This window comes from Lepisosteus platostomus, chromosome 6, assembly GCF_059453375.1.
Source record: "Lepisosteus platostomus isolate fLepPlt1 chromosome 6, fLepPlt1.hap1, whole genome shotgun sequence".
In the NCBI taxonomy this organism is placed as follows: Eukaryota; Metazoa; Chordata; class Actinopteri; order Semionotiformes; family Lepisosteidae; genus Lepisosteus; species Lepisosteus platostomus.
Window position 1 is genome coordinate 27,997,338 of NC_142616.1, and position 230,707 is coordinate 28,228,044.

A 230,707-nucleotide genomic window follows, 5' to 3' on the forward strand; every position below is an offset into this window, starting at 1 on the left:
TTTATATAAAATAGAATATCCCGCAGCATATTATGCCGGAAGAAAACTTGCCAACCTGTTTCAAGGATCAAAATAATTTTGAACTTATTTTCTTTGCCAGAGGTTTATTGACTATCAAAAGCGAACAATGAAATGTAATTTGAAGTACGTTTAAAACAATAAGCAACCTAAACCTTATTTCAGTTCCATAATGGTCCTTGATACATATTGTAACGCTTACGGCAGACAGGTACTATGTAAGAGCCGGCGTACCAGAGCAGGTGACGTCAGCGCCCTTCCCTGTGATAGCAGGACTACAGCTACTGGGCTGTGAAGAGATCTCTCTTTGGATCGCTACAGAGTGACGCGGGAGTCCCGGGTTCGAGCCCCCGATGGTGGGGGGCCGACCTAATGCGGCAAGGGCGCCCGCCTGAGCCCCCGTTGCGTTACAATATACTAAAACATAAACATGAAAATGAAAAATGACGGAGATCTTTAAACTCCGAACTGGGTTTCTTCCGCCCTTCAGAGATGGCCGAGCTTTAGATGATATACTGTTCAGAACAGTTCTGTTAATACAGAATTAATAGCTCTTTAAGTTCGAAGCTCGAAAGTATTTAAACCTTTTTCTATCTGTTGCTTCACTTCACTCAGTCAAAAAGACAAGAACCGGTTTCTGCAGGTAGTGAAGCCCAGCTCTGAAATCTTTGATAAGCCTGTAAAACCTCTGGCACAGCTGTATGCCCGGCAGAGCCCAAGGAAGATCTGTGCCATCAGTGAAGAGCCATTTCACATCCTTCATCAGGCTTTTGATCTTTTGCCTCCATGAAGACTTTTCGGCGTTCACATTCAAAACAAATAAAATGAGAGTTAGCTTTGTTCCAGAGGCCATCAGATTTGCAAACAATTAATGTAAAGAGGTTTTATATATAGGCTGTCAATTGGACAGGGCACCGTCTACAAATGTGTACAGTACAGTACTTAAATACCTTCTTAACTAATACACGCTGTTATTTCAACTACATTTATGGTTCGTTTGTTGATTTTTATGTATATATTGTTTCTTAGTAATGTTGTTGTATTAGTTATATGCTGTATGTTTCACCTCTTACTGCCTACATTTCCCCCTGGGGATAAAGTATTTTGAATTGAATTGTCAAGTCAGCAGGAGAAAGGTGAAATTACAGAACATAGCCACCAGTGGGCGCCAACGCACTCCGACTTATAAATAAGAAAATCCATATGAGAAAGTAAAGCAGAGTTCTGAAAAGAAATCATAGTAGCAGGTCACTGCCAGAAGAGTATTTAACTACCTAAAAAAGTACCTGTTCGTGTTTGCAGCAGATGACTTGGTGAGCTACACAACTGTTTTTTACATAAGAATAACAATATGGCAGTCTCCTAGTAGCCTAAGAAAATATGGAATAGCTATACCATCTTAAATATTTTGTAGCAGGCTTTAAATCAAGGCAAAGAGCAGACAAATGGTGAACTTTATAAGGTTCCTTCTCGATCATGACCACTAACCTTGTGGCCATTCCAATGCTCTCAATTGCAGTACTTTCATATAAGCAGCTCTTAAACTGCTGTACTGATACTAATAACTAATTACATATATGATTAAAGAGCAACATTTGTAGAAAAATTAAATAATACGGCACACTGAAGAGCTGCGGTTTGTATAGATCTGCATTAGATGTTATTCATTGCATGCTATTAACACCTGAAAAAAAATGTTGGTTGCTATCTAATAAAACACTTCAAACTTAGCAAAAGAATTAAAAACAAATTACTATTAAGAATCCTGCCACATGTAACAATGAATCAAACTATAACACAAGCAGATGGGGTATCGAACAACATTAAATGTGCTCATAAGAGTAAAGAAAACAAATGTCCAGCTCATTTAAAGCAGTTAAACGTCCGGACCAAATGAGCTGTAGTTTCACTTGGCCTCATCTCGAATAATGATGAGACTTGTTATCGAAAGCAGATTGATTTGGGAACAGCCTGGTGTTTGGACAATGACCTTCTGCTCAACGCTTCTAAAACCAGGGAAATACATTGTTGACTTCCGACGCATCCAGAACACAAAACGTCTAATCGTTATCAATGATCTTCCTAGAGAGACCACAAACTCCTTTACATTTCTGGGTACATATATAAACAGTGATCTTAAATTGAGTACCAACACTGACCACATAGTCAAGAAAGCACAGTAGAGGATGTTTTTTCTTAGGCAACTCAAAAAACACAGAGTGAACCGCTAACTCCTCCTTCAGTTCAACACAGCCATAATCCAAAGTGTTCTGACAACCTCTATTAAAGTCTGGTGTGGGAGCTTGGATAACTACCCAAAAGGCAAACTGGAAAGGATTGTGTCCAAAGCTGCAAAAAGTGTTGGCTGTGAACTCCCTTCTATCTCATCTCTCTACTCAAGCCACAACTCCAATCGTGCCAAGAAAATCATCTCAGACCCCTCTCACCCAGCTCATAATCTCTTTCAGTTTCTCGCTTCTGGAATACGTTTCAAATCCTTCCTCTCAAGGACTGCCCACTTCAACCTCAGCTTCTTTCCCACTCACTGCCATACGAACTCTGAATTCCATAGTATAATTTATGCAGCTACATGGAAAGTTGTTTATATAATTATAATTGCTTACACTTATATAGCACTTTTCTGGACACTCAAAGAGCTTTACAGGTTATGTGGACTCCCCTCCACCACCACCAATGTGCAGCATCCAACTGGATGATGCGACGGCAGCCATAGTGAGCCAGAACGCTCACGACACATCAGCTATCAGTGTGGAGGAGAGCAGAGTAATGAAGCCAATTATTAGATGGGGATTATTAGGATTATTAGGAGGCCATGATTGGTAAGGGCCAATGGGAAATTTGAAACACCCTGGGATTTTTAATGACCCAGCTCCTGTTTACAGTATAGTGTCCCCATCACTATACTGGGGCATTAGGACCTACGTGGACCACAGGGTGAGCACCCCCTGCTGGCCCCACTAACATCTCTTCCAGCAGCAACCTTAGTTTTTCCAAGGAGGTCTCCCATCCAGGTACTGAGCAGGCTCACACCTGTGAAACAGCAATGAAGCACATCAGTGGGTTGCCAGTTGTGAGTTGCAAGGTGATATGGCTGGCTATATATTATATATGTATGCGACAATGTTTGTCCGTCTTCTGTCCTATTTAAATTTGTACTGTATATATTGTACAGTATGTATGTCTCATCTGTGTTCTTGCTGTACCGATAGAAAATTCCACCAACTATTGTTGTGTGGCAATAAAGAATAATCTAAATGTTTTACTGGTTGGCCAATTTGTACAACTTTACTGTTTTTTCCCCTTTTTCCAATTGACCTGGCTTACAGAAGTGCAAGGAGCACACAGAAGTGCAAACATCCTGTCACGTCACAAAGTTTAATATTTACCGACATATATGTTAATACTCGTTGAGCTGTTAAGACTGAAAAGGGAGAAGCTGGCACCGAGCAGGCTGTTATTTTTTTCCTCAGGCGCGCTATGGACACCCTATAGATTTGGGTCTTTTTGGAGAGGCGTCGCTGCTCTGATGATTTTAGTAAATCTGTTAAGTGAGCTGTTTTCTTCTGGTTTAACTTCGCCTGGTCTCTTTCTGTGATAATATGCAAAGATGTACCTTATTATACTAAAATGAACTTAAAAAAATGTCTTTACTGATAGAGAAATTAATCGGTGTGTGATATTTAACGGTGAGATAATTACAATACCCAGGTTTAATCACTGACTGAGATTTTAATAATTTACTAATCGCTGGGTAGTTTCATTATTTTGCTTCGGTTGTCGGCGATGCTGAGTAATGACAGGTTACAAAGTGGAAGGTAAATAACGTTTAGGATTCTGTGTGAGTCAAAGCACGGTTATCGGCACCAAAATAGCAGGAAAGCATGTTGAACGCCGCTGTCAAGGAAGGGAATTCTTGCCTTTTAAAGTAACATTTTATAATCAGGTTTAAAATCCTTCGTTCTTTTATTTGGATTTTCCAAAGTATTATTAGCTTTCGGTTTGTTTGAACCATGCATGCTGGGAGTCACGGACTGGAGTAGGGACGGTGTCTGGTTACTTTAACCAAAGATGGCCAGCCAGTGTGTGATCGGCAGTAAAGATGGACTGGTCACGGCGCACTCGTCCTGGGTTTTCTCTTCGTCTTCTCATGAAGACATCTTGTCTCTCCAAACCGGGAACAACCCTGGGGATTACCCCGAAGACGGCGAGTAAGTAATTTCTAATTTCTAAGCATTTGGCCGTCATTCAATATCATAGGCTTTTACTGTAAAGTGTAACCGAGAGAAATAAATGTTTACATCTTGTAATTATTCTTTTAGTTCCGATGTTATCTTTTGCTTTTGTGTAAAAATTAGATTATCGCCCCCAACGTTTATGAGAGAGAAGTATTCGTTTCATTGTACTGACCAGCAACTGCCAACAGAGGAGGTTCTCCACATTGTATCGCAGACCTAGACAACGTTCGCTGAGTTCATACTCTTTAAATGCGAAAGTCAGATGTTACCATCATGGAATTAGAATCAGTTAATATTGGCAGGAAATCGGATATGTCCACAACTCTTCTCGTTGTCGCGGGAGTTTTTTTATGGTCACACTGTGCGACTCTGGACAATTTGCTGCTTTTCACCAGTGTACCTGAGCGCAGTGTTGGTTTGTACTCGTCTTTCTGTGCAGGACCGTTCCTGTGTTCCTACAGCAGGACCCCGAGGACGAACTGCTCCCCTGCGAGCTGCGACTGCAGTGCGCCCCCGGCTCTTGCTCTGACATGGCCTGGCTGCAGGTCGTGAGTGAGGCGCGGACCATGGAAGTGTATTGTGGGTCCGAGTACTGCGGTACCTGCCGAGGCGAGCGAGTTAGCAGCCTGCAAATCAACGGGTGCGCCCTTGCTTTTCTGTCTCGATAACCGCTCTTACTAATGTGATCGCTGATAACGGTTGAAATGCAGCTGATCGGAAGAAACATTCGGGGTTCTTTTTCTTGTCTTTTCAGTGTTAGCGGCAGCATTTCCTTGTATCGGAAACAACTAAAATTAGACAGTCCTTCTAGATCTTGTGAAGTGAAGGTAAGTTCCTACGTTGTGTCTCTAATGTTGTCGGAAGTTATCTGTAAACAGGAGGAGCAGGAAACAAAAAATGATTTAGCAGCATGGCCATTGAGGATATATTACCTAAACTATCTGTGTATTAGTGTTTAGTAAAGTTCGTACCGACTAAACCTTGTCATCAGTCTCAACATAAAACCGCTTTTTGTGTTTTGTTTTCTACATCAACATCCCCCCAAATACACTTCATTGCTGTTTTTTTTGTTGGCTCTTTTATGGGATGATAAAACTGAAGTGTTTTTAACTGGTGTGTTTCTCTTTGCTCAGCTGCTGTCCCTTGGTGGCAGAAAGAAAGTGGGAATCAGTAGGATCGTAGTGGGAGTGAAGCCTGCTGGGAAACTGGGGAGCCCCCCTTGTGTTGGGAGCAGCATTGACCTGCAGCGTGTGCGGGCCATGATGGAGTCCATGGGTACCACCCTCTCTCCCGGAGCGCAGAACCTCATGGACATGGTGCAGTTTCAGCAGGAGGTAGAGGATATAAACACAAGGCTGTTTGCAAGTGTGAGGAGTTCAGCAGACTGTTTTATGATGGCTTGCATTACATGAAGACTAATACGACACCTTTCATTTTTCCAGAATAAACCTGATGCCCTGGGGGGATTTCTGCCTCTTCTGTTGGGCAGTGGACCACTGGCAGCTCTGCTGAAAGGAGGCTCAGAGTCCCGATCAACAGCACACACAGACTTGCACACCTTCAGGGACATCCAGTGCACAGATCCATTGCCTGCCCAAGAGAGCGAGTCAGAAAGCGGTGATGCTCCCAGCATTGTGAATAGTACCTGCATAGAGAAGACTTCAGCCACTGGAGAACAGCAGCTTCCAACAGTGAATACTAATTCTTCTGAACAGATATATACAGATGTGATATCATCCTTTCTGAACGGTCAGGCCAGGAGGAAGCAGTGTAGCTTTAGCCCTGAATTGCTACCTGTCCTACAGAGCGTGTGTGGTCAGGTAACACAGCTGCGCATTGAGGACAGCATACCTGTGAACAAGCCAGCCTCAGAGCTCCAGTGAGTATGAAGTTAATATGAGTACATTGTTACAGGATCTATTTAAATATGTGTTAAGCCTATAATCATTCACATGATTCCTTCAAGATGTCAAACATTTCCATTGTAATGTATTAGAGCAGTGGTTCTCAAACTTTTTGGACCAAGTACCATCCCTGATCAAACCAAAGCATCCAAGTACCACCTACAAGTCATCTTCTCATAGGAACCCCAGAGAATCTCAATGACCAACATGCGCGTGCGCACACACGCAAACATACATATAATAAAAATAGCAATTAGCACTTAGATAATTTGGATCGTACCGCCTTGTAGCCCTTTTCCGACGCTTGCTAACACTAGCAAGTGTCGGGTTCAGCAGCAGAGCTAGTGTCGGTGGCCGATGTATAATCCTCCTCATTCTCAACAGTGTGAGTGATCTATCTGAGCTGGCGTCGGTACTCTTGGCGTCTGTTCCTTTCAGCCATGACATAATGCTTGATTTTTGCAAGGTGCTCATTTGCAACCCATTGTTCTGTTGGCAAATGTGGCGCTGTTGGAGAAATTTGTCCCTGTTTCCCCTTAAAAGACAGTCAGGAGTCTGTCTCAGAAGTAAAAAAGTTTTATTTCATGCACATGGGAGTAAAACACACATAGATGCTCATAGAAGTATTTTTCTCAAGGTAATTTAACAGTCCTTAAATATTTTTCTGTTATCTATCACGCTTTCCTGTGCTTACAAGGTTGGCAGTGTTCCAAAATCACGCACGTCCTCCTACCTACATATTTGCTAAAGATCACTTCTTTTAATACAGTTGGTGACTAAGGTGTGTAGCACGCATTCCTATACAATGGTATATACATAGTAGCTCTTGTGTCCACTCAAGTATTAGCGTGCGCTCTGTATTGACGTAGCTAAGTACGTTGGCAGTGTATTTGACACATAAACTAATTTTATTTAAATAGAAAATATGAAAACCCTTCTCAAGCTTTCTGAAACCAATGAAGTAAATTACAGATGAAAAATGTACATGATTTTTAATTATTCAAGTTTTAATTCCCAATTTCTCAGTGCACACAACAAATTTCCAGGGTCATCTGGCGTACTAACGTACTTCAATTTGAGAACCACTGTATTAGAGGGATGCAGTGATAGTATTCCTTTCTTAACCTTCATGCATAGTAATTGAACTGAGCTTAATGTTGCAGCATTTTTGTTGGTAGTGGGGGGGGGGGGACTGAAAAACATAAATAATGCTTTCCTTGTTTTAGCTGACTGCTTCCTGAATCTGTGACAGTCAAGATTAATGTTGTCTGTGTTTCCTTTGCATGTTTCTCAGGCAGGATCACTCCTGCTGTCGTGCTGTGGAACATGCTTTACAGAAACGGCTGGAGGAGATGGAGAGGAGGCTGATGGAGCACATTGACCAACGCCTCAGTGCCCTGCAGGACAGTCTGGAGAGCAGGGTGTTGTCAGCACTGCCCCACAGTGTCCAGACGGGCAAATCCCACTGCAGCTGCAGAACAGTGCTGCTCAATGGAGACATATGAGTAGAGTGTACCTCTGGCACGAATGCTATTACTTTGTGAAAAGCTTCAATCCCAAATCCTTTTTAGGTGACTGAAAAATGTACTGGTAGCAGATGCGTCCTAATCCTTTGATGGCACTGAAGAGAACAGGTGTCCAAAAGTGTTTCTTTTATCCTCATTTTTTTTTATTGGTGCTTCTGCTCTTAAGGTATTTTTCAGAAGGGAAGACACAATGGAAAAAAGTGACATACCACAAATCACAGCAAAGAACAGCAGTATAGATGCCTGTGATGATCTTTTAATAAATCCTGCACATGTCCATGTTAACAGAAAAGGGCTTTTATGTGCTATGTTTTTAGTTTTATTTTTTTTAACCCAAGGATCTTGTTAGCACTAAGATTGGCAGTCATTACATCTGAAAATTAAAGTTTTGGAATTATGTCTGAAAAGGGAGGTGTCACAGTCAAAAATCATGAAGAATAAATTAGTTCAATCTTGCTAGGCAGTATTGTACATGCAAGGCCTGTCACAGAATTCCGTGGGTTGGTCTGATTCTTCACCCACCAGAGAGAGCAAATTAAAGGGCTTCTCTGAACCACCAAGAACTTAAACTGTTTTGGACTGAAGCTCTCCTGTTTAACTAAAAATAAGTGGGAAATCTCATAAACTTGGCTTTTTCTGCCCAGTTTTAAATCAGATGTTTTCATATGACCTGAAATCCATGTACTGCAAAGATTCCAGTTATTTTACAGTTTATTACAGCTTTATAAGGTCTCATCTGCACCACGGAGTCTTGTATGAAACCACAGAGGCAAAAAAAGAAATGTTTTGCCAGTGTTTTTTTTATTGGGTTAATAGAATTACAGGGTGGAAAAAAGTATTTTCTGTGCTAAACAGTTAGAAATTAATGAATCTCCTAAAAAGCATTAAGGTGAAAGACTGGATCTTGAGTGGTCAAGGGAAAGAGAGAAGGTTAGGTCCGATATAGTAAGTAAGGCTGCATCAAGCTGGGCAGTGACTTGTTACACTGTTGCTTGGACCAGGGTTTCCTTGTCTGGCTTTGTAGGATCTGAAAAACAGGAAAAGATTGAGTTTAACACTGAGTGGGAATACTTAAGTAAAAAGCTATTCTCCACTGAAAAAGATACAGGGTAGTCAAAATGACAGGAGAGTGATGAACTTGGGACAAAGTATTCCTTGACATTGTGGTTTACAGTTCTAACAAGTCTATAGTCTAAAACCATTTTCTGCTACAGTGCATGAAAAACACTTTTGGAATAAGAAAATGCAATTTCTAAATGTTGCAAAACGAAAAGAAACCATTTTGAACTTCCTCGTGAAACTTTTAGATTGGCAGCTCAGTCTATATGTAACTTTTTTTAGCAGAAAAATTGAGTTCTTTGCACTGTGGTATGAATGGAGACCCAGACAATGGGAACTTGTCCTGATCTTACCCCTTAGCTGGATGGGCCCCAGCACCACGGTGGTCTTCTCATGGGAGGAGCTCAGGTCCCTCCTCTTGCGGGGTTGGCACCCTTGTTTACAGCGTGAATAGTTGTCATAGGCGTTGCATACTGCAATCCTGCACTGCAGGTATACTGAGGGATGGGAGCGTATGAACCTGAAGGCACTGAATCTGAACTGCGCCACTGTCGAGGTACCGCTGACGTAACTGTAAAAGGAGCTGTCCTTCCTGCAGCTGCAAGACAGACAAGACTGTGCGTGAGCAAATGCACAACATGTATGCAGGTACTTGTGCCCTGGTTTCACAACACAGGCTCTTCTAAAGTGAGTTCAGAAGCTTAATTCAAGATGTATTTGTGTAAATGTTATTGTAACGTTTTTAATTTAGCAAAACAAAAACATGGACAGCATTTATTTAACAAGAAAGTAATGAAAATTAAAGACGTGTGGCACTTTAAAAGCCTGTTTTTAGAGTTTGTTTTGTTGTAAAATTTATATGGCTAATTATCCCCCAAAATAGTTGCTGATGGACTAAAAACATTAAATAAATTCAAGAGAAAACGCTTCAAGAAGAGTTCTCCAAGCTTAAGTGTCCACTGGTGACACAAGGTCTTTATCACAAAACTTTAGATAATTCTTTGAGGCTAATGAATGCAGTATGGTGTCTCTAATATTTAGTAAATGCATTTTGAACTCCTGGCATGTACACACTTCATTTTGAATTAATTGCAAATATATGCAAAAAAGTGAGGATTGTATTCTTCTGAAAACATTATACGAATTCTTACAGCTCCACCTAGTTTGAATTGTCTTACCCATCACGAATAAGATCGTAGGTTCGTGTTAAAAAGTCAGTGGGAGACGGGGAGGCCACGCATGTGTCCAGGAAGATCACCAGGTTGCTGTCGCTGCTCTGGAGCTGCGCTTGCACGTAGAGGAACTGGTTAAGATCCACCACATAGGGAGACATAGTCACTGGGTAGTAGAAGTTGCTGGCTGTGTAGAAGGCCATTTTGACGTTGTAGTTCCCTGAGCCGGTGATGTTGCCAGTCACGCGCTCCCTTGCCACGTACATGATCTGCACCATGGTGTCCTGCTGCATCCGGCAGCCCACGCGGAGCTGCATGTGGGACTGGCGTGTGATCTCTCCCGAGCTGGAGACGAAAGCCCTTACATCGTTGATGTACGTGATGCGCCCGCGGCTGTCCTGTGCCGTGGAGGAAGTGGAGGGAAACATTAAAAGATGTGTGAGTGACGGAAACCTGGCCTGCCTCCTTGTGAAGATCTAACCCACAGGTACTGTAGGTAGCACAGCCCTGACCCTCAGCTCATGCAGCTGGGTTAGTTAGGCACAGTAATTGAGGATAAGTTTTGAATGAAGTTCCACCACTGCACAGCATGAAAATCCCACAGTTGTGTCCTCTGTTTTGAACTGTGAGAATTAACTCTACATTCGTGTTCTATATTTTAATTTGCCTGCTCAATAAAGCAGTCGCTCTCCACAGGTGTTTGGATGAAAAACTGACTCAATTTAAAGAAAGGTTTACCTCTCGAACTGTCCCACAGCTGTTTAGTGGAACATTGAATGTTACGTGGGAAGAAGAGAACACAGGTCGACAGTATTGGTCGTTGAGGTATAAATCATTGCCAGTAAGTCCCATGGAGTCCAGGTAGGAGTTCTGGATGATCACTCGCATGGCATCTGAAGAGCACTCCACTCGAGCTTAACAAAGATGAGAGATATTAGAGAACCTATTACAGAACCTGTTTTCTTGTCAGTCCTGAAACTCAGTGATATTTGAACATTTGGGATCAGCTGCATACTCTAACAGCCACTTCAGATACTTCAGTTCTATTGAACTTGTTCAGTTAGCATTCAACATTGCTCTATCCCTTTAGTCCCAGAACCAGAGCCTGTGCAACTCAACCCACAGACAGCTAATGAGAGGTGAATTGAGTGAACCAGGGATCAGAGCTTGGGGGACATTTTACAGTAGTCAAATAAACATAACTTCTGTGTCTCTGGGAGGAAACCAGAGGATCCAGCAATAGCCATGATATGAATGCTGGGAGAAAAACTTTACAGACAAGTGCCGAACAAAGGCTGGAATAAAGCCTGAGACCTTGAAGATGGGAGGTAGCAGTTTTAAGTACTACTGCACTGTACTGTTCCTCACAGTGCTCACTGAGGTCTTAATGAGGAATGAGGGGACAATGCAAAGCAATACTCAATCCCTTAAACTGGGGCATGTAGAGTATATAATGTTTCTAGAAGAAATTGGAATAGTGGTTTTACAGCAGGAGAATTATTTTGGAAAATGTATTTTCTAAATGCTTTGAGTTTGGTGTTTCACCTCCGTTTACTGGCACAGTGCTGCTGTAAATAGCCCGAAAGCCTCTTCTGACAACAGAGCCATCTGTTCTGAAGACCACAGTCATGTAGTGGGAGGTTGAGTGGTACGAGTCTGATGTCGTGTTCTGACAGATCTTCGCAATCAGAGGAGAAGAAGATGTTGTCCGTCCATCGTATATAGAGACAGAGTCACAGCCACAGCTGCCACATGACTCAAGTCTAAAGAGAAAACAAATATTTAATGCTGTCTTCAGTTGAAATGGATGAGGTCCTTGTACATGAGATGCTACATTTTTGTCGATTTTATATGCAACATCTAGACCTTCCTACCAGAAGACGCATTTGAGGAAAATACACAGTTGATTAATACTATTTTAACACGCATCTATCCCCAAAATATTAAATCTAGTTGCCTACATGTTTTAGATTGTCAACGTTTAGAAAATGCTGAAGAATCTCACACTTACTCAAAGTCAGTGAAAGTCAAAAAGACTTTCTGTCCATTGGGAACTGTGATGTGCCATATGCAGTTAGCTCCATTGTTGTAATTATTGGGGTAATTGGGGCTTGAGAATGAACCAGAGGAGCCACCAAGGTTACCCCCACAGTAACCTAGAAATACAAGTTTTCCATTTATCATATTACTCTTTTTTTAAATAGTTAGGACAGGTTAAACACATATCAAAAGACAACAGCACATATCACACTTTAGCAGAAGGATGGAAAAGCAGATTTATGTGACCAATAATTGTTCTTCTGGTAGTAAAGCTGCTTTTACTATCTCCGGTGATAGTGAGAGCTAGGGCTTGGTTGCCCCAAGATAATATGCTGGGAGTACAATCACCTGGGCGGTTGAAACAGTAGCCTAAAAAAGGGGAAAAGAAAATGAAATCAGTCCCTGATGAGAAAGACAAGGTGTTTAAAATGCTGGTCTTAGTATTAATACTTAGTTCTGTGATGCCACAATCTGTAATATTTATATAAGCAAATATTTCTATACATAAATAAAACATAGCATTTCAGTCTTTAGCATTCAAAGAAAAACATTTTTAAGGACAGTTTTTAAATAGTTGACACACTCAAAAAAGAATGAACATTAGATTTTCTCTCATATTGATTACTGTAATGGCCTACTTAATGGGGCATCTGAATCCACATTGAACAAAATTGGCAGCCAGGTCTAGTGCAAGTGATCACATTCCTCCTATCCTGGAGCTCCTGCATTGGTTTCCTATCAGGTTTCATCTATCTATACCTCTCTCTCTTTCCTAGCGTTAATCCCGCATCAGCAGGGTCCGCTTGTCGGCACACCAGTCTCCATTTGGTGGTTTGAACCAAATCTTTGAGCTTAAATGCGACCGAGAATACTCCAACCGGCGCGTCGCTCCGCCTGCCATTGGAGTGGGAAAGGGGGGGGAGGAGAACAAAGTAATGTAGCCAATTCATAGAGGGGGATTATTAGGAGGCATGAATGCCGGGGCTACACTCCTACTCTTTTCGACAAACACCCTGGGATTTTTAATGACCACAGAGAGTCAGGACCTCGGTTTTATGTCTCATCTGAAGGACGGCGCCTGTTTACAGTATAGTGTCCCCGTCACTACACTGGGGCATTAGGACCCACATGAGCCGCAGGGTTAGTGCCCCCTGATTACCCCACTAACACCTCTTCCAGCAGCAACCTTAGTTTTTCCCAGGAGGTCTCCCATCCAGGTACTGACCAGGCTCACACCTGCTTAGCTTCAGTGGGTTGCCAGTTGTGAGTTGCAGGGTGATATGGCTGCTGGCCTTTATTTCATCTATCTATACCTATGAGGTATCATCCTACTCCTCACCTCGCAACCTGTGCTCTTTTAATTCTGGTCTCCTGTCTGACCTCTACGCCCATCTACACTCTATGGGTGACAGGGCCTTCTCCTGCTAAGCCCCAGAGTTCTGGAATTCCACCCCTATACATATCAGAGACTAAACTACACTCTTTCAAATCAAGACTCAAAACCTTCTTTTTTAGAAGTGTTTACATTTCACTGCTCCTTTGTCTGATCCTTTGCTTTCCTGCCACATTCCGAGCCCCTACTCTCTCCCTTCACTGTTTATTTATTTTTGTTCTGTAAAGTGCTTTGAGAGCCACTGTAAAAAGCATTCTTCTTCTTATTATTATTATATCTAAAATATAATATATTGTCTACCTCTATAATTTGTTATATAGTGATCATTGTTATAAGCAAACTGTGATATCCATTAGCAAGTGATGATCAAAGGTTTAATTATTGCTCTGCTACTTACTGCTGTCCACATTGAAGCAGTAATCACAGAAGTCATTGCAGCAGTTTCCATGGTAACTGCAGTTGGAGGAACAGGAGCAGTTTCCAGAATGGCCATAGCAATTTCCATTGCATGATCCCCAAACTGAAAGTGGTGGATTAAAAAAAATAAACAAAGTACCCCCAATAAAGTAGCAATATGAAATGTCTTCACTTTCCATACATTAATAGTAACACTGCAGGACTGCTTTCTGTGATGTAAAAATAACCATATTCTTAACATCTTTCTTTAAAAACTGTTCTTTGGTGAACCCTGTTAATACACCTCCTGAGCTAAGCAAACAAATAAAGTATTATGCTGATATCACTTCCTCTTGTACAGCAAGGAGAGAATACCTGTACTTGGAGTCGAAGTTGGTGTGGTGATGGGGTAGCAGAAAACTGAAAGAGCACAAAACACACATTATTTAACATGTTCCAGTACATCTGGTTTGAACACATTTTGGTTCAATTCAGTTCACATCTGAGCTAAGCACCTCTGGAACCAAAAATGAACACTATTTCTTTGCCAAAATCAATTAATTAACATAAGGTCAATTTAATCTTATTTACTTTCATTTTAAGAATGATAATGAGCTACCTTGTGTGTATTATATAACTACGTGCTGGGATATAAATTGAGAAAACTAAATCCAGAAAAGAACTAAAACTCAATATAAAACTAGTAGTACTTGCTGATCAGGAACTTTCTGCAAAACCTATCTTTGACAGATGACTGTTTCTTGATTGACAGCAGCAGAATTACTTACCGTGATTCACATATGGGCAGTAGTCACAGAAGTCATTACAGCAGTTGCCATGGTTCGAGCAAGAGGAGGAACAGGAGCAATTTCCACTATAGCCATAACAGTTGTTCCTGCATGAGCCACTGGAAGCTGGAAACAATTAGTAGCACTTTATCAAGAGGCTACAAGTATCACAGAGACAGACAACTGTTTGCCACAGTATTAAACATGATAAACTCATGTATCAAGACAAAAATATATTTTGTTTTTTATGTTGCTATATATTCCACTATTTACACCTACTCACAAAGAAAAGGACCAATACATTTTTAATTTTTAAATGTGGTGAAATCAAAATGTTCACTTAATTTAATAAACTTGAATTGGGAGAAATTTAAATTAGATTTCTAGTGTTTAATTTACCTTAGAAAAGAATATATCATAAATTATTTTAGCAAGTGCAGAATTCTTAACTCTGTGAAGTTCAGAAAATGCCAAGTACCTGTTGTAGTATCCCATTGAAGAGTAGGGATACTAGGAGTAGGAGTTCCATAGCAGTAACCTACAGGAGAAAAAGGATAATTATTGCATTTATGCAATTTAATTATACAGTACAATTTATAATTATTTGCAATTATACAGCACTGCCTTACAGTAAATAAGAACTGTAAGTAATAAAACCTTTAACTGAAAGTACAGTACATGTAAATAGACTTCGACAGGTGGACTACAGTGCCCTAGAATCCTCCCTCATTATGAAGTGACCCAGTGGACCTCCCTGGAGCCTTACCATAGTCCAAGCTGGAGCAGTACCCACAGAAGTCAGGGCAGCAGTTGCCATAGTAACTGCAGGAGGAAGAACAGGAGCAGCTTCCGAAGTCGTAACCACAATTGTACCTGCAGGATCCACTGTCTGTTGTCAAGGCAGCAGCTAATGAAAAGAGAGTTGCTTTGATTATTCCTTAACCTATGGTTGATGCTAGAATCTGTGTATTGTACAAGTCTTTAGCAAATATGTTTAAAACATGCTATTTATTCAATCTCTAATGTATAGATAAAAAAATATTAAGGGCTATTGTGTATAACTGTGTTTTTTTTAATCCTTTAAACAGATATGTCATTTGAGAATAAATTCTCAGTTACAACAATGACTTGGAAAGCGACCATATGTTCAGCAGTGCTTTGCACAAAAGTATGACAGCAGTGTCCTACCTAAGATTTAAACCCACGAACCCCAGGAAAAAGTATAGAGCCCCCAACCACTACTCCATTCTGCTGTGCTAGTGGCAGTTAGGGATCTGTCTGAAAGAGATGTTGTTGAGTAGGGAATCTCTCTGTGGCTCAGCAACAGCACCTGAAATTGAAGCCTTTTGAGCTCTCAGAAACAACCTGTTGGGGGCATATGTGTATTGTGTATGCAAATTAACCACAAGACCAACGCTTAAAACTTCACAAGTTAGTGTCAAGTCAAGTACCTGTTGTGGTGACAAAATCAGGAGTCGTAGCGTAGCAGTAATCTGCAGGAAAGAAGAAAAACTGTCACCACCAGCAGAACACTTAAACAGCTAATCTGCATGAGCAGCCAATTCATGAGAAACTGAATTCAACCCCTGTTTTGACCTCGGAAATTGTTTTCTAATATACATATAAGGTACTCCTTATTTGGAAGTGAATGTAGATATTGCAATGCGTTTTTCCATTCTAAAATGTGATCCAAAGCAGATGTAGAGTCTCTGTTTTCCTCTGAAGCCTTAAGCCTTACCATAGTAGTCATGGCAGCAGTCACCGTAGTATCTGCAGGAGGAATAGCAGGAGCAGCTGCCAAGATGGTACCCACAATAGTGTCTGCAGGATCCACTACTGCTTGCTGTGACATCTGCACAAAAACAGCAAAGAGAAAATGCTCTTGTACCTGCAATAATGACCAACGCTTAAAACTTCACAAGTTAGTGTCAAGTCAAGTACCTGTTGTGGTGACAAAATCAGGAGTCGTAGCGTAGCAGTAATCTGCAGGAAAGAAGAAAAACTGTCACCACCAGCAGAACACTTAAACAGCTAATCTGCATGAGCAGCCAATTCATGAGAAACTGAATTCAACCCCTGTTTTGACTTCGGAAATTGTTTTCTAATATACATATAAGGTACTCCTTATTTGGAAGTGAATGTAGATATTGCAATGCGTTTTTCCATTCTAAAATGTGATCCAAAGCAGATGTAGAGTCTCTGTTTTCCTCTGAAGCCTTAAGCCTTACCATAGTAGTCATGGCAGCAGTCACCGTAGTATCTGCAGGAGGAATAGCAGGAGCAGCTGCCAAGATGGTACCCACAATAGTGTCTGCAGGATCCACTACTGCTTGCTGTGACATCTGCACAAAAACAGCAAAGAGAAAATGCTCTTGTACCTGCAATAATCATGTCACAGTCTCTGTCATACTCTGAAGAGCTCTCCACAGTATATCTATCATCTGTCGCGGTATTAGTGTTAAGCTGCAGATACAACTTCTCAAAAAGAAAGCTCTGAATGTCAGGACAGCTGTCAGCACTAGCTGGAAGTTCTTGTCGAGGAGTTCTGGGGCTTTGTTCTCGGCCACACAAGTTGCTGACTTCAGGTCTCATTGAGAGGGGTATCCCATATTGCTTGGGGTTCTGGTATAATGCAGGTGCAGCCCTGCTCCCACAGTACCCGTAGCCCACAACTATCATCACTCTTCACTTTATCCTGGATTGACTTCAATGCTCATTGGGAAGCACATAGAATCTCCTCACCTTGTGCTGCTTCTGGTGTACATGGTAACAGATCAGTACTACTGAAGTTACCAACCCCTGCAACAATGCAAATGAAAATACAGCTTCCAGAACTGAGGAATCCCTTAGTCTCAAGCACATGTGGACTACTTAAGATATCACAGTACCTGGATACCAAGCTGTAGTTTGAGTCTCTGCAGTAGAATAACCTGGAGAACGATAAGAAAGGTGTCTACAATAAAAGTACAGCTACAACTACAATGCTCCACAAATACTGGTTAATAAAGTTTGCAAAATCATCACAACATAAAATAATGAAGAGTTGTGGAATAGGCTGTAATGCTGTAAGGTGAATTTAGAGTTGCAAGCAATATGAAAAGTCAGAAGAGGAAAAGGTTTTGTATGAAAACCTGGAATTTTTAATTGCATTTAAACAAGATAATATTGTGTTTAAATTAGATGACGGCTCTGGCTTGTGTGCTATCCTGGAATTGTTTCTGGTTTTGTTGTGCATTCCCATATGTCTTTACATTCATGTCTGTGCAAACTAACACAGAAGTACTGTTTCAATGGTCACATGTCCTGCCATTTGCTGTAATTCTAAATCTAAACGTATTTGATGTAAGCATAGGCTGAATGCTTTCAGGGGTTTTGTGCTTAAATATTCAACGACTGACCAAAAGTAACAGTACCAGTAAACCAACAGTAGGTATAAGTCTTTTTTTAAGTTACAGTAAATGTATTTGGTTCAATGTTGAAAGATTAGACAACAACCTTTCTATATGTTTCTGCAGTTTCACATGAAGAATAATATACGTTTGTAAAACCGTATCATTGCTGTTTTTGTGAAAATGATATTCAGTTACAGGATGTTTACTTCAAAAGACACAAAAAGTATTTGTGTTCCTTAATTCATTTGCACAAAGAGGAGTGTAACAATATTTTTCTGTTATTAAGGACAATGTTGCTTTGCATTAGATAATATTATTGCATATATATTACAAGTTTTAATATATTAAGCAATATTATCTACAAAGTGATAATTGTGTTTAAGCACAATGTTGTCTTGTTTAAATGCCATATTACCTTGTTTAAATGCATGTTTTCTCATTTAAATGCAATTATTATTTTAATCCTTGGTGTTAATAGGCTTCAGTAGTTTTGACGATACTGTGTCTGACAGTAAAAGAAAGGTGAAGGAGGTATTTTGCATAAAATCACAGTACCTGGGAATGAATCAACATCTGAAAAACAAATGAGAAGATAGCATTAACATTTTACATTATTACTAAATATGTTGAGATGGAGCTGCATTGATATTAATTGTGATATTTTACATTTCAGTGATAAAGCATTTGTTTTTTAACAACTTGCTACAAAAAATAATGAAAAACTGAAGTGGTGAACTCACAGATAATTGATTCAAAGTTTAAACACATTTTATTTGAATGTGCCTTTGTAGAACCCAGTTCCTCCAACATGTGTCTTTCACGTAAATAAATATTTATTTGACATAATTAATATACCAGGCTTACTCACTTTGCTAAAAATCATAATCATTGAGTATAGTCAATTTTCAACAATGCATTGTGTTTCTAACACATGAATCAGGCAATAACAATAGCAAACCCTCTCCTACAAACCATTTCAGTAGTTCGGTCAAATCTTAATGTACCAAAAGTTTGTAGTGTTGAAGCTACAGTGAAAAGCTCACATGAGTTTTAATAGAGTTATACAACAGAATGCAGCAACAAATGAATTACACTGACCCTCCAAAGACCTCAGTGAAACAGTAGCATTCCCTAAACTTCCTAGGATATGCAGCTTCAGAATTCATGCTTTTTCATTTTTTTTCTAAAGAAATTAATGATTGAGCTCAATGTGCTCACATTTCTCTTCTCACTGATTAAGCAAAATGTATATCCTAATGCACATTTGGGGGATTTTGCTGATAATGGCTGATTAGACGGTTCATATTTATCAGAGGTGACACCACACCTTAGCAGAGCTTTAGCAGGATCAAATCAGGTCGAGCAATGTCATCCTCAAAGATTTGATTCAAGTCCTGACTACGTTTACAAGGTCCTGATGCAATTCAGTACTCCAGTACTACAAGGGGTAAATGTGCTATTGAGATTGTGACTTAATTCCCCAACCTCATTGTGGCACAATCAGACAGTAAGAATGATATTTAATTTTAAATTGGAATTTATCATAAATAATTCATATGTTGCCAGCACAGAGGTGCAATGTTTTCCTTTGTGGCCTTGCAGCACTGGGGCCCTGGGTTCAATTGCGGACCTGGGGTGCAGTTAGAAAATAGATGGTTGGATAAAAATGAAGTGACATGACAACATTAAGTGTTATTACTGACTTCAGTATGAATTTACTTCATATCATGTGTAAAGTATCTTCTCCTGGAACATACTATATATATATTCCTATTTCATTAGACAGATGTGTACAACTACCTGGTGTGAACCAACAAAGCAGGATTAGACCCATGTGCTGTACACTGCAATCCTTACATGCCATGGTGATGACTTATTTGTGGCATTTCTTAATGCACAGACTGGACTCACCATGAAAGCTGTAGAATGCTTCAAATCCTTTGTAAGTAGAGGAAGAGTCACTTTCGAAAACCACTGTCATGTAATTGCGGGTGGAATTGTAGGTTCTTTTTTGTCCCCCACAGATTCTCCCTAGAAGTGGGTAGGATGATGAAGGGCCATCGTATACTGAAACTGTGTCATATCCACAGCCAGGGGTAGTTTCCAAACTAGGAGTCAAAATAAACAATAATAACATCTGAAAATTCAGTGCCCGAGCATAAGAGCCCTCAGCAGTATTATATTAAAGAACTGAAGAATCATTGGGCAAGCACGCACTGTTATAACAAGCTAAATAATCTCAAAAACATCAGCATTTTAAAGAGCACTGTAATATGCGTGCAAACCACATGGTAAGGTGCTTACAGAAAGTAAGAGAACTCCAGGTAGATAGTCCGGTAACCACTAGCTCGTATGTTCCAGGTGCAATGTGCATTGTTTGGATAGCTCTGGGGATAGTTGGGGCTTGTGAACTGTCCTCTTGATTGGGTCAGAGTGCCACCACACTGCCAAGCTAAAATGCAAATCGAAAGGGAAAAGTAGATATGGTAAATTTGGTTCTCTAAAAGGCACATTTTTAAAGAAATACTCGGAGGTTTTTGAAATCTAGTTGGCATGAGCAAAGACGCTTATTAAATTGAAAAATTTTATGATTTACCAGTTTCAGTGGAAAGTTGGGGTGATGAAGGATATGTAGTCCAGGGAAAGGAAGTGTCTGAAAAATAAAATTGGATCAGAAGGAGAATGTTTCTATACCTTCAGTGAAAGGTTTGTAGCAGACTTGAATGTGACCCCATTTTATAAAAAGATTAATTAAAAACACAATAAATGCTATTTACAATATTCATCTATTGTGTGTTTAATGCCGCTCAGCATATTTCTAGATTTACAATGAGCCTGGCAATGATCCAGACAAAATACTGTTCCATTCTTAGGATAGGAATTAAAACCATCAGATTTTGTTCTTTGTTCTTTTTGAACTTTATCATAGCAATGTAGCAAATTAAAAAAAATAGGTAGCAGTAGCAATTGTCTTGTATAATATGCTAAGACTGGCTTTAAACAGGATTTTCCTTTAAGAGCAAAGAATTACTTCAAGCACTTTTACTTCTTTGTACTTTTACTGAAACAGCAATAGCAAAAGCAATATGACAATATCTTCGAGCAAAAAGTATTTTTCTCACAGTTTTTTAATATAATTTACATAATCCTATTCAAGACCAATGGACACGTGTAAATTAAACAGTATCATCAGGTGCTAAAGTAACTCTAAGAAAAGAAACAAATTTAAAATCCTTACAAGCTTGTGCAGGGGTGAAGGCAAGCACAGTGCAGATCAGGAGTAACACCATGGTCTCCATAGTCTTCCTCCGTGGTCGTGCTGCAGGAGTTGTCCTGTTCCCGTTTATATACTTCTCTGTCTGTCCAATAATAAAGGTTTTATGGCTGCAATAAAGCCAAAAATGCTTTGAAAAGTAATATGAATGTGTGGGAAAATAATACAGATGCACAGGTTGTAAAAAAAACCCATTAGTTATCATAATCTCATTGTTAAACAGTATATGGACAGTGTGCAGTAAAGCTTATTCAATGGCATTCCAAGACAAACATTTAATTTGTCTCCAAAATAAATATTGAAAGTCTTCTAAACTGTTTATTGGGTTATGTGTCTTTATGCAATTCTATTATAATAAAAATGTGAGTTTTATGACGGTTAGTTATGGTGAGCATAGCTGAACCTGCATACATTCCCACATAGCTTCCTCACATGCGGAGCAGCACCTGTTTTTTCTCACTGTTAATTAGCTCACACAGTAAATGACATCACGCTGCAGGCAATATCTGGATCATTAGGAAAGAGATCAAGGTAACAGAATTGCAGAATACACCCTGCATTACAAATATGTGGTGCAATACCCTAACATTGTCCTTGGACAATCATATATCATTTCGAAAATAAGAACTGTACTTGTATTAATGAGTAAATTTCATTAAAATGTAATTAAAACAGAGCTTTCCAGTCATACCTGCCCAGTGAAACAAAGAAGGAGTCACAGGACAGAATGTTCTCTAGATTATGCAAAGAGCATCAATGCAGAATAACATAGCCCTAATGTTACTGAAGAATGAATGAGCCTGTTCCTAACAACATTTGATACATATTTAAATTACATACTATACATCAATAAGAGATTAGATTCTAGACTGAAAGGTCAAAGCACTTACTATCTTCAGAGTGACTAACAATCCTCATTTACAATTCTTCTGTCTTACACATTTAATAATATTGTATTCTATTATTGAATTGTATCGTATTATATAAATATATACATATAATAAAGACCCGTTCACCTTTCTGAATGGTAATATTGATGGACGATCACAGATTATTTTATTTATGTTTCATAATGATAAAGACTTTGAGTAAATATATTGTCACAGATCCAGACTACAAAACTTACATACAGTACATACCACTACCTAGAGGTACTTAAATTTTCTACTGTAAAGAGATCATTTTGGCTACTGAGCCTGCCCTATGAAAATGAATAGTCTTCAGAGCAAATGACAAAGCCCAATTTATTGTATGAAAAGGCTGAACAGAAGCAAAGAATATTGTATGTCTTTATACGAGAGCTTTCGGGATTTGGTTTTATTAGATCCTGTGTGGTCTGAATAGATGTAGGAGGCAAATGAATAAAAACTCACAGAAAAGTCCAGAGTTAAACTTAATCGTTGTCTTTATTCAATCACATTGTGGTTTCAGAAGTCCGTGTTTTATAGCTTTCTCTCATTGTCCATGCACTTTCGTCATTTCCTTAAAATCATGCATTATTTATTCATGGTCCATGTTTTAGCATCAACTCAGGTAAAATACTTTTTGAGGTAAAAAACTGCTACAGAAGCTAACCTGACTTCACATTTCACATTCTTAGAAATATTCTGCCAGTTTCAGTCTTTTTAAATTGAAACCCTGTTTTTATGACAAACATTGAAGGGTCTATCCAATATTTTGGAGAGAGAATGAACAGGGCACTTCTAGAATCATTTGCATTACAAGGACTAGGAAAATTACAGAAATTAAAGTAAAAAAAGATTTTTTTTGCAGTATATGGAAATATAACACCTAAATTATTTAGTTTGCTGCTATACAGGACAAATAAGTCCTTTGTCATTAGGAGCTGGTAGCTCAGAAAAGTACAACAGCTTAAAAATGTTGATTTTTATCAATCAAATTTGATCTCAACACATTTGTAGCTCCTGAGAATACAATGTTTACATTCTTTATTCCGGAAGTGTGAGCTAAAATTTGAGTTTTTTTTGCAAAATGAAAAAGAAAAAAATTAAGAAAAACAATAAAAGTCAGCAGTATTTAACTTCACACAGCGATGTCAATGGTTGTTGATATATTTACAGTACATAAATGTGCCGAAAATAAGCAATCAAATATTAAAGAATTTATAATGATCATTAATATTTATTTGTTTATATGGTGTTTATGTGGTGACAATGCATTTTACATTTGATAACAGCCCAATGTTTTTGAGCCACACCAAAGAATGACAACATAATAAATAATTCAATATTTTCATGTTGTGTGGACTGGCATGTTGAACATTAAATAAGAAAACAGGACAGTAAAAACGTGAGGTTTAGATTTAGATTAGTTTTTGAGAATTTTATATCCAGCATATACTTTCTGCTGATTCCTGTACAGCCTGAGAGAGACAGCAGCCAGTGCCAAGACTGTAGCCACAAGCACCATGAAAGAAAGCATCATCGGGATCTGTCCTGAAGGGCTCTGACCCAGGGGGGCTTCTTGCTTGCTCAGCAGTTCTGAAATGACAAGTATAAAAAGAAATATGATGGGGATCATTTATTTTTTCCTTACTTCCTTTCTAAATGAAGAGACACGTGTCTCCAAAAGTGAGAACACTAATGTCAGAAAACATATACTCAGCGTGACACTGTTTACACAATTTATTGCAGTGTTGAGAAGGAAGCATTTAAAAAAATAAAAGATGATAAGAAAGTTAGATTTGACTTTTTATGTCTCAATGAAATTGTTCCAGAAATTCCAATCTCAAAAACAAGGGAGTAGTACCTCCTCTTATGATTTTTCTATAAATTTTACATTTATAAAATCCCCGTAAAACTTTACTGAGTATTTAACAAAAACAATCTATATCTCCAATATAATGTTCAATAATAGATAATTAAAACCATTGTCACTTCCTGGACACATTGTCCTTTCTAAATGTTCTACTTCTTTTATAACAGAAAACAAACTAAACCAAAAGACTCGAATTGTGTCATCAAGCCTTCTTTTAGATTCCTTCTGAAAAAAAATATTCCATGCTGAAAGGAAAAGAAAGCAGAAGACGGCTCCACAGCCACAATGTCGTGTCTCTTTTCTTTTCCCTTCAGCCTATGTGTGCTGATGCAGCTACCTACTTTTTATTATTACTTGAATAATAAAAAGATTAAATGAACAGCACAAAGCCAGCACAATACCCTGTCTTCTTGCCTTAGCCATGCTCTGAGCAGGTTTACCTCCTGTGGCCTGGTCCCTCAGCTGGATGGGCCCCAGTACCACGTTGACTTTCTCATGGGAGGAACTCAGGTCCCTCCTCTTGCGGGGTTGGCACCCCTGGTAACAGCGTGAGGAATAGTCATAGGCTTGGCACACGACAATTTTGCACTGCAGGTAGACTGAGGGATAGGTACGCAGAAACCTGAAGGAGCTGAAGTGAAGCCGTGCCCTACCAAGGGGAGCGTTGTAGGTACCATATGTGCCGTCTCGTACACACCTGGACAAAAAGAAACATGTGGCAAGTGAGGACACTTGACTTTTGCAATGTAATGACCATATTATCTCAGCAGACATCATACTTATCGGATTTTTGTAATACTGCATGTCACAGAAGAGAGTTAAAATAGAAAATGGACAATTTTCACACGACTCTAAAAATCATTATCAGGTTTAATTGTCACAAAGTACAGGTGACCCCAGTTTATCCTTTTCTGCCAATTTACTGTTCAGCCAGTAAGAACTGAAGAGCCTTTGAAAAAACTGCCCTGACAAAAGAAGGGCATCAAACCCTTTCTGCCGATTATCAACGTCACCGAAGCTCAGCCAGGGTTTTGGTGAAGGATGTGGCCCACAAGAGCTCCATACCCATTTTTGATCAGGGTGTAGGTTTGGGAATGGAAGTCGAAATCTGAAGGGGAAGCCACGCAGGTGTCCACGAACAACACCAGGTTGGAGTCACTGCTGTAGAGCTGAGCTTCAATGAAGAGGTCCTGGTTGAGACCCACAATGTAGGGGAACTCCTCCACTGTGCTCAGGAAGCTGCTGGAGTGGTAGAAGGCCATGCTGATATTGTAGCGGCCAGAGCTGGTCACATTGGCCGTCTCCTCCTCTCTGGACAGGTACACTACACGCACCACGGTGTCTCGCTGCATTTCACAGCCCACGCGCAGCTGCAGCTCGGTCTGCCGAATGATCACTGCCCCCGAGGGATCTGCTCTGACCATGTTCATGTACCTGATGCTGTTGTTGGCGGCCTGAAGATGAAAACACACAGCAGAAGTGGGTGTGCTTGCCTGTGTTAAGTTTCCAAATTCAGAAAGTAGGGAATGTCTAGACATTCTTGTTTATTCCAGTTCTTCTGAACTTTACTTTTCAATTCTACAGATTTTTTTAAATTAAGTTGCTTTGTTAATGTAACAGGTTTAAAATCTGTTCCTGCATACTAACAATTGCGAATCACGCACAAAATCTATAGTTATGATTACAAACGCAATCTGATTTGTTCAAATGAATAAATGTCGACAGTCTGCCAAATGTATTAACACAGAATAAATAGTATAACCAGTCTTGGGATATAGCATTTACACTGTGTGTTAATACAGTACATTTCTGCTTGGATAAATAAACATACTCATAGCCATTTTTAGTATATTTATTTTGCAAGCCAGGGCTAGTTTCTCACTTGTCTTAATTTAAATTTACTGTACATCATGTACTTAATCAACCAGATGTAGTATATTCATGGGTACCAGTACCGGTTACATAAGGCAATAAAGTTCAAGTTCAAGTTCAAGTATCTTCTCAAAAATAGAAGACAAACACGTTTCTCCAGGAAGGTGTACCTTTCGATCTGTCCCACAGCCATCAAGTGGAATATTAAACACCACATAGGATTCTGTGGCAACTGGTTGGCAGCCTGGATCATTCACATACACATCATTGACAGTATAGTTCAAAAGGCTAAGATAGGATGTCTCTAGCATGACCTTCATATAGCCAGCAGAGCACTCCACTTGCACTGGAAGTAGAGATTAGACACATGTTATGGTTAGATTGTAATTGTTCTTTTTACACACAGATTAAGCTCTGGATCTTCAAACAGCCTCTTAAAAATCTAAACAGATGCCATACTTTAACTTTTCATGCTCAGCTAAAAAACAAAAATAGTGTCATCATCAAGTTTCCTATTTTCTTTTGACATTTGCATTTTCCAGCGTTTTATCCTTGTTACCTGGAGAGACAGCCTGGTATTGAGCAAGGAAACCTTGAGCTGTGACTGAATAATCAGACTTGAAGGCCACAGTTAGAGAGTTGGAAGAGGACTGGAATGTGAAACTCCCATTCTGACACATTATTCCCAGGAGTGTGGAACTGGTAGAGGGTCCGTCGTACACAGATATCGAATCATAAACACATCCATTTGAAATTTCAAGTCTAGGGAGTAACAGCAAAGAAATCAAATTATTATAGAGTGCTGACTAGAATACAACGTCAGTCATGTAACTTTACTAAGGAGTGTAATATGGTATACTCTTTATAACAACACAAATAACAAAATTTGGTTTCTCATTTGCTTGTTGACAAAATGCTATCCTTGCAATGGTACAATGTTGTTTCTCTGGAAATCAATGTGCTCTCTAAAAGCAAAGCTGCTTCTTAGACAGAAGGGTGAGTCAACTGCTATTTAAAGATACAGTAACTGTAAGAGAATTAAAATTAAAATTGTTAATTGAACATAGCCAAAGATCCCATTGGTAGAAAACCCACAGGGTGGATATCAGGCACCATATTTCCTACCTTCTGGTTAATAAGTCTAAATGTAATGTCAATTACAGAGCAGCCAAGCATTTAGGTTGGAGGTGGATTCAGTTGTGACAGATTTCAAGATGAAGTTTAAGAATGAAAAGTCCATCAGCATTGACTCACACTGCCTCAGTGCCCCTAATATCCCATTTGATATTACATTTAGCATTGATTACATGAGAGTCACTCATCGGTTTAAGCAAGAAATCCTTGGGCTGACTGAATTATCTGAATTATTTGGTTTGTACACTAATATTTGGGTTTGGTACTTCCAAAAGCAATGTTGATTAGGCAGAGTTCATTATCTTATAGCCTAAGACCATTCCTTTTGGTTTGTCTTTACATACAGTGGATAGTAGAGCACTGTAAGAAACAGTGTGAACAACAGGGTTCACTTACAGTATTTCTCTGAATTCCAGTAGTATGGTCTCATACTCCTGTACTGTGATATACCATATGCAGTCAGAGTAATTAGGGTAGTTGTCAGGAAAGTTAGGGCTTGCAAACCAACCAGTGGGTCCTTCAAGATTACCTCCACAAGAGCTGACAAATGGCTGACCTGAAAGATAGCATTTATCATATATTAACAGCAAGTTTGTTCACTACCTCAGAAAAGGGATAAAAACTAAAGCAATCAAAAATGTCGCTCATTCGACATTTTAATACATTTTACATTAAAAAGCAGGTGAAGTCATCAATGACAAAGACAAAACATAACAAATGAGCCACGTAATTGATAACTTCATAGAAAGATAAAAAATGCATGAATAGGGGAGGAACAAGGCTTCTCAAAAAGTCAAAGTAAGTTTTAGTCTGCAAAAAAAATGTGCTCTCATATATTGATTAAATTGTTTATTGTTGATTATTCAACATAATGAACTTTGGTTTCACTATTATGTTGATGACATTCAGATTTACTTGCAAACAAAACCAGATGCTGGTGCTGTACTTTACAGGTGCCTTTCTATATTAAGTATTGGATTCAATAGACTGTTCTTAAGAAACTGTAATAAGACTGAGGAGAGAATGAGGAAAAAAGCGCTATGCCAAGTTAGTGACTGAAGTGTTATTATATATGTTATATAAAGCACTGCACATTCAGGTTCCAGGTTATATTAAGGATATACAGTAGATATATAATGAATAGTCCAACACAATGTAAGATCTGCTTATTCACATCTTTACACTCTTATTGTTCCACATTAGAAAGGCAATCACTCCATAGAATACAAATTAAACCCAGAGTGTGAGTGAGTCTGCCTCTTGTTTCATAAAAAAGTAAGGATTAACTATTGACATGGCCAGTAAGTGAATATTTGAAAACCTATATGGGAGACTAGTTGATGCTGCAAGGAAATTAAGGTGGATGTTATTTTGTGCAAAGAATGTGAATATATTAACACATTTAGAGGGAGACAGAAAGCACATGATTATTCTGTGATGAGTTAAATGCTGTCTTTTTAGCCAGTACTAAGAAAACATTAAAGGCAGCATACTAATACACAATGTGTAGCTAGTGATGACGACTGTAGGATTCAATTAAAAATGAGCTGAAAAAAAATACTACACAAAGAAAATCTATTTTATGGAATTAGTTACAGTGGTTCTCAAACTTTTTGGACCAAGTACCACCCCTGATCAAACCAAAGCATCCAAGTACCACCTACAAGTCATCATCTCATAGGAACCCCAGAAATTCTCAATGACCAACATGCGCGTGTGTGTGCGCACACACTCACACACAGATATAATACATATTATAATAATAAACTTTATTTGATATAGCGCCTTTAAAGGTGGCTTCTCAAATCCCTTTACAGAAAAAAAACAGGAACAACAGCAAATAAAAATAAACAATAAAAAAGCACCATTTCAGTGAGCCTGTTTAGTCGAGCAAAGCAGATGTGAATTCATTTTTTGAGCCTTGATACAATTCACAACAGAGTCTAACAGATTTTAAATCGTCAGGCATTTTCTTGACGGCAAAGGTCTCGCAGTGGATGTTGCAGTGCGCCCATTCATTTCTGCAGCAACCTCTCTAATTCGTGCAACTACACCGCTGTGTCGGCTTGTCATTGCTCTAGCACCGTCTGTACAAACTCCGACGCATTTTATGCAGTCGATGCCATTCTCTTCGATAAATTCATTCAGAAGCTTAAATATGTGCTCTCCTGTAGTTCCTGTTGGTAGCGGCTTACAGAACAGAAAGTCCTCATGGGACGTACCCTCAAATTCGTATCTAACGTAAACGAGCGAATTGGCCAAATCGACTACAGACTCATCTAATTGCAGTGAAAAACATTTGCTCATCTTCACGTGCTCTATTAGCGTACTTTTGATATCATCCGCCTTTTCAATAATTCTATAAATGACTGTGTCTTTCAGAGGGGGCAGCAGGTCGAGCTGTTTAGCAGCTTTTTCTTCACACATAATACGTGTCAGCTCTTTTGCCAACGGTAAATAAGGTTCTTCAAAAATAGTGTGGGGGTTACCTGCTTAAGCAATCCGCAAGCTTGCATTTTTCCCCGTTTCCGTTTCAGGAATCTGTCTCAGAAGTTAAAAAGTTTTTAATTCATGCGCATGGGAGCGAAACACAAGAGACGCTCGGTGTATTTTTCTCAAATTTACCTAGAACACTTCTTAAATATTTTTCTGTTATCTATCACGCTTTCCTGTGCTCACAAGATTACCAGCGTTCCTAGCACGCATTTCTATGCATTCCTGTGTTTACAACATTGGCATTGTTCGAAACTCACGCACATTCTCCTACCTCCCTATTTGCTGGAGATACGTTTTTTTAAATGCAATTGGTCACTTACGTTCATAACATGCATTCCTATAGAGTGGTATAGAATTACATTGTAGCTCTGTCCACTCAAGTATTAGCACGCGCTGTATCGTAGTACGTAGGCTGCGTATTCGATACGTCTTAAAATAGAAAATATGAAAACCCGTCCCGATTTTTCAGCGCACACAACACAGTTCCAGGGTCATGTGGCGTACCACCTGGCGGCACTCCACGTACCACTGCAGGTATGCGTACCACACGTTTGAGAACCACTGAGTTACATGATCTGTGTGTAAAAACCCCACTTGTGAAAAGAAGAGTTGCTTCTACAAGAAAGGTGAACAATTATTCTAAGGCAATGCAGAGGATTGCAAAGAAAGAATGTAAGAATTAACATACAGTACCAAGTACCAATACTGTAGATTTTGACAAAGGTCAAACTCCATGAAATGTGAAAAATAAAATGAATTTGAATTCTTATTGTTCTACATAAGGAAAACAGTCACTGTGTAGGGTACAAATAACATTTAGAGTGAGTGACTTTATTTCAATATGAATAATGTTACAATATCACTTGCCAATCCTGAGCAGGAGCAATGTGCTCACAGGACATGTCACAAACCGCACGCAGGCACGCAGACACTGTCGCATTCCTACGAGCACCCACTAATTAACTTCACGCACTTTGTCAATTTAAACTTCCACTCTGGAACTTGTCCTCGCTCACTATTGGGGTTTCCACAGCCTGCGCTGCGAGTTTAGTTTGGAATGTCCCGTTTTTTCTTGTGATCTACTGGATTATTGACCTACTGTACCTGCTTTTGATCCCCGACCTCGCTTTAGCCTAACGATTTGCATAACGTTCGCCTAGGAAAGCTGTCTTTCTATCTCACTCTCTGCACAGGTTCTTTTCCAACTTTTGCATCTTTTTGCATCTTTATCTTTCTATGCATCATGCTCCCGTGTCAAGCTATATTTTGTATCATACATTATGTTCCTGTACTAAACATGTATCAAGCAATGTTTTAATACTTCAACAGAGAACACAAGATACTATGTTTCAAATTCAATTCATGTGGATAACAGCCTTACACTGACATGTTTCACTATAAAAGCATAAATAAAATGGTATAGTTATCTTATAAAAGCTTCTTAAAGGAGTTCATCATAAAGACTGGTGGGTGTTCATGGATTTGAAATGAAGAGTTGTTTTAGCATGTGTATCAAAAAACCACAAATCTGTTGTGATCTGTCAATATTTACATGAAGGTACCATGGCAGCAACTATAATAGAAATCTAGCTCAGATGCCTTTACTTTTAGAAAGCTGCGATTTTACAATTGTTAAGGTCTGTAAGAGCATGTTTAATATGTACTGTACCTGAGAGAGTAGCGTGTTCTGTAAGGAAATAAAGGTCATATTAATTTGAGGGCAAAGCAGATTATTACAATGATTCATAATATTATCATCAATAATTTAATTTTGTAGCCATAATGAAAGTGTGTTTTTCTGCAAGTAGTTAAAAGTATGTAAAAATCAAACCTCAGCAATCTTTTGTGAAATCTCAATGCTACCACGAAAGAACAATGGATATTAGAAAACTGTGAATTAACTATTGTCACGTTCTCAAATATGAAAGTACAATGCCAACAACAGCAGATCTCTTTCCTTTTAGAAAATTGTGCACTTACTATTGTCATGATGCGTAAGTTGAATACTTACCTGTGGGTATTTCTGGAAGGAAATAAGGTGGATATTAGTTAGAAAGCAAAGAATATTAATATATTTACAATTTAGAAGGAGACAGGGAGATAGAAGAACATATTGTAGCATGTATATAGAAAACACTGAAGATGATAAAATTAAAAAAATAAATCATAAAATAATGTAAAAAATAGTTAGTAACAATGATTTAAGTAAATACAAGCTGAAATGCAAGTAAGTCCTGAATAGTTTAAGAAAGTAAATTTATCTCACAGAATTTTTTATACAATCTATAAGTCAAAACCCACTTGTAGGAAGAGAAGTTTCTTCTGCAAAAAATAAGTGTTTTGAAAAGATTCAAAGGCAATGCAGAGGAATGCAAGAATACTGGCAAGAGCAATAAGTCAGCAGTAATCTAAGCATAAAGCAACAAATAAAAGATGAATGTACCTCCAGTTTGTGTTGAGATCCTTGTAAAGGCTTCTTCAGTAGTAGAAACAGAACAGTAATCTGAAGAAAACACAAAACAGAGAAGTGCAAATCAAAGGAAAACAAAAGGAAAACCAGTCTCCTGTCAATACAACTGAGCACAGAGACACACAGACTTGAGTGCACATTCTCTGCAGGCCAGTGAGCCTCCGCAAACAGAAATACATCAATTAAACATTGAATTTCAATGTGCACAGAGCCTAATTCAAGAGAACAGTGTTTCATATAAGACAAAAACGTAATTATGAAATGAAAGACTTAAATCTTGATTAGAACATGAAAAAGGATGCCAACAAAGAAATGTTGTATGTGTAAAAATTTTGGACTGACCAGTTAAAATATTTGATATTTTCAATTCATTTATCAACAAAACTGTATTTTATTGAGTAACTATCAATAAATGCACCCTCCACGAAATATTGTATAATTAAGAACTTCAAAGTAGAAAATATGCTAAAATGCATGAAAAACACGAAATGGAGTCTTTAATACCAACACCATTTAGATTCATCGGTCTGTAAGATGGCTTTATTACTATGTCCTGTGTAGCACACAGAGAGAAAAGGCTCCATCCACTCTCACTGGCATCACTGCACAGCTGCCTGCGCTGCCAGGATTCAGGAGTCTCTGTTCGCAGGAGATCCCTGTTCAGCTAAAGCCCACCCAAGCCCAGCAGTGCCCAGACAGCTGAGTGCCTCTGCTTGGAGAGTCACAGGCCCCAGCTGGTCAAGGACAGGATCAAGGGACAGAGAGGCAGGTTTTTGAAGTGTACTGTGCAGTTTTATGAAATACTTACTGTTGTTGACGTAAGAACAGTAGTTACAGAAATCAGGACAGCAGTTATTATAATAACCACAAGAGGGCCCACAGGAACAGCTTCCTGCACTGCCCCAGCAATTGCCCTGACATGATCCTGCAACACAGAGTAACACAAGATACAGTTGCATGTTGAGTCCATGTGGATAAAAGCCTTATACCATCACCTTTTACTGTAAATGCTTAAATAGATTTATGTAGTTTTCTTATATGAGTTTCTTTAAGACAATGTTAAATACGCCGTAAGGATTGGTGGTTATTCAGGGATTTGAAATGAAGAGCTTGATTTTTCAGTCTTACTGTATATGTGGAATGTGCTGTGACACAAACGTATTACTATGTGTTACATCTGTAACATTACATATTACATATAACATTACGTATTACATCTGTCAGTATGTACATGAAAGGACTATGAAAACAATAGTAATAGAAGTCTTGCTCGGCTGCCGTTGCTTTTAGAAAACTCTGTACTGACTATTGTTTAGTCTGTAAGTGAATATTCAAGTACTTACCTGTAAGAGGAGTCGATTCTGTAAGGAAATTAAGGTGGATATTAATATAAAGTCAGGACATACGATTGTACTAATAAATACAATTAAGAATTTCATATCTGAGTCGTAATGAAAGTGTGTTTTAGTGGTAATAGTTAATGCTATGTACACTGAGCGTACAAAACTTTAGGGACAACTTCCTAATATTGCATTGAACCCCTTTTTGCCCTCGTGGCAGCCTCAATTTTTCAGGGCATGGACTCAACAAGGTGTCGAAAGCGTTCCACAGGGATGCTGGCCCATGCTGACTCCAGTGCTTCCCACAGTTGTGTTGAGTTGGCTGGTAGTGGATCTCTACTCAGAATAACTGAGCTAACTTCCACACAGTAAAAGAGACAACACATTTCGAGTTCAATCCAAGTTGATAATAGCCTTAGACTGTTTTTTTTACAATAAATGCTTACATTTTTGTATATAGTTTTATAATAAAGCTTTCTTTAAATAACTCTGCAATAAACCACAATGTTAAGAGATTTGAAATGAAGAATTGTATTTTTCAGTCAAATGGGAAATGTGTTTTGACAAAACTGTTACTAGTATGTGTGTATCAAATATCACAAGTCTATTGTGATTTGTCAATGCTAACAGGAAAGGACAATGACAGCAACATTAACAGAAATCTCACTCTGCTGCAAGAATGATAAGCCTTCTATCAAATATACTCTCACACATTTTTATTAGGCCAACAGAGGCATCTTAATTCCAAAGAGCTCCACATACCTTGGGCAGCAGTGCCCAACATAACGAGTGCACAGACAGTCAGGAACAATGTGGTCTCCATCTTCATAGCCAGACTCATCCACCAGTTGCCCTGGCTTATATACTGTACCACACTTAGCACCTGAGCAAACAGTACAGAACCTCTGCTGCCTCAGTTGATGCTTTATCAGTAATACACACTTACGATACTGCTAAGTGAGCTTTCGGGAAACATGACTTTGACTTACAAAATATTAAGGTTTTTCCCATGGAACACACATATAAACCATCATTTTATTTTTACAGACTTAAAAGGATTTAATCATTTAAAGCTGAGGTTATTAAATGCACTTGTAAAACTTGTTAACTGCTTAACTTTGCTTTAAATGGCTCTTTTCAATGCACAGATTGTTGTCAGATGACCTCAAAAGTATTGTGCAGCCCCATTATATTATTAATTTGTTATTTGGGCAATATTATTTATGAGAGGTATTCTTATTATAGAATATATCTTAATTGGATATCTTGGTTAGTCTCACTGATGGATGTAATCAAACACAATATTCATGACATATTTTGTATCATACATATTGTTCCTGTATTAAACATGTATCAAGCAATGTTTTAATACTTCAACAGAGAACACAAGATACTATGTTTCAAATTCAATTCATGTGGATAACAGCCTTACACTGACATGTTTCACTATAAAAGCATAAATAAAATGGTATAGTTATCTTATAAAAGCTTCTTAAAGGTGATTCTAAATTCATCATAAGGACTGGTGGGAGTTCATAGATTTGAAATGAAGAGTTGTTTTAGCATGTGTATCAAATAACACAAATCTGTTGTGATCTGTCAATATTTACATGAAGGTACCATGGCAGCAACTATAATAGAAATCTAGCTCAGATGCCTTTACTTTTAGAAAGCTGGGATTTTACAATTGTTAAGGTCTGTAAGAGCATGTTTAATATGTACTGTACCTGAGAGAGTAGCGTGTTCTGTAAGGAAATAAAGGTCATATTAATTTGAGGGGAAAGTAGATTATTACAATGATTCATAATATTATCATCAATAATTTAATTTTGTAGCCATAATGAAAGTGTGTTTTTCTGCGAGTAGTTAAAAGTATGTACAAATTAAACCTCAGCAATCTTTTGTGAAATCTCAATGCTACCACGAAAGAACAATGGATATTAGAAAACTGTGAATTAACTATTGTCACGTTCTCAAATATGAAAGTACAATGCCAACACCAGCAGATCTCTTTCCTTTTAGAAATTGTGCACTTACTATTGTCATGATGCGTAAGTTGAATACTTACCTGTGGGTATTTCTGGAAGGAAATAAGGTGGATATTAGTTAGAAAGCAAAGAATATTAATATATTTACAATTTAGAAGGAGACAGGGAGATAGAAGTACATATTGTAGCATGTATATAGAAAACACTGAAGATGATAAAATTAAAAAAATAAATCATAAAATAATGTAAAAAATAGTTAGTAACAATGATTTAAGTAAATACAAGCTGAAAGCTGAAACTTTCTAGTTTTAGAAAGTAAATTTATCTCACAGAATTTTTTATACAATCTATAAGTCAAAACCCACTTGTAGGAAGAGAAGTTTCTTCTGCAAAAAATAAGTGTTTTGAAAAGATTCAAAGGCAATGCAGAGGAATGCAAGAATACTGGCAAGAGCAATAAGTCAGCAGTAATCTAAGCATAAAGCAACAAATAAAAGATGAATGTACCTCCAGTTTGTGTTGAGATCCTTGTAAAGGCTTCTTCAGTAGTAGAAACAGAACAGTAATCTGAAGAAAACACAAAACAGAGAAGTGCAAATCAAAGGAAAACAAAAGGAAAACCAGTCTCCTGTCAATACAACTGAGCACAGAGACACACAGACTTGAGTGCACATTCTCTGCAGGCCAGTGAGCCTCCGCAAACAGAACATATACATCAATTAAACATTGAATTTCAATGTGCACAGAGCCTAATTCAAGAGAACAGTGTTTCATATAAGACAAAAACGTAATTATGAAATGAAAGACTTAAATCTTGATTAGAACATGAAAAAGGATGCCAACAAAGAAATGTTGTATGTGTAAAAATTTTGGACTGACCAGTTAAAATATTTGATATTTTCAATTCATTTATCAACTAAACTGTATTTTATTGAGTAACTATCAATAAATGCACCCTCCACGAAATATTGTATAATTAAGAACTTCAAAGTAGAAAATATGCTAAAATGCATGAAAAACACGAAATGGAGTCTTTAATACCAACACCATTTAGATTCATCGGTCTGTAAGATGGCTTTATTACTATGTCCTGTGTAGCACACAGAGAGAAAAGGCTCCATCCACTCTCACTGGCATCACTGCACAGCTGCCTGCGCTGCCAGGATTCAGGAGTCTCTGTTCGCAGGAGATCCCTGTTCAGCTAAAGCCCACCCAAGCCCAGCAGTGCCCAGACAGCTGAGTGCCTCTGCTTGGAGAGTCACAGGCCCCAGCTGGTCAAGGACAGGATCAAGGGACAGAGAGGCAGGTTTTTGAAGTGTACTGTGCAGTTTTATGAAATACTTACTGTTGTTGACGTAAGAACAGTAGTTACAGAAATCAGGACAGCAGTTATTATAATAACCACAAGAGGGCCCACAGGAACAGCTTCCTGCACTGCCCCAGCAATTGCCCTGACATGATCCTGCAACACAGAGTAACACAAGATACAGTTGCATGTTGAGTCCATGTGGATAAAAGCCTTATACCATCACCTTTTACTGTAAATAATTAAATAGATTTATGTAGTTTTCTTATATGAGTTTCTTTAAGACAATGTTAAATACGCCGTAAGGATTGGTGGTTATTCAGGGATTTGAAATGAAGAGCTTGATTTTTCAGTCTTACTGTATATGTGGAATGTGCTGTGACACAAACGTATTACTATGTGTTACATCTGTAACATTACATATTACATATAACATTACGTATTACATCTGTCAGTATTTACATGAAAGGACTATGAAAACAATAGTAATAGAAGTCTTGCTCGGCTGCCGTTGCTTTTAGAAAACTCTGTACTGACTATTGTTTAGTCTGTAAGTGAATATTCAAGTACTTACCTGTAAGAGGAGTCGATTCTGTAAGGAAATTAAGGTGGATATTAATATAAAGTCAGGACATACGATTGTACTAATAAATACAATTAAGAATTTCATATCTGAGTCGTAATGAAAGTGTGTTTTAGTGGTAATAGTTAATGCTATGTACACTGAGCGTACAAAACTTTAGGGACAACTTCCTAATATTGCATTGAACCCCTTTTTGCCCTCGTGGCAGCCTCAATTTTTCAGGGCATGGACTCAACAAGGTGTCGAAAGCGTTCCACAGGGATGCTGGCCCATGCTGACTCCAGTGCTTCCCACAGTTGTGTTGAGTTGGCTGGTAGTGGATCTCTACTCAGAATAACTGAGCTAACTTCCACACAGTAAAAGAGACAACACATTTCGAGTTCAATCCAAGTTGATAATAGCCTTAGACTGTTTTTTTTACAATAAATGCTTACATTTTTGTATATAGTTTTATAATAAAGCTTTCTTTAAATAACTCTGCAATAAACCACAATGTTAAGAGATTTGAAATGAAGAATTGTATTTTTCAGTCAAATGGGAAATGTGTTTTGACAAAACTGTTACTAGTATGTGTGTATCAAATATCACAAGTCTATTGTGATTTGTCAATGCTAACAGGAAAGGACAATGACAGCAACATTAACAGAAATCTCACTCTGCTGCAAGAATGATAAGCCTTCTATCAAATATACTCTCACACATTTTTATTAGGCCAACAGAGGCATCTTAATTCCAAAGAGCTCCACATACCTTGGGCAGCAGTGCCCAACATAACGAGTGCACAGACAGTCAGGAACAATGTGGTCTCCATCTTCATAGCCAGACTCATCCACCAGTTGCCCTGGCTTATATACTGTACCACACTTAGCACCTGAGCAAACAGTACAGAACCTCTGCTGCCTCAGTTGATGCTTTATCAGTAATACACACTTACGATACTGCTAAGTGAGCTTTCGGGAAACTTGACTTTGACTTACAAAATATTAAGGTTTTTCCCATGGAACACACATATAAACCATCATTTTATTTTTACAGACTTAAAAGGATTTAATCATTTAAAGCTGAGGTTATTAAATGCACTTGTAAAACTTGTTAACTGCTTAACTTTGCTTTAAATGGCTCTTTTCAATGCACAGATTGTTGTCAGATGACCTCAAAAGTATTGTGCAGCCCCATTATATTATTAATTTGTTATTTGGGCAATATTATTTATGAGAGGTATTCTTATTATAGAATATATCTTAATTGGATATCTTGGTTAGTCTCACTGATGGATGTAATCAAACACAATATTCATGACATATTTTGTATCATACATATTGTTCCTGTATTAAACATGTATCAAGCAATGTTTTAATACTTCAACAGAGAACACAAGATACTATGTTTCAAATTCAATTCATGTGGATAACAGCCTTACACTGACATGTTTCACTATAAAAGCATAAATAAAATAGTATAGTTATCTTATAAAAGCTTCTTAAAGGAGTTCATCATAAGGACTGGTGGGTGTTCATGGATTTGAAATGAAGAGTTGTTTAAGCATGTGTATCAAAAAACCACAAATCTGTTGTGATCTGTCAATATTTACATGAAGGTACCATGGCAGCAACTATAATAGAAATCTAGCTCAGATGCCTTTACTTTTAGAAAGCTGGGATTTTACAATTGTTAAGGTCTGTAAGAGCATATTTAATATGTACTGTACCTGAGAGAGTAGCGTGTTCTGTACGGAAATAAAGGTCATATTAATTTGAGGGCAAAGCAGATTATTACAATGATTCATAATATTATCATCAATAATTTAATTTTGTAGCCATAATGAAAGTGTGTTTTTCTGCAAGTAGTTAAAAGTATGTAAAAATCAAACCTCAGCAATCTTTTGTGAAATCTCAATGCTACCACGAAAGAACAATGGATATTAGAAAACTGTGAATTAACTATTGTCACGTTCTCAAATATGAAAGTACAATGCCAAGACCAGCAGATCTCTTTCCTTTTAGAAAATTGTGCACTTACTATTGTCATGATGCGTAAGTTGAATACTTACCTGTGGGTATTTCTGGAAGGAAATTAAGGTGGATATTAGTTAGAAAGCAAAGAATATTAATATATTTACAATTTAGAAGGAGACAGGGAGATAGAAGAACATATTGTAGCATGTATATAGAAAACACTGAAGATGATAAAATTAAAAAAATAAATCATAAAATAATGTAAAAAATAGTTAGTAACAATGATTTAAGTAAATACAAGCTGAAATGCAAGTAAGTCCTGAATAGTTTAAGAAAGTAAATTTATCTCACAGAATTTTTTATACAATCTATAAGTCAAAACCCACTTGTAGGAAGAGAAGTTTCTTCTGCAAAAAATAAGTGTTTTGAAAAGATTCAAAGGCAATGCAGAGGAATGCAAGAATACTGGCAAGAGCAATAAGTCAGCAGTAATCTAAGCATAAAGCAACAAATAAAAGATGAATGTACCTCCAGTTTGTGTTGAGATCCTTGTAAAGGCTTCTTCAGTAGTAGAAACAGAACAGTAATCTGAAGAAAACACAAAACAGAGAAGTGCAAATCAAAGGAAAACAAAAGGAAAACCAGTCTCCTGTCAATACAACTGAGCACAGAGACACACAGACTTGAGTGCACATTCTCTGCAGGCCAGTGAGCCTCCGCAAACAGAAATACATCAATTAAACATTGAATTTCAATGTGCACAGAGCCTAATTCAAGAGAACAGTGTTTCATATAAGACAAAAACCTAATTATGAAATGAAAGACTTAAATCTTGATTAGAACATGAAAAAGGATGCCAACAAAGAAATGTTGTATGTGTAAAAATTTTGGACTGACCAGTTAAAATATTTGATATTTTCAATTCATTTATCAACTAAACTGTATTTTATTGAGTAACTATCAATAAATGCACCCTCCACGAAATATTGTATAATTAAGAACTTCAAAGTAGAAAATATGCTAAAATGCATGAAAAACACGAAATGGAGTCTTTAATACCAACACCATTTAGATTCATCGGTCTGTAAGATGGCTTTATTACTATGTCCTGTGTAGCACACAGAGAGAAAAGGCTCCATCCACTCTCACTGGCATCACTGCACAGCTGCCTGCGCTGCCAGGATTCAGGAGTCTCTGTTCGCAGGAGATCCCTGTTCAGCTAAAGCCCACCCAAGCCCAGCAGTGCCCAGACAGCTGAGTGCCTCTGCTTGGAGAGTCACAGGCCCCAGCTGGTCAAGGACAGGATCAAGGGACAGAGAGGCAGGTTTTTGAAGTGTACTGTGCAGTTTTATGAAATACTTACTGTTGTTGACGTAAGAACAGTAGTTACAGAAATCAGGACAGCAGTTATTATAATAACCACAAGAGGGCCCACAGGAACAGCTTCCTGCACTGCCCCAGCAATTGCCCTGACATGATCCTGCAACACAGAGTAACACAAGATACAGTTGCATGTTGAGTCCATGTGGATAAAAGCCTTATACCATCACCTTTTACTGTAAATGCTTAAATAGATTTATGTAGTTTTCTTATATGAGTTTCTTTAAGACAATGTTAAATACGCCGTAAGGATTGGTGGTTATTCAGGGATTTGAAATGAAGAGCTTGATTTTTCAGTCTTACTGTATATGTGGAATGTGCTGTGACACAAACGTATTACTATGTGTCACATCTGTAACATTACATATTACATATAACATTACGTATTACATCTGTCAGTATGTACATGAAAGGACTATGAAAACAATAGTAATAGAAGTCTTGCTCGGCTGCCGTTGCTTTTAGAAAACTCTGTACTGACTATTGTTTAGTCTGTAAGTGAATATTCAAGTACTTACCTGTAAGAGGAGTCGATTCTGTAAGGAAATTAAGGTGGATATTAATATAAAGTCAGGACATACGATTGTACTAATAAATACAATTAAGAATTTCATATCTGAGTCGTAATGAAAGTGTGTTTTAGTGGTAATAGTTAATGCTATGTACACTGAGCGTACAAAACTTTAGGGACAACTTCCTAATATTGCATTGAACCCCTTTTTGCCCTCGTGGCAGCCTCAATTTTTCAGGGCATGGACTCAACAAGGTGTCGAAAGCGTTCCACAGGGATGCTGGCCCATGCTGACTCCAGTGCTTCCCACAGTTGTGTTGAGTTGGCTGGTAGTGGATCTCTACTCAGAATAACTGAGCTAACTTCCACACAGTAAAAGAGACAACACATTTCGAGTTCAATCCAAGTTGATAATAGCCTTAGACTGTTTTTTTTACAATAAATGCTTACATTTTTGTATATAGTTTTATAATAAAGCTTTCTTTAAATAACTCTGCAATAAACCACAATGTTAAGAGATTTGAAATGAAGAATTGTATTTTTCAGTCAAATGGGAAATGTGTTTTGACAAAACTGTTACTAGTAACAGGAAAGGACAATGACAGGAACATTAACAGAAATCTCGCTCTGCTGCCTTTCCTCTTAGAAAGCTCTATTGACATATGACCTGTATATTTCTGTATTTATTTAACAGTAGGTCCATAGAAAATCTGACAAAACTCTTACGAACCTATTATGCTAACATGCCAAATAACAACAATATAAGAATTAGTGGTTAAGCGTCTTTCCCTTTAGAAAACTGGAATAACTATTCCCATGCTCCAGAAGTGAATATTTGAATCCTTACCTGTGCTTAGATGTTGTTCTTCTAGGAAAATGATGAAACAAATCAATTTTTTGTAAATTGTTAGAGGTATGTGCATATAAAACCTCTCATCTGTTATGAACTGTCAATGCTGACATTCAAGTTCAATGACGACCACAACACAAATCTTTGTCTATTTCTTTTCCTTTTAGAGCTCAGTAGAATAACTATATTTCTGTAAGATCTGTAAGAGAATGTAGGATGCATCAGTTCTACAAGAAAATGAAGGTGAAGGACATGAATGTAAAGGCAAAGAATATGAATATAGAGTATGTATATGTTGACACATACTGTATAGAGGAAGATGGTTACCATACCTGAGAAGAATATATATGGTTATTCTGTGGTGTGTTAAATATTGTCCCTTTAGCAAATATTAAATCAACATCAACGACAATTACATACTAATACTAATGTACTGGCACCAACCTGTGGCATCACAACACTTAAGTACAATGACAACAACAACAGAAATCTTTGTTGATTGCCTTTTCTACAAATCAGTAGAATAGCAGTTGTTATGATCTGTAAGTGAATTTGTGAATACTTACCTGTAGAAAACATAGTGTCTGCAAGGAAATTAAGTTGGATATTAATTTGAAGACAAAGATTAATTTATTATATACTGTAGGTGCATTACAGTATATTATAATGAAGTTAAATTTTTAACAAAATATGTTTTCTATAAATTGCTGAAGGATTTGTATATAAAATCTGATAAATATATTGAGAATTACCAATACTAACATAAACAACAACAATCAATATCACACTTAAGTGATGATTTGAATGTTGAATACTTACGTGCAGGAGATGTCAGTTCTGCAACTGAATAAAGTGAATATTAATTTGGTGGCAAAGAGTATGAATATATTGAAACAACTGGAGGGAAACAGAAAAACGTGTACTATGAATGAAATAGAGATATTTAGATAAAAATGAAAACCTATCGTCCATTTTGCTTACATTACATGTACTGTGTATGGTAACTACAACACCAGAGATATGACTTTTATCAGTAAGTCATATTGATTTTAGTACTAATGATCATGCAGACATCAAAATACTGTTTAGTATATAAATAAGCAGTACTTTGAAACACCTACCAACAAAAGTATAAATAGCACAAATAATTTACTTAAAGAGACTGTATCATATACTGTCACGCAGTTTTATTAGGCCAACAGAGGCATCTTAATTGCAGAGAGCTCCACATACCTTGGGCAGCACTGCCTAACATAACGAGTGCACAGACAGTCAGGAACAATGTGGTCTCCATCTTCATAGCCAGACTCATCCACCAGTTGCCCTGGCTTATATACTGTACCACACTTAGCACCTGAGCAAACAGTACAGAACCTCTGCTGCCTCAGTTGATGCTTTATCAGTAATACTCACTTATGATACTGCTAAGTGAGCTTTTGGGAAACTTGACTTGCATTTCTGATAAAGGAATGCCTTGCTAAGTATTAAGGCTTATACCATGGAATAGACATATAAACTCTAATTTTATTTTTACAGACTTAAAAGGATTTCATCATTTAAAGCCGAGGTTATTAAATGCACTTGTAAAACTTGTTAACTGCTTAACTTTGCTTTAAATGGCTCTTTTCAATGCACAGATTGTTGTCAGATGACCTCAAAAGTATTGTGCAGCCCCATTATATTATTAATTTGTTATTTTGGCAATATTATTTATGAGAGGTATTCTAATTGTAGAATATATCTAAATTGGGAAATTACAGTGTGATTTATACCGGAAGCATAAAGATAGTTGTCTTTTGCATCATCGACCACAGTGAGAATTCACATATCAGGAAAAGTACATTACTATTATTATTAATTAATAATCAGTTAATGAATCCTTATCATTTCTCAGATAATCTTCTGAAACCTAGCACATGCTTGGAAATACAAATGTGATGTTAAAAGATTCTTCATTAAAAAAAAATATTTCACCAATAAATATAGTAAACATACTGTAATAAAAGGTCATCGTGAAGCTCAAGTAAAGTGCATTGCAATTTCACTTAATATCTGGAAAAGGTGTTGAGCCTATTCAAGGATACAAGACTGATATCACAGACATCATCAAAGTACCTTAAAGGAGAGGATTTAAGTTGAACATCCAATCGATGGATGACACTGTGTGCTGGGCAGCTCCAACATCCTAATGTCCCAATCAAAAATGCCTTTTGATTTTGTCTGATAAGAATGTGACAACATGCACCATCTCCACACTGCTCACAGCTTGGACATATTTACTGGTCGCTTGTTAGATTCAGTATGCCGGCAGCTGCCACTGGTTGATTTGAACAGAGGTACAGTATTTTAAAGATCAGAGGATAAGGTATGTGCGTGCTAAAATTTGTTGATTACAGTATGTGCTGCTTTAATAAACAGGCTATTAATTGAGTTATCTCCACTAAGCAGTTTCTTCTTGCTCTTGCTAGAAAAAAAACACTGTCAACATTTTAACAATTTTGACTTATAATCAAAACACTATCAATTTCCTGCTTAATTTCTCAGTCTAGAACTGGTATTTTCTCTATTTTTATAAGATAATAAAATAAATCAGAGAGGATTCACAGAAAAAATAACACCTGGCTGAAATTCAGTGCTCACCATTCTAACCACAAACACATGGTTCAGAGTTCATGCACGGCTTTAATAAAATAAATAGTATTTGTTTTTTAGAGAACTAATTGAAACTGTGTGTCTTCCAAAAGTGTAAAAAGGCAGGTGCAGCGACCTTACTATGAAGAAGGTATTTTATTAATTGCTGTGATGGCAATCAAACAAAATCACACAAATCATGTTTGCCTAAAGGTGGTGTTTTGTATACTGTACTACAGAAAAATAAAACACTGCAAAAGCATTCCTCTTATGCTATATTAAAAAAGATAGTTAACAATGAAGTAGAGCATTATTTATTGTCATTATAGGCAAAACAAATAGTTGAAGAGCTTTTACAATGTAGGCTTCCAGATTTTGTAGGATTTTAAAATTGTATTATTTTAAGGTACAGGAAACAATTGTCATTTACAAATGAAGTAAATATTTTAAGTAACCATGAACCCAAGAGGCACATACACTAGGAAGCCCTGTAGACTTTGCTGACTCGAGCTGGCTGCACCCAATAAAAATGATAGTACAATCCAGTTCTTTCTGATTTTCATGATAAGGGTAGCAAGTACACAGAAAGTGATTGCCAAAGATTGTTTTCCTAGTCTGGCAGGAATGTAGGACATGTTTTTCTAGTGCTGGTCCTGGAGTCCAGCAGGATTTATAGTTAACCTTTAAATAACAAGGTTATCCATTACTTATCAATGTGCTGATTCAGAAAGGTGTTGGAAGGAAAAGATAAGCAGACTTCCTTCAACCTCGAAATTGACAATTCATCATCCCTGAAGTAATAACAGAATACCTATAATCCAGGGCCAGGACTAATCCCCTCCTGATCAATGGAATCTTCTTGCTCACTAGAAAAGCAGAAACATCAGCAAAAGCCCCCTTTTTCCTGTGGTTCTGAATTTTAAAAAGAGCAAGTGTATACCGTCACTTATAACATCAATGTACAGGCAACTGCCAAAATAAAGGAAACACCAACATAATGTGTCTCGGTAGGATGTTGGGTGACCACAGGCTGCAAGAATAGCTTCAGAACACCTTGGTTTAGATTCTGCAAGTGTCTAGAACTCTATTGGAGAGATGCAACACCATTATTCCACCAGAAATTCCATCATCTGGTGTTTTGTTGATGGTAACGGAATACACTGTCTCAGGCACTGCTCCAAAATCTCCCATAAGCGTTCAGTTGAGTTGAGATGTGGTGACTGGAATGGCCATGGCATACGGTTTGCATCGTTTTCATGCTCAGCAGACCATCAGTGACCACTTGTGCCCTGGTGGATGGGGGCATTCTCAGCCTGGAAGATTCCATTCCTCTCAGGATAGAAATGCTTCACCATAGGATGGACATGATCACTCAGAATGGCTTTGTATTTATTGGCTTTAGCCTTGCCCTCTAAGGGGTTGAGTGCACCTAAGCCATGCATGAGAAACAAGCACTCGAACCTGTAGACTTCTTTTGGCATGTGCCACACACGTATCCGCCTGTTTGATGAGAATAGGATGAAGGATGACTCATCTGACTTTTTTCCACTGTCAGTAGACCATTGTTTATGTTCTTTGCACCACAAAGGTCATTTGTAGGTGTGTTAATGGGTTTATGTACTACAACCCAACCGTAGCATCCATCTCTGTGAAGTTCTCGACTGACTGTACTTGATGAAGCTTCCTGCTCACACTTAAGATTGACATTTGCAGTTAACTGATTCAGATTCAGAGGTTTCCAGGTGTTTTGTAAAAATGTTTCTGAGTATATAAATCCATAGTACTAAAGTTATGAATGCTGTTTTAAATAGGAAAAGTTTAACAATTTTTGACTTCCATATGAAGAATCTGATTAATTATTTCCTTCACATTTCTACACAAAGTGTCTTAGAAATGTAATTCAAACCAGCCTACTCTGTCTCTGTTAACAGAAAGTAACTTCAGCAATGCAATACAGAAATGTATCAGCTAAAGCTTTTAAATTGATTTGTTGGAGATAAAAAAATGAAATAGCAAGATTAGTTCTTGATAAATGTTATTTTACTCCAACACAATGTTTTATTATTTACTATTCCTTCATGGAAAATTATATTATCATGTTCAAACAACATTAATTACTCAGGCTTCTGTAGTATAATATTTATGTAGATCAGCACTAATTGGAAATATTTCATATTTCAAGATTAAGTAAATTATACAAATTCAACAAAAGCCAGATAAAAATGCTTTCGAAACACTTTATTCACATTCACTCACTGTTACGTCCCAGTGTGTGTTCTGTGTGTGTTTTTTCTATGTCCACACTGCTGACCCTAGATTGTTCTCCCTTCCCCATTGGCCCACCATTACACCACACTTTCAGTATGACGTCATCATCAATTAGCTCTCAGACAATCAGAACATGTCTTATTCAGCATATAACATGGAGGTTTTCAGCAAGGAGAGGCCTTTCATTTGACTTTGGTCCCGTTTGGTTTTGGTTATCGCTTCTGGTTATTGCTTCAGCTGTTTTGTTTTGTTTTGTTTTGTTTTGTTTTGCCATTACCTTGCCCTAACGGGTTACATGTTCAACCTTTGTGTTCTTTTTTACCCTGTTCCTCTTGTTTTCCCTTATTTGTATTCCTGGCTCACTTGTGTTTTTGTGTGAACTTCTGTATATAAGGTTAGTTTAGGTTGTTGGGTACACTTTACACACTTAGTTGATTTTGTATTAGTAACACTAGTTTAGTACGGGTGAGTGCCATTTGTCTTGTATGGTTTTGGGAAGTCAGTGCAGGTTAGCTAGGGTGTTGAAGACACCAAAGACCGTGTGTTTTGGGTTTTCTTTAGTAGTCAGATTAGCTTTCCCTCACTGTCCTAGCCAGCCCCATTTTGTTTGTTATTTTCTTTCCTTTGGCACCACTTTAGTTCCTTACCCTTATCACGCTTCCTAGTCCCTCACCAAAACCCACCTGCTTCCAAAAGAATTATCCTAAATGTTACACCCCTAGACACGTGGGGTCGTAACACTCACCAAACTATATAACACAATTAGAAGATAAGGTATTTGAGATAGATGTAAAAGAAAAAACTACATTTGCTATATTTTTTTTCAGAAAAAGTGAACATGTATTACATATAAAGCGCTCTTAAATAATTTCTGTATGTAGCATCTAGCAAAAGTATTCAGCCTCTTCCAATGATGTTCCATTTTGTTAAATTACAGATGATGCAAACTCTTTTCTAAGTGAATATTTTTTAATCCAACCTTGAATGTTCAACCTGAATACTTTTATGGATGAGATATGTTAAATTCTATAAGATATGGAAGAATTCACCTCTCTTCATCACTCTGCGTCAATAAGCCAACCTTTGGCAGCAATTACAGTCAATTCTAAACATATCTGAAACCCAGAAAACACCAAAACGTTTTTGTCGTTTACTTTCGTTTACTTTCTTAGTTTAATGATTATATGAATTAGTAAGTGGCATAGGCCTGTGACAATTGTATTCAAACCTGACTTATCATTGGGTGAAAAAAATAAATAAAAATAAGGACTAAAAATAAAATAAACAATAGATTATCAGTCACCAAAGCCTACAACCTTCAACAGCATTAGCAATTTAGCTGATGTAGCACTGTTTAATTACATTAGAGTGAATTGCTGTCGTGGTGTGAACTGCAAGGAACTAGTAGAGGTTAATTCCACACTGATAAACAGAAAAAAACAGAAACAGAAAAAAAGAAGAAAAAACATGGTGTTTCACTTGTGAGGCCTTCTTTGGGTTGTTTCTTTAAGTTTAAATGTAAAATGTTACTGTAAATGCAGCACACGTGATGAGACCCCAGATTCAAATGGCTATTTCTGGCAGCATTGCAGAGTGCCCAAACAACATCAAGAGGAGTCAGACACACCAGACAGAAAGGTGGTCTCCCTGACATGTGGATTTCGAATGTTCTTGAAAGCCCTAAACTGCTACAGGCCGGTTACACATCTACAGCCATGCTACATAAATACATTATCTGTCATTACAATTCATTCTTGTTGATTTAAGACATGTCACAACGTCTGGTTTACTCAGTAGCTCAACTGTAGCAGCGCCATACCTTAACAATTAAAGCATCTGCTGTAATCATAGATTTATACATTCAAAATATTATTGTCCTCCTATCTACAGAAATTCATTCAACTGGAACAGATTAGTCTATTTCGCTTTGACAAATTCTAAAATATAAAGGTATTAGCAGCCAGAAGTAGAAAACAAAATATAATGTAAATATAATGTAATTTGCTTTTCTGGACACTACACTCTAAGACCTTTACAGGTAATGGGGACTCCCCTCCACAACCACAATGTGCAGCATCCACCTGGATAAGTTTTGCAATGGCAACCAAAGTGCGCCAGTACGCTCTCCACACACCAACTGTCAGTGTGGAGGAGAACAGAGTGATGAAGCCAGTTTAGAGATGGGGATTATTAGGAGGTCAAGATTTGTAGAAGCCAGGGTAAAATTTAGACAGGAAACCCCTACTCTTTTCAAGAAACACCGTGGGATTTTTAATGACTACAGAGAGTTTTACATCTTATTCGAAGCACGGTGCCTTTTTACAGTATAGTGTCCACGTCACTATACTGGGACATGAGGACCCACACAAACCACGGGGTGAGTGCCCCCTACTGGCTCCACTAACACCACTAACACCTGCTTAGCTTCAGTGGGTTGCCAGTTGTGAGTTGCAGGGTTTTATAGCTTCTGCTGATATGCTGATATGAATGTACAAAACTATGAGACAAATTGCTAATTATTTTAATGTAGTTGAGTAGAGTAGTTTATTGCCATATGTACACGTACATTGGAATTCTTAATGGAGCTGATCACTCGGGACATACACAGTACAACAGACAACACTACACAATGTAGACAACAGGAACAGTAAATATATCGTGGGAAAATAAATAAATAAGTGGTAGTGAGACTGAGAGAAAATAATGGGTAGACTATGTAAAAAATGCGTAGTGTAGATGTGTATTGAGTGTGAGGCCCTGCAGTTAGTCGTTTTTGAGGATGAGTACTGCAGTGGGATAGAAGCTGTTCTTGAGTCTAGTGGTCCTTGCTTTAACAGTGCGGTACCTCTTGCCAGAGGGGAGGGGGGAGAACAGTTTGTGGCTGGGATGGTTGGTATCCTGAATGATGGATTGGGCTTTATTGCAACAGCGAATGGTGTGGATCTCACTGATTGATGGTAAATCGCCTCCTATGATCCTCTGTGCCGACACAGTGATGCCACTAGTGAGGACACTTTCTATGGTGCTGCGGTAAAAGTTCATGAGGAACTGCTTCCCCAAACTGCATTTCTTGGAGCACCGCAGAAAGTGCCAGCGCTGTTGTGCCTTTTTCAGATTAGCTACAGTGTTGTGAGTCCAAGCCAGGTGGAGATCTGCAGGCCGAGGAACCTGAAGCAGCTGACAGTTTCCACTGCTGTGCCATTGATGCTGATTGGGGTGTGACTGCCTCTGGGTCTCCTGAACTCCGCAATGAGTTGTCTTGTTGACATTCAGGGCCAGATTGTTGTCAAGGCACCATCTTGTGAGATGCTCCACCTCACTCATGTATGTGGACTCATCGTTGTTGTTGATCAGCCCAATAGTAGTGGTGTCATCTGCAAACTAATGGTGTGGTTGCTGCTGTAAGCGGCTATAGAGTTGTAGGCGAACAAGGAGTATAGCCTAGGACTGAGACAGCAGCCTTGTGGGACTCCAGTGCTTAGGATCGCTGTAGAGGAGATGATATTGTTGCCAATTTTCACCACCTGAGATCTGCCCATCCAGAATACAGTATCCAGTTGCAGATAGAGTTGCATAAGCACAGATTCCTGAGTTTTGGGACCAGCTTGGGGAAACAATTGTGTTGAAGGCCGAGCTGTAATCAATAAACAGCATCTTAACATAGGTACCCCATCTGTCTAAATGTAGCTGGCAAAAGAAAGACTGGGTGGTTTAAATTTAAAATTTTTACAATTTTCCAGAAATAAGACAATGTGATAAGCCCGATAATATAAAGTCACTGTAAGATAACTAACTGGGTGACACTGCTACCATTGCTATAGATTTTCTATTCACTTTCTGGTCTTTAAGACATTATTTCTATTCTCAGTGATTCTGACACATTTGAAGCATATTCAGAGACCAGCAGTGACAGGCTATTAATAATCATTACATGTTCAGTAAACGATAGACAGTGAAGAATTGGGCTAATATGATTGCAATGACTACATATTACACAAGAGGGCAGCATTGCTACCTGGATGTCTATTTTCTAAAGTGCTCTGCAGTGCAATGCAATGGGGGAATATTACAATGATTTTAATTTAATTTTGAATACTTAATATAATGTAATACAATGAAAAAACACTTTATTTTTTTACCTGTGTTGTCCAAAGAAGATAATTCTTAATATCTGAGGATTAATGAACACTTAAATATTTCATTACATTTGTAAGAATGACAAATTTCTGCAGTGCTTAATGAAACTGAAACTGTGTACAGTGTCTACAGTGTTTATCTGCTACATAGTTTCCTGACAGAAATGGGTAAATGAGGAAGTCAGAGAAGTTTAAACAGTCTATGGCCATAATGTAAATCATCCTCCCTGATCTGTGTCATTATTCATGATATGCAGCAGCATATCACCCTGCAACTCACAACTGGCAACCCACTGAAGCTAAGCAGGTGTGAGCCTGGTCAGTACCTGGATGGGAGACCTCCTGGGAAAAACTAAGATTGCTGCTGGAAGAGGTGTTAGTGGGGCCAGCAGGGGGTGCTCACCCTGCGGTCCATGAGGGTCCTAATGCCTCAGAATAGTGATGGGGACACTATACTATAAACAGACGCCATCCCTCGGATGAGATGTAAAACTGAGGTCCTGACTCTCTGTGGTCATTAAAAATCCCAGGGCGTTTCTCAAAAGAGTAGGAGTGTAACCCTGGTGTCATGGCCAAATTTCCCATTGGCCCTAACCAATCATGGCCTCCTAATAATCCCCATCTATGAATTGGCTTCATTACTCTCTGCTCTCCTCCCCACTGATAGCTGATGTGGGGTGAGTGTTCTGGTGCAGTTGGATGCTGCACATTGGTGGTGGTGGAACATGTATAATACAACAACATGTATAATACACCATTGGTGGTGGTGGTGGTGGAGGGAAGCCCCCATTACCTGTGTAAGCAATTATTATTATTCTGCAAGCCAATTGCTAGTTGGTGAAGGGGTGGGGGTTTGGGGTTGTACTGCCAGTACATGGGCCCCAACTTTCTCAGAGCTCTCTAGAAGGTGTGTAATCTTGCAGAAAAAGATGGTTTGTTCAGCTTCTCATTAGTATTGAGTGTAGGGCTATGAAATATACTGCAGAGTGAGGTTTTCTCTTCAGGAACTTCATGTTACAGGAACTTTCTTTCTGGGAAAAAAAATCTGAATGAAATTATACACATTTTTATACATGATTTTAACTGTTGAAACATTTTATTCCCCTTTCTTGTATTTACTGTTAAAAAAAATAAAAAATAAGATCTAACAACAAGAAGTTATCCTGAAATGCCCACTTTTCTCTTATTCCAGTAGTTATTCCACTGAAATATTAGGCTCCTGTGGGTCTTTCTTTGAGTGACAAGTTCAGTATAAAAAGAAAATGAGAAAAAAGAAAAAATACAAGAAGAAAAAACAAGAAACACAGGCCATTTGCTTGCGTTAAACTAACAGTAGTAACACCTTTCAAAGCATACATGAAAAGTAAGATACACTGATTAATGCAGAAGACTAAAATGTGGATGTACTGCTCTGCATACATTATGTCAGTTCCTGGGGGTGGAGTTTCAGTCTCACCCAGCCACAAGGGGAGATGCTATTGGTTAAACATTCTAAGTAAGGCGTGTCCACTCCAGACACACCCTGCAAGTGTCCAATAGAGAAGCATTGAGAACCAGCTCAAGGAAGGGGGTGAGGTCAAGGGTCAATCTCCTCAGGAATGATGGTGAGGATGGTGTCCTCGTTGCCTCGCCTCACCACCAGCCGCAGCGTGCTGTCTCTCTTGATGGCATCGCTTACATCGCTGGCCGAGGAGATCCTCTGGCCATTGATGCTGATAATGACATCATGCTCCTTCAGGCCACCACTGGGACAGGGAAAAGAACAGTGAGATCACTGTCTGAGGATTAATACCATTCAGTTGTGAATAATAGAGAGGAAAAACAATTGAATGGAAACACAAATTAAAAATGCTCAGATTTTTTAGGCATTCAGGTCCTCCATCTTGAAGTTTTAACTCTAAATTACAATACATACTTTTCAGTTTGTTTCAGTTGTACTCCTCAGTGCGGTGGCTTTACATATTTTTTAATGTGGAAATAATTTCTGACGTCACATGGGAAAATACGACTGTTTTTTCTTTTTTAATCCACATGTACAGTATCTTGAACTGTGTGCATTAGGGCTCACTTCTTACTGTGCCATGTAACCATTATGGAAGAGAGGCTGCTGCACTACAGCTCTAGGACACAGACACTTGCAGGCCATTACAAGAAAAGCTATCTATGGCTGAACGGTTATTAGTAAGAATTCTAGCTGGGCGTTCTGAAATGTAATGCTAAACCTTGCAGGACAAAGATAAACATAACAGTCCCTTCAAAAAACATGGGAAGTAATAGACTTGGCACCCAACAACCTAACCTCTCTTCCACATTCTAAAGATGCCAATCTGCTTTAGTGTTTGAAAGGCAAACATTACAGAAGCTTTATTTTAAACCTCAAGAAATCACAGCTAGCCCAGGCCATTAATCAGGCTCAGATCTCACTCTTATGGGCACCGAAAAAAGACCAGTCATCATTTTAATCATGGGGAAAGTGCCACCTCAGCCCAAACAGTATTTGGCTCACTGGAGCAAAAAAAAAATTCAGAGGCAGGACAGTTTTAAATGGTGAACATCAGTACTAATCTACAGAGGATCTATGTACAGTACTTTTATTTAATTATCGTAATGCCTGAATTATTTCTAATGCATACCTTGGATTTTAAATTATGATAAAGGGAAGCAGCCTGAGCTGCAATCAGGCAGTTCCAGCAGAAGGGAGGATTGCTTCCATTCCTAGTTCTGCTTCAGGTATTCTGTCCTTCAAGCCAGTGCCTGCATCAGCCAGGATCACCACAAGGAGTTTTACAGTTTTTTTTAGAGCTTGTTAAATATTCCACCTGAATAAAACTGGCAGCTGAACATAACAGGCAAAGCACAATGCAACAGAAACTGCTACATCTACTGTTTATTTGTACATATTGTATAGATCTATATTTATAACTCTGTCCTGGTGGGGTGCTAGTATATCAAAAGGTTTTTATAGACTTCATGCATTTGCAGAGCTGGGCTGTTTTTTCCAGGTGCTGAGTTAAGATTCTGACCCCTGGGAGTGACACCCTGATCATGATCCCTGTCTTTGACCCTTGAACCCCAACTCCTGCTGTCCCTGCTGCAGCCGACAAGTCAAAGTGCAGCCTACATGTGAAGTCAAACAAGCAAAGTTCTAAAACTATCAAAGCAGAAAATCCTGAATATTTTACCCGTGAGATACAGTGTATAACGCATGATTTTAAAGGTTCATCGTATAATATCTAGATCACAACAGCTGTGTAATCACGAAGCCCTTGCAAAAACGCTGCACCACAAACCGATGTGATTCCCAACAGGTTAATGCAAATTTAAAATGAATTCCAATATCTGAAGCACAGTCCAGTGGTGCACAGTGTGTAATCTGGCAACAGTATTTAAGTAAGAAATCAGAACTGATTGCATCTTTCCTAGAGTGTTGCAGTTTGTGTAAGCACATTAAATAGAACAACCAGGGCAATTTAATTTTACCTTCCTTCACTTGAAACCTAAGAAAAACACTGCTGCAAACAAAGCCGTGGTTTGTTTCCTGCAGGCCAGATCTCAGTTTTCTCTCTACTTACACTGCAGCTGGTGTTTTGGCAATGACTTCAATGACATAGGCCCCAGAGGTGACATCTGGGAAGTCCTTCTGACGCTCCTTCAGGTCCTTAGCAAGCCTGGGAGAGAGAGTCACAGCACAGTGAGACAGGCAGCTACAGCACAAACAGACAGACACAGAAAAGTGAGACAGGCAGCTACAACACACACAGGTACAGCACAGTGGGACAGGCAGCAGTGACACACAGATACAGTGCAGGACGACAGCAATGCAGGCAGCAGCACAGCTGGTTGTACCAAAATCCTCGGATGAAAAGGAAGGTTTGGTATGTGACCAGCCCCTCCATTTCTGCTCAAAATCATGAATCCGAATATTGCAAATATAGTAAGAGTTTTGCCCTTCAAGTACTCAATGAATTCGCTTTCAGGAAGTATTTTAATTTTAAATGTAACACATGGTCCATGGAAGTAAACAGTACAGAATAGCAGAATGAGCTTGTATTAAATGGTAACTTACGAAGGAGTAAGAGACATCATTCTTACACCGATATACTTCTTCTTTGGGGCTGTCTTCCCTATAGTTAAAAAAAGTTATTCCATCAGCTTTTAAAAGTACATGCAAATACTGTGCAATAACCTGAAGCCTTTACGTCCTTAATTTTGTCCCCTTTCTAAACATTCATCTTTTCTTAGTATATCGGAGGAAATTGAGCAGAACAACATGCCTGTTCAATGCCTCATAGTATACAGTACTTAAGGATGATCACCAATGCATTACATATAAAAAATTATGAATGAAAATGTGCATTGTAACACATTATGTACCAAAAAAGCCAATATTAACATAAAAATGCATGGTCTGGAATCTGTCAAACACTTAGCATTTTATATTATAATAGAGTGTCAGTTATTATAACTGAGTATCATCGGTCCAACCAGTCAGACTGAGAGTAATAGCCTTACCTTTTGCCTGTCTGTCATGGGATTCTGCCAGGAACTGACGAATCTTGTCAGAAGGAATTGCAAAGGAGATGCCTGCTGTCACTTTCAGAGTGTTGATTCCAATGACCTCTCCATCCTAGAAAATAAATATACATGCTTTAAAGCCTATGCTGTCATCGGCTAGCCTTCGTAAAACACATACAAGCAAATGTAAAGTGCCTGAGAGGAAAAGGAACTGTTACTGGAGTACGCTGCTGCCAACATGTTTTTTCACGTTTGATTTAAAGTCTAAAGTACCACATTTTCTTCATTGTGGCAAGCATCTGTAAACCGGGGTTGCAACAATCTATAGCATGGACTAGATTTTCCTTACTTTCTTACATGACACCATATCATTATACCACCAGTTGCATCCCAGAACATTTTAGGATTTAGGATTATAATACATTTTACAATTATTTACCCACTTCTGTGGCTTTATTAACAAGCCAACAAAACAAAAGCTCAGCTGTTTCCCTTCAAAGGCTCCACCTGTGCAGGAACACTGCCCCCTCCTGGTTAACTCACACCTGCCCATCCCTAAAACTGTCTTGATTGTCTGAAGCAGTAGAACACACTGTGAACCCACTCAGGCCACAAGACACAGTTCTACTGATATGTTTTTCAGTCAGAAAGACTAATTTCATCTGGCATTGCTTATTTGCTTGATGATCTTCTCGGTACTGTTATAGGACCTGGTAATGCCTGTGTTATAGTTTACTTGTTCATCTTATAAAAAGGAAAGGAATTCTTACCAGATTTACTAGAGGCCCTCCTGAATTTCCATACTGAAAGAAAAAACACTTCATATTAGTTCCAGAATAAGACAAATACAGTTTTGCAAGTCTTTCAAAATGCAATGCAGCATGACATCACAGGCCCTCACAGCTCAGGATGTGAATGAAACCAGATGAAGATACAGAATAGAGTGTTTGAGCTCTGTAGTGACTGTAGCTGGCAAATGCAACCCGGTGTTTGTGGAATAACAGTTAAGATGAAAATCTCCCAGAATATAAGAACAGTTCCAAGCGAGAGGAGGCTGAACAGACTCCTGCAACACTCTGGGAGAAGAAGTGCATCCTGTGGGAAATTCACTTCCACATATGTTCAGCTGTTCATTGTGAAGACGTCTGCTGGGTTGAGCAGCCAGTTCCTCAGGGTGTGTCCTGTGCCTCTTTCTGCAGGGGTGGGTACTCACGTTGATGATGGCGTCGGTCTGGATATAGTCCATGTCGGAGTTGCGCAGGCCCAGCTCCTTGCCCCCTCGCTGAGTGGTGCTGACGATGCCCGTGGTCACGGTGTTCTGCAGAGAGAAAGGGCTGCCGATGGCCACCACGAACTCCCCAGGTCGCAGGTCCGCCGAGCGCCCCAGCAGCAGGACGGGCAGCTTCATCTGTGGGAAACACAGAGGGAGCAAGATCATTTCTTGGCGATTTTGTATTTTTACAATTTTTAATCCTCTACGTTCACCAAAGATGGACCTTTTCTGTACATTGTTGCATTGTGTTTTACCATGTCTTCACTGCTTATTGCTAAGCATTATTTTAGCATATAACATGCCTTTCATTACTCAGGATAAACCTCAAATACATGACCTGCTGGCTCATGTCATAGAGAAAAATCTTTTTGCTTCTTCTGTCTCTGACTGCACACAAGCCCAGTTTCATATACTAATAATATACAGTTGTTATAGTTAAGGCAAACCACCTTCTGTACAGGAGCAAAGCAAGTGAAGACCAGGTAGGCAGCAGGATTACAAAGGAAAGCCGGTTAACACACAGCAATGTCATAGGACAACATTGGGAAAACTAGTCGGGAAGCCAGAAGGCCATATTCTATTCAACAAAGTTAATGTAGGAACCCCACACTTAAATGAATAGTCTCCCAGAGGGGCAGGCAATTTGTGGTTAGCTAGAGGAGCATGAAACACACTTCTGTCACCTTTCTCTGACCAAAACAATCCCCAGATCCCAAACAACTGGTGGAAAGTGACCTTCAATTCCATATACCATCGCCTTTATCACATTCTCAATTAAAGGTGACTCTGCTTGAAAAATTGGATGGGATTGGGTCGTATCTGCTAGTGAGTATATTAATAGCATTATGTCTGCATATGAAACATTCTGTATTATATTCTACAATAAGATGTTCTATTGTAAGCAGAAGCAAATGAATTTAAGTTAAAATATCCCTGTATCTTTTAAGTGCTAAAGATTTAAAGTAAAGCAACATGTAGTATAAAAAGAAGATAATCTAAACTGGCACTACTGCCCTCCAAAAACACGCTCACCCTTACACCCAAGCCAGATATGCAGCAAGGAGACATGGATCCAATATACCTACAGCAAGGTTCTATATCGAGACAGGTATTAAGGACTGTACTTACATTTTTGTATTTTTGTCTAAACTATATCTGTAAAAATAGAAAACTGTAAATGCACAGCGTAACAGGAGTAGTTAGCAAGTCTCTGAACCCACAGAGGTAAAAGGGCTTACTCTGCAAACATGTGCCCTGAAAACGTACCAAAGTAAATTCACATGTACTGTCCAGCTGCACAAAGTGGATGAAGACTTTCTAGTTCATCCATAAATCAAAGATTTGTGGCTTTGGCTACATTAAAATGATCAAGTGTTTTAACACATTTTGGGGTCTTCATTAAAAACAAGAGTTTACCTTGGAAAACATAAGACTCAAATGGCCAAATAACTTTTTTATTACCTGGAAACATTGAAAAACTGGATTTTCTTCATATGTTTGGTTTGCATGACCAGTGAGAGCTGGCACAGCCTCGGCAGTGCTAAAACGCTGTTCTGTGCCGCACGCTGAGTGCTGGCACAGAGCAGCAGCTCCGGGGGAAGGCTTACACACTGGGCAGGGCTCACAGCGCTACTGCAGACTGTCTGCTGTGGTTGTTCAGTGAAAGTACCGTGGCAAGGCAGCGGCTGAGGTTCGACCACGACCTTGACAAACTCCAGCCTTGTGCTACTCATGGGTGGTCTGCACTCAGCAGCTCCCTGAGATCAGTCCACAGCCCTCATTGGACTCTGTGACACAGGGCCTGCACTCTTATGATTCTGATTTGGGGCAACCTTGTTGTGAAAGGCGCTTAATAAAAATAAATTGAATTGAATTGATTTCATCCCTCTAATGTAACTGCATTCCTAGTGTAACGTACTAGGGTGCGACTACAGTAGCAAAAACAATACAACTATCAATAACCTTTATTGATTCTCTAATCTTTATTACTTCTCAGATACTACTCACCCATCAACCATCTACTCACACAGGACATAGAAAAGCTGGCTTGCATTCAGAGTCTGCTATTATAAATAGTACAAGACAGAACATGGAGAAGCCTAAGGGTAGGAGGGGAGAGGAGACTTTCAGTTTAGGAATTCATACCTTCAACAGGAATAGCGTATGTCATCCCTACCAGTAAGTAAATTAACAGATGAGGTGGAAGGGAAGAAAAAACAATTTCTTAGAAGAAGTCATCTTGGAGGTGGAGAGGAGCTTTGCAAAGCAAGCTCTACACAACCAGAGGTGGATGCCGGTGTACAAGTCAGATACTTTGGTTTTTGTATTTTCGCAATGTGTTACACTGTATAACAGGTCTTCAATCGTCTCAGGGTTCATAAATAAAATCATAAATTTGTTTTCCAATGTTGACTGTTTCTTCTCCCATATTCCAGGAAATTAGAAACTGTAATTCTCATAATCCTGATTCTCTCTGGATGCATCTCCTAAATTCACATGCTCGCTTCATAGAAAATTTGATGTTAGCGATGTTTATTTTTCCGCTTTGTGAATTGATATAAATACTCACTGATATTCTGAATCCTTGGTTTCAGAATGGTTTAATAATGGGCACTAACCCTTACATTTAATTGGCAATAATATTAAATTGCAAGGGAGAAGTAGTGAAAGCCTCTTAACAATCCATAACACTGCAGAAATGTGTTCCAAAAAAGCACTGATGAAATGTAACTAAAGGTTAAGCAAGTTAAATATAGAGAAGGGCATTATGGAGGCTATTATTTATTTGGCAAAACTGAATAAACTAGAAAGAGTGTGCGTGGTAGCATTCTTGGCTTGTTGTGAAAATACTGCCCTTTTCAAAATTCATTGAATGGACAGTGAGGCTTTGTCAATGTTTTCATGAAAGAATCAAGCAAATCTGCTGTCTCAGCCACACCTGCTGCCTCTGCTTCCCTGGCTGGTGACTCACAGAAATTTGACTCTTTAACCCCAGATCTGCTGGGGAGGAGAGAGCTGTGGACTTGTATAGTCTATCTCAGAAGTGACAATTTATCTATGAAAGCAAATTTAGATCTGAACAAGCAGTCCCATTAGTCAAAGATGAACAACATACAGATTAAACCACAGACCAGTTAATTAAGCTACTCTTAGTCATGTGAATATTCAGAACCTTGCTTTGTATATCATTGTGAACCCCACGTTCCTGTGGTAAAACCATCTTTTAAACCAAGGATATGAGTCATTCCTTTCTCTGGATGTGCTGCACAGAATAATTAGACATTATAGCTAAACTATAAAGTTTGATAAAACATTAAAATACATCATTTAATGACACGAGCAATACTGTAAGATTTTACATATTTTAAAGAAGACAATTAAGAAGTGTCAAAATGGGCCATGAATAACCTGAGATTTAGAGTAAATACTGTACATTATTTTTTATATAATACTTTTTTCATTCTTTTACCTAGATGAAAATATAGAAATATTTTGATTTAGGATCCCATATTGATTCCAGTGCTGCAAAAATCACCATTATGAAATGCGTTGTAATTTTCCTAGAGGAGATAAAGATTAATAACAAAAAAATTTTGCTTGCATTTAATGCTTCCAAAAGTTTCATTTACAGCTCTGTTTTATACTTCATGTTGAGCTAGAGTAAGTACTTGATAACTGATCTTTTAAAGACCAAAGATATTTCAGTTTGTCATAAACTTTACTATTAATAATGTGTTTTATAGCAAAATGGAGAAAAGATTAACAATTCATACAATAGATGGGATTTAGTTCTATATTGTACATTACCCTGAATACAATCAAGTGAAATAAAGACTTAATTAACCACATAGAAGTATGTTATGGGAGTCATTTTGAATACCTCTCCTAGAGCAGTACAGACACTATTGGTTTATTATCTGCATTTGCTCCTATTGCCTTTCAGGACTTGAAAACTAAAGTGCTGAAGCAATGTGAGATTCGTCCTTGATAGCAGCAGAATGCAATGGAAAAAATGTTTATTTTCATCCCCTTTCTTAATCATTTCCAAAAGAATAACAACGATGTTTTGCATTCCAGACTGTCATGCTCACAGACGCATTATCGCTTTAATCTTTCTGTGTAGCAGCATTGCTCCGAAGCCGACAGCTGGTCTGCTACAGTAAATTACGGGTCTGACATTCACGTCTCACACACAACATTCCTCCCTGGCAGAGGCTTTGCAAGCCTGAGAGCCATCCTGAGATGGCGTGGGCACCAGCTCTAGAAAGAGCAGGGAGCTGTGAGCCATGGGCCAGAGGCACCTGCTTCCATTAGCTAACACCTTTAAGTTCAATCAAATGTAAAGCTGCAACCAGTGGAAAAGACAACACCTTTGATTGAAATGTACGTGCAGATTAGATTTGATGTCGATGCTTACCCGTGTAACAGAAGGCAAATCGTTTTTTGAGACAGTTCATCTGTGTCCAGTGAACAACCTCACTCTTACCTGTCCTTCATCGTCTTTTAACTTTCTGTTTTCTTTTTTCACTCTGTATTATTTTAGTCTGGATTTATTTTTGGACAGAGGGGACAAAGGATCAGTGTTGGATTTCAGTGTGATGCAGTGCAGTGTAATTGAACCCGGTTTGTTGTTTTGCCTGTCCTTGAATCTTAATCAACCAAGAGTGAATCAGGCAATGTACCAGCAGTTTATCAGAGGAAGCAGCCTTGAGACAGGGAGAAAATGACTGCAGTGTAACACACACATTGCAGTATATACAAACAAGCCCTATTTGGTACTTGTGACTGTGTGTGTTATGTAGGACCTCTTGCAGTGGAGAAGGATAATATTGAGAATACAGCTACTATCTCACTACATTTGGGGCTGTTCATTTTAACAGGGGGAAATATAAAGTAGGAATTCAAGAAGATAAAGAGAAAAATCGTGTATTGGAATCAGGTTTTGAAGGTCAGCTGTCAATGCCCATGTATGACTGATGAGGGACCTGAGAATACAGTCTGTTGTAACTCAGGCATTAGTTTTCTGTCAAAATTGGGCTAATTTTCCTGATTCTCTAGAGGGGGTCCAGCAGGCTCTGAGTGTTAACCAGTAGGATGTCCCAGTTGTGTCCACACAGCAACAACATGACAAGATACACTATGTCCAACCAAAGAGGGGAACTACACATTTCAGTGTGGACATATGGCTAAAATAAATACAAAAAAAACAGCTTTATTTCATAGGTAGCATGGAGCAATGCGTTGACATTACGGCTTTCTCAGCTGTTGATATAAATGCCAATGATTCTATTTTCAGACAGCACAATCATTTAAATGTTACAATGGTCACACCACTTGCCACTGCCTTTATTGCTTTAAAACCCATCACAGTATCCCTCCTAATTATCTGTGACCATAACATTCTAAGCAGGATGTCCATATCACATTGGGTCAGTATTTATGTACTGTATTTATGTATGACTATAGCCTACAGACCACTGGTTCAGGTGGCTGAATCCTACGATCTTTACCACGTACAGTTCAATCACACTGAATACACTACATCTTGTGCTTACAGCTACCTTCTCTAGGAAACATCATTATTTCTACTACCATACACCTTTTTAAGCAGAGAGTAGCTGTTGTGTGACAACAAAAACGCATTAAATGAAAGCAAATGTCACGCCCCACACTTGCCCTCACAAACGCCATTACATTCCCAAACCCACTGTTTCATGATCTCATTCCTAACTGAACCCATCACAATCTCACAGGCACCAGATTCCACTGAACCAATTATCCAACCACGTCCTTCTCCCTTCACTATTTTAAGTTCCCTCACGCACCAAACCATGCTCACTATTGAAAAACCTCCTTTAGTGTTTTCTAGTGCGTTTTTTGTTTTGTTGGATTTCCTGGTTTTTGACCTTAACGTTTCTCTTTTCGATCTCGTCTCTTGGATTTCTCCTAATCGATTGTCTTCTCGGTTTGTCTCGGCCCTTTCTGGTTAATTCATCTCTAGCTTCTCCTATCGAATCTGTCTCTGGATTACGATTTTGGATTGTTTGCCTCTGCATCCCGCAGAATTACGGCTATGCACAGGATCCTCAGAAAACTACCTGCCGGTTCCCTGACAGCAAAGACGTATAAAAGTAGTATGCACAATTTACAGAAAAAATTGTGTCTGGTGTAACAATACACTGCTTATAGATCCATTCTGCTAATGAGAAATGTAACATATAACATAAAGGAGGAAGGAGTGAAAAGAGTCATACCACCATTAAAACTCTTTCTTTACAGTATATACTGTACTAGCCATTACACTGCTCTAAAGCACATGAATGCCTGGTTACTGGGGCAGCACTCTGGATGAATGATGGCATCTCGCGAAATATTTCCAGATTAACAGGATAGTTTCATATACGTAAGAGTATGTGCTGAGTTTATCCGTGTCACACTGATTCGAGGGTTGTGCTGCATTCATTCATGTACATCGATATACAGCATTTGCACTCCCATGCTCAAGTCATGTCAACACTGATAGACCAATACAGGTAGTGACAACTTGGATCTGTATGAATGGCAGCCCTTTCTGTTCACTTTCCAAACCACAACAGGTTTCTCAGTGTCAGAAAACCGGGACCTCAGAAGGGTAGCGTCACAGAACAGCAAACACATGGTGAACAGTCAGAATGTGGGAGGAAAAAAAAACATTTATTCTTATTTGTTCTCTATGTTTGATTTTTTTACAATTTTATGACACCAGCTGATTTTCAAATTCTGAAAATCTAAGTTATTAAATTTTGTTGTGCTTTGTTTTCCCGCATAATAGCACACAGCCTTCAGACAAACCAGGACCAGATGAGAACGGGAATTAAGAATTTAAAACGCATTTCTTCCACTTACTCATCACAAACAGTATAATTGAAAGTGTGGGAATGGATGAATCAGTGCATTTAGCATAATTCTGTTAATGCTGGGGTCTGAAGTTCAGACCCATTTTGATTGCAATGAAAGGATTTGTAATTGAATAATTGATTCTACAGCATGTTTTCATCACAACTGTTACAGAAAAAAAAACACGAAACAAAATAATTGGCATGCTTTTGTGATACTGACCGGGTCAATTAATTCTAGCAAAATATTGCATGGATCTTCAAGATTAGATACTGTACCATGCATGTAACAGACCATACTAATCTATCAGGCAGACTGTATAAGTATCAATAGGCCACATACAACAAGTACAATAAATCAGGAAAATTGATCCCGAATGGCTAAATTAAAATGCTAAAAACTGTACAAAAGATTTATCTAAGTAATGTGGTGGTGCATTTGTGTCTGTCAGGCCCATCTGCATGAAGAAAGAAAGATTAAGGATCTGATCTTGTTTCCCATTTTGTAACATGAAACAGAAATGCATTTCAAACAACTGTATTTATATGTTAGTATTTTTTTACTACTTATAACCCAGTTCCTATTGTGAATAATAATTATCGTTAATAGCTGTGAACATGCCAAAAACAACGTGGCTTCATTATTCAATGAACTCTTTGACAGAGAATGACTAACTTCTTGAAACAGAAATCTAAGGGAAGGAATTCTGAGGCTTTTGAAGTTGAAACTTAAACTGAGTTGTTGAGTTGTATCTCTATAAAGCTCACACTTTTCCATTGATACAGTCCATCCCTCAGGGGCTGTAAATGTCAGCCTTCTTCTTCAGCTTTATTTGTACACTGCTGTATAAATTCTTTCTTGTTAGGCTTTGTTCTTTTCCATTTGGATTTTCTATTGTAGGATCATAGCCTTACAGTGCTCTGTGAGATACATACAGTAAATCCTTCCTAATGTTCTCTTCATTCTTCGGTAAGAGATGTTTCAGTGTCAGTCTTCCCTGAGAGGAGGGATATGACACAGTTGGATTTCACACACTGCTCAGAGACTCAAAGCTATGCCATATATTCTATCTTTCTCAAACGTGCAACAAAAATCACATGATGCCCTATTTTCTGAAGTTTGGAAATGAATAAGGGCTGCAACGTTTTGGCACTTTTTGATCTCCACCCTGAGATAGAATGAGATTGTTGACAGCCTTGACCCAATTTCTATTACTTCTACTGTATGTCAGGGAGAACTATGAGTAATATGTTTGAATCCCCTGAAGATATTCACAATATAAATGAAAGTTAACTGACACTCTTGATTAATAAAGGAATGACTGATTTGTTGCCAGCATTTAAATGCAGAAATGGCAGCTCTTTATCTGCTATTAGAGGGAAAGCACAGATCTGCACAGGCTGCTCTACCATTAGTATTAGTCATGGAACAGTAAGAGGGGAGCAAAGAAGATAACATATTTCACAGCAGCAAGGCACGTCTTACAATTTTAGAGCTGTTTTATCCTTTACAAATGTCAAGTAATATCATTCGATATTTCAAATGATCTTTTGTCCAAATACATTATGATATATACATTACATTATTAATAATATTAGCCCAGAAAATAGAAGTGGTACTGGTACTAGTTCACTTATGATATAAAAATCTTCAGTGCTTTGCAGTATTCTATCATTTGTAAAAATTGTAAAAGAAAATGAAGAATGTTAAAGACAAAAAACTTGACTGGAAAATTTCATACCCAAAAAATGGAAAATGACTAACGTAATCTGGTGTTGGGCATCAGAAGTAAGACATGCATTTGAACTGAGATATAATTAATGCATAAAAAATCTGAGTGCAAGGGTGAATGCTCCAACTGGGGTGACTTTAATAGTGAAGTTCAACAGGGAAACATATTACGGCTATTTCTCTTCTTAATGAGTATTGATTATTTAGAATGTGTTATAATGAGGAAACTAATCACTCATGTTTGTAGAAGACACTGAAGCTGGATTATCACACAATGTAGAAGTGGAAAAGCAAATTAAAAATGATCAAATTCAAGATTGGGCAAACACTCAACAAATAATATTGAACAAAGACCAATATCAGTGTTTCATGCAGATAGCAGAAACTATAATAGAAACTATAAATACAAGAATGGTAACACTGAGCTTTAAGAAGCCACATCTGGACATGACTCTCAAACATGGTGTTCGTGCTGACAAATTATTTTGATCTTCTAGTTAAAGTGGGGAAACAACAAAAACAGGACAAAAATATTAGGATTTATAGTTAAAAGTTCAAGTTCAATCAAAGAATGGTATAGTAATATGATACAACGCAGTATTAACACCTCATTTAGAATACTGTGTAAAATTATTACAGTATATCCATAATAGAGCAAAGATATTTCTGAACCCAAATAGGTTTAGTGGACTGAATGGCCTCCTCTCATTTGTAACCTTTGTTATGTTCTTATTGCCTTAAATGCTGACTTTATACTGAACACCAGAAGATGTAGATGAGTGACTGTCAATTTCCCAGCCTAACCACAAACTGCCTGCACACAGCCTTTCTGCTGTAGCCTGGGGTAAGGCTTCTGACTGGCTTCTCAATAAACTAAAGTTCAGAGAACAACACCTGAAAGATCCTGACGAAACGTGCTACCTTTTCTTTCCAGCAAAAGCAACGCGGAATGAAGGAACAGCAGGCAAAATCCTACCAACATGCCTCTACAGCAACAAGCCTTTCTTCTGTACTGAGTCAGCCTTTCCTACCCCTACATTTCCTATTGGGTTAATGCTGTGTTTCTGCTTTCCAAAGTAAAGACAGGGTGTGGCATGTTGCTCTGCGAATGTGATTCACAGGGAAGCACAAGCCAGCGGGCACAAGTGGAAACTGTGTGGAAGTGCACTTAAAACCAAGAACAGGAGACATTTCTTTACCCATGGAGTTGTGGGAAAAAAATCTATTAAAAAAAAATACTGAACAACCTCTTGTTTGTAATAAAGTTTTTTTGTTTGTTTGTTCTTACATTCTAGGAGATAGTCATCACTACGGTTATTCCTCAAACATGAAGTTGCAACTTAGTGTGGAGACAGACACAGCAAAAATGCCGTATCGTAAGAACACAGGAACAGTCACAAATGAGAGCAGGCCATATTTCCAAAACAATCAATGAGAATCCAGGAGCAAAATGCTACTAGTTATCACATACTCATAATGGGAATAATGGCCCTAAACCATTACCAAACCTGAATAAAGGTGGAGTTTTGAAGTAAAGGTCATCAGCTGTGTGGATGTGAGCTTCCCCATCTGCCCTACTAACAGCTCTCTGGGATGAAAATGATGTAGTCACATAAAGCTTCGCCTCAAACTAAGGAGCAATGGTACCCTGCCATCCTGTCTGCGCTCCAGCACTATTACAGGACTGGTACAGTAATCCATATCTCACTTTCTGAACGCGTTGAGGAATGAAATGAACACACCGACAACAAAGAACAGCATAATAACTGAAATATAAGAACAATTTGAAGAGCACTCTTACATGGCACGTGGCACTGCACCGGACCAACCCCTTCCCACTGAAACCTCCCAACATCTTGGCAGAACCCTGCACTGACCCCTACATTCTCATGTTTCGCTCCATTGTGAAGAGGTGATGAAACAGATCTGTAAACCATTTTCTGTGCAGAAGCAGATGAGGAACAGCAATTGCAAAAAGGGTAAAAAGTAAGTCACAATACTAAAAAAAAACAATTCCTTGTGGTGGTGAACAGACAGCCTCCTGCGAATACTTCCCTGACATTCCTGGAAGAACACCTGCACTGCAAGGGAATGAAACTGGAAACCTCTTCTGGGCATAGTGACCTTTCAGCAGGTGTACTGGAGGTATGTAGTAACAACTATGCATTGTGAAATGTTGCAAGTCTTGCTTTCCCATCTGCCTACATTAGAAAATGAAAAATTGGTCCTTTGTTCCCATTTGTTTGCAAGATTACATGGTTTCAAACTGTCCAATTTCTCTGCAGTCGTTCAGCACCCCCAGTTACATATTAGCCATCTGTATGAGGCCCTGTGTGGTGTGCACGACCAAACAACTACACAGATGTGCTTATGTGACTGCTCCTCTCTGTGAGTGGTGTTCTATCACATATTAATTATTTGAATTTCAAGGCTGCTTAATGCAGAGATCCAAATATCCAGCTATCCTGTGTGAAGTGGACAGACAACACCATCAAGCTTTCTTCAGATACTCCTGAGGGAGCCTGAGAAGCTAACGCTAATGCTGACAATCGTGATAAATGCTGACAAATTCCATAACCTAAAAAAAATACTGAGATAGAACAATGCTATCCTGCTCAGTGTAAGATTGCTCTTTTAATCACTTTTCCCTCTGCCTCTGTACTCCCATAACTACAGGGAGGGAACTCTAGTCGATCTTCCACAGGTGGATCAGTGTGAACATTGATCACCCATTTAAGGCCTAATCTCCGGAGTGTCTGGAAAAAAATCCATTCAAACACAGGGATAACATGCTATGTCTACAGAGAAAGGACCCTAAAGGTTGGAATCAACCACAGGAGAAGGAGCTGTAAGATCCCAGTGGTCACCCACAATCCAACAAACTCCCCCTTCTGTTCTTAAGAAGACACATTACACACTTGCTGCCAACACCCGGAAGACCTCAGTCCAGCTATACCCAAACAGCGAGTGTGAAAAACATAAAAAAACAATCACGAAAATTAAACCAATCACAACAAAAGTCTTTTTTTTCCCTCATGGTACCGAGTTGCATTTTTGAGAATTTTCCAGACATCAAGCAGGGGAAGAGTGCATGACTAGCTTTTCATGGAATGAGCTTTGCGATGGCTCGGTGGAGAATCACAGTCCAAAAGATAATAACTACAGGGGGTGTCAACAGACCTGGAGCACTTTATAAAACCCCAGACAAGTTCTAACACCTGTGCTCATTAAGCTTAGTTTTCAGCCAGTATTTAATTATTTTTCATAAATAGTTGGTCAATGCTTTCAGTTGTTTTAAGACAAGCTCATGAAATATGTTTTGACATGGCTTTATGTGAGTTAAGACATTTTGTTTGCATTTTGCATTAAGTACTTGAAAAGCTACAGAATACAGTTCTACTTCTTTTTGCGTGTTTCTTGCTCTCCTTACCTTTGAATTTGCCATGTAACCCTTTCTACAAAACTCTGCTTTTTGAGGCACAGTTATTCTTTATGAATTATGTTTTGCCCTTCAGTTGGTATTAATGGAATTATAACAAAATTTCTAATAGAAATTTAGGAGGAAGGATTCTAATCTCCCACACTCCTGTTTGCCTGCATACATAAGACACGTACCTGGGACTTCCCGTTGTGGATCTCACTCGTACCTCTTCCTCCACCACACCTACACCCCTGCAGCACCTCCTTGGTTCAACCCTCGCAATACGGATCTGGGCCGCCTCACTCCTTTGGCCCTCAGCCAGGCCATCTACACACTCTAAATACTGTAATGCATGGTTGCTATTTTCCTTTCTTATGAACTTGAACTGATTGATCAGACAATAAGCAGCAGCAGTGTTAAGGAGTTTCTGGTTAGGTCTCAAGACTTGGAACTGGATGGTTGAGGCTTCAGATCCTGGTACTGCTATTGTACCCTTGAGATTGTTGTAAAAATGGGTAAGAATGCAAGTCACGTCACATACAAACAGCAGCCAAACAAATTAATGATGAGAAGACCGAACTAATAACCTCGGGATCCTGTGATGAGGGAAAACAAAAAAATTCCACACATTATTCATCTATCTGTTCAATTCAAAATACTTTATTAATCACCGGCGGGGCAATTTAAGAATTTAAGTCTACAAGAGCTAAGAAATGTTATTTCCTTAAATTTTCAAAGGAATTAATCTTATTATATAGCTACTCTTTTTGGGACTCAAAAAAGTAATGGTTTCAGTGGTTGTAGAAACATGAAGCCCGCAGAAACCTCTGACAATCCACAATCACACCACCAGCAAGCATGTCAAGCATGAACACGCACGCTGTAACAGCATCAATAGCACAGTACAGTTGTCAGGAGCAAAACTGCTCTGGGCTAAATGGCACAGAAAAGTAAAAGCTGTGTCAATACCCATCTAGTCTAGTCATTTCTTCACTTATTTATTTCTGACAGGGTCAGGGAAGAAGATCTCGTGAAATCAAGGTTCTCTGTGTCCCCTGCCAAAGTAAATACACAGCACTGTGTCTGTCTGCACTTTACTTGTTATTGTCCTTGAAAATCTACAACAAAGACATCCTGAAGCGCTTTACCGCAAAAAAAACAATTCTAGATACTTTTCGTTTCTATTTATCTGACACCTTTGATGTACAAAAGGATTACAGTACCATAAAACAGTGAGACAGTAACACAATGTCGTTTGAGTGACAAGCAAAACAGAAAAGGCTAAAGTCAATACATAAAAACTAAAAACAAAATTACTTTACAATTGTTTCCCAATTTAGTCTCTGGGAAGAGCAGTCTGGAATTTTTTACTGTGTTCCACAAAAGACTTTATCCTAATTAAGTCCTTAACTATAAAAATTCTTTTGGTTTTGTTCATTTTTCTTCTTTTTATTTTTGTTGGAAATCATTGCAATGGAGGAATTAATTCACTTGGGAAAACTATTCTTAATGTAAATAAGCAGCTTAAACCCTGAGGTTCAACTCACAAGCTAAGAGTTATTAGTTTTCCTAAATCATAAATGCTGTCTGGATTTTTAAAAAACCTCGATTCGCGTTCATGCGGTTATCGAAGGGAGAGTCATCTATTCCTTTATACCATCTTTGCAACATGCAGTTAGCTTTCCTTTTCCCCCAAAATGTGTTTTTAATCTTCCCAAACATTATAGATCAAATGCAAAACATAAATGATATTTTGCCATGCCCCATGCACGTTTTTACACCACAAGGCTCCTACGGAACAGAAAGAAGTGGACAGGAAGAACAGAAAATGCACTTGTCTTGTGATTGTTTTAATTTTAAGTTATCTAGAAATCCCAAACCACAGCGACTCTCTCAGGACACTTACTGAAAATTAAGCAGAGGTGATGCCATTATGCAATTTCAAAAAGATTTTTTGCACGATTTTCTAATTTCCAGCCTGCCAAAACCAGACCTAGGGGGACCCTGTCAACACTGCATGGTCAGTAATGAAGACAGTAATGGGGCCAGAGAGGGGCGCACCGAGTGTTAGCAGTGACAAGAGAGGGTACGCCATGTGCAGACAGCCAGCTTGGCACTGTGGGAAACAGGCCCTGCTTGCAGCCAGCTCCTCCAGACTCCTCCATCTTCCCACGTCAGCTGCGGGCAGGAGTTGTGTCAGAAAGGAATGCTGGCAGTCCCCTCAGCACAGGGACTCCCAAAGGAGCCAACCGAGAAGCTGTTTCACATCAAACACTCTGGATCTGTTCCGTCATAACACTGAAGACAGACCCCGTGGTCCACTGGGTGATTATTTGTCTGGTAATAGCCTGTGAAAACCATCCAACATAAAGGATGTTTTGAACTTTGCTTTAAAAGACCAGGCACAAGAGGAATATACATTCAGAATTTGCACTGTAATGCAGCCCTACTATTTCCCATTTTAAGGCCTACTTTATTCCTTAATTTAAAAATATTTATTTTTAGTAAACTAAGCTTGGTATTACCGGTTCTGAACTGCAGGGGAGTGTATTGAGAGCCCCATCACTGCTGTCTTTGTGCTTGGCATACTGTTGCACCAGTGTGTTTCATCGTGAAGTTAAAGCTGCTCGTGTGAATTCGGCAGGACTCTCTATGTTCAACTGCACCATGACTCTTACCGGCACGTCTATCTCGATGAGGGCGATGTCGGCTTTCTCATCCACATCTTTGATCTTCGCGTCATAGGTGGCGCCACTCTTTAGTTCAACCTTCACCCGGTGCTTGTTGGCTACCACATGGGCGTTGGTGACAATCAGCCCGTCTTCTGACACCACGAAGCCTGAGCCGCTGGCCACTGCCACCTCCCGTTTTGAGAAGACCATCCTAGCGGTCAGTGAGGGGGGTGGGGTTTACACAGAAAAAAAATAGAAAGAGATTTTTGGACAGGGAAACCAAGCAGCATTTGTAACAGGAAGGGACTGAAAATAGAAAAAATCCTTGTTTAGTAGTATACCCAGTTCCCATCTCACAGATATAACCATGTCCAGTTCTGTTCCCGATTCACACTTTCACAGACACAATGACAAGAGCGTACGCTGGAATGGAGAGCAAGATGTTTACCACAAATGCTGTTTGAGAGCGATATAGCTGGGAATTTATTCTTGTTCCGAGAAATGTATCTACTTTCCTCATTGCTAAAGTAACCCACCTGCAGTCCTCTCAACAAATACCTTACATTGTCTCTTATTGCGCTCAGTGGATAGCAGCAGGAGGATGTTTGGCATGGAATAAAAAGCTCTCAGCTCTCTCGATTTGCTATACTCCTCCCCAATGAATACACCTTATACCTCACAGATTTTAATATCTCACCCAATTCATCTTGGTCAAACTCTAGAATCAGACCTTAACAGTTTCTCTATACACACATTTTCCCTTGGGGCCCAAATGGGACTTCTGCTCCATTGTCAAGTCTCTTCTCTTTGTTCTCATATGTGTAAATACACTGTTTACGCATGTTACAGTCATACACAGCTTTAAGCTGGCTAATAAAGATGCCACAAGAAGTAAAAGTACTTACATAGCGTGCATAACTGAGTCATTAAAAGAATGTTCGGGTTTGCATCCACATAGAGAAGAAAACAAAAACTGACTAAGGAAAATATACAGTACAGAGGCACTATACTGTGAAGTTTGCTTAAGGACAACATAAACCTTAAAGAGTTCCATTAATTTGGATGAAACTGTTCAACGTTAATTAAACAAACAAATACAACAGAAGGTTTAGCAGCTTTGATTAAATTTAATATGAGCAACTTTATTTTTAACAAAATGAAAAAGTGGAACTATTATGTATGGCATAAATTACCATACCATAAGCACTTGCATGCTAAATCCCCATTAGATGCATTAACACTTTGAATTAATGTTTGTTTTAAATCTCTCTCTGACACAAATGTATAGGAATTTTATTTTGTTTTTTTTTGGTAGTTATTATGCACAGTCACCCTTTACACCCTATACCCTTTGTTAAATGTTACTGAAAGTAATAACGCAAAAGCAACACCCATCCATCCATCCAGTTTCAGTGCTTATCATGGTGAGAGCCGTGAACTGGACATCTAGAAATGGGAGGAAGAGATGTTTCCTCCACAACAGATTCCAGGTCAAACCGATGATACAGTGTCCTGGGTCACCACTGAGGTCTCCACAAGGTAGGATGTGCCTGGCAGTGCGCCAGAAGACGCTCATTCAATGTTAATTGAATATTCAAAGATTTTTCAATTTAACAATTAATTCGTTTATGCCATGTAGTCTCACACTAAACATCAGAAGGACTTGCAGAAAAGTAGTGTAGTTGCTAAAAAGAAATATGCTTTGATTTACATCCCGGCGTCCTGGCCAAATTTCCCATTGGCCCTTATCAATCATGGCCTCCTCATAATCCCCCTCTATGAATTAGCTTCATTACTCTGCTGTTCTCCCCACTGATAGCTGATGTGTGGTGAGCGTACTGGTGCACTGTGGCTGCCATCGCATCATCCAGGTGGATGCTGCACATTGGTGGTGGTGGAGGGGAGACCACATTACCTGTAAAGCGCTTTGTTTGGAGTGTCCAGAAAAGTGCTACAGTATATAAGTGTAAGCAATTATTAATGATTAATTATTATTACATACAGTATATGCTATATCTTCAGGGTCCATATACAAGTTAACTCTTAAGTGCTGTAGGGAGATGAGTGCAGTGATATAGTCAGAAAGAAAGACATACTTGCGATACAGTTCAATATGAACCACAGCAGGAGCAATTTTCTCAACCACATCTGCAATGAAGTTGTATCTGTGCCTTAGGCTGTCTGGGTTCTCCTGGGCTATAAACAAAGAAGGAGAAAAAAAATGAAAAACAGAGATGAGTGCATTACTCATGCTGCTTGTTAAAAGACACTAACATATAAAAGACTATTCAGGAGAAATATCCATACAGCTCTGTCTGGCTTTGCTCAAACATGCTGATTCTGCTTCACATTTTGTTCATATGAGCCTATTGAACATCAATAAAAATGTAAAGGCAAAAATTAGACATGTGCACAAAGCAATACCTGAGACACTTAATTTACTTCCACTCTTCCTGCCTGTTTTGTTGACAACTATCAAGCAGCTGTATGAGACAGTGTTTAAAATGTGAGAGTTAAGTGTTTCATGCAAGCCTCAGTGAAGAATGAGGGAAAGTTGAATTGTATAGTATCTACAGAGAGATGTTAAAGGGAAAGAAGCACAAAGACAAATATATTTTTCTTTAAAAAGTTTTTTGCTGATTTTATCCATGCAAAATCTGCTCCATTACTCAAAGGTAGTTGCTAGCTTCAATAACACTTATCCTACAGTAGCAACAATTAATAATGTGCCTAGAAGTGTCCTGTACTGTAGATGGTACAGTAGTGGTAACTCCAATTTTATAAAGAGTCCTTTCAATCCATGTATAACTATAACAGATGAAGCAAAGTAACCTTTCTCACCTGTGAGTATGTTTCTGTACTGTTATTCATTTAGTGCCTAAACAAGTGGGGTGAATGCTCAAAGTAATACGACCAAAATCCTAAGTCACAGAAACACCTGAAATCTCTTACAAACCAAATAGGCAGAGTCCTCTGTGTATCTATAGTATTCTAGTTTCTGCCTGCAGACATGACTGTTTTCTTAAGTACCACAGACAAAGTCTGTCACTTCTGAAATCTTTGCAGCTCAGATCCTCGTTTGCCTGACAGAAATCACAACCCACTGGATTACAGATTATAAAATGATGAAAATATTTTCACGGTCTCTTAAAACTTGAAAGTGACAAATATTACATAGGAAATAAGTATGTCTTATCAATTAAAATGGTACACAATTACACAAATGTTGACAACAAGTACATTTCAGCAAACCAAGCACTTAAATTCTGTCAATTTGAAGAAATGAAAAGCTCAAAATAAGCAGTTATTTTAATCAGATGGAATTGTGACACCTGAAGTGGGTTACAATATTCATAAAATTGGAATGAAACAACACCTGTGTGCAGTTAAACAGTGAGCCTGACTATCATTCTAACCGGAGAAGGGACTGTTCTAAGCAGGATGTTTATCAATTTCAGGGAAACGACACAATCAGATCTTTTATAACCATACATACATAATACTTTATTTTACCTTGCACGACCTTGGTTGTGCAACTGCAGTGTGCAAAACTGCAAATCATGCCTTTTCTCCTTGACTTTTTGTTTTTCAGCCCAGCCTCAGTGGTCAGGGCCCAGGCCAGAATATTTCTTCAATGACATGGGATCCAAATACAGAGCACTGCCCCCCCCCCACCATTCCCAAAAAATCACCCCCCGAATTTGCATCTTACGAAACATGTTATGAAAAGGGAACTCAGGAAGTCACATGCTCTGTGTTGGATGAAGTCCATGTTTTGACTTTTATCTCTTAGCCCAGCTGAAATGAGCCCCAGATGGATAAACCAAGAGTAAAGCCTCATTTTATTCAAGGCAGAGGACTATAGAAAATGTGACAGTAAAGCTGGAAATTCTCTTCCTAACACATGTAACCAGTGCCAAAATAAGCCCATCTTAGCAGTATTGACTTAAATTGATTGGACATAAAATAACTGTCACTTTCCTTATATAAGCATGTAATGCTCATTCCGTATAAAAGTGCAAATTGCAGTCCTCCTAAGTAACATCCAGACCATAGACTTTAGGGGAGTAGATTACAAATGAGTCAACATTTTCCATGATAGCAAATCCCAACAAACTTTTTCCCTATCAATATGTAATTCCTGTGTGTTATTTAAATTAAATAATGCACAGAAATTCCATCTTCTCTCAAATCAAACTTCCCAGAAACCTGGAAGCAAGACTGTAAAGATCTCTGCTGCACCCAGGAATGGGAACGGCATTTGGCCTTTCACACTGAAGGAGGCCAGCCTCTTGCTCATCTGCTCCAGAGCCACAGTCCAAAAAAAATTAGACAGCAAAATTATTGCTTCTTTTTCCTATTCATTTAAAGAAATGAAACAACGACATTACTCCTCACCACTGTGTCCTTGAATTCCTGTCATCAGATGATATATCTGGCTTATACAAAATTAAACTGAACTGGTTGGATTACAAAATAAACATGAACATTCATTTTTTCATGGCATTTATTAGCATTGTGTCAAATAAAAAAACAGACCTACTGTGCAATGATCATTTTACAACAGGTATTTGAGCCAACTTTCCACCACACTCCAAACAAATTGCTTTTAACTACCATCCTCTCAAGAGACAATATAACCTCATTTTTGCGGGGGGCATTTTCCCCACCCCATAAAACAAATATTTAAGGACAAATTCAGCTTCTATTTTTTAATTAAGTTAGGCACATGAATCTAATCTAATCAGTTTAGATGTTTAGAGTCTAATGTACCATTTCATAATCTATGCCATAAAATTCCACCACAATATTAATAAATTAAAGATGCTACTTCCAGAGTTACTCATCTCTATGTATAATGGACCATGAAGGTATTATTTAAAGTACTTATTGTCCACAAAGCCATGTACATCTATAAAGTCAAAAAATCTAAGATTTATAGACAGTATCTTTATACATCTCATAACATCCTCTTACAAAATGACTTAAAATACAAAAAGGTTTGGGTGTTCTTACTTTAATGTAACCCAGACTTCAAGCAATTTGTTCAATGTTCATTTTAAAACCATTGCAAGACCAAGCAAATAAAAGATGATATCTATTTCTCATTGGGTGAAAAAGATACCCCTCCTGCATGTATGAGCAAGCATTATCACAATAATATAAGCTATATTTATGTAACATATGTGTTTTATATTTCTCATATTATAGTTATAACACAGCTATGATAATACTGGTGGTAGGGCACAACATAATGATACGCTGGAAGGATTTAGTCGACCTCAAGACAAAACATAATAAAAATATCTCTTCTACAGACCTGCCTTGAAAAAATACAGTTCGCAAAACAAACCAAAAAATGCTATTAAAGAAGAAATTGGTTCCTTTTTATAGATCCTTTTTACTTTGTAAAATAAGACCTGACATTCAATTAAACAAGTGAATGCTTTTTTCAATTATCAAGATTTTTCTGTGTATATGATACATAGCTTTCTTTGTTTCTTCGCATATATGTTTCAGACATGCATTGAAACAATGAAAAGCAACCGAAGGAAGGATATACAGACCGATAAATTATCCCAGATAAACACATTTTTAAACCAGGATTGGCTCCAGATAGACGTGTTTAGGCTCTGAGCAACAGAAAGGTGTCTGAGAGAGGGGGAACCCCCTCTCAGCACAGAAGGGAAAGTTACACAAGGGAAAGAGAAACAAGGAATACATTCAGAAACTGACAGGAAGCCAATCACTTTTCAATACATTTGTATGCTGTCCTTTCGCACATCTCCTCATGCTCCCTGAGGTTTTGATCTATACTGCTCCAGGTGCGAAAACTTGAGCTTGCCAGCTCTCTCCGAGACCATTTCTTACGCTTCTCGATCTAGTTTCTACATGCAAGAGAGCCACATTCATTTTAACAGTCTTATTTCTTTAGGTTAGCCATTGGTGAGTAGTAGTGAGGTGGTGATGCAAAATAAATTTTTACATTTCACAGACCATAACTTACTTTCCTGTATGTGAAGTCTGACCCATCTATTCTTACCATTCTAAAAGCCACCGATAGCTCTTTCCTCAGTACCTATCAGTTACTGCGCCTTGATAAATGCTTGGCTTGCTTCCTGACCTTATCACATTCCTCTCCTTCTCATATGTACTGTACAACTTCCCAGTCATGAAAGCCATCATCAGGCCACACATTATTAGGTAACTTTGTTCTCTTCATTTTATACAGAAGAAACCGATTGCAATGACTTCCAATATTAAATATGGAAATAAAAGTCATCTAGAAAAATTAGCATTAAATGTGAAACAAAACCTAACTTAATAAAATACAGAAACTTGTCCGGAGTACTTGCAAGAAGGGTCGCTAATTACACTCTGCATGGGTATGTAGCACCCCCCTCACTGGATGTATCTGATTCTCTCTTCATATCCACTAGTATCAATTCTTACTGCAGTGCATTTAAAATGAGCCATCATAAATCTGAAGGATACTTTAGTTGTATATAGAATGATACCATATACTGAATCATATTTCATGTATATCATGTCTGAATATTTTTATCTAAAGACAGCTCAATTTTGCAACTATACATGCAGGATCAGACTGTGAAGTCCTCTTTTCATTCATGTACGGAGATGATACAAAAAAATCCCTTTCTTGTGTTTATGAATGAGAGCAACTCATTCCTGCAACTTCCTCCAGTCAACATTGCCTACATCTACCAAAGAGTAAGAGAAACAGTTTTCATGGTTCATTGGCATTCCAATATGCAAACTTAAAGTAACTTTATCAGTGAAAGTCTGATCCAGTAAGGGTTGTTTGTTTTTAGCTAATCACTGATTAAAATCTGTTTACACCTCCATTTCCTTTTTTTCTCCTTCAGTTGTCATTCACAACTAGTCAGCAGGAGTAATGTAGTTTATATCTGAGCCTGCTGGAGGTGTATTATAAAAAATAGTCTTTCCTGTGCTACCAAAAAAGGAAAGAAATAACAGTGCCATGCTAAAAAACTACTACTGGCCCTTGCTCTACGGGCCAGCCAGGTGTGACGTATTGAATAGCCCATGTTTCCAGGTCTACAGAGTTCCTGAACTCCCTCTCCCTGTCCTGCAGTCCTCATCCCTCAAACCCTAACCCCGTACCCCTCCCTGCCTGTGTGCTCACTCTGTTCCCTCTGACACTCTCAAATAACCGGCTCCCAGCAGCAGACACTTTCTCTGTTTTCACCGTGATTCCCAGAATACTGTTGACACCGGTATTTTATGAGTTTTTCCATTCGGAAGCTGCCCCTTCCTCCCAGTGTGAAGGCTGGGAGAGATTAGGTTGCAGGCTGCATTTCTTCCCGGAGCTGTCTCAGCAGCCGAGTAGGCATCAGCGGACTGTCGGGGCCGAACTGTGTGTGTTGGCTGGCTCACCGGAACAGCACACACACACCCACACACTAAACAAACGATTATTGAGCTCAAAGTGCTTTCAGCTTTTCTTTGCAGCACGCACTAATTTAGGTATTGGATAAATTAAAGGAATGGTTTGCTTTTAAGCAGGCTATTTCAACTGGCTGCAGTGCTAGAAAAGGGGTACTAATAATTCAAGTCTGAATCCCTCCATAGTCTTGCAGCCAGCAGTGCTATGACTGAGGAATAACCTACAGTTTGAAACGATGCTAACATACCACAGTATATACAACCAGCAAAATGTATTCTTCATTATAATCTGACTGTGAATAGCTGTGTGAGATTGAAACAGCTTGTCCATTAATAACAGCATTAAATGTCCACATCATGTACAGTATAGAAGACCTAATGATCTTTGATCATTTTGATCATACCCACCTGAACTAGGAAATCTAATGACAACTTATGGAATCGTTGAAGGAATCCACAGGAAACAGAACCTACTGAATATGGTGAATACATACGGAAATAAAAACTACATAAAGACAGCAGAAACAAGTCTACAAAGGCAGCATATACTGTACTATCATTCACTCCTGTCCTTCACAATTACTTTGTAATTCTGCACACTAACTTCAGATGCTTGAATTGATGTGCCGTAACTAGAAGTTACAATGTTGGGTTAAAGGGTTACAATGTCATTCTCCAAAGGCTTCAGAATCTGACCCAGATCTGACGCCATTTCAATGTTATATAACGACTGGTTGGAAACCAGATAAAAATGACATAATGCAATATGAAAACTCGTGTAGAAGTCATGGCTTTGGACTGAGACCTGCCAGAATGACTGTTTGGCATGGACTCTGGAAATATTAAGCAACTTAATATTACGCAGTACAGCTTACTGAAAATAACGTATTTTTAAGAGAAGCTGAAGCTGAGAAAACAGGAAGAAAATTCAAAGGAAAAAAGGGATAATCTACAGATTCCCTAACTAAATACTTTAAATATATCAGTGTGGTTTCTAACAGGGCAGGGGCCTTTGCTCTGTTATCTGCAAAGATTTCATGAATATATTAAAAACAGCCTGGCTGAGGCCATGTTTCTGTTTCACCTTTATTCTCAAACCAGACTCTTGGAAATCCCTGCTTTATTTCAGCTGAACTTGATATTAAACTGCTGACAGCAGTGGATTTCAGGTTGATTTTGGGAGATGTTCCCTGCAAATAAACTTCAGCCAAGCAGCACTATATTATACCCAACTCAAAAGAGTGTTATAAGTACTTCAGGAAAACTGGCTCTTCGAAGCAAAAAGGTGCACTACTGCCTGGCCCATGTAAGTACAGTAAGACCACTTTCTGCAAAATGAGAACTCCAACTGTTTTATTAGTGCAATACTAAGGTATTGAATTATGACTTGAACTACTGCATTGCTTGTAAAGAATGTAAAGCTGGCAGTTTTTAGTAGATGGATCTGTAATGCGTGTCTAAGGAAAAAACAAGAACAATGACTCACACCAAGAGGACAGCAAGAGATGTTCACATATGCAACTTGTTTGGACAAGAGAGTATCTTTGTCAAGGAATTTGCATCCAGTGTATCCAAAGCCCTTCCATTTAGATTTGTACCAAACTGTCAACATAATTTCATTCTCCAGTTTAGCCTGTTGTAATAATCAAGTGTGTAGAACTTTTACTACAAGACTTAAAGTGTTTAAAATGTTCATGATTGTTTCTTACAAACAGTACAGTACAGTATAAACATGATATAGTATGTTGCAGCAACTGTCATACAGTTTAAATGGGACTACTTTGTGTATATGCATTTACGAATATGTATTGGAAGTATAAAGCTTTAAAGAACATCTGTTTGTGACTATGGTTTTGCTACCCAAAAAGTTCAAACTTCAAACCACTGAGGCTGAACAGATCTCTTCCTTCACTAACCGTCATGAAGGCTACTGTGATGAGATGGGATTTACTTTAGGACAGAGGATTCTAATCACTGGAGAAGAAGATTAAGGGACTGGGATGTTTATGTCTGCAGTAAAAAGAAAACATTTGGGTGGTAGAGAAAACAACTACCCTATTAACAAGTAGGGCATGCAATTCTCCATTATATATTTACATTATATTACAGGACTCACTGACTAGCTATAATATGGCAGTTGTCAGAGACTTCAGCAGGCACTGGACATTTTTATCTTATTTTGAAAAGACATCAATTTTAACATAAATTGTATGGAACAAGAATAAAAAAGGTTACTTCTAGATAATGGAACTCAAAAGATCACCTAGTAATTAAAAGAAAAAAAAATCTACATCTATAATATCTCAATGATGCCTATAAATGGCATATGATACCTATTAAATAAAGACATTTTTAAATCATTACAGACTAAACTGTTTGCACGACCTGGGTATTAGTTTGCTTTGGAAACATTTCATTGACATAACACACTGTTTTAAAATCTGCCCAGACAGTACAAATAAGTACAAGAGAACACGTTTTGCAAATTTTATATATTTGGCAAACCACTACAGTGAAGTACAAAATGCACTTCAAAGATATGCTGATGGCATCCTTTCAGATTTACATGATTTTCTCAAGAAAAGCCCTCTCGTTTCCTTGATGACTTTCCATTAGCCTGATTCAGCTTTCTCCCAGCAGTTTTAGGAAAATAAAGATTTGCTGGGATACTGGTTGGAGCATGGATTGTTATCTTAAAACAGGGCACTGCAACACTGTTCCTTGATAGCAAACCAGCCTTCCCGTTTTAATTTCAGCTCATCTCTGAGTGTCATAATTAGACCACTTCTTAATGAATGTGTTTTCTAGGTCAGTACTCATCTGCCATTTTAATCTCTCTATAAAGATCTTCCTTGCTGTGGCTTTCTATTGTCATTGTTGAAGAACCCTGTCCTACACAGAAAGATCCCAAGCTCAAACTCAATTGCATGTTTTTTTTTTCCTTTGTAAAACAGCCAGTCATGAAACACATTCTTAATTAACAGTTCAGAGTGGTACATGAGTATGAGATTTCTTTAGCATTAGGTTTGAGAACACGCTGCATGTACTAGAGTTTCTATTGCCACAAGTTTTTAATTTGTTTCTTCGACAACAGCTGGCTCAGCACGTGAGGCCACTTACGGTTGTCCAACAGAATGTAGGGCAAAGTAAAAAAAAAAGGTTTTCTGGCGTCGTCTAGCGTGTAGATTGGCAGTGATTAGCATCAAATTCATGCCAAGAGTTTCACAGAAACAACAAGAGCAAGTCCTTCAGTCCCAACTTGGAACTAATTTTCCAATGCTAAACGAATTGAATAACGAATTAAAGAAGGGTATACTAATCTCCTCCTGTAGTATATCACAAAACAGTTTTCTCTGAGGATTGTCTTCAGTTATACAGCCTGTACAAGATGCCTAATGTACAGAGCTGGATACATTAATATAACACGTAACATGTAAAACGTGTTATCGGCACTCCTCACACAGGCACAAATTGTATACTTTCCTTTTCGATAGAAAAACAACATAACTCAAAAATGCACTCCCTATTAATTAGAAGGAAAAAAAGGCTTATATAAGTATACTGGGTAGCAATGTTTAACCTACCGGTACCCTGTCCGCAAGCTCCTCTTTGTATAAAGATGACAGGTGGCTGCTGCAACTTTTGCGCTCCACTGCTGACCCTCTTCAGTTCACAGATGTTCCGGTAGGACACGCCGTCGCTGCCACACACTGGCTCGGAGCTTTTACAGACGCAGGTACCGGTCTTGCCTCTCCGCCTCACGGTAGCGGAGTAAGCAACTCCGTCCGAAACCGAGCACTCTAGCCCTTCAGCGCACACTGGGTCGCCAAGCCTTCCCGAGCCGCCGCAGGGCTCGTTCTCCCCGGCTGCGCAGACCGGGCAGCAGTCGCACTGGTCCAGGACGTCGCCCGCTAAACAGTCAGCGGGGATCTGGGGACACTGAGACTTGTCGCAGCGGTCGGGGCAGCCGATGACATACCGCTTAGAGATCCTGGCTTCGGCTATCAATGGAACTAAAAGGACACCGGCACAGAAAAGTGGCCACAGCATGGTGAACGCTAACAATAACAAATAAATGCGGGAAAATGCTATTTATTTTCCCTAAGCAAAATTTAATAGTTTTTCTTTGCTAATGCTTTAAGAGTGGTGCTTTACAAAAAAGTCAATATAATAAAAAGAGGTTAAAAAGCAAAATAAACAATGCAATAACTTATACAAATGATTCAAAGGCTGCTTGGCTATGTGGTTAGCTGTGTTTGCCTGTGCGCACGGTAGGAGGTAACTCTGTTCCTCTTGCCCGCTCAGTGCGCGTCGGTAAATGTTTTCTTTGCTATCAGATTTATAAAAGCTCAGCCATTCCACATGACCTGAGACATTTTAGAGACAGTATAAACAAGCTCAGCGATTGGTGGACGACTTATGACGATATTTTTTTTTGGGAAGCGGAGAACTTTTCCAACCTCTAGTGAGCTGAGTTGAACCCTCAGAAGCACTGAAACAAGGCAAGTAAAGCGACGCAGAAATCCCGATCCTGGGATTGAGCGAGGGTGCGCATTAACATTATTCCATCTTCGACTGTCAAGTGACGTGACAGTTTAATCCTGGCACAACGAAACTGCAAAACAGTTCGGGTATAAAACGGTACCTGCAAGACTGTGATCAGTTCTGCGCACAGAATTTTTATTCCTATTGTGTCATGCCTGCAGCTGCAAAAATATGTCGCTGCATTGCTATTGCAAGACATCTGCTCCCAAATAACTAATTTGACGTCTGTGCTCGTAAATCAGATCTGCCACGCGAATTTCCACATCTGTTATGTTTTAGTTGTCGATGTCATTCATCTGTAAAAATTTAACACATGGTTTAAATCTACGGTTATTTAACTACCTGCTACTTAGAGCAAATTACATAATTTTGTGGTCGTTACTGTATATTTAATTCCATAGCATCAATATCCTAGAAAATGTCGCCCTTAAGTGATCCTAAAAGAGAAATTAACTTCACCTTGTTTTATTAATTGATCTAAATGCTTGGTTGTTTCGCTATACCATAGTATAAAATTATAACTCGACTGGCTTGAGTTAAAGATGCGAACCCATCTAATGTGTTTATTTGGGTAGCTAGCAATGGCGCTTTAGTTTGTCCTGTTAGATATAACAATTTTTTCTATATTTTTTCAAGCATATGCTGCTCTGTCCAAACCAGTATGTAGGTCGCCGAAAAACTCTTAAATATAAAAGTTATATTTGAAAGTAACAGAATTCGATAATATATGCCGATGCAATAAAGGAGAGCAAGTGAATTAAAGTATATGGTTGAGGAGCTTCTTCTCCCGTTTAACAAATAAAAGAAACAGGCAGAGCAGATATTTTGTCCTCTGTTTTTAAACTACAACTTTTATCTACTAAATAAAGTATAGGCAGCAAAGAGGGGCGTTTAAACACAACTCATGTGCACGAAATCAATTAAAGACAAAAATAAAACTTCAGTCACGTATTTATCAGCATTATTTTATACAACTCTTTTATAAAAGCAAAAATAAAATCAATGGTAAGAGAGCCAACTCTCTGAATATAGCCCTCAGGTTCCAGGCGACTCCATGTCGCCTATATTTTAATTTATGATGAGAGTCTATCTCGCAGGATACGCGCATAATCGAACGAGACCGAACCTCATTCGAAGCAGCTGATGGAGAGGGCGGAGAAGAGAATGCCGGGGGAAAAAACTGGAGCGTGATGTTGTACCACTCCATCTATACTGAGTGAGTGATCGCATCAAGTGAAGAATTCCCCGCGTTTCCTTGTCGTCACGTGTATGTCTTGTTATCGACACCGAAACAACATGTTAGAGCGTGTTTTAAAGATCCGTTTACTAATAATCCTCGCTTTAACCTGACACACAAATGCTCGTGTAAATAAAGTTTGTAGCCAATGTTTCATTGCATATGAATACCGTGCTAATTACAAACGTTGTAAAAAACCATCAGCAGTCTCAAATGGGAGATGTTCAGATGCACAATAATGAATATTTGCTTGTATTTATGTAGCTGTTTTCATCTCAAAGAATCTTAAGGAGCTTTACATAGAGGAGAGGATCATCTTCATCAACCACCACAGTGCAGCACACACTGCGCAGACAAGTGGTATCAGAACAGGCTGAAATGGGAGAAATTGCTTCACTTGTTGAACTAAGAGGAAACTTTAAACTTTTCTTGGATAAGGGTATCAGCTAAGCTTATCAATTATAACTAAGCAGGCCAGACTGTGCAAGTGTAATGTGGAGTTTAGTCCGGGAAATGTCGTTAATACCCCTATTCAAGACATGTGTCAGGGGATCCTTAATGACCACATTGTCAGGATCTTATTTTAAAATCTCATTCAAGGGGCGACACCTCCTACAGCACAAAGTCCACTGTCACCACACTAGGACAGTGTATAAAGGAAGAGCACCACCTACTGGTCTACCAGCACCTCTTACTGCGGCAAACGTTTCAGAGGCTCCCCTCTCAGAACTGCCAGACCCAGCATAGCTTGGCCTCTGAGATTGGATGAGGACAGGCTAGGAAGTGGTAACACTCCTGTCAACCTACAACTGTTTCAGCTACAAGTCATGACTGTTGTTCTTTAGAACACTGTGCTTAGTGTTACTGTACCTGCAGTATCAGAACATCTCAGTTTTCTGCTGTCCAGCCTTCCTATCCAGCAAAGCACCAGGGAGACCGGGTGCAGATGGCATTATCACCCATTCTTTTGGACAGTGATACACAGTCTTTTGCACCTAGATGCTTTTCTTGTCTAAGAACAAAATGGGATCTCCAGGTACTCTATCAAGCAATCAGTCAGTCCAGTTATCAAGTGTTACTGTATAGCATGTATTTCCACTGTCTCCACACATGGTACTGATTTCTGCACATTAACCTCTGTACTTTTTTAAACAAACCCTAGTACAGATGAGTCATATTGGAATATCATTTGTGCCATTCATTTTCTAAACGGGTTTAAGTTAATCACAACCAATTAAAATGATATAGTAGTACAATTTCCTAACTCTCAAAAACATATTGTGCACTAAGAAATCTGGCTCTTATATACTTACCATTACATTTTGCCTATTGGAAGGGGCTATTGAGTTGTTGAGTTGAATTTAGAGACAATGGTCAGCATTTGCATTTCTAGGGAGCTTTAAAGCAGCAAAGAAACTGAGGTGCTTGCTGAATGGCAGGGAGTCTGGGACACATTGATCAAAGGAAGTTATGATACTGTTTCAAATAGAGGGGTACAAAAATAGAGAATTCAGCCAAAGTTGTGCCAGAGAATAAAGATCTCATGTGCCTCTAATTATACCAACCAATCTGGTACATTCTTGGCGTATCTTTACAATTTGGAGTTTATGATTATTTATTTTAATTACTGATAAACCTGCTCAGTCTATTTTCTGTAATTATCTTTTTTTGTAACCCCCTATTTGTAACAGTGTCATATGCAGCCACTGTAGGAAGCAATTACAAGCTGTATATTTGCAGTGCAAGCTTTGCAGTTTACAAATGCTGTGTTGTGGGATTCTGTCCCATTCCTCTCATTGATCCTGGACAAGCATGTGCCTGTTCACTGCTGTCTGAGCCCTAGATGTCATTTGAGCTCATTCCACACATGTTCAATAGGCACGTTTGGCAAGCAGGGCGTCCGCGCCGCAACTCTCACAGTCTCATCTTGCAAGAAAGATGGTGTATACACAAACAGCATGAGGGTGTACATTGTCCAGCCGGAATATTGTCATGTAACATAACATAGCTTTATTGGCCATATACAATTTCTTGCATTAGGAATTCATCTTTTCGCATACCCCAGCTTGCTCTCCATGAGACAGAGCGCAGGGTCAGCCATTGTACAGCACCCCTGGAGCAGTTGGGGTTAAGGGCCTTGCTCAGGGGCCCAGCAGAGTAGGATTCCTCTGCTGGCTGTGGGATTTGAGCCGGCAACTTTCCAGCCACAGGTGCAGATCCTTAGCCACAGAGCCACCGCTTGCTCTGCCCTGTAATTTATTTTTAACATAACATCACTTTATTAGCACTATACAGTTTCTTGCATTAGGAATTTGTCTTTTCACATACCCCAGCTTGCTCTCCATGAGACACAGACACACAGACAGGGAGAGAAGCTTGGGGTCAGAGCACAGGGTCAGCCATTGTACAGCACCCCTGGAGCAGTGGGGGGTTAAGGGTCTTGTTCAGGGGCCCAACAGAGTAGGATTCCTCTGCCGGCTGTGGGATTTGAACTGGCAACCTTCCAGGCACAGGCGCAGATCCTTAGCCACAGAGCCACCACTCTACCCCGGTTTGAACTGTCATTCAGTTTGAACGTGCAGGAAGGGGAGCAAAGGAGGTCCGAGGGTCGATGTAGCTCAAGACAGTTACCATAAATCACTAAGTGAAGTTCTGTGGCGGGTAGACATTCCTGGTCAGACCATCACACTTGGACCTTCGTGTTGATCTGAATAACGTGCCATCACTTGTGGATTTCCAGATCATGGCGCTGTGTTTCATTGCAAATCTCTCCAAGTTAAACTCTTCTGGCCGTCAGTTCCCCAGATGACGTGCTGTACAGTAATGGCACAAAGCATTGATTGCAGTATAGTGTTCTCTTGATAACTGGGGTATATTGTTTCTTTTCTGTGTTATTTTTCTTCTTGATTCTTATCAGGCTTGTCATTCCACAGGTTAAATCACCTCCTAACCAGCAAGCAGCTAATTCTCTCACTCGTCAGGAGGTGAAGTGCTTTTGCAACAATGTCACACCAGGGTATCAAGGTCAGTCATGACCTTAAGAAATCAAAATAACACCAAAACATTAAATTCATATTTAAAATCAATATAATTTTTTTTTCTAAAAACGTGCACGCAAAAAATAGCAATACATTTTTTTTGATACTCAGTTTCTAAAAATACCATTATAATCTGGAGTAACAAAGCACTCTTTTCCCCAATTTTTGTGAACCTATTGTAATGTTACTTTGACTGTTTGCATTGATATTATTCATCACAAAATTCTCAGTTTGTTTTTAAAGGTGTTTCCATTAAAGAACGCCTACAAATGTTAGTCACTACAACACTGTATACATACAGAAAAGATTGTATATACAGTTCAAATAAACAATGCCTTCTTGATGAACTCGTTTGTTTACATGTTAATGGAAGCTTTACGACTGAATGTTTTAGCTAAAGAATAAGCATAAAATGTCTCATCACGAAAAAGTTTCCTTACTGCAAACACATAGTCTGAGTCTGAATAAGTGCAAAGCTAAGGGCCCATGCCCTGAATAGAAGAGAATAATATATGAGAATTTATTGGAAAAAGTTAGGTAAACCATAATTCCAGTTACTATATGTAGAAAATAACTCACCTCTTTACAACCTATTACATGAGGTGGATAATTAAGGTGTCTAAATGACATTACTTAATATTGTTGCGGACTCATGTTCTTTTCAGTTCTAGTGTAGTAAAACTAAACAGGCAACTTTAAAGCTGGTAGGGCCTGAGTTCCATTTGGAACATCCCCTTTTGTCAGTGGAAGCTGGGTACCTTCACCAACAACACACAGAGTGGAAGCTGGGTACCTTCACCAACAACACACAGTGAAGGTCAAACTGTGGAGGGCTATAGATTATTTTATTGCCTGTCTTTTGCAATAGTGTATTAGGGGCCAACACTTTTGTCCTTAATGAAGCATTTTCATTTCTTGCTTAACAGAATTTTGCTATTTTACTAGAATTACCAGCATGCAATGTTGTGAAAGCAATAAACTAGAGCTCCCTTCACTGGGCTTTGCTAATTTGTACTTAATAGTCAGGCCACATGACAATGAAATCACTTCGCTACTGCTGTATTCCCTGATCAACTCCACATGCTTTACAATTGTTTGTGCTTGTTTTTTCCCTTAACATACAACTCTAACTTATGAAAATGTCTGGCTGACCTACAACTGACTAGCATCTAGGTAAAAGCCAATACAATCATTCTGAGCCAACTAAGCAAAGTATTGTAGTGTAAATGCAATGACAGATCAGATGCTTGCTATTTTAGAGCAAATGCTAGGTTATACAACTAGGAGAAGCCATTCAAACACCTTTATTTCTGAATGTTAGTTCATGGCTCAAATACCTCATCAAGCTTTTTTCTATAAAAAAGGAATGTGAGTTGGTGATTAAGAGTTGAGATTAGAGTTACATTTTTAGTCTGGATTTTAGTGTTAGATCTAGGATGTTAATATTAAACCTAGGTTTTGGTATAGGTTTCAATGTTAAAGTTAAGGGTTTAGGTTTTATTATTAATTCAGCAAAACACCCTTTCCCAAGGAGAAATGCACATCATTTGAGGAAGAGGTGTTAGTGGGGCCAGCAGGGCGCTCACCCTGCGGTCCATGTGGGTCCTAATGCCCCAGTATAGTGACGGGGACACTATACTGTAAACAGGCGCCGTCCTTCGGATGAGACGTAAAACCGAGGTCCTGACTCTCTGTGGTCATTAAAAATCCCAGGGCGCTTCTCGAAAAGAGTAGGGGTGTAACCCCGGTGTCCTGGCCAAAATTTCCAATTGGCCCTTACCAATCATGGCCTCCTAATAATCCCCCTCTATGAATTGGCTACATTACTCTGCTCTCCTCCCCACTGATACCTGATGTGTGGTGAGCGTTCTGGCGCACTATGGGTGCTGTTGCATCATCCAGGTGGATGCTGCACATTGGTGGTGGTGGAGGGGATCCCCATTACCTGTAAAGCGCTTTGAGTGGAGTGTCCAGAAAAGCGCTATATAAGTGTAAGCAATTATTATTATTATAATTATTATAATAATAATAATAATAATAATAATAATTATTATTATTATTATTATTATTAATAATAGTAATTATCATAATGACAATTTGTAAAATTTCCGTCAGTCAGTTGTAACTAAGTTTCAAAGTGCAAGAAGTGTGATGTAATAAGGTACAACATTACAACTCATTGAATTAAATCAATACATTTCAATAATTCAATAGATCATTTAAATTTTGAAAGAGGGTTGTAATATGCATCCTGATATTTATGAGTCTATACTGTGCTTGTGCATTGGTAGTTATTATAATGTTTCAAGTGTTCCCATAAGGCTTATTAGTCACCACAATAAAATGTTTTTTTTTGTTATAATGTGGTTATTTTTTATGACGGTAAAGCCAGCAGTTTGCTTAGAGCATGGAAACGTATTCCAAAGTAAAATAATAATAACAATGTCTGTTTTTCTAGGCTTTCAGAACCACATGTTAGGAAATAAAACCTGATTTTTTTTTTCAAACAACCTCCATGAGATTTGGTGAAGTATTTCAAATTCTGTGAGTTTAGAAACCATAAAGTAGGGTGTGTGTTGCACTTCATTTACTTTATATAACCTCTAGTTCAATGTCAAAGGCAGACATTGCATGAAACACCCAATGCAAATATTGACACCTCTAATTTTGACTTTCCAAAAAGGACCAAAAACTGGCATATATATAATGTTTATATCATTTTATTTAGTGGCATGGTTTAAGGGCGATTTCCATGAAGTGCTTAATTAAAATGACAAAAACTATTGATTGTAATATGTCAATATTGTACTTTGCCAAAATATAGATACTTCCTGAAAGGGGGTATTGTATAAACATTTATTGCATGTACAGGTTTTATAATTTTCATGACACACCTGGTGATTAATGATGGGTAACATGCAGATTTAACCAGAATATTTTCATTTTGGCAATAATGAGGTCTGTCGTATGACTCCAGTTTGAGAGCTGTGGAAATGCTGTTGTTTTCTGTTAGAGTCAAGCAACTGGGTTAGGCAGCTGAAGAACAAAATACAGCTGACAGAACATCAATGTCCCAACTTCTGCAAAGAAAATTGGTTAAAAAAATAGTTCAGACCATTGACAGACATCAAGTGTTGAACAAAAAAGTTTCTGTTTTCTCCTGTTATTGTAGTAACAGAGCTTTTCCAGCTGTTCATGATGTTGTCAGCTAACATTACTCCTTTTTTTGGCCCATGACATCAACCATGATATCACTGTCCACTGTGAACCCCCACAAAATAAGCTGAGCCATCACAGGGCATCCCAGCAGGAGTAGAGAGCTGGTATACTTGTATATCAACCCCTCCATAGTTGTATTTTAAGGCTTACATGCATGAATCTACAATTTTCCAGACATTTGTAACAACTCGGCCCACTCATACAAATCTCCAGCTGTAAGAGCCCTTGACCATAGGAGACAATCAAAACATTTCCTGGGTTGAGACCCCGAGGATAACAGCAAACCTTCAGCAGAAGCTTACTGCACATACCAACCTTTGGACAAAATCAAGGGACTCATTTATGTGTTCCCAAGTGCCATTCAGCTGCACAGGTGTCCTTGCAATGTTACAACACACAACGCTTACAGTCAGCTTAATATTTAACTGTTCACATATAAAATGTGTGATTATGAAAGTGTATAATACAATTTCACAAACTAAATTAAGTATATTGTACGGTTTTCAGGGAGTTCCGCATAAAGTTGTATTTAACAGTATTAAAACAAACTTAAGACATATACATAACACACAGCCTTAGACTGTGATTGAAATTAATTTTAAGTGTGTCTATTTCCATGTGTGGCCATTTTTTGTAAACTGTCTGAAAAAGAATTTTGGCTATGTCTTAAATTCAACATTTTCAAAGTATGCTCCTGTATTGTTATCAACTAGAACTGCTCGAATTATGTTTAGTTTTAGGTACCCTGGCCTCAGTACTGTCTCTCTGACCAATCCCCTGGCCCCAATACTGTCTCCCTGACCAATCCCCTGGACCCAATACTTTCTCTCTGACCAATCCCCTGGCCCCAATACTGTCTCTCTGACCAATCCCCTGGCCCCAATACTCTCAATCTGACCAATCCTTTGACCCGGGTGCTCTCTTCCTGAAAACACCCTTGGCCCTTGTCTCTTTCTCTTTGTAAGGTTCTTTTAAAGTAGCATTTGGAAACAATTTGCTCATATACTCAAGAGCTTTTGAAATGCCATACCTTCCATTTAGTGCATGAATCAATTTGTTTTAATCCATGAATATGTAGTGCATTCCTTCCATATAAATTTATAAAATAAAAGTAATTATAGTAATTTCTTTTTCTGCTCTTGATTTTAAGGGATTATTTTTACATATTCCTGTACAGTACCTAGAGTTGCAAGGCATTAAATGGAGCTTAGTTAAACTTTGATTTACTAAAAACAATTACTTATTTTATCAAATGGTATATCGCTGAACTACTAATGGTTGTTTTATGACGGGATTTTTAATGCAATAATTTGCCAACATAGCCCTATCAAAGTAAAACTGCTAACGTTGGTAAATCTTTCAAGATGTGGGATCATTTTTAGTTGAGTTAAGGAAAAGTTATTTTCCTTTCTGTAATAGTGGAAATATGTTTTTTTTTAAATGGAGGCAGAAAATTTGATAAGATTTATTGCTTCCAAAAGGGGGAGGGAAGGCCACAAGGGGAGGCAAAGCAGAAAAAGGATGGCCTTAAATTAACCTTCTGGCCAGAAGCAGGCAGTAAAGCAGAGAGGACAGGTCTTCACGTATTTTAACCTGCAAGGAGCGTGAATTAACTGTGCTCCCTTCATTCTGGCAGCTGATATGAGGAGAAGTTTCAGCATGAGTCAGAATCATCCTGTTCCAAGACCTTTATTGCTCTTGCTTTAAAATTCAGCCCAGCTGTACTAAATACTGGATGCAGTGATGAAGGGGAGGGGAGTTATATATATAAAATAGATTCTAATCTTTGTGAACCAAATTGGTCTAGAACTCTTCTCTTTGGATGGCAGTCAAAGATAACCCACATAGTCAGGAAATACGACAGGTAGTCCCTAATTGTTCCCCCTAGTACAGTACAATGAAGAAAATCCAGATGAGAGTGCTGTCTATGCATGGAGACAAAGCCTGGGACAGCAGTGCCAAGAAACTGTGAAGGACCTGTACCCTTAACTTTAACACAAAACGTACCTTTTGCTCATTTTGTTAATTTCCTAAAAAACAACTAAGTGAAATATTAGCAACGGCACTTTCATTGTCTAAAAAAGTTCTCCTTTGTAATCACTGTGGCACTTTATTTAATCTTATACTGGTCTTTTGATGTTGTAGTATTGAGAAAAAGATTCTAGCCACCTTTAATTTTTTTTACCTGTACTTGCAATTTCTTGTGCTATGTTTTTAACCAGATGATCTTTTAAATTATTTTAATACTCTTCTTATATGTTTTCAGTATGACCAGTGCTTTGTAACCTTTGATTTACTTTTGTGATTAACCTGTTTTGTATTTCAAGTAAAATATCTTTGAATATTTCCATCCATGTTCTACTGATTGTACAATTTTACTTCTTATTCCTTCAGCCTGCTTTCCTAAAATTGTGCACCTTTGTTATGAGCTCTGCCTGCACAATGTTAAAGCATACCATATTATGACCAAACTTTAATTTTTCTTCATTTATCTCAATTATTCAAAAAGAAGAGATCAATGCTGACATTCTCTCTGGCAGGTGCTCTAATAAATTTAGAAAGCAGGTGATAGTCATGTCTAGTCATTTAAGTTTAATTCAAGTGATGTTTCTCAATCTATATGGGAAAGATTACAATTTCTAATAATAAATTCCAGCGTTCTTGTCTCTCTATAACTCAGTGTAGCCACTCTTGTTGTAATCTTCATCCTCATTCACTGATGATAGCAATGTTTCAGTGATGAAACATGAAAGCACACACGAAGAAGGCTCCACAGCCAAAACATTGTCTTTTCTTTTCAGCATGGAATAAGCCTTTCCCTTTCCCTTTATTTGTTCCCATGTTTTCATGATTCTAGCTACTATATTTCAAAAGTGTTAGAAGGAATCACACCGTTTCCTACATTTTATCCCTAAAACTCCTGGCATGTAAGCAAGCGCCTGGCCCTTGGATGCTTATTTGAAGGCTGAAAAGCAGATTGCCCAGTATTGAATTCCCAAACCCAGTTCTGCAGGGTTTCATTCCAACACAATGCTTAATGGTCCAGTTGAACTCATTTCTGTCTTAATTTAGAGCAATTCAGCTTTTTCTCAGGTCTAGGTAGAGCAAATTTTGAACAGGCCTGTAAGGAGCTGGGAACCTTCGGTCTAGGAAGTAAACTTGGTGGGAAGACCACTCATATTCCCTCCCAGTCCTAGAAAGGCCACTATGTCTTCTAGTTTTTTTTCTTATATTCTTAATGATTTTACTTACGTTAGTTGTGCACTTAGTCAATATTAGCAGCTTCCTTGTCTTTACTCACTGAGGATTGAAAGTTAACTAAAACCTGGTGGATTGCAATACACCAGCATGATGAATGAATATCAATGGGAACAGACGATTGGTTAGGGTATTTTTATAGAAATATAGGTTTGCTGAAGAAGCTTTGGTCACCTAATACAACTCAAAGCAGCCATGTATCCAGAGTCCAGAATTAAACGGGACTCAGAATTAATTAGGACACTCAGTAAATCAGGTGTCTGTAAACCTGGTCCCAGAGAGTCATGGTGCCTTCAGATTTTCACTCCAGATGACCTCTTGTAACTTAACTGATTCAAACAGTTGAATGATCAGGAAAAGTTAGTTTTCAGACCTCTGTAATTGGGCTAATTAAAGCTAATCCACATGATTTGCAGATTATTCTGCACTAGACTCTCAGTGTGATGCACAAAAACCATAAAAAACCTAAATGGTAAAATATCATAATTGCTATTTGAATTCGTATTTCTGGTAACTGTGGAGGTAAGAGGAATAGTGAATACTTTAATGCATTCAATAAGTAAATTTATAGAACGAATCATTTTAACAGAAAGTTTGAACTTAAAACCAGTAGGTGGAGCTGTGTTACCATTTATGATACCATTTAGCAGTTATATATAATAACGTCCAATTTACACTTTCAATATAATTCAATATCATCATAATGAGAAAATTACCCAATATCTCCAACCCATGCTGACTAGACTAAAAGGGAGAGGGGGAGAGCTATGTATCATATGTTATAATTAACTTCTGGACAGACTTAAAAAACAGTGGTGGATTCTTCAAGCCCCGTTCAGGGCTGTTCATCTGGATGATGAAAATGTTCATTGTGGACTGAAGAGAATGGCAACATGACCTTCAACTTTGTCATATTTCTTCTCTCTCTCTACGGTGGACCTCAGTGGTCATGCTCCCTCCTGTCCCTGCCACCTGCTAGGAACTGCCACTCTCAACTCCAACACAGCTTGTGTTGATGTAACATTATTAACGTTGTGTAATATGCCAAATTGACTGCAGTGTACAAGAACTGTAGGAACTGTGTTTTTAATATGACTCTACAACCTTCTTACCAAAAGTTATTTTCGAACTCTAGAGAGATCAAAGTGAAAGGATACTGCCCAAAGAATATAAACATCAAGAATGAAGCATCTATCTCACGTTTTGTTGGCTACCCTGTTAAATAAAGGCATTCAATATTTTTGCACAAGCACTTTTTTACTCCAAGTAATAAATAATACATGATTTAAGAACATCAGGTACACAAGTTTCAAAAATCAGGATCAAAATAGCTTGTTTTTTTATAGAAATAATGCAGGCACTTCACAGCTATACAGTATAATCTGTGCAACACAATTACAGGCCATAGGTTTAGAAACTACAGAGATACAGCTAGATCAGTCACCCACATTAGATTAGTCAGTATAGGCACAAGATGAAAACCCTACGAACACCTGCACTGGTAAAAGAATACAGAAGAAAATATACCCACACAATCTACATACATTAGACTGAAGCTAACATTTACCACATGTAATACACCTACATGCAACTTGCAGTCTTTCTTCTAAAGATTAAGGAACATGTTCTTTTAACCATTTAACAAGCCCTCAGATGACACTTTTAAAAGGGTGAAGTGCAAAACATTAGGAAAAATAAGCGGTGAGTCTCTATTCATAGGCTGATGTTGCTGTTAGTGCACTAGAGCTTTAATCTTTAGTGAATATTTTTGCACGGTGGCATCTATAAACCTGAGTTATACTTAAAACAAATTTTAAAAGTTTCATTCATGTATATAAAAATACAACAATCCAGTACATATTTCTCAAGAATCATGTTCTTAAACAGTGAACCATATATGAGAGGTTATTTAATAAAGGGCAAAAATAAAACCAAAATGCATTATGAAAGAGTTGGACTGGATCCAAAATGGAAACTATTAAGTAATACATACATCCTTTACCTAGCCAATAATAACAGTACTGCAAGTTATTGCAGGCTAATGCAGAGCTCCTCAGGTCTGGACCTAGAGCCAAAATCCAGCAGGTTTGATCTTGTCATGTGTTAATCAATCCTTAACTGAAAGCTCAGGTGGACTGAAATCCAAGGTTTGAGCAGCCTTGAAGACAGGCACATCTGCAGAGCTGTCATTCACAGAAAGGGACATCGTTGCAGTCCCTGGTAGTGTCATTGCAACGGAGAGTGAGAACAACTGCTCTCAAGAGCCCCAAGGAATTAATCAATCCAAAGCCAAGCTCCTGAAATGAACAAATAATTTTTAAAAGACTAAAAAAATATCCAAATCTGTTAAATGATCTATAGGGTACAAACATTTTTTTAATGATTAGATTTACTCAATTTCTCTGAAGTAAGATGCAGAGTTGCTTGTTAAAATCTTGTAATTTGGCTTTGGAGATGTAATCAATTGATAAATAAGTTAAAAATAAATTCCATCAGAAAATAACAGCTGTGAGCACTTGGTGAGACTGAAAAGGGGATTATAGAGAAAAACCTCATTATCACAAGCAGCAGGCAACACATAAAATGGGCCACATACTGCAGCATGAGTACTGTAGCAAACCTATAAAGAGCCAATGATTTGACAAAATCATTCTCAGCCTCTCCTGTCAATTTTAGGGAGCCATATGATAGGTCTGTAACCTACTGTCAACTGAAGCCCCAGTTTTTAGGGTGTTGCGGATCTCAAAACTTGGCAAAACTGAAGAACAATTTTGAATTTAAAGGGCAGATTCTAAAGTTCTGGAGAATCCAAGTGAAATTACAATGCACTATTCCACATAATGTTGTTTTATTACATTACCTTTTTCCCTTTGAAGCATTGAACATGGGGCACATAACTGAATGTCACTGCTGTACACAAAACCAACAGAATTAAACAGATTGGTAATAGCTTTCAAACTAAAATCTATGTGCACTGGTACACTCTAAGCTTTTCAGCCACTGCTAAAACATGTATTTCCACTCTGTGTGGCAATACTTTTGAATTTCCAACAATTCAAGAAAAAAACAACAACCAAGCAAATGGCATCTACAAGAAAGAACATCTTTGGGTTAAAATGTTAGCATGTTACTAGATCTGACTTGCTGGGGTCTGGAAAGTCCTTGAGAAAAGAGCTAAGGAGAAAGTCACAATGTGGAAGAGGAACCTGGTCAGAAACTACCCTTCAGCATGACATAGATCAGCGCTCTAGCAGAAATGAACCAAGTCCTGCCAAAACCTGGTCAAAGTATGAAAGCTTTCTTCTGTGTGGTTGCTCTCTTAGGTAACCTTTTAGCTTTGTGCATCAACCCTAGAGTAAGAGTATCTGGTACGGGAGACTTAAGTGAACAATAACTTCCCCTGGGTGTCTGTGCAAGATTCAGCTTGGTCTCCCATGATGCCCTCTTCTGGCAAGGTTGGGCATTGCAGGGCTTTCTCTCCTCAAGCTCACATTTAACCTTTAAGAACAGCTTATAACTTAAATTCTCGTGTTTCATTAAAGATGAAAGGTGGATGCAGATTAAGAAACAAATACAAAAAGAAAATGGGTTCAGTAAATCTTTGTGTGTTACTGCCTTGTTGTCCCAGCTAGTCCAGTCCATGTCCTCCATTCCCAAGCCTAAAGGTCTTCTTTCTTCTGCTCAGTTTCCAGTCCAAGGAAACTGGCACTGGACCCTTTTGTTGGAGCTAATCATATCTCCCACACCTGTTGCCCACTGCCATACCCAGGGTTGAAAGAGATAGAGGTCAGACCTCGCTGACCGGCAGGTTAGTATCATCAATACCCAGAGCTTCCAGAGGGGCGTCGTCACTGCTGCCACTACTAGGCCTTCGGGATCTCCAGCGGGAGGCGTCCCTCACTTGGACAGCCGTGTCTCCTGCAGCGACAGCCTGGAGCGGCTGGCCCTCTGCAGGCTGGGTCTGGGCAGCAGGCTCATGAAGTCCTCGTTCTCCCAGGCCAGGCTGTGAGTGGACAGGGTGTGGGGTCGAGGTGCTGCGGGGCTCGGGAACAGAGGACTGTAGGTAGGCTGGCGTTGCAAAGAGGGGCGAGCGAGGGACGGGCGGGCCCTGGTCGCTGCAGTAGAAGGTTGAGGGTGTGGGACGGTCACCGTGCTCCTGCAAAGAGTAGGGTGTGCCCGGCACAGACACAGAAATACAGTCAGTGAGACACTTGAGCACAGCATTTAGTCATCGCACTGTAGCAGCAGCAGCTGTAGCAGAAGTGGTAGTAGTAGCAGTGGTAGTACTCATTTTTGGAATGTTAGTATTTCAGTGTCAGATTTTACTCTCTGAAAAACAAAAAGGGAGAGAGAGAGAGAAAAAGAGAAGGCAAAAGCATCAGCACAAAGGGACCAAAATAAAGAGACATGCTCTGCTCCAGCAAAGCAATGCATCATTCGGTCACCAAGCATCGGTATTCAGCACAGGGTTGGAGTGCGAGGAACAGTGAGCAGCAGCAGGGCACAGCCGCCAGCAAATAATGAATCTTCAGGTGTTGTATGCCATTGAATACTGCATGTTAAATAATATCACCGCCTGTCAACAAGGGCAACATTCACTTTTTAATCAGAGTGAAAGAAATTTAGCTGACAGAACCGATAAGAGTTTGATGTTAAGTGTTAAAAAAATGTCCTTGATCTTGACAGGTGCCTCTAACACTTAATCACCAAATCTTCACCCTCAAAAGCAATTAGTTTCAGGTTAGTGATTAAATGTTAAGAGGAAACCAGAGACAAAACCACAACCTTTATTAGTATAGCAAATTAAAAATCAGATATTGCCGGAGCAGGTATAAAACACTACAATGTTCAACTTCCTGTAAAAAAAATAGTAAAAATCTTCAGTTTATTTAAAAATAAGTAACAAACCTGATGATGACACCTGAGTATTTTTCCCCTCCTACCTCACTGTAAGAAACTATGCTTAGCTTACTTTTTGACCCTGCCTAGCTAGAGCCTGACTTGACCTGTACGAATGCCAAAGGGACAAATATTCTGCTTGCTTTCTCTTCACACAGTGGACCCTGCTCTGCTTGTGCACAAAGAGCTCTTGGTGCAGCAAGAAGAATCAGTCCAGACCTAATTTTTTCCAGCTTTATCAATTTATGGTATTTGGTAGAAAAACCAGAGTTCACTAGGTCTCGTGGCTTAATCTTTCTTAAGTTTCTTACATTATCAAACTCTGAAAGTTATTTTAAGAAATAAAAATTAGATTTCTAGAATCACATAAATAGAACCAATAGATCTCACTGTACATCCCAATACACAATAAATGACCTAATTACCAACAAATCTCTCTATCCCAAGCATCTGACAACTGCCTTGCCCATCACTCACTGAAAGACCTCAACTGTTATTCACAAGGTCACATTCAGCACGGCACATGAGAAATGCTCGATTTCTTGCCAGAGAAGGGAACCATGCAACACAATGGAGAACACAATGAAATGAAAAGCAGCGCACAAAAGACTGGTCAAAGACAGGATAGCTGCCTTGGAGATAAAAGGTTAACGCTTTTACAAATGTTTTCAAAGAGGCAGCGTGATGCAAAGTAAATAAGGAAGGACATGAAGGCAGGGAGCCATGCAAAATACTGACATTCACATTCAAAAAGGTTTTTGTCAAATGATAAAATGTGATAAAGATGATTCCCATGATGAAGCTACAATAACCATAATCCATTTTCTGTAGTCTGCTCCTGCTAGGAAGGCACAAAAACACCAGCAATATATCAAACAAAAAAGGGCATGCAGTTCATTGAAAACCCTTCCAAAAAAGGTACATCGACTTTATTTTCCTAGTGACAAAAGAATAAATAAACATGGTACAGGTTAGATTCTCTCACTAGGTGCATGATCACTAATAGTAACAACAAAGTCTCCAGTAAAGTCCTGTGTCAAAAGGCCCAGGTTTCTCGCCAGCATGCTGTGCCTTCCCATTCTGTCCAGGATCCTGCACCCTTTTTCAGTATCAAAATCCAGGGACTGAAAGTACAAAGTCCCACTAGCTCAGGGGGTCTCAACGGCTAGTCTGTGTGAAATTTTGTCAAAAAAATATCCTGCTCTGGAAGGGAATGCATGTAAAAATTAAAGTCCTATCCGGCTAATCTTATTTACCAGATCTTTATCTATTTATTTTTATACAATTCTTTAAAAAATGTCCCTGCCCACATAAATGCCAAGGTTTCATTTAAAGTTGTCCAATTTGAACTGATAATGTGAAAAAAAGCTGTAATGGGCACTGCAATAGAGCTACAGTATCACATACGTTCAGCTGAATTGAAAGTTATCTTCACACTGTCGATTGTTGCAAATTGTATCAAACATTCTGCCTTCAAAATTCTTGTCAATCCACATTGTTTAAAGGTGAAGTAAAAGATTTTATATTTAGTACTCAGTACTGGTAAAAAATAGGATCTTGCTAAACTTATGTTTTATGTTGTGGCATGATAGATGTCACTTTGGAACCCACTATGCTGTGTTTAGTGAGTCTATAGAATGACTATTAGAAGTGCTACAAAAGACAGGGCACTCTGCCCATCTAGCTCAGTGGTATACATATAAAATAAAGTATAAAACACTGGCATTTGGACAAAATTGTGCAAATTTTAGACAATTTTTAAATTAAATTGATGAAAGTGCACACTGGTTTTCCTTAATCTCGTGTAATCCTTAAATACAATAAAGGATAAGAAATCTACAAAAGTCCAATTTTATTTTACTAAAATATACAAACCCACTCATTTCACCCACCTTTCCACCTCTTTTATGAATTCTATAACAGTATTTCAATTAAAGCCCAATGCTACCTGTATTATGTATAAAGTATCATGCACTGTCACTACTGTTAGCATTATTTTACTTTCCATTCTGGAGGTGGGAAAGTGTAATTAAATTGGTTAATGGCTGTGGTAGTCTGTGGTACAAGTGAAAGCAGTCACGTCTATGTATTTATTCATATTTAGCAGCTACATTACACAATGACTGTATGGTTGCTTCTACTTATTAACAACCCATTCATTGAATACCTTCAAGACCTTGATGCTGCTGTACACCAGCAGCAATTATAAAGAGAACAATACCATCTCAATCATAATCCGGGACACCAAAACAAATCCTGAAATTCTAGGATTTGAAAAGGTTTTTAGGGATTGGTTTCCTCATTCCTGACCCTGAGAAACTATTTTTTAGAAATCTTGCTCCTTTATCTTTCCTCCTCAGAACACAAATTTGTAGCTGCTTTTGATTCAGCAGCACAAATAATGGGCAGTCAATCTTGATCATTACCCACGAACAAAAAGAAAGAAAGAAAATCAGTTGTCAACTTTATTCATAATCTACTAATCCTTACAACCCCTGCCTCATGCTCCAGACTTACTGAGCACCATGCATGCAGATTACAAACTCTGGTAAACAGCCATGCATAGGAGATGGACAAAGGAGTTCAGAAGTTACTTTGCATCTCTATTGGTCAGCAAAGCAGCAGTCAGCAAGGAGCTAGAAGCTGGGAGCAAAGCTGGCACCCAGTACATGAAGTCTTCTCATGCTGGATGGTCACAGGGTGAGCAGAAATAGTGATGAAGGGGTTAGTTTCAGGGCTGTGCTATGTGTTGTGTTGGCCTTCATAATATCATGTATAAAAAGTAACTTGCAGTGGTATCTGGGATGTTTTTGATCATGATTTGCAGAACTAGTGCCAGTCTCTTCTTTTCTACAAGCACAACAAAATCACTTCTTCCTGCAATAGCTGCTGTGCACCTACTATGAAGCACCTTCAAAACGTCGTTACATTTAAAACAAAAAATGGAATTAGAAAAGTGAACAAAAGCATAAAAACGGGAGATGAGTGGCACATCTAAAGTCTCCTGTATCTTGGTGAGCCTGTTGAGGCATTACGGAATCTATTATTGTAAAAACTCCTTTTCAGACATACAGAAACATATACTGGCACCTTAGAAAGGGCGCTGAAGTCGAATATTTCCTGGTGGGGGAAAAAAAAAGTACATCCTGTTTGGGGGAGACTGTAGGTCAAAACAAAGCACAACCCTTATCTCAGGACTGGGGCTTTAACATCAGCTGGCTTACAAGGTCACTGAGAAGGACACCAAAAACCAGGAGGTTTAAGCTGATCAAAAAAGGCAAAATCCCAGGGAGCTGGAAAAAGGGATGCGTTAGTCTGACTGATTGGTGCAGCCTGTGGTTATCAGGTGATGTCAGAATGGGTTGGTTGACGATGGATGGGGTGAGGGAGCAGGAGGGCAGGGGGTGGGGCAGAGATTAAAGATGAGGGTTTTTTTTTTTATTTGCTTTGTAAGCAGGAAGCCTTAAAACTCTATTCCGCTTGTGTGTGTGTGTTTTTAAATTCAATCTACGCATCAAAAGAAAAAAAATATGTAGAAGCCATTTCTGACACGAGAGCTCACATACGTGCTGCATTCACCGTTTCGGGATGTATACCTCTGTATACAAGGGTTCGACAGCCGTCTGGCCTGCCGCATCTGCAACAACACATTGCAAAGCTAAAATTAGAGGAGACTGAGGAGAGCCATCCAAGCTGAGAGAAAATAGTCAAGAGAAAGAGTGACAGAGAGAAGCTGGCTGGCTTGCATGTGCTCCGATTCCCTTAACAAGCAGCAGGCTTCTAGACTGATAGATCCTGGAAGAAGACCCTCGCAGACAACCTCCTCCAGGTGGCCCAGGTTCTCATGCATTCTCATGCACTGAGAGACTGGCTCCTACTACCTGAAAGCAGTCTGCTGCACCCTCCACCAATGACTGTGTCTGCATGCCTAGGAACAGTATATATTTTATATGTACGTACGAAAGGTACATTCATAAAATATATAACCATACATGCAAACAGTGGATGAGGACGTATAAAAACACCTTTGCATCCCTGAATTGTTTACAAAAAAAACACACGGCAGTGAAAAGTGGCACCGTATTAAAACCATTCCAGAAGTACAAATTCTGAAGTGAGCTGACGGAGGTCATACTTCTACACACACAGACTGCAGCTGCAGACCAGGCAACGTGATGAGTGACAGTAACTGTAACAGGGAGCTCCTTTGGTCTGTGCGCCCCCTGCCTCTTTATCCCCCGAGCCAGAGGACCGGGGCTCGGCTCAGGAGAGCGATACGTACGGTTGCCGCCGACCGCCCTGGGCCCCGCTGCGCTACGATGGCCCCCGAGATTGCCTTGATCCAGCTGTGCATGTCCTCTGGACTGTCCGCCTGTAGGTCGGGGGATTCACATACAAGCAAGACACAGGCAGGCAAGAGTTTTAGAGGAGGGCGTTTACGAAATGTATCAGGAAAAGTAAATATCCACATTCATTCATTCTGGAAATGAATCGGTGTCTCTCAAAAGACAGAACATTTTCCGATTTTACAAAGACAATCCAGGTGCTTTGTTTTCTCCATTTCTTACCTGAATATAAAAAGTTCGAGAAGTAGTAACAACTTCAAACAGATTGTCTCTCATCATTATGTCACTAAAAAAACAAAAGTTTATAAGCATCAAAATACAGTTCCTCTAAGTATCTATATACAGTGTAAAAGTGCATTCAACATAGGCAGAACAGCAACGTTTTTGGTTTTGTCAGAAAAAGTAACTTCCACACATACCACCAGATCCCCCTCATTATTCTCAGTATTTCTACTTTTTCCAAGATGCATCCCTCCCTCATCCAGGAAAGGAGCAGGTGCAGGAGTGAAGTACACAGCCTTTGCAGGAACAGTACAGACACTCACCTCTGCTTGCACTCCTGCACTTTGTGCACCTCCTTCAGAGGGATCATGCGCAGGGGCTCCTTGTCCTGAAGGAGAGGGAGGAAAGTCAGACATCTACAGCACCCTGACCCCCTTAACACTCTGATTCGGACCCCTGAAGCACACAGAAGGATCTAGGCCTTGTAAAAAGGGGCTGCTGAGCTGTGGTCTTGTACCTGCAGAGAAGGCTATAATACTACAGATCGGCTACAAGACTGCAGTTAAAAAGAAATACCTCATTTCCAGTATGTTTCTGCAAAAAAGCAATTAAATGAGTATTTGAAACTTAAAATAGACAATGAATCTTTTTTGTAACAAAATAAGAATTCTTTATAATGCACACCTTCAACGTAATTGAGGAAAAAGATTACCTAGAAATCAGCATAAGTTTTTAATCAACTTAAGTGGAGCGTTTTTGTCAATTCACAAGGTACAATACACAGTGACGCGCACGTCCTTGAGAGCTGTTTACATTCACCCACATGAGGGACTAAAAATAGGGGCTGATCTGCGCATCTCTTTGTGGGGTTTTGTGCTGACACTAGAGGTAGATGCTGCCTGACTGTAAACAGCATCTTGTTTCATTAAACAGCAGACAAGCTGGTGCGACGGCTTCATCCCAGCTCTTCGACCTCCTAACAACAGGCCCCCATCCAGCAGCACGGCAGAATTTAAAGGTTTTAGCCAGGTCTAAGTACCTGAACAACTACATCCTAAATACTACAAATATTTAATAATAAACAAATATATAAAGAATATCACAAGTTCAACCAGATGGTCAGTCTTCGGGTTGGCTGGGACAGTATCTTCAGAAATAGTAATGTGTGTGGAAAGTATATTAATCCTTCAATCTTCTGAAATATAAAGAAAAGCCTAAATCTGTAAAGGTTTATTTGCTGTAGGATGTAACACATTCTCCTACAGTCCTCTAGGTCTAAAAACCTTCAACATGAAAATTAATTCCAAAAAAACATTTTTATTATCACTGCACTTGATAATTGAGACATGACAAGACCCACTCCCTTTTCACACACACAAGATGGCAGCGTGTCAGAAGTGTGTGGGTGGAAGTGAAAAGAGTTGCAGTGTCGCAGACTTCCTGGGTACTCATTTTCTTTTCTTTTTATGGTACCAGCAATTAATCTGCCCTCTATCTGACACTAATACCAGGGCTGCAAGAAACAAGATTAGGGAGGAGCGGGTGCTGAAGATGTCTCACTTTGTTATTTATAGTTCTGGAACCTACTGTGTTTTGTCGATAAAAGATCCAAAGAACATGAAATTAATTTTAGATACAAAAAACCTGGTATGTTATTATTAGCAATAAGTGACCTTTGCTAGAATAAATTATTTGGTAAATGAGTTGCAAGTTCTGCATCTCAAAGGAGTATTAGTAATTAAGTATCTGAGGGTTAGGCCGAATCCAAAAAATATTTTAACAGTAACAGAACAAAAAGAAACTCTAGGCATCAAAGAGGGATGAAATCAAATTTGGCCAGATTATGGTTGAATAAATATTATCTGCCTATTCCATCCTCTCTCTCCCTTGTTATATTTCAGCTTCTTTCCCAAAGCCACTCCATCCATCTTCTATCAGAAGGGTGTTTACCCCCGGTCAGGGTCAGAGCACCCCAGAGCTTATCTTGAAAGCACAGGGCACAAGGTCAGACTGCACCCCGGATGGGACAACAGCCCATCATGTGGACAATTTAAAAATCAAGTAACTCATATGTATCTAGTTTGCAGTGGGAACGAACGGAAACACCTGGAGAAAACCAAGCAGAGCATGCAAACTCCACACAGAAGACACCACAAGCCAGTCTCAGGTACAAGGAGCTGTGAGGTGTGCTAATCACGTGCCACCATGCTGGCCTTTCAAAAGTTTCTCATAAAGTAACTTTCACGTTGATCTGGGACAATAACAAAAAAGACATCTTCTGCCCTCAATTACACCTGCATTTACTCATTTGCTTTATTTTCACTAGTTAAGACATACTCTTTTATCCCAAAAAGAAACATAATTGGAACTCTCAAAACAGCAGACCCTCAGAACTATTGAAAGGCTTTAACAAAGGGGTGTCTCTGGCACTAACATGCCGCAACATGTGAAGTTTTCCTTACACACGAAAAAAAACCAACAATGAACGGAATTTCATGGCACATCTCCCAGCATGTTGAAACAGTGCTGTGAGCATATCAGCTATTAGCTTGATGCATCCAGACAAATAGAAGAAGCCATTCATTTTACTATAAGATTTCAAGCTCTGTGCCAGGTGAAACAAAAACAAGCTTCACACACTAATAACAGCAGTACATAGGAGGGAAGGATTTTCCTTGGCATCAGAAAGTGGTTCTACATCACATTTTAAAAGATCTGACCAAAACAGTATACTGAACTTCAAGGGATCAAAGTTACTGACAACTTTTCCCTGAAAGAGTTCTTTAAAAGGACATTTCGATATCCACCATCTTTTAAAATATTGGATACTAACATTTATTGATTAAAATGAATACTGATCTGTTAAAATAGATTAACTGTCAGATGAGACTGAATGGCTTAATAGGTGCTACATATTACTATCACAAGAAAATGAGCAAGCCATTGCCTTCTATGCATTATTGTACACTGACGTCTAGAGGGACAATGCACATTTCACACAGTTGCACAGACAGAAATTTACTATACATTATGGATACTGATAAAAACATTATCAAAGATGTACATTACTTTTAATGACACCTAACCACAAGACAGTGTGATAAACTGATGTATTTGGACTGTTAAAAGACTCTTCATATTACCACAAATGGAAACGACCTAAAACAGCAGCAGACCTTGCAATTAACATCTCAATAAGATTATTTTTAAGTCGTAACTATCAGTGTCAGAATTTTAAATGTGAACTCCGGAAACAGAAAAATTGAGATTATAATGTAAAGGGAACAATTTGACCGTAAATCTCCAAATTAAGCATGAATTTATGGTGCTTTGGCATGGGTCTTAGTCGTTTAATAGGCTAAGGTTTTCTGTGGTATCCTGGCATGTTGACAGCATCCATGTAAAAGTGAAATAAAAAGTAGTCAGGAAAAACCACAAGTTCAAAAACAAAAAACATGGCAAGAAAGCCAGAGGAAGAGCAGAGGAGAGAGGTTATTCCTGTCGAGACTTGTTTCTTGCAAACCTGAGGATCACAAGCATACATTTGCTAGCCAATTGTCCACTGAAGTACAGCTAAAGGTGCAGGGCAGAGGGGTTTCACATCTAAGGCGGAAATATTTCATGCAGATAATGGAGGAACGCATTTAATTTTCAGAGCAAGATATGTAATGTTAACCCTTATACCAAATGTATAAGAAACTGGGGAGTTTGAAGCTATTCTAAACAATCTGGACAAAGGTTGAGCAATCAGGAATACTAAAATAGTCTTGAAACCATGCCAGCTCTTTCCAGAGAACCTGTAAAAAGTACTACAAGAGATGTTCCTGCAATACATTAGCTAAGGTCTCCTCTTTGTCTGATGATGGCCTACCAGTATTTTTTCCACAGCAAGGAAATGGGCTGAATTCTGATATTTCGGGGGCACCGTTACAAATACCTTAAGGAAGTAACTTTAAAATGATCATCTCTCCCTTTTCCTCTTTCTTTGCCTTTAAAAGGATTTCACAGAAAAACAAATATAAACCTACCAAGTCTGATTTGAAGTAGCTCACTGAATTTTCATCTAGCAGGAAATATCTTCTTTTCCAGTTCTTCATCTGAAGGTACAGATAATAGAAACGCATAAAAAGAAATGTCACACCTTTTGCTTATCCCAGCTTGAGTAAGCATTAGTTAGCAGTAACAACTTGAACTGTATCCATATCTTTATGTCGTTTCAGCATCACAGTAGCAGGAACGTGAAGACGGGCCCGGAGTCAACTCACCACAGCCCCCTGTTTGACACAGTAGCCAGCCTTGATCACAGCCTGGTCCTGAGCTGGCCTTCCCAAGTAGTAGGGCAGCTGGCTGTGGGACCTCTTCAATCCACCCCTGTCTGCTCCATTTTGACCATCGCCTCCCTCCTGCTGTAGTGGGGAACACATACATAAGCCAACATCTGGTAAAGGCACACGAGTCTTACTTAAAGAGTAGAGAAACAGTAAGGAACAAGAGAAGCACAGATGAGACTCAATTTCAAAAGACACAAACTGAGACACAAACAGCTACAGTCTGAGCCAAAGTGTTGTCTGCCACATGGGCTACATGCCAACAGCCCTGTTAACACAGCTGATTAACATCTGTCAGGGAGCTCAAAGAAATGACATGCGCAGCCCAAACCCCTTAGAGAAGCTAAGATCCATGATGAAGTCAAATCTCACAGACTGAAAAACAGATTATTTAGGAATAGTTAATTAACACTATGTGATTTTTATTTAAGCAAGTTGTCCAAAAAGTGCACACAGGACACAGAAGAATATGAATTTAAATACTTGTTTAACAAGCAGAGCATACTATCCACATGAAAAAAACTAACTGACCAAAAGTTAAAATGTATAACACTAAAGTAAATATACCTTCAGACTCCTGGAAAGCAGGAATGTTGGTTGTGTAGTCTCTTTGGTATTAGTACTACGTAAATTATTTTGGGAAACAATTTGCTTAGCTGTCCCTTTGAAACAATGAACATCTGAATGCATGCACACAAACTAAGGCTCCAATACTCAGTGCCCACTTGCTGAGATGGTTTCAGGACTGATCGGCTAAATATTCCCAGCACACCAAGGTAAGGGACTAAAGTGAAAATTAATATATCTTTTCACCTCTCTAATGGCACCCCATTATTTTTGCTATAATTGCCATAAAAACCTCAAGGGTACAGTCATTCTATAATATGGATTTGATATTTTCATAGTTCTGAACATTAGAATCGTTTTAAAATGGCCTTTTAAAGTTATTAGTTTACAGCAGTGTTTAGTACAACATTTAAAAAGAAATAGAAAAGTGTGAGCTATACACTGGTCATAGAACTTTGGCTATTAAACCTTTGATTTGGTTTAATCGCCCAGTTGCAGCTCTTAACTTGTCTGCATCCTGCCAAAGTGCAAGACCATTGAATACAGTCTGCAAGCAGCCTTTATAGGGAGAAATACATATTACACATTTAGGAGAATAACACACACCTGATTCTCTTTAGAACTGGGCTGAATAAAAAGGCAGGATAAATGTCCTCCTACAGATAATCTCTCTGAACCTGATAAGCTCTCTTCATTTTCATACTCATAACATGGCTCAATGGGTTATTTTGCATATTCCTGCAGAAAGGTCAGTTTCTTCATTTGCAAAGGTCTACTTACACAATGACGCTTTGATTTTGTTTAGTTGTAACACTGATGTATCCTATATACAGTACTCAACACCTTATAGTGAAACAAGGAGGAACTTTAATTACGAGCCTACAGAAAAAGCTGAGTGAAATATTTTTATAAACCTTTAATGCAGCAAAGCTATATACATTGTATTCAGTGTTGTAAAGTATATTTTTAATTGCATTAAATTTAAAACCGTTTAATAAAATAAAAAGCTAAAACTTAACTAATGTTATTGCTTTATTTTAAACAAGATGACAAATTTCACAAGTCTAATGAGATTAAATTAACTAATAATGAAGATCTTATGTTCAAACTGGTGTACTCAACTTACCTGTGTCTGGGTTATAATGGGTACTCCCCCGATGATCTCCGTTTTGTAGGAGACCTGCTTTTTGGCACCAACACCCTCTATGGTGCTTTTTTGGTTCTCTGAGTTTTGTTGCACATCAGATGGTTTTGGCACCTGTGACAGAAAGAATCAGTTGGTTCCAACAAAAGCCTGAAAGAGTACAGGTCAGGTCACGAAACCTCAGTCTGGCAACTGTTCTTTCATTCAGATCAAAACTAAGACAAGTGACTAGACACTGCACAACCAAAAGCCACACTTTCCTAAAGTTTACCAAAAAATTGAAATTGAGAGACTTCATAAAGTTTCCCACAGGTGGCACAATGGAAAGAATGCAGAGAACTTTAAGTTGTGTGGGAAAGCATAGAAAATCACTCCTTCCAAGAGTCTCGAGGGGGTTGAACAGAGTCTGTGGAAGGAAATAAGTGACTGGGAGAAAAAAAATGTTGCTTTATGCACAGCTATTAAAGCCAATGGGGGAAGAGTGAACAGACTCTAAGAGAGGTATGTAAACAACCTTATTTATCTGTAAGTGTGCCTTTTCTGCCTCTCTGCATTACAAACTGCATGTGTAACACAGGGCTCCCGCAAGGCCATGCCAACAGATATGGGTTTTCTCAAGCTGGAGAAAGACCTCCAAACTCGCCATGCAAAGGCAAGGTCCTTTTCTGTAGAGAGTGGATTAGATGTGGATGCTCAATAGAAGAGTACTCTAGGCAAGAAACCATAAGATAACATCTCTTGCAGTGTGAACGCAAGAACACCTACAAATGGGAGAAGGCTGTTCTTCCTGTATATTTTGATTTGTGTGAATATTGTATTCTCTGCTCCTTCACCTACACAGCCCAGAGAATGCCTCCATCACGCTCCTCGCTTTAGCTAGCTAACCTGTCTAAGGCATCCAGGGCCACCCGTCTACACCAACAGTTCATACTGGAACAGTGGGACTCAATTCCAATGCACTTCAGTTCCTTGTAACAACCAAATTATAATCACACCACAAAGAAAATAGCATAATAAAGAATAATGAGTCACAAGCTGGCTCACTGCTCCAAACGATCCAGTAAATGATGCTCATTTTAAATTTAAAGAAATTCCTGTTCAGAAAATAAGAGAAATTGGATAAACTGATTTTTCCTGTAAAGAATGAAGCCTCACAATAAACAGAAATTACATCACATTATGACAGCCATGGGTGATACTGAAATCTGTACAAAATCTGACAAAACATCTGTGCCATTGTCATTTGTGATTACACACTGAAATCTCAGTTGTCGGTGGCATTTTATTTGAATTGAGAACAAATATTTTAACACAGCAGACGCATTTGTCTTTGACCTCGGAGTGGCTTACACTCTGTGCTCCTGTCTGAGCAATAGCGATTATCTGGGGGAGCAGAGAGGAGGACCCAGGCTTGGAGGGAGAGAGCTACTGCTGCTGTGGCCTAAAAGGAAGAGTGGGCAAGCAGCTGAAAAAACAGTCTGTCTATTCTTTGCAATATGTTGTGCATCTTTTTCACTGTGGAAGCCCTGGATTGTCTTCTATTTATAGCCTCAGTGACTGATAGCATTGCACATCAGTGTCCTGAGCTTCAGTGGATTGTATAACAGTAGCAGGTCTCTCAGTGCCATGGTGCCTCTGGGGCTTGTTACAGTGCTTACTGCCCAGCAGATCAATGGGCTTCTGTAGCTCTCTCGGCTTCCATCACACTCTGGACATAAGTGATCTGTTAATGTTAGAGAAATTGATTACATGGACACAGCCCGGCTAACAAGGGAGGAACTGTCTGAAAAAATAACATGGACTGGAGAAGGGGGAGGTGTGTGCAGACAGTGACATAAACATAACAATGATGCAATAGGTTTCAGAGCATCAGAGTTTCCTGGCTGCTCTAGATTCAAGGGTGGTCCTGCACAGGAAGTGGGAAGGCTTGTATATGATGCAGAGGTAACACTGGAATATGCCTTTCAAAACCAGAGCTATGCCAAGTAAAAAACAAAAGATAGGGATGGGAGAGACACAAACCACAGTAATAGTAACAGCATTGAGTCCAAATATTCCTGTCAGTTTCTTAGCCCTGAACATCTCTGAGCATGCGATGCAAAGAAGATTCCCTGTGCAAACACTCACCGTGATTTTAGTGGCTTTGTTCAGAACATTCACCCACTCCACCAGGTCCTGCTGATCGTTGGCTTGCAAGAAGAACTTTCGCATCCCTGCATTGATGACTGTAGAAAAGAGAAAGAAACGAGAAAAATAAATCACCCAGCTGCTGACAGGTGCTCATTAGAGGAGCTTGTTTAACGAAGCTAACCACGGAGCTTGTTAAAAACCACTTAAGTGTTTTTCCCAATTAACTTTCCTGGTTGCTGAGCAGCCTATCCACAGGGAAGCACAACTAATTGCTTTAGAAACCCAGAAAGCCACGAGCACCATAGAGCCTTTCATACAGGGTAAAACTGCTGTTAATGTGTCTCTATGTCCCACATTTGTGTAAAGGGGAAAAAAGGTCATTCATCACCTCTTCCACTCCCCAGCTCTAGGCACACTCCAGACCCATCAATGCACAACCTCAAAATGACAGGAGAGTCATGGACTTTTAAAGTGAAGCTGTTCATACATTTACAAAGAAAACATTAATAAAATATGCTCAGTCAATGGTGTTCACTCAGGTCATTTCTTTAAATGCTCATTGAGCTAGGACCTAGCATGATTTTAGAATGTACCTGTACACAACTAGGAAAGAACCTGAGAACCGCCACCTGAGAAACTGCAAACTGTCACTTCCTGGAGAACTCTGAGCTGTCACATTACCGTTAGTCTCCTCGGGTTCAATAAATCTGCACAGGCTGCTTTTTTCTCCATTTAAAGAGAACGTTAGAGATCCCACCACTTCCCACCATCACCACCACTTATTCTTATAGCCACAACAAACTAGAAAAAAGGCTTGGCACAGTGTGATTTAATCATTTTAAAAATCTTTTTCTGTTGCACTTGATGTGTGAAGAAATAATGGATTGGAGCTTAAGGACTGAACCATGGAAGGGCAATATTGTAGAGAGTGAATCTCTATTTTTATTTCTGCTGGGCAAGTAAACATAACAAAAGAACACCTGCAACAATACTTAATAATCATGCATGACTGTACATCTTCACTGCCCCATCACAGCACACACTCTAATGACATGTCTGCTTTTATATTTCTGAAACATTGCTTGCAAAGTCACACTCATGCTGCAGGCTACGTTCCCTGTGAAATATGTTTGTATCTTGCGTGAAAAACGAATGTTAAGATGAACCTCAACCAGTGTATGAGTGCATCACCTACATGAAAGAGAGCTTTTCCCCTCCTTCACCACCCCAAAAACAGTCATCCTTTCTACTTTTGGCAAAAAGAACTTCTAAATTCATACAATACACTGTGGATGACCCTACATGGCAGATGGATGAAACTTTTACCCATGTTCCTTTTTCCAATTCCACCTTTTTAATGAAGCCATAATAACAGATGCTTAAACTTAGCAGTATTGCCACTTCTACAACACTTCTTCTGCCTGTGGGTGGCTTAGAAGACACCAGCACAGAATAAAGAGCTAGTATTTAGATCCAAGACAAGGGTCTAGAAACAAACTTTACAGAACTTTAGGAAATTTGTCATGATAAGCAGATATTCAGCAAACTAAAATCATACAGGACCATGGATGTTGTAGGACCAGAAAGTATCTTGAAAGTGCAATCCAACCTACTGCACTGTATGACAGTGAAGTGTGGGGCCCAATGGCTGACCAGGATTACACAAAATGTGACAATCACCCCATAGAAACCCCAGTCACAGAGGATTGTAAAACATTCTTTATGCACTGAGAAAATCATAAAACAATACCTCCAGGGTAGAATTTGGCCAATACCCACTGCTTAACAATACATAGAACAAAACAAAATATAGGCTATGTCTAAGAATCAGTGACCAGAATTCCTACCCCCACAAGGCCTCACTGAGCCAAGCTCTTTACCAAGACAAGAGCTCACTGCCCAGAGCCAGCCTGACAACAGACTCAGGACAACACTGTTAAAATACCGTAAATCAGAGTCACCCAAAACACAGCACAAGTCAAATATACCCTCACCTACTGGGACTCGCACACAACACAAACCAGAAAGCTACAACAACCTAAAGATAATGCACGTTGGCCGAGTATCTCAACAGGGTGAGAAGCTGACCCTTACAACGCACAGGCTCAGTGGCCAACCCCAGCCTGGCTGAGGAAACAAAAAGACGGAGGCAAATCTGCTTGTTCAGAGGGGACAGGCTGGGCTCCCAGTTCCAGCAGGGAGAAACAGAAAAAGAGATGCACTTTACGATTAGAATTATTCCCTAAAATAAACAAAACCCCCGAATTCGCAATCCCGCAAGAATCAGAACTGCTTCCAATCCGACAGGGCAAGGGGGACTCAGAGTTGGCAGTACAGTACTCGATGTCCGGTGACAGCCACAGCCGTAATTCATCATTCATGCCAATAAAGCTTGAATTTTAATTTCAGTCTAGAACTAGCAAGGTATGTAGGAAAATTAAAGGAGGTAAAAATAATTTTGCCTGTACTGCAAAAATTCTTTTCAGTAATAAGAATAAAAAAGTCAGTACTGTAATGTACCAATACATAATGACACTTTATAAGTTGATAAACTTCATCTGGAAAACGAAACTTTGAAAACTTTAAAGTTCTGGGGAAAAAGGCCAACATCCAGAGGATTAAAAACGATGACTGATGTGAAAGGGAACTGTTGAACTGTGCCTGGTCCTTCTGTCCAGTTGGCCATGAAGCCCAGTTTTGTATAGTGGCCCCAGCTTCACCCTTGTGTGGCATGCTAAAGAAAAAGGCATTCTTAACTTGTATGTCCACCCACATATATGAGGAACCATTTTGCCATGCAAAGCAGTTCAGAAATAGAAAAGGCCTTTTTCAAGTCTCTGTTTTCAGTCGCCTGGGAACATTTATCATATGAGATTTTCAGCAGTTTCAGGTTTCTGTATCACTTTTTTTGAAAGTCTAAAATTATTTTGCTACGGCTAAACTGATAAAGCTGGACCTGTTTATGACTAAGACCTTGAAGTCTGGGGTCAATAAAGTCCACATACAGAGTGCAGTTCTGAAGTGTCCTTCACTGTCTCGCTTCTTCCAGCTACAAGCAAAAATGAACTAAATGAAAACAGCATCTATTAAGACTTATCATGAAAGAATAGATTTCATTCTCCCTGTCACGCTGTGTGCTCTGCAGAGCTGCCTTCTTTTCTACACAATACGTTCATTCTTTCTGAACGTGCACTAATGCACATTGACCCCCCTCCCCCGCACTAGTCCGCACGCATTTATTGCTGCAGTACTGGCCAGACATCATTCTCCAAGGCGATAACTTTCACTCCCTCAGCGAGGAGTGGGGTAATCTCCTCTTTATCAGACACATAACACCACCCAGAGACAAAGACCTACAGCCCAAGTTTAAAGAACAGGCCTTTTGTCAGAGCCATTAGAACACAGGCCAGGACCATCAGAAGTCAACACTGGGGGATGAGGCGAAAGTGAAAAGGGGATTTAAACCCTTAATAAGGTTAAAGTACATTTCAAGGAGTTGTTCTTCCAAAGTCTCTAAAAAAGTGTCCATTCACACAAGAAACAAAATACAACCAAAGATTGGTATTTCTAAGCAAAGAACTTGTGCTGCATGTGAAAATGTAAAGTCATTACAGTTTAAATTAATCTATTGTGCTTTTAAACTTCATCCCCTCTTTGCCCCTACCCAGCACGATCCAGTTCATACAAAGACGAGCTTCTATATAAACAAAGTGAGAGCAGAGGGTGACTCACAACAGGATATGATTACGCACAGATTCCAGCAGTATGCTTCACTCACAGAGCAGGAGCAAAATGGGTCTGTGCTGTTTTTTTTTTCCTTTTTCTACTCCCTCCCCTGAGTAAAAGCTGGCACCTCTTGCTGCAAGGAGAGGTGCTTTCATCTGTGCTCGGGTGACAAGTCGGAACCATGAATCATGGGCAAGCCATCATTTTTGGGTTTATTCCGGTAAAAGAAATGGAAGAGAGGAAAAAAAAAGGTTGTGTTTCCCAGAAAGAATCAAAAGGCCTTGTAACATAAGGCAATCGAGAAAGGGTGATGAACATTAGAACTTTTCTTTAAAAAAAACAAATGGGGCACGCAAGTCGTGATCTATAAATATCCCCGGGTTTTGGATTTGGGTTCCGATGAGGATGCCAGCATCCTGCCAAGGAGAAGGAGATTTCCCCCCCAATCGACCAAAAAAACACACAACGCAGTAAATGGCAGGTCACTGTAGTGCTTCCTTCAATTGAGTGCGAATGCAGCAGCGCACTGCAAGAAGACAAAAGGCGCTTCAACAACAGCACCCCAGACAGGAAACTGTCACATCTGAGCTGCCCTGGAGCACTGGTTCTCTCCCAAACACAGCGTAACTGCAGTGTGTCTAGATAAAGGGCCTGCGTGCAGGTGGAGAGAGAGAGCCTGAATGACAACTTTCAAAGCTTTCTACTCCAGTGCTTCCTTTATCCCACGTTTCCCAACATGAAATAAGCTCGAGCAAACTGTGCAAAACTACATTTAACTGGTGCCTCTTTTTTCAACAGCAGCATCTGCACCATTACATGTCTGGATTTAACATTCATAGAATGGGCAGCATGCTTTGGTAAGGGACAACAAGTTCGCAACATCAAGCAGAAAAAAAGTTAATATATAATATGGGGGCAGAGCAGTGGCTCTGTGGCTAAGGATCTGCACCTGTGGCTGGAAGGTTGCTGGTTCAAAACCTGCAGCCGGCAGAGGAATCCTACTCCGTTGGGCCCTTGAGCAAGGCCCTTAACCCCAACTGCTCCAGGGGTGCTGTACAATGGCTGACCCTGCGCTCTGACCCCAAACTTCTCTCCCCGTCTGCGTGCCTGTGTGTCTTATGGAGAGCAAGCTGGGGTATGCGAAAAAGACAAATTCCTAATGCAAGAAATTGTATATGGCTAATAAAATGATCATATCTTATCTTATAATATTTTGTGAAACTTAGACGTCATCTCATGAATAGTAGGCAATACAAAAAAAAGTAAACCACAAATACCAAGGGTTATCCTGGACACACAGATATAGTCCTGCAGGTTTAAGGGGTCACTCTGAAATCATAAAGTTCTGAAGACTTAATGAAATTCCTTTCTGAACTTTGAAGCAGATGCCATGTTCAACTAAGTCATTTGGATAGTTGAATAATTCACCATTCATGACTTAGACCAATCAGCGTACCAACCGGTCAAAACTCATGTTTCAAGTCTGTATAAACTGATGAGTTAAGAGTGACCTATTAGACCTGCTGGACTATGGCTTTCCAGTATGAGTTGCTCAGACCTGAAGTGCCTAATGTGAACTACACAATCTATGTGGAAAAAGAGAGGAATTAGCTAAAACAGGTCACTAACCAAAAGGAAATAAAGCCATATAAATAAAGCACCAAGAGGGGACTCGCTGCTGTCATAACTGCCTGACAAACATGCCCCCATATAAAGCAAACCAATGGGTAAGGCAATATGGTGGATACCCTTTCTACCATAATAAGGTTTTAAAGCATGTTCAGAAAAGTATATGGCTCGTGTCAGTTCAGATCAGACTTTTTAGATTTACTTTACTGTACTGTACCACACATGCCTTGGAGAACAATGGCGAAGGGGTGAAGAGGTTGGCGGTATCAGTTACAGCAGGCTAACAGTCCTTAGCCCACTTCTTCAAGCTTCCTTCTTTACTCAGAACAATGCCAGCCTGGGTGTGATCTGGAACAACGCTCTCATCAATACCAGGGGCTGCTGGGAACACTGTGCCCTCCGAGTACCCACAAACCCCTGCACAGGGCTCATAGTAGAAGCCAGGTCAGTATCTAAGGATGATTTTAAGGCAACTATACAAAACCTTCCGTTTACTGTCCCTAGGGACTGGATCAAGTCAGCCTGATATTAGGGAATCCGAGGAACAAAGCAAATCTGATTACAGATTTGTTTCTGATTAAAAAATACTCAACTCTAAATCATCCAACAACACTACTGACGCCACTATTTCATTACAGAAAAATTCAACCAGAACAAGACACCCACTTACATAGTTCTGGGACTAAAACATCGGTCATCTTACATTAAAACCATGTGCTCAACATGTGCAATTCTTTCTCTTAAAATTCTGTCTGTTAAAGAATTCTCCCAGTGAACACCTGCAGAATTTCCAGAAAGGTTAAAATGACCCAAGAGATCACACAATATGAAACAGAAAGGAGAAGTGAAAGTCACAAGTTCTTTACTGGATACTCACCGAAGCAGAATTCTGCCTTTGGTCTTTGCTTTGTTGCATCACTGACCTGTACAGGGAGAGAAAGATGGCATTAGTATGAGCAGGAGCTTTGTCTCGGCTCAGCGTTCACGCAGATCTCCAAGACGACCTCACACTGACATGGGTGTGAAATTAACGTGTTATTCACATACCGTGTCAGTGGACAACCCCACGCTCCCCTCCAGTCTCAAGACACTGGCTGCTGACAGCATCCAGCAAAACATCACTGAGGTTATGCTGTCTGAGTAACATGTTAACATTGACCAATATGCTAGTTTCACACCATTTTTTCTGATAAGAAAACAGCACAGAGAAATGCTAGAAGTTTCACTTAAATTTATTCTGGATGCTAATGTAATGTGAATCTCTAGTGGCAGTTTTTAAAAGTTTCTTTTAGATTAGGTAACATTGGCAACTTGTCTTTCATTTTCAGGGAAAAGTAGCATGGGAAAAAAAGACTTCATCTTGGAACACGTCTAAGAATGTAGAGGCTCTGGAGTGTCACAGGGCTTTCGGAGACAGAAATGCATTATAGCTGCTAATGCACTCACCGCCTCACTGGAATAATGACATGACACATTTTACAAAGTTCAACAAAAAGGCAGCACAAAACACAGCTTTCAAACAGATTTACAAATTTAATTATTTTAATGTGCTCTTGAAAACACACAATTACTATCTTTGACCATTTTATCGCTCTGTGTACATCACACATCCTCTCAGCCCTAACCAAAATGATCCACTGACCTTGGAAATATAGGTGAGTTTGAGCGCACCCACATTCTCAGTTCCAGTTGGCAGGTTCTGAAAGAAAGTTAAGGAACAGCTGTCTGAGATCTGGGGTCAGGCTAAGAGAGTCACTTAGGGTCAGTCATGGTCCTGGTCACATGGAACTTTTTCTAACAGGCTCACTCAGCTAGGAACACAACATTAAACAAAAATGTCTCCCAGAGCTGTAATGAATAATATCACATTATTATTCTGGCAAAAACTGAAGACAAAATGCCTCGAAATATGAAACATTTTATAGCCACATAGCTATGGGCTTTTCAGTTTTCCCTACATACAAAACTAGAATGGTGTATTTAAATGTAAAATAAAGATACTGTCAAGTCTGGGTGTGGGCGTTTGCGAATATCAGCATGTGTGGGGGGTGCTTCTGACTGGCAGCTCGTGACTCTCAGTGTGGGAGATTCCACAGGTAGCTCAAAGCATCGTGCGCAACATATGTGGGATGTGTTCCCAGGTGATCAGTGACCCTAGACAGAGCAGTAAAAATATCAGTGGAGTCGTGATTACTGCAGAAAGCTGCTGCAGGGCTGCAAAGTGTACAGTGGTACAGACAGACAGATGCAAGGCCGCACTAGAAATGCAAGCTAGTAGGGCTCACGATGGGTGGAGGAGCTGATAGGAGTTGTAGGAACTCTCCTTCAGGGCAGCAGGATGTTTGTCGACAAGTAAAACGCATGTGTGTGTACTGCAGAGACATACATTTCAATGCTGCAAATGAGGTGTTGTGCACATAAAAAGCCTTCGGGTAAATGAACTCAATCTCACCAGACAACCAAAGTGATTCCACTATAAAAACAAAAAATACTTTATGCTTGTTTACATGAATGATAGCTAATTCTGTGAGATCCCAGACCTTGATGAACAACACTATTGAAATAAGGCTTAACATTTACAACTGACATGAGAAAAAATACATCAGGAAAAAATGCATGGCTGCAGTCTAACAGTGGCTGAATAACGACAAAAAACTTGTAATTTTTATCCAGTGTTGCTTAAAAATGTTCTAATTTAGATGGCAAGCAGTAGTGGCAGGCACGGACATCAAGATGACATGAAAATTTAATTACAAAAATAGTTCTACCTGCCAGTTAGGACCTCAGGTGAATAAAAAAAGCAAAGCAATATTTCAGCAGCTGCATGCTATGGGCTGAAAACCCTTTTTGATTGAGAAGGGGGGTGAAGGAGCAGCTGCCCTTGCCCTCACCACATTGCTCTAGTGACAGGGCACAGAGCTGAGAGCACCGGGCAGATGGGAGTCTGCAGCCAGGAGTGCAGGAGGAAAAGAAGTATAAAGGCAGGTGGCACAGTGCATCTGCACTCTAATTTCCCTGATCAAAACCGCATTTCTAAAATTACCCACAGAGGGTTCAGTCTTATCCATCAGACTTAACCACCCTGAATTACAGATTTTTTAAAGGCAATGCGCTCTATCTGGATTACAATGATTCATTTTTTGGAGGGGGGGGTGGCATCTTTCTTAACATCATATACAGTATACAGTACACACAACCCATAAATAAAATTCGAATGCTTTTTCTCTAGCGGTAATTCTAAGCACAGTCTTCCCAGATGTGCTTGAACAATTATTACGGTCGCATCCATTTTGATTATACTATAAACAGTATTTCTACTTATAGAATCTATATTTATATGCATGTATAGGGGGTTTAGGAGTTAGTGACATGATTCATAAATTGCACTGCTTTATTAACATTTGAACTGCTTTCCTGTGCCTGAAAAGAACCATACCACCATTTCATAAAGGCTAGTAGACACAAAAATCCAACGAAAGGAGGCGAGAGCAGTGCATGAAACTTTAAGAATGTCTGTTAGAAATATAAATAGAAACAAAGTGAATTATTTAAAACCTAGGAAAGTATTAATAAATGATGGCGCGATAACTTTGCTTGGCCCCATCAGTCGGCGCTGACTAAACACTCTTCAGAGATCTGCCGATTACAGCTTGCAGACAACTCAAGTCAAATGGTCACAGTCCCACATGCACAAAGACACCTACACACAGCATGAACTAGGTTCACAGGCCCATTGAAAATGAAACTTATTTTTTAAGCACACCCTTACAGCCAAATTAACCAGTAATGCAGATCCATATTTTAAAAAGTTGCATTACACATTCCTATGCCTTTTTTGAAAAGACACAAAAGGACAAACATTCACAGCACCCATCCCCAATGTCCTGTGGCACGTGTGCACGTTTACACCACAGTAGGGAGAAGCAAGAAACGCAAGACTTACTGAACAGTCAAGAAGCTCAGTCTGTTACAATGCGAATATAACCCCAAAGAACCTGTCCATCTGAGTGTGGGTGAAGTGTTGTTTTACTAATGCTACTACTTCGCATGTCATAATAACCTACCTACATTAGAGCTCATAACCTTTGCAGCAGAGTGACGTTACCTCAGCTGGGTGTCATCTGCATGCCTACCTGTTCAAAAATGTCAGAAATATCCACCTCCACAAAGACGTTTCACAAACTCACTGAATGTGTTCTCAGACTGCTGACCAAACCTGATGAAGAGATTGTTGTACTTCCGAGTGTCCCAGGATACAGTTGCAGCTTTGTTTTCCATCAGTATTTTGAGCACAGAGGGGAAAGGCTGCATTTATATAGTGCAGCATAAAGTTAAGCACATAAGTGCAATAAGTGCAGTACAATAGCAAATGCTCCCTCGGTCTACAGCCTGTTGCACACCATAAAGATGTACACAGGGATGAGATCGTCCGCTGCACTGCCAGCTGGATGTGAGCACGTCTACAGTGCCCGCTGCAGACAATTCCCTACCTGGGGGTTGTCCATGTACCACACCAGACTGCCCTCGCGCGTGTCCAGGATAAAGTAGCGGCGCAGGAATTTGCCGCTGTTCTCATTCTCCTCGATGTCCAGGAACCCACAGATCCGGTTCTGCCGATCCACGTAAGGCATCTCCAAACCTGCACATTCCACTTCTGCGAGAAACGAAAGAGAGAGAGAGAGAGAGAGTGAATGAGAGGGAGAGACAGCAGCGCAGAGATGGTGGAGATGGCACTCAGAAACGTCCAGTCTCTCGAGCAGAAGCAGCAGGTCCTTCATTCCTGCCTGTGGAGATCTACAGTGACTCATGTACTGTACACACCCCCCACCCCCCCCTTCTTCACCTCTCGCCCTCCTCCCCATCCTCCCCCCTCCCCCTCACATCTGGCAGCTACGGCACACTTGCTAATTTCTCCTGCAACTACAGACCCTACAAATCATACTTATTTAATCATTGACTTGTAAAATTAAAGAAACATTCAGTTCCACAGCACAGACCGGTTTTAACGCTTGCACAAATGCAAAATGAAGACATTTCCCAGATAAGACTTGTTTGCTTTCCTCTTCAAAGCTGATATGATAATACAAAGCACCGAATTTGCAACATTCAAAGCGGGATTCAAGATACCATATGGATTTTAATGTTAAAGCAATATGCTTTAATTTCCTAAAGCAATGTGCTATTCTAGTTAAAAAGTAGAGACACCCACTGATTCTTGCACTTTCTGGGTCATATCCAGGCTAATCTGACATTCAGATTGTCTAAAACCAAGTAAAAGTGTAAAAAATACATTTAATGTGAGAAATGCATGGGTAAAGCCTATGCAAGAGAGGTATTTATAGAGAACTCAAACCCAAGTTCTGTTCATTGCAACCAAATGTCAGAAACTCTGAGTCTTGAGCACAGTGTAATCCAGATCAAGGACATTAAATGCATTAAGCTGTTTAGGTTGGTGTGACAGGGTCGGTAGTGCACATTGCAAATATTAATAATAGCCTCTCTCAAAGCAGTCCTAGTTACTGTTCCTCTTCACAAGTTTTCTTGTTATGCTTTTTCCACCGAGAATACAAATGGGCTGCTTTTGTAAGCAGTCTTGCAGCTCCTTCACATTGTACATTTATTATGCCAGGAGTCAAAAGTCCAGTAATAAAGCATGAGGAAATTGTTACAACCCCTACACAATTCGCAGTAAAAGAAGCCACTGTAAAAACCAGTACAGACCTCAGAAGAATGAAGGACCAATCCCAACTTCTTCCTAGAAACAGTGTAAAAGGAAAAACAATTTATAGAAACAATGTGGGAAAAATTATTAAAAAAGGTGAACTCAAACTAAATCTAACAAAAGCAGAATCAAGGCTATAATTTTCTCATTTTCAGTTTCAATCATCTCTATTATACCTAATCTGGTATTCTAATTGCCAGATGAATTGATTACTGTCTCAGAGTCAGGACTTACAGTACATCGCCGCACTTCTCTGAAGTGTCGTGACTTGTTTTTTTTTTACTCACAATTCTGAAAGTAAGCCGATGAAGAGGCTACACAACTTTGGCGGGTTCCACGTTCTCTTTTTCCCAGTGCTTTTGTGACACAAAGAGCATGGAGCAGCTCATTGTTACAGTGATCATTCCTGGTGGGAAATGCACACGAGCACGGCTACACTTCCTCTTCTCCCCCAGCACACTGCCAGGAGTTACTGGAAGCTGGAGTTGCACAAACATTAAAATTATTAGCTCCAGGGCTTTACCATCCCACACAAGGCCTAATGGAAGCTGGAAAAACAACTTTTGCAATCACTGCAGTGGAGTATGTAGAACATGACAGAACATATTGACTGCGTCCAGTTCTATACTCTAATTCTAAATCCAATACTGAGAGCACCAGAGGCTCACTCTTAATGTTAAACAAGACTTACGAAAATTTACTCAGTACTTTACAATCAATATGACATGCTGGTACACTAAAAAAACAGAGTAAAAAATAAATTGGGTGAAACACCTGTTTTAAAGCAAGTTTAAGACCTGTCTTCTGTCTCAGTTCTAACTCGAATATGACTGGTACAGTACCTCTGGGAAGCAGCAGTGCGAACAGACCGCAGAGGACGGAGGAACTGTACTTGTGCTGTACAGCACTGCTGTGTACCTCCCCAACCTTTACAAATCTGTTAGATCAGTGGTTCTCAAACTTCTTGGACCAAGTACCACCCCTAATCCAACCAAAGCATCCAAGTACCACCTACAAGTCATCTTCTCATAGGAACCCCAGAAATTCTCAATGACCAACATGAGCGTGCGTGCACACACTCACACATACATATATTATAAATATTATAATAATAAACTTTATTTGATATAGCGCCTTTAAAGGTGGCTTCTCAAAGTGTTTTACAGAAAAAAAACATTAACAACAACTAATAAAAAAGCACCATTTCAGTGAGAGGGGTGAGCCTGTTTAGTTGAGCAAAGCAGATGTGAATTAATTTTTCGAGCCTTGATACAATTCACAACAGAGTCTAACAGATATTAAATCGTCAGGCATTTTCTTAACGGCAAAGGTCTTGCGGTGGATGTTGTAATGCGTACATTCATTTCTGGAGCAACCTATCTAATTCGTGCAACTACACCGTTATGTCAGCTTGTCATTATTCTAGCACTGTCTGTACAAATTCAGACGCATTTTATCCAGTCGAGGCTATTCTCTTCGATAAATTCATTCAGAAGCTGAAATATGTGCTCTCCTGTAGTTCCTGTTGGTAGCGGTTTACAGAACAGAAAGTCTTCATGGGACGTACCCTCAAACTTGTATCTAACGTAAACGAGCAAATTGGCCAAATCGACTACAGACTCATCTAATTGCAGTGAAAAACATCTGCTCACCTTAATGCGCTCTATCAGTGTACTTTTGATTTACTCCTTCATTTCAATAATTCTATGAATGACTGTCTTTCAGGGGGAGGGGGGCAGCAGGTCGAGCTGTTTAGCAGCTTTTTCTCTACACATAATACGTGTCAGCTCTTTTGCCAACGGTAAATAAGGTTCTTCAAAAATAGTGTAGCTTACCTGCTTTAGCAATCCGCAAGCTTGCATTTTTCCGCGTTTCCGTTTTTATTTCCGTATTTATTTCAAGTTTTTATTTCATGCGCATGGGAGCGAAACACAGAGACGCTCGGTGTATTTTTGTCAAATTAGAACAGTTCTTAAATATTTTTCTGTTATCACGCTTTCGTGTGCTCACAAGATGACCTGCGTTTGTAGCACGTATTTCTATGCATTCCTGCATTTACAACGTTGGCATTGTTCCAAAATCACGCACATTCTCCTTTCTCCCTATTTGCTGGAGATACAGTAGCTTTTTTTAAATACAATTGGCCACTTGCATCCGTAGCACGCATTCCTATAGAGTGGTATAGAATTACAGAGTATCTCTTGTGTCCACTGAAGTATTAGCGCGCACTGTATCGTAGTACGTAGGCTGCGTATTCGACACGTATTAAAATACAAAATATGAAAACCTGTCCCGATTTTTCAGTGCACACGACACAGTTTCAGGGTCATTTGGCGTACCACTTGGCGGCACTCCACGTACCACTGCCGGTACGCGTACCACAGTTTGAGAACCACTGTGTTAGATCAACTCTTAACGATTTTTTGACAATTGTCTTTACTGTTCGTACATAATGCAATCCTTTTGAAATCCCAACCCCCCACGCTGCTGAAACAATAACATTATGAGCAAAGTTTAAAGGGAGCAGAGGGAACTAATGTCCTGCAAGTGTTTTATTTCTAAACGATAGCAGTCTTGGGACTGCACAAGAAAACATTAGTTCATACCCCATATGACTAGCTCTCCTAGGACCAGAGATCCATGTAGTCAGGTAGAAAGGAGCATGCTGTAGAGACAACAGTGAACTGAGCAGCTTCCTTGGTGCAAGGTACAGTATGTGTACTCCGATTCTGTGGTTTGCCACAACTGTCAGTACCCAGAGTAAAGAAAATAGTCTTACAAACATTTCATCTAAAAATGTCTCAATTTTCCTGTGCTGAAAATATTTAATGGGCGGGCTGTTTCCTGCACAGCATTTTCTTTACAAACTGTACCATCTGCACCTCTCGTCTCCTGGAAACATACAGACTCCAACAGATTACCAAGCTACATATCAAGATACAAATTTGAAATGTACTGCTACAAGCAGAAGCTACGTTTAGAGGTATAGGCTCTGGACAATGAAACACCGGAGTAACATCACTCAATAGGGCACTGAGCACGTGCGACCGACATGTAAGATGGCATAGAGTCCACCACTGTCTGGAAAACCGCAGGAGGGATGTGGCACCATTCGTGCACGGGAAAGTCAAACAACTCACGTCTGGCTGATGGTGGTGGAAAAACTTGTCTCAGGGTTCGTTCTACAATATCCCATCAATCCTCGATTGGATCCAGACCAGGTGACTAATTAGGCCGTGACATATGGAAAACCTCACTGTCATGCTCATCAAACCATTGGGTGACCTCACATGCTCTGTGAATGAGGGCATGCTCAACCTGGAAGACACCCCACCTCTGCTGGCAGGAAAGACATTCTGCACCATGGGGACGAAGACGATAACTCGGTACCATTGCCTTTTACAGGAAATTAGTTCACCAAAACCATCCCAGGAAAATGCACCCCACAATGTTGTGGAAGCACCATGACCCATCACTGTTGAAACGGCTTTAGGTCGGTGCCATACGTGCACTGGTTTGTTGAGAATATGGTGAAGGATGATTAGTCTGACCGTAGCCTGTGCTCCTCGGACTCACATAGTGCATAGTCAGGTGTGAGAAGTGGTTGGAGCATTGCAAACCAACTGTCAAAATTTACTGTCCATGAAACCAGCTACCCCACCTGAAAACTGCAGCCAAATTTGATTGGAAGTAGCTTGCCTGTTTCGCCTTGCACTTCCATTTAAGGCATATCACCACTCTGGCATACACACTTTTCTGATGGTGTCTTTGCCTTGAAGCTCCATAAAGACATCAACTTAGATACTGCTGCTTCTGAAACATCAGCAAGTTGAGCTATCTTGGTCCATAATGTTCCAGTTAAATGCTCCCCATCAATTACCCCTGTCTGAATGTCACTGAGGGCTCCTCCTAGCACCCTGCAAGCTGTAATAATGGGCAACCAGGCCTGTACAGCATTATTCATACAACCTTAAAAATGCTGGAATGTTACTTGCTTAAGCAATGCATGAAACTACCTATGTGGAAGGCCATGCTTTCGATATTTTTGGTGTCCCTCCTTACTTAGATGTTTACATTTTTTTAATCACTACCTGTACTCCCTTGAAAATGTTAAAATGGAGAGGGCAGGTTTGCACTGTACCTTTCATTTAACCTAGTATGCTACACCACAGGTAGACTAAAACAATAGCCAAGACTGTTACATTTACTGGACGAAACTTCCCTTTCAAAACTAATCTCAAACCAGTCCTCTCACTTCCAATTTCTGGAACATGACTGGTGCCTTTGTGAAGATGGGCATTTGGAGTTGACTGTGCTTTTGTCCTCATCCAGAACTAACACACCACACAGGAATCATTCCAGAATAAACACACTTTATTAGTGAGCCAAAGAAAGAAAAGGCAGGCAAAGAGGAAAATGACAGAAACCCATCTCACACTGTAGGTACAACACTTCTGTTAAAAGAAGTCAATATTTGATTCAGTTATGTACTTAAGGGTGCAGGTAAAGGTTTGACTGAGCTTGACAAAGTGAACAGTCTGGCTTCATCTTCAGATCTAGTCTGAATCAGAAACATTTTCATTAAATGCAAAAGTTAAAAAAGTCACAGATCCAAAACATTTAACTCATATATAACAGGGCTAGCAAAACAGCAGACCTTCAAGTCTACTCCATTCTAGGTCTGTCTTATTTTATCATTCAATTGTGTACACAAGGACCCAGCTACACCAAAGACCTGCACTAGAATGGACTGAACTACCCCTCTCAGGTTAGATAAACTGCATGGTCCTCTGACTCAGTTTCTCTCACACTTTCCAATCACCAGCAGTCCCTCCTGCTTCTAATCTACAGCTCAGACTAGTGCTGTTCCTAACAGTTTCCTATGGCTCTTCCTGCACTTTGTATTTGTTGTAAAATCTGCTGACAGAGAAAACCTGCTAGTGCATCCCACCGAACAAAAAGATTTTAAAACAGTGACCCGATATTAAGATGCTGGACTTTGTGTTTCGGGTCTGGCCTTTGCACCATTAAAGTCAATTGTTTACAAACTGAAAAAAGGTGTCAGTGTGTGAAACAGGCATGAGGCAGCCTTTCCAGTTCATGAGACAACACAGCAGGAAGCCCTCAATATAGTGGCTGTCTGAAGATGGCCTTTGATAAGTCACAGACGCTGTTCTGCTCCTCTGCATCAAAACCTTATCAACGCAATGCATACAGTAAAGGGCAATATTAACCACTACTGCAGCACGAGTCCCATGGCAATGCTGTAACTAACACTACCCATACTATAAATGCCAGCTTAGGCATGCTAACATGGCAACCATACACAGAGAAGCATTTCTGTGCAGTAAGACACCTCTTGACAAAAATCCCATTAGAACGTTTGTAATACAACAGAATGTAACCTATGAAAAGACTGAACATTTACAGCACTGACAAGAAAATAATTTAAAAAAAACTACAGGAACCCTCTGCATTTGGTTGATATATAACAAAAGAGTAAAATCCAAGCCAAAAGAGGTCAGAACAATCATGATCAGTACAGGACCACAACAGCAAGGACCTACAGCTACATTTTTTTTGGTCCTGTACAACCACGATAAATACATTCTCTAGCTTTGTGAGCATTAACGCTCTTCAACCACTAAAACCTGCAGGATTGAGTTCCTAAAGTAAAAGTGAGTACTGCTGACCTGAAAGCCCAGAGAATGGACAAACCCAAATTATACACATAGGAGGGTGGAGCGATGCTGGGGATTCAGCCCACAGGCTCTGGCCTGCAGCTGATACCCATTCCAGCCTTAAGCCAAAGCCTCTACTGACGCGGAGCACATCTGCATTCATTCCCCCGTGTAAAGACAGCTTTGTCCTCAGCTGGCATCCAAGTTGCCAGGCTATAAAACAGCACAAAGGCAGTAATAGGAGGTTGTTGCAGCTAGCTAGGAACAATGTAGTCAGCAAACAATAGCAACATTATGCCCGTTGAAACTTGAGGCAGAATACTTTATAGTTCATGTGCAAAGTATAATAGCTCAGCTTTTGAAATGATGGGGATTGTATTATTAGGAACTGAGGCAAAAACAATCAAAAAGCAGAATCCATTCTGTGAGCTCTCTGCTGCAGTCATTTCAAGAATTACACAACTGTTTTGTATTTCAAAGTTATGCGTTTCACATTTTCAGCTCATCACTATAGAAGGCTTTGTATTTTTCATTTAAGGGTTTTTTTTTCACTCCCGGGACACACAGTGTATTGGCTGGGGACCACAGGCCATCTAAGAGAGACTTCGTCAACTAAAGTCAGCGTCACACTGCAGGACTCGGCACGACTTCTAGTCGGAGCGCATGTCAAATTGAACGACTTCAGTTGCTGAATCTCACTGCCTTTTCTGTCCTAGAGGGTGTCAAATTATACGACAAGGAATCGCAGGGGGTGAGTAATTACATGAGTCCCTCACGACTTTCCATCATGGTTCCAAATCTCGTATTGCGCCAGAAAAGTACCGCGAGGTCGCCTCATTTTGGTAGCCAATCAACGTGGAGCACCACATGAAAGTCACCAACAACATGGAGAACAAGCACATAAACATCTTGAAAAATGTAACACAGGCATTGTTTTCCATAAATAAACATCTTCAGAAAACACAGTTAAAAATATAAAACACCTTTAAAACAAACATTGTAAGCAAATTAGTATTGCGTTATAACATGGAACATATTGGGCACATTATCTCACAAGTACACATCAGGCTCACTGCCCACCCCTATGACTTGTGACTCGCAGAGAGTTGTAGAGGCATTAAAGAGCGCTATAACAGTCGCTGGGGGTGTCACACTACACAACTGATGGTAACGGGCGCGCTGCGATTCTACAACTCTCTGTGATTTTCTTACGATTATGTAAATGAAGGCTACGACTGAAAATCCTAGGAAAAGTCGTAGTGTGACGCCGGCTTAATCCCAATGTTACCCCTGCTGACACCTAGCTCTCCTAGCTGTGCTCTGCCACTCCAGAAATCTCAGCCACAGTCCAGTAGTAACATAATCCAAATTCGAACCCGAGACACCTGTGCCGTGGATTACCTTTACACTTTTCCCCACTAACACTCCCCCCAAGACCCTTTAAGAAAATGGTCCTTAACAGCTGCAGATTTTAAGTTTCTTACAAAATGCAATAGGTATCTTGCAACTTCCATATTCCTAAAGCTAACATTTTTAGTACAAGTAAAGGGAATACTGTTTGAATGAAGGGTCCATGAAGTAATAAAAGGCTCAGCTGGAACATGTCAAATAGATCAGCGTGTTCTGATGTCTGGCTTTGGGGAGCCAGTGGTCTTGCACTGTGCCCCAGAAGGTCTTCTATCACCTTCCTAGCCCCCACTACACATGAACTCTCTTGATTATGATTTTTTTGCTAAATATGACAGTCATCTCACTGCACACCAGGCCAATGGTCTCCCCAATCCATACATTGGATTCCCAATTACCTGGCCGAAACTATGACCCACTTAGAAAATAACTAGACAGGAAGTCATTTTCGGCTGGAGATTGGAATAATGCACCTAGAACACTTATCAAAGGGTACTTTGTCACAGCTAGCAACTGGACTGCTAGATCAATGCTAAGATTTAACCAGCAGGAACACAGTGTTCACACAACAACTAGAGATCTCCACCTCCAGTTCCAGTTTGTTCTAAACATTTATCTCATTCTCTCTCCCTTTCTGTGAGCAGTGAAGCTGGGCATCAGAGTATCCTTGGAATATCTCTTAGTTGCCTCCAGGGAATTGGATGATTTGAGGCTTTTTATTTTCTCTTTCAAGAAAACAACAAAAGAAAAAATAGTTTATGGTAGGACCTATAACATTCCACACTGTGTATCATGAAATATCAGTGTTCAGTCTCTTTCCAAGATGGCAGAGAGGCTCAGCCATCTAGAAGAGCTCTGTGTTACCATCGTGATGTATTCATTTAGTCATGAGGACAGGAAGCTTATGAAAATTGTAGAGGGACTAAATGCAGAGATACTGTGGTGAAGCTGTTTGAAAGAATTCCCACTTATTTCAACATCACGTGCAGTCTAGTGTTTGAAATGATTTTCAACTTTGTTAAAAGTTTAGTACAGCTGTATGAAGTAATGAATGACTGTGAAGGATGATCTCTGAACACAAGAATGGAATAGTGTTTCTGAACGACAGAAGGTGAGAAAGACTTCAGTTCAGTGCTCAAATGATTAAGTTTCACGTGGCAGGAAGAGAATGGTCCAAATGTGTTTTAAATATTTACAATGAAGTTACTATTAAGACTGAACAGAGAGTCGGGGTTCACCATTCAGGTGGCAAACATAAGAAAGGATCCTCAGAGTTCCTCCTTGCCTTGAGTAACACAGTAGACTAACTCCTCAAATACAAGGTTCTAGTGTAGGTGGCTGCACAGAATACAGTTAAGCACCTTTGTTGAAGTACAGTTTAGACCTACAAAGAGTGAACTCATTGACATAATCGCTGAATGGAAGATGCTGATGTAATGTATTCTGCAGCACTGAATCCCAGTCTTATTCCTCACAATTTTTTAACAACAAGCCTAGTCATGACCACCAGCTTCAGTAAAGTAAAAATGTGCCTATGTTTGAGGTGAATTTAATCTATTAAAAAGATCAGTTTACTTATTTTATAAAACATTCACCAAATGATTAGTTGTATAGGGCCAAAAAAACATAGCACTGCCACTGTATTTGTATTTATACTCTTTTGTGAAACTGAAAATGATCATTAATTTACAGTAAATGTAGAATATGATCTACAAAGGCAGTTCCAGTAACCCTCCTTCATTTCTTCCTGTAACACTATGGGATGGAGAGTCAGTCCAACAGCACATCACTTTGCCTACCTGGCAGATAGGCAGATACCGCTAAGTCTCTAAACTACCACTTAAAGACTATCCCCCAACTTCCCCAAATACCTTACTTATTAGGGACTCACAAAGTTCAACAAGAAAATGGCTGAACTTCAATACACACAAATACAGTAGACAGCGTACACCAATGTGGATGTCATTCTTAGTAAAATGTTTCCTCAGCCAGTATATTTTCAGTAACTGGAGTGATCCAGTAACCCAGCAGCGGTTAACTGGAATCATTGCTCTTGTAACGTGGGCTGTAAGTGGGTAAACTGAATGAACTGTCAAGAAAAGAAGTTTACCGGATCCTGAAAACACTTTAATCAGCACTATGATTCGTCAAATCACCTGGCAATTTCTAGACTAACTGCCAGAATCTAGTCAAGGGATAACAGTAAAGCAGCACATTGCTGAGTATACAATTAAAGAGCAACACCAAAAACCACTGGAATTTCATATCAGTCCTTACCTTTCACACAGCCATGACACAAAGGAGGAAAATACACACTGACCTAACTGATGTCCTATACTACAGTACAGTGAATTGGGCTTTCTCTCAAAATCACAGAGTGAAATTTGTTTAACGGTAGTACAGAATGTGAATCGAGATGTGCAAATAATTGCATGCCACTTCCACAGCTCTCAATATTAGTTGATATTAAAAAAAACAGAACTATATGTAGAGGCATGTGTTGCAGCTTTTGTTCTCTTAAGTCCTGAGTTCTTCACAACCAGAGAACGCAGCAACACCAGGGAGGGAGTGGGCAGGACAGCACACCGCCCAACCTGCTCTGGAGCCTGGGACAAGAGCTGTGGGAGGGTGGAATGCCATTTAAGGTGCGCTGTACCAACAATGTGGCTGAACACTTCTTCTAAATAGAGAAGGGCTGTTAAAACATAGTAACACCACATTTAATAATTGCTCAACTGAGCAGAGAGTCAGCTATTTTAAAAGTAAGCATCCTTCAACACCCTTCAACTCCTTCCTCACTCCCTATCTCATTGCTAACTTTGGTAGGATTTACATAGACATGTCCCTGCTATCTCTCAGCGTTACCCTCTACATTTTAGGAAATGCTATGCTGTCCTGTTTTAGGAAGTAGAACCTGGAATGCAAATTACTTGATTAATATAAATATAGCAAGGGATATTTAATTGTCTTTGTCTCATATACAAAGTACGATGCTGTGATTTCAGTTTAGTAATTTCCATGAAAGATGGTTTCTAATACCAAAACATATACATAGTGGTTCAGGTGGGTAGCTGCATCAGCATGCGTAGGCTGCAAAGGAACAATAGGTTTATTCCATGCTGAAAAAAAGAAGAAAGAGAAAAACATTTCGGCCGTGGAGCCTTCTTCAGGTGTGAGAGAGACAGAGCAGTAGGCAAAGGTAAAGTAGCGGGAGAACAAAGGTTGGGAGGGGGAAGGAGTGAGAGGCGGGAGCAGGGGACAGAAAGAGAGGCCAATCAAGAGGTGTGAAGTCAGAATGGGTGCAGAGAGGTGTGAAATGAAACTTCCAATGAATGGAGAAAACTTAAAAGAACAGTAGCCTGTCGTTAAGAGAAGGGAGAATGTGTGATCCTAGCTGCAGAATAATTTTGGTTTCAGTGCTCTTTCTGATGTATGAGCTCGGAAAACCGTCTTTGAGAACACAGACGGAGAGATTAGAGTGGTCGTGGCCGTCAGAGGTGAAATGAGAAACAATGGGCTTGGAGAGATCTTTAATCTTCACAGCCCTGACGTGTTCTCTGAAGCGGTCTCCGAGTCTCCTTCCTGTTTCTCCAATGTAGATGGCTGGGCATTTACTGCAAGAGATACAGTAAATAAGGTTGCTGGAGGTACAAGATGCTGTCTGGGTGATCCGGAATTGTCCTGAGGGGCCTTGAATGAGTGTGGTGGTGGATGTGTATTTGCAGGTGATACAGCGAGCTCTGTTGCACTATATACATAGTGTACAGTACCACACAAAATCAAATAATTATTTTTGTTGGCCGACTATATTTCTACCCTCGACCCTCCTGGGGCTCAGACACGTGTGTGCTGGAGCTCAGGGAACCCCAGTCACAGTAAGGCTCCGACCCACAACACCTGGACGATGACTTGACATCTGAGCAGGGCTCTACTGTGCCGCCTCTGACACATGAGGCGGCTGCATGGGACCTGCTGCTGTTCTTGGTGCCGTTCCCCAGGCGAATTCATTACACTCGAGTTCCCCCTCCACTGTGCACCGCCATGTCTCCTTGGGTCTGCCTCTTCTTGTTTTCCCTTGTGGCGTCCAGCGTAGCGCTGCTTGTGGCAGAGAGTCAGAGGGGCATTTACAAGACATTGTCTGGCCACTTCCATCTTCCTCTGTGATTACTGTAGTGAGCGGCCTGAGGTCTAAAAGCCTTCGTTGCAGATGGTCATTCCAGTTTGGTCAGTACATCTTTTTCTGCCATAGGCACTTGCTCTGAAAGGTGTCAGACGTCATCTCCTCTGAGATGGTGTTGGTCACCTTCCAGGATTCAGAACCGTAGAGCACAACACTGCGCATGTTACTTTTGAAGACCCCAAGTTTCATTTGTAGTCTCTTTTCTTAGATTTCCACACTGAATAAAGCAAGGAGAAAGCCTGGCTTGAGCAAGCACCTGAATTGGCAGAACTACTTGAGTTAAATGATAATTAATTAAATTAAAGAACACCCTCCTCTGGTCCATGTTAGAGGTTTTTTTAAGTAAACACAAACTTGTGCATAAAGACAAATATGTAACCAATTTGCTTTTGTAAATAAATATGCAACTTTATGGAAACAAATATAAAAACAAGTGTTGGTTAATGATGCTAGAATTTAAAACTTTACAGGAGATTCCAATGTCCTGCAAGATAATAAATTTTAGCCAAATGTTCAGTTATAAACAATATAATGACAAACACAAGGCACAGACAGAGTTTAAAGGAAACACTGTTGCCGGGTGGATTGCATAGACAGCCTTTTTGAGAGACATATTTTAGTCTAAAATGCTTAGGCAACTAGAATCTTCTTATACAGCTGTTGCGTAGAATCAGACGATCTACTGATTTCAATATTTTACTGCTTGCAATGAATGTATGAATACTTCATTAATGTAATATATTTTGCAGCAAAATGTCTGGTTAAGAATTTACTGGAATGTTCTTAAATGGGTCTACTCTGGATTTCCCAAATTAATAATAAAGGTACATTACTTTTTCACAATTCTGCATGTCTTGTGCACAATTAACAAATATCCACAAATATTTAAAAATCCCCCTGCAATTCACATAAAGCCTTGTCCATATATCGGACCCTGTTGTACTACAATGTTACATTTTTAACTAATATAGGATACCAATATTGTATGATTGTACACTTAGATTTCTAAAGAGCTTTTAAAACGTTTCCTATAGAATAATAATTCTCAAACCAAAAACTTAGGGACTCTAATAAGATTAATCTATTGAGAGGCCTCAAAATGAGGTGACATTATTTGTGGGGTACACAAGGAATCTGTTTCATAAGATGAGAAGAGTAATCAAGTCATATCAGATAATGAGGGTAAGCGGCAAGCCAATCAACACAGGAAAAGAAATGCAAGTGAACTTCAATATATTCATTAGAACTAGGCAAGAAACAGGAAAAGCACATTCAATAGTGGCAAGTGCAAAGCATTACATGCAGGTAGAATATGAAGTCAAATGATGACATGGTTACACCCAACAAATGCCTTAGGTTTTACCTAACATCACAGATAAATGTCTAAGTCTCAGTTTTTTTTTTATCCCAGTTAGTTGCAAATGAAGATAAAGAGCAAGCCTAGAAACGCACAATGACAGTAAGCATTCCACTGAAGTATAACACAGATAAGACACAAAAAGCACTGTTAGAGCTGGTTCTCCTTTCCAGAGGTGTATGAACAGAAGACTCATGACTTGCACTTTTTTGCCATACTGCACTCCAGTGGAACAAGCCCTTCGAATGAAACACACATCATTTTGAGTTATTCTGAAGTCAGTCTCTTTCAGACCGGTGTCTGCAGAAAAGGGTAGGAGTGGGTGGAAAGGTCTCAAGACCTGACTGAGAAACCACAGGGTTGTACATATCTTTCACAATGAGAACACAAAACTATTTTGTAATTTTAAGCTGCATTCCACAACACTTTGCAAAAAAAACAACAAGATGACGCAACATACAGAGGGATGAAATGAAGATAAAGTTGTCCTTCTAAAATTTAAAGTCGGCCTGCTTTTGGAATACCAGTACTTGATGAAAGAGGCATTGGCAGATACCACGACACTAAGACTCGCATTGTGAGCAAGTTTGAATATTTTCATGTTCTACCAACTGTGGCTCCTTTTTCAAAGGCCAAAAGGAAGACAGTCTTTAAATATTTATGAATCAGCTTATATGTTTGCCTCCTTCATTAGTATTATTTATACAAGATCCTTGAGGCCCTAAAATAGATAACACTGATGTGGCACAGCTTTAATTGCATTCCTGCCAATGGCCAGAGATGCACTGAATATGAGGTGGCAAGCTCATAGCACAGTCTCAGTCAAGATCCTGACCTCATGAGATTTGTATAATGTCACAAAGATAGTGACATTCTTAGGTTTCACTGCTTTAAAAGGCCATTTATGTTTAAGTACTGCATCTAAATGTATCAAATAACATTTCTTTGGATGACAAGTAATTCCATTCACAGCATACATGAGCACAGTTCACCATGAGCATAGAAAACTGCCTTCATTGAATATAGCGTGGAATGTGCTATTCCCCCTTCAGACAGTGAAAGTTCTCAAAAATATCTTTCTGTTTCAGCTTTGGTGCCACACAGACCTCATGTGGCACCAGGAGAGTGCATTTGGAGGATCCTAAAACATCTTGTCCCGTGATGGTTGCAAATACACTTTGCTATATGGGCATACCTTTTATTCCAAACCTAACAGTGGGACTTCACTGTTCCTGATGTTCTCAAGCCACAGTAAGTAAAATTAGCCCCAACACCCCTAAAAGAGGAAACAAAGTCTTATAACAAGAGAACTGCCTTAATTCAGAAAGCAGAAGGATCGGATGGCAACATGCAGACTTTCAAAAACACTAAGGTGAAATTTTAAGACTCATCCAGCAGCTTGACTTGTCATTTGAAGAACTATCCATTACCCCGTTACGAAAAGACTTTAAATGCAAACTACAGGTGTGAACAAATTTAGATCTACAGAGAAAGTTACAGAAAACCTGTCTAATATTGTTGGTATATGTGTCCTACTGTTAATTCTCATGATTAAGTCTGATTCTGGCGAATCTGTACCAATATGCTGATTTTATAAGGGCTTTTTCTGCAAACGCAATAAAGAAAAATGCCAACTGTGTCGGATAGGGAGCTCAATTTTGCGAGAGCTGATCACGTGTATTCAACCTATTTTATAATTGGAAAACACCGGTTGACAAACACAAAGACACTGATTGTGTAAAGGACCACTGAGCCTACTGCCGAACGAAATAATTATGCGTTCTTTAACACAATGTAGAGCACTAATAAATGTATTTGAATACCAAACTAGGAGAATACAATAGCTACAATCACCTTTAAGACCATTACAGCTTCAGTGAGCCGACCAATTAAACCTTTAAAACATATTAAATCAGTACAGGAAACAACGTCATACTGTTTACATTGAACTTTTACAAAATCAAGGTGAAACTTCAACAACGTGCCTACATATCCGCGCTCGGATGCTCCAAACCCCCTGCACCTACCGACGCACTTAAAAGGTCTTGCTGTCTGTAGTTTTAATATATAGTATTATTCGACTGAACCGAGAGCCTTCTTTTTCATCATTCCCTGTGTTCTTTTAAAAGTTTGAAACAGCAACTGTAAGTACAGCTTGCGACGATACTGTTCATTCGTAGTTAAACTACTTTCTCAACAAAGAAAATCACAGCCAACAATTAAGCGCAGTGAAGTAGCTTCAATAGCCGGGGCCTCTGGGGGCTACCAACAACATGTATTAACATGTACAGTATATCCAACTACTCGGTGTGCTAGCCAAGGAGCGCAGAAACAACCCCCTCCGCTAGCTGCGATTTTATTTCACGGTACTTGGTGCGAAACGCCACGAACGTCTCAATCTCGCACGCAACCAGCTCTCTCCTCCGGTCTCAAACCATAGGCAAGAAAACCTCACAGACAAAAACACAAGTTCAGCTCTCTTTACTTACTCAGTTCCGTTCTGCAGGAAAGGTTGATAGTAACGACTGAGATCCACCCAAACCTACCCTGGTGAACTCTTTCAGCCCATCTCCCACTGACTTCCTACCTATCCCGAAGCTCTGTAGGGGGAGGGAGGTCCTACGCCGTTTTGTTTCCCCGGAAGCTTGTTTACACAGGATTCTGGGAATCGTAGTATTAGCAGAATTTCTCGCTGTCGTTATGCTGGATTTTTTTTAACTTCAATTGTATTGGAGAAAGCGGTTAGAAAATGGATGGATGTAATTTCTCTGAGCTATGATTTGAAACTGAACTAGTCCGAAAGGCGCCGGCAACGAAAGACGAAAAGATCAAGTAAACAAAATTGAATACCATTATTGCGGTAATAATTACAGTACCGCATTGTAATACAGCTCTCTTAAATAATAATTTAACATAAAAAGAACATCATTAACATAGCCCAAATTGTGTAAATATACATAACAATGTAATTTAAGAATTTTATTGAACATTTATTTGAATAGACGGGAAATGGCATTATTACAATTTTCTAAAGGAAAAAAAAACAAGCCCAATATTGCATTAAACAAAAGGATAAAAGTACAATAAAAGGACGATTTATGCAACGGATCGGGACAAACTGCAAAAACTACAGTTAATGAGAACAGGATCCAAAGCACATGAGACCCTTTGACGGAGGTTCTGTGTGAGCAAGAAAGTGGATAGAAAGATGAGAGATGCAGGCAGAAATTAAATCCCGTTTTTTATGGTTACTGTAATTTAAATCTATGCATGTTATAAATTTAAAAGCAGAAACTGTCTTGGACCAGACCAACAACCCAACCCATTCTACTCAGGATGTCCAAATTCAAAAAAGTCTATTGACCGTGTATATTATTGTCCTCCAGAAGACATGAATGGATACTATGTGGAATTGCATATAAAAGTGAGAACAAGTGGCTCATACTTACGCAAAGGGTTGTGGGAGCATGGAACTAGCTACCCAGCTATGCTGTTGACAATGGAGTCTTGCAGAAATCATATTTGGAGGAGAACCTTGAATAAATTATTCGCTAACCATATGTGAGCTGAATGGCCTCTTGTTTGTAACCTGTCTTATGATCTTCTGTTTTCACTAGGTGAGATGATGGTGGAAAGCAATCATCCTCTTAAAAGCCCAAGAGAGAGATATAAGATAAGATCACTTTATTAGCCCTATACAATTTCTGTCATTAGGAATTTGTCTTTCCAAATAATCCAACTTGCTCTCCATGAGACACACAGACAGGGAGAGCACAGGGTCAGCCATTTATACAGCACCCCTGGAACAGCTGGGGTTAAGGGTCTTGCTCAGGGGCCCAACAGAATAGGATTCCTCTGCCGGCCACGGGATTTGAACTGGCAATCTTTCAGCCACAGGGGCAGATCCTTAGCACAGTGCCACCACAGTGCCATATCTTTGGTGTCATTGCTGCTGCCTCATGATTACAGGTTCCCGGCTTTGATTCTGGCCTCCAGCATTTTTCCACATGAAGTTTGCATTTTGTCCCCACATTTGCATGGACCTTCAATACGTTTTCTAGCAAACAAAGAGGTGCTGGCTACGTTTGCCAGGTTTTCCCAGATTGTCCCTTCCTCCCTTGATCTGGTGCCCCAGGAGTGTGGTCTCCCCTTGGCGAGTCCTGCCTTGCTCCCTGTGGGTGTGGGGTGGGCTCTGGCCTCACCCTGACAAGTTCCAGCTTCACTGATGATGAATGAATTTGTACTGCAAGTGTTATACATGGATGCAGTAAAACTATGTACTGTTATCATCAGCAATGATGATCAAAGACACTAAAGTGTCTCTGTTTTTTGCCTCCCCCCCCAAAACACTTGAGGTTCTAATTAACATTTGTTTTCAAAGGTTAATAAATACTATGGTGATGTGATAAATTTACGACAGCATCTAAGCTCAGTAGTTCAACAATTAACCAGTGTGACAGAGTAAGAATTAATGTCCTTATTATTATTATGCATGTGCAAAGTGTGGATTTTAGGAGTATCTTTGTGTCTCAAACAGGCTGTGGGCCTGCCTTGTGCCCATTATGGGCTTTGGGTACAATTGATCTATACCAGGAATAAGCAGCCTACTGATAATGGATGGATGGGAACCTTCGTGCAGTATGTTATGCCATGTTAATTTGTAAAGCTAAAAAAAACTTCCTGGAAAGGCCCTTAGATTGTTTCACAGTCTATTGCTTTGTGCCACAGGGGTGGGCAGTGATAAAAGTGAAGAGGTCACAAAGCACAATATATTCATCTGGGAGAGCTGGTAGGGTGGAGGCAGCCCCTTCAAAGGCCTTACAAGCAACAGAGACAAAAGAACACGTCTGCAGAGTTTTTATCCAGACTAATGGAGAATGTGTGTTTGTGCTGTGTTCATCAATGATTGCACCCTCATCAATCATGGCTTAGATGCTTCCATTACAATGTACCACAACCAGCCTTTCTGCTTACGCAGAAATAATCCTTATGGCATGAGAGCAAGAGGGGACTCAGCTTTTAAATGAAAATGCTCAATTTAAGAGGTCAGATGCCTGTATTGACAGAAAAGAACTCTGACAATATCTGAAGGCTAGTATAACACCATATAATTTATATATCAATCGTTTTTCATCTCAAGGAATGATACAGTGTTATTAATAAAATTTTACTGCTCTTTGGGGTTTTCATTTCTTTAATATTCTTTTTTAAAATACAGAACAAACTTGCAGAACTGTAGGACCTTCACTGCTGAATGTGATGGACAACATTTATTCTGTAGTAACTGGTATAGAAACAACTTTAAGACTCATTTTTATACTATTTCACATAACTTATTCTAAGTACAAATCCATTTATTCTTATACAGAACCCGCTCCAATATTTAACCATTCTTTTATTGATTGTTATGTTGCTATGGCAATGTTTAGCAGAGAATTCTAAGACGTACAATGAAAGTCGAATTGCAATCAAAATAATTTTCAGTGGTAACTCCTGTTCGCTGGGTTTTTAGCAAAAAAATAGTTAAAATTGTTGTATTTATTCCTTCTAGTCTTCAGACATTCACTGCACTTTTTATTTGTACAATAAGCCAAGTGGATAATTTACTAATTTTACAGTATACCTGTGATCAAAGCAATTTTCTGTCTTCCCCGTCTGCCATATTGAAAGTAGATATTGTTAAAAAGACAGTGATGCTTGCTTTAGCTGATCTACACATCTAAACCACAGTCTGCCCAATAGCTCAACTCGTTTGCTAATTAAGGAAAGCTCTGAGGTTCCATGCTCATCTCCTTTCTCTATTGCAACACCAGAGAGTCTTAATTTCATTAAGAAGAGACCTTCCTTAAGAGGGGTCATATTATATTATAGCGATGACAATATTGATTTAATCCACTGCAACACATGCTGAACACACTTTCTCATTGGCATCTTCCTTTTTTCTTGTTTTACTGCTCTTAGCATTTCCCATGCTTGGACTTTTATTTTCAAACGATTCATTTTGAAATACTGTCGGACTGAGGTCCGAAATGGAAAAGACCCCTGCTATATGCTGAACTAGAACAAACAAAGAAAAACATAACTGTCCTGGCTTTCTCCCTCATCTCCCCCTGAAACTTACACACATATGAGAAGTGTAGCAGGTGCTCCTGTAACAAAACAGGCTCCTTATTGGAAAATAAAGTCAAGTTGAGCTTGACTTTACATCTTAATGACCACAGCAGGTGGCAGTGCATAGAGCCAAACCCCAAATATCTGTTAATATCATTAATGTCCTCGCACGAGGTAACAGTGACCTTTCACGGACAATTAGTGGCAGCTTATAAAAAAAAAAAACAGAATGCTTTCTACACAACTGAGACAGAATTTCTCAAATCCTCCTTAACTGCTGCTTTAACACAGTTCACCTTTCTTTACAGGCATTTCCCCTTTGAGAAAGGACGAGGGATTCCCCTTTCCTGCAGCTGGAGCGTATAGTCAGGTGACAGAATGAAAAGCGTGCAAACAACGAGGAGCCTGATTTCAAACAGCCAATTCACAGGTCTGGGAAACTACACAGCAACTGAGCACAGAGTGCAAAAGAACAAACCCAGGGAGTGATACTCATTTGGCAACCGCAAATGGGAATACTACCTTATTTACTTCTACAGAAATGCAATGGGATATGCCAACACAGGGCTGACTTCCCAGTTTCCTAAATGGCAGCCTGCCCATGTGAAAATACAGAATCCGTGGAGCAACACTGCTTCCTTTCACTGAAATTAGAACTCAGAAACAATAGCAGAGGAACATATTTAGAATGCAGAGAAACATATAATTCTGAATTAATAAATCAGTGGGCGCCAATCCTGATACAAATGCAATATCCTTTGAATGACTGCTTCTGACTTTTGGCACTTATTTTAAGCCCTGAGATGAGGCTCATCTCTATTTTATGTGACATATCCTTCTGCATAACCTGAAACAACAAAAGCTCATCCAGACTGACAGCAATGAGCAAGCTGACAAGTTAGAGAGTCTGAAGAAACATTACTGTCTGGATGGGATGTATACTTTGGGGTCTGAACACTGGACTGTTGGTGTTTTTTTTATTTCAGGACAGCAACAGTGTCTAGAATCCACAACATTACATGCAAAAGAACCATTTTATATATATATAGTTTATGGGTAGAAGCTGACAGATTTGAAAGAAACAATACTTGTTCAGGTAGGTATTTCACAAAATGTGTTAGTTTCTGTTTGCGTGTCTAGAATTCCACTGTCCCCAGTGCCGGGGGCCTGAGTTCACAGCAGCTCAGCAATGATAATAGCTGCTTCTCTGGTGCAGTGTAATCAGCTGTTTTTGACACTTCACTGATTACACAGCTTCCTAAATGGATTGAGGTAAAGGCAAACTGTGCATTTACACTGCATCCTGGCAGCAGCTCACCACAGGCGAAAATAACTATATTCAGATTTCCTCTTTGAAGTGCAAATGGATATTTAATGTCAACTGTCATTATAAATTAATAGCATAGCATTCCCCTTTGCTTTGAAATAAGGTTTCACTAGCTTCTTTATTGTTCATCCTGTCTGTACTGGTGATCAGCTGTCTCAGTTTTACCATCTTTCGCTATGGGGAAATAGATTATTTATACTGGCAATATTCCAGTTGTATTATAAAGATTTTGATCAGGCTGCTTTTGGATCCTGAAACGTTTAGATGCAAAGTCTAAAAGGACACTGATAGGCAGAACAGTGCAGTCAGGCTTCATCTGAATAACCTGGACTTCCCAGTTACTTTGAAGAACATGCTTGCCTCTTTTAAATCCTGCACCCTTTGTGTATGAGTTTTGTTTCACACTCTGTCTTGCAATTAAGGCAGGTCCAGTCTTTCACAGTGCTGTTTATAATGATCTGCCTAGATCTATGAGGGCTAGGCGTGCTCTATCATTACACATCCCACCCAGTTTTACAAAGGTCCCCTGACAAACACAAAGCAGGCTGGTTACATAGCAATGTAGATTTCACAATGACTCTAGTCATTTTTCAGATGGTACAGGGAGGTACAGGGGAGAGGCTCGCAGGGCGGACAGCCCCACTGCAATTCCTGTTTCTGTTATACTCTATTTTTTGCTCAACCAAACCAATTATAGCTTCAACCCAGTAGATGCTATTTAAAAGATGCCATCTGCCTAGATATAGTAAAATAGCTTCTCAGGCCATCCTCAGTGAACCCACAATAAAAAGATCAAAAATCAAACTAAAGCAGGAAACTATAGCAAAAATCTAACAGAAAATGTCTGTTGATATACAGACATTTAAAGAGTTAATAAAAATGTTTTCCAGTCTGCTCCGCCTTTTCTAACTCGCAATAACCTGAAGGCTTACCTTCAACAGCTCCAACCAAAACACAAACATTTCCCTTTCCCTTAACTGTATTGCCTGGATGTACAGCTTCATACTTTAAACTCAAATTACTATTCACAACGTGGGGAACAAATCTGGTGCAGAAACAAAAAATGCACTGAAACTAACACCTGACAGTTTATTCATTCTTTGTGTGCAGAACAACGCTGCATCTCTGCTTCAAATGAGAAAAGGTGAGCATATCGGTTCTCTTGGTTTGTTGTGCCTCCTGTTGCAGTGCTATAGAGAGCAGCACTGCGTATCCACAGCCATGATTCAATGCAGGAGATGGGAGATGAGACGGAAGTGAGGCAGGAGAAGGGAGGAAGGGAGAGGCAGCAGGCACTGTAGTACACTGTGTGTGAACTGCTGTGTTCAGAGAGTAGAGAGCTCTGCTGTTTGTACTGGAAGATGGAAACTAGCTCTGTCATTGAACAGTGCCAGTATACTGTGCCTTCAAACAATGCTGAGAAACAAATAGCACAAGGGGCTTGTGAAGGAATATCCAGAATTCCAGGTATACATCTGATATACTATCAGAGTAGCGATATTATACACCAAGCTGTGGTGCAGAATTCAAGATGCTTACAAGAGCAAAATATCCTTACAGGTTAGGTTTAACATGTGAAAGTCATAAGCTAAACAAAGAAGTCAACTCAATGGAAATATCACCCATCTCCTCTCACAGACATGTGCAGAGAGACAGCGCCTCATATTATCTAATGTTATGAAGGGGTCTTATTTAACAGGCATACAGAGTTATTTGCAGCACCACTATACAAAGGAGAGTGTGAAACTCTGTCAGGAGCTGATATTAATTAACATGCCCCTCCTTAAAAAGCTGTGATGTTTTGTTTCTTCTGCTTTTAAAGAAATTATCCAAATAAGGATTAGTCCTTATCTTTGCATAAAGTAGCAAGCATGTGCCCTCTAGTTGCCCCCCTACTTAGTCTATGTAGTGCAGAGTATCAAGAGTCATGCTGTCTGTGATTTCTGATACCAGGATTTAATGATGTAGAGGCTCAGGAGAGCTGCGGCTGTCTGCTCCCTCCTGCTAGCATGGGCTTCAGAAAGCAGGGAAGACAAGTGCAAAGGTCACGTAAATAGGAGGGCTGAGGCCCTTCACTTTGAACACCTGCAGAAAAATTAAAAGAAATGCAAACAATAAGTATGAGTATTATAATCAAAAGAATAAAACAATTTGAGGGTAGAACTGTTACTCTGACTTTAATATTAATTATGAAGGTACTAATTACCACCATCATTATTAGCACTGATACTAAATTAACCATTCGTACAGTATAACGTGCTGCACAACCAAAATGTTAGATAGTCCATTTCCGCTCAGAATTAAAAAGCCATTTTAGAGAGAGCATGTGAAGATTATTGTGTGCTTTTTTGCATTTTCTTTGTGCAAACTGCATCTCTCTTTTCTGAAGACCTGGAGGTAAAATACTCTGGGTCCTGTGTGTGTGAAACTCCCTTGTCACATGATTGTCAGATGAAAAAACAAACAACACAGCATATGAGAACAGACCCAGGGGGGTCTCGATGTCAGTGTGCTAGGAGGCAAGTCTGTTTGTGTGCACCACAGGCTCATTGTGATCTCCAGCCACCTTGACTATACATTGCAATCAACCCCCCCAAAATCTATTGGCAGGAGCTGCTATGACACAGGTGTCAGACACTCAGTCAGCCCCCCCACATCTCTTTGTCTCCCAGGGCCGACTGTCCATTAGCGTGAGTGCTCCAGGAGCTGATAATACATTTCACAATCATCAGGGAATTTCAAAATGCTGTTTAGCATTGCAAGAAAGGAAGAGAAGGGAAAGAGGGAGATAAAATCTAATACGGACACAGTAATAATAATGTCTGTGGCACTGCATCATCATGTCTGACAGTAACATCAGTCTCTGCCGAATTTGAAGCATGCACAGATTAAGAATCAGTCTATTTTGATCAATAAACTCAAAATTGAAAGCAACTGCATTTCCAAAATTACTCCACTTGATGTCTCGTTTGTGCAGCTTTCCAAGAAGAATATTTGCAAAGTCCAAAATGCCATTTGACAGCTGGGGGGTGCCATTTATGGTTACATAATAAGAAGCTACCTCAACTGGTGCAAAATGAGAGGCACTTTGTGGAGTGTGTGTTGTTCAGCCCTGTAATGGCAAAGCCAGCGATGTGCCAGGGGTGGCTGTACCTGGCTCTTGGAGGACCTCTTGGTGATGCCGAAGTCCTGACAGATTGGACCAGTGCAGAACTCCTGCCACTGCCTGTCAACGAGCCCCTGGACAGTAATCTGGTACTGCACACCGCGCTCTGACAGCAGGCTGAATGGGCGTCGCTCACAGGCCCGCAGCGAGAGGGCCGGGTCCCAGTGCTTCAGCCGCTGCCAGAGAGGAGATCGACACGAGGCTTTCAATTTCCCCTCTTCACCCAGGGGAGAGCTCCAAGCAGACTACCACCACCCTACCCCCTCCATGTGTTAAAAGCTGGTTATTAAAACAGCAGTGCGACAAAGTCTTTACTGGGAATCTTTACTTGGATCTACTCTGTAGTTCAGAAATGTTTTAAACTCTGGATGTCTGAGGTAAAACAGTTCCAGTGTTTTTAGGGTCTTAGTGGGAAACATTTGTGGAGAATACTTCTAGTTATCTCTGGAAAATTTCATTCCGCACTTTAATGGCAGGATGAGTGTCGTAATAGAATCTCCATTTTAAATTTGAAAATAAGAATGTTTTGTGTCTTGCCGTTTTAAAAGTAACAATAAAAAACAATAAAATGCCCAGCATGTCACATGTAATGAAAAACCTGCTTTCAGTTGGTAAAGACAAACACGGGAGCTACATGTGAATAGCAGTGAAATATCTGCAGCCACTGTGCTGTGCCTGAGAAAGAAAAGGTTTGCTTTGACCTCTTCAGAATTATTAGATGTTTACTACATGTATGAATTATATGCTTTAAGAGCTCAGCTCAATTTAAACAAACCCAGTTTGTATGTTCATTTGTTGATCGACTCAGTCGATCTAAATCAATAATAATAATAATAATAATTGCTTACACTTATATAGCACTTTTCTGGACAATGGCTTTACAGGTAATGGGGACTCCCCTCCACCACCACCAATGTGCAGCATCCACCTGGATGATGCGACGGCAGCCATAGTGCGCCAGAACGCTCACCACACATCAGCCGTCAGTGGGGAGGAGAGTAGAGTGATGAAGGATTATTAGGAGGCCATGATTGGTAAGGGCCAGTGGGAAATTTGGCCAGGACGCCGGGGTTACACCCCTACTCTTTTCAAGAAACACCCTGGGATTTTCAATGACCACAGAGAGTCAGTTTTACATCTCATCCAAAGGACGGCATCTGTTTACAGTATAGTCTCCCCGTCACTATACTGGGGAATTAGGATCCACATGGACTGCAGGGTGAGCGCCCCCTGGTGGCCCCACTAACACCTCTTCCAGCAGCAACCTTAGTTTTTCCCAGGAGGTCTCCCGTCCAGGTACTGACCAGGCTCACACCTGCTTAGCTTCAGTGGGTTACCAGTTGTGAGTTGCAGGGTGATATGGCTGCTGGCGAATGAAGTGAAAACTCCTTTGTACATGAGCACAGATGTAAATCAAGTGCAGCTTAATATGTCCCCTTTCAATTTCTGACACCTAATTGTTCATTTAAGATAAAAACACGAAAGAAGAAAAATACTTTTCTTCCACGCAAAATCAATGAGACTCTAACATTAGACAATGTTCTATAAAGTATTCTCAGTAGTGTTTTGAGGATCTGTGTCTCTCTCAGACTCCTTTCACCTGTATGGAGAAACCGTGACTGTCGCAATCCTGGAGTCGAGTCGCTTTCAGAAGGAAGTAGAAACCATACAGAGCAGCAGTAAGAGTGCAGTACTGGGGTTCCTGCAAGAAAAGACAGCACTCCTGGGAGTCGTGTCAAGTCATGTGAAGAACTAAAAACTGCATCCAAAAAGACCCCAGAAAGGTACTTACAATAAAATGATAGTTATGCAAATGTTTTATGTCGCCCCATAGTTTACACCTGTCTTCTTTTAACAGCACTTGCTGTGTGTTAATTCTTATATTGTTGATGTTCTGAGCTGGTGTGTGAATTTAGCCTTTCTTTGTTCCCTCTTGTAGAAGAGCTCTTAGAAAAGAGTATCTGTTGGGGTGTTTGGACAGCTGAGGCAGGGGATCAGATGAGCAGTCTTCAAACTTAGGGATATCCAGTTAGATCAGTGAAGGAGTAAGAGTACAGCAGGAGAAAAGACAACAAGACATGACTGAGCTCTACAGCCTCTATTACTTGTTCCTGTTAGAAAAGCCACAATTTATCAGGTATTGTGCACTGAAAAGTCTCAAGACGAAATTTGAGAAATGCAACTGTATGTTTTACATTTGTTGAACTATTGAAGTTTCCTTTTTAAACCCATCAGCCAGAGTTAGCCACTGTTATTTGTTTGGATGCATTTCTGTTAGGGACCAGTGGTTGTCTCACATTCAACATCAGTTTACAGGACTGGCTCACCTGTGGTGGATTAGTTATTTTATGAATAGCCATACTTTCCCTTATGAAGATTTATGTCCTCTTTTGATTGTATTAGGGCCAGACACCTTGTGGGGAAGTGTGGGTTCTAAGACCTCACTCCTGTTGTAAATAGTAGTTTGTAGATATAAGGTTGTATGTTTTGCCTTTACATTTGTGTCTTTTAAGGTTCTTCCTGTTCTCCACCACCACAGCACTAAAAGAAATGTGACCTCCCTGACTCTTGCTTGTACAAGTTGGTGTCTGCAACAATTACTGTTTAGATTGAACATTTAACCTTTAACTATATCACTACTAACACTCCTCTATTTGAAACATCATTTTAGAATGTAAATGCTTCTTTCAGTCCTGATCTATCTGAAATTCCACTGGTATTCTGTAAGAGAAAAAGATATTAATTGCACTACTGGAAGTAGAAGAGTGATATAAGGAATAAAAATGATGGATAGGGTCTGAGAATCAACTTAAAAAGAGTTATATTTAGGAGCTATTGACAAGCCAAAGGGTTTCTTGGTTACATACCCTCTCTATGATCAACCCAAAACGCACAGACTGACTGGAGAAATCTGTTACAGGCATATCCCCTCCACTGTGCAGCTGACATCCGAGAAAGAAAGAGGGAGAGTAAGTGAGAGAGAGAAATGTAATCAAAATACAGTTCATATCCGTCTTATCTCGGGGGATCAGAACTCCTCCCTTTGCTTTCTAAATTATATTTAGAGAAGTGCAGCTCAGTATAGTACTTGGTTTCAGCCTAATACCTGGTTTCCCCTTGTCATGCTGGTTTCTGAACTCCTCTCCTTTTGAAGTTTAAAAGTTTGCGAGCAGAGTTAAAATCTTCCAGTCAGATTTCAGAAGTTGGTCATTAGTGGGATAACTGACCTCTGAAGAAAACCAGGTTGTTGATATAAGTGGTGCTGGTGGACCACTACGTGATACGTTTCCCTCTAGACAAGAAATACCAGAACTCAATGACCCAGTATGGTGACAGGGGACACTCTTCAGTAAGGATGTTCTGTCCTTTGAATATAACGTTAACCTAAGCTCTTTATTTTTGCTCATTAAGATGTCATGGAACTGTTCTTAAGAGAACCTGTTAACCCTAGTGCCCCAGGTTAAATTCCACTCTGGGCTTGTAAATTTGGTTTCTCTAAATATATGGTATTTCAAAAATTTGAATTAGAATATTGCAATTGGCCATTTTTACTTTTCATACTCATATTACCTACTTCATTTGCTTTACAAAAGGTCTATCGGGCAGCACGCTAATGTGGTGGTAAGCACTGCTTCTTCACAGCTCCCGGTCCTGTGTTCAATGCCAGAATCAGCTACCTTCTGCTCAGAGTGCTTCTTCTCCCTATATGTTCATATGGACTTTCTCCAAGTGATTCTTTCGAGATCCTGCTAGGCTAATTGGAGTGTCTTCAGTATCCCTGTGAGTCTGTATAATGGACAGGTGTCTTGCCTAGGGTCTAATCCTGCCTCCCACTTAATGCTTCCAGAATAGCCTCATTTATGCTTTATTCCTTGGAATTACCTGTTTTCTGATAATGCAGTCTAATGCAATGATCTGCTTATACCATACATCTGATGCCTTGCCATGGTTTCACAGTACTTAACAACATTGTCTAAGCTTCTTTGACCATTGCGGTTCTGCGCGGGCTCGTGCCCTCGCCGCTCCACCCTGCCGGTTCGTCCTGCAACACCTGGGGCGCGAACCCAGGTTTCTGGCCTAACGCAACAGGGAACCAGTCGAATGACCTAAAGGAGACCTCCCTCAGCCCAGGTGGCTGAGGTCCCTGCTACGCGCAGGGAGGGCGATGACATCACCGCTACACTTCTACCTATATACCTATAGCAAATCTCAAACAGTCAGACTGGGTAAGAATAGGGAGTAAACAGAGGATCTTGCTAACCTTCCCAGAGCCAAACTGTCTGGTTGAACAGCTTATACGTCCACACAAACCCATTCCCTCATTTTCATTCACCATTTTTTTCAAGACCTTTAATCAATATCTACCAAAACCCACTCATACCAGTTTAGCAAATGTAATGCAAAGGTGATAAAGCAACATCTTTTCCCTTCAGAGAAAAGTGATTTAGAGCCGGCAACTGACAAGAATTAAATACACATGTACTGTATACAGCGGGAATATATTTAACCTCATTGTGTTCTCCCCCCTCCGAACCTACCATATAGATAATCACCAATTCCTTCTCCTCCTGAGTGAGCAGATTTATGTTTTGTTCTTGATGCCACCTGGTGGACAATTAAAGGAAGAAATCTGGTGGCCACACTTGTGTCTGTAACACACTTCCCAGTACATTATAGCTCACACTGAAAAAAAGGCCAAAGGGTGGAAGAGCAAGACTCGTTTAAAAAACTCACTGCATAATAATGCCTGGAGAATAGCAGCAACAGCCAGGACTGGGGCAGCACATTGATCTGCTGAATCTCTTCCAGATGAGCTCCTGAAATACACAGAAAAAGAGCAGACATTATCTCCATGTTGCCTTCAGTCAATGATACTCTGAACCACAAAATGACACACACAAGTGACAAGACGGATGGCACATTTTCAACATATCCAAAAAAAACATGTCTCTGCTTAGCACAGCAAAGCTGGGCAGCAGGCTTACTTGGACACAAGTTAGCAAATTGTTTCTCAACTCTTCTGGAGTTCAAGTGGTTACTGGAAATTCTTGTAGGTTTCATTACACATTTTTCAAATTCTCAGGCTTGATGTTTTTATGCTCCTTGGGTAACTGGATATAAAGGTTACATGGTGTTGGATAAGACTGAATTAGGAGTGAGGGACAGGGGCAGCCACTGTACTCCTTGGCTGTCATGACTAACATGATAGATTGTAAGTTTCATAGAAAAGTACTAAGACCTCTACATGTAGCCTCATAAAGCCCAGAAATGAATGGGGTGGGGGGGTTCTCTAATAAGAGAGATTTATTAGAATATAAGAGACATTTCTGAACCCTAAGAAAACACTACATTGCAGCAGAGAGTTCAAATCTGGCCATCAGCAACAGTGAAGAACTAAAAATGACAATCTGGAACGCTTGCATAGGAAATAAACCTCTTAAGGGTTCATTTAATAATTCCATCTGCGAACATACAGGAATTCTTTTTACTAGGTCAGCTTAACAGTGTTATGGTTTCAATTGTAAATTCTGTACAGATTATTAAAGCCACATTTGGAGAGCATTCCTTCTGTGCTAATTCATCCATGGTCTTCCAGCACACAGCACACAAATTAATCCTTTATGTCTGTTTGCAGCTGGCTGACAGAATGGATATTGGCAAATCAAAATGCTTTTTTTATTTTCCCAGGCTGCAGCTACTCAAATTACTTATTTAGGTCAAAAGACGAAGCATCTGTCTTTAGTTTGGAGCATTGCATTAACACATTTATGCACGAGCAGAAGAAACTTGGCTGAAATGAGGTAGAGAAATCCAAATGGAATTAGTATCTCCATTTAATCCATTGTGTCCATCTGTAGCTCCCTACAAACCAACAGTCCTAGTCCCAGTCTCTGTTTTGCATTGCCATTATATTCTCCAGTTGTTAAACTCAGATCACATACACTCCAAAAAGCCACTGTACATCCAGGCAATTACCAGGCCATTCAGTAATTCTACAGTAATTGAATCTAATTAACCATACAAGACACTTCAAATTAGCAATGCAATCCATGGGTAGGAATGGCAGTTGGAAATTAAAATAGGCCTTGAAAAGGCTGATATGGTCAAATAAAGTAGAGACTATTTGAAAACCAGTCAACTAAAGCAAACCAGGCAAATTCACTTACTTATATGGAAGCAGTCTAAAAATACACCATTTACTATCACTAATAAAAAAATGTTCCCTTCAAAAGAGGCCAGGGCTCCAAAACTATAAAACATCTTGTCATGTTTACATAACTTACACATTTTCATGAAATATGTGAATATCACATCCTATAAAAATACGCATTTAAGATTGTACATCTCATTGAGCTCTTAGTTTTATATATTCTGATTATCTTTTAATTCAACAAGGATTGCAGTGTACTAACAAAAATTGTAACAAGACCAACTGATGATTTTACAGCAGTCACAGAACATGAAAGTCATTAAGATTCTGCTGGACCTTTGCAAGATCAAATCGGTGCTTAAAGAATTGAGAGATGTCTTTGTTTCACTTTTCTTTCAGATCTTTAACCACGTCTCATTAGATTTATCATATGCACAAAGGAAGGTTTACAAGCTTGCCCAATTTAGTGTCCTCTTTAAAAGCTTCATGGTCACGATACGGTTCTTGCAGACTGAAGTTTCTCTATAATCAAACAAGTTCACAAGATTAAATTAATAAGTCTGCAACCCACTAAGCTCACCTAACTGCTTGTATCACATTTTAAATGGCTTCTTTGACGTTTCTTGCAGCATGTAAAACATTTGCTAATTTAAATTTAAAACTGAAGACTGACTTGCCCAGCCTAAGATTTTCCATGTTTTTTTTTCCTGATGAACTCCGTTGCACAGTCTGTATGTGCTACACGGTGAAGCACTGCCTGATGTGTATGAAAGCATTCTCATCTACATTCACTGTCAGAATGTTTCTGTTCCATTAATTTAATTAAATGTATTTACTTGTAATTAACTGTAATTGTGATTCATGTAATGTGATTAAACTCCAGAATTCATTCTGCTGCTGCTCTCATTACTTACATCATCAATAAAGACAAGTGACAGGTAGATCAGTTCCAGAGGTGGCCATCCATTCCCTTTACAGGTTTAACTTGGTCTCATTGGCCCATAAAACCTTGTCCTGAAGTTCTCCTGGATCACCTTTGTACTTTGAAGCAAATTCCAATCTGTTTTCCTGTTCTTGGTGCTGACGAGGCTCACGTCGTGTGGTGTAGCCTGTGTAATTCTGCTGTCTCAGTCTTCAGCAAACTGTGGATTGTCACACCTTCACCACCACACTCTGGGGTGTGTTGGTGATTTCACTAACAGTTGTTTTAGCGTTTTACTTGACAGCTCTGATAATTTTTCTGTCATCACCTGCAGATGATTTTCTTGGCTGACTAAGACTTATCTGAACGGTAACTATACCTGTGGTTTCTTTTCCTCAGTGTATTCCAAATTGTTGATTTTGAAATGCACAATTTTTGTGCGATGGTCTGATTGAAATTTTCTTTTCTATCAGTCTCAAAATTGCCTGTTTTTCTAGAATAGAAAGGCCTCTATGTTTTTTTTCTTTCATTTACAGACTTCAAACACTGAAATCAAAGTGAGAAATGCTCCTTTATGTGTGCATTACCCAACAACAAAAATTCAAAAGACTCACCTTCCAGCTAAATGTTCAAATACTTTCTCTCCTTAAAAATAAAGTGTGTCAACATTATCAATTTGTTTACTTGACACAATAGAGTAGAACAGAATTTAATTTAAAAATTAAAAATACAATACTTACGGGTTGTACTTGTCAATTGCTATTTTTCATTAGAAATGATTATTAAGAATTAGGGTGAAAATAACAGCTTAGACTTTGAAGTCCCAACACCTTTGATGGTAAACTGTAGTTTGAGTTAAGCATGCTGGGAAAGAAGCAAGAGTTCTTCCTCATTTTCAGATCTATATGTGCCTGAAAGCCTGTATGTCAACACCATGTGAAGTCTGGTGTGAAGGGTTGTAGCCCTGAACCGCTCACTCACGCTCAGTGATCCCATGCAAGCGCACTGACTGGAAGAGAGCCGTGAACGTCTGACCCACATCCTGTTCCAGGAACACACCTGTCTTGGGTAAACTGGAGAGAGGGAGCAGAGCAGATCTTAGTTAAGAGAGCGCCAATCTGGAGAGGCAGAGGAAATGCAGGCATATGATACAATCACAACTCACATCACTACTTCCCATAACCTCTTACTGTTGTCACAACTTTTAAAGCAATTCTTGTGAGTACCCTTTTTTTTCTTTTTGGAGGCTGTAAATGTTGCTGCACACTGAAAAACAGAGTGTACTAACAAAATATTTTAGATGTTTAGTCATGACTCTATTTGCATGTGATGGCTCTTACACTTGTGAAGACGTATTTGCACAATCTATCCATCGCAGCAATCCAGAGCCTATCAAAGAAGCAAAGATGACACCCTGGATAGGATGCCAGTCCACCGCCGGACACGCACAGTAGCACACGTTGACTATTTACAGACACTGATCAACTTAGCCAGCTTGTTTTTGGAAAGAGTTAGGAGCTTGGAGCACCCTTAGAAAATCCACATGAACATGGGGTGAACATGCAAAAGGTGCAAGTTTCCCCCATGTTCCTGATATGCAAGGAGCCCCAGGTTACATTTGAACCAAGGATCCAAAAGCAGTGAGGCAGCAGTGCTAAGTGCCACCATGCAGTGCTAAGTGTCACCATGCTATCAATACCTCAAGTATAAATATCTAACATTATCATGGAAAAGGTACAAAACCAAGCTATAAAGCTGCAGCTGATTGCTTTCCCCTTTCAGGTCCGGCTTTGCATTTATGATACTTTTATTTTTTTCCGAAATATTTGTTTTTTGTCTCTCCCTGTGCAGTACCACGTTCTCTGAAATAATTGTTGAAGCTTTTTCCGTACAGCGTCTCTTAAGCCCTCATTTGGCCAGTTACATGCTTGTCTAAAGTTCAGGACGTGTCATTTGGCCTTCAAGTGTAGTGGTGTAGCAGGCAGGGCAATGAAGTAGAGGAAGCACTCTGTTGTTCAGCGTGGGAGGGCGGCCCAGTCTTGCCTTCGCTTTCACTGAGATCCGGAGGTGTACAAACAGGAAGCAACAAACTGCGGAAACCACAACAGGTGGCAAAAACATCTCCTGACTCCTGAGTGGAGTCACTCTTACTGCTCTCACAAGTCAGGGAGCTGTGGAGTTGCCTGTCGAGAGGTCTCCAGGCTGGGGGAGGAGCTGCGCAGTGAGTCAACTGGCTGGTTGACTCTCCAGGCAACGTAGCATGAAAACTGACGGACTGTGCACGGGGAAAGAAATAGCACCTGAAACCTGTTAGTAGAGCATTTCTTCCCAGGCACACAGAGCTCTGCTGTATGAAGGCAAGTAAGTTTCATCTAGAAATAATACTTTTGAAATCTTATAACAAAACACCGTGGAACTCTTGATGCAGTTATCCCAAAACATGTTATTTACACAATGGGTGCAGAAACATAATTTATATTTATGAAGTGATTCTTATTTCCTCTGCTGGGAAATGTCAAATCCAGGGTATTATTGCAAAAACATAACAAAATCTGCACTCTGCAGCATACAAAGAAAGCAAACAAACTGGAGTGCTGACATTTCTCTAATGCCCTGGGGGTTCCACTTTCAAAAGCGATAAGGGTTTAGAAGGAAGTGGCCCCTTCTATTCCTGAGTTCTGTATAAGACAGAAATTTTCTTTTTGAGTTTTGCCCTCTGAGGTGTCCTTATGAGACATTAGCAAACAATGGAAGGCACAGGACAGAAACCACTAAATAATAAGCGCAGATAAACTGCATCTCTATGGTGGACCAGCAAAATATTTGTTTTCACAGTGACTAAGAAGACCTGTCATGACTTTCTCATTTCCCTTCTGAGGATGTCCAGACCTATTATGGATGTGAGTCAGCGCACTCCAGCCCTGCAGACTCCTTCGTCTCCCCACCCCATAGCCCTAGCCAAACTGTACACACTGCTGGGACCTGACTAATGGTGCTCTAGGATCACACACACTGAACAGCCTTAAACAAAAACATGTACACTACTTTAGAAAAATGCACCCCATTGACATTATCCTGTTTATCAGTTTATCAGGAACCTACATAAGACATTTCATTTCCTGTTCCAGTAAAACAGAATCTACAGCTGATTTGACATTTTTGTTCAAATACCCACAGCAATATACAGTACATAGGGAACTAATTCCTGTTATCAGACCTTAAGCTTCTACTGTACAGTATGTCTGAATATCTCTGTAAGCCCGTTTATTTAAAAGAAAGTATCAATGTGCTGTTTGCAGAAATATGGGAACATTCTTTTTAGAGCAGTGCTTCAGTTACAGAAACACTTTGTATTGTTTACTCACTGCTCATACAAAAGAATACCAGGTGGCAGTCTTAAATTAGCTACAATGCAAACTTGAGGAGAATGTGACACACAGGGCTGGATGGTGGCACTGCAGTAAGCAGAGACCTGATGAAGAAGGTGAGGATGGAGCTGTGAGAGGGGAGGGTCTGTACACCAGGGTTGAGCTGCAGGAAGACCCAGTACAGCACTGTCCTCAGCAGCTGGTACTCACTGGGTGTGAACAGCCTGCAGGGAAGCAGACAAAAACTCAGGGCAGGAGTTTCACAATCTGACTGGATTTAAAACATACTGAACCATATTCCTAAAATATTTCCTGCTTTGACAGTAGTATAAAAGGGCTCATTATGTATGAGCCTTCATTATGTCATGTCATTATGTACATTGAACTTGATAAGTGACATCACTCCTCTCTCAATAGGACCTCTCACAGGGGGGGCTGGCCCTTTGGCGCAGTGCGTTGTTGTTTCAACTGTGTGGGTCTGGTACAATGAGGTATGTTGGAGACACTGGTTTACGTTTGGGGTTTAAGCAAATGTACCTCAGTTTTGAGATTCTACCGAGACTGACATCACAGCATCAGTTATTTTGAAAGCAGAGCATTAACTCATAAAGCATTTACTTACAAAACTCTATTGATATAGTTTAGAATGGAAAAAGTAAATATGGGAAACAGAAAAAAGAGACAGCAACAACTCCAAAGTGTAAATAGCGTAAAATAAACCAAACTCACCCTTTGAACAGACAGAGATAGGAATTGCAGAGGAGTGAGATGAAAGAGAGAATTTCAGAGGGTCAGGATGGAGAAAGGATGGTTAATAGTGGAATGAGACAGACGGGAGCAAGGTGGAGGTACCTGAGACAGTGACAGGGAGATGAGGCATTCGGGTAAGTGAGAGTCAGGGGAGTAGCTACCTCGGGGAGTGTAGGGTCTTTTGCAGCAGCTCCAGGGAAAGGTCTCGCAGGCTGATTTGAAACTGAAGCTGAGTGACCAGATTGAGCTCCAGCCAGCGCTCACAGGCTCTCTGAAGCTCTGCCTCTCTGTACTGGGAAGACATGCAGACGGACAGGTCAGACAGAAGAACTTAGAAGACCATTATTTTCATATTTCAGCACTACAGTGTCAGTGTTTCAGTTTTCAGTTATAATACAAAGATGTTGTAAATTAACCTTTTGTTAAAGACATTATGGGGCAGGGTAAATAATCATAAAGATACATCTCATTTGATAAAACATTTTATTTAACGAACTTTAATACAGTACTATTGAGCTGTGTTTTATGATGCATTTTATGAAGCTGTTTTCTAAATCTAGATAGCTCCCTCTACTGTTCCAGCTGCAGAAATACAGCTTTTCGCTCTTTTCATCCCCATCTCCTTTTCTCTGCCCTCTCCATCTCCATTTGTCCCTCTAACCCTCTCCCCTCTCCATCCCCCTTTTTTCACCCCTCAATCTTTTTTCTCTGCAGCTGTGTGTGTCCTGTGTGCTCCACGAATCCCCGTGCCCTCGCTCACCTTGCTGGCCACACTGTGGAAGTGACACACTGTGCAGGGGCTGATGTTATTCATCATTGCAGACAAGCACCTGGCAGATACACACTGAATACTGTCACAAGGGTTGCATGCACACATGCAAGTTGTTCAGATTGACTGGGCATTCTTTTGTTCTCTAGATTTATATGGGGATATAAATATACTACTGAATACACACTTATGTTCTCCACACAGTGAATCATCTTATTCAATTACATTCAAATTAGGAAGCATGGAAGGCAGCAATATACATTTTGTCTGTCTACCAATTAAACACAGTTGAGAGCAATTAAACCTCGGGGGGAGACACAAGGACTGAAAGACAGAGAGAGACATGTTCATCTGACATCTCACCTGCGGAAGAGCAGGGGCATTCCCAGCAGTGCAGCAGCAGACAGCACTCCCTCCACCCCCTGGAGCTGCACCCTGGGCTCGGAGCTGTACAGGCTCCGGAGGGCCACAGACAGAGCTGGGGACGACAGAGGCCACAGTGCCATCAGTCACCATTCTCCCTCCCCGTTCTACTCCCAGTGTGCGCTCTGAAGACGAGGAGAGTGCAAGGGCACACACTGGGGTGCACATACGTCCAAATGTTAGTGATCTGTCAACTAAAGAAACCTTCAGGAGGCCTGCTGTATGTGTGTCTGTAATACAAAACATCATCGCTAATGGGAAGCATTCTCTTCAGCAGCCTTTCACATCTGCTGTGTAAGCTGGAGGTAATGGGAAATTATGAAGCTCTCACTGGATTCCACAACACCTGCCAATTCAGATCTTTTCTAATTTCTTTCTTTATCATTTCCTGGCACACACTGGGCCGGAGTAGACTTTAGCAGTGCTGGGCCCGGGGGGTGATAGGAGAATCAAATGACACAGGCCCAAGAAAGAAGATCCTCCTGAAGAGGCTTCAAGCGAACAAAAAGGGGATTTCATCAGTGGATTGTAATAGGCATTCTGGGGGAAGTGGATGTTTATCCAATGACAGGGAATTTTTAATTTTCAAAGAACCAATTTAAACTCGCTGTGTGGTGTTTAGCATACTACTAAAATTTACCTGACTAGCAGTGTAGTTAAAGTTGTGCAGCCTCATGCTTACAATACAGTTAAAAGTACACAGGTAAAGTTCAATACAGTTAAACAGAAACACAAAGTCTGATCTTATTGCTAAAAATAATGCTGTTTCACCCAGTTAGTGAACACTGGTTGACACAATACTTTAGAACAAATGTTGTTTAGTCAGAGGTAGTAAGGGATATGCTTCCAGCTGGATACATGTTATTTAGCACCACTAACAGATACAAAGCCTGTTGTACCCTCTTTAGAGATGGTGGGATCGTTGACTGGTAGCCTTAGTAAGAGGGGATTTGAGGGAGCCGGCCTGCTGGTGCTGAGTGTGAATCTCCTGCTGCGTTCACTGCCCATTCGGTCACTCTTCCTGTCTCCCCTGCTGCCCTGGCTGTCTGCAACACACAGACATGCGAGACAGGAGCCACTTACCTCAGTGTCCACAGGGGAATTTAATCATTTTTATTAAAGAGTTCAATAGTTTTTTAGGAAAGGGGAATCCAAGCCATTGATTTAATGTGATGTCTGAAGGATGGAAAACAAGAAGACCTTGTTCTGAAAATTATTGAGGAGTTTAATGCCTGAGCTGGGACTCTCTCTTTCTGCCTGACTCACGTGACTAACAAAAAAAAGGATAACTCTCAAAGAAAGAATTTAAACTATTTAACATTTTATTGTTTTATTTAACCATGACCAGGGTAGGCAAAAAGTTCAATGAAGAGTACAGGTTGTGGCTTTTCAATATTCCTTAGAAACAAATGAGGCTTTAGTGCCACAACCAGTGGGCTTTCTACTAATTACACAGCCTAGTGTTGTTGAAAAATGTACAGAACTTAAATGATTTAATGATACTTTTAAGAGCGCTAGCTTCATTCTTCTCACAGCATGGTGTAAGTCTGGGCATGCTGATTTAAAAAAATCAACTGAGGAGAGTGCACTAATGTTCATTCAGTCATAAGCAAGGTACCACAAGGGAAAACTGCCAAACTACCACACAGATTTACTGTGGTAAACTTTCAGGGCAGAGCCATAAACAGCATTTCAGCATAACGTTTTTTCCACTTTCACTGAGACGCGCTGCGTCCTGTCTCTTGACGGTCTAAGTGCTTTCTTCTCCAAGTTACTGCCAAAAAAAACAACAGAGCTCAATCTTCGTTGTCATGGCAAATGTACTTTGAAAAAGCTTCACTGCACTGTGCATTGACCACTGAAACTGTTGTTTTTTTCACTGCTGGATATCATAAAGGCAGGCATATCTGGCACTGGCCTCAGTGGCCAGAGCCAAGAGAAAGCCTGACAAGCTGAAAGAGACACTGCCAAAATTTGGCAAAGAGCACATGGAAGAAAAAAAAAAGACTAAAATGAAAAATGGTCTTCTATTCCATATTTATTCATTTCATTACCAACACTGCCAATTCAGCATCACCATGGCTTGTAATGACACAAAACGTAACGGCAATATGTTTTGTGCATAACAGGCATAACCAGCAATAGATTCCGACTGGCACACAGATCTAGGGAGAGATTAAACATACAAATACAAACACAAATACTAGACAGACAAGCAGAACGGATACAGAGGACAGGCTGACTGGAAGTCAGACTGCCCGAGAGACGGAGGGAGACCTGTGCCGTTGGACGATGTCTTCGCTCTTTGTTCCTTGGCTGTGGTGTACAGCTCAGTGAGCGTGACTGACTTGGTGAGATAGGGGCAATGCAACTCCCAGTAGCTCCCCAGACACTCCAATATCACATCTGTCAGCAGAGGCACGCAGACACCATTGAAAGAGAAGCACAAAAAAATGAGCGGAAGCACAAGGAAACAATCAAATGGAGTCAAGTGCTGGCTGCTGTCACAGATGAGTAATGAGGAGAGATCTTTTAATTCTCTCTTTTGGCATCAAATCTAATCAAAATGATCCGGGTTTTGACGGGTCTTCAGTTTCTGTGACTGCAGCAGTTAAGGATGGAAAACATAAAAGCCAAGACTAACTGACCGGAGTCCTCGGTATTTGAGTTTGAGTAGGTCAGAAGAGACAGAGGCAATTGAACAGGAAAGGAAGGGAGAGGCTGACCTGGGCTAGTATTGTGAGCGACTCTGCGGGAGTAAAGGTAGAAGAGGTCTTCAGGGGTGGCTGGCCCAGGTGACCCTGTGAGCCTCACGCTGTATATATGTAAATAAAGAGGTAAACCGAAAGAGTTTCACACCATACACACTAGAAAACATGGTAAATTACTGACAATCATGAACGGTTGTTCTTGTGGAAATATCATAAAAAGGCAATATATCACATTTGACAGGGTTAATTATAAGAGAGTCACAGTCAGGCTTTCGCAAATTTTCAGGAATTACCCATGCATCAAGCTCCACTAGCAATCCCTCGGGAAATATTCTCCTAAGGGATTGCTAAACACAGAAATGATTTAACAAATTAAAGCTGTCATCAATCGATTAAACACATTATTGCTGTCATATAAGGCCTTGGCCTTACAAGACCATGAGGAATAAAGGGCTTTTATTTTTTTGCTTCACATCCCAATGGTCACTCTCACCATATTTTCAACACTGATCACAACCTGGACCACTTACTAGCTCTATAATCCAATGGTCTGAGACACCGTTCTGTACAGTATTTTGGGGGGAATTTCAAAAGAGGGAGAAAGTCGAAGTCACAGTTAAGCGTTTTTATTTTTTCTTGTGTTTTTTGGGGGGCACTGTACCAGCATCTCTGGTGTGTGGGTGTCGCGGTGCCACGCGAGAGGACTAGGCGGGGCAGAGTGGGCTCAGGGCCGGTGGGCTCCTCACACTCACAGAACGGAGAGTCAGCTGAAAGACAGACAGGAGGCAGGGCGGGACTTAGCCAGGAAAAGACGAGCCCGTTTCATGCAGAGAGCTTAAATGTGTTCCCTTGACACCGAGCTGCATTTCTCCAGAGAAAGATTCAAATGTGGCAGCCTTTTGCTGTTGCCCTCAAAAAGAAAAAAAAACTCCAACTCATTTACTGTCCTTGAATTAATAACCATTTTCAAATGCATTGCTCGTTCATAGATATAGAATCTACATACTGGAGGAATTTCCCTTAAAATCAATGAGTGCATAACACAAAACCAACAAATTGTTCTTTAGACATATAAAGCAAACGAGTACAGCATATCTTTGCCTTCATCAGTAATAAAAACACAGAAAGGTGAGGTGCATGTGTTCGTGAGTGGAATTCAGATTAACGCCGCTCATGATTCTTGCGCTACTTTTGCCACGAACGCTAGTTTACATATCCCTCCAGCGACGGTGGACGTTTGCGCGTTTGTGTGGTGCCTGAATGCGAGAGCCAGCCTCCAGATGGCCCCTGGCAGCAGCCTCCTGTCAGATCTCTACAGGTGCGCGTCCCCCCTCCCCTCGTCAGCCCCACACAGGCTGGCGTGCCTGGCACCGGCCCGCGCACTCAGCCCGCCTGACAGGCAGGACTCCTGGCACAGGAACACTGGCTGCAGGGCAGCCGGCACAGTGTGGCACAGGCAGATTTCAAATGGCACAAGTTGCACACACCGGCTCTGTGCTTCGGGGCATTAAAGGTTCTTGGTGTGCGCGCTAGGATGGCTGCCAGGAGACGTTAAAGACTCCCGAGTGGTTTGCTGTTCCCTCTCTTCACGATGACAGCTTCTGCAACGTGCCACCGCAGAAAGATCAATTCAGCAGCTTTTGAAGTACTGACGTCTTCCTGATTTCCCCCCTTTATCTCTTAGGACTTTGAGCACCCACTTGTTTTCTGTTGGCAGGTTTACGACGGAATCTGTTTGTCTTCTTCTTTCTTGAGAAACAAATGTAAAAAACAAACCGTGGAAAAAAACAGCTTCCGAGGTATAGAGAGACGACGGAGAAACAAGGCAGGGGGAAAGCGCTTGGCAACACCCTGCCGGGTGTGTGATCGGACAACCGCCGCGACGGTGAAGAGACCTGCCGCAGGCTGTCAGGGGCGCTGGAGCTCTGTCACACCTTTCCCCTGAATTCAAACTCTCCACACGACAATATTAAAAAGAAACAAAAACAGTATTTTATTAGTATAAAACAGTATTTCTGTCTCTGTTCTCAAAGAAGAGTTTCACAGCTCCCATAGCAGAAAAACAACAGAAGCGAAACTCATCCTGAAACTAGGTTCACATCAGCGACTCCCTCTGAAGCTCCGCGTTGTGCTCTGGGCTGCCGGTCGGAGCGCAGGGCAGTTAGGAAGATTCCCCTCACCTATCCCGGTGATTTGCCCTAACCGTGCTCCTGCATCAGTTCCCCCCGCAGAACAAGGGCACCGGGGCAGGGAACACCCCGGCGGGCTGAGAGATTTCGACAAGGCCTGGTGCGGAGGCCTGCAGGGGGACCTCCCAGCGCGTCTCGGCGCGGTGCCCACCTGTCCTGATGCCGCGCAGCGTGGCGTTGATGGTGGCCCGCACGGCCCGCGCGGCCTGCGCCTGCCCGAGCAGGTCGCTGCCCAGCGGGAAGGGCAGCTGCCAGCGGTTGGTACTGCCGGCCTGCTTCCTCAGGCGGCCGCGCGGAGAGGAGGGCACCTGGGGGCGAAACAGAGTCACTGGGGGGGTTCTGGGTGACAGGACCGGCGGCTGAGCGCTACCACCATCCTCCTCCACACTCTACATTACCCCCTTGTTCTTCCTTTCAAACACTGTCAAGCGAAACAGAACACAAAAAGGACTGTAAATGTTCGTATGAATATCCAGTCCTTCGTTTCCCCGGCTATCTGTCCCTGCGAGTGTTTTGTGTTTCCACAGAAGACTGCTATGAGCTGGTGCATCTGGGTCTAAACCTTGGCACAGAGATCTACTCGGGGCTTCTCTGTTTTGTTTTCCGAGAGAAAACACTAAAGAGCTCTTACCCTGACCTCTTCGGGGTTTTTGTCTTCTAGCGCTTTATAAGGAGCTTGCAGCAGAGATCTGGTGGCCGAAACAAGAAGGACAATAACGAGACATTATAGGCTGAACTGCAGTCCCCAAAGAACGGCTTTTTATCGGAGTCATTGAACAGCACCCCATCTGCAAAGCACAGTTCAGGCGTCTCACTTACATGATGCAGGCAGCTGCTGGCGTCATGTGTGTCGGGGGTGGGTTGGGCACGAAGGTGTTCTGCAGCGGATGACCTGGAGCGAGCCGAGGAATAGTGCCGCTGCCGTCCCGTGGCAAAATCTGAGCCATCGTCCAAGATCAGTGGGAAGCTTGAGGCACTATTTTTTACCTGCTTCTTCAGCTTTTGCGGATTGTGATAGTCACGACCCCGCTTCCCGTTTTATCACTACTACTGTGTCGAAGGCTGTGTCCTAGGAGGCGGTAGGAAGTTAAGACGCTATACTTTGCGACGTCGCTGCGGTCATTCGGAACAACGTGCGACTGGCAATTGTTTCGCACGTGACACGGGAATTCTTCTGTTCTGGACTGTCATCCCCCCCACGGACTCGCTCCTCTCCGTTCCCACGACAACAGAGACGCGGTGGCTATGGAAACCTGCTTTAGACAGATTGCCGCACTGATTAAAACCACTTGCTTGTAACATCCGTCCTTCACAGCAGTGGAAAAAATGTAGTGTTTCAGACTGATATCGGAAGAGAGCAGTGAATGGGAAAATTAACAATGTATAGACATTCTAAAAAAAACTATATCGTATCGTACTATATCGGTTGTCAATATCGCCAATCAACCTAAAAAAGTTAATGCTATTCAATACTCATTTATTTGCATTTTCTATACAACATGGAAAACACCACAAAATACAATAACTAATATAACTGTCGTAGTTGCACGGGTGATGTGCAGTTTGCCTTCAATGTGGTTATAGATTTATTTTTTAAGAAGGCGAGTAAACTACTTTTCGGGTACCAAGAAAATGTACATATGGAAACTGTTAAAAAACCTCGCCACAAGAGGGCAGTAAATACCACTGTATCGTGACAGCAGACCTGGGGAATTCAATTTTCCACAGAACGCCTCCCTGTGCCTAGCGCCGGTGCTTCGCAGACTGGTTGGTTTTAAAATATAATTCAATGCAGACATTTAATTCATTCATCGCATATATTCAAGATTTAATACTGTGCATTAAAAGGGGTGTCAGAATTTTTAAAATACAGTCTTAATTTCAAACGAAGAGGAACAGTTGCACATGAAATAACCATTAATGCACTTGGTGGTCTCCAGTGTGAAGTCACTGATAAAACCAGAAACATCGACTGACCTAATTTTTATTTTACTTGGATCTAAATATGAATATAATCCAAAGGACAGTCAAGACTGATATTTGTACGCGCAGCTATACGTTGAAACGTAAAAAAATGAGGCTGCTAGGAGTTAACAACGTAAACCCAAAGCATTTCTGAGATGTGTAAATAAAGGGGACAAAGCAATATGTATTACATAATCTTTGCTCTCCTAATGTTTCTTTTGATCACTACAGATCCCATCATCCCGTTGAATTTACGTATTAACGTCTCCTTCTAGACGCTTCGCCCTCCCCCTCTCTCCTCTTTGATTTCAATCTTAAACCGTTTCCTTCTGCCGTCGGCCAATCAGATCTCCACTCACTGGGACGCAGAACGGCGGTTTAAGCACCACAGGGCAGCATTGCGCCTTGTGATTGGACAGACGGCAGCTCGCTGCGAGGTGACGGTGGTTTTGGCAGCGAAGGAAAGAGGGAGGGGGGAACCCGAATGGCAGTCAGCGGCGCAGCCGAAAAGAGTCAGGCGAGTTTTGAGATAAATTAAAATAACAACAATAGAACTTTGAAAACAAACTTTGCTCGTCCCTGGTGACCCCGGGCTCGCTATACTACACGAAGGGATAGCCGCTGGTGTCGCTGGAAGTAGTTGCCAGCTTGTTTATATTGTGTGAGGGGGCCGAGAGAGCAGGAGGCCCAGTCGAGTGCGAGCAGAGGGAAGCGGCCGCCTCGGAGTGTGAGTGAGGTGAGTGGCCGGCCCGGAGGTTTCCAAACACGGCCTGGTGATCTCCGAGTAAACGGGGGGTGGCTGTTGCCTTTTTTTTGACGCAGGTGCGATCGCAGCGACGCAGCCAGGCAGTACCTTAGCGAGCGGACGCCCCCGGTCGCGGTTAAAGCCAGAATCTGTGGGGGCTGGTGCGCAGGCAGGCAGCTCGGCGAGTTTCAGCCCAGCCGTGCGGGCTGAGGAGGGGTGTAAATAACGGTGTGGAGATAAGCAGCTGTCAGGCCTGCGTGCCTCGCGGAGCGAGCGAGAAGAGCCTAGCCTCAATCTATGTCTCGGGTAGCATTTAAAGATTTCTTTCGAAAGCGGATCATTGCGATTCACGTATCGAATAACTTGAACAATGACCTGCGAGAAGTGCAAGTTCAATGAAAACACCGTGACGTTGGTCGTGTTGTCGAAAGTGGGACATTGGGGCGAATTGTCATGGACCCAGGGCAGGATGGGGGAGTACAGCATTAGTCGTGTTTTCTACCCGTGTTGACACGAAAGCTAAGAAAGCTCAATACATATTTTCACCGAATCTTAAAAATACGGTGTAGAAATAAAACCCCTGTAAGTGACGTTCGTTTTCAACACTTTAGCTAGTCTTTAGTGCTTTTATGGTTTGTAGGCCCGATGGCAAACAACCGCTTCTTTTGTATATTACCGTTATGAAGTTTATAGGATCATGAGTTGAGAGGAGTACGAGCTGATCGTGATCAAGTACACATCTGAGAAAAGCACGGTGACGCAGATATCCGGCTTTCAGTCTCCACATTAATACGATCGATTACCGCAAACTCTCACGCAAATTGATTATTGCCAATCGAAGAGAAAGTTCCGGTGCGTGCTATGTTAAAATTAAACGCTGTTTGCTTGACGGATAATTACCACATTGGTTGAATGATTCTTCAGTCACGTCGCAAGACTGTTGTAAGTTAAATTGAAGAACAGTCAGCTTTAGTTTAAGAAAATAAGTTGTAATTTGTACTAGTTTGAAATGCATCGTTTTTACGCTTTGACAGCCCAAAACAATGCGCTCGGGCTCACGCATGCGTACTGTGAAGAAAATCGATCCTGCCTGTTGTATCCAAGTTAGCGAATGGCAAGGTGATTTAATATAACTGTATATGATTTAATTTTACAAGCAAAACATGAGTTGATTCAGTATACAGGACATTTTGGTTTTGTTTGCTTGGTCTTTGTTTAGAAGTGAACGGATTTTAAATGCGGTTGGTCACAAGCTATTTGATGTCATACTTGGTAATGTGCAATATTTGAGCAGCAGGGTTACTAATTTTAGTAGTTTTTCATGTTGCGCTTCTTAAGTAGTATTACGTACGGAAAACCATCATCAAGATGCGTTTTATATTGTTTTTCATACAGAGTGTCCAAACTGTATGGTGTTTGAAAGCATGTAAATAAACCTTTTTAAAAAAAATTATATAAGAGGTTACAAACAAGAAGGTGCAATTCACCTTGTCTAGCACAAGGCTACTACTAGTAGTAGCGAATGATCTCAGTATCACCTTCAGCTCTTTCTGCTCTTTCTGGAGAGAAGCTATTATATCAGCTTCAGAAACATTACTGTTATGGGCTAGCATGTTCCAGACGTCACAACTCTTAGTATAAAAAGAACCTTCTGTTTTCAGTTTTAAATGCACTTCCTCTTAGTTTCCATTTTTGTGCTCTTGTTTGTGTTTCATGATTCCAAAGACGTCGATAGGGAAGACTGTCAGCTGCAGCAGTGAGATAGTGAGATAGAAAAATAGATTTTTCTATTGACAAAGCAGAAAGTACTATTCTGATTTTTGTACTTAAAAAAAACTACCATTTAAATAGATACCACCCTTAAATGCAAGTTAAAACGTTTTGTGAATGTGAATTGCTACCCAGTTTGACACATTTTCTTAAGTGTGGATTACTTCTTTTTGCTTTTCTGATATGCAACAATCCTTCTAAATTGTAATCTTGCAGGTTTTTGTGATCGACGTTAGTATTGCATATATCGGATAAAACGGCTACAAGAAAAAAATAAAATGTTCCTTTCTTACACCAGACATAACTATGGAAAACTGAAACATTTCTCTTGTACAGTCTTGAACATTACATGTATTCAGTATAACTAACTGTAAAATTCGTACCCAGTATTATAAAACTTTCAGTATTGCGCAACTAACTTCTCTGCTACGTTTGGAAACAAAATGGAGAAGGGTGCTTTGGTACCAAATGCAGTGGAGTATTTTTAAGATAAACGGTGAAATATTTAAACATTTATAGTGTACCGATTTCTATAATGTCACATTGAATAGGATACCCGAAGAGAATATGTGGGAATTTGGATCAGCATTTCAATATTGGAAGTGCATTTGTCACCAGGTCACCAGCTACGTGATATGCTTTGGCAATTTAGTGAGCTGTTTTCTTCTGGGGAAATTTTCAGCTAAGCTGTGACACCTCGTTTCTCACGAATGTTGTAAGAGATGACCTAACATTTATTTGAAGCCATCTACCTGTGAGAGATTCTCTCTGCATTTGTAAGTTTTTGCCCTTCCATGGCAAAACTGAATATTATGGAATTTGCATCGCAACTGCAGGATGTTCCAATGCAAATGTGCTTTGAAATTCAGGCTTGCCGCTTCAGATTGATGCTTTACTGATGAATGATTGGGCAAACAGCATTTTCTTTTAAAAATTCAATGCCTACCACAACAAGAAAACTACAGAAAAAGTTATTCTCTTATTGTGGCAGTGAAGAAACTGTAATTAACATAGTAAGCATTAAATTACATGTCAAATTGTATTTATTTATTCCTCAATATATCCCTGTGGTATTTTTAAAAATAATTTCAGATATGAAAATCAAGAGATTTTATTCTCTTTATATGCTACTAAAACCGTGACATTTTAAAGGACTCTAGCATGGTAAGATGCATTAATTGAGGAGCCTAAAATACTTTGAGTTGCTGACTTTTACTTTTTTATCCACAGAGAATATGAAACAGAAGTCACAATGACATCAAGATTTGGTAAAACCTACAGTCGGAAGGGAGGGAATGGGAACTCAAAGTTTGATGAAGTCCTGTCCAACAAGCGGGCCACGCTCAGCACCAAATGGGGAGAAACCACCTTCAAGGCACAGCTGGGCTCCAAGAGGCCCAACTACAAGCCTGAGGTAACAGAGGCACCAAAAAAAGCCAGGCATACTGAGGATGATACCTCTGAAGACCCCTTTGGTTTTGACAGTGATGAGGACTCTAAGCCTGTCACCTCCCGCAGCATTCCCCAGACCAAGGCTGCTCCAGTCAAGCAGCCAGTGCCAGCTGTCACCACAGAGCCCCCAAGGATGGAAAAGCTGGGGTCAGTGCTGGAGGCCAATAGCAGGGTGAGCCAGCCTATCACTGTGGAGGCAGTGGCTCCCAGTTGCACACCTTCAGTTTTTGACCGTGATCTCCAGGGGCTGAAGGACAGGAGCACACACAAGGTCCCGGATGATGGCAACAGCAGAGTTTTGGGCATTAGCACCTCTGCAGGTAAGAATAAGGAAACACACATGGCATGGTGTGGTAACTGCATGTTTGGTTGTTTGGTTGTTAGTAACAAGTTGATCAAGGGATCTCATCCAGATGTTTCTTAATCAAAACCTGTGTAATGCCTTCAACAACAGGGCTGGGGAGCTTGCAGAATTGTAATGATTAGAATTCTTATGCTACTACCTTTCTAAGTTAAGTTACAGGTGACCTGTGGAAATGCTTTATTGTAGATCATTTTAAATGCAAGCAAATGTGTTTACTGGATTTCGTTTCTCCAAACCCAGGTCAGAGTATGCTTTCTTTCTGCAATAGGGTGCAGACACTTCATTCTGATTAGTCACTATCAACTCAGAGAAGGTAGTTTTTCCATTTTCAGATTGTGAGAATGTAAAACAGTGTTACATGTCAATAAAGAATACAGGCTGTGAGATCAGATCTTGTGGACATAAGTAAAATTAATCTTTTCAAAGCCTTTTAAAAGTGTTGTTTTCTGGCTTTGCCAACAACAACTACTGTGTTGAAGCATGTTGTTGTGGTTTGTAATTGAAACAAACCTTTGAAAGACACCTATTAGAAATTTAACAAGGTTCATCCAAACAAGTTCTATTAAAGGTCAGAAGCTGATTGTACTTGAAAACCATGTGACACTATAAGCAGTCTGGTTTATTCTTCCTTATTTCAGAATACTGTATTAACCATTATTTAACCAGGGTTAACCCCATTAAGGTAATTTAAATCTGTTTTGCAAGAGTCCTGGACAGTACAGTGGAAGTTACAATTAGCACTTTAACAAGCTAAATCAGAGTACTGGTAAATAAAATACGAAACAATGCCTCAGGTTGTCTCAGGGGTAGCTCTGGGCAACCTGCCCACTTAATAGTAAATCCATTAGAATGGGGTGTTTGCTCCCATGGGAAATTGGCCTCAAAGTGTCTTAAATGAACAAGAGAATTAACATTTGAGGAAGCTATTAAAATCTAAAAATTCTCGTTTGAAATTTCTAGTTTAAAGCCTGGTTGTAAATGGGTTTGGAGTCCAGGGAGCCAAACTGGTGTATTTCTTTTTTTGTCAAATGAATGATTACAGTGCTGTATCAGGTTTTACATCATGTGGAGAGTATGTACTTAATGGCTGCCCACACACCAGCAGAGCTAGAATTAAACTTCTTGTTTGGAAGAATTGGTTATTTTGTTAGTGTCTAATGCTAAATGTAGGAATGTTAGCATGGTATTGAAAACAGTGTTACATTGAACATTCAGTTGACAATTTTGTTGTATAATATTTATAGCATTATTATCAAAATATTAGTTTATTTGTTTAAAAATATAAACGTTTAGGTTTATTAAATATTAAAATTTGTCTCCAGGTTTTAGAGTTTCTACAGTCTGGTAAACTGAAGAAATTGGCATTTTTTGCTACATAAAAGTCTTGATTTTTAGTTCAGGTGGGCCATTTAACAAATCAGGATGGATGAGATACAGCTTAATGTAATGTGCTTGTAACAGTAAAACAAGATGCTAACCTCATTGAAGGACTTCAGTAGCTGATTTATTGGCATTTCTAATTTAAATTAAAATGGGTCAACCATTTTCAAAATCTACTTTACAGTTTTGCTGTAGAAGAGGCTCGTTTATCATTTAATATATCCAAACTGTTAAGGAATTACCTTTTTGATCGCTAGCATTTTAGTGATCTGTATTTTGGAGACCTTTACTAATTTTTTTTAGCTCTTTGAGCAGCCTCAAGTGTGCAGGCGGAAGTTCAGAAGAAATTGTTTACAAGTTGAATTTTCATAGTTCAACATTCTCTCCACTGGATACAGGTGACTGTTTTTCTTCCCAGCATTGATGGATTGTTTTGAAGGAATGATGCATCCTTTCCTCCCAATGCAAAAGAAAAGTGTGTATGAGTTCTTGATTGACAGCAGCAGAGATATAGAAGACAGTGAGTTCCTATGCTTCCGTGTTAATCCCTGCCTGAATAATGATTATGCTCAGAGCTAGGGTCTTTGGCATTGTTAAATTTTGTGTAATGTGTGTTGGGTTTCTAAAGTTTGTAAAATAGGTTAGTGAAAGTATTCAATTACAGCTCGTTATTTTCATGACATCTTTGTTGAGAATGAATAAGAAGAGTGTCAGAAAGCATCTGCCAAGTACTGGTGGACCAAGGGAGAAAATTAGCCTTTTTTGCATTTCTGTCAAATGTTAAAAAATTACCTTGCAGATTTATCTGTACATCTGCTAGGTGTTGGACTTCTTGATCTGCTTTTTTAAAAAGCGTTCAGGTGCATATGATTTGCAGGAATAACTAGTTAATCTTGTTTGTATAGTTAAGCTAATGTTTTCCTCTTATTGTGTAAAATGAAGTATAACTGTTTGGATTAAAAAAACCATGGAAAGGGCTCTGTTCTTCATGTGCACATGAATTAATCTAAACTTTGACAAAATATTTAACAAAAATGAAAACTTAGAGGAAAAATTAGATAAAAATAAGGAAATAATTTAATGAACTCCTGCAGGCTTACTGGTTAATTAGTAGCTGTAGGCAAATACTGTAAAAAATGTAAACATCAAGTTCAGGTTTTATGCATTTTACATCTGACATTCCAAGATAAATATTGTAGTCTAATGATAATAGAACTTAAAAATGCCCGTTCTGTTGTTCTTCATTCTGACATGCATATGTCAGTGGCAGAATGCTGTTGTGATTGGCAGGTCAGAGCTATTAATGAAATTATTGATATATCCTCTCCTACTCCCTAGACTGACATTGATGGTTATTTTAACCATTGATGCTGATTGGATACATCGATCCATTGTCCCAGCCATATTATCAAAAAAACGTGGTTAATTTCCAGGTGGTATTGCTACAGTGATGGATTTGTGAGTGTGTTGGATATGAGACTGAGATATCTGGGTTCTCAGGTCATGAAATCAAAATTTCTTTGCTCATTACAAAAGGTGGCTAATTAAGTTACAACTAATTGTTTTTCTTAATCATGTTTGAAATCCTAGCTTTTTTCTGAACCTTTTTCATTATAAGCATTTCTGTGCTGTATTGCCTTGCTGCCAATGAACAGCCCAGAGTACTTGAAATAGAATGTTGGCCTGATGTGATCCTGTACTGTATGTGAATAATGAGCACAGTTCCACAAGAAGACTAATTCTTATTACGGACAACTTTAATTCATAAACTAAAATACAACCATCACACCTTTCTTTCTGTTAGACTGCCTGCAAGTGACAAAGTGACGTGACTGTGCACTGCCAGTTTCTCATGAGAGAATATACATAATTTTAGATATTTGAGTGACATTATATAGTTTTTTTTTTTACTTGCTTAGTTACTAAATAAGTGTAAGTGTAACCTGATGTAAAATAAGTTGCATAACCTCTTTGCTAGTGTTTACTTTTTGTAGTTTGCGTTCCTTTTGTTGGTTAAAACATGCAGAAAGTTTGTTAGCCCTTAGGAATTATATGGTGAAAAAATGAGCCTTTTTTGCATTTCTGTCAAATTTAAGAATTTCACCTTGCAGATTTATCTGTACATCTGCTAGATGTTGGACTTCTTTATCTCCTTTTTAAAAAAGAGTTCAGGTGCCATGAATGGCTCCTAAAATGTGATCTGATCTTCATCTAAGTCATAATAATAATAATAATAATAATAATAATAAATAAAGACAAATTATTTAACAAACACAACATTTTACATTGTCATATCTTTATTGAACTAATGGTTTAAACAATCAAGGTTATTGATGGAAAAAGTATGTGAACCTCTAGGATAATGACATCTTGAAAAGAGGGTAATTGGAGTCAGGTGTTCCAATCAATTCAGGTGTGAGTTTGACCTGCCCTGTCATATAAAAAATCACACAGTTTTTGTTACTTGCTCTTCACAACAGAATTCTGTGTGCAATATTGTCCAATCAAAAGACATTTCAGAGGACCTCAGAAGAAGAGCTGATGAAGCTCATAAGACTGGAAAGGGTTACAAAAAGATTTCTAAAGACTTGGGCCCTTGGGCCTACATCAATCCACAGTCTGGCTGATAGTTTACAAATGGAAAAAATTCAGCACTGTTGCCACTCTTGCTAGAGTGGGCGTCCTACAAAGATCAGTGCAAGGGCATGCCGTACAATCCTCAAACAGGTGACAAAGAACCCTAGGGTGACAGCTAAGGATCTGCAGATATCACTTGCACTTGATAATGTCTGTGTTCATGAGTCTACCATAAGAAAAACCCTGAACAAGAGTGGTGTTCATGGGACGTTACCACGGAGGAAACCACTGCTCTCCCAAAAAAAACATTGCTGTCCGTCTCAAGTTTGCTAAACACCATCTGGATTTTCCACAGCAGTACTGGAACAATGTTCTGTGGACAGATGAGACAAACGTTGAACTTTTTGGTAAACGTACACGGCGTTCTATTTGGAGAAACGCAACACTGTACACCAACACCAAAACCTCATTCCAGCTGTGAAGCATGGTGGAGGGAGTATAATGGTCTGGGGCTGCTTTGCTGCCTCAGGGCCTGGATGGCTTGCAGTCATTGAGGGACCAAAAAATTCCAAGTTAAATCGGGAAATTCTACAGCAGAATGTCAGGTCATCTGTCTGTAATCTAAAACTCACAAAAGGATCTCATGCAACATGACGATGATCCAAATCATAGGAGTAAATCCAACAACAGAGTGGCTCAAAAAGAAGAAATTCCATATTTTAGAATGCCCAAGTCAGAGTCTTGACCTCAATCCCATTGAAATACTGTGGCATGATCTGAAGCAGGCTGTTCAAGCAAGACATCCCACAAATATACATGAACTGAAAGTTTTGTATAGAGGAATGGGCCAAAATACCTCCTAACCGCTGCGCAGGTCTGATCAGCAGCTACAAAAAGCGTTTGGTTGAGGTTATTGGCAATAAAGGAGGTTCCACTAGTTACTATATATAAGGGTTCACATACCATTTCCATCAATGACCTTGATTGTTTAAACTATTTGTTCAATAAAGGCATGGCAATGTAAAATGTTGTGTGTTTGTTAAATAAGACTGTCTTTATTATTATGACTTGGATGAAGATCAGATCACATTTTAGGAACTATTCATCCAGAAATCCATATAATACCTAAGGGTTCACAAACTATTTCTCACAACTGTAACTGAATGATCAGTTTTTGTCACTAAGAATGTATGTAAGAATGTACATTTCTAGGAATGTATTTGATTTTAAGTTTAATTACCACTACTGCATTGCAAGATGTTCACAATATGCAGCTGTCAGTCACAGTATTGCATAAATTACACAAAGTTTTACGTATGTAACATCTGTTTTGCTAAATGAGCATCTAAAGGATCCTATGCAGTCTATTGGTGTCTGTGAAAATCGTGTTATTTATTGTCCGGCAGGTGAGACCATTGTAAAATGCATCTTTTTAACAGTTGTTAAATAAGAATAATTAGTCTTTCCTACATACAATTTGTATTCTGTTTACTTGTCTGTGGTATCAAATCATGATTAGGAGCAAATACAGGTTTTGTCTTGTTTGGATAAGCATGCATGCAAGTTGTATTTGTGTCTTTTTCCAGCTGGGAGATGGTTAAATTGACCAGTAAGAATTTGAACCAAGTTTGCTTTAAAGCCAATCCAAAATAATAACCACATCTTCTAGCCTTCATCCCTGTCAAGGGGATTCGTTCTTCCCTTTCCACTCCCTCCTGCTAGAGGAAGCTGTTTTGGGACAGGTGCAAGCTCACTTTTGTTTTTTAGTTTAGTTCCTTAATAGTTAAAGGCCAACTGACAGTTTAGACCCAATGGATTAAGAATGGGAAATGGCTCGTGCTTATGCTCTATGACCTCAAAACAATTGATGAAAGACAAAAAGCCAATTTCTTGCCAGCATTTTTTATTCAAGGTCTTGACTGTTCAGAAACTGAAGGGTTGTGCTTACATTTTAATGTGTGCTGATCCTCTTTTCCATTTAAATGTTAATGCATTGCTTTTCTTATTTATTTTAATTTTTTTATGATACAAATCCCATTACATTATTTTATAGATAATTTACAAATTCGGAATGTTTTTCAACGTTCACAGTTGTAGGCCTGTATTGATAAATGGATAAAACAACACTCCCATGTTTTCTAGTTTAAAATAGTGTGTACGGTATATTTAGGAGTGCAATTTTGCAGCAAAATCAGTTGACTTATAGAAGTCAATTTCCCAGTGTGTTAGAAAATAAACTAATTAAATTATCAAGTACTTATTCTGTTGAGTAAAGAACATGATCCTGTATTTGATTCTGCACACAATATTATATGTAACAGTATATGTAAGCCCACCAGAGCATTAAAAGCCCTGACATTTGTTTTGAGGGCTGGTTATGAGATAATAGCTACCCTTATTTTGATCCAGTTAGAAGAAGCTCCTTCGGAGACTGAGCAAATGTTTTTTTCTGTAATATTTGTTTAGCTTAATTAGGCGTAGTACATGTTCACAGAAAAACATGGCAAAGATGTTTTTAATAAACTGTTTACTGTATTTGATTATTTCATGTTGGAATCTGAATTATGATCTCTTTGACAAAAAAATCTCGGTTTGTCCCTGTTTGTGTGTCTTGATTGTTAGAAATGAGCTTTAAGTATATTTAAAATTAAGGTTATGGCTACTTTAAATATCAGGCATTTGAGTAAATTGAATCATTTTGATGACTATTTAGAAATGAACTTAAACTGTTGTCTGGATGGGCCAAAGTCCAAATTCCTGAACACTGTTAACAGTATCCAAAATCTGTCCCCTTGCTATGCCACCTGTCCAGAGGAAAAGTGTGCTTACTTGGACTTTCCTGTCCAATGTTCTTACTGAATATTAAAGAGCTAGAAAGGGCTGTCTCTTCCTTTTTTTTATTTAGCAAATAAAAACAGTGTATGTTATACTAAGTGGAAGATTAGAGTTAATTTGCTAAGTACTTCAAGTGTAGCTACAGAGGAGCAAATAAAGGTTTATTCCATGCAGAGAAGAACAGAAACACAATGTTTTGGCTGTGGAGCTACAGATGCCAACTTAATTCCAGTACCTTTTGTCATTCATGTCAGTTGTTCTATGCACTGATTTTCACATCCTTGTCTGTTTATGTAAGTGTTATTTTTAAATCTATTAACATTAATATATACTATATCAAGCAAGAGAGAGCAGGTCACCTCTGTTTGCTCTTTTTCAATAAGTTGTGACCAGCTGCTATTTTGTTTTTTACTCTCCAAAACATGGCGATGGCATAATTGCAGTAAGAGGGACTGGTTAGTGCCCATGGTTAGAATCTGTTTTTTAATAATACACATTCTTGTAATGTGCATTGTATATCCTAGTTCATTTCTAAATTATAATTGCAGTACTGTCCATATACATGGACAAATGCTCTTGTAAGTCAGAAAATTCACCCAGTGCAGTTATTTACAGAATGTCATGCACATGACGGTATGTCAGAAATGTACAAAATGATTTAAAATTAAAAAATAAGTAGATTTTTTTTAAAGTTATTTTGTAAAATGTGACATTTCAGTATGCTGTTTTGGATATAAGGTGGTTCAAAATTGCTTGGGAGTGTTTCTATGGTTACTCTTGGAAGCTAGATCACATTTTTAAGCATGTGTGGTGAGATAAAGGTTTGTTAACAAGAGCTTAATTTGTAATCAAGGGAATTCTGCAGTGATCTGTAACAGGAGCTAACATCAGAGCAGAAGTACAACATGCTGCTGCTGTAACCAGCTATCAACCCCCTGAGCTAATAAAGACCGAAGGTGCACAGACCAGTGGTTAATTTCACCTGAAGGAGAGGCAGCCTGCCATAAAAAGTGTTTATCGGTTTAGGTGGAAAAATAATATCCCTGGTTCACAAAATGTAATAAAGACTGAATTTTTTTGTGAAACCTATAGCTCAGCTTAACAAAATGGATCTTCAACTTCCAGCCTCTTAAGTATATTATAAACAATTAAATGCTTTTCAGTTACCAAACTGAAACATAAGAAAAGTTTAGGTGACAACAAATCAATCTTGCATTGCGGAGCAGTTAGCACTCTAAGCTATTTGTATTTTTTTGTTGAAACACATGCAAGACATGCATTAACATGGTAAAGACGGTACCCCTTTCAACTTCAGTGTCCTTTATATAATGGAAGGTTGCTGCAAAGATAGTTGTTTTCATTTTTGTATTAATTTCTGTTAAACGATTAACCACTTTATCCAAGGGTTATCCCTGGATGTTTTTTTTTCCTGTCAAGTTTTAAGTGGAAGAAGGAAATGTCTTTGTTCATCTTCTGATCCTCTAAGGCAAAAATAAGTCAGCACCTGTGCCAATTTGTAACTGGGAATCTGCTGCAATGTCATAAATGACAAAAATGTGAAGGAGAAATCCCAAAACCCCTTTATATATTGCCCCTGAAATACATCCGATTATGCATTGGTTGAACAATAAATATCTTCCCTCAAATGACCCCATAGGCATCCATTTCAGAAAGTAAAATGTGAGTAAAAACAGAAGAGCTAGGAAGTGTGTATTAAGAATGAACAAATGGGAGAGGGGGGATTCCCTGAGTGGAGTTTGATTCAAGCATTTGGTACATATGTGGGCACATGGAGACTGTATATAGGAGTGCTGGGGCCTTGGGTTCGATTCTTGGGGAGCTACAATGCCCTCCAATATTATTGGCACCCTTGGTAAAGATTAGCAAAAAAGGCTATGAAAAATGTCTTTGTTGTTTATTAGCTTGATCTTATACTGAAAATATGAGAGAAATCTAACCTTTCAATTAAGAAAAAATATTCAAAGAAAAAATCCTTATAAAAAATATAAAGGGATCTGAGACCATTCCTCTATACAAAATCTGTCCAGATCCTTGGTCCTCACTTGAGGACTCTCCTCTTCAGCTCATCCCACAGGTTTTCAATGGGGTTTAGGTCAGGAGACTGGGATGGCCACTGCAGAAGCTTGATTCTGTGGTCAGTGAACCATTTTTGTGTGGATGTGGAGGTATGCTTTGGATGATTGTCTTGCTGGAAGATCCAGCGGCGACCCAGTCTTAGCCTCCTGCCAGAGGCAGCTAGATTTTGATCTAAAATCTCCTGGTATTTGATGGAGTCCATGATGCAATGTATCATAACAAGATTCCCAGCGCCTTTGGGGAAAGAAAAAACAGCCCCACACCATCACAGTGTTCGTTACCAAAAAGCTCTATTATTGTCTCATCTGACCATAGAACCTGGTTCCAATCAAAGTACTGGTGATGTTTAGGGAACTCCAGGTGCTTATGTTTGTGGTTTGATGACAGCAGAGGATTTCTTCTGGCTAGCCTTCCAAATAGTTTGTTGGCATGGAGGTGGCATCGAATTGTAGTTTTGGAGACTTGGTGACCCGTGGATGCAACCAACTCCTGCCATTGTCCAACTGTGATCCTTGAAGAAAGTTTTGCCTCTCGATCCATCTTCCTCACTGTGCATGGGGGCAAAATACACTTGCGTCCTCTTCCAGACAGGTTCATCACAGCTCACAGCTGTTTGAAACTTCTTATTGATTGCCCTAATAGTGGAGATTGGTATTTTCAGGTATGAAGCTATTTTTTGTACAGCCATTGCCTGATTTATGAAGGTCAGCAACCTTTTGTCTCATTTCATTTGTGTATTCTGTGATCTTCCCCATGTTGATAGATGCCTTAGGGTGTTTGTCCTGCGCATCACCTAATATTTATACCCCAGTGAAACAGGAAGTTGTCATGGATGACCACTTAAGAGCTCCTAAAGACTCAGGTGTGCTTAAAAAAGGTAAAATATGAATGGGAATATGTCAATTAGATTTTGTTTATAGGAATTTCTAGGGGTGCCAATAATTGTGACACGTGTTTTTGAGAAAAATGTTTATTTTGTTATAAGGATTTTTTTTCCATTGAATGATTTAACTCGCTGAAAGGTTAGATTTCTCTCAGTTTCACTGTAAGATCAAGCTGATAAACAGCAAAGACATTTTCTCATAGTCTGTTTTGCTCATCTTTAACAAGGGTGCCAATAATTCTGGATGGCACTGTATTTATATGGAATTTGCATGTTTTCCCCGTGTTCAGGTGGGTTTCCTCTGGGTGCTCTAGTTTCTTCTCCCAGTCCAAAGACATGCTGGTTTGTTTATTAAAAATAAAAGAAAATACAATCTACATTTACATCTCGCTGGCTAAAACTTGTCGCTTTATACCATACTAATTTTTTTTTTTTACATTTAGTTAGGAATACAAGACAAGTAGGATATTTGTGTAATCGCTACAGTTAAACTATTAATTTACTTTTATCCACCAAATCCAGGTTCTGAATAATGTGAAATATCATGAGATATGTCCACACTAATATTTTTGTTGTAGTGCTGCTAATAAGCCACAGCTCTCTCACATGCATATTTCTGCCTTTCTGATACTTTTTTAAAACATTTTTGCTTGAAAACAGTTTGAAAACTAAAATTTACATATTCCTTAATTTTGAAAGTTTATATGCAAAAATCTAAATTGTGCAAGACACTTAAATGTATCTTTAATGGGTTTATTACCTGATTAATAATTGGACCCCCTAAATATTTAACTAGGTGCTCGTTTTCTGCACTCTACTGTCACTGCACTGAGTAAGCCCACCTTTCTAACATATGATTGGACAACACTGGAGAAATGCTGTTTTTCTATGGGCAAAATGTCCATTTTGACTTCTGCAAAGCCCTTCAGTCAAAAGGTAAGTACCCATGTCGGATCTGAGGAAGCGAACACTTTATATATAATGAGCTCTTTCCTATGCAAAAATAAACAGAAACTGGTGCCCTAGCATGAAGGGTTTTTTGCTTTGCAGGATAAAAAAAAGTCTGGATGCTATTCTCTCTTGTACTGTTTGTTACTCCTGAAATGGCACCTGTAATCTGGGTAAAAATGCCTCTAGGTGGAGTGGATTGGGCATTGCAGTTGGTCAGTGTAGTGGAGAACTATGAAAATAATGGGGGTTGTCATGTTTTCCACAAGAGCAGTTGAGGTAGGTTGTGCCCTCTTCATCTCCCAATCCCAGTGTGCCAAAGGTAGAAACAATACAGGAATTATTTTTTTTAACATTCCAAGTACCCTGTCCTGCTTACTTCCTTTTGATAAACCCATGGTGCAGATGTTATGACAGGAGCAGTCCTCCATTATGGCAGTTTTAAATTCAGTGCACTCCCATTGCACTGTGTGAGTATTTGTTTTCCTTGTTCATCCTTGACCAGGACTATTTTCAAAATCATTTTGATCAATTGAGTTTGTTGATGCTTATCTCGACAATCTGTGGGCACACTGCCACCATCTCAGTTTTAAAAAAGAGTGCCTGCTGCTCCATTCAGTGCATGAACAGATAGAAGTAACTCAGGAGATTTTAATTCTCACCAGTTAAGACCTGAGAGAAGTTAGTCTTTTTTCCAGTCCCTGACATCTCAAACAGCATGCCAACACAAAAATGACAGAGAGAAGCTAAAAAACAAAGGTTGGCAGGCAGCAGTAGCTCTAGACCTGAGCAACAATTGTAATATGCTGATGGCTGAAACATGTATCCTGAGATCTGTTCTTTGTTCTTACATGTAATAAATCATTTAATATGAGTAGTTGGAATTCTACTTTCTGAATCTTTGTTTTTAAATTTATTGAGCATTAAATGTAATAAAATTAAGATGATCACTAGTTTCTCTGCTTAGGAGTAACATTCTTAAATTGTGGATAGGCTGGCAGTAAGTGTTGCATTTCAAATAACCTAAAAGGATAATAGAAAGCTTTTGAAAATGGCAGTGTTGAAAAGCAGGGAAATTAATGGCCTTTCTGAAGGTGCTATGGATGACGCAGTAGTGTGAAAATTGTCAGTATGTTGCTGTTCTTGCAGATGGGGCTTGGTGCTGTATGCCTCCACCTCATAATGATCTTGTAAACTGAGTAACATGCATACTCTTTTCAAATGTGTTTAAATCAGCCCACAGCCATCTTGCTTCAGTGTTGTAAAAATGTGGTTAGGGGCTTAAGTGCTTTTATCTGTGATAATTGCACCACTGGCTTGCTGTGGTATTTTTGTAAGTTAGAGAGGAGAAGAAAATCAAAAAGCAACAACAGAAATGTATTTGTGCCTAGCTAAGTGATGCAGAATCTGGGAAGGTGTTTCTGTGCTGGCATAATGTAGGCTGCTTTAGAAAGAAAAAAAAAATCTCTCAATGTTAAAAGCACCGTGTATGCCACCAAAACATTTAATCATTTAACTTCTGGATCTTTTTTTTCCTGTGTGACATAATCTTGATTCTCAAGTACTTTTAGGAGAGCTCACTTGATGCTTTTTGTAGGATGGTTTTAAATTAAAACCTTGCTGACAAAACCATGGTAAAAATAGTTTGAACTTTTCATATTGTGCAAAAGATTGCTATGCTGTGCTCAATTTAATACGTTGTGTATTGTTTAGAGTAGACCTCTGTTCTTCTGAGTTTTTGTTTATATGGTATTGATAAAACTTCATGAAAGAAAATACAGTACATTAAAAATTAAATTATATATGCTTGTTTCTCACCTGTTTTGAGATGTTTAGAGAAGTGAAGTGTGATACCTTTCTTGTTTTATATGAGCTTAAAAGAGACAAATTTTGCTTTATACAAGTGTTGCTTTCAGATCCTCTTTCAAAGTAAGAATAATGGCGAGTCTCACTAGGAGTACCAAGTAGGTGTGATTTTCTTGACTTTATGGTTGTGCAACAGGCATGACTTGAGGCAACAGGCTTTGTGCTTTTTTGCAATGTCGTTTTTGTAAAACAATGATTTAATCAAATCGACTTCTGTGGCTCAGCCTAATTCCACATCTATTAAAATTAATATGGATACAAACCATGCTTTATGGGTTTATGCAAAAACAGCACTTTAATAGTAACCTTTGAGTGGTAGACAGAGCTGGGAAAATTAATTGGTTTTCATGTTTGGACTATAAATTTAAACGAGTGTTAATATGCTTTTTTTCCCTGTGTTTTAGAGTTTTGTGCTTATTGCCGTCTCCTCATTTTAGTTGTAAATATCACAGATTTATTCAGAGTGGATACTCTAAACTTCCTGGTGCTAAGATTTTACTGTGTGCAAGAAATCTTTTCTCGCACCAAACGAGATATTCTGGCCTTGATTTTTCAGCTTGTGGTCTTGAGTGAAGCACACTAAAAGCTGTGATTCCAAACCTGTTTTTGTAAACCGATAAAATGCAGGTTCAGCTGTGTGCTCTTCATAAGTGTCTTTCTTTTAACCACTAATAGAGGGGTTTGCCAATTGCTCTTGAGTTTGTCTGCTTCTGACAGTTAATTAAATAAAAAAAAAGTTCTAATTTTTGTGTTCAGGTAATAAACATGATTATGTAGGAATTTTTGTTACATTGCAGTATACCATCATACAGAGAAAACATTTGATTAACTTATCTGCAATCATCTATGTATGTAAATACTGAATGTTATTATCTTTTTCCTGGGTCTGTATGGACGTTTTTCTCATTTTTTGCTTGGGTGCTCATTGCAGTATTAAATATTGATAAACTCTTTTGGATGTCTTGCTTGACAAATGTGAGAATCTCTAACCTCAAACCTATACCTCCAGGAATCTTAATTGTTGTGCTTTATGCTTTTTAGGTTTCTTTTCTACACTTAAGTGTTTCTTCAGGGACTTGATTCTAATTAAAAGCTGATCACTTTCATATGCACTCCTCCTCTTTCAGGCAAGACAACACAGATATGGTCTGATGAAGGCACCGAAAAGAACAGCTACTCCTGGTACAGAAATGCATCAGAGCGCGACCAGACACCCAGTTCTCTGACTACTGCCCTGAAGACCGAGACCAAGGACTTGTTAGATAGTTGGAGCCCTGTCATGGGCTTGAGGTCTGACTCCCCCAGCTCGGAGACTAAGAGCAAGCACTCAGTCTGGACCTCTAACTATGGGCAGGGCAGCGAGGCAAAAGGGGATGGCAGTGTGGATGATCCTGCTTCTGAACCAGACAGTGACTTTTCTCAAAAGTCTAAAAGTGATGAGGCAGGTGGAGGGGATTGTGATGTCCCTAGGGAGTCATCTGAATCTGAAGACCATTCCCACACTCTTCTCAGGCCATCTATCTGTCGGACATACCACAGACCCAACAAGGGTAAGCAGTCCTCCCAACTGGGCAACTCTGACAGAAGTGCCCAGACCTCACTCAGGACCAACAGCGTGGCCGGGAACGCTGACGGGAAAACTACTAGCACTGGCAGAGGTAGAACGAGAGACTATACTGTGCTGCACCCATCCTGCTTGTCTGTGTGCAACGTCACTATCCAGGACTCCATGGAGAGGAGCATGGATGAGTTCACCACCACCACTCCTGCTGACCTGGGAGAGGCTGGCCGGCTAAGGAAGAAAACGGAAATTGCCACCACCAAGCCTGCCAGGTTTGTTTTTTTTACACTAGCTTAGATTTAAGATTTGTGAACATTTAACGTTTTTTAATTTTTTGGAACAGTAGATTTGCAATTGTGTAAGAATGTTCATTCAGAGTTGTGAGTATAGCTGTTCAGAAGAACTGTGGATTTATGTTTGTGATGTAGGTAGTTCATTTTAAAGTAAATTAAGGTCAGCTGTTTGTGAGTCTATGGTGTTTATTGAAAAATACCATTCATTTATAAAATAAACACCCTAGTTTTAGATAGGTACTGCTCCCTTTTTTAACAAGGTAATTCTTTCAAACAAGTTCTTTAACACTACTTTTTTATGCCATAACTAATTTGAAACAATTTAAAAAATGGTTTTTCATTTAAAAACCTATCAGAATATTAATTGTTTGAACCAGCTTTATTATTATTGAGTATTATGTTTTGTTAAACTGGGCCATGAGGGAAACCATTTAATTCCAACAATTCTAATTTTGGCATAACAGAGGAGTCAGGCGTGATATTTTTTGAACAGTTTCCTGTCTGCTAGCTGTGAGCTGTTGCTCTCTGGGTGCCCGTTTAAGTTTCAGGCCATTGCCTGCTTTGCCACTGAATGGTTGAGTCTTACATTATTACTTAACAAGCAACCTTAAATGCTTATGTATGTGTGACAGAGTGAAATTCTTCTGTTAACTGAGAAAAGGTATTTTTGTAATGCTATAAAACACTTGTGCATGTTGGTTTCCACTCTAAGGGATTATGGAAACCTTGGGTTCTATATTCAAGACAAATAAGTAAATTAATTAAATGTTCCTTTAAGCAGTTGTTTTGAATACTGCTTGTGTTTATTAATTATATATTGTACACATCTATATTCAAAGTCTGTTATTTATCTCTCTCATTTGTTGTCAACCAAAATCTCTAAGCAATAAAAAGTATTCTTTTCCATGTTTAATCCAGGTTCCGGCCTGCCCAAACCAAGTCTAAAAAAGAAACCAAGCTGGAATTTTTTGGTTTTGATGATGAGAGTGAAGGTCAGGGAATGGATGGGGACACTACTGCCTCAGGTAGCACTAATTACAAAATCAAATACTTCGGCTTCGATGACCTCAGTGAGAGTGACAGTGAGGAAGAAGAGGAATCACAGGCAGCAGAGAAGAGAAAGGCGAAGAGGAAGGCGGCGGCGGCAGCAGCAGCAGCAGCAGCAGCAGCTATGTCTGTGAACTCGCCCTGCTCCCATCTTTTAGAGTCCAAAGAGAATGACTCGCAGGACAGTCAAGCAAGCACCATTACAGGTCAGGAAGCACTCCTGTGTGTCGAATAAGAGCCTGTTTAAGAATTACAAAGATTCATGTTATTTAGTCAAATCTGCTTACAATTTGTAAAGGAGTTCTCAGTTTTTGTCATGAAGAGTTAATAACTGTTATATTTAAATATAATTTGTCTTTAAACTTTGCTTATGACTGTCAAACATTTTAAGAACATTTTGCAGTCAAGGGTATCTGGGTTGAGCTGTAGTAGTTGACCTCAGATTTGGATTAAAAAAAAAACTTTAACAAATTAGCCCTCTAGTGGCTGGAATAGACTTAAGTGAGGAAAAGTACTGGTGAACAGAGATGGAAAACAAGGTGGATTACAACTTGTCACATCGTCAGTGTTTTGAGGAACAGTGGCTTCATTTTGAATATTGTTGTGTTTTGTCCAGTATTTCAAACTTGCTTATGAAGTCTGATCATTTTAATTCAAAAACTCAGTCACTGGCATCCAATAAAGCTTTATCCTTGACAAAGCTGTTATTTGTTACAGACCGCCCCAGAATTCCTTCAGTATTGTACAATATATGTTTCCAAGACAGATAATGGAGCAAGGAAAGTATAATGGATCCAGTTGAAGGAACACCTTTATAGAACACTATACCAATACTGTAATCCGTTTATTTGCGTGTGTATTTTTTAGAATACAAAAAAATTGCAGTTTTCATTCATTCATTCTGTGAAGACAAATTGCTGATCAATTTGTCAGTTAGACTAACTGCTACTACCCCTGTGACATATGGAGAGAGCAAAGATCTGTGCACAATTTCTTTGTTTCCTATCTCTGAGAGCCATTTGCTGTTCACTCTACATTTTCCTACAGGTGAGTCATAGGGCAGTGACAGTCTCACTGCCACTGTAGGCATTTTTGCAATTGCAGTGTCCCAGGAGTTAGTATTATATGATTACATATACTGTATATGTGTGCTATATATGGTATTACATTTTCAAGAACAGTCCTGGCTGTCTTTGGCCTAGTGTGTCCTGGCAGTCTTCAATTTTGTACTGCTGCCTGGGGAATGCTGATCATACTGACAGATGACAGTTTTGAAAAATCTTAACATTATATCTGATCAATGTGAATTGTGGTGGTTTTCCCATTATGTAACATTCCATCCTGTACCTTTACAGATCCTCTCTTTGCTTGTTTCTTATTCCCCTAGAGTTCATTCTGTTTCTAATTTCTTGTTTTTGTTTTGTGAAATCTGTGATCGGGATAATGCTAACACTAAGGAAAATCAGCCTTCAGTTTATCCTAGAGAGGCCACTGTGTTTTTCCTCTGTCTCTAATAAGCAATATTGCCTTTCAGACAGTCTTGAATTCCTAGATGATCCCTTCCCAACTGTGTCCGAAATGACAAAGAGACAGAAACAGTCGGATAAATCCAAGGAAAGCACTAGGAAAATATTCAGTGGCCCCAAGCGGGTGAGTAGAGCTTTCCCAGTGCTGATTGGCCTGTGAAAAGGAGATGTCTGTTGCATTTTTGCTTCCTGGGAAGGAAGGTCTACGCCAGTGTATTTAAGTAAATTAAAATCCTGAAATTATTATTTATGTTCACTGAAATAAGATTTGGGTAGGATGATACCATAATTAAATATTAGATTTTCGCTAAAGGTAACTTTAATTTTTTAGTGTGTGAGTTTCTATAATTACCTAAAAGTGCTTCCCAGCATTTCAAGATGTTGGTGTGTAAATGTGGGAGGGATCCCACAATGGGTTATAGAAATATGCACATGGGAAGTAGATGGTTCAAACTACTCAGAACACTCCAAAATGTTTTGTAAGTACCTAGAATTTATTGAAGTGTTTTACAATGGAAATGGTATTGTTTACATTTAAATGAAAATTATACAGAACATCTTTTTGAGGATAAATGTTAAGCTTTTTGCATGTTTTGGTTTAATTTAAGAACTATTGTTAATATATATTGAAGTTTGCATTTAGTTTTGCATATAAAAAGTAGGACTCCGTGCCACATGAGAATAGTAAAGAACATTGTCAGAAAAACTCTTGATTGATTTTTTTTTTTTATAATTTATTATGTGCAGTGCCTAAATGAAGGAGCAGGCTATTTATATAGGAGACCATGCTCATTAATCTAAATTTAAAGGTTATGTACAAAGGTATCTTAAACTGTTATGTATCTGATCTTTAGCTTTTTTTGATTATCTCATCAAAACTTGATGAATTGACCCGTTAATTAGATTTAGATAGAAAATAGTTACACAGGAGCAGTTATCTGTTCTGCTTAGGTAGGTGCATATGTTAATAAGGATTTCATCAATGTGAAATATTTAGGATATTTAAAAATATTTAGGCATGCAATGTCTCTAAATTTGTTTTCCAGTAATGGAAGCTGATTTTTTTTTTTTTACCTTCATGTCATGTTTATGCAGGAAACTGCATTAATGTAGAATTCTTGGAGAATATGCTCTGGTTTTGTTTTTTAATCCCAGCAAATTTCAGGAGCAAGTGGGATACAATCATGCAGGATAACACCATATTTTCTGGTTTATTGTATGTCAGTGTCTTTTCACAGGTTCGTTGTGCTGCTTGCTGGTGGGCTATCATCGGTTATCAAAAGCTAAATCATTTTTCAATTTTAAAGTTTGCCAGTAACACACATTCAACAGGTGTTGAATATTTAAGGCAAGAAGCAATGAAATACTTTAATATTAACATTTTCCACTTCAGATGTTCTTGAGTGCTCTTTCTTAATATTCTTAGTGTGGTGGAAAACATCAAACTATACTTGAGTCCAAAGTTTCTTATTGTCATACATAGCTGATGCATTGGCAGACAGTATAGCAGCTGGATTCATGGGAGTACTAATGGCAGATAGATTTATACAGGTCTGAAAAATCTGAATTGTTAGAATATCTTTACCCTGTTTTGGTAATAGTTTCTCTTTGTTAGATTACTGCTTTACTGATGCTGAGCAATGATGCTCTTAATTCTCTTCAGTGAAATTTAATTAGAATAAATCTAAAACTTATATCTCTTAGTAAAGGACTTAAAAAGGTATGTGAAATAAATCAGTGCTACACTGTTTTCCCACTAGCTCCAAAAATGGATAAAGGTTCAGTAGATAATTATGAGCTGTATCTAGAACACCTTTGGGTATCCAGTTTTAACTGGCCCTTGAGGTCAGAAATAAATTAGTCAATATTCATAATATTCCACTTGGTTTGGTGCTGTTTTTTCTTAAATTTCATTATTTGTGCCATTAGATAGCTTCACCACGGTGATTCCAATCTGCATCACGCCACCTTGGGGAGGCGCCATTGTCGGTCAGGGGTGTCTCAGGCATAGCCAAAGAAAAAATTTATTGCGAGCAAAACCCTTTGAAGGATTTGAAGGTACTCGATTGTGTCACATGACACTGGCCACAAGAGTCTGCAGTCTGTAAGCAGCGTACCAGTTGACCTCACCTTTGGTGTTTCATGCTTCCATGAGTGGTCATTTTGTGAGTTTTTTGTTACACAATCGCATTTGAGAGGTTTTTAAATATGAGTAAAAAACATGAAGAACACAGAGCCTAGTTCTAAAAAGAAACGGAAACACAAATACAGAAAGTATGACGACGGTGTTTTGAATTTCGATTTCACGTGCACAATTGTGGACACCGAAGAATGTCCTCAGTGTGTTCTCTGCCTTAAAGTGTTGGCTGCTGAGAGCTTTCTACTGTATAACTTAAAACGTCATTTGGAAACTGTTCACAGTACTTTGATAAGTAAGCCTCATGACTATTTTTTGCGCAAGTTAAATGAATGAACAGAAAGCTGCTTTTTCTAACCAAACTACAGTCCCCAGCAAAGTTCTTTTGTCATCATACAAAGTTGCATACCGAGTAGCACAGTGCAAAAAACCTCATACTATTGGAGTTCCAATAAATAAGCAACAGAGCTCTGTGAATTCTGCTTCCCTTTGCAATTTCCTGCCTTTGTGAGTTTTCAGCAATTGCAGTTATCAAATCCAAGTTCAGATCAAGAGTCAATGTTGAGAAGGAAATGCACGTTCCCATTTCAAAAATACCACCCAGTATTTTTGGTGAATCATGTTAACATAATTTATTAAACAAGCCCACCTACCCATTAAGAGGCACAAACAAAAAGTTGTATTTCTCCCCCTTTTAAAAAAAAAACATTTTTCAATTTTTACTTTTTCTAAGTCATTTTGTTTGCATTTTACAAAGATATTTTTACTGTTTTGATCAGGCTTTTTGGTTTTGAAAATGCTTAAAAATAATAAAAATTGGATTGTTTTTACTTTGACCCATCATTTCCTTTTCAAAGTCATAATCTTTTGTCAAATATCGCACTAGCATAGAACTTATTTTTGATACAAGGGAGGCATGTGGAATATTTTGGCAGCTCAAGGGAGGCATGGACCCAGAAAGTTTGGGAACCCCTGCTTTACCGGTTTGATTCAGCAGTCTGAGTGGGTCCATCGTACTGTGAGGGAACCTGCGCCAAAATGAGCGGGTTGAAGAAGCAGAAAGTTGACGGTGAATGCAGAGTGTTCTGCAGAATATGTTTTCACATAGGTTGGAACAAAGGCTATATGTTACATTTGTCAGGAAAGTGTCGCAGTGTTCAAAGAGTACAATCTCAGTTGGCATTTTTCTACCAAACATACTATGCTAGCAATTGGTCACGCGAGGAGTGGGCTAATAGATCTTCCAGGCTAGCCGCTAGTTTACAGGGTCAGCAAAATGTATTTTTTTGCCCTTCTACTATCCAAGAGGCCAGCACAAAGGCAAGCTACCTGCCTGCATATAAAATTGCTGAACAAAGCAAGCCGCTCTCTGAAGGGGAGGTTTTGAAGGAGTATATGATAGAATCCGCAGATATTCTTTGTCTAGAGAGCAAGAGAACATTTGAGAAAATAAGTTTGTCACGCAAACGTCGTTGAACGTCAAGTTTTATTCAATTTTTATTTTGTTGTATTTCAGATATTTATTTTTTTCTCTCAGGTTATCGTCTAACCTTGAACTAATGAGCCTATGTTGGATTTTAAACTTATATAGGGCATAGGCGGTATCCTGTAACAGCAGCCTGAAGTGGCTCGCTATACAGTTTCAAACTTTTATGTGGCCCTTGGGCCAATTAAAAGTTCACCCACCCCTGATCTAGAACATGACAATGAGCAGCCGAGTAAGCTTTCAATTTATTTTTTAAGTATTTAGCCTTGGCTTGTAGAATACTCTACATTAAAATGACCTTGGTACTTTAAAATTAAGAATTACTAGTATTTGTTCAGTAAGTCTCTAGGAGAAATAACCAAATTGCAAAAAAAAGTCTGTTTGTCATGTCAAACAAAAACATTTTTAGGGCACTGCTACTGTAACCACTGTGCTTGATAGACTGTGCAACATCAGAGAGTGACGTCCATCTAAAGTTTGTGCTTTGAAACAACTTGGGGGGTCTGAGATTAAACATGACCCCAAACTTGGCAGCTTTTGAAGTGAACTGGATTCAAGCATTGGAGCAAAGTGTGATCTATTTGGAGTGAAGCCTGATGCCTCACACCTAGTGAGAGGCTGTGTTGGGTCATCTCTATCCAGCTGTGCTGGTGACTGCTTTGGCAAAACAATCATCAGAGGAGTGGAGTGGAGGGGAGGGAGTTGGTCTTTGGTTAGAATTGCTGTAGAGTAACAGCTGTGCAATAAGGGTAATTGAAAGAAGATACTTGCAGTCTGTGTGCCAGGAAAGGGCTTTTTTAATTTTCAAGTGACAGACCTAGCCAATGAGATATAGTAGATTGCTTTAAAGAAGTGAAAGGGTGGCCAAAGCTTTTTTTCCTCTGTTGACTGTTGTCTCAAATCCATCCTGCTGTCAAAACTGCTGAGTTGGCTTTTATGTTCATTATAAATCAGTTTGAAGAATAACACCTGGGGTGTGTATTGTAACAATAAAAAAAACTTAATTCAAGTTATATATACCTTACATCTATATGTATATATTTTTAGGCTCTTCCTAGATGTAATGTATAGTTGGCTACTTTGGCCTTTTAATCAGTATTTTCTTTGGGTAATATTTGATTAAATCTTATGTTTATTTTGTATTTTGATTTGTTTGTTTTAAATTTCTGGTTTTTAAAGTTGAGCAGGATTATTTCCTTTAGCAAGCATCCTAAGCCAGAAGGACTACAAGAGCAAACCAAACTAAGTTTTTAAACTTTATTAGGAATGTTGTAAAGCAGGGAATATTTTAAAATAAGTGTAAGGAATGACTGGGAATTTCTCACTCTTTGTTCTGTTGTACTCTTAAATGATCCTCAAGGAGCAGATACACGCAGTTTTTACGTAACGCTCACCTTTAAGTCTGACATGACAAGTGACATCTGCAAGTGTACTTGGTCATAAATTCTACAAATGGATGAAATTGTAATTTGCTGTTCCTGAGAACTGGTTTGTGTAATGAAAACATTCCAGGAGATTTGCAGCGCTGTCTGCTATAGAGTGCTTTATCCTGGTTTCCTTCAGCAGCTTAAAGCATAAAGTATTGTACTTATTCACTGAAAAAAAGTGCCATAAGTGGCATATTTGGAATTTTTATTTGAGAAATGTTGAAACCGATAAATGCTACAACAACAGTTACGGTGTCTGGGTATTTATGGTTTAACACCTTTATCAACTAATAGTTTGGAACAGTGAGTAATGGTATTTTCAAAAATGGGTGTTAACACTTTTCTGGTATACTACTCAGAGCAATGTCTTGTGAAAAAGTAACATTTTCAATGCTTTATTTTATGTGAAATACAGTGTTTTTTAAATAGGTTTGGTTACCATCTAATACCGTTTTTCTCTGTCTATTTTAGTCTCCCACTAAAGCTGTATATAACGCCAGACACTGGAACCGGCCAGAGCCTGAGGAGTTGCCCCCACCACCCCTGCCCCGATCACAAACTGCTCCAGTGAGTAACCCCCTCCTGCCTTAACAACTGGCCAGCATGTCATGGACAGCCAGTGGGGCATAAACACTGAACACACAACATGCTGCCTCTGACTAACGAACTGCACTGCAAGCTGGTCTCGCAAATGGTCTTTAGAAAGGCCCTATTAATTTACAGAGCATTTCTGTTGAAAGGCTGCCAAGTTAGCAGAATCCATCCGGTTTAAATGAGACAGCATACATCTGGTGGTACTAATGAAATACTCAAAATATTTGTTTTTGAAAACTAGATCCGTTTCTGAATTTTAAATATATTGAGATTTTTTTTCCCCCATCTGTATGGATCTGTGTGGGTTTTTACATTTTGTAAGAGCAGTCATTTGCCGTTAGTTTTGCATTTAGTGTATCTTTCAATATACTCAATACACTGCACATTTTTATGCTTTACTCAAATATGAATTTTGTAACATTTAACATGTTCTGCTATTGCAGAGTAAAATCTTTATTGAAGATTGTGTTTTGCTGTTTTGTGTTGTGCCACAAATAAATTAGCAATTTCTTGGCTTTTGCAGGCAAGTTTATCAACGAAGGAAACAAACTCCCATAAAGACGATGGGCTGTTCAAAGCTCCACCACCACCACCTAAAGTAATCAAATCTGTGACTCTGCCAACCCAGCCCTACCAGGATATTGTCACTGCACTGAAATGTAGGAAAGAAGACAAAGAGGTGAGAACATCAGAACCTATTGCTTTTAGCACTCTTTGTAAAGAGTAGATTCTCACCAGCTTGCTTGCCTTGAATGCTTTGTAATAGAACTTTCAGGAGTCCATTAGATTGTTACATGCATTATTGCCTTTTAGAGAACTAGAGACAAATGTTTGAGAATTAGCTTTCATTTCTGAGTGTTTTTATTAAAGCAGTTAACGTTTGACTGGGTAGTTAACAGCCAGTCTCTGGAACGTGATGTGTAAAAAGACTTTTGCTTTTCTCTTTGTAATAACTAGTTTGATCTATAAACAAAGTAGACATTCTAAATGGGGTGGGCAGAGAGCCAGTGATAAAGCAAAAAGCCCTTGACAGCATTATGCAGTGAATATAGTTAAATTGGATTTCAGAACTTTGTGTAGAACTCAAACTTTTATCACTTCCATGCTAAAAAAATATATTAATTCTGACAGCTACGTAGGACTAGTCTCAGGAAAAAAGTCGTATTCTAGGGAATCAGATTCTGGTTTTTCATTTTGCTCTTGACCAGAAGAAATAGTCTTCATTCTAACAGCAGATTTGATGTTCTCCAGTGTTCTGATGTGTTCCTTTGAAACCCCTTGACATTTTAAATGTGGAAATGCAAAGGGGGTAGACTGCCACCTAAAAAAGTATCTCAGTTCTTTTTTTTGTAGATGATGCATAATTATATGATCAGGTCTTTCCTTTATGATTTTACACACTGGCTTGTAGTCTGTTCTATAGCCTTGCAGAGTTTTGTAAATTAAATCTTGAAAGTAGAATTTAGCACATTAACCTTGACAGTATGTTTTTGGATTCTGCATTTGGTGGGTAATTTTTGATGCAATATTTTGCAAGTGCATAGGAAAGCCATCTTAGTCTCATCAAGAGCAAAAAAAATCTTTACAGGATATTCTGATGCAGTTAAAGGATTCAGATTTTTTGGAAATCGTCCAATTACTACCATTATTCCAGTTAGTGAATTCAGAATTCAAGGGTCTAATTAAAGTGAAATTGGCTGAGAAATTGACAGTTTATGAATTGTATGAGATGATTAGCAACACAATCTTTCGTACAGTTTTCTCATCCAATTGTCATTGAGAAAATCTCAGCTGCCTTTTGTAAAGGTATTTAATAAATTTGCAGCAATAAAGTAACTGTTAATCATGTGAACAAGTGTTATAGTCCATTGGTTGCTCATGTTTTCTACTAAAGCTTCTTTCATTCTTGTCTGTTAGTGTTTTAACTTTTTTTTTGCTCATCACCTTGGGTTTTCATTTCCAAATCCAAGTGTCCCGTTTCATGCTTCTGATGTTTTTGTGTTTTTTTTTAACTTATGTGAGAAACCTCTTTTCCTCTGTGCCATTTGCAATACAGTGTTGACACATGATGAGGAGAGAACACCTTAATGACAGGTGGTAATGTTCTTTTAACATATCTCACCACATTTACAAATCTCTTTAACACTTTCCGTAATATGAAGTATTGCTACAAATATGGTATAAATTTAATCACCAACTAACGAACAACTGTAGGACCTCACTATAGATTCTACTGTTTTATTTATGACAATTAACAGTGAGACCTCGCAAAAATTTGGACATACTTCTAAGTACAGGAACAAGTAATAGGTTAATTCCATGCTGAAAAGAGAAGAAAGAAGACAATGTTTTGGCTGTGGAGCCTTATTCGGGTGTGAGAAGGCTCCACAGCTGAAACATTGTCTTCTTTCTTCTCTTTTCAGCATGGAATAAACCTATTACTTGTTCCTTTGCAGCCTATGCATGCTGACACAGCTACCCACCTGAAATACTTCTAAGTAGAACAGCAAGAGACAATTTGTATGGGTTTTTTTAGAACGCAAAAACAAAATTGGAAAATTCTGCAAGAGAGCTCTTGCTGAGCTGTTTTTGGAAGAAATGGGAGAAATTACTTCAAATTAAATGACAACCTTGAAGTGATATTTTCAGGTTTTATGTGTTGATCAACATTATTTTTTACTCAGTGAAAATGGCATCTAATAACCTGACATTTTGTGCAATTTTCACAATTTTAAACTCATTCTAATTATTGCAGGTCATTTTTGTATCATGCTTTTTCAGTCTTATGGATTCAAACATTCTTTCTTCTGTTTCCATGTATCTCATACAATTCATATGGTTATCCGAGTTGTCCATAAAGATATTTAGAACTAGCAGGATTCTAGTAGGATTGGCATTTTCTTCTTACACATTCACACCTTTAACAGGCATCGCAAAGGTGTTTTAATGGAGTGTGGCAGTGACATGAAAGCTGAATTGATTTGTACTTGACAGATCACAAATCTGTCAGAAATCTGATATAAAAAATGTATATTTTGAGAAGGTCATATTTGCATATTGACACATTATTCAGATCTTTGGTCCAGAGTTGCACATGCAACACAATGTCTGAAAACGGGCAAGCATATGGAGATGCTAGTCATTTAGGTTGTTGTAAAATCCGTAAGTCATGCCTCTGTGTCTTCTGGTGGACAACCCTAAAGCTGCCTTTTTCTTGTTTTGGCAGTTATATACTGTTGTTCAGCATGTAAAGCACTTCAATGATGTGGTGGAGTTTGGAGAAAACCAGGAGTTCACTGACGACTTTGAGTATTTAGAGACGGGTCTGAAGAGCAGTCAACCCCTCAACACACGCTGCCTTAGGTAAGGCACTAAGCAGGTTTGTAGGAGAGTAACATGGCATTATGCACACTTTAATTCTATAAAAGGATTGTACTGCTAATTGTTGCACAGTACTGATCAATTACATCACTCTTATGATGATCATATAACGACTGAGCAAACACATCATGGGTAAATTCATGATTAACATTTGTCATCAACAGTAATCTTTTAGTTACTGTTCATTGTAACAATTTATTGAACTCTACCATAACTTTAGGCTCTCGCAGTTCAATCTTAAACAGCTACTAGTATGAAAACCATACGTTAATTCACTATTTAATGAGATTTTTTTAAGTGTGCTGTTCCATAATCAAATATGAGATGTTCAGATATATGTTCAGAAGTATTAAAACCTCTACTCATTATACTATCAAAATATCATAATTAAGCTCATTAGACCTTGTTTGGAAAACTGATGGACAAGTGTAGGCATTTGTTTCCGTACTACTGGTTTTTCTTCGTATTCTAAGTATTATTTCTTATTTTCAGTATTATCAGCTTGGCTTCGAGGTGTGCCATGCCTAGCTTCCGAATGCATCTGAGGGCCCGTGGAAAGGTAGCACAGGTCTTCAAAACACTGAATGATGCCCCACAGCATCCGGTGCGTATAATGGTTACTGTTAACATCCCTGGACACTTCATTAAAGGAGAACTGCGGTCCCAGTTTCTCAGACCAGTTATTAAATCTCCGATACAAAATAAAATCATTGACCATTATAGAAGAATTATACAAATTTAAAATTAAGCACAAAATTGTGAATTTTGTGAAAGTACTGTAAGTCATCATGTTGTCAAAAACTTGCATTCTAGTTCCCACAAATTGCCAAGTGATGCGGCCCTTCCTGTTCACTATTCACTGTAATGACTAATTTAATGTAATGTACAAGCAAATATGTACAGCTTGTGCAGCAGACATTTAACCACAGAAATGTTCCAATATGATCTGCGTGCAGAACTGTCGAGAGCAGTATTTCTATTGGATTAAAAGAGGTGTATTCACAAGCCTGCTTATTTCAGTATAATTAGGCTTCAACACGTCACCAGATGTTTTGTTGCCTCATTCTGAATAGCAGTACATGGTGCTGCATGTACCTAGACATTTAGTCTATTTTATTATATGAATTAAAAGTTTTACTAATTACTGTGTATATTTTACTTTCATTGTGGTTCGAAATGCACTCATCAGTGCTGGTTCTTTCTAACCCCAAAATGTAAAAATAGTGTCGCAGTTCCCCTTTAAGAAAAGCAACAGTTAACACTTTGCCTCTGTGGCGATTTTCTTTGTTGCCCTTAAGATTTCCTCTCTTAATTCACTGTCGGGGGATTTCATTAATTCAGTACACCATATTCAGGCTAAACCTTTAGAGGCTTCACAAAATTCAGTTGTTCTTTTTGATGATTGTTCTCACAAAAAGAAGTTCACAAAAAAAGTTCTCAACCAGTTATGTCATATAGCTTTTGGGGTGGTGAAACTTTGAGTTGGATCTTAATATGTGCTTTTTTAATTCCTAAATGCTTTACTTTCAGAATCTGGCCCTGTGTACAGCTTCTCTAATGTACATCCTGAGTAGAGACCGGCTCAATATGGATTTGGACAGAGCCAGCTTGGACCTCATGATCCGCTTGCTGGAGTTAGAGCAGGATGACTCTGCAACTGTTCAGCTTAATGCTAAGGAAATGAGCAAAGTGAAAGAAAAGATACGGAAGTTGTGTGAGACTGTGCACAACAAGCACCTTGACCTGGAGAACATTACGGTAAGCAGGTGGTTTATGAGCATTTCATGAGTTTTGCCTGTAAAAAAATTGGGCATTAATGGGTGTTGATCATTGGCATACTTGCTACTGAGATACATAGTCACTTTTTTGTCTTTAGTACATTTCTACATCTTGGTGTTTTTAGTAGGTTGGAATTGGATGTTAATCTAATAAGTAATTAAATATGTAAATAAGTCAGTTTTTGGAGATTGTAGTTAAATGAAATGACATTTACTGCAAATTGTAAATGATCACTGATGAGAACGTGAAATCTATGCCGACAGTCTTTGCATACTTTAAGAGTATGCAAAGACTCTTAAAGTGCTGCTTTGATTTTACACTTAAGACACTAATATAAGCATCTGCTTTTGTTGTTCTTTAGAAAAATTTGGTTATCGGTGAACGTATGTAATATGTTTTGAATATGTATACATTGTGTATGTATTCTCACGATTGAACAGGGATGATAAAGTGGCATCAGGCTGAAGAACATAGTGTCCATTACACCCTTCTGACTCTCCTATTGATTGTATAAGAAGTATTAGTTACTTTGATAGGATAGAATCAATGCACTGTCAACAGGCAGTTCCTGATGTGTTTTGGGTTAAATATAAGAAAGTCTATTCAAACAATATGAAATCATCTTGCTTAATGATTTTTTTTAAAGAATGTTGCCACGTGATCAGTGAGTATTCATTAAATTAAAAGTATATAGGGCTTCATCTACATTGTCAAAGTGAGATTTCCATGTACCTTTTTTGTTTCCAGAATGTTATTGTGTTCTATGCTTTTAACTTTGCCCCCTCTAGTGGCCACCTCTGTACATGTTTTCTATATTGTTACATATTTTTTACCTTTGAGTTCATTGGAATAACTTTTAGGTTTTTAGTCTGAAAACAGAAATGAAAATTGTGGTGTAGTTTGCTTCAATCTCCCGAGTGGTACTGCATTCACAATTGGTACACCTAAATTTTTGGTAAACTTTTAGATTGAATTTCAGATGATGCTGAATTACAATGAATACAAGCCTCCTATCTGGGCTTAATAAAGTCATCACAAGTGTCTGCGTAAAACTTTAAAGCAGTTTGTCTTAGAATTACTCTCAGTTTTTTTTAAGTTAAGTTGGTTCATAATCCTCATTTTTGCTGAACTGCTTTTTTTGTATCTCATATTGAACTTGCCTTTGCATTTAAATTAGATATACCTTCCAAAGTAATGCAGTGCAGTAGAAGAAAGTAGAGAGTTTATAAATCTGTCCAGAATAATTTTTCTTTTGCTTCATAGAACATTTTTTTCTTTCTGAGTTCTCCTGTATCTAATAGTGGTAACAGTACTGTTATAATAGACACATTTATGCTTTTTTTGAGATGATAAATGATCCCAAACTAATTAGATGGTTATGTCCTTCTGTAGTCTTTACGTGTTTTTATGTTAAGGCTTTTCTTTAACAACAGGTAGTTTCAGTTACTAAATCGTTGTTTTGTAATTTAAGATATTAAACACCACCCTTTATTGGGAAATGTAATGGGAGAAAGACTCAGATGTTTATTAAATATTAAAGTAGCCTTTTGATGTTTTGTATTAAGAAATGATAGACATGGTCAGTACAGAAACCTCTAAGCAACACTAGGTTGCTAATGTGCAGTGTTAGTAAACTAGAATATGACTCTTCCCTCTTGACCAGAATTTCTAGACCATTGTGGGGGAGTGGTAGACTGTATATCTTAAGAACAAGTAATAGGTTTATTCCATGCTGAAAAAAAGAAGAAAGAAAACACGTTTCAGCCATGGAGCCTTCTTCAGGTGTGAGGAACCTGTGTTTTCTTTCTTCTTTTTTTCAGCATGGAATAAACCTATTACTTGTTCCTTTGCAACCTACACATGCTGACACAGCTACCCACCTGAACAACTGCATATCTTGTTTAGCATGTTAAAGACCTTGATCTGTCCTTTTGATGAGATGTTAAATCAAGATCTTTACTACTTGGTCATTAACTCTTCAATAGCACTGTTCAAAAGAATCATTCCTGGTTTTCTGGCAAAATTTAATCTGGCCTACCTGAAATACTCCCCTTAATTCAACTGAAGTAATTTCTGACTTCTCTACACCTGATTTGCTGTGTTGTGGTTGCTTGGTGCACAAAGGCTACTGTTCACCCAAGTGACTGCTACTCTGCATATTGGATGATGTGGAGTCCCCTACTATATGATGAAACACTTTAGGATGAAAAGTGCTATATATTGATACAGTTGATTTAAAAAAATACACCTTTGCCATGCATGGTTTTATTAGCATGTCATATTCCGTGGTGTTGCTGAGAGTCCATTAACATTGTGTTATTTCCTTTCAGACAGGACACTTAGCCATGGAAACCTTGTTATCGCTGACCTCTAAGAGGGCTGGTGATTGGTTCAAGGAGGAGCTTCGGCTACTGGGCGGCCTGGACCACATTGTTGATAAAGGTAGCTTGTATTTCCTACTTAGCTTAGTGAATGGTCTGGGCCAGAATAAGTTGAAAACTAAAAAGTTTATCTGAAAGGTCTTTGCACTTGGGTTTGTGTTATTTTTCACATCTTGGCTTTTTAAGAACCTAAAGATTGGGATATTTTAAGCCAACAATATAATAAGGTAGTGACCTTTTAAGATATTTAACAGCATCAGAAAGGCCACAGATAAAAGGAAGCCATTTCCCATTTTATGTTTAGTTTTATTTTTGCTGGCTGCATGTAACATTCTGCAGTAGTCTAAATTAAATGTCATCTGCTTGGTGTTTTCCAGATTACATTTTATTTTGAATCATTTTGAACCATATAGGTATTTCCCTGAAAACCTTCTGCTGGAAATTTGGGAATTAATCTATTAAGAGGGACTTTTATTTAAAAGCCTTCTGAAAATCTAAATACACCATAACATAAGGCCTGTGTCCATTATTGTTGTTGCTTGTTCAAAAAACTAAATGAAACATGATGTACCTTTTCTCAATACATCTTGATTGTTTTATGGGTTCTAGTTCGATATGGGGATATCCTCTAGTTTTAATTGTTTCTCTAATCCCATAATGGAAGTAACATTTACAGGTCTGTTTACGAGGTTCAGTTCTGTCAGCCTTTTTATGGATGATATTATGTTAAATAATGGTATTACACCTGTCTGGAGCTGATGAGATGAAACCATAAACACAACTCTTACAGCAGACAAAAAATCTGGTTGCCTGATGTTTTTTAGGTTTTATTGAAATAGAAAGTTGTAGTACTGGTTTGGGTTCAGTGTGAAAAATTGGGAATTTATTTGAAAAGCTTCTTAATGGCTAGAATGACAGATTTACAGTTGAAACCAGTGCACCCAATCAAGCAATGCCAGGCTAACAAAAATATGCCCTTGCTTGGTATTGCATTAAATCTTTTAATTTGCTTATAAGCTTTTTTATGTGTGATTCACTGTTACTTTGTGAAAGATAAAAAAAACGACTAATGTGCAGTGAATCTCTCAATCTTCTCCATAGTAAAAGAATGTGTGGAAAACCTTAGCAAGGAAGATGATAAGGAAAATCTTGTGGCTTCCTTATGGGGAGCAGAGAGGTGTTTACGAGTGCTTGAAAGTGTAAGTGATTTTTTAAAAATTCATTATTTTAGTTTGCAGAGAACTTAACAAGTAATGTTATGCTGGTTGACATAAAAGGTCAATCCAAAATATAACTAAAGGAAATATTTTTTACAGCTATCACATTTTATTATGTAAATCTAATTTTTTTAATATTGGAATAAAAGTTCAGCTTCCATCAGATGAAAATATGTGAAGCTGAAAATTGAACAGTTTCATTCTCCTTTTAAAAAGAGACAAATGATGTATTAATTCAGAATCATTGCCACATGTGGCCTATAAAACTAATATAAATTAGAACATTTTAAGGCTAACCTGGATAAGAGTTTTAAAGTAATCAATTAGTATTTCACTGTGGAAATATTTGTGGTTTTTAATCTTGGAAGCTTTCTGTTTTAAAGAGTTTTTCATTTATACTTAATGACATAATGAATGTAGACTTGAGTAATCAGTGCTCATGTAATCACTACTCTCTGATGCAGGTAACTGTTCACAACCCTGAGAATCAGAGCTACCTGATAGCCTACAAAGATTCACAGCTCATAGTCTCCTGTGCAAGGTGAGTTCCTCAAACATGCGAACATTTGCCATTGTGTCCACAATAAAAATGTAATGCTGTTTTCAAAATTTTCCAAAAGAGCACAATTAAAAAAACTAATTTACATTATTACTGTCTACCAAGCCCAGATCATATATACAGGGACTTGTAGGGAGCAGGCAGAACATTGTAAAACAAGTTCTTCTCATTACCTATATTAGAAATGTTATTAGTAATAAGTCTGTGTAGCATGGGCTCAAAACATCAACATCAGTGGCAGTACGATGTAAATGACTTCTGTCTTTGGAAACTTCTAGTTGTATTTAAATGGTGTTAACAGCCTTCGCCGCTTTAGAGTATTCCAATACTTGGCTCATGTATCTTCAGATGCCATGATAGGTACTCTTTTAACCGAGATATAACATTTGAATTTGTGTACAGATAATTGATTTTTGTTGAAAATTTTGTTCTTTGTTGTGGCTGATAGTTCACTTTAGATAGATACTTTATTGATCCCGTGAGGGAAATTGCAGTGCAACAGCAGCTTAACACAGCAACAGTGTGACAAATGACACAATAATAATAATAGAATACAAATCAGTACAGTGAGAAGTGCACCACGAAGAGTTACTCACAGTCCAGGACACACAAAGAACAAACTAGAACAGTTTTTCTTTCCACTGTATCTTTTGCTCAAGGTTTTCTTGGTTTTGTAAATGTTAAAGACATTGGCCAAGTAGCATACCGCCTGAAAACTGGATGAAAATGTGTACATGCATGTTTAAATTCACAAAGCTATTGTAACCACAGAGCTGATTAGAAAATGAAGTGCTAGAGCATTGTCTCCTTTTAACACCCAAACTCCAATGCCTTCAAATCCTCTCCTTCTGTTGTCACACACCTTGTAATCCTGAATTGCCTTTATTGAAAACTCTGTAATCCTCTCCTACTTTCATCAGGGAATTGCTGCTTTCCTGCATCTGTAGTCCTTATTTTTTTACTTTCTTTTGGATTTGTACTGCATTATGGTGCTTTGTGAGTGTAAATGAATGCATGACAGCATATAATTAATACTTCTTTAGTATCCCGTTTCTAAATATATTAAATCATTTTTAAAGAATGTCTTATTCTTTACCTTTTAATATTTTGTTGGTGTTGCAACCCATCTACACATTCAGTGGAAAAAAGAGCGAGGTTGTGGATTTGCTTTAGTCACAAAACAGTGAATATGCCTCTTGTCACCATGATGTTTAAGTACCTTCAGAATCAACCAGCTGTGGAAAAGTCTAGTACAACGGCCTGTTTGTTGCAGGACTTCCGCTTTTAATAGAATTAGTAAGTACCAGGCAGGGCATGACCAGTGCTTAGTGTAGGGGTATAACCCTGGTGAACTGTGGTTGCACTGTCCGCATTCAGACAGAGGGGGCAAGGGTGAGTCAACAAAGCCTGCTGTCAGGCAGACCTCCCTGCCTTCATTAAGCTTCTCAGTAATTCAATTTAATAGGATTGGAGGAAGGCTTTATACAGACATCAGACCACTTAATGACTTTTTTTTATAAAAAACATGCCACCTACTGTTTTAGTTCTTGTGTATATGCAAACAACTTCTTGATGCTGTTTTTTGCAGTAGTGTTTCTAAGTACATTTTTTGTTGGGACAATTTAAATCTGTTTTGTCATATAGTATGTTATACTGGATAATACATTTCCAAATGTACTTTTCAAGAATGTTGGTAAGCTAATGCAACTTTTATCAGATTTGCTGTAAAAATTATAGAAATTGTTTTTCATTGTGCGGTAGGTGAAGCAAAATCAATTATGAAGTATAGTAATTATAATTCTGAAACTGGGTTATCCTGTTATTTTAAGCATTATTTGTGATTTATGTAATAATTATCAGAATTTTAACTAAAGATTTTAACTTATCTTTACCAGTGGTGTTATTTTTGTGACAAGCCAGATGTAAGAATCATTTTTTCATATAGAATTGATCTTAAGCTAAGAGCTTTTTTATCTGACACTCCTAAATGGTTTGTAATTATCTTGCTTTATATCTTTTGAAGCCTATTGTTTCTTGTTTACAACCATGATTTGTCTTCATTGTGAAAGACATTTTTTCTGGTCTTAATCTGCCTTGACGTGGATAAAAATGACCAGTCCTTGCAACAGATCTACCAGAACCGGCCACTGTGGTGACTGCATTGTGCTGTTTTTTTAAGTTAGACAATAGATTTAGTACAGAATGGAGAAATTGGTTAGATTATTATACTTTGGTTGTTTTCCCCTTTTAAGTTAGTGTCCTTTTCTTGTTGATTTCTAAAGGGCTGTGTCATGTATTTACAGCAGAGATTGAACTGCCTTCTCTTGAAATGTTGGTGTTTTGTCACAGGGGATTGCGGCACTGTGAGGAAATGATTCAGAGATATAGCCGTGCAGTCAACAGTGTCTTCTCTTCAGATGGCCAGTGCCTGCCACACTGCAACTCTTCCAGCAATGTGGGTAAGGCTGTGGAGGACTGCATGAGGGCCATCATTGGAGTCCTGCTCAACCTTACGCATGACAATGGTAGGTTATTCATCATGGAACAGGGTTGGCTTTTTCTCCTTATTTACAGAATGGGTTAATTTCTCTTGCTTTGCTCACTTTCATCATTCCGTCTGTTGTGGAGGTGAAGCTTTACTGCATTTGCAGTTTATGCAGCACATTTTGACAAACTTAATCTTCTGACTGTTGATCTACAGTATTTTGTGCACTGTATGTAAATTAAGAATGTTTAGGCATGCAAGGAAAGGCTTAATATTCTGTACTACATCCCAAATCCATAAAGCTGTAAGGATTAGTTTTTAAAAACCCAGTGCTTGCATTTCCTCTATAATTACTGTAAAGAATATCCAAATTAAATATAAACTTTTACCAAAGTCCTTAATTAATAAAAGCAGCGATGTGATATTATGCCTTTTATCCATTTTCAGAGTGGGGAAGCACAAAGACTGGAGAGCAAGATGATCTTATTGTAACAGCATTGAACTGTGTTCTTCGAGTCCCACAGTACTTACCTCAGGAGCAAAGATTTGACATTAGAGTACTGGTGAGCACATTACTTCTTTTCTGATTGTTATTTTACTATAACTAATAAGTACTGCACAGTTGACTGTGCTTTTACACTCTCCAAACTGCTGAATGTTTTCACTATAAGTACAGAGAGATACCTAAAAACCTAACCTTTTCTTCTAGCATTATGGAACTTAAAGAAGTGCAAGGCAATGAGTATGTTATGCATTTTTACTGTTCTTTATGATTTAGTTTCTTGGGTAGCAGTTTTTTTCTGCTTTGACATTAATCGTACATTAAAATGTATGTAGTTTACTGTATCTGGTTTAGTTTGTAATGTTTTTTCTTCCAGTTGTTTTGGTTTATCATTTCTAATGTTTTGCTTTTGGTGTTGCTGCATAGGGCCTGGGGCTTCTGATTAACCTGGTGGAATACAGCGCCAGGAACCGCCACTGTCTTGTGGAAATGGAAACCAACTCTGCCCCCTTTGACTCTGTCTGTCTAGCCGAAGGGGAGGACCTCAAGACTGAAGGCTCAATGAGTGCCATTGCAGCACTGGTGCAGGTTTGTGCATTTTTTTAGAGTTATAAATCTGTCAGCAAAGATATTTTCTGTTTGAATTTTTGTCTGTGTGATTTGTGTATGAAGTAAGAATGTGGCTGAAAATTCAGAATAAAATATTTCAAAATTGTAAACATTCAAATACCAGTTAAAGTCCAAAAAGAAATAGTTACAATTTACTCACTCCTCATAAAATTAAGCATTCATCACTTTACACATGGATAGTACAATTGAAAAATGCAAATGAAGGTCCTATCTTTCACTGTTAGGACCTGTTCTGTTCCTACTGATAGACCTAATACCAAATGCATTTAACAATGAAGACTACAGGAGAATGTTTTTAATATCTCCACATATTCCTTAAGATCTTTTAATGTGGCACATAGTGTCTTATAATAACTTATTAATAGGGATACAATATATTTAGCATTTACTAAGTGCTAGTGTGAATGTCCATAAAAGTTAAGATTGAAATGCTGTTCAGTTTTCCTAAATTTTTACTTTAATTTTAAGACCTTTTAGAAGTAAAATATTCAAATGCTGAAAATCTTAATAAGAACACTCAAACACCAAACTCTTTCAATTTCCGTTTTATAATATGAAGAATACACTTAATAGATCTTTTCTGTGCTGAAGTTTGTTGGAGTCTGTGTTCTTCTCAGCCATGTGAAAAGATGTCTCACTGGATTGTCTGTCTGCAGTTGTTCTTGCAGAGGGAGCAGGCAGCTGTTCTGGCAGAGGCAGAGACTGATGAGTTCATCAAAGAAGCTCCCAAGCAGCAGCTGGACCAGAGTGGGGAGTGGCAGGAGACAGGTGGCGAGATCCAGTGGGTGGCATCAGAGAACAACAGTAATGATAACGATAAAGAGAAAGAAAAGAAAGAGGAGGAAGATGAGGAACTCGACCTGAATAAAGGTGACCTTCACCTCCATTTTTCCCCAGAACTCAGATTTACAATCCAGTTATGCTTCACTGTTCCTGAAACTTTTTATCATATATGCCCTTAAAAACAGTCAAACCTCATAAAAACAGTCTATGGTTGTAATTGACATTGCTTAAGGATCTATAGATGTTCAACTTAAAATTGAAAATAGGGAATAGCTGTAAGCTTTGATCTTGATTCTTCAATTTATGAATGTTACAATAAAACAAGTACAGTTTTAGAATCCAAACAGTTAACTGGCATTTCGGAGGTGGAAAGATTATTTTGTCGTTTTGAATATGTCGGTATATGCAAAGAAAATGAGTCTTTTTCCCTTATTGTTGAGCTGTTTCCCCCCTGTGTTTCTGCAGCTCTTCAACATGCTGGCAAGCACATGGAGGACAGCATTGTTGCTTCATACACTGCACTGTTACTGGGCTGTCTCTGCCAGGGGAGTCCGGTATGCCATACTTCCTGAGATACTGAACATTACTTTCACAAAACTGGCAGCAAGGCAGTGTATCAGATCTATGCTTTCAACATTCAACACGGAAAAAGTTTCCTTGATTTACATCTGAAAATGTTTGCTTAATTACAAATGCTGCATTTTTTATAATAAGATCACAGTACTATTTTTAAGATTTAAATGTATTGTATTGGTTACTCTCAGAATCCATTAACGTTTCTTTGGTTTAAATTAATAATTGTTTCAAAATAAATGATTTCTAAATGATTTTCTGCATTTGTAGAAATGTGTATGAATCATAGTGAAATTCATTATTTCTGCCTGTTTAACTATACATCTTAATCAGCAAAGGGTATAATCCCATTAAGAGAGAATTAGCATGACAGTTTGGTTTACCCTCCTAAGCTATTTCTGAATTTGAAATAACTTTAGGTATCCCAGAAAGCCAAAAGGTTTTTAGGAAAACAAATTTGCCTTCAGGTCTCAAGGGTTAAGAAATTAATAGTTAATTTAAGTTTTTTTATAGAGGATATTAGCAAATCAAGACTTCCTAGAGCTTTGTTTAATTAAAACTAATGTGCTTTTCAGTGTTCCTTTAGTTTATGATTTATATCTTTAGCTATGTGTCATTAACACCTCAGGCTATGAAAGGGATTTATACTAGTTTATGAAGGAAAAGATAATGTCCTAAATGTGAATGCTGCTGAGTGCTTCTCTTGGTTAAATCTGAAGAAAGCATTCCTTCCATGTGGAAAAAAAGGTCCTCGTACAATCTAGGTTTATAGTAGATAGTTTGTAGATGTGGAGGATCATTGTCATTGATTATCAACAAAGTCGAAAAATTGATGCTTGCATTTTGACTTGATGGTCAGTTATGCTTTTCATTGCAAATTTCTTGGATTTTTTGAAACTATTTTGAAAAAAATGTTTTAATATTCAAATTATAGCCATTTAAGAGTTTTTTCCTGATTGTTTCAAAGGGGGGGGACAATCACATGTTTAAAAAAGGTGTACGAGGCCTCATTAGCATTGTCTCTTTTACAGATGAATGTGACTACTGTGAGAGAAAATTTACCTAAAGGAGATTTTTCAATTATGACAGAAATGCTTAAGAAGTTCTTAAATTTCATGAATCTTACAGTAAGTGGCCCTCATTTTTTAATGTGATTTTTTTTCTTACATTTACTAGATTTTATTACCAAAATTAGTTACAGCTTTTACTATGAATTTCTTCAATATCCAGACCTATTATTTTGTCCTGTTATCATACACAAATATAAGATCAGTGTAAGTTCAGCTTTTCCATGCAAACCAAAATTGCAAGCTGCTTTTTTAATTATCTTAAGATGAACAATAGTTTTTAATGAAATGTTAAATTTAACATTTATACATTTAGTAGACTTTGGTGTGTGTGTGCCCTGTATGTGCTGAGAAATCTATTTTAATAACATGTACAAAACCTTTTACATTATATTCTTTGTCATGCTATTCCCAATTGAGCTCTATTAAAATGAATACTTTTTGCATGGAAACCAATGCTGCTTGAGGGAAGACAGCTTGTGTTATCCCTGTGTGGTAACCAGCTCTGCCTGTCTCTCTCCCTGTCTGTAGTGCGCTGTGGGGACTACAGGGCAGAAGTCCATCTCGCGGGTGATTGACTATTTGGAGCACTGCTAGAGAACGCTCAGCTTTCACTGGATCAGGCAGGATCATGCTGGAATGGCCTGCCCATAGTGAAAAACGGGAAGAGAAGCCAGCACATGCAGAATGGGGAGAATGAGACAGACTGCACCTTTTGTTGTGATCATCACTTCATAGAAAGCTTAATTTGAATTGATATGTATCAATACATTTTAACTAGTGAGTACAATGGTCTGCAATTAACAGAAACCAAGATAGCTGATTAATCTTTCCTTTTGGAATTGTGAAAATGTACAATAGGACAAGAAAACTGAATTGAAAATTAGCTTTTATGTACATAGATTTTTGAATACCAAAAATGGTGTCCCGGTCACACAAGTGAAGTTAACTCATAAGCTCAAACATTTACTACTCCTGTTTCCCACAGTAATCTATGAAGTGTGGTCAAAGATTGTAGTTTTTTATTGTAAGGCTTTGTAACAAAGGAATAAATTATTTCAGCCTAATTGCTATTAGGTAAAGGTTATTTGAGGAGCAAAGGTAGATGAATGTTTCCGTTCTCTTACCCGATACATAGTGATGATGTAAATAGTAAGCGGTTCATTTTTCAATTTTAGCAGGACTGATACATTTGCATGTCTTTGTTTTAGCAATGTGGGGAAGCACCTATCTGACTGGAAATGGGGAGAGAGGTTGGGGTGGGGGAAAAATACCAAATATTTTAAGTCTTTTGCAATGGGGTGAGGTTAGGGATGAAGCTTCCATTAGTTTCTATTTCACTGAAGTGCCTATGTGCCCAGTTTCCATCCATCAGACATAAAGTAGCAAGTTGGCCACACATAATCCGCTGAAAGGCGCTGAAATACTTAGAGCTTAGCTCTACCAAAGCCATTATTGCTTTTTTACTTATTTTCCAGTCCAAAATTAACTTTCAATAAACTATTAACAAAATTGTGTGTAAAAAAGCATTTGATTAGAAGAGGTGTAAAATGTCTGATGTTAAAAAAAATTGTTGCTTTTTTGATTGGGGACATTTACTGCCTGGGTAAATAAAAATATTTTTGGTTAAGGTGTGATGTTGATTTCTGTAATGACCATGGGTGAGGAGAAAAGCTTGATATTTCAAGATATTTTCTGATGAGCGTGATCTCAGGGCCATCCTTTATCCTAGAGTCTAAATCTCACAGATTTAGGGAACCGCAGACTGCAAAAGCTTTCTGCATTGTTACTATTTTGCAATTGTAGAACTGTTTGCCTCATCTCCATCATGCTTTCAATTTGATTAAATTACTTTTCAAAGGTAGAACATACTAATATTGCAGAGGTACTCTACTATGTAAAGTTGTGAAGTTTTATTTTTTTAATGCATACAAAAGTCTATTAGTAGGAAACCTGTCAGTTGTATATTTCCATAATGGCCCTAGAAGTTATTAAGTTCTTTTTATCATTCATGGTACTAATAAACTGTCAGATGACCTTCCTATTGAAATATGATACACCTATACAAGTTTAAGACTCATTTTCTTTCAGTGTGGTAGACAATGGTTTCCAGTAATGCAGACTGTTGTATGTTCCTGAACAAATGTGCAGCTCTCAGGCTTAGGGGTCAGATATTCCCCTTTTCACAGCCTATGTGTGGTCTGATGTGTTGAGGTTTTACTGGTATCTTAAGTAATAAAATCAGCAGGACTGGAAAAAACTTTTGAAATGAAGAACTTGAATTCAAAATAAATGAACAGTTCATGTCCTTATGCTAAATAAACTGTTTAGTTTTACCAAAATATCTCTTTGCAATGGGCAGTATCCAGAGAAAGATGTTAAGCTTTTCCTTTTTTTTTCCTTCAGTCTTTGACTATAAATGGAACCCTGTCTCTTTATTTGTGTTTTGGTGTCTGACTACTGCATAAGCATATGGGCTGAGCTCTCCCCCATGAACATAAGTATCTATGACTTTCTGCAGGCATTATATTGCCATGATTGGAATAATTTCATTGGGGGATCTTAACTTCTGCCTTTAATGGAAACCTTGAAATTTATTTAATCCTCTCGGATCCTGTAACAAGTGCAATAGTCAGATGTCTTTTTGTATTCTCCTCTTCCTTTAGGTGGAATAGATGTTAGTGTTAATTACAGCGGAGAGATGTGTTTGGAGGAAAAACCCAAATTTTAATTCCTGAAAGGCCAGTTGGTCCTTGATGAAATGTTTTCCGGAGTGTTTCCTAGCTTGTTTATTATTGTGACCTGCCAGATCTTGGTGTTTTGCTAGGTTGGGGTTAGAGTTGGAGTGACGAGGGGACTCAAAATGCTGGCAAGTGAGGACATGAATGCTTTTTGTTGCATTTCTTTTTTAATTTGTGTATATTTCAGTTTTGCATTGTTTCTGCAATGCTGTTGCATAAAAGAAAGTTTGAGTTCAATTACTTTTACATCCCATCTTAAATTAAAAAAAATTATGAACTGTAAAGCCTCTTGTAATCCAAGCAGATGTCATCACGTGAGACCCACACGAAGAACCGTTATTTTTCTCGTTTTTAAAACTGAAGTAAACGCTGCAAAGTTTTACAAGAGGTCTATTTACAAATCTGAATATGAATGGAAAAATGTATATATTTCTGTAAATACTGGCTATTGGAAATTAGAATGGTAGACTACTTTTCTGAATCCAATCCTATTTTTATTTTATACAGTATTTCTCAGTTGTGTTATTTGAAGTAAAAAAGCCAACTGCAGGAAGAAAAACAAGTTTGTACCAGTTTCAAGAATAATGTCTTTGGTTACCTGTACATAATTTTAACTCAAATAAAAATTGCTACTTTCAGTACATTTGCTGTTTCCATGGGTGGATCGTTATCAACTGTTTTTGCACGTTTTTGAAGCTATTCAAATTAACCTTTAGTGATAACGGTACACTAAACTATTTCAAACTCGTTCTTAACTATTTCATACAGTCGGTGTCATATCTAGCATGTTTGTTATGGCAAGAGTTACAGAGGAATGGTAACTGAACTAAGCTGCATCTTCATTCTAGACAATGATTCAATGTCTAGTTCTCGTCGTGAAGCACAGCTTGTGGTATGGCCATCTTTTGCAGTGATTACTTCTGCTGTAAACTGGTTAAATGGCAATTTTAAATTGTTTAACAAGGTACACGTTTGCAATGTTGCTTCTTTTTCGTTTTTATTTGTAAAACAAATATGATTTATAGTACACATTAAGCATGCGAAAAGCTTTTCACAATTATATAATATAATGATCTATGACTTAATAGTTAATGTAGCAAATTATTTTGGTGACGTAGCGCTGGATGGTTAAGACAAGCGCACAGAAATGTTAGACCTTACACCTAGGTAAATATAGAAATATTCCTTTACGGAAAACTGCCCTCGGGCGTAGTAACAGTTTTCAAAGTTTGAAGCGATTTAAAAAAAAAACAAATTGTATTACGGTTTTGCCATACAAGTATTTTTACTATATTGTACTCATTTTAGTTATGTTCTCATAGAAATACTAAGTCTGCTTTAACCATCGGTAAAAAACTAAACTTGACTGATTTTTCCCCTTCAGTTCGATCATTAATAATACCTAACGGTGCAGACGTTTTGAATAAGTACATAAAACTGAAAAACACGGTAATGGCACGTGCATTTTACATCTGCTTAAATATGTCAGACCATGGTTTAGCCGTGTGTAAAACGGCGAAAGATAACCCACAGCCCCCACCCCAGTTCAGTCCAATTTCATTTAGTACCGCTAGGTCTTTCCCAGAGGTTTAACAAACCCGTCATCTTAGTCTCCTGGGCTTGGCTTTTGCGGTCTCTGTCGTAAGTTTCTGTTCCATCTTTAAATCTTCCCACCTTGTATTCTGCTACTGGTTCGGAGGTGGTCGGAGGCAATCGTCTCTTTTTTTGTTCTGCCACATCATCGGATGACACAGTTTGATCCTTCGCTGGGTTCTCCGGGGACGCTGGCTCAGGGCTGAAACTCTCCTTTTCCTCGCATTCCGGCGGGGTTCTCCTGTCCTGAAGAATCTCTGTGAGAGTCGATATATATATCTGAGCCATCTGAAGGGTTTCCGACTTTGACAGCTTCTTGTCGCACTCAAGAGTCGGAATGACGCTCCGCAAACGGTCGAAAGCTAGATTTAACCCCAACATCCGTCTCCTCTCTCTGGCGTTGGCAGCTAGACGCCGCCGCTTCTGCGCCCGAGCTACGGCACAAGGATCTCGGTCTAGGTACCCCGGAGTGCTGGGGATCCGAAGTTCAATCATAGCACATGGAGCACACTGCGCCTTGTCCTGCACTCTCCTGGTGCTGAACGCTTGGCTCTGAATAAATGTCTGCACGGGGGATCCTTGCCCAATAAGTAAATGCAGAGAACCGTTTGGATCTTCGCAGCTCAGATCTTTCGCATTTCTGTAACCAACAAAGTCTGTATGTGTCTTTAACTCGCAACTAGTATTCAATTGGCTTTGGTGTCGGGGCATTATTGCTAACAAAGATGTACCACAGGTTTTCTAAAATTGTGGGAAAGAAGTTTAGTGTCTAAAGTTTTGTGACCACGGGGACAATTTATTGACAAATGCTAGTCGTACAGGGATGCAAGGGGCGGGTTAAGAGTCGTGTGCGAGAAACCAATAGAATTAAACCCATTAGTTTGATGATAACGGGAGGAAGTCTATTAACAAAGTTCATCAAAAGTGGATTAGGTCCGCCTCAACGATCACTCAAGACACGAGAGTATCCGGACTGAGTGCTGTCTTGACGTCCTTTCACTCTGAACACGACTTGTCTGTGCACTGCAGATAAACTGTGCATTGAGTAAAAAAGCTGATGTTGGAATAACAGCAACGCCACAATGGATAGCCCCTTAAAGTTCTATTGCTCCAGAAATTCAATGCAACAAAATAGAAACGTGTCCCAGTTTTCTGCTTGTTGGATATGCTTTTTAAAAAATAAAACATATACGTTGAGAATTCTTTAGAGTATCTTATTGATCGGCACTGAGAAAATAGAGCACCCACGTACTGTATACAGCAGAGAGTAAACGGAGTGAATTATCTTATCCAAGGATACAACGTCAGCTCCACACCTGGGGTCTAAAATCTGACCCTCCGGTTCGCGTCCACAACCCAAACCACTAAATTAATAAGTACGTTCAAAATGCTGAGTGGTTTTGTTAACTTTTATCTTCGTCTAATTGAATTTCCAAAAGCATTTTATACAAATGGCGAAATCTGATCCTGACTGTATATATAAATTTGTAACATAAATGTATTTATTAACATCTAACATTGTCCAGGACTAAGAACAAACCTCACAAATGTTTTATTTTTTAATACGTGGTAAACAATATTTTAAAAACTATACGCTTCTCGTGAATTTTATTCCTTAGTGCCTGACTTGTAAAACTGGAATGTTTTTGCATATAGATCGTAAGCACTTATAGATCTAATTAAACTGATTTACTGGATGCTTAATGTAAGATGAAAAGTCGGTAATATCGCTCTATCTTTTTTAAAAGGCAGTTAACCAACTTACGAATTCCTGAAGGTTAAAAAATAGTTGCATACAGCTGAAATTACATCGACGGAATCGTAATAACATTTCCTTTTCTGTAACATTATTAACCGGCTACTTTATTGGGCTTTGTTTCTAACTGGGTTTCAGCGCATGTGTGTGTCCCAGTGTCTGGTTTAGTGTATTTGTGCTAGACACAGACCCTGCCCCGGGGACTGTTGCTTCAGCTAACTGGCAGGGGAGGAAGATAATTGGCAGGTCATATCCGCAGCGTTCAATATAATCCCATTAGCTGGTGTTCAGAAAACAGTAGGGTCACTATTTTCATTAAATTCATTATATAAATCCCTCCTTCCACCACCCAGCACACATGACACTACCATCTTAAAACTGAAAGCTAAACGCAACAGTGGCAGCTAATGTTTCTGTAGCGATGGATGTCCTGGGTTTGTTCTTGACAGTTTTGGCACACTTCGCGTATTAAACGTAATGAAGCGTCTCATTGAACTAAAGAAAGAGGGGCCGAGATCAAAACCAGCCCCAGATAGTTAGATTAGACTCCCCCACCCCTCCCATGGGGAGAAGAAAGTAAGAATGAATGAATGCCTGTCAAAGAAGAACGAGAAAGGAAAAAAAAATAAAATAAAATTTTACTAAAGGGATTAACGGAGGACAAACTGCCAACAGTTCTCCCTTTTTTAAGTATGCCAGCACAGGGGCACTTTATTTCTTTACAGGACTCAAGTGCGAAGGGTTGCTGTCTTGACGGTTGAAATACACCCCATTGTGATGTTTCTCACTACAAATAAACTTTAAACCTCCACATTTTTAATGTATAAAATTACAATTAGTTTTTAGTCAGAAATGACAAAATATTAGCTACAAATATGAACTCGTGTATTCCCCAAAAGATAATAACAATTTGAGTTTTTTACTTGAAAGGTTGTAGAAATTCAGACTAAGTTAACCTCGGTGTACATATACTTTTTGTGAGCATACCTTGTAAGGCCATTGCCTCGAGCTGGTAATGAAAATGATTTGCTTCAGTATATTACGTATCTCTACATAGTGTGCCATTTGATTTGGCAGAAAACGATTCAGAAACTTCTACGTTGAATTACATTTTTCAGAGACTTGATCATCAAGGCTATTTGTGCAACAATGATCACACACACTGCTGTTCTGGTATGACAGGTCAAACTGAAAATGCAAATCAATACGAACCTAAAGGTCTACACTGAAGGATGAATGAAAGATAACCTTATTAAAATTGTTATAACTGAGAAACAGCGCGCATCATTATGGAGAAATGATTTAAGGGAAAATCAATTACTTTTCCTAGGTAACAAAACCCGATGTCAAAGCGCAAGTAGCCCAGACTTCTTTCCTGATGACACCATACCTTCTTCAGGTGTGTAAAACCTCCACGTCCAATTAACCTCTGCTTGCTAGTCTACACGCTGACGCAGGTCTTCACTCCAAACTTACCGTTTTAATTTTAATTGTATTTATATTTTAACCAAATAAGACATCATGCGTAATTAATAATCAAAAGAGCTAGGATTTATATGTCGCTTTTAACCCAAAGAATCTCAGACCAAGCGCTCTTTGCACGTGGGAGGAGACCCATTTCACCCAATACAGCACTTTTTGTGCGAAGTGGGGTTATTTGCGTACATTACATTTCAGTTTAACCCCTGTTTTTTTTTCAATTAGCCTCCATGTAACGTAAATAAATGTAGCTAACGAAATCGGGTCGGGTTTCACGTTCAATATTAAGACAGCAAATGATTGCTCATAAATTCTTTGCTGTCAAATGAATGTGTGTTGATCACTGGATATCTATAGGTGTGCAATTAAGTAGCTTCTCAACCTGGGAAAAGTGGCTGGAAGTGGAACTCTCTTAATCGACTGAAGACTAAGGTATATAATTGTCCTTTTACACTATATTGATTGTTTTCATGGTGTGCAGTAAGCAATTATATGATTTTAAGGAGAATTAGTGAGAAAAATCTGCACCAGTGTTATTCATTACGAATTCCTGTAAGTTGTATGTTGAGTATTAAATGTTTGGGAATTGTCGGGGGAGGGCTGAGATACGATCGGGTTGTGATTTGAAAAAGATAAAAACACGAATCCCAGATTTTGAGGCAAAAGTGAGATCATGACTCCTGTCCTGAATGATAAAAAAACGTACTTTTTTTGGACTCCAGAAGAGAATTGCATAAATTGAATATGTTAGTCCCTCCATAACATTATAACTACTCACTAGTTATTTAACTTAAATTATAGTTTTGGCATCAATAGGTGCAATATTAAAATGCCTGTGCTGGGTGTATTTTCGTTTTATTCCACAGCACCAAATTCTACAAACAGTAAACAGCTCCACTTCATTCCCCAATGGGAAGTTAGTGGCAAATGCATTAAAAAAAAAACACAACACTCAGGATCCCTTGACTGAAACGCCGCTCGTTTCAGAAGATTTAGCAGAATAAATGCCTGTTAGCCGCTTTTTACATTGCTTGCTCTGATCCTTTTAGCAAGTGGAATAAAGTGAGAACATGTAACGTGTTTTCTAGAAGGGGATTTATCGCCCCAGGAGGCCAGCGGTCTGAGCCGAATGGAAAGTCAGCCTTGAGCCGCATTCACAACTGCTGAAGTCGCTGGCCGCTTTAACGTCAGCGCTCTTCACAGTTAACTTACTTTTTTCTAGCTATGTCTGTTAAAGTATAAACGTCAATTATTGATACTGTATAGATGTATTAATACAGCATATTTCTATTTAAGACCAGAATGGTTTTCGAACGTGTGTTCAAATCCCTTTGAAAAGGGTTTTTTAACTCGGTGTACTTCAGTAAATATTCAGCTGCAGAAAAGAATAATTATAAATGGATACAGCTATAAGTAGTTGTGGACAAAACTGTGATTTCATAAAAAGTCAAGGTAGTCAGATTTGAGTTTAATTGAAATTGCCAAAATGATTTAAGAATTTGTGTAAACAGCCATAAGATTTCAATTCACCCCAAAAGAGGTAAAGATATGACTGTGCCTCTTTGAATTAATCACAATAACTTGGTTGGATAGCATGACTGAAGGTGACCCATCTGCATGAGAAGCTGCATGGAGAGCGCAATGTTGTGGCACCACAATCAGCAGGCTGACATAGATAAACCAGGACTCTGAGTCTTTGGGGGATGAGTCATGTCTTGGGAGGCAGAGGGTTTCTGGATCAGCCCAGTGCAATAGATCTGTCTGATTTGTCTAAGTAATCCTTTTCAGCTTTGCAGTGGCTAAAGCATAAGAAGCTCCAGAAAGAAGTAACCACCATATTAGCAGAATGTAGCTCACCATCTGCATGCTTGGAGACTGTTCAAGGTTAATGCCGACACAAAATTGCTCTTTTCCAGGGAATATTTGCAGCAATGGCAGACAGAGTGCTGTATTTTATTCACAGATGAATGGCATTTTGACCTTGATAGACTTTACAGAAGACAATGTGCGTGGAGACATTGTGGTGAGCATCATTGTTGCATTGCTGTAGCCAGCTGTGGGACAGTGAAAGTGTAACTATGTTGGGTTTGATCTCCTTTAATACAAGAACACCTCTGGTGAGGATTAAGAACAACCCTCCTTCCTTGCAATTCATTATTAAAGCCCTGGAGCCAACAGTTTTTCCTGTCCTGCAAGCTAGTATGGACCAGGAAAATGTAAGCACACAGGGTGCTGTGATCCCAATGGCATGACTTTAAGAAACTAATGTCAAGGTCTTACTGTGGCCAACGTTCTGTCCTGACCTGAGTTCAACAGAACGTCTGTGGGACCAGCTCACCAGTGCCCTTAACAGAAATGAACAGTCATTAACTGATCTTTGCTAGTTGCAAAGGAAGATTGAGGGGAGATCCCATAGCAGTCTGTCCAGAGGCTTTTCACAGTTATGCATCAGTGTGGCCAAGTTTGTGAAGAGGTCATACCTCACGCTAACTTGGTCATGTTCAGTGACAGTATGTCCTGTCACACTGACAAATACAGAAAACCTTTCATGACTCATCGACCTGTTGTTCTGTGTATGTTTTTCGCGCTTTTGTTCTGTAACTGCATTCGAAATATTCACTTCAAACCCTGGTGGCATGACAGTAGCTACCTCACAACTCCTGGTTCCTGGACTGGGGTGCCTTCTTGAGTTTGCATGCTCTTCCAGTAAGCAAGTGGTTTTTGCAGGTTGCTTTGGATTCCTCCTGCAGTCTAAAGGTGTACTGTCTAGGTTAATTGGTATTGTTAAATGTCCAACATGTCCCAGGGTGTATCTTGCCTGATGCCCATTGTCTGATGGCTCACTATAACCCTGTATTAGAGTAAGAGGTTTATTGGAAATAGATGAGTTAAATTTATTACTCTTCAGTGTTGCATTTCTTTTGTGCATCCCTATATTTTTTATATGGAAATGGCTATTCCAGGGATACATTGGTTAGCAATAACATCATCTGTAGTAGTTGTATGGCACGTCTAATTTTAAATGTGTGTGTGGCAGTGAACAGGGAACACAATTTTCATAGTTTTCTCTTAAAGCTTTAAATAAATATTTGTTTTCAATTTAAAATAAAACATTGGAAGCTGTACCTACCACCTTGTCATCATTAAATAGATAATATAATAACCTATATGTGTTATTTCTAAAATGTTTATCATAGGTGCAGGATAGAATTTCCTTGTTTTGTGATTCTGCCAGACTTTTATTAGACTTGATTAAAAACTGATTGACTTGAATCCAGCGCTTGATCAGGACAGTGTAGTACACCAGTGTATACCTTATGGACATAAAACATCTGTATATAGAGACAGTACAATTTTCAGTGGGTCACATTGTCAAAATCATGTGCACTACACCCTACCTGTCACAAAGCTTTAAGAAAATAATACATGACCCATAATTATACTCTGCGAACAGAGAATTTGGCGTTATTTGATCTAACAAGGTTAAATGAAGAAATTGATCGATTCCTGGCTGAGGGTGCTCCAAAAAAGTAAATTGTACAATAATTGCTAATGTTACAAATAGCCTTACTCTGTCTCTCCAGTTTGCCTTGCTCTCCCCTGGCCCTCATTTGTTTCATTTCACACCAGAAGGGCTCTTCGTACTGTGTGCCTGAGCAGCCAGTCCCTGAGGGGCCAATTACAAATTATTGATTGGCTCGGCCAGCCATGTGGACTGGGGAGCAGTTAATCAGCCATGCTGCTCTGCTAATGAAAGAGCTGCCTTTTTGATCGCCTCAGCAAGAGCTCTGCATCCCACATGGGCAGGCATCATATTAAAAAGACAAGACGAGACAAGAGCCACCCATCTAGAAATGTGCCCCTGCCCCGCCCCCTGAGCAGTGCCTGCTATTGTGCCTGCTTGGTGAGATGAAATCCTGACTGATCTTTGCGATTGTGCCTGGGTGACCAGGAGCGAGAGGGTCTGATGCCCTGTCCCTCCCTCCTCGGCCTGACTTCTCTCCCCCTTTCCCGCTGAGTGTGAAAGGTCTACCGCCAGGGCCCTGTGTGACCGCCCAGCGCGCTGTGGTCAGCGGGTGTTAACTGAAAAAAGGCTCTTGGCTAAAGGCTAAGAATACATGTTCGTTCTGGGCAATGTGATCTGGTGCAGCTAGTGAAAATGCTGGTTAAGAATGGCGTGCACGTGAAAACATTTTGGAATGAAAACAGAAACATTTGTTTTGCCTGAAACTCATGAGGTAGGATTAGCATATGTGAGATTCTCAACTCATAGGAAATGACTCATAGTTCTAAACCATGCCCATCAAAGATACCAAAGTAAAAGTTTGCCCAGGGTATCATTTCTCCTGTATATTGCTTTTTTTCTCTGTTTGCAAAGTTTTGTCATTTTGGTGTACTTAAGAAAGTTTACCGTGGTAAGTGTGAATGGTCTGTCTTTTATTCTCAGAATGATGTGGAAAGACGATCTTGATGACTAATCTGGATGAAATCTGGTCCTCCTCAGTTGTTGGTGATCAGCGGTTGCAGTCTTGTTTTTCACAGGCACATGCTCTAGTTGCTCTAATAAGATACATGCAATTGTACTGACAGGACATGTCCAAATTGATCTTATGAAGAAAAATCCCAGCCCTTCAGCTGTGTACTCCTTGCAGTGTTCTGCGTCACGTTTATCAAAAGTGTTTTGGTGTCCGCTCCACCCCAGTGCTTTCCTGCCGTAGGCACTCCATCAGGAATCATTGCAGTCATCCTGACTGGACTCCATGCACTTATTTGGCTCCTCTGAGATCTATGCACTCCTGATACATCACAATGTACTGTAAGCTCATCTCAATCTCGCTGATGTTAGAATATTAACCATAACCTCTGCTGTGATCTAAAATTGCACATATTTAAGTATTGTACATGCACATAATGCTTAGCTTTTCATTGTGTTTATTGTATATTGTCACGTCCTCTGCTTTTGTAATTTCCAATTACTTTGTTGGTGTTACAAGTCAAAGGGGATAAAGCTGTGCGGCCAAACAAGCAAGTAGTAAAACAAATCAAGGGAGAGAGAGAAACAGAGATTTAGGAGCAGGCAGAGCTGTCTCATAAAAAGTACAAAGCCATTAAGAAGTAGGCAAGACAAAGACCATTAGGGAGCAAGGAAAGCTACCTTATAAAACAATATGAAAATCTGAATATCTCTAGGGGTCTTCTTCTAATTCCTATAAAATCAATACAAAGCTATTTCATGGTAGTTGTTCTTCTTTTACAGCATGGCAGCACATATTCTTATTTTTCACAGTGTGACAGACAGTTGGTAGATGTTTGTAACCTGACAGAGGCACATTTAAATGAAGGGTACTAATCTTGCTCTAGCAATCCCTCAGAAATCTGGGCCAGTGCTGTTCTAATGATGTGGAACTGCAGAGCTAACTATGAGCCAGCATTGTAAAAATGAATTGTCTTCCAACAATAATAATGATGGATTGCCTTGAGTGAACTTGCACAGTGATATTGTAGGTTGCAGAGTGTTCACATTATGATATTACATCTTGCAGCCAGTGAACAGAAGGGCTCAATCATAAAGGGAAAATGAGAATTTCTGAAAACTTCACTGCAGAAATACCATTACCAAAACTTTTAAACAGTAAGAGATAGTAATTTTGTCATTAGGATCTGCTGAAAACTGTTAAGGTGAAACTACATGACTTCAATGGCAAAGACAACAGCAGGCTGCTTCCCCTACTCACTGAAAATAGATTGTACTGTTAAGTGGAATAACAGTCAAAATAACTAAAAAAATAATATAATTATGAAATGCCCTTGTTAGAACTGGAAATTCTTTATTTAGATGAGAAAAACATCATAAACTCCTAGAATGGGCACTAAACTGTAGATATGAATCAAAAGAGATTAGGAGAAGATTTTATTAAGCATTTGAAAAATATTTCAGATAAATAACTATTGTTTTTGAGCAAAAAATACTGGTGAGAAACAGTAAATACACAGAAATATACAGAAGGTATGCAGGGTTTTTTGTGACATAAGGAGGATTTACAGCCCCCCACTCTCTGCAATCGCCACAATCTGGCTCCAAATAAAAGTGTAATTAAACCCATTGTCCTATATAGCTATATAAGTGTGACATCCAGTCACAGACCAGGATAATACAAAATGGGACAAACACCCCATCAAAGTCTTACACTCGGAGCACTTTCTCATATGCAGGTCAACATACAGTGCAGAACTAGGCTAATATCCATTGCTAATTAATAGATAGAAGAGAGCACTAAAATATTGGCTAGACCTAAAAAAGCAGTAATCAGAAGACCTACCCGCACAAGGGCCTTCCGAGTCAAGAGGTAAACCTCAGAGAAGAGTTCCCTCAGCCAGCTGGTCCTGAAGCTTATTGTCCTGAGCCTCAACAACACTAACCAGCCCCAGGACAGCACTGCTAAAGTGCCACAAATCAGAGTCAATCAAATTACAGCACAAACCAAACAATATTACCTCATCCACAGGGACAAACACAAACTGGAAAGCTACTAGGCCCTGCAAAAAAAAATTAGTATCTGAACAGGATAAAAGGCTACAAGGACAAATGGACTCAGATGAAATACAGGCTCAGTGACCACAGCCTGGTCATAGTCATTGGGTGACACAAGCAGACCTGTTTAAACGGGGAGAACAGATTGTGCCCCCACTACAAGGCAGATAAGCAGAGTCAGATAAACACTTTCTGCTGCACTATAATAAATACTCAGGGATGAGAAAACAAGTTCCTTAAAATAAAATAAAATGCCAGAATTCCTGCCATAATCAGAACAGCTTCAGAACAGAACAGCAATGGTAAAGGAGAGTGGGGAGTGAACTCAATAGAGCTGGCAGCCCAGTATGTGACCTCCTGTAAGGGAAAATTGTCCCTGATAGGAGTGTGTACACGTTTGTGTCTGTGTGTGCCGTGCATTGAACTGGCGTTCCTTCCTGGGTATATCCTGCTTGGATAGGCTCTGGGTCCCCTCTGACCCTTTACTGGATAAAACAGTTAAAGATGGATGGATGTTTGTTAATTTTTGTTGCTTTGACAACACTGAAAGTCATGCCAGTAAAGCTCTTTGAATTAGTTCACTGTTGCGTAGGGGTCTACAGTGAAACAGCTGACAAGGTAGAGTGAAGGACTAGGGTTGTTTTGCTGATGCACACTAAGAGAACCTTTGTACTGTAGCTGGAGACATCGAAGACATAAAATCATTCCAATCTCCAATGTCATTTGTTGCCCTCAGGCTAACTTCCAGGTGAAATGTTTGTTTTACAGTGACGCTGAACGCACTGCTATTTAAATGAGACAGAAAAGTGACAGGCTTTATAAAAATGGTACACATTTCCCCTGACCTTAAGCCTACTGTTTACCTTCCTGTTGTAAGATGAGTTTGACAGAATAGTGATGTTCCTGAGACAAGTTTGCAATGAAATGGCAGTAAAACAAGTCTTCTTCCTTTTCTGTTGAGATGGTCATTGCAATACAGTTCATTTGAGTTCGTAAAGAGAATTTTTCTTTTCTCTGTTGAATGAGAAAATTATCTCTGTAAGTCTGCCTTTTTAACCATCTTATTTCACTCAGAATGAAACCGGCAACAATTCTGACTGCTGAACATCAGAGGTAAAAAAGATTTTAGAAAAGAAGCTCTGTCCATAACTCAAAATCCCTTTCAGTATTTTATAAATACATATAACTATTTTACAAGAAATCACCTTTCAGGTTTATGCTGTGTGTTAGGAGTGTGCTGTTGCTATGAATGATGGGAATGAATATCAATTAGCTCTTCCGTTTCACAACACCGCAGGAGGCGGAGCCACAGCGAGTCTTTCAATCTGCTTCCCTCAGTATTTGGGTGTCTGAAGGATAAAGCCCAACCAATACTAAATGAATTAACTCTACAACATTGAATATAAAATATTATACATATTTTTAAATATAATGAATTTAATATTTAAGTATTTTGAAATTTATATCTACATTCCTTATGAAGTAAAGAATGAAAAACTTGAAGTAAGTTAATACTCTAGATATGTTGAGGTTTAACAGAAATTAATATTGTATCCATTGGAAATGAAGGCATAGAGTAATTCCAGTAATTCACAACTATCAGTTTTCATATACTGGATGTGTGCATAATGGTGTAGGGACCCAATTAAGCTGGAGATCAATATCATCTTCAAGAGCTTGGCCTTGAAAATACTCATCACTTACAAAATCCTCAGAGACAGGAGCACATGGTATGTGGAGAGGCAGTGCTTCACTCTCTGTTGATCAAGCGGGGCTCCACAACCCACCAGCTCCCTTAGCTGCAGAACTCTTCATATAGCCTTCCCAAGACAAAGTGATAATTATTATTCGTATTCAATTTTCAATTTTAAAGAAATCTAAGTAATAATATCAGTAGCTATAAGAAAAACAATAACAACAGATCTCAATGCATTTACCTGTAGGTCGTATCATAGCTGTGTTTTGGCAGGGGATGATGCACTTTAGTAAATTACCATTTGGAGGCCATATGCCTGAGGTAGCTCTATGTCTCAGGAGGGATAAAATTGATGGTTGTAATAAACCATTTCCTCCACAGTACTGTGTGTTACAGCAGTCTGCTGTCAGGGCAAAACTCCTAAAAAAATAAAGAAAGGGATGGGGAGCATAAATAGGTAGATTAAAAACAGGGGACTGTGCTGCAGCCTCAGTTCTGGAGAGCCAGTTCAGCGTTTATGTAGAAGGCCTTAGATTTTCAAAATGCAGAGGAGTGGAAATTATACCACAACAATCAATCAAATGATAAGTTCTGTGAAGCCATTTAAAGCTCACCAGCACCTGGTAAGAAAAACTGCACGTTCTGTAGCTGTTAGGGTTGAACAAGGACAGAAGAACCCCGCCTCTGTTGTACAGGAAACCGAACTGTCATTACAGCAGGGACACAGTTCTAGCATTTGTCCAACAGGTGGCATGTGTTTCACACTCTAACCAAGCTCAGGAAGACTTTCTCTCAGGAACACTCCTGGTCTGGACCTTCTATACTGAACGGCAAACACCTTAAAGTCCATAGCAGCAGCAACTGTATAAGTACTAACTAGATCAAAATGAGCTGAAAGTCACTCTTGGAGTTTTTAAACTGATGAGCTGGTCAATCTGCCAGAGAGAAAAAAAGAAAATCAAACACAAGCAAACAGTGTTAATCCAACTCTTTACCTTGGTCATTTTAATAAGGAGCTTAGTCTTCCTTATCCTATTTTACAAATGGGTCTAGTGAGTTAAATGAAAATGGTTTTCTGCGCGAGGTCTCTGGACACCTATTAAACATTTATGTAGAAGCATACGCAATTTGTCCATGGAGCTCTTTCATCTTTCATCTTCACTTTTGCCTTATTTGTGTACAATGGTGTAAGTCATATTCATCTTAGACACAATCTGGAGTGCTATATCTATTCAAAACTTGCACTAGTTATTTCTACAATTTTAACAACTTTAAATTTTATTAGTACAGCTTAGTTGGACTGAATAAAATAAGCTTGCCATTTGTTAACTTTTATTTCACACTAATCAGAATAACTCAAGTTAAACTATATATGAGCATCCCATGTGAAGTGTTATATACAGTAAGTAATCCATCACATTTAGCATAAAGCTAAATGATTACTTCTTGTAGAATGAAATACATATATACTGTATCAAAACTAATTGTATTAAAACAAATGGATAAAAATTGGGAAATGTATATCAAGAATGAACAAAACATTGACTATAAAGTAATTAAATGAATGTTAGAAGCCTGGCAGTAACAGATGAATTTTAGAGGTAAGATTGAATGAATTTGCCACAAACTCATTTTCACATCTTGAGACTTGTGCTCCTTCTCTTTCCACATTCTGCAGCATTAAAAATGCATAGAACCATATGAAACAGACACTGTGCTGTGCTGGCAGCCGGCTCTTGGCCTGCTTAACAACAAATAGAGATGGAAAGAAAGAGGGGGGGAATTGGAGGAGTGCAGAGAAACGCTGTACACCCGTGAGGGCAGCAAGACTGTGCTCCCTGCGCTCAAGGATGAGCATCACCCCTGATGCCACTCTGAGACAGAGCCATCAATCATCAGCAGGCACACAATTGTTCATCAAGCATTTGTGCACCAAAAATAAGTAGCACTCGAATATAGTGAGGCTGAATGAGTATCATTTTTTAGGTTTAAAATGCATTTTTATGCCTCAAAACCCTTTCTTTTTTATTGTATTATTTTAGAATTCAGCAGTCTGTGATTTTACTAAAGACAATTAAGAAAAACAGCTTGATTTACAAGCATAGAGCCGAGAAACTAGGAAGCCTACCTATAAGCTACCCTATAAGTGGAATGTGCTAAGTAAATGGAAAGAAAAACCTGAAATAGGTTGTATCTTTCACTGCACAGTTCACCTAGCTTGGAATACAATTGAGTATTTGTTTATGTCTTGTCACAGCATACTCTTTAGTTTTTTCTCTCATGTCAAATTAGCATCATCTGTTTTTTTCAGAGGGAAGCTGAAATAAAATTGCTGTTCGTTACTAATTTACATGAGGAAGGTACAGCTGGGATGCACGTGATAACTCACAAATTACCCCATAGAGCTTGTTTCTTTATAAAATAGTGATTACTTATGGGATACCAAGATTTCAATGTGTAGGAAAATGGCTGCACCAGCAGAATACATACTGAACAGATGGCATCTGCACTGTTCTCATATCAGCCTTAAAGAGCTTGGATGCATAAGGTTATTGCCAGCTTCCTTCATGTCTGAACTGACCTGGTAAAACATGGCACAAGGTGGAGTTTCTCATACGAACATTTTCCTCTGTAGCACAGTCCTGTGTGGCATCAAAGCACCATATTGCAGTTTTCCTCCCGTGATTATGCCTGCAGTCTGGAAAACTATTATAGTATCACCTTGAGAATACCAGCCATCAGCCATTATTGGAGTTACCAATAATGCATTGTAGCCCTTTTCTTTATCAATTACAAATTCCTGACATACCTCCTGTCATCTACTATATATAACATTCTGACAGCGAAGTATCACAGTGAACATTCTTGTTGGCACTTTCACTAACACATTCAGCTTTGTCAGAGATGAAAGACTCTTGCTTTGAAGAGGTCTGTTGAAAGACAATGACAGACAAGCCAGGAAATAATCATGATCAGATTGCAGAGTGTGAGAGGGTGTTTGCTCCAATTTGCAAAGTTGATCTATGTTCATTGCACTGCAGTTCAATGATGGCTTGAGTCTGTGCACTGAACACAAAATCCTCAATAACAAACAAATAAACAAAACTCCTCCAGTTTTGAATTGATGTTCATTAGCTTAAAAAAAACAGACCTTGACAACCAATGCCTGTCTTATCTTGCAAAATTTATTTTTGAGAAATGTAAGGAATTAATATTAATTCTCTCCCTCTGGCACAGTTTGCTGTTTTTCCTCAAACATCATGCATGAAATAACCGTTCTGAAGAAAAGTCTTCTGAAATATGTCTGAACCTTTGCTTTAGAGACTGATAGTCTGTTGCCTCTGTGTCATGCTCCCTCTCAGTGGAGCGCTGCGGTGTATGTCAGTGCTAATGCGACAGCCAGCCATGCCTCTACGTATCTGTCAGTCAGGGCTGGTTGCCATGGATACGCAGACAGGAAGCCTGTTTCACCTGTGAGTAATTACAATTTCCCTCATCTAATTTCTTTCCTAGTTTCTGAGTTCTTGAGTTCTGCTGGTCTCAGTCTTCTAGATTCTCCATGGTGTTGTACGGTGTCCAACTGAAAAACAAACTTTGATTGTCTACTTCGAGCCTGCTCTCTTCTCATTTGTGATGTTGTCCTGTTTTGATCAGACTTCAAAATGTGTTACTCTTGACAGCACCCTTGGACTGTGTTTGCTTACCTGTTTCCTTTGTCTGATGTTCATGCTGTGCTGCTTGTGCTTGCATATCAACTCCCTGCCCATAATAATAATAATTAATTATTATTATTATCTTCCAAAGCGCTTACAGGACAAAAATCAGTTAAAATGAACAAAAGCAACAACAAGGAAATAACAAAATAAGAACAAAGAACAAAGAAATACAAGTAATTAGAAGTGTAGTAGAAGATGATTATGGCTGCAGACTTATGGACAAACTGAAGTTTGTTTAGTGTAAAGTTGAGAGAAACTAAAAACTTTGTGCATTAGTGTATTAGTAACATGCATAGTAGAGAGAATGTGATGCTGGATATTGTCAATCTTAAAAGTGATGCAAAGCTCTAATAAAGTGCTAATAAAGTGCTGCAAAGTTGGGATGAAGCAGGTAAAGTAGTAAGGACGTTTGGTTCAAGCAGTCTATTAATGATAGAGAGCAACTATCTAGGATTGTTATGGTTGGGAGAAGTAGCCGGCTCTATTGCAACCTCGTATTGGATCAGGTGCTCCTTCCAAGACTGCAGATGTACATTGAAGTTAGAAAGATGTCGCCTTTGCTCCAGTTTGCCTTCATAGAGCACAGCTGGTCAGTACACCATGAGGCAAAGTGAGTAAATGAGATTGTTCGAGTTTTAAGAGGAGCTAAAGTGTCAAGAGTAGTTAAGAGAGCTATTAAACACATGTACCTTGTCTTCCAGAGTGTCAGTGTTAGAAAAGCAAGACAACAAGGAGAGAACAAAATCAGCAAACTGAGTCTGGTTCACTGATCACCAGTTGCAAAAACTTCCAGAGTGTGAGGATTAAGGGTGTGAAACAGGAAATTCTGCATCACATAGAATAGTGATCAGAAAATCCTAGTACCATATAAAATAAGGCAAAAACAAAGAAGTAATTTTCAATAACTAAATTCAATGTGTGACCTTTTTTGTAAATTGAACTGAGTATAAGCTATTTGAGACAAAAGCATTCCAACAACATTTGAAAACCCTGAGCTAAATCAATGTGAATATTAAAATTGGCAAGAATAAGGATCCTATTAAATCAGCATAATAGTGAACATATACCTACAAACTTACCAGAAAATGCATCACTATGCTTGGTAGGGTAAACTGTAGCAATGATAGTAGAATGGATTTGCCTTTCGAACCTTGGACAGCTGCTTTATTCACAAGCAGAAGACATTAAACTTTGCAGTCAAGCTGCTCCTACCAAGACTGAGTGCTTGAAGAAGCTGTTGAATGTCTTCTGTACATCTGCCCTGGACATCTTCTGACACCATTTCTTGGGGCTAATGGTAAACTAAAGATTCTTAGATTAAGTGATAGGAGTTGAAATAAAAGAAAAAAACCTACCCAGTATTTCACCAAGACAAAAGAGACCAGTTTAGTACTGAATGGGAGATATTTATATATTTTTATGTAAAGCCTATTTACTGCTTTTATAAACACAGGCTCTCAGCCACCATGGAAAAGGTCAATAGATAACACATTGATTCCTATGCTCTGCATAAGCTGCAGCATGCTTCCCTACTCTATAATCTTTCACTGTTTAAGTGCTTTGTACTTTGGTTTGTCAGAGCGATTTGGAACGCACAGTAAACTAAATTTAGAGGAAATTGGATTTAAAGGTTTCCAGTGGATCTGGCTATTTGAGGGCAGACCACATCGGTCTACCTTAACTTCGCACTCATTCGCACCCTCTACCCAGCTCACTGCTGCAACCTTTCTCCGTGACCCCCTGTCACCCTGTCCACTGACCACCTCCCCTGCTACCGTTTATACTATCCATCAGTTTCATTTTAATTGCTTTCTCTTGATACATTTTAGGATTTATTCTTGTGTTTTAAGTCTTCTGGAATGTTTCTGGTTATCATCCAGATGTTTCTAAGCACTGTGCTTTTTTGCTCCAGGCAAGCTGCAGCTGTAGGAAACCTCCATGACAAGCCCTCCACAACAGGGCTATTCAGTTCCTTTCACGTCCCTTATGATGTGGCTATTGAGTGACATTGTATGCTTTTCAATATCAATAATCAGCAGGCAATTACAACATTCATGTCCACTGCTTTTGTCAGCAGATCAGCTCACTGTTTTCTGGGTAATAGTTCTTCATAACTAAATGTGAGGAGTTATGTTTAGTACAGGTAAGTGGAGTGTAATTAACATGATGAGATTATACAGTACCTTTTGGCGTTTATCAAGGTAGGCGGCATGTATGCTGCCTTTATCAAAGATGGAACTCATTTTTCTTCTTGAGTTTGTGTTAATTATGCGTTTTGCATTCTTTTGCATTGAAATTTTCAACAAGTTCACGGAAGACACTTTTCTTTCCTGTTCTGTGCTTCTCTCCCCTTTCCTCAATTCTTGGGCATTCTATCCCTGTATGTTGTGTTGCCTTACACCTCCAGCTGCACACTTAATTATAAATAAACTTAATCCTGTAGATTTAAGAAAGTGCAGTTGCAGTTTCTCTGGCCTGTCAGATCTAATTAGCATTACCTTCCAGGCACCAAAAACATACTGTAACTCCCATAATGCAAGAAGCTTGGTCATCTTTTGGAGGGAAGAGTCAAAGTACTGTGTGGTACAACGTGGCCCAGATGATCTCCCCCCAATTCTTGTTGTCCAAATCAACTCCATTCACACCTCTGCTAGTGATCACAAACATCATTACTGTTGCAAACTCTGAAAGGGTGATGGTGCTCTGTACTTTTTCTTAGCACCGAATAAAGGGCCTTACTTATTGAAACATTCATGCCAGAGGTTTCAGCCTTGAAGGGCAGAAGATGTAGCAGTTGTGTGCTTCTTATCAGTCAGTTCATCAGAACAAAAAGGAGATTAGATTTAGGAGCACATTTATGTAAACACTACACTTTCCTCTTCTTTTATTCATTTTCATGCAGTATTCACTGAGAGCTTTTTTGTAGTTTTATCACCTACTTCATCATCCCTGTTCCACAGTCTCAGCTAGGCTAAAGCTATCCTGGCATCCAGCAGAGCCTGTGTCTAATTATCGACACACCTCACAATGCTATTAGAAACATAATGACAATTCCAATCATCACTGTTGATTGTTCCTGATGATTGCAACAATTAACCATAGGATGGTGCTGTGCGACTTGAGCTGAGAGATGAGCAATGCTGCTGCTTAAGATTTAAAAGGGAAAAGTAGGAACGAATAGAGAATATAAAATAATCTAAACATACGTTAAAAAAACATCCAATCCATTATGAGTGGTGACTATGATTCAATGTAGGTTCAATCCTGGGTCATGTCACTAACCACCCGTGGTTGTGACTCCCCAAGTGACAGCATTCAACTGGTTGAGCTAAGTGTAGGGTTGAGCCAGGGTTCTCTCAATTTACAATGAACCCTTCAACTTCCCAGCACTTGTGGCACTGTTGCTGAGGAACTGGCCTTTCTGCAAATTTGTCTGTCATGGGGCTGTGGTTTCACTGATGGGCTAAAAGATAATTGGCTCTAAGACTCGTGGGTCAGAGGGTCATTCATTACACTCTCCCATGTGCGTT

The 230,707-nt window shown here is 39.1% G+C and overlaps 9 protein-coding genes and 1 long non-coding RNA gene across 26 annotated transcripts; 3 read left to right on the forward strand and 7 right to left on the reverse strand.

Moving 5' to 3' along the window:
- Positions 1–3,521: 3,521 nt before the first annotated feature.
- On the forward strand, positions 3,522–9,586 carry c6h10orf88 (chromosome 6 C10orf88 homolog). Its single transcript, XM_088635174.1, has 6 exons — positions 3,522–4,247; positions 4,714–4,914; positions 5,029–5,101; positions 5,408–5,608; positions 5,717–6,153; positions 7,473–9,586. The coding sequence occupies exons 1-6, from the start codon at positions 4,108–4,110 to the stop codon at positions 7,681–7,683; spliced, it is 1,263 nt and encodes a 420-aa protein (XP_088491300.1). The 5' UTR covers positions 3,522–4,107; the 3' UTR covers positions 7,684–9,586.
- On the reverse strand, positions 8,487–21,306 carry LOC148661432 (scavenger receptor cysteine-rich domain-containing protein DMBT1-like). Its single transcript, XM_088635171.1, has 22 exons — positions 21,183–21,306; positions 20,541–20,597; positions 20,249–20,396; positions 19,856–20,052; positions 18,500–18,517; positions 17,441–17,482; positions 16,781–16,894; positions 16,494–16,535; positions 16,291–16,404; positions 16,004–16,045; positions 15,319–15,459; positions 15,031–15,090; positions 14,553–14,678; positions 14,140–14,184; positions 13,766–13,888; positions 12,324–12,344; positions 11,947–12,091; positions 11,481–11,698; positions 10,674–10,849; positions 9,942–10,333; positions 9,117–9,361; positions 8,487–8,731 (listed from the first exon to the last, which is right to left on the reverse strand). Exons 1-22 carry the CDS (start codon positions 21,241–21,243, stop codon positions 8,685–8,687), a joined length of 2,574 nt encoding a protein of 857 aa, XP_088491297.1. The 5' UTR covers positions 21,244–21,306; the 3' UTR covers positions 8,487–8,684.
- A 1,299-nt stretch (positions 21,307–22,605) lies between these two features.
- On the reverse strand, positions 22,606–34,161 carry LOC148661433 (CUB and zona pellucida-like domain-containing protein 1). Of its 2 annotated transcripts, XM_088635172.1 has the most exons (11): positions 34,071–34,161; positions 33,312–33,329; positions 32,777–32,893; positions 31,942–32,001; positions 31,168–31,185; positions 27,399–27,558; positions 26,428–26,630; positions 26,039–26,214; positions 25,062–25,450; positions 24,437–24,693; positions 22,606–23,719 (listed from the first exon to the last, which is right to left on the reverse strand). In XM_088635172.1, exons 1-11 carry the CDS (start codon positions 34,147–34,149, stop codon positions 23,547–23,549), a joined length of 1,650 nt encoding a protein of 549 aa, XP_088491298.1. In that variant the 5' UTR covers positions 34,150–34,161; the 3' UTR covers positions 22,606–23,546. The 2 variants fall into 2 exon arrangements, with proteins under 2 accessions (XP_088491298.1, XP_088491299.1); XM_088635173.1 differs by lacking the exon at positions 31,168–31,185.
- A 1,447-nt stretch (positions 34,162–35,608) lies between these two features.
- LOC148661434 (uncharacterized) lies at positions 35,609–43,174 on the reverse strand. 3 transcript variants are annotated; one of them, XM_088635177.1, is made up of 12 exons: positions 43,115–43,174; positions 42,701–42,724; positions 42,448–42,465; positions 41,879–41,896; positions 41,039–41,056; positions 40,504–40,620; positions 39,669–39,728; positions 38,894–38,911; positions 37,177–37,194; positions 36,642–36,758; positions 35,804–35,863; positions 35,609–35,682 (listed from the first exon to the last, which is right to left on the reverse strand). In XM_088635177.1, the coding sequence occupies exons 1-12, from the start codon at positions 43,134–43,136 to the stop codon at positions 35,651–35,653; spliced, it is 522 nt and encodes a 173-aa protein (XP_088491303.1). In that variant the 5' UTR covers positions 43,137–43,174; the 3' UTR covers positions 35,609–35,650. The 3 variants fall into 3 exon arrangements, with proteins under 3 accessions (XP_088491303.1, XP_088491301.1, XP_088491304.1); XM_088635175.1 differs by having other exon boundaries at positions 41,879–41,899; XM_088635178.1 differs by lacking the exon at positions 42,448–42,465 and having other exon boundaries at positions 41,879–41,899.
- An 8,819-nt stretch (positions 43,175–51,993) lies between these two features.
- htra1b (HtrA serine peptidase 1b) lies at positions 51,994–83,283 on the reverse strand. Its single transcript, XM_088635179.1, has 9 exons — positions 82,417–83,283; positions 73,501–73,600; positions 71,411–71,615; positions 56,645–56,839; positions 56,202–56,234; positions 55,429–55,543; positions 54,983–55,040; positions 54,489–54,584; positions 51,994–52,661 (listed from the first exon to the last, which is right to left on the reverse strand). The coding sequence occupies exons 1-9, from the start codon at positions 82,880–82,882 to the stop codon at positions 52,493–52,495; spliced, it is 1,437 nt and encodes a 478-aa protein (XP_088491305.1). The 5' UTR covers positions 82,883–83,283; the 3' UTR covers positions 51,994–52,492.
- Positions 83,284–84,472: 1,189 nt separating this feature from the next.
- LOC148661436 (uncharacterized) lies at positions 84,473–87,999 on the forward strand. The gene is made up of 2 exons (XR_015939534.1): positions 84,473–84,593; positions 84,879–87,999. It is a non-coding gene; the product is annotated as an uncharacterized LOC148661436 (long non-coding RNA).
- Positions 88,000–95,367: 7,368 nt separating this feature from the next.
- On the reverse strand, positions 95,368–138,106 carry plekha1b (pleckstrin homology domain containing A1b). 7 transcript variants are annotated; one of them, XM_088635193.1, is made up of 15 exons: positions 137,957–138,067; positions 125,983–126,178; positions 123,130–123,321; positions 122,842–122,875; positions 121,611–121,774; positions 118,763–118,819; positions 117,998–118,043; positions 111,763–111,860; positions 109,618–109,749; positions 107,862–108,002; positions 107,625–107,693; positions 103,920–103,984; positions 103,597–103,660; positions 103,311–103,400; positions 95,368–98,285 (listed from the first exon to the last, which is right to left on the reverse strand). In XM_088635193.1, exons 5-15 carry the CDS (start codon positions 121,749–121,751, stop codon positions 97,917–97,919), a joined length of 1,272 nt encoding a protein of 423 aa, XP_088491319.1. In that variant the 5' UTR covers positions 121,752–121,774; positions 122,842–122,875; positions 123,130–123,321; positions 125,983–126,178; positions 137,957–138,067; the 3' UTR covers positions 95,368–97,916. The 7 variants fall into 7 exon arrangements, with proteins under 7 accessions (XP_088491319.1, XP_088491322.1, XP_088491321.1 ...); XM_088635196.1 differs by lacking the exons at positions 123,130–123,321; positions 125,983–126,178 and adding an exon at positions 102,625–102,665 and having other exon boundaries at positions 137,957–138,099; XM_088635195.1 differs by lacking the exons at positions 123,130–123,321; positions 125,983–126,178 and adding an exon at positions 102,595–102,665 and having other exon boundaries at positions 137,957–138,099.
- Positions 138,107–143,969: 5,863 nt separating this feature from the next.
- btbd16 (BTB domain containing 16) lies at positions 143,970–164,670 on the reverse strand. 7 transcript variants are annotated; one of them, XM_088635182.1, is made up of 17 exons: positions 164,174–164,652; positions 163,986–164,043; positions 163,506–163,662; positions 161,827–161,932; positions 161,181–161,269; positions 160,732–160,860; positions 159,354–159,500; positions 158,395–158,509; positions 158,023–158,092; positions 157,424–157,554; positions 156,617–156,736; positions 154,126–154,217; positions 150,806–150,888; positions 148,939–149,013; positions 147,672–147,773; positions 146,059–146,247; positions 143,970–144,990 (listed from the first exon to the last, which is right to left on the reverse strand). In XM_088635182.1, the coding sequence occupies exons 1-17, from the start codon at positions 164,299–164,301 to the stop codon at positions 144,922–144,924; spliced, it is 1,860 nt and encodes a 619-aa protein (XP_088491308.1). In that variant the 5' UTR covers positions 164,302–164,652; the 3' UTR covers positions 143,970–144,921. The 7 variants fall into 7 exon arrangements, with proteins under 7 accessions (XP_088491308.1, XP_088491310.1, XP_088491309.1 ...); XM_088635184.1 differs by lacking the exon at positions 156,617–156,736 and having other exon boundaries at positions 164,174–164,658; XM_088635183.1 differs by lacking the exon at positions 148,939–149,013 and having other exon boundaries at positions 164,174–164,658.
- Positions 164,671–165,721: 1,051 nt separating this feature from the next.
- LOC148661439 (wings apart-like protein homolog) lies at positions 165,722–211,048 on the forward strand. Of its 2 annotated transcripts, none has more exons than XM_088635181.1 (20): positions 165,722–165,836; positions 169,065–169,606; positions 183,364–184,069; positions 185,009–185,343; positions 186,672–186,787; positions 192,185–192,280; positions 192,831–192,986; positions 195,534–195,670; positions 196,181–196,292; positions 197,219–197,446; positions 199,798–199,909; positions 200,950–201,047; positions 201,530–201,606; positions 203,974–204,149; positions 204,557–204,672; positions 205,038–205,199; positions 205,898–206,111; positions 206,490–206,578; positions 207,629–207,724; positions 208,196–211,048. In XM_088635181.1, exons 2-20 carry the CDS (start codon positions 169,087–169,089, stop codon positions 208,259–208,261), a joined length of 3,612 nt encoding a protein of 1,203 aa, XP_088491307.1. In that variant the 5' UTR covers positions 165,722–165,836; positions 169,065–169,086; the 3' UTR covers positions 208,262–211,048. The 2 variants fall into 2 exon arrangements, with proteins under 2 accessions (XP_088491307.1, XP_088491306.1); XM_088635180.1 differs by having other exon boundaries at positions 165,737–166,055.
- Positions 211,049–211,436: 388 nt separating this feature from the next.
- On the reverse strand, positions 211,437–212,836 carry atoh1c (atonal bHLH transcription factor 1c). The gene has a single exon (XM_088638149.1). The coding sequence runs from the start codon at positions 212,707–212,709 to the stop codon at positions 211,963–211,965; it is 747 nt and encodes a 248-aa protein (XP_088494275.1). The 5' UTR covers positions 212,710–212,836; the 3' UTR covers positions 211,437–211,962.
- Between the last annotated feature and the right edge of the window lie 17,871 nt (positions 212,837–230,707).

Coding starts and splice junctions, on each gene's coding strand:
- c6h10orf88 (XM_088635174.1), top strand. CDS start 4,108: ATGGCCAGCCAGTGTGTGATCGGCAGTAAAGATGGACTGGTCACGGCG. Junction 5,609..5,716: donor TGGTGCAGTTTCAGCAGGAG/GTAGAGGATATA, acceptor TCATTTTTCCAG/AATAAACCTGATGCCCTGGG. Junction 6,154..7,472: donor AAGCCAGCCTCAGAGCTCCA/GTGAGTATGAAG, acceptor CATGTTTCTCAG/GCAGGATCACTCCTGCTGTC.
- atoh1c (XM_088638149.1), bottom strand. CDS start 212,709: ATGCCCCGACACCAAAGCCAATTGAATACTAGTTGCGAGTTAAAGACA.
- htra1b (XM_088635179.1), bottom strand. CDS start 82,882: ATGCTGTGGCCACTTTTCTGTGCCGGTGTCCTTTTAGTTCCATTGATA. Junction 55,544..56,201: donor GAGGGCCTCTAGTAAATCTG/GTAAGAATTCCT, acceptor TTTATTTTCTAG/GATGGAGAGGTCATTGGAAT. Junction 55,041..55,428: donor CCATGACAGACAGGCAAAAG/GTAAGGCTATTA, acceptor TTTTAACTATAG/GGAAGACAGCCCCAAAGAAG.
- LOC148661439 (XM_088635181.1), top strand. CDS start 169,087: ATGACATCAAGATTTGGTAAAACCTACAGTCGGAAGGGAGGGAATGGG. Junction 204,150..204,556: donor CAACCTTACGCATGACAATG/GTAGGTTATTCA, acceptor ATCCATTTTCAG/AGTGGGGAAGCACAAAGACT. Junction 206,579..207,628: donor GTCTCTGCCAGGGGAGTCCG/GTATGCCATACT, acceptor TCTCTTTTACAG/ATGAATGTGACTACTGTGAG.
- LOC148661434 (XM_088635175.1), bottom strand. CDS start 43,136: ATGTTAGGCAGTGCTGCCCAAG. Junction 39,729..40,503: donor CTGTTCTTACGTCAACAACA/GTAAGTATTTCA, acceptor TGTTTTCTTCAG/ATTACTGTTCTGTTTCTACT. Junction 35,683..35,803: donor GATCTCAACACAAACTGGAG/GTACATTCATCT, acceptor TATTTTTTGCAG/AAGAAACTTCTCTTCCTACA.
- btbd16 (XM_088635182.1), bottom strand. CDS start 164,301: ATGGCTCAGATTTTGCCACGGGACGGCAGCGGCACTATTCCTCGGCTC. Junction 158,093..158,394: donor ATGCCCCTGCTCTTCCGCAG/GTGAGATGTCAG, acceptor TGTATCTGCCAG/GTGCTTGTCTGCAATGATGA. Junction 156,737..157,423: donor AAGACCCTACACTCCCCGAG/GTAGCTACTCCC, acceptor GCTTCCCTGCAG/GCTGTTCACACCCAGTGAGT.
- LOC148661433 (XM_088635172.1), bottom strand. CDS start 34,149: ATGAGTCTGGCTATGAAGATGGAGACCACATTGTTCCTGACTGTCTGT. Junction 26,215..26,427: donor ATACCAGGCTGTCTCTCCAG/GTAACAAGGATA, acceptor CTCTACTTCCAG/TGCAAGTGGAGTGCTCTGCT. Junction 25,451..26,038: donor GCTGTGGGACAGATCGAAAG/GTACACCTTCCT, acceptor TTTCATCTTCAG/GCCGCCAACAACAGCATCAG.
- LOC148661432 (XM_088635171.1), bottom strand. CDS start 21,243: ATGGAGACCATGGTGTTACTCCTGATCTGCACTGTGCTTGCCTTCACC. Junction 20,053..20,248: donor CTGGAGTTCTCTTACTTTCT/GTAAGCACCTTA, acceptor TTTGACTCCTAG/TTTGGAAACTACCCCTGGCT. Junction 11,699..11,946: donor TTGACTTTCACTGACTTTGA/GTAAGTGTGAGA, acceptor TTTTCTCTTTAG/ACTTGAGTCATGTGGCAGCT.
- plekha1b (XM_088635192.1), bottom strand. CDS start 121,751: ATGCCTTACGTGGATCGGCAGAACCGGATCTGTGGGTTCCTGGACATC. Junction 109,750..111,762: donor ACAAAGCCACTAAAATCACG/GTGAGTGTTTGC, acceptor TTTCTGTCACAG/GTGCCAAAACCATCTGATGT. Junction 103,985..107,624: donor GCTACTTCAAATCAGACTTG/GTAGGTTTATAT, acceptor CCTCTCCTTCAG/GACAAGGAGCCCCTGCGCAT.